Below are 288,358 nucleotides of genomic sequence, written 5' to 3'. Positions count from 1 at the left end.
TCATAGTTCCATGTACTGATCTATGCTCTCATTTCATCACCTTTATCCATAATTCTCCTAGCATTCAAATACACACACTTCAAACTGTCCATCCCATTGTGTCTATTACTTTGCTCCTGCCTGTTTTTACTGACCCTGACATCTACCCGTCTCTCAATCCCTCCACTTTCTGACCTGGTGCTCTGGTTCCCATGCCCCTTCCAAACTAGTGTAAACCCTCCCGAGTAGCTCTAACAAACCTCCCAGCCAGGACATTGGTCCCCCTCCAGTTGAGGTACAATCTGCCCTTCTTGTACAGGTCACCTCTGCCCCAGAAGAGGTTCCAATGATCCAAGAACCTGAAACCCTGCCCCCTGCACCAGTTCCTCAGCCACTCATTCATCTGTTCTATCATCCTATTCCTGTCCTGACTGGCACATGGCACCAGGAGTAATCCAGAGATTACTATCTTGGAGGTCTTGCTCTTCAAGCCTCTTTCCTAACTCCCTACACTCACTGTGCAGGACCTCTTCCCCCTTTCTACCTCTGACTGCTCATCCTCCCCCTTGAGAATATTCTGCAGCCACTCTGAGGCATCCTTGACCCGAGCATCTGGGAGGCAACACACCATCCTGGTGTCTCTTTCGCGGCCACAGAATCTCCTTTCTGTCCCCCTAACTATCAAGTCTCCTATCACTATTGCTCTGCCTGACTTTACCCTTCCCTGTTGAGCCGCAGAGCCGGCCACAATGCCGCTGACCTGGCTGCTGGTGCTGTTCCCTGATAGGTCTTCCTCCCCTAGCAGTATCCAAAGGGGTAGACTTGTTGCTGAGGGGCATGGTCACAGGGGAAATCCTGCACTGACTGCTTACTCCACTTACTTCTCCTGATGGTGACTTATCTACCTGAAGCCTGTACCCTGGGTGTGATCACCTCAGTACAACTCTCATCTACGAGGCTCTCAAATTCCTGAATGGTCCTGAGTACATCCAACTCCAGCTCCATTTCCTTGATGTGGTCAGTCAGGAGCTGCAGCTGGGTGCACTTCCTACAGATGTAGTCATCAGGGAGAACGTGAGGTTCCCTGACATCCCACATCTTACAGGAGGAGCATTCCACTGCCCTAACTCCCATCCTGAACGCTGAATCAAGGACTCAGGATTTACAGACAACAAAATAAAGACCCTACCTGTTCTGACCTGTGCCTTCTTATCGAAGGCTTTTTTTTTTATAAAAGAGCTGCTCGCACTCCCCTCACCTAGGTCACTTACTCAGCCTCTTCTCCTGAAGCCACTTGAGCCAAAGCTTCAGTCTCCCACTCTAACACTAAACCACTCCAAAGATGGCTGCTCTGCTTAACCCTAGCTTCTTTTTATTGGCTGCTGCTAATTAGCCAATTATTATGAACAATATGCAAATGTGACTCTTTAGGGGTCCTGCTCACTGAAAAAGAACACCAAGCACAGAGACTCACCTCTTTTGAAAACTCCTGCTTCTGAGACCTGGACTACTTTCAGTAGATACATCAGGGTATTGTAAAGATATCACCAATGCAGTCTCTGCAAAATCCTCCAAATTCACTTAAAGAATAATCAAGCCAGCGTCAATGTTCCCTCCCAAGATAACGTGCCCAGCAGCATAGCTCTTGTTACAACTAGCCAGCTCTGCTGGAGCGGCCACATTTTTCACATGCCCAACATCAGACTCTTGAAACAAACCATCTATTCAGAGTTTTGTACAGGAAGAGGTTATGAGGTGGACAGAGTAAAAGGCTCAAGGACGTGCTCAAAGCCTCATTGAAAATATGTAACATGGACTATTCAGAATGATGTTAAGAACTTCAAGTCCATGTATTGGAAGCACACAGAGTCTCAGCATAAACAGCAGAAGGAGGACATCATCTCACGAATACCTACCCACCTACCCTGTCAGGCATCTTTTGCCCCATCTGTGGAAGAGTCTGTAGTTCCCACATTGGCCTCATCAGTAACCATAAAATCCACAGGACTATAGTGGAAGTGTATCATCTTTGATCCTGAGGCACTGCCAAGAAGAAGGAAGAAGCCGGCTGTCTATAAAATGTAAAAAGGTTCACGAAAGGCACAAAGGAAAGGCTTTCAAATGCAAGGTCAAAAGCAGCATTTAGTGTTCCTTTGCTTCTGGCATGGTGACACCTGTGGGCTGCCCCCAGAACACTCTACGCAAAAGATGCATTTCACTGTGTGTTTCAATGTACATGTGACTAATAAAGATATCTTGTCTTATCATCATCAAAGGCAGCATTTATTGCCAATTCCTAACTTCCCCTGAACTAAGAGCCCACAGTTGCACAAAGGCTAGACCAGTAAGGTTGTCAGATGCCTTTTTCTGAAGGACATTAGTGAACTAGATGGGATTTTACAACAAATTGGTGCTTATCGTTACTGAGACCAGCTTTATTTCATGCATAGCAAATTCTTTTATTTAATCACTTGAATTTAAATTTCCCAGCTGCCATGATAGGATTTGAATTTATATCTCTGGATCAATGGTCCAGAACTCTGGCTACATAACCTCTATGTTGTACCTCCTGTCATATCAACCCCACTGTTTCTGATCCCAAGTCCCAGATATTTACTGGGGCTGGATTTTCAAATAGAATGGGGGATTGGATTTCACATCATGGCTGGCTCCTGCTCAGAAGTCCAGCTGATAGCCATATTTGTTTTGTGACTAGGCGAGTAACACTGAAAGCTCACCCACAGCTCAGGAACATGAGAAGAGACATGATATACAATTGCTTGCAGGGTAAGGTCAGGGTTGGTTGAGGGGGATCATAAACAGATTTGTAACAGAGCTGGAAGCTGATGGAGGAGTTTTAGTGATTGCAAGATGGTGTCCGGTGCTGGTGGGGGTTTGGAACCATTGTGATGTGGGTTGATTTTGGTTGTGAAGGACAGCCTAATAACCCTGGAGAGGTCTAATCATGGTGGAAGTAGATACTAAGTGGACTGCCTGATGACAAAAAGGAAGCATATTAGCTGGCAATAGGGTGGGGGTGTTGTGCTCAGTGGGCAGAGAAAGTAAACATTCCTGCCTCTGCTAGCTCACAACAATGTTGAAGAGATTTAAGTGTTGTGTTTCCCAAGGATCTGTGGAATCCCAGCTGGCCAAGATTTATTTTAACAAGCAACAAACAACCTGCTGGAGGAGGAACCCAGCAGGTCAAGCAGCATCTGTGGGAGGAAAGGAATTGTTGACATTTCCAGTCGAAACCCATTGTGTCTCCAAGGTTTACTTTAAAATGGAGATACAATATGAAGCCCATTAAAATATCAACAGCCTATCTCCTGGCAATGAGCTGGTTACCTGCCCTCAGAACCACCTCCACAAAACATGGAAATTGATGAGGTTAAAGCAGTTTGTGTTGGTTTTGAAATTTTGAAGAATTTATATCTCACCTGACCTAGCCCTACCATTTTGCAGGGTTAAGACCTCCTGCTAGATATCCCAGCAAGTGAAAAATATGAAGCATTTCATCTCACCTAGCCTTTCTACAATCTACAGACCATCAACACATAAACTTGCTGATAGCTAACCAGAATTTCCAGATTACCACATCCTCACTCCGTTCCTATCCACCTTGGTGTGTTGTGCACTTTCAGCCTCAGCTCTTTGCCGAGGTTTCTAGATAAATAAATGAATAAGTTGCACATGTCAAACTTGCTGGGAGCTAAAATTCAGATAAGGTGAGATTCATCCACAGGATTTCATGGTGATTTGTGAAGACTGGAGTTGTGTGTGCCTCCGGCAAACTGAGAATCAGACACACATGTTGTTTTGAAGCTAAAACTTTCAGGGAACATTATGCAAAAAAAATACTACTTTTCTTCTTTCCCAGCACTTATTGCTAGGCACATCTCCCTATAGGAGTGAGCTCTGTTACTTAGTTTAGTGCAGAAATGTCAGGAGACAATGAATGATGGATTTCAACATTACAGTCACTGCAGTATCCCCACAAAAGAGTCAGCCTGATGATGAGCTCAAGTGTATGGTTGATCCTAAACTCACAAAATTCTGCTGATCCTCAAACTCATACTTGATATTTATCGCAAAATTGCAGTCAGAGCAAAGACTGTAGAGCCCTGAGGAGGCATTAAAAGAGGGCACATTCAGAGCATCAAGTGAATAGTAAAGCACCATGTCTATCGAATTGCTCAAAATTCTCACTCCTGAGTGGAGTATATTGGGACTGCAATATCTTGTTTGCTTTTTAGGGCACAGTTTGTTAATTACACTTCCAACTAAGACCTGTGTCTCAACAATCTGTTTATTTTTCCATTTTCCATGACATATGTTTGCCAAATGTGCATTCAGTACATAGAATATAGTGCATTGGTGATGATGTGATGCAAGTACAAAATAGTATATCTATGCCGAACAATGTATTTCCTTTATCAATCTAACAATAATATACCATTTATAATTGTATATTAGAATAAGAAATTCCCAGGATGTGCCACTTTTGCTATTCAAAGGTCTCAATGAATCCCAGGAATACAATAAGTGACTCCAGAGAGAATCAGATTCATTCTACAGCTGAAATAGATGCAGTGAAAATAGATGTGTTTGAGGATGAAGTACTCTCCAACCTACTACATACAGCCAACCTTGTAAGCTCATGCCAAATGGTTGCCATTGATCTAACCTTGCAGGTGACAAAGGCTTGTCACAGTTGTGCAGATAACCCATTCCTTTAATGTCTCATCTCTCAGTATCCTTCGGTCTCAGATATGTCTATCCATGTTCATCCAATCTAGCCTTTTGAGCATACCTGCAGTTAATCATTAAATTACTGTTGGCAGTGCCTTTAGCTGCCAAGGCCCCAACCTCAGGAATTCCCTCTTTAAATGTCCCTTACCCTGACCTCTCTTTCCTCCTCTACAAGACTCCAACATTCAGTCGTCTGCCTAATATCTCCTTGTGTGGCTTGGTAACTTTGTTCCTTTTTAATGACACTTCCTTCAACTGCCTTTGGGCTTTGTTACTATAGTAAATACATAATTTTTTTTGTTGTTTCTGACTCTTAGCAAGGACCAGCAGAGTTCAGCATACATGCTGATGGAACAAGTGCTCCAGGAATTTCCAAATTATTTTGATAAGGAAATGTTCTGTACAAAGTATCTATCCTTAACCTGATTTTAACCAGAATGAATTTTGAATCTCTAGGGCTCAGGAAGTGCAAACAGGTTCCTGTCTTCCTTTGTTGTGATTGTGCAATTCCCTCTTTCAACTAAAATCAGAACTTTCATTTCAAACAACAAGGATGGATAGATTGGGAATGACTGCTTATTTGTGGGTTAGGTCAGATGAAAGAAGTTGGTATTGGTAAAACAAAATTGTCCTTTGCTGCTTGCCTGCAGGAAAGCAATTATCTAAGGACAATAAAAGAACTAAAGGACAAATATCAATTTTCCAAAGTGGCATCGTGATATTTTATTTTAACTTTAAGAGGGTGGCCATGGTAGATTCATTGTAGACAATGACTGATGCGTACACGAATTGTTCACACACCTGACTGAATAAAATGAATCCTATTAAGGTAATTTATGTCAGGCCTGTCTCGGTGTATTGTGTCAATGTTTTAAGATGTAATTGCTTACATTTTCAACTGGTATAGCAGCATCCCTTACTGTAAGATAATTCCTTGCCATAATTTCACCCAAATAGTTTGTTGTGAATGGAGCAGAGCTCACATGGAACACTGGGGCTGATTCTGATTCGAGTCACAAGCCCACTCCACAAATTAACACCCATCTCTATCCGTCCATCACACATTCCAGATTGTGTACAAGCAAACCTGCTGAGCTCCAGTACAGGTCCTGGTGCCAGATCTAACTAGTCCCAGCTGGTCTTGCTCCTCTATTGAGGAATCACATAAAAATGCAATTGGTGCCAACTGCCAGGAGATATTGGTGTAATTGTTGTGCATTCTGTGACTTCTTTGATTATATATTCTTGTTCATAAGAAATATCTTGCAGTTTATCAAAGATTACCATATCTTATTAACTGACTCGTACCTAAGAGAACTGAGAAAATATGTCAACATCCCAATGTTCCAAGGTCCATCAGTCTCCTGACGATGAGGTATTATCATCAGGGCATCAATCCACGCATTGATGGAACTGCATTATCGAGTGTCAGTCAGTCAGTCGCTCAGTGATGGAGCTGTGTAATCAGTGAGTGAATCAGTCAGCCCGTCACACACTGATGGGCCTGTATTGTCAGGGAATTGATCAGTTAATTGTGCAGTAGTGGGGTTGTATTATCAGGGAATCAGTCAGTCACACAGTGATGGAGCTGTATTTCAGGGAATTAGTAAGTCAATCAGTTAGTTACTTCGTAATGGGGCTTTGTTATCAGGGAGTCAGTTAGTCACACGGGGTGAGCCTGAATTATCAGGAATCAGCCAGTCATGCAGTGAATGATTCAGTCAGTCAGTCACAGAGTTGAGTTAACATCTAAGCTGTCTGCCACAACTCCCCCTTGCGACAGTGAGTTCCATATTTGAAACATCCTCTAAGTGAAGAAGGTAAAGAATTTTCTTCTGAATTCCATGTGAGATTAATAGTGCTTTTCTTATATTTATGGGTATTAGTTTTTGTCTCTACGCAAGGAGAAACATCAGCTCATCTCTACTAAACTGTTCCATAATCTGAAAGACCTCTATCAAGTTACCCTCAGTCTTCTCATTTATAAAGAAAAATGCCTCAACTTGGTCAAACTTTTAGTATTATTATGGATCATTCAGTCAGTCACAGATGCATTATTATAGATCAGTTAGTCACACAATGGCAGAACTGCACATCAGGGGATCAATCCATCAATCACACAGAGTTTCAGTGAGCCATACTGAGACTCACACAAGCTGTATCAGTAACAGATTGATACACATTTGTTTTTTGCCCAATGTGCATCGCACATATGCAAAAGATAACACCTAGACAAAACAGGCATGGATTATTATTGCTTTCTTTGCATTTTATAAAGTGGGTATGCAACCTTAAAACTTCTCTAACATGGATTACACTTTAGTCTAAAATAATAGCTTGGACATTTCACTGTCATAAACTGTATTGGAACTGTTCAGTACGCTCAATTGTGTTTGGAATCATGCTTGGATAGCAGGTAATTCAAAAGAAGGTTTTAGTTTTATTAATGTCCCATGAAGTAATTAACAAAGAGCAGCTTTTGGCAGCTAAATATAGATTATAATGGGAATTTTCTCTTATATTTCTTTGCTTCTTCCCAGAGGCATGGATGCTTTGACAGGGATAGATATTGTCCCACAATTGAAAGCTATAGAACATCAAGGTTGTCATCAATGAGGCAGCATTATCAAGGTATCAGACAGGGGTGTGTCTTGTTCCACAACTGTCAGACACCTCATCAAATTAAACCATTTTTACAAAGAAGCCATGAGAACTCATGTCTTGAAACCATTTGTCTGTCGAGGTCAAAAGTTGATTCCATATCCAGCAAATATCTGCCTTCAGCTTCCAGTAAGAGATGCAATCAGAGTCACACCCTGGCCAATTTTAACATCCAAAGTTTATGAACTGGCATCTTTCATGTTGCTTCAGATGGGGCGGAGCTCTGATGAAATACCATCATCTTAAAATATTAACATTACTTCTCCCATCAGAGATGTTGCATTACTTTCTGAATATTTCCAGCATTTTTCTATTCTTATATCAGATTTCCAGTATCAGTTATATCTTTGCTTTTCAATTTGGGTGCCATTTTTAATCCCACTTTCAGTAGATTCAGTGAGCTGCAGCATAAGAGTTTAAGAAATATGAGCGTAAGAAATAAGAGTGGGAATAAGCCAATTGATCCCTCAGGCTTACTCTGCCATTCAATAAAATAATAATTGATCTGATTGTTGGTCACAACTCCACTTCCCTTCTTGATTTCCATAAAGTCTAAAAGCCTCTCCTTCTAAGCCTTGAATAAACTTAATGTGTCAGCATGCATAGCCGTCCAGAACAGAGGACTCCAAAGATTCCCAAGCCTCAGAGAAGAAATTCCCAGTCTTAAGTGTAAGTAGATTCCTGAGTTGTGCTCCCTGTTTCTAGCTTCCTCCACTGAATCCTCACAAGATCTGCTCCGCCCAGCCTCTCAAAATCAGATATTTTTCAAAATACAGGTTCAATCTAGTTCAAACTTTTCTCAAAAGCCCATGCTCATCCCAGGAATCAATTGAGCAAACTTTTCCCAACTTGCATTCAATGCAAGTACATCACTTCTTCAATAAGGAGACCAAAACTGAATCCAATTAAGCTGCGAATTCATCCAAACCATGCACATTCACAGCAAACTTCCCTATTGTTCTATTCCATCCTTCTTGCAATGTCGAAGCTCTAATTGCCTTCCTAATTGCTTGCTTCATTTCAGTCATTCTATAAATTGTAAATAGCCGAGGCCCAGCATTGATTTACATGGCACCCACTAGTCACAATTTGTCAAATTGAAAATGACCCTTCACTGCTCACTGTTTTCTGTTAGTTAACCACTCCTCTTTCTGTGCTAATGTAAAACTCTCAATAGAATGAGCCCCTATCTTGTGGAGTAACATTTTATGTGGAACCTTATTGAATGCCTTCTAGAAATCCAAATTCACTACATCCTTTTATCCACCCAACTAGTTAAATCTTTAAGAACTGTGATGAATTTATCAAACACAATTACCCTTTTATAAAACCACAATGATGTTGCCTAATCATAATATAACATTCAAGTGTCCTCTTACTACTTCATTATTAATGGACTCAAGCATTTTCCACACAACAGACGTTAGGCTAAATGGTCTGCAGTTGCCTGCTTTATTTCCCCCTCCATTCTTGAGCAGTGTTTTACTTTTGCAGTTTCCAATCTGCTGGCACCTTTCCAGATTCTAAGCAATTTTGAAAGATCATAACCAACTATCACTTCAGCCATCTGGTCAAGGGTATTTGACAGTGTTTAGTCCCATTAGTTTCCTTACTATCTTCTCTCCAGTCATATTTATCACTGTAAGTTGCTTCCTCCCTTTCGTTCCCTCCCTTATTGTCCCTTATTTCATATTGGTTCTGGTATGCTTTTAACATACTGTGAATACAAATACAAAATATTTGTTTAACTTCTCACTATTTCCCCATTGTGACCAATGCCGACTTTTGTAAATCCCTTTCTTTTTACATACTTCTAGACGTTATTGCAATCTATTTTATGTTTGTTGCTAGTTTACTCTCATATTCTGTTTTCTCCCTCTTTATCAATATTTCAGTCATCCTTTGTTGGTTTCTCAAATTTTCTCTGTCCGGCCTAATTAGGTGACAATGTCACTCTTAGCCTCAAAAGGCACAATGCAGGGACTGACTTCTAACTCTGTCTCCACCTCCCAGGGAAAATGTAGTGCCTTGATCTGTGCCAGGAACTTCTGAATGAAAGACCCTTATGTGTATTCATGCAGCTATAGCTAGCAGCATCAATTTGCCCAATACGTGGGTCAAGTTAGCAATCTCACTCAGAGTGACAGCGAGTTTCTGGCATGGCAAAAATAAATATCTCACCTGTGTACAGGGCATATTTTCCTACTTAAGTCAGGCTGGTAACAGCTGAACAACATAGTTCAAGAAATTTTACTCTGCATCTCGTTTCTGCAGTACTCAGTAGCATGTACAGGGGTTTAAACTTGAAGACCTTTTAAGGGGCACATTAAACACACAAGGTACATGTATTAACATGTACTTGCACATGCTTAATATGTTTAATAAGTGTCATGGGGGAAGGGCTGACCCCACTCCTCAAGCACTCCTTTCACTGCCCATAATCTAGGAATACTCAACAGGCAGAGCAGAGGAAACTTTAATCTGCAACTAGTCATGTTGTATCTGACCTGGAAGAGATTGATGACATGGTTAAGAGAGATTTATCCCACACCTAATCTGCTCTTTACCTGTCTTGAGAGCGTTTGATATTGGCTGTGGGTTAAAATAAATTGGATATGCTGTAATATTGAAATTATGCTCCTTAATAAGCATTAAGCATCATAGAAAAATAAATAATGTTAAAGCTGAATTAAAATAGAAAAATGAATGAAATGTAGCCTGCTGAAAACTAGAATTAACTTATTCCTCCCCATGCCATCCTCAACATCCAGCTCCAATTTTCTAATATTGGAATCCGTTCACACATACAGAAAAGTTACAAATATTGAGAAAATGAACAAAAATAGAGCAGTGCTAATGGCTTGATAATTAAATGCTCTGCATGGGAATCAGATTTGATTTCTAGACAGAGTTCTCAAACTAATACATAGATAGAGACTGCTGGTCAGGCATCTTAATGAGTTACAGGGCACAGAGTTCATCAGCTTTAGACTGAATGGAGGCACTCAACCATATGGGAGGTTTGGTAAAGCTAATCACTATCCAGAAGGATTTTTTTTGAAAAAGGTTACATGCCATAATTGCATGGAATTGGCAAAATGTTACTGGAAGCCAGAAATGCTGCTACATTGGAAGCCTGGAGAAGCACAGTCCAAGTCAGTCATATCATAGCTCAGTGAAGAATCAAGAATGACGAAAAATCCAGGGTCCACTATATTGACTCCAACAAAGAACCCGAGGAGAAAAAGTGCCTCAGGCAAAATAGGAAAGAAAGTACTTTCCTGGATAACAAAACATAAAAGGGACAACACAAATCATGATCCTTGTCTGGATAGAAAGAATTACATTTAAATTGGACACTGCAACTGTCAAGCCATCCGAAAATGTAACCCTTTGCCAGTTATTAGCAAAATACAAATCACAACAAAAGAATGGGTTTGTAATTATAGTTAGGAGCAAACTTATCTCTGATATATGTTTGTAGCCTGAAGTGAAACTGGCCTACATTGTGAAGATCACCATACCTTACTTTTATATTGTGTACCTCTTTACAACCTTCTAAATGTGCACAAACCAAATCTTGAAGATGGAAGGACATCACAATTATTTCCGTTCCTGCTCCAACTTTACAATTGCACCATATAGTTTGCATGGTGTTTTCTCATTCTTCCTGCCAAAATAAATAATTTCAGGCTTTAATGTGTTAAATTTCATTTGTGCATTTACCAATTTGTTGATGCCTCAGGTTTGTAACCTTATCAGTATTTAATGCATTTTTCAGTTTCATTTGAAACTTTGAGATTATGTCATGTTTTTCTGTGTGTCAAGAAGAACAATGGTCCCAAAAGCAATCCCTGGAGAACATCTGTGTATACAGGAAGTCCGCGGGTTACAAACGCCCGTACTTACGAACCCACCTCCGTAAAGCCTATTATTTTAAAAAATCGAGTTACACACAATGGTTCGTATTAATGAACAGGCGGACTACTTTGCGCGACGCTCAAAACACTGCGCATTTTAAGCATTATTATATTTAGGATGTTTTAGGTAAAATATATACTATATACTAAGACAAATATTTGACTAATTGACGCTAGATGTGAACTGTACGTAATTGTTCTGACTTACGTACAAATTCAACATACGAACAGACTCAAAAACGGAACTTGTTCGTAATCCGGGGACTTCCTGTACTTTTCCCAATTCACTTCTCCTTACCATTTTCTGTTCATCAGCCAATTAAGTACCCATGTAACCATTGGCCTTTCAATACTTTGGGCTTCAAGGAACTGTGGAAGCTGTTCAATTCAAAGGGAAATAGGCAATATAATAGTAATTTTGCATTTATTTCCTGTTAATACAAGACTGAATACATAGACCAAATGGTTTACTAGCAATCAGCAATACACATATTAATGACAAACGATTAAAATCCTGTCAGATGTGCACCAAAAAAACAAATCTAAGATTGTCCCACAGAGAATTTCAAAATTAGTTATAAAATGAACAAGAATAAGTTCCTGATAATCTGGAAGGACAAAAAAATACAGCGTCTATTCCAGAAATTGATTCTAAGACATTCCATTTTCTGTCTGTACTATTTAGCCAACTTGAAGGTAACCAGAAAGATAAAAGAGCCTTGAAATTGGATTAACATCCATTTTTTAGGCATTATTCCTGTAACTTTACCCAGAGCAGAACACACTAGTGATCATTTCCAGGTTAATGCCCCTCCTCAGGAAATTATAGCAGACACTTCTTGGTGTGATCGACACTAGCATAACCTTTTCCCAGCACCATTCATACAACTTACTGACACCATGAATCACGAAATACCGACTTCAAGCCGTTCCTACATAAATTGTAGCTCAAAGATGCAACCATCATGGAAAAGTCTCAATACAACTAGGAGCATGTTGCATGAATTTCTTGCTTTTCTTGCTATGCAAAAGGATACCGCTGACATTGGGAGATTCAACTGGGCGACTTCAAAGTTGTCTGGAGGCTACTCAAACACCTTCCAAAGTTCACAGAGTGCACTTAGAGTTGACAGTGAGAGTTCTCCCTAGCACTTAATTGCCAAGATCTCACTTAATAGATGCCTCACTACTGAGAATGCTGGCAGCAATCCAATACTGGAAGCAAATGAGCAGAGACAATGTGATAGAGAGACACTTCTCATAATGAACCTCCATTGTACCCACAGCAAATCAAGTGACCCACTCCACATTCCATTGTTACCAACACTATAAGAAACCATTAATCAGATGGGGGAAGCATGATGACAGTTAATGATTCCCCACAGGCTGCTTTACAGGTCATCTACAGTGAATATAAACAAATCCATGATCCAATTGCCAAAATAACTTAGTACAACTGTTTTCAGTGGTCAGCAGCTCACCCTGGCATTCTTTATGATAGTATGAAGTTTATTTGTGCTTTGTTGACTGAGTGGGAATTCTCACATCTGGAAGAGACTACTCTAGCCACTCCCTGTCAAGCTCGCACCCATATCTCTGCCATTTCCTGCACCTCCGCTCTCACCCCCACCCTTCCCAGACCATACACCCTGTCTCTTGCAAGGACGCTATCCCTTTTTCTCAATTTCTTCACCTCCGCCACATCTGCTCCCACGATGAGGCTTCCTACTCCAGGACATCTGAGATGTCCAACTTCCTTACTGGCTGTGGCTTCCCCCCTACTGTGGTCGAGAGAGCTCGCACCCACATCTCTGCCATTTCCCGCACCTCCACTCTCACCCCCACCCCTCCCATCCCAACAGGGGTAGGGTCCCCTCTGTCCTCACATTTCATCCCGTCAGCCTACGTATCCAACACATCATTCTCCACCACTTCCACCATCTCCAATGGGACCCCACCACCAAGCATATCTTCCCCTCCCCACCCCTTTCTGCCTTTTGCAGGGACCGCACTCTCCGCGACTCCCTAGTTCACTCCTCCCCCCCACCGATCCCACTCCCACCCTGGGAACTTTCCACTGCCCCCGCCATAGGTGCAACACCTGCCCCTACACCACCTCCATCCAGGGAACTAAACAGTCCTTTCAGGTGAGACAGAGATTCAACTGAACCTCCTTTAATATCATCTGCTGCATTCGATGCTCCAAGTGTGGCCTCCTCTACACTGGTGAGACCAACGCGGATTAGGTGACCATTTTGCAGAACACCTGCACTCTGTTCGAAACTGCGATCTGCATCTCCCCGTTGCCAGTCACTTCAACTCCCCCTCCCACACTATCACTGATAGGTCAGTCCTCGGCCTCCTCCACTGCAAAGAGAATTCCAAGTACAAACTGGAGGAACAGCTCCTCATTTTCCGTCTTGGAACCTTGCAGCCTAGTGGCATGAATATCGAATTCTCCCACTTTAAGTAATCCCCACCCCCCTGCCCCACTATGCTCTTCTTCCCTTCCATAGCCTCTCTCTATTTTTTCTACACCTTTTTTACCCTTCTCTCCTTCTCATTAACTTCAACCTATCCCCTGGTGGATCTGCTCTCCCCTTCTCCCCTGCACCTGCCTACCACTATCTCTTACCTGCATCTACCTATCACTACATTGTGCCCACCCCGCCTTCCCTCTTTTGTCCACCTATCACTGCTCTGCTTTTCCCTCCTACATATTGGACTTCCCCTTTTCCCATCTTCAGTCCTGAAGAAGGGCCCTGACCCAAAACGTTGACCGCCTGCTTTTCTCCATGGATGCTGCCTGGCCTGCTGAGTTCCTCCAGCATCATCGTGTTGTTCATCTCTCTCGAAGGTATTCTGCCCCAGCCCACCACTACACACACTCACATGGATGTACACACAGAACCTCCTTCACAATACTTATTGCATTAGTGAGAATGTCCAGATCTAGGGGCCTTCTCCCTCTCCTCTGCAGTGTCTCTTCCTTCCATGATAGCCATAGCTTGTGTTGCTTCTGTCTGAGTGCCGTGTGAACTGTGAAGTATGCCTTTAGGGGCTAAAAACCTTTCATAGATTGGTGTATGGCAAAGACCAGTAGATGTGTTTAACTGAGAATGGTCCCAACTTTAACTGTACAAGTCATGTTTTATCACTTTTCTGGGTGTAAATCACCCTGATGCTGTTTCAAATGTCTTCTTGATCAATTTTACTTTTTTTTTTGCAGGACTTTAAATCAGCATTAGCTCCAAACAGAACAACAGTCAGACACATCAAACATGAAACCCACATTCTAGGCAGGGGAATTCTTCAAATCATCTGAAGGTATAAATAACTTGAGTGTTGTGATTTTTTTCATTATGCCTCTAATATTGGCACTATCCATCTTTGTTGGACTAGGGAGAATGCTGTCGTTGTGTGAACCTTATTTGTTTTTTCCAGCTGTTAACCATCCAATATAGTGAAAATTATGGCAATCATCAATGAACCAATGATGCTACCTGCTGATCTAAAAAAAAGTGTCCAGTAGGATTGCCATGATGTGTTTTCCTCCTTTTCCGATGCTAGTGCTGATAATTAGTCTGGGGCCTCTGAATTACTGGTCTAGTAACATTAAATACAATGCCACAATAACCCTAACATATTATAATCTACTTCTTTGTTATTCTTTTATTAAAATATTCTAGTGGATCTGTGAATAAAACCAGCCAATTTATTTGGACATATCACAGTAAAGTTTTTTTTTGAGTCGTTGGATAAAAATTGAACATCCTACAGCAACTTTAATTTTTCTTATGTCATTGTTTTATAAATCTGATCTTGCACATTGACTCACAAGAATGGGCATCATTTGATCATTACTAACCACTTCCAATGTGGTAACTGATTATAAGAACTTAAGAAATGGAAGCAGAAATGAGCTGTATGACCCTTGAAATTTTTTGTCCCATTCAATGAAATCATGGCTGATTCTGTCAATCAGGTCCACCTTCTCACCCAATCACCATATCCCTTGATTCCCATAAATGTTCAAAAATCTATTGACTTCAGCATCTATGACTTGGTTATTCATAGTCTTCTGGGATAAAAAAAAAGAATAGATTTACAGTCCTCTGAGGATAGAAATGTTTCCTCATCTCCATCCTAAATAGCTGACCCCTTAGCTTTTCACTATGCCCCGGTTCTTGATTTTCCAGCCATATGTGGAGCTATTAGCTGTGGACTAGAATGAAGTTTGCATTAATGACACTTGAGCGTTGCAATGTTACTCATGTACTTTTGATGGATTCACCTTTTTAAAACTCTAATTTATTTCTCTTTGTTGTTTCCATTTCACTTATTTGGCACCGATAACTTCCAGTGTAACCAAATTGATGGACTGTACTAACTAGGGACAAGTGGAGAAATCTTAATAAACAAATTTCAGCTGTGCATGAATTCTGATCACTCAGCCTGAAGCTGAAGGGATACAAGGAACTGAAAGTTGTCTGTTGTCTTCTACTGCCACCCAGTGGGTTCATATGTAATTAACTCCTTAAAAACCAACTTTGTTCAACTGCTCAATCCTGCACACTCTCCACATTTGCACCCCGAGCTCTTCCCACAGCCACATTAAGTCTCCATGGTTCTATAGGTTTGCACACCTGGACAGAATATAATATATTTCTAGAAAGTCAAAACAAAACACTGCTGGAAGTCTGAAATAAAGGCAGAAACTGCTGGGGATACATAGAAAGTAAGGCAGCATCACTGACCCAAGGCTTAACTCCACTTCTCTCTCCACGATGCTGCCTGACAACAAAAAGATTGCACTGCTTGTTTTCACATTAGAGGTTTCTTACCTCAGAGCTGAATGTTCCTCTTACCTCGTTATTCCTCTTTTGCATACTTTTATTTATTTATTTTTTGGTAACATAGTAACTTTTATGTCTCGCACTGTACTGCTGTCGCAAAATAACACGATGGACATTAGTAATAATAAACCTAATTCTGATTCTAATTGGAGGATTATTATTTGGATACTTGGAGTAGCCTATCCCAGACCTCCTCCCACACACACATGCGCACGCATACAATTAATACTATACATTTCTTCATGTAACAGAACAGACAGGCAGTATTGATGAAGATTTTGATGAGGGGTTTATGACCTGCAACGTTCTCTTCCTGAAGATGCTGTTTGACCTGCTGAGTGCTTCCAGCATTTTCTGTTTCTGCTTGATTCATGAACTCTAAGTTGAGAAATTTCAAACAGGGAAATAGGTCACTGAATCCAAGGTAAAATTGCCCACATATTCTTTGATTTTGGTACTGGCCATCAGTAGAATTCATATGATTTTCCTCAACATCCTTGGAATAGCCTTGGAACAAAATTAGCAAGGACACACACTCCTAATAACTAGCCATTGTTTCTTGCTGGAAACTGTCCAAAACTCAAAATGTCACTAACAAATTTAATAAAGAATTCAGGAGAAAATTCCTCACTCAGAGAGTGGTTGGGATTTGGAAGCACATGGAGTGGTAGAACGGTTTGGCATAGGTTCATTCATGGGGAGCTATATATACACATCATGGATCTGCCCTCTTCCTTTCAAGTTCTGATGAAGGGTCTCGATCCAAAACATTGACTGTTTATTTCCCTCCAATGGATGCTCCAGTTCCTCCAGCAATTTTGTGTGTGTTGCTCCAGGTTCCAGCATCTATAGAATCTCTTGTCTCAGAAGGATCTGCAGGTACGGTTTGATGAAGTAGAGTGAAAGGAAGCTTATGTTGAGCACAAATCACTAGGGCAGAACAGTTAGGCCAAATGACAACAGATTCAGTTTTAAGCAGTTTAACCTGCCAATACCAGGGCTCACAAATGGAAGCTGGCTACTAGGATAAGGTGCAGGAAGTACATGAAATTATGTCCCACAAAGTATAAGGAGAGGATCAAGAAAAAGATGTTTTAAGAAAAATGTCAATTTCTAGTTTAAATATATGCAGATCATGGGATTGCTTCTGTTTAGCAACTATTTCAACAAAACCATCTAGTACACTCTCAAGACCAGGTGCATTAAAAGGCAGAGCTCACAGAGAATAATATGGTATGTATAATATTGAGCAGTCCTCACCGTTTCCCATGGCAAGAGCAGTGTTGTCCTCTGCATCCTAAGACTCACACATTATACAAAGAGGTAGGGCCTCTTATAGATGCCTTTAGTAGCAATGTACAGGACAAATGAGCACCCAAGAGGAAGGCTTGCAGTTGAAGTCTATATGCCATATGCAAATGAAAATGCATGGCAGTACTGAAGTCAGGATGTGGCTATGCATGCAAATAATTATTGTACAGGGAGATGGGTAGCTAAAGTGCAAGGCAAAGAATTAAAGAGACCCTAACCAAAGCTTTTTATTAAGGACTATGTATAAAGATGGCACTTCTTTAAATTTAAAGTATTGCATGATGCGGTAATGTCTGCAATGGTGAAATCTAACACATTAATTGCAGAACACCTCCATTTGCTCTGCAAGAGTGACCTGAGCTTCCAGTCACCTCTCAATTTAATACTCATTCCATTCCCACTCTGACCAAACTACTTTTAGCCTCCTACACAGTTCCAACAAAGCTCAAAATAAGCTTGAGGAACAGCACTTGATCTTCCACCTAGTCACCTTGCAGCCGTCAGCACTCAAAATTGAATTCAATTTATTTTAGATAATCAGCCTTTCCTGCCTGCATCTGAACTGGCCATTTCCAATGTAACACCAGTCACCTGTAACATTAAATCCGTTTTTCTTTCTCCACAGTTGCTACCTAATCTGCTGAGTACTTCCATCATTCTCTTTTATTTTAGATTTCTAGCATTTGCATTTGATTTCTAGATGTATATAGTTTCCATAGCTGCCTGGTTGCTACTGCCTTATTTGATGCTTTGTTACATGCCTGAATACAACGACAAAGAGATCGAGAACCAAGTGAGAGTACCAAATACCATCCTTCCTTATCTGGTTACCCCCAATCTGCTCTGAAATGTTCAGTCAGAACCACATTTTAACAATCTACATCCTCACTTCCAAGCACTGCAGTAGCCTACAGTACTTTAGGCTTTACCAAAGGTTCTATAAAACAGCTGACACTGGATATGTGTGTAAATAACTTTACTGATTACCAACAAATACCTTTTTCTTTTAAGGGCACAACTCCTTCAATGAAAATTTTATCTCATACTCTTTAGAAATGCAGATAATTGGCACAAAACATAAAGGGAATGGGGGAGGAGGCACGATAAAAAAAATCTTACATTCTAAAGTATAAGTGATGGTTTAAAATATATAAACCAGATTAATATGTGATAATATATAATTACATTAAATCTTTCAATAAGCTAACAGAGGGAATGAATTCTATAAGATGTTCATACATTGTACGTTTGTGCAGCTAAGCAATGTGTAGAGGAAGCTCAGAAGTTACATGGTAAATTATTAGTGTTCCGGCATAGTGTCGGCACTGAATTGGAACATTTTACACACGGAACCTTTTGCCATGTTCTAGTATGTTACACTTTTCTGAGACACTCTGCATCTGAAGAACATTGTCAGCATGAAGGACCAGGAGAAGCAGCTGGTAAGCAACTAGATTTAAGCTGCTGACACCATCTGTTTATTCACTTAAGCAAAACTATGTGCTCTGTTTCTCTTGTGCATTAAATCACCCAGTATGGTACTGAACAAGAATGTCCTAAACACTGGGTTGAACATTGCAAAAGGTGCTGTAATGTTGCAATCGACCTATTGTGTATAATTCTGGTCACTGACTGATGAAAAAAATACTAGTCTTGAAAAGTTAAAAAGAAATGAACAAACTTCATAATAAATTTTGTAAATTTTTCAAGCAACCTCAGATGGAATTAATAATCCTGAATATTAGTGAGAGCTCCCAGTACCTGATTAAAATGCTCATTTAGTAGTGCTCCTCTGAAAGACTGCACCAGTGGCTGCAACATGGAAGGCTATAACCTCCTGTGGTTCAGTCTTCAGAATAGTCATGGTTGGTGAAACAGAAGCTCTATCCTGCAACGATCCAGCACCTTTGCAATGACTGCCACGGAATTCTGGCTCTGAAGCATCACAGTTGAGGAGATGACGAAGAAACTGGTGTGCCTTCATCAGGGGAGAAGGCAGCACTTGGTACTCCCATTACACCAGACCCACTCCCATGCATGTTACCTCAGTGTTCCCACTGATCTGTGAGTCAACAGAGGAGAACTGGGATCTGCTCAAAGCTCCTAATCATTTAATCTCATAGCCTGTCAATAGTAGAGGACGTAGTGATGTTGAAAAAATTGCATGGGTCCAGTGAAATGCTTTGACTAGTGCCAGAAATGCCTACTTTGATGGTCCATCTGCAACAACCATCTGCTTCATGGTTGACTAATATTTCGATACTGTGAACCAGAACCAACACAAATTGATGAAAGGATTCTTTTGGTCTTCTCAGAAAAGTTTATGGAACAGATTTCCAAAACTGATTTAGGAATGCTTAGTAAAATTATACATACAGTGCTGTTACTTCAATAAATAGACAACATCTGAAAATTCTTTGGTAACTTCAACTGAGAATGCAAGTATTTAATGACCGAGGAATAAATAATAAAAGTTGACTATGCTTACGACTTAGAAAGGCCATCAGGAGTAGTGTGTGGAATTTCAGGCAATTATAACACTCCCAAAAGTAAATTAGGTTGGACATGGATTACTACAAAGGAAATTTTGACAAATTGCATCCATCACCCAAATTCTGACACAACAGCCCAATTATTGCCAGAATTATTAATACTCAGGATTAGAGAGGAACAGAAAAAGGTGGCCTGGTATTTTGAAAACAACTTCTCTTCTGACAGTAATTGAACCAACTGTTCTCTTATTACTGCTCCCTGAACCTGGTTTCTGGCCATAACCTATGGCAAATGATTTAAATGCTTTGTGACATTGCTGACAAGCTTGAGTAAATAAAATCATCAAAGTCAAAAAACTGAATAGCACAAAAGAAGTTGGTAACTGACCTTCAGTCCAAGCACAAGGTGAAAATGATGTTCACAATCTTAGCCACAAGCACAGACTATCTTAACTGTTCATTCTCTGAATATGAAAGTCTCCCACCTAGCTTCCAACCATACATGCAACACTAAGACAACCCAGGGCTAAATCACTAATGACAACCTCTGCAGCTACAAATCTAGCTCTGTACTCTTTTCTTTATTTGTTTTATAAGATCATCCACTGCTTTTTCTGGCAATGCTTTGCAATATTTCCACAATCCATCTCCACTGGACTGCTCAGACATTCACAGTTTCAGTCCAATTTACTAGTATCAAATCACCGCAGGGCGATTTACTATAGCCATGCATTAGAGGCAAGCAGAGGCTGGGTACATGTGTCAGGGGAGAGTTGCAGCCATGAAATGATAGAAAATACTCAGCATGAATATAAGAGAGAAACAGAGTTAATGCTTCAGGTCCATGACCTTTCATCAGAACTCATAGAAGTTAGAGAGAAACAGAGAAAGGGGCAAGAGAATAAAAAAAAGAACTTGAACAGGGTGGAAGACAGGAGAGATTAAATGACAAAGGGCTGATAATACAACGTGAAAGATGGTGGTAGAGGGACCAGCAAAGCAACAAAATATCAGTTGAGAAGAGGTGCAAATGGGAGAAGCTGATCATTATCTGAAATTACCAAAATACTATAGAAAATGCTAAAGGTATTTGTTTTGTGGAATTGTTGAACTTAATATTGAATCTGAAGTTTACATTAAGTCTCACTGGAACAATCATTTTCCAAGTTTTCTGATAATACTCGACTAGGTGGGATTGCGAATACAGAGGAGAATGCAAATAGGCTTCAAGGGGATAGGGACAAGCTGAGTGAGTAACAATAACATGACAGACAGAATATTATGTGTAAATTGTGAAGTTAGCCACTGTGATGCACATGACAGAGCAATATTTGTTAAATGGTTAAACATTGGTTTGTGTTGGTGTTCAAAGGGACCTAGGTGTGCTTGTACGCAAGTCACTGAAGGCCATCGTGCAGATACAGCAAGTGATCAGATACTGTAGTGTAAAATGATACATTAGCCTTCATTACAACAGGAGTAAGGAATTCTTATTACACTGTCTGGGACCTTGGTGAGATTGTCCCTGGAGTCTTGTGTACAGTTTTGGCATGCTTACCTAAGAAAGGATATACATGTAATGGAGGGAGTGCAACAAAGATTCAGCAGACTGGTTCCAGGGAGAGTGAGTTTGCCATATGAGACGAGACTGAATAGTCAGGGACAGTATTCATTGGAGGAGAATGAGAGGAGATCTCATCGAAACTTGCAAAATTCTTGAAGGGCTTAATAAGCTAGATGTAGGGAAGATGTTTCCCCTGCCTGAAGAGACTAGAGCTGTGAACATGGTTTCAAAATAAGGGACATACCATTTTGGAATGAGACGAGGAAAAAATACATTGTGGGTGGTGAACCTTTGAAATTCTCTACCCCAAAGACTTGAGGAGGCCAAGTTGTTGTGTTCATTCAAAACAGAGACTAGTAGGTTTCTGGACAATAAAAGAATCAAAGGACATGGGGTTAGTGCTGGAAAATGGCATTAATGGCATCAATGGCATCATGATATTGCAGATTAGCAGACCAAAGTCAAAAGTTAGATGGCCTACTCCTGCTCCTATTTCTTATGTTCTACAGGGGCCAAGGACACAGGGGTCCATGTGTAAGTGGAACAGAAGATTAAATGGCCTAAGTTCCAAAGCTCACAGCATACTTGCAGATCAGAAGTGCTGCCAATCTCCATTTTTTCTCCCAAGTCCATAGGATGCCAAATTAGGAGCAGCAAATACAGTATATTAAATTGCAAGAACAAGAAGCACAAATAAGTTATTTATTTACCTAAGTAAATTGTTTGGGTCCCTGGATGATGGGAAGAGAGGAGTTAACATGTCAGGTGTTGCAGCTTCTTTGATTATTGTAGGAAGCAGAATATGTATCCTCCATCCCCACCAACATCCACTCTCCTGCACATGGTGCCTCTTATGCACTCCGGGAGATATAATACCTGCCCTTTTATCTTCTCTCTTCTCCCATCCAGGCAGTGAGCTTCAATAGGATTCTTCCAGTCTACTTTAGGGCCATGTCTGTGACTACTTATTGTTGACTACTTTCAATTTTTTATATTACACTGATGTTTGAAAAAAAATGGTTCATCCACTATTGATATAAAAATTGCTCTGGACAGGTGTTAAACAGGATTTTCTTCTATTGAATGAACTGGCATCCACCACCCACAGGGGCAGAGAATTTCATGGATTCACTACCTTCTGAGAGAAGAACTTTCTACACACCTCAGTTTTAATTGAACAGCCCCTTATTTTGTAGCTATGTCCCCTTGTTCTCAAGTGGGAGAATCACAAACATCTCAACATCTACCCTGTCAAGCCCACTTAGGTTCACTCCTCATTCTTCTAAATCCCAAAGAATTCAAACCCTAACTGTTTTGTCTCACTTGACAGGACATCCCTCTCATCCCAGGAATTAGCCTAGTAAATTACCTTTGGACTGTCTCCAATGCTACTATGTCCTTTTTAAGTAAAGGGGCCAAAACTGTGCACAGTATTCCAGGTATGGCCTTACCAGTACCCTGTACAACTGAAACAAAACCTTCCTAATCTTAAAGACCAACCACTTTGCAATAAAGGCCAACATGCCATTTGCCTTCTTAACTACTTGTTGGACCTGTCTGCTAACTTACTGTGATTCCCGCACAAGAACAGCTAGATCCCTCTGAACTTCACTTATTTGCCGTCTCTCACCATTTAGTTAATAATCCACGTTTTGATTCCTCTTACACTTCTCCACATTAAACCATTTGCCAGGTTTTCACCCAATCACTCAGTCTATCTATAACCTGATGCAGAATCATAATGTCTCCTTCGCAATATGCCCTTCCACCCATTTATGTATCATCAGCAAATTTGGAAACCTTGCAAATCGTTCCCTCCTTGAGGGCTAAGAACCGATCCCTGACTTCCTCCACTAGTTACATCTGCCTAGTTACATCCCTGCCAAAATTGGAAGTTCTATCTTTAGATGGGGTAAAACCAATTGGCTTTGAGTACTAATAGCCACTACACCCACAAAACTATTGGGCCCGAGCCTACAATCTTTACATGGAAACATGGAAACAAAGAATGAGAAAAGGCCCGTTCCTTTCATAACTCCTCATACAGCTTTGTTTGGCATATGTCCCTTGTCATGACTGAGTGCAAAGATGAGAAAAATTGAATCCCAAGCCCTTATAATGTCTTTGAAAACATGATAAATGAAATTACTTAGTATGCAGATATGTGCATGAATTCTTTTGCCCACTATTTTAATAAAGTAGGCTGTCTGTTTTAGTGGGTTATTTTCATATACAAAATAGCAGAAAAGGAAATTTCATAGGAAAATGTTAAGCTGTCAGACATACAGAGTAATTTCAAAGTTATAAGCCTTGAAATTGGAGTTAGCCCTTTTTTGAATACTAAACAGCGGTATTGGCTGTAGTGCCTGAGCCCAATCAGATGACCAACAAAAACAAAGGGAAATTTGATGAAAAACTTGGACAAAAATCATTTGTGTGGTTTTCACCTTGAATCACATACAAAAGCTTTACTTCTGCATTTAGTATTGGTATTGGTTTATTATTGTCACTTGTACCGAGGTACAGTGAAAAACTTGTCTTACAAACCGATCTTACAGGTCAATTCACTACACAGTGTAGTTACTTCAAGTTAGTACAGAGTGCATTGATGTAGTACAGGTAAAAAAAATAACAGTACAGAGTAAAGTGTCACAGCTACAGAGAAAGTGCAGTGCAATAAGGTGCAAGGTCACAACAAGGTAGATCGTGAGGTCATGAGGTCATAGGTCATAGTCCATCTCATTGTAGAAGGGAACTGTTCAATAGCCTTATCACAGTGGGGTAGAAGCTGTCCTTAAGTCTGGTGGTACATGCCCTCAGGCACCTGTATCTTCTACCCGATGGAAGAGTAGAGAAGAGAGAATGTCCTGGGTGGGTGGGGTCTTTGATTATGATAGCTGCTTCACCAAGACAACGAGAGGTAAAGACAGAGTCCAAGGAGGGGAGACTGGTGTCCATGATGCGTGATTTCCTGCTAGCATCTTACAATGTCTTATGAATGAGGCTTTAATCAGTGGGAAGTAAGGTGAAGAAAGTTCTCCATTGGCAGCCACAGTACAGCAACATAAAAGATTATGATGTAGATCAGGAAAATGGAGTGGGGATGGAGAATCCCCCACTAGCCTAATTGACCCTTGAGTCAGAGTGCTGCAAAACACTGTAAGGTATGGGCTCATGATCACAGCACTATATACTGATGTCTTTAATATAGAGATGATTGTGAACAAAAGTAGAGCACTGGAACATGAGTCTGGCATTGGCTGTGAACAAAGCACTGATGTCCCAGTAGGGACCCCTTACTTCACTTCTCTTTGCTGCTTGTTTTGCTGAGAGTAAATCATGGAAATGGGCACTGCACACATGATTACGCCATAAGATGGGTATCTGATTCCAGGGAAACATCAAGTGCATTAGCATGGATCACGACCAGAAGGGCAGGGTCCAATTTCTCAATGGGCAGAATTTCAACAGGAAATTGTCAAAAGTGCAACCTATCCCAGGGAAAATGGCTTTTACGTATAATTTGCCCATGGAAAACAGATACTATTGTTCCAATTTCTAACCAACAGTTTTCTCACCAAAAAGTACTGTGAAAGAAACCAATAGAGCAAATCAGAGCTCTCAACCAAAGGGAGAAAAGAGAGCAAGTTCTGCTGAATTACAAACTTGCCTGCCTCTCAGAAATAACAAATAGCTATTCAGTTTGCAGCTCAGTTATTTCAGTATAACAGTATACCCATGTAAGGTTTTAAAAATGAGTTTGAAATTCATGACTGTGGGGACCTTCACCAGGAGTCATTTGATAAAGTGCTTTAGGCGTAATTAAAGGAGCCCTGGCCTAGGGATTTCTTAAGCCTTTCTGAAATAGTCTACCAGGGCCTTGCTGCCAGCTGCTCTGACACTATACAAATGGACCGATTTAGTTTCAGTAGGTAATACAATATAGCATAATGGAAGAACACCCATCAGACTAATTTAAAAACCCATCAGGGACACAGGAACACAGACTTTGAAGGAATAATGTTTTAACTCATTCATGTACAAACCACATGGTCTGACAACACTGCACATCTGGACAGAGTATAGGAAAGATATATGACAAAAAGAGAGGCAAAATAAATAACTGAACCCTGATTTATAGTTTCGCCTTTTTCAATGTCTGCAGAAGTGCTTTCAGTAATTATATTGTAGCGGTTGCTACCGCGGAATAAAACAAGACTCACTCGGAGGATTGCCAAACAGAACTGGTTTATTTTCCCGCCTTGCGCGGGCCCCTTAAGGGAGAAAACTCCCGCCCAAAAAACCGGCAATGACGTAAGTCCTACGTCATCAGGACTTTCCCGCGCGCGGGTTCTCCCCGTCGCTCGGAAAGACGAGGCCCGCCGCCATCTTGGGCCTCGTCGCTCCGACACCGCGCGACCCGACTGCCGAGCCGGTTCGCCCGACTAGACGGTGAGTCGCCACACAACCCCCCCCAGAACCGGCGAGACAGTCCCCAAGGTTCGTGGGCTGTGCCAGCTACCGCTTAGGGGGGCGGCCTCTGCGTCGCGGCGTGGCAACCTCAACAGGCTGTTGCAGATCCGAACGGGCCGGTTTGAGGCGGTCCGCCGTGAAAACCTGTTCCCTGCCTCCAATGTCCAAAATAAAAGTGGATCCGTTATTCCGTATGACTCGGAACGGTCCCTCATATGGTCGTTGCAATGGCGCCCGAGGTGTGCCCCTGCGAACGAAAACAAACTTACAGTCCCGTAGTTCCTTGGGCTGGCAGGATGGGGCTTGACCGTGCCATGAGGTGGGAATCGGGGCCAAGGCGCCAAGCTTCTCGCGCAGTCTTTGTAGGACTGCTGGGGGTTGTTCCCCTTGGTCCCGAAGGGCAGGTATGAAATCCCCGGGGACAACTAGTGGCGCCCCGTATACAAGCTCAGCTGACGAAGTGCGGAGGTCTTCTTTGGGGGCAGTGCGTATACCGAGCAGGACCCAAGGCAGCTCGTCAACCCAGTTAGGACCCTTCAGGCGGGCCATCAAGGCGGATTTTAGATGGCGGTGAAAACGTTCCACCAACCCGTTTGATTGAGGATGGTAGGCCGTGGTGGTGTGCAGCTGCATCCCTAGCAGGTTTGCTATTGCAGCCCAGAGACTGGAAGTGAATTGGGTGCCTCTGTCTGAAGTGATGTGGGCCGGAACGCCAAAACGTGAGACCCAAGTTGTGAGCAGCGCTCGGGCGCAGGAATCAGTTGTGATGTCAGTCAGGGGGGTTGCCTCAGGCCACCTCGTGAACCGGTCCACGATAGTAAGGAGGTACCAGGCTCCTCTTGAAACCGGCAGAGGGCCCACGAGGTCGACGTGTATATGGTCGAACCTCCTACGGGTAGGCTCGAACTGCTGTGGTGGGACCTTGGTGTGTCGCTGGATTTTTGACGTCTGGCAGTGCGGACAAGTCCTGGCCCACTCACTGACCTGTTTGCGCAGGCCATGCCAGACAAACTTGCTGGCGACCAGTCGGACAGTAGATCTGATGGACGGGTGCGCCAACCCATGTACCGAGTCAAAAACGCGTCTCCGCCAGGCTGCAGGGACTATAGGGCGGGGCTGACCAGTCGCAACGTCGCAAAGTAGGGTCCGCTGACCTGGACCAACCAAGAAATCTCGGAGCTGTAGACCCGAGACTGCAGTTCTGTAGCTGGGCAGTTCGTCGTCGGCTTGCTGTGCGTCAGCCAGGGCCGTGTAGTCGACACCCAAGGATAGGTTGTGGATGGTTGGTCTGGAAAGTGCATCAGCAACGACATTATCCTTTCCGGAGACATGTTGGATGTCAGTTGTGAACTCGGAAATGTAGGATAATTGTCTCTGCTGACGAGCTGACCAGGGATCGGAGACTTTGGAGAAGGCAAAGGACAGAGGCTTATGATCGGTGAAAGCGGTGAAAGGCCTGCCTTCTAGAAAGTATCGGAAATGCCGGACCGCCAGATACAGCGCTAGAAGTTCCCGATCAAAAGCGCTGTACTTCAGTTCGGGCGGTCTAAGGTGTTTGCTGAAAAATGCCAAGGGTTGCCAGCGGCCTTCGAGTAGCTGTTCCAGTACCCCACCCACCGCGGTGTTGGACGCGTCTACCGTGAGGGCAGTCAGGACGTCAGTCCTGGGGTGTACCAGCATCGTGGCGTCTGCCAGGGCGTCTTTGGCCTTAACGAAAGCAGCCGCAGCCTCGTCAGTCCAGATGATGTCCTTGCCCTTACCAGCCAGCAGCGAGAACAGAGGGCGCATGATACGGGCTGCTGCAGGGATGAAACGATGGTAAAAGTTGACCATCCCAAGGAATTCCTGTAGGCCTTTGACTGTGTCGGGGCGGGCAAAATGGCGGATAGCATCCACCTTGGCGGGTAGGGGTGTTGCCCCGTCGCTGCTGATTTTGTGGCCGAGGAAATCAATAGAGTCAAGTCCGAATTGGCACTTGGACGGGTTAATCGTGAGGCCGAAATCGCGGAGGCGGGAATACAGCTGGCGGAGGTGGGAAAGGTGTTCCTGGCGGTTACGGCTGGCGATCAGTATCTCGTCCAAGTAAATGAACACGAAGTCCAGGTCTCGGCCTACCGCGTCCATCAGCCGCTGGAAGGTCTGCGCGGCGTTCTTAAGGCCGAACGGCATCCGAAGGAATTCGAACAGGCCGAATGGGGTGATAATCGCAGTTTTGGGGACGTCATCCGGATGGACCGGGATTTGGTGGTATCCCCTAACGAGGTCCACTTTGGAAAAGATGCGGGCCCCGTGTAAGTTCGCTGCGAAGTCCTGGATGTGAGGGATGGGATAGCGGTCCGGGGTGGTGGCGTCATTCAGCCTGCAGTAGTCGCCGCAGGGCCTCCACCCTCCGGTGGCTTTGGGGACCATGTGCAGGGGGGAGGCCCAGGGGCTGTCTGACCTGCGAACAATCCCCAGCTCCTCCATGTGACGGAACTCTTCCTTTGCCAGGCGGAGCTTGTCTGGAGGTAATCGCCGTGCTCGGGCATGAAGGGGTGGCCCTGTGGTAATGATGTGGTGTCGTACCCCATGTGTGGGCCTAGAATTTGTAAACGAAGGTGCCAAAATCGATGGGAATTCGGCTAGGAGATTGGCGAAATCGTCGCCAGAAAGGGAAATGGAGTCCAGGCGCGGGGCTGGTGGGCTGATTTCTCCCAGGGGATAGGTCCGGAGAGTGCTAGAGTGAACTAACCGCTTCCTTCGCAGGTCGACTAACAGGTTGTGGGCCCGAAGGAAATCGGCTCCTAGGAGTGGTCGGGCGACGGTGGCAAGGGTAAAGGTCCAGGTAAAACGGCTGCCGCCAAAGTGTAATTGAAGGGTACGGGTGCCGAGAGACCGTATCGTTGTACCATTGGCGGCATTGAGTAGAGGACCTGGTGGCCTGTCACGAGTGTCACGGCCTGTCGGGGGCAAAATACTGACCTCCGCTCCAGTATCAACGAGGAAACGCCGTCCAGATTTCTTGTCCTGAATGAAGAGGAGGCTCTGTCGGCGGCCAGCCGCCGTAGCCATCAGCGGCGGCTGGCCCTGGCGTTTCCCTGAAACTTGCAGGGTGGGCGGCATCGACGGGCCTCCGCACCCCACCTCTGATGGTAGAAGCACAGCTGGTCACCCGTGTCGTCGTCTGCGTTCCTGGGGCGTGGCTGCTCGGTTGCTGGGGCCGGGCGAGGCGGGCATTGGGCTCGCGGCCTGGTGATTTGACTGATGGACGAACCGCTCTCGCGCTTGGCCCTCCACAGGACACCTGCCCGGGCGGCCACCTCATGGGGGTTGCTGAAGTCGGTGTCAGCTAACAACAAGTGGATGTCATCGGGGAGCTGTTCGAGGAAGGCCTGTTCGAACATCAGGCATGGCTTGTGTCCCTCGGCCAATGCCAGCATCTCATTCATTAGGGCGGATGGGGATGTCCCCCAGGCCGTCCAGATGAAGCAGGCGGGCGGCGCGCTCACGACGGGAGAGGCCGAAGGTCCGGATCAAAAGGTCTTTGAAAGCCGGGTACTTATCTTCCTCCGGAGGCGACTGGATGAAGTCTCCAACCTGGGCAGCTGTCTCTTGGTCCAGAGAGCTAACCACATGGTAGTACTTCGTGGAGTCGGAGGTGATCTGCCGAAGGTGGAATTGCGCTTCGGCCTGGTCAAACCAGACGCTGGGCCGAAGTGTCCAAAAGTTGGGCAGCTTGAGGGCCACTGCGTTGGCTGCTGCGCTGTCATCCATTTCGCAGGTCCAAAAGCCGTTTGGACCGTTGGGGTCACCAATGTAGCGGTTGCTACCGCGGAATAAAACAAGACTCACTCGGAGGATTGCCAAACAGAATTGGTTTATTTTCCCGCCTTGCGCGGGCCCTTTAAGGGAGAAAACTCCCGCCCAAAAAACCGGCAATGACGTAAGTCCTACGTCATCAGGACTTTCCCGCGCGCGGGTTCTCCCCGTCGCTCGGAAAGACGAGGCCCGCCGCCATCTTGGGCCTCGTCGCTCCGACACCGCGCCACCCAACTGCCGAGCCGGTTCGCCCGACTAGACGGTGAGTCGCCACAATATCATTTTTTTTAAAAAACATAATGATGATAATTTTGGATCCTAGATGAAACAGTCATGAGTAGCCTACACCTTGTCACCATCTTTCTTTCTGAAGAATGTTAACCCCATCAGTTTATTGCTATGAGAGGACACCATCAAGGCCATACTTTACTTAGAAACTATTGAAAAGAAAGAGGTCACCTCCTTCTATTACGGTTGCAAACAAACGTTCTTTCACAATCCTAGTGGTCAAAGTACTCACAAGTCTTGTCATATATGCCACCTGGATTTATAAAATAATCACAAATCTTGTCATTACTTTACTGGATATGTGTGTAAATATCTTCATTTCCCTGCTTACGGATTTCCACAAGGCCTGATCTAATTCCCTACTTCTGCACTAGCATAAGCAGTGGATGGCTGATGGGCTTCCTTCATATGAATGAAAGTCAAGCTGTGCAAAAGCCACTTTAATGTTGTTCTGTTAATCACATACATGCCTAATTTTATTTTTGGAAACTAAAATGTTAAGAAGACTTTAAAATCCAAGAGGAATAACTCTAATTTAATCTGGAAAAAAGCACCTATTTTTAAAAGTTGTGCATATTCTGTCTCAAACCTCAAATTAGCAAACTCTTGCAGAGAGGGCACAAGAGAGCTGGGTTTCAAGTGTAAAAATATCACATTGGTGCAGTAGAGGTCAGTCTTCAGAGGCTGGGACTTAGATATATTGCAATTAATTGATAATCTATTTTGTAATGCTGCTGGAGAAAAGACAGCACCCATCATGGTCTGTAGGCTAACACTATGAACTAAACTAAAATGAATTGGTTAATGGATTCTATTTACTGGATGTTCTATTAAATGAACAATAAGCTTTTAGCTTCAGCAGCTGTAATTGGAAAATTTGAATGGCTTTAGCTGTCAGGCACTGTTGGTACTGGATTGGGGCCTCTCAATCAATAATTCAGACAACACATAGTGCAACCCTGCCACTTGATACACAAGCTGAGAAGCACATTACATTGGTAAAATCACTCACTGGCACTGTAGTGATCAGCTTTATCTGTTGGTCCATCTCAGTGTGAAGCTCACATTACTAAATCAAAAGCAAAGTCATGGCATTAGAATGATTTCCAGGTTCCCAAGGGCCTCCAATGAATAACTAAGCTCAGTACTGTCGCCAGTCTCACTAGCAAGCTTTTAGGTGATTAGTTAATGAAACTTGTTTTTACTGATTTTCTGTTCTTCTTCTCTCCTGACAAAATTAGTTGAGATTTTCTGATGGACACGAATTTCAATTTTTTAAATCTATTCATGGGAATGTGGATGTCATAGGCAATGCCAGCATTTATCGTCCAACCCAAATTACCCCTGAATTAAGCAAGTTGTTCACTACATTGATGGCTCTAGAATCACATCATACAGCACAGAATGGGTAAGGAAGGCAGCTTAGTCCAATTTCATGGTTACTAAATTTGCTTTGCTTTCAAATTCCAGATTTATTTAATTATTTGAATTTAAATTCCCCAGCTGCCATTATTAATGATCCAGAACACTGGCTGCTAGTCCAACAACTTAACTACTGTACCCGGAATGACCTCTTTAAAAAGAATGTTTTACTGCTACTGATTTGTGCTTTTCCTCAGTAAACCATTACAGACATAGATCAAACTTGGGATTGATGCTGTTGCTTCCTCTACCTACGGATGGGGATTTCTTGAAAAGTAATGACTCCTAATGAACTTGGAGCTTTGCTTTTCAGAGTACTTTAATGTTTGGTTTGATTATTGATACTGAAGTTTTACAGTGCTAGGTCAAACACTAAATAATTGTGTCAAGTGCCGTAAGTCTGGATGCATGTGATATATGCCACCTGGATTTATAAACAGGACATGTCTCTCTTCTAACCTCTGCCATGTGACATACTCTTTGCAATACTTTTTGGCAGTTGGTTTTGGTTTATTATTCTCACATGTACTGAGGTACAGTGAAAAGCTTGTCTTGCATACTGTTCATACTGATCAATTAATTACACAGTGCATTGAGGTACTACAAGGTTAAGTAATAACAGAATGCAGAATAAAATGCTAGTTACAAAGAAAGTGCAGTGCAGGCAGACAAGAAGGTCCAGGTTCATAACTAGGTAGAATGTAAGGTCAAGAGTCCATCTTATTGTATGAGGGAACCATTCAATAGTCTCTTAACAGCTGGGTAAAAACTGTCCTTGAGCCTGGGGGTGGTACATGCTTTCAGGCTTTTGCATGTTCTGCCCTATGACAGGATAAGAGAGAATATGGGTGGGATCTTTGATTATGCTGGCTGCTTTACTGAGGCAGCGAGAAGTATAGACAGAGTCCATGGAGGGGAGGGTGGTTTCTGTGATGTGCTGAGCTGTGTCCACAACTCTCTGCAGTTTCTTGTGGTCATGGGCAGAACAGTTGCCATACCAAGTCATGATGCATCCAGATAGGATGCTTTCTATGGTGCAGCGATAAAAATTGGTAAGGGTCGACAGGGACGTGGCCAAATTCCTTTAGCCAACTGAGGAAGTAGAGGTGCTGGTGAACTTTCTTGGCCGTGGTGTCTACATGGTTGGACCAGCACAGGCTATTGGTGATGTTCACTCCTAGAAACTTGAAGCTCTCTTCCCTCATGACCTCCATGACGGGAGAATGTGCACCACCACCCCCTTCCTGAAGTCGACGACCAACTCTTTTGTTTTGCTGACATTGAGGGAAAGGTTGTTGTCATGACACCATATTACTAAGCTTTTTATCTCCTTTCTGTACTTCGATTCATTGTTATTTGGGATACGGCCCACTACAGTGGTATCATCTGCAAACTTGTGGATGGAGTTTGAGCAGAATCTGGCCACGCAGTCATGAGTGTATAGGGAGTACAGTAGGGGGCTGAGGACACAGCCTTGTGGAGCACCAGTGTTGAGAATAATCATTACTTCAGTCCTGACACTATTCCAGTGTCCTTTTCTTCACCTTCCATCCCAGGATCTTCTCCCTCATTCTTACCCTTCCTGTTGAGCAGTTATTATGGATTTCACTTCTTCCTTTTCGGGTTCTTTAACACCATTCCAGATCAACCATTATTTCCAGTCTTCTATGCTTCTCATCATTCACAGAATTTTGTTTCAATCCAGGTTTGAACCTCCCTCGATTGTCCAGTCACCCAACGTGCCACTCTTGATATTGTCCATGAAGCATCCATCAAAAGGCTGCAACATCAACTACCTTTTTTCAAAAAATATTTTTTTTTCAGATCTTGGCATTGCCGACAAGTTCAGCATTTATTATCTTTACTTAATTGCCTTTGAGAAGGCAGTGATGAATTGCCTGCTTGAACTGCCACAGTCCATCATTGTATCAGCCAACTAATTACTGCTAATCAATCTACTCTCAATCACACGTGTTGGAAGGTGCTATCAAGCAGCCCTTACTCTCCTATAACCTGACTACTGTGAGTTTTGTCATAACTTTTTGGCACCAGACTCTTTGGATCAAAGAGCTGCAGTTTCATTCAATGTGTTATCTTCAGCCTCTACAGTGTCACTTCTGCCATATAAAGGTTCCTATTAAAATTGATGTACTATATGGTGTGAGTTTGATACATTGTTATATCAGCCAGCAATATTAGTTGAGAGTTTACTTTCTTCATCAAAGAATATGCTAATAACAGCTCTGCCTGTTATTTACCTTTGCAAGCAGCACCACTAAAGAGCCTACAGACTTTATATTAGTGTTCAGCTTGAGCTATTGCTGCTTGAAGATGGAATCCAATGCAAAATTAAAAGACAATGGAGACACGAGAAATTCTGCAGATGCTGGAATCTGGAGCAGTACACAAAAAGTGCTGGAGGAACTCAGCAGGTCAGGCAGCATCCATGGAGGGAAATAAACAGTCGACGTTTCGGGCGAGATCCTTCATCAGGACTTGAGAAAAGACAATCGAGTTTTCCAAGTAGATTAGTGATGACGGCAGGCAATGGATGTGGCAGTTATACTGGTGAGCCCAAGAGATGTATAAGATTTCAGCCATTTGCACTGAATGTGGAAGGCATGGAAACATTCACAAGAATGAACAATATAATCAAAATAAGGACAACAAACAGAGGAATGCAACAATACTCAAGAAAAGGAAGGTGGTATTGTTGTTACAACTAAGGCTGTTGATAAGATCAGGGAATGCATCAGCACATGGGATTATAATATTATAGCTATTACAGAAACATAGTTGAAGGATGTGCAGGACTGGCAGCTCAATGTTCCAGGATACAGATGCTAGAGATGGAGGTAAGAGAGGAAGGGGAGTTGTGGGACCTGTCGTCACCAGCCCCCACCCCCCGACTTCTCACATTATTCCCACTTCCCCACCCCCACCTACCTTCCCCCTCTCACCTGGCTTCACCTATCATCCACCAGCTCACGCTCCTCCCCCTCCCCCCACCTTTTTGTTCTGGCTTCTGTTCTCTTCCTTTCCAGTCCTGACGAAGGGTCTCTGCCCAAAACATCGACTGTTCATTTCCCTCCATAGATGCTGCCTGACCTGCTGAGTTCCTCCGGCATTTTATGTGTGTTGCTCCAGAATTATTTGCCAGTTTCTCTCCCCAGTTCCTCATCTAAACAGGGTGTGTCTGCAGTTACTCCAAAACCATGGACACTCCATGGAATTCTCACTAGTAGGGAACTGATGTGAGCCCTGAAATCAAAACAGAATGGTAATCAAGCCCAGTAGGAGTGATTTATTTCAGCGTTAAGGCTAATTACTCTATTAGGAGCTATGGGTAAATGGTACAAGTCTTTTGGCTTCAATCCTGGAATGGTCCCAAAACCATATAATGAGGGTTGTAAACCACTCCCAACTCCACCAATAGATCAAGACAGCTGATTATCCAAGGTCGGCAGAAAATTAAGTTGGAAAAGGACAAACACAAGCAGCCTTAAGTGGGCAAAGATCTGGCAAAGAGTATAATGTGGGAAAATATGATATTGTCTATTTTACTAGGAAAAAATGCAATAAACAGTATTATCTGAACGTTGAGAGATTACAGAATTTTAAGGTGCAGAAGGATCTGGATATGCCAGTGCATGATTCATAAAAGGCAGGTGTAGCAATCAAGTAATAAATGATATCATTTAGTGAAAGAGGAATTGAATACCAAGGTAGGGAGGTTATGCTTCAAATATATAAGGCATCAGGAAAGCCACATCTGCAATACTTTGGCCAGTATTGGTCTCCGTATTTAAAGAAGGATGTTAATGTATTAAATATTTAGTAATTAAGAGTACATTTACTTGACCAATTGTGGGCTGGTTTTCTTATGAGAAAGGATTGAATATGCTAGACTTGAATCTGCTGGAGTTTAGAAAAATGAGAGAGGACATGTTTGAAACATAAAAAATCCTGAGGAGTCTTGACAGGGTGCAGGTAAAGAGGATGTTCATCTTGTGGGAAAATCTGCATGGGCAATCAGAAACTCCCTGATAGAGGGAGGCTGTCCATAAAGAGCATGTTAAATCAGTACCTAATCCAACAAAATAACCATCTCTATACTCCAATATCCTTAACACCAACATAGTTCAGTAAGCAGCTAAGAGGGCAGAAACATTGTATAATAATTCCACACAACTTTCTTTTGTAGGTCCACCTTTGTGTATAAGTTAATACTTTGGCAAGTGATAGCAAAGAAAATGTAAGTGCATAAAGAGCAAATCGATAACTAAGGAAAGAGTAGGAGCTATTAGAACAAATTAACAAGTGTGGATAAGATTCTTAAAGAATCCTCTGTGACTATCTTCACAGCAGAGGAGGATGATGCTAATAATGTGGTTAAGGAGATAGAGTGTGAAGTATTTAATTAAATAAATATAGTAAGGAAGAAAATATTAATGGGTTTAACAACTTAGGTGTGGATGAGTTGCCAGGCCCAGATGAAATAGAGCCCAAGGCATTAGAAGCAGCAAGAGGGGAAGTAGCAGAGGCTCTGACTACAATGTTTTCAATCTTCCCCTGCTAGGATTGAAGGACAGCTAATCATGTACTATTGTTTAAAAAGCAGGCAAGGATAAATCAAATAACTACAAGGCTGTTAGTTTAAGTTCTGTGCGCAATTTACTGGAATCAATTCTAACGGACAATATAAATCCACATTCAGAAAGACACAGGTTAATCAGGGACAGGTAGCATGGATTTGTTCAGGAAGGTTCATGTCTGACTAACTTGATTGAATGTTTGAAGGAGATAACAAGAAGGTTCAATGAGAGTGGCGTGTTTGATGCAGTCCTGATGGATTTTAACAAGGCTTTAATAAGGTCCCACATGGGATGCTGGTCAAACAAACTAAAATCTCACGGGGTCCAAAGGAGACTGGAATATCAGATCGAAAATTGGCTCAGTAACAAGAAGTTGAAGGCAACAATTGACAACTGTTTTCATGACAAGGAATCTGTTATCACTTGGATTCCACATGGTTCAGTGTTTTGTCACTTACTTTTCAGAATTTGTATTAATGATTTAGATCTAAATATGGAGGGCATGATAAAGAAGTTTGTAGATGATACAACATTTTAACTGCAGGAAGATGTAGATGGTTTGGTCATAAACATTGTAAATAGAATTTTTAATCCAGAGAAGAATGAGGTGATGCATTTGGGAATATTTATCAATTCAAGAGAATAGGCAATAAATGGAGGAATATTGAATGGTGTGGAAGAACAAAACCTTAAAGAGTACGTTCACAGGTCATAGTATAGGTTATAGTATAGATCAATAAAATGGTTAAAAAGTATTGGATGATTGTTTCCTCTATTATCCAAGGTAAGGAAGAGCAGACATGTTTTGCTAGAGCTGTATTCAATGCTAATTATGCCACAGATTAAGTGGCATAATGTACAGTTCCAATCACTACTTTAGAGGGAGGATGTGATTGCATTGAAGAAACTGCAACACAGATTTAGGAGAATGTTATCAGGACTGAAGAACTGTTACCACAACGAAATATTGGATAGGCTGGGGTTGTTTTATTTGGAATAAAGGAGGCTGAAGGCAGACTTAATTGAGATCTATAAAATTATGAGGGGCCTAGATAGAGTTAATAAGAAGGGCACCTATCTCTTAGCAGAGGGGTCAAAAACTAGGGGACATGGATTTAAAATAAATTATACAAGGATTAGAAGGGAGGGGAGGAAATCATTTTCATTCAAGGGGTGATAAGGGTCTGGAAGAGCAAACAACAAACTGCTGGAGGAACTCAGTGGGTCGAGTAACGTACGTGTGTGTGTGTGTGTGTGTGTGTGTGTGGGGGGGGTGGGGGGGGGGGGAATGGGTGGGAGTAAGGAATTGTCAACATTTCAGGCCGAGTTTAGCTTGCAGACTGAACAAAGGTTTCCGCAAAGCAGTTACCAATCTGTTTGGTCTCCCCCGCATAAAGAAGAGCCCATCATGAGAAGTGTATACAGTCTACTAATCTGAAAGAAATATAAGATAGTTGTTTCAACTGGAAAGTGTATCTGGGCCCATGTCTTTTGTAAAGTAGGAGGTAAAAAGGAAGAGAATGGGCTGTTAGTGGTACTGAAGGAATGAATAAGGCTGTCATGGAGGGAAAGGTCTCTTCAAAGCACAAAGAAGGAGAAAAAGATGCTTTTGGTGGCCTTTAATCCATGAGTTTTTATTTGTTATTAATATTTCATTTGAATTCCACTGAGTTTTCATACTGGCTTTCTAGCGTTCGGGACAGCGGCGAGTGACTGTGCAGGCGCGTGACGTCACCCGGAAGCGCGCAGGCGATTTAAAAGTCGGAGGTTCGCCTCCAGCGACGAGAGAGCGGAGAGTGCCGGAAAATAACGAGCGAGGTTTTTTTTTCTCTTTCTAGCGTTCGGGACAGCGGCGAGTGACTGCGCAGGCGCGTGACGTCACCCGGAAGCGCGCGGGCGATTTAAAAGTCGGAGGTTCGCCTCCAGCGACGAGAGAGCAGAGAGTGCTGGAAAATAACGAGCGAGGTTTTTTTTTCTCTTTCTAGCGTTCGGGACAGCGGCGAGTGACTGCGCAGGCGCGTGACGTCACCTGGAAGCGCGCGGGCGATTTAAAAAGCAGACGAGCATATCTAGCGGGCAGCGTCGGAGCGGGCAGCGGAGTGAGAGGGAGCAGAGTGGGTTCGGCTTTGGCTCAACGGGCTTCGGCGAGAGCGGGAAAGAGGTGAGATTATAGAGAGGGGGTAAGTTATTAGTTTAGTTTAGTTGTTGAGCTCAGTGATATTCAGCAGTATGCATCTGGGATTAGTGTTGTGTTTGGAGTGTCAGATGTGGGGCCCCTGGGAGACGACCAGACTCCCTGATAACTACATCTGCGCAAAGTGCACCGAGATGCGGCTCCTCAAGGAACGGATTGAGAGTCTGGAGCAGCAGCTGGATGACCTTCGGTTGGTTAGGGAGAGCGAGCAGGAGATAGATAGGAGTTATAAAGAATATGTAGACAGCACCTCAGTGGCGGTCCCCCTCAAAAACCGATATCTCATTTTAGATTCGGTTGGAGAGGATGACTTCATAGAGGAAGACCTCAGCAGCCAGGACCTTGGCACCGTGTCTGGTACTGTGGTCCAGCAGAGGAAGAGACATGCAGTGGTTATTGGGGATTTGATAGTAAGGGGTACGGATAGCAGATTCTGCGATAGCGATAATGAGTCTCGGATGGTGTGTTGCCTCCCTGGTGCCAGGGTACGGGATATCACAGACCGTGTCGAGAATATTCTGAGATGGGAGGGTGAGCAGCCAGAAATCTTGGTACATGTAGGTACCAATGATGTAGGTAGAAAAAGAGAAGAGGTCTTGAAGGAGGAATACAAGGCATTAGGGAGAAGGTTGAAAAGTAGGACCTCAAGGGTAGTAATCTCAGGACTACTACCCATGCCGCGTGTCAATGACAGGAAGAATAGAAAGCTCTGGCAGTTAAATGCGTGGCTGAGTGACTGGTGCAAGGGGCAGGGCTTCAGATTCTTGGATACCTGGGACCTTTTTTGGGGGAGGCAAGACCTATTTGCTAAGGATGGGTTGCACCTAAACTCCAAAGGGTCCAATATCCTGGCGGGAATGTTTAATTTAGTTGTAGGGGAGGGTTTAAACTGATCTGGCAGGGGGATGGTAACCAGGATGCTAGGTTACAAGATGCTAAGGTGAGGGAGAAAGTGTATAGAAACGAATCCATTGAGGATGGCAAGAATGACAGGCAGGTGATAAGTCAGGATAATTTACTGAATAAAAGAAGTACAACAAATCAGGATGTTAGGATACAGAATGTTAGGATCGGGGATGAGGATGTTAGGATACTGAATGTTAGGATAGGGGATGAGGTCTACACGAACATGTCTAAGATAGTAGGTAGCGAAGATAGTAAGAAGGATGGACAGGTAGAAAGTCAGGATAATCTGCTGAACAATAGAAGTACAATAAAATCAATAGCAGATACCAGTCTAAACGTACTATATTTAAATGCACGTAGCATCAGGAATAAAGTAGATGACCTAGTGGCACAACTACAGGTTAATAAATATGACATCGTTGCAATCACTGAGTCATGGCTTCATGATGGATGTGATTGGGAACTGAATGTCAAGGGGTATACAGTGTATAGGAAGGATAGGCGGGTAGGCAGAGGGGGAGGTGTGGCCATGATGGTTAGTAGCGATATAAAATCAATAGAAAGGAAGGACATTGGGTCAGAGGAGGTGGAATCCTTATGGGTGGAGCTAAGAAATAGCAAGGGTAAAAGGACAATAGTAGCAGTCATATATAGGCCCCCGAACAGCAGTCAGGAAGTGGACCATAAGTTGCAGATTGAGATAGAAAAAGCGTGCCAGAGTGACAATGTGAAGATAATTATGGGGGATTTTAACATGAAGGTGGACTGGGAAATCCAGCAAGGCGGTAGTACTCAGGAGAGTGAGTTTGTGGAATGTCTAAGGGATGTTTTTCTGGAGCAACTTATTGAGGAGCCCACCAGGGGATCGGCTGTTTTGGATTGGGTGCTGTGTAGTGAACCCGAGGTGATTAGGGAACTAAAGGTAATGGAACCACTGGGAACAAGTGATCACAATATGATTAAGTTTAGTTTCAAGTTTGAGAAGGAGAAGCTGATAACTGGTGTATCGATATTTCAGTGGAATAAGGGAAATTACAAAGGTATGAGAGAAGAGTTGGCCCAAATTGATTGGAGGAGTAAGTTAGCTGGAGGGACGGCAGAGGAGAAATGGAAGAAATTTCTACAGGAAATAAGGACAATGCAGGACAGATATATTCCAAGAAAAAAGAAGGTTTTGAATGGAAAAAAGGCACAGATGTGGATAACGAGGGAGGTGAAGGATAAAATAAAAGCAAAAGGGGCGGCGTACAAAGTAGCAAAAATTAGTGGGAAAACAGAAGATTGGAAAGTTTTTAAAAATCTGCAGAGAGAAACTAAGAAGGTCATTAGGAAAGCAAAGATGAGTTACGAAAGGAAGTTGGCGGACAACATTCGGAAGGATTCTAAGAGTTTTTTTAAATACATAAGGAATAAAAGAGAGACACGGGTTGACATAGGACCAATTGATAACGGTGCAGGAGGTATTATAATGGACGATAGTGAGATGGCAAGGGAATTGAATGAATATTTTGCATCGGTCTTCACCGTGGAGGACATAAGCAACGTGCCCGTTAGTCAGGAGTCTAGTGAGGCCTCATTTGGAATACTGTGCGCAGTTTTGGGCCCCACATCTTAGGAAGGATGTGCTGACGTTGGAGAGGGTTCAGAGGAGATTTACGAGAATGATTCCGGGAATGAAAGGGCTTAAGTATGATGAGCGTTTGTCGGCTCTTGGACTGTACTCACTGGAGTACAGAAGGATGAGAGGGGACCTCGTAGCGACATTTAAAATGTTGACAGGTAAGGATAGAGTAGATGTGGCTAGGCTGTTTCCCTTGGTGGGCGAGTCCAGGACCAGAGGGCACAATCTTAGAATTAGAGGGTACAGTTTCAAGACAGAGATGAGGAGAAATTTCTTTACCCAGAGGGTGGTGAAATTGTGGAACTCCTTGCCACGCACAGCAGTGGAGGCCAGATCAGTGGGGGTGTTCAAGGAGGAGATAGACAGATATCTAAATAGTCAGGGTATCAAGGGATATGGGGATAAGGCTGGAAAATGGGATTAGAATAGTTTTTTTTTCCCACCCCATTTCTTTTTCCCTTTTCCTTGGAGCAGACTCGATGGGCCGAATGGCCTGCTTCTGCTCCCTTGTCTTGTGATCTTGTGATGATCATTCGGTTTCCATACCCTATAAGTGCACAATGGATAATTTATTCAAAGAAGCACCGACCTTCCTGTCAACATGACTAGGTTGCAGAGCTTGCTGAAGGCAACTGCACTTAGCCAAGAAACAATCTGCTCTTGTGTGTGATATCAAGGAGGAGAGATTTGGTCCACATCTGTCGATGATGGAAATTTATGGAATTTGATAGATCAGTGCACAGAGACATGTGTCAGGGTGAGTTACCAGAATATTCCATGGCTCGCCAATAGATCACAAGGCATGCATTACTGTGGAACTGTGACCTGCACTGTTTCTTTGAAATAAGTATCTCCACTTATAGCTTTATTACATCACCCAAATAGAAACCTCAAAGCACTGCACACAGCAAATTTCTACTTAAGTAAATGATTGTTGGCTTTGTAAGCCATGTTGTCTGCGCCAACAATATTCCACAAACCTGCATTTAGTGAATGACCAATTAATCTGGTTAGCTGGAAAAATACTGATTTAGTATACTGATAGAACTCACATAGACTTCCTTCAAACAATATCACTTAACAGTTTTTAACATCCATCTCAAATGACAGAGGGGGCCTCAGCTATATTTCTGCCTGTAGAACAGCACTTCTTACAGCAGAGCATTCCCCTCCAAGCCAGAAGTAATTGCATTGCCAAGTTAGTAAAACCAGATTGGTTTTCCACAGGAAGATCCCACTTTGATGCAACTGGACCTCCATGCAGTGATGAATTACTTCACTGTAATTGTGTCCGTCTTCCCCCCGAATCTTCTAACTCAACTGAGTACAGTTCCACAGTGACTCTTCATTTTATCTCTGCTAGGTACTTAATGTCTATCAGAGTTTGATTACCAGAATGCATCTTATTTGGACTGATTCATTCAACTCAACATTCACACATTTGGCTGCAGGAATCACTGTAACTCATTATTGCCCTCAACCTTGGGGTTCAGAACAAGATTTTTAACATTCCTTCTGGGACCACACCAGAGATTACTTAATTTTGGAGTAATTTGCCCTCTATTTTACACACAGGTACAATCAATTAAATAATGAAATTAATTATCAGTTAATCATCTTTGGCAGTGTGACCTAGAAAAAAATGTTAACAAAGGCATCAGAAGAATTACTACTCTTCATTGCAGTACTACTGACAAAGGCATGAAACTTCCTTGGAGAGAGCGAGTTAAGAGGACATCAAGGAAGAGGGAAAGACGAAGAAAGGGATTGATGGAAAAATGTGGAGGATAGAAAGAAAAAGGAATGTTATGAGCAAAGCCAATGGTACAGTCTAGTTACATTCCCACCAGGGAGAAAGTAGAGCAAACAAAATCGGTGTATATGCATAAATCCTTGAAGGTAACAGGCAGATTGAGATGAGAAAGTGACTTTGAATCTTTATAAAGCAGGTGAAGCACTATGTCCATTTCTTGTTACTGCACCTTACTGCTCCAATATTGGGAAACGTGCAATGGGGTAAGACGGAAGAAGCTGGGATTGTTCTCTTTGTAGAAGAGAAGATTGGGTGGAGATGTGATAGAGGTGTTCAGAATAATGGGAGGTCCAGAAAGAGAAGATGGAGCGTAATTGTTCCAATTGAAAACCACCCTTTTTTTTAAGCTCAGTGAATGGTTAGCATTTGTAACACATTGCCTGTTGGAGTGATGGAGATAGTTTCAGTATTGGCTTTCAAAAGGGAACTAAATCAGTGCTTGAAAGTAAAAATAATTCAAAGCTCTAGGAGAATGTTAGGGGATTGGGACTACCTGCAGTCCATTGAGCTTCCTTTCTGCTCTTATCTCACCATGGTTCTATTGGAAGTTTGGGAGAGTCTGATTAAAACACCAGGTTGTCAAAATACTTCTTAATGAGGGTTGGAGCATGCTTGTAGAAAGAAATGTCCTTCAGCTGATTATGGGGATGTTCTGGGTCATTATGGAGAGATATTGGAAAAATTAACACTAGGAAGGTAGTCTGATAACCAATCCAGAATCCTGTGTAGTTTGGGGGGCAGGGAGATTATTCAAATCAACTTAAAATGTTTGTAATTATTATACTATTATTAACTGCACACTGATGACTGCTATTGTACTTCTGACAGTCCAGCTGAAGGATTTGATTATGCAAAGACAAATAATTTTGCTGAGGTACTGTAACTAAGTTAATCAGTCTTTATGCTCTCATGCAGGTTTCAAAGGATTATCAGAGTTATAATGAATTGTCAAAAAGAGGCAAAGCTCAGCCAGAAGATAAATGCTCTCTACTGGATTTTGTCAACTGTATTAATTTACAGATAATTACATGGTGTATGCCTTTAACTTTATTGCATCAGAAAGAGTTAGCAAGTTTAGGAATACTGGTAGTTTACAAAAGTTTTTTATATGCTTCAGGGTAGAATGGTTCCAAATTAATTCTGTGGGACTATCACTTTGTTTGGCAAGGTATAATCCTTTTCACATTTTGCAAATACTCAGAATTTTTAATATATGATGCATTATTGTTATAATACAAGTCTAAGTTTATATTATATTGGAATAAGTTTATATTATATTGGAATTAGTTTATTATTGTCACTTGTACCAAGGTACAGTGAAAAACTTGTCTTGCATACTGTTCATACAGATCAATTCATTACATGGTGCATTGAGGTAGCACAAGGTAAAATACAGAATGGAGAGTAAAATGTCACTTCAACAGAGAAAGTGCAGTGCAGGTAGACAAAAAGGTGCAAGTCTAAACCCCCTTATTATTTCTTTATTATATTACATCCTACTGAATGTCTTGCATTCTGCTTGACCACCATTCATACCATTAGCCTCAACTTATACATTCCCTTATAAATTTCAACTTCATTGTATTTGCCTTAAGAACATATTTGGTTTGTATACCATGTGTTTCATATTTGATAGTCTTCCATTGCTGGCCCATCAATCTGCTGAATAACTTATTCCCATTAACTTAGACTCAATTTTTTTCCTCACAGAACTTTGCCCTTTCTGGTTCTTCTCTTTCACTTTTCATTATACTTTTCTATTCTCGCACTATGTCTAACAATGTTCCAATCGCTGTTTTGCAGTTGCTTTCTCACTCCACCCTATTTCATAACATTGGTCCAACACTAATCAAGGAAGCACTTTTGAAAGCATCCTAAAATGTGTTTCCCACTTTCATCATTTTCACTTATTATCAAATGTCTTGCTCCTGTAACAACATTACTTACAGTAAACCTTACAGTACTGTGAAAATAACCAGAAGTAACAAGAGACTGCAGAAACTACCAGAATATGAGGTGTTGCTCCTCCAACCTGTGTCTGGCCTCAATGTGGCAGTAGAGGAAGCCGTGGATAGACATGTCAGTATTGGAATGGGATGTGGAATTGAAGTGGGTGGCCACCGGGAAATCCTGGTTGTTGTGGCGGACAGAGCAAAGGTACTCGAAGAGGCGGTCACCCAATCTGCGTCGGGTCTCACCGATGTAGAGGAGGCCGCACCGGCAGCAATAAATGACACCCTCAGATTCACAGGTGAAGCACTGCCTCACCTGGAAGGACTGTCTAGGGCCCCAAATGGTGGTGAAGGAGGAGGTGTAGGGGCAGGTGTAACACTTTGCACGGTTGCAGGGATAAGTGCCAGGAGGGTGATCAATGGGGAGGGACGAGTGGACAAAGGAGTCGCGGAGAGAGCAATCCTTGCAGAAAGTCAGGATCTCCCAGTCTCCAACCTGATGGCATTAACATTGATTTCACTAACTTCCAGTAATACCTTCCTTCAGTTTTCCCCCTCTTCCCCCCATTTTTGTTTTCCCTCATTGCTGCAGCCCCCTCACCCCTTCTCTTTCCCCTCCCCCATCCTCATGACCTACTCACTACCTCCCTCCTATTCCCCACCTCCTTCCCTTTATTCCATGGTCCAAACCTACCAAATTCCTCCTTCTTCAGCACTTTGCCTCTTCCACCTATGACCTCACAGCTTCTTACATCACTCCCTTTCATCCCCCCTCCCCACCCATCTACCTTCCCCCCTCACCCAGACTCACCTATCACCTGCCAGCTTGCGCTCCTCCCCCTACCTTTTTATTCTAGCTTCTGCCCTCTTCCTTTCCAGTCCTGATGAAGGGTCTTGACCCAAAACATAGACTGTTTCTTTCCCTCCTTAGATGCTGCCTGACCTGCTGAGCTCCTCCAGGATTTTGTGTGTGTTGTACCAGCATTTCATTTCCAGATTGAGAAACAGATGTTGAGACACAGCACTTTAGGACCCACCTAGACCTTTTACAATAACACTGCATGTTGGGTGAAAGTGGCAGAGTTACAAAGGGGGCCTACACTCCAAATGTAATGCCACAATATGTGTTTAGAGGGCATGCTGAGTAAGTACTCACAACCTGTACAAGGCAACTACTTGTTAAAGTGATCTTCTAGACCATACTTCTTTACAGTTACAGAAATGTCTCCCTTCACCACTCTAACAGGTTTCAGCTATGTCTCAGTTGATAGTACTCCATCTCTAAGTCAGAAGGTTGTGGGCTCAAGTCCTCCTCCAGCTTCCTGAGCTCAAAAATCTAGGCTGTTATAGAGTACTGAGGGAGTGCTGCTCTGTCAGAGCTACAACCTGTCAGACAAAATGCTAAACTGACGTCCTGCCTGCTCTGTCAAGTGGATGTAAAAGATCCCATGGTGTTACACTGAAGTGTGTCCCTGGTGTCCTTCTTGATATTTATCTCTCAACAAACATCATTATAGTAGATTATCTGGTCATCGTGGGAACATGTTGCGTGTTAACTGTCTGCTCATTTCCCACATTACACCATTAGCCTCACATCAAAAGTATTTAATTGGCTGACAGGTGCTGGGAGATGTCCTGAAAGGGAACTGATATATAAATACAAGTCTTTTTCCTAATCTGAATATCATTCGAAATATTACTCTTCTGTGAAGAAGTGTTTCCTTATATCAATTCTGAACTTGCCTTCACTGAGTTTGCCTTGCAGTCATGATTTAACTTCAAACAGAGATTAGGATCAATCCATTTAATTTAACACTGTATTTACCTTTGTACTTTAACTACATCTTCCTGCTCAGCAGAGCATCAAATAAAAACACATGAAAAGAAGCAGCATTTTCCAGTTTCCTGATTACAATTCCTCCCTTCAGCAACATCACCAACTAAACAGAATAAATAGTCATTCAATGCTGTTTATATTTTCTTGGGTAGAAATGTTACTGCATTTGCCGCTATAAAAATCACATGCTTCCTCACAAGTGAGGTGTTTAATTTAATGCAAAGAGCTGTTATACAAATGCCCGTTTCTCCACATTTTTACAAATGTTCTATTTTACTTGATATCTCTAGCATTTAGTTTTGCTGTGGAAAAAAATACAATTTTAGTGACTAAAATGAAGGAAAATGTCCTACCTAACAGTTCACCTGTAACACCCAGCAATTGTGGCTGAGAGTTGCAATCCCAGCAGCAATGATTCTTTGCTACCACCTAATGTACACCAGCAGTACTTCAGGGACATTATCGACCTGTGTCAGCTGTAAAATGTGGCAGTATCAATATCACAGTGCCAGTAAAATTTAAGGTAAAATCATTAGCAGACATCTGAACACACTAAATCTTTCTTCTCCCCAAACATCTGTCTCTGGCATTATCTGATATCTGCTGATAGCTGACTGTTGTCCTCCAGATTCACCTCATTTCCTTCCTCAAGAGCCAGGCCAGAATGAATAATGTTTCCAATTAGAGATGTCACCTTTTGCTGAGTCCAAAACAGATCAGTAAATGGAATGAACAAGTGTGTTCACAGCTTGAGTTTGGATGTTTGCTCTGCTGCTGATCAAAACTAATTGAAAAACCACAGTAGCTAATGGCATCATGTCATGAGAAATAGAAATGAAGATCTATTTTAAAAGTCTATTGTGCCTGGGTTACTCTTTAGTGACTTCTGGACACCTACTCAATACCCATTTTGTCCAACTAAATAAGAGCCTTATGTCAATCTACACAGGCTGTATGGAAGAGCAGTAAATCATTCAAAATATTGCAGATTTTAAAACTTCAATTATATTCTAAATCATCCGCATAAATCTGTACCCGCCCCTGCTAATGAAGTCATTTCACTTGTTCTGCTCAATTAATATTTTAATGACCCAAATCCATAATCATAGCCTGATTACTCCATGTCCCACCACATATTACTTTAGTAACCAAAACTTGAACTTCTATGGTGGGGTTCTGCATTCACCAAACAAGTCTGAAGACCCTGTAATGAAGGAATCCCTGCATCTGGCACCAGTGTTCACTAGCCAGTCTCGTGAGCTAGAGTATCAACATTTGGAGACATTCTACACTAACCCATAATGCATTCAAGGGACACAGAATAAAGTGGTACAATCTGCTGGGGAAAAGCTAAAACTTACCTACAAACTAATTAATAAGGTGCCTTAGGTGCAAATGAATAAAAAGCAAGTATTAGAGAAAGATGTATTTCAAATAAATAAGCACTATTCCTGAATTAGCTTTTGTCTAAATGCCAGGCCATTGCTTTCTTTTCACACGGTATTCTGGAGGCAAAACGCTGCAAGCTTATTGTAAAATGAGCACAGACTATGCAATAGTCCAGTGATCTGCAGTGGAAATTGCATATGTAGAGACAGCCTCACCTGCAAAGTCCCCATGGATGAATAACCTGCCAAGGCTCACTGTCTGAGTTCACACATGAACAAAAGTGTCTGGAACGAGATGCTGGAGTAAACCCATTGAACTGAAAACCAGAAGGAGATATCTGACAAGAATAGGAAAAAGCCTATGCCACCCAAACTTAGAGACAACTATGAGCTTTGACCCACTTTCCAAGTCCTATTATGTACTTTTGGTGATCTCCAGTTGCTGGTAAGGCCTGTTGAAGCAGTCAGCTCCCTCTGAACCAAGCTCAATCAGCTGTAACATGGGAAGGTGCCCTCAGGTTGGTCCCAGGATGGATGTTCCAGGTCAGAATAAGGACAACCTTGAACATCCAGGAACCCAGGATTGTTAGGCAGGTGGGAACTGCATGTGGGAAGGGATACCACTCTATCGTTTAACACCCTTCCTTAATACAATTGGAAGTGAGAGCAATCGCACAATAAACCTGTCCAATAGTGAGCACAGCATTAAGACAAAACAAAAATAAAATATAACCACAGTGATGTGCAAAGGTCACCCATATGTGCTGCCTTCTAAAACTGGTAGGAATCTACATTTGATAAGAAATGTTTCAGCATTCTGCTGTGGGTGTTCTGTCATCCCCAGTGTCCCAGGAACATTAGTCTTTTTCTGTCACACTAATGCCTTGAATATCCTCAGAGGTTTTTATTATCAGCCGCTGCGGAAGTGATTACAATATCTTTGTGGGTATGGCAGTGTAGTGGCTAAATTGCTGGATTAACTACCAGAGATTTAGGCTATTGATTCAGAGACACAAGTTCAAATTCCAGTATACTAGCTAGAGAATTAAAATTCAACTAATTAAATAAAGCTTCTTTTTTTTAAAGCCAGCCTTGCTTAAACACCCACTAATATCCTTCAAGGGAGGAAATATGCCATCCTTATCTGAATTAGGCCTATACGTAGGTAAATCCAGACCCACAAATGTGATTGATTCCTAATAACTAGACCCTTAGTTCAGGAACAATTAGGGGTGAACAATAAATGCTAGAATAAATAGTTTTAAAACATTTACACAGGCTTGCAATGAGATTGACCAATAACAGGGCAAAGTTAAGATATCCCATGCCTTAGGAAATTCCTGGGAATAGCATTATCGCTCACCACAGAATTCCTTTGACACAATTCACTCAAAATCAGCAAAACAGAAGAACAGATTACATTCAGCAGCAAATGAGCTTCTGCAATCTTTGTTCCAATTTGATAAAGATCATACTAAGAGCCCCCCATAACATCTCTGCCCTACCCTACCCACAAGACTGGCCATTTTCCCAGACCATCTAATCACAAATGGTGGCTTCCACTAATTGTAATTGCAGGCCTTCCAAAAATTAATCTCCCTTTTATTGAACAAAGGACACGAGCTTAACAGTACAAGTACTTGGATGTTTTTGAAACTTCTGTATCACAAATTCTTGGGTAGTGATGTGTGAATTCTGTAAGGGTGAATTTTTGTTACCCAACAGGCCATAACGCAGGGTTGCCTGTACCTTCAAGATGCCACTTTATTTACCCACCTCCTACCACTCCGAAGTGCCTTTGCAGGACCTGAATTAAATTTGTTAAAACCCAATGCAGTGATTGATCACATTTTCTCTGTTCAATCCTGCCATCACCTGGGAAACAGAGTGATCTTAGCTATTCATGGAAGTAGTTACACTGCGACTTCTCCAGTTTGGAGGAGAAGGTCACAGTGAGGTCACCTCACACTCTACCATCACATTTCAGCAATTAACTTCCCCAACACACCCCTCCAGACCCCTCCACAAATTCCCTGGCTCTTTGTGCTCCCTTACATGGACTCACTACCAACAAATTCTCTGGTAACCCCAGTGTGCTGTTCTTACTCTACACTAAATAATAGATATGAGGGTTGGGAAAACAGCCCTAGGATCCATTCACTTTGAAACGCTACAAAAGATCACGCAACTGATTTACCTGCTCACACTCCTGAGAGGCTTCAAGTTCCCAGTTCCCAAATCTCTGTATGTAATGATCTGAAAGCTCCATCAGTGACAAAATTAGTAAAACCAAGGTTCAACTGACCCAAGGAGCCAGATCTTGAGCCAGGATTGTGTCAGCTCAGTTCAGCCCAACAAGAAGAGAAGAGGCTGAATTTCCTCTGCATTATGTGCATAACCAACTACCAGTTTACAAGAGTCAATGTAGAAATTTGACACCAATATGTTAAGCAGTGCAGAAGATGGCTCAGAATTTCCCTCCTACTCACTGTTGACTCAAGCACCCGGAGTCTAGGGTGACCAGATTGCCTGCTGTCAATGTGTGCATGCTGGTAAGTTTGAATCCCAAGACATGACCAAAACAAGCCATGCCCATCAAACAGCTGAAAAAATACTTTGTGGAGGGAAGTAGACAGTCACCGTTTTGGGTCAAGACCCTCCACAGATGCTGCCTGACCTGCTGAATTTCTCCAGCAGTTTGTTCTTTCCTCCAGATTCCAGCATCTGCAGTGTCTTGTGTCTCTGAAAAAAATGCCAACTTACACACCCTTAGCTCAGCTAGTTGCCAACACTAAACAAAAGCTATTAAAAAATGTTCACACTAGGAGAAAGAAAGGTTGAGACCCTTCAAGCGTCGACTGTCCATTTCCCTCCACAGATGCTGCCTGACCCGCTGATTTCCTCCAGCAATTCGTTCGTTGCTCCAGATTCCAGCATCTGCAGCCTCTTGTGTCTCCATCCACTCTGGGAGACTTGTACCCCCCCCCCCCCCCCAAGCCTGTAACCAAGTAGACCTGTGTTGGTCCCAACGTCTCGGACCACCCAGAGTCGGGCAGTGAGTTGCAGATAAACCTCAACGGAGATGCCATTAAAACCCCAGCAACAGAACATCCGCTTGCCTTTGACTGGCAGGCAAGGTTGGGGCGGAGCTTCACCTGCCGTAAAAAGTCTGTGAGGCTTTACATGATCTTTAAATGACCCCGATGTACACATACTTAAAACTGATGACATAATTTTAAAATATTATTTTAATTTGTTTTAAGTTAAATATATTAAAGTACATTAAAAGAAAATAAGTAAAAAAATATATAAATGAGTTTACCCTTGGTTTTCCTAACTGCAGATGAGCGGGGATTCGATCCTGCGCCAGGTCGGATAGCCTGGGGCTGGAGTCGGTTGCCCAGCGTAACACTCGATTGGCTGAGTGACGGAGCAGTGACGGACGCGCTGACGCGTCCCCCCAGCCACCGCCGGCCCAATCAGCTGAAACTCACCTTTGTGCCTTGTTCGCGTTCCTTTCCGTTCAAACGAATGGAGAAGCCGTTCCCGGACCGGCCGGGCTTGGGTTTCCCACCGTGGAATTGCTGTAGACTTCGTGCTCACGGACTGTTGACAGTGGCTTTGAGACTTCTGCGGAAATGCTGAGGTACTGCGGGGAACAGCCAACATTTGCTCGCGGAAACCGGGGCGAAGCGAAGGAGTTACACCTGCGTCTCCGGACCCTGGGGCTGCTGAATCACACACTGTCCCTATACCTGTGGGCTCTGTCTCCAGCCCTAGCATAAAACCGGGTACAAAACTCATGGTTCTCCCAGGCAGAAGTGATCCTTTGTCCTCCTGTTGGCTTCTGAGTCATGGACTACCTACAGCAGGTACCTCAAGGCATTGAGAGTGGGTGGTGGAGGAAGGTACTCTCACAACATTAAGTAAATATTCTAGACAAGCACTTGAATTGCCAAGGAATGGAAGGCAGTGGACCAAGTGTTGGTAAATCGGATCAGTACAGATAAGTGCTTGATGGTTAGGGTGGACAGCATTGGCCAAAGGGGCTGTTACTAGGCTGTGTGACTCTATGATGCTACAACTCTTAAAATATGCCATCAATAATTTCTCCTCAAAGTCTTCCAATCCATTGTTTTTCTTATCTTGCCAATGTTGGTATCCTTTTCCAAACCAAAATCCCCAGTGTTGAGGCTCTAATCACATTCACAGGTTCTAATTGGCTTCAGTGGGTAGACACTAGGCTCCCAAAACAGACACAGCAAGTGATTACCTCGTGGACACAAAACTATTCAAGGATGCTCTCAAAACTTCCTTGAAATGTGTGACATTCCCATTGACCTTTGGGAATCCCTGACAACGATTGCTCAAAATGAAGATGGAGCATTTGGGCAGAGGTTGAGAATGTTGAGTTTATGTGCTTGGAGCACTCAGAAGCTCAGCTTAAATGGCAGGAGTACAAACTATCCAGCTACCTACACCACCAACAACCTCCAGCCTCACCTGTGGAAAGTCTGCAGGTCCCACACTGACCTCATAAGTCATCTCAGAACCCACAAAACTGGTATGAAAGCAATTCATCCTCGATTCTCAAAGAACTGCCAGAGAAAGAGAGAGCAGCATGCAGTTGCTGTCATCATGTGGTAGCATTTGGTAACAGCACCTTTAAACACAGAACAGGAATGCAAATGGTGAAACACATTATCCTAGGTTTGCATGCTTCTTGGTTGGAGCCTCTTATTTGAATGCAAGAAAGAAGGAACAAAAAAAGGGCATATTTTAGTCTGTGGTACCTATTGTATAAGATAAGGCTCTGGAACAATATTTTCTAATCAAAAATTTTCCCATTTCAAGCGATATAAACTCTCTCTTTCAGAGCTGTGTTCACATTATTACTTCCTGCAGTCTGGAAGGACATGACAATTTGGCGTGGAGGAAGTTTGACATTACATCAAACCCATAGTTTACCTGGCAATGTATTTGATGGTGATACTTTCATAAGGCCAGAAGATATAAACAGATAATTTCAGCCCATCCAAAAGCTTATTGAACTTTATCTGGAATGAAACTAAAACTTTTTTAGCTGGTTCGTAGTGTAAGGATTTTTTTTACATTAATAAAAATTATCCTTTTGTAATTGTTATAACTATGTTTTAGAACTATGTTCATTTTGAATGGATTCACAATGTCAGATCAAGGAGAATGAGAACAATTCTTGCCCAGAATCTTCTCAAATGTCAACAGTTGAAATAAATGACCAGTTAAAGTGTTTAGTGGTGTAGGCTGGGGTTTCTGGAGGGAGCCCTTCTCCCCCCTACCAACCTTGCCTTCATTAGTTGGCCACATACTCATGCTGGCAGCCCAATTAGGCCACAATTGAGACACTCGTACTTCAGGGAAAAACGGGTAACTTTCACCTTAGTCTCCAGCACAAGCATGGACGATACTTGCAGCAACACACTTCAGTCCTGTCAAATTCAACGAGCTCACTCCCAACAAACATGCAAAAATTAGGAATGTGGGTGATTGGTGTAATGGGGATGGAGGCTTTGCTTCTCTTCAAATCCAGTTTCCCCATGAGGGATGTACACAAGGCATGAGCTGTACATGATTTGCCTGAGTTAGTATAAAATTGGCATTGAATGAGGATCGATATCACCAACAACTACTCTATAGTTCCAGTTTACATAGAACTGTGCAGCTCAATTTGACAAATAGTGCAAGGTACAGTTTAATATTGCAATCTTGATTTGTAATTCAGATTCCACCCAAGTCACTCTCTAAGAAATGATGCCAAGTTCTATCTAACTCTTTTTTGGAGTTAGGCTGGCTGCCATCTCCAAGTCAATTTGATATCTTTCCTCCTTGTCACCTGTGGAGTTAAGCAGCAAGTTTCCAAATCCTATTTATATGTGTCAATAGTAATCAGAAGCCATCAAAACATCAATCCCTGGAATACAGCACTGAGTCTCTTAGCCCTTTCCACGCACTGGGGATAAAAATTCATTTTGCTTGGCATTACAACATATAGAATACTTCCCTAACACTGTTTCAAACAAAAACTGTGAAAGATTGTGATATTGGACAATGCCATTTAATAACCAGTTCACTCATACGATGCCATTTTGCTTTAAAAACAGTGGTTTCACTGAAATGCTCCAGTTGAATTTCTCTCAGCCATCGGCACTTCTACACAACTATGCCTTCATCACCTACTCTTGCTGTGTATATGAGATCACTAGCACTTTTTCAGCTACTAGAGAGTGCTATTTATTCTCTCCAGAGTTAATGTTTCAAGTCAAAGACCCTTCATCAGAACATTATGCAATGGTATTCATGAATTTCTGATAAGGGGTCTTCAACCTTATATATTAAGTTGTTTCTGTTTCTACAAATGCTGCCTGACCTGCTGAGTGCTTCCAGCATTTTCTCGTTTTATTTCTGATTTACAGTATCTACAGTTTTCTGAAATTCAGCTCTTTAAAGAATATTGTTTTTGAGCTTCAGTGTTAGCAAACGCTAGTTATTCTGTGAGCGAACAATGACTGTCATTTTTCGGACTGATGTAATTGAAATTCTCATTGATGAATTTTACATGTTGTATGACAACTGAAGTCACTGCGTGAGTTTGACAATGGATAAATAACATTGGCAAACATGAATGTCTTGACCAAAAAATGAGCAGATACTAGTCACAGGCACCTGGAAACCTGTATAACTTCTTCATTCCACATTTATAGCCTGACTGTTAACTCTGATTGTAATTTCTCCTGGAGTTTGTATGATCTGACCAACCATCTTCCATTACCACCCTGTCAGTTTTTCTTCTGCATTTAATTTTTTGCAACAAATAAACATAGACATTCAAAGAAAATGTAACAAAGACAATTTTTAATACAATTATGATTTATTTCTGAGGTTGCTGACTAGTGCAGCAAGGAGATTAATCTTTAATTGTTGGTGATTCCAGAGCAAACCTGGAGGGTTGGTCAACCTATTGCCACTGGAAAGTATGTACTGCTTTCTTTACTTCTAATCTGGAGCAATAACATTTTCCACCATCATCTCATCATGTCTTTAAAAGAACTCTACAACTTTCACAAAAAGACAAAGAAAATGCATTTGTGATTTTGTTTTATTCATTCATATGTGGACATCACAGGCAATGCCAGTATTTACTGCCCATCCCTAATTAACCTTGAAATGAGGATGCAGTTAAGAGTCAATGGATTGGTCGGTCTAGAGTAACACCTAGGTTAGACCTGGTAGGACAGCAGATTTCTTTCTCTGATTGTCATTACAAATCAGATGAGATTTTAAACAAACCAGTAGATTAATGGTTACTGAGACCAACTATTTTATTCCAGGTTTATTTAATCACTTGGATTTAATTTCCCATACTGTTATGATGGGATTCAAGCTTGTATCTCTGGATTAATGGTCTGGAATTCTGGAACTCATCCAATAACTTAACCACTAGACCACCATACCAACAAAATAGTCAATATTATTTACATTACAACATTTCAAAAGGCTTCAAAATAGTTGTAGAATGCTTAGTGACATCCTGAAGTCATTACTGATTCCTGGAATAATACAGCACATGCGGAATCCATTTGTCTATTTGCCCACATGCTGGCTTTTTAGAACATAGAACAGTCCAGCACAGTATGGGCCCTTCAGCCCATGATGTTGTGCTGACCTATATAAACCTTATCCACATTCTATCTATGCCCCTCTCTACTTCACCTCCCATATCCCTCTATTTTTATTTCATCCATGTGCCTTTCTAAGGGTCTCTTAAATGACCCTATCATATGAGCTCCAACCAACCCGTCTGACATCCCCCCTGAACTTTCCTCCAAACACCTTAAACAGGTGACCTCTATTATTGGCCATTACCACCCTGGGAAAAAGGTGCTGGCTGTCCACTCTGTCTATGCCTCTCATAATTTTATATACCTCTATCAAGTCTCCTCTCATCCTCCATCTCTCTAAGGAGAAAAGCCCTAACTTGCTCAGCCTCTCCTCATAAGACATGTTCTCCAATCCAGGCAGCATTCTTGTAACTCTCCTCTATACCGTCTCCAAAACTTCCACGTCCTTCCTATAATGTGGCAACCAGAACTGAACACAATATTCCAGATGTGGTCTAACCAGGGTCTTATAGAGCTGCAACATTACCTCTCTGCTCTTGAACTCAATCCCCTGGCTAATGAAGGCCAGCACACCACACGCCTTTTTAACCACCCTATCAACTTGTATGGCAACTTTGAGGGATCTATGTACTAGAACCCCAAGAGCCCTCTGTTCCTCCATACTGCTATGAATCCTGTCATTAACCATGTACTCTGCCTTCAAGTTAGATCTTCCAAAGTGTATCACTTCATCTGCCACTTGAACTCCATCTGCCATTTCTCTGCCCAGCTCTGCATCCTGTCAATATCTCATTTCAACCTACAACAACCTTCTGCACTACCTCTACACCACGAACCTTCGAGTCATCTGCAAACTTACCAACCCACCCTTCCACCTCTTCACCCAACTTATTTATAAAAATCACAAAGAGCAGGGGTCCCAGAACAAATCCCTGTGGAACACCACTAGTCACTGACCTCCAGGTCGAATATTCCCCTTTTACAAACACCCCCTGCCTTCTGTTAGCAAGCCAATTTCAAATCCATACAGCCAAATTGATCCCATACCTCATGACCTCTTGGATGAGCCTACCATGGGGAACTTTGTCAAATGCCTTGCTAAAATCCATATATACCACATCCACCACTCTACCTTCATCAATCTGTCTTGTCACTTCCTTGAAAAACTCTATTAGGCTTGTGAGGAATGACCTGTCCTTCACAAAGCTATGTTAACTATCTTTTTTAAGACTATGTGTCTCCAAATGCTCATAAATCTTGCCCCTAAGAATCCTCTCCAATAGCTTGCCCACCATTGACGCAAGGCTAAATGGTCTATAATTCCCAGGATTATCCCTTCTACCTTTCTTGAACAATGGAACAACATTTCCCATCCTCCAATCCTCCAGTGCCACTCCTGTGGACAGGGAGGACTCAAAGATCATTGTCAACGCTCCAGCAATCTCTTCCCTCAGTTCCCATAGTACCCTGGGGTATATCCTATCTGACCCCAGGGACTTATCTATCCTAATGCTTATTAGTAGCTCCAACAATGCTTCTTTCTTAACCTCGACATGCTCCAACACATTTGCCTGTTCTACACTAACTTCCCCTTCATCTAAGTCTCTCTCCTCGGTGAACACTGAAGCAAAGTATTCATTCAGGACTTCCCCTAACTCCTTCGCCTTCAGATACATTTTTCCACTCTTATCCCTGAGCAGTCCTACCCTCACCTTAGTCATCCTCTTGTTCCTCACATATGTGTAGAACACCTTAGGGTTTTCCTTAACCCTACTTGCTAAGGCCTTCTCATGCCCCTTTCTAGTTCTTCTAAGTCCCTTCTTAAGCTCCTTCCTGGCTACCTTATAACTCTCAAGAGCCCTGACTGATCTTTGCTTCCTAAACCTTAAATAAGCTTCCTTCTTCCTCTTGATTAAACCTTCCACCTCTATTTTTAACCATGGTTCCTTCACCCTACCATCTTTTCCTTGTCTCAGTGGGACAAACCTATCTAGAACCCCATGCAAGTGGTCCCTAAACAATCTCCACATTTTTACAGTGCATTTACCTGAGTACAGCTGTTCTGAATTTATGCTCCCAAATTCCTGCCTAGTACCATCGTAACTTGCTCTCTCCCAATTAAATACTTTCCCATAATGTCTGCTCCTACCTTTGTCCATAGCTGTGCTAAAGATCAGGGAGTTGTGGTCACTATCCCTAAAATGCTTGCCCACCAAGAGGTCTGTCACCTGACCAGGTTCATTGCCTAGTACCAGATCCTGCATGGTCTCTCCTTTAGTCGGCCTGTCTACATATTGTGTCAGGAATATTAGGAAAGTTGAAGTCACCCATGACAACAACCCTGTCATTTTTGCACCTTTCCAAAATCTGCCTACTTATCTGCTCCTCAGTGTCCCGATGGCTATTTGGGGACCCATAGAATACTCCCAATAGAGTGATTGCTCCCTTCCTGTTACTGACTTCCACCCACACTGACTCAATAGATGATCCCTCTGTGATGTCCTCCCTTCCTACAGCTGTGATACTAGGTGAAGAAGATAAATACAAGTTTACTTCAACAGATTGTTGTTTTCCACAATGCTACCTTTGGTTCTACCAGCAGGGTCTGCTAGAGATTCATTGCAGCTAGTTAGTTTTTCACACTCAATTGGTTTCATGTGTTACATCCTGGGAACTCTTCACTGCAAATGTTTGCTGAACCCATTGGAATTCACTGTTTGGAACTGTTTTTAAAGGACAGTTGCATAAAACTTAATCCTCATGTCAGCCCCACCTCCCAGATTCGGCGTTGGTTTAGCTCAGGGACTAACAGCATTGCTGGTCATTGTATGTCAGTGAAAATCATTAGGAGATTATTATGGTTACTGTATCTTACAGCTCTTAAATTCATAGTAAAAAATCAAGGAACAAGACATCATATAAAATCTAAGTGTGTATTCTACCCCACCCATTGGAGGTAACACTCTTGGCTCAATGGCCTCCGTGTTGCTTGTTGCATGACACTGTTGCCTCCGTGTCCTAAGATAATGGTTTCAAGCCCCATCCCGAAACTAGAGGGCAGCACTAAACTGGTATGTCAGTGTAGTGTGCAACATTATCAGGAGTATTGTCTTCCTGCATCAGATGGATCGACAATATAATTTCTTTATTACATTGACTGCTGGATGTAATACACAATAGCACAAAGAGGAGGAAGGAGGGACAATGGAATTCCACATAATGGGAGTGAAGGAGAAAAGTATAATGATGTACATACTCTAAGAGTGTCTGGTGTAAATAGAATAATTGCCGAGTGGTAGAATTGCCTTCAGAAGAATAAAATTGCGGAGAAAAGCTTTGTTGTAGTTGGTGAAGAGGAGGTCTGGACTCCATCAGATTTTGATAAAACAGCCTTTCCATTAATATATCTTAAACTATTATTTAGCCTTACCTGTGAGACAAAGTGAACCCACACTAGTATCTGTGGCATTCTTCAATTGCCAGATTGTTAAAGCTTGGCAGGTTTCATATTTTGCTAGAATGCTTGCAAGCTTCCCTTATACAGCTGTATTTACAATTTCTCAGATTTCCCTGTAGAGTCCAATTAGTGTAGTGGGCTGTAACTTAACGGTGTGTGTTTCTGTGCATTTACATGTGTGGCATGTAACAAACCAAATCAGAATTGATCTCTAGTGTACAGATTGCTGTAGGGTCATGACCAATGTAGAGAAACTGTAGCTAAAGCTAACAAGATATTGGGTTATATTAATGGAGCCATTCATCATTGATCAAAGGACATTATTTTGGCACACTACAGGGTTGCTTGTCAGGCCAGATTCAGAGTGCCGCATTGCTCCCCTTGCATGGTGGGTGATATAGTGTCATTGGAAAACGTTCAGAGAAGGCCTAAAAACATCATTCCTTACAGCCCTCTGAACCAATTAGACTCAGAAGGGAAAACTGAGGAACTTTAAATACAGAATTTTACCTACTCTAACCGTCTCATGGGCCTTGATCTGTTTACTTTGCAACAAATAGATGTAAAGGCAATCTTACTGAGGCCTCTAAAACAACAAAAGGGCTGGAAAGCATCCCCATTGATAGGTTAGTCTAGTTTAACATTGGGAAGCACAATAAAATGTGTTTACTTTTTGCCTCTCCCATAAGATTACATGGTTGCAGAGTGGGAGCGGGAGAGAAGGTGAGTTGTGGATTTGAGAGATTAGTGGGGGAAGTAGTTGTTTGGGAAGGAGAAAAGGTGCATTCAAACCATTATGGCCCATCCATCATGGTTTGTAGTTTGATAAACTACAAAGTATTTTTCTGCTTGTCAATTTGGTACATGATCCATTGGTAGGTTTAATGTGAATCTTGTGATAAGACTTCATAGTTGATAGATGTCCCTTGGTTTAAATTGAGACCTGCGTTTATAAGGAAATGACCTTTTTCTTTATTCTCGGGCATCCAAATCCACTCTCCAGTTTGAATTCCTCTGCTTTTCTTTCACTCATCCAATAAAGCCAATGATTGATTTGGGCTGACTGAGGCACTGCTTTGATTCCATCTTGACAACATGTGGCACATGCAGGGAGGATGTGGGTATTACCCACATAAGCAGGACAGAAACTCTTAGGCCTTCATCATTTTCCAGGTGGTCTTATTGATCTCCCACTAATGTCACAACAGGGAAATAGCAGAATATAGAATTCCCGTCCCTTGGCACAGTTCTAGATTTATAAGAGGAAAGAGGCTTAGGAAATGAAACTGGGGAAGTTTTGGAAGTGTTAGTTAAGGAATTCTGTAAATTTCAAGGTAGTTATGGATTGGGATTAGGTTGGTCTTCAATTTAAGATCCTAATTTGGGGGAAAGCTGATTTAATTAGTGCAAGAGAGGACCAGGCAAAAGTAAATTGGGAGCAGATGCTTGCAGGTAAAACAACATTTGATCTGTGTGCATCTTTCAATAGAGGAGTAGCAAGGGTTCAGAACTAGCATTGTTCCAGTAAGGGTGAAAGGCAAAGATGGCAAGACAAGGGAACCTTGGATGAGAAAAGTTATTAAAGATTTGATTGGGAAAGAAATGGAAGCATGTGACGGGTAAAGGCAACCACAATCAAGTGAGTCCCTTGAGAAAAATAAAAGGTATAGGAGTACTTAAGAAAGAAATTAGGAAGGCACAAAAAGAGACCATGAAATATCCTTGGCAGGTAAGATTAAGGAGAATCATTCTCTAAATATATTAGGAGCAAGAGTGTAGCTGGGGAAAGAGTGGGTCCCCTTAGGGACTGAAGGGGTAATCTATGTGTGGAGCCAAGGGTGTGTGGACATGATTCTAAATGAATATTTCTCATCTATATTCACCAAGGAGAGGGGCATGGATGATAATTCAGGGAGGAATACATTGATAGTGTGCATTATAGTATTAAGAAGGTGGAGGTGTCAGATATCTTGAAATACATAAGGTGGATAGGGCTGAATGAGATCTATCCCAGAACAGTATGGGAAACTAGTGAGGAGATTGCTTGGGCCTGATACAGATTTTTGCACCTTCATCAAGCAAGGCCAGGTACCAGAAGGCAGGAGGACAGCAAATATTGTTCCTTTATTTAAGAAGGGCAGCAGGGATAAGGCAGGTAAACTGCAGGCTGGTGAGCCATACATCAGTGGTACAGAAATTATTGGAGAAAATCCTAAGGATTTATGTACATTTGGAAAAGCAGGAAATGATTAAGGACGGTCAACATGGCTTTGTGTGTTTCATAAATTTGACTGAGTTTTTTTGAAAAGATAACCAAGGAGATTGATAACCAGGGCAGTAGATGTTGTCTATATGGGCTTTAGTCAAGCATTTCACAAGGTCCTGCATAGTAGGCTGGTCCAGAAGGTTAAGGCACAAGGGATCCAAGGCAAGGTGGCTAATTAGATCAAAAATTGACTTGGTGACAGGAGACAGAGGGTAGTTGTGGAAGGATGTTTTTCTGATTGGAAATCTGTGACCAGTGGTGTTTCATAGGGATTGGTGCTGGGACCTTTGCTGTTTGAGACATGTATTTACAACCTAATGTGAATGTAGAATGTGGGATTGGTAAGTCTGCAGATGACTTGAAAATTAGTCATGTTGTGGATAGCAAGGAAAGTTGTCTCAGGTTACAGCAGGATATAGATGAGATGGAAAGTTGGGCAAGACATTGACAGATGGGATTTAATCTTGACAAGTGCAAGGTAATGCATTCTGGCAGGTCGAATACAGTAAATGGTAGGGCATGAAGGAATGTTCATGAACAGAGAGATCCAGGAATCCAATTCCATAGTTCCCTGAAAGTGGCAACACAGGTCAATAGATTGGTAAAAAAGGCATATGGCATGCTTGCCTTCAATGATCAGGGCACAGAATCTAAGAGCCGGGATATCACGTTGCAACTTGATAAAACCCTGGTCAGTCCACACTTGGAGTATTATGTGCAGTTCTGATTGCTACGATATAGGGAAGATGGGATTGCTTTGCAGAGCGTGCAGAGGAGGTTCACCAGGATGTTGTTTGGATTGGAGGACATTAGTTATGGGGCGAGATTGGATAGACTGGGGTTGTTTTCCCTGGGGCAAAGGAGGCTGAAGGGTGACCTGATAGAAGTATATAAGAATATGAGAGGCATAGATCAAGTAGTTAGTCTTCAAAAACAAGAAAGCACAGGTTTAGGATGAGAGGAAGGATACAGTCCTAGTGCGGGCAAACAGGATTAATGTAGATGAGCTATAAGGTCAGAATGGATGTGGTGGGCCAAAGGGTCTGTTTCTGTGCTGTACAACTTCATGGCTATGTTTTTCCCAGTCTGTGGCTATTATTTATCACTCAATTAATGTCACTAATGATAGATAGTCATTCATCTCTTTGCTGTTTGTGAGAGTCTGCCATGCTATAATTCTTACATTGCAACGGTGACTACACTTTGAAAGGTAGTTTTGTTAGGTGTATCATAGGATCATGAATAAGACAAAAATATATACTGTACATTCGCTCTTTGTTTCAAGAATTCAGAAGAGGTAGTTATTTTAGGGCAACCCCACCCAGCAATTTTTTGAAAGGTATTCGTGGGAAAGGGGATGGTGCACAGCTTACATGACACAAGTAGTAACTTGAAGTTGGCAGCAATATAAACATTTGGGACCGAGAGAAGGGCTTGGGTTGGGAAAGGGGTGGAATAAATTCAGACATGCAGCTGTTATGTACATTTAATTCTGGCATGGATTCAGAATAATCTGTGTTTCCTCTTCTTAGGCAATCACTCAAGATCAAGGATGATGTGAATTCCGAGATGGATCATGAGGGCAATGTGGAACCCACAGACTGTGACAGGTAAGGCAGGGGGTACTTGATGGGTCACATGGGTAGTAGTTTGGGAGGTGATGTACTCCTTCCACTGTTTATACTGGGTCTCTATCTGTTCCCAATGCATGGCCTCAAGGTCCTCAATGCCATCCTGAGAGCTCTACTTTAAGCAATAACAGGTCAGGGATTTCCATGAACTGGAGGGGATATTGCATATGTTTGAAGAGGCTTTATGAGAATATCCTTGAATTGTTTCCCCTGACCACCTGGTGCAGCAACATAGTGAGAAAGATTGAGGAAAGTGTTAGCACAATGATACATTCCTTCTTGACACCAGTATGTTGGGTTTGTTCTGGATATGTTGGTTGCAACCATGTGGCAGACACAAGATTAGATCATATTTCCATGCACAACTAAATTTGAGAAGGAATCTCCCTGCTTCGCCTCTATCGCTGGAGTCAAAGGCCATGTTTAGTAGTTGCTGATGTGCCCCGCAGCTTTCTTGATCTCAATGACCATCACTTCCATGGTGCCTCTAGATGGACAAAATTTGCACTATGATTCTTTGAGGAGGCACTTGAGGATGACTCTGGTGATGATTTTCCCCATGGCAGATACCAGGAAGATCTGTCTTAGTTACCACATTTGGAATTATCAACTTTCTTGATGATAATCATGATTATTTGAGGATAGCCATTGGCTTGTTCTTTGAGCTGGCCATCTCCTGTCTGTCATGTCTTACCTTAGTGTCATTGCCAAGGCTTTTGAGTTTCTAAGCCATGATAACTGAGCAATGCTTGACCAGCTGAGTACCTCTAGAACCTTCTGTATTTATTTCAGATTTCCACCTTCTGCAGTATTTTTCTTTTGTTTACATTATGTGTGAAGACTCTGTAAATTGGTTTGGTAAAGTATGAAAATACTGTAAAAACAAGGAAGTTCCAAGTTTCAGTTTGTCCAGAATCATTGCATTCATTAATAAATACCTTAAACCTTTTAAAAGAGTTCTTCCATTCAATATTGCTGAGTAATTACATTAGTTCAATTAAATCTTATGGTGACATATCAAATGACTGGACTTCACCCCACTGGCAGTGACTTTGATAGAGTCCTTTGAAATGAAAACAAGACTTTGATTGTCTACAGCCCTGTTGTGAATGGTAAATCGATGGGCACCAACTTAACCCCTCAAATTTAGCAACAGCTCTCTGAGAATGAACAAATACAGAAAGACAGTTGGAATACATTTGTACACTTAATACCCAGAAGCTACAAAACTTTTTTTAAAGGTGAACCAATCTAATCAGGAAACATTAAGCTAGTAGGTACTATTCTGTTTAGAGAGGAAGAGAATTGCATACTTACTATTTTTGTACACCAGTGTGCAAAAGTAAATGTGTGTGTATGTATGTATGTGTGTGTGTGTGTGTGTGTATATATATAGATATATATATATTCTCAATGTATTACATGTTCATTCAATTATTTCAAATGATTGAAATTTTATGTTGGTGTGAAGTCTGCGTTTTGAAGATTTATCCAGTTTTCTATTCATATAGAAACAAGAATGTTTTTTTCTGCACTGCCTAATTGAGGATATGGTCATGATAATAAGTGACGTTGAATTTGAGAAAACTTCAATTGTAAAACTTCAAAAACTGTTTGAAAGACCTTGGATCCTTGATGTTAAACAGAGGTTCTGCCTGCTTTTTCAAATTGCCCTGAAAGATCTTGAGTAATATTCCAAAAAAAATAGCAGGGCAGTTTGTGGCTATGTTTATCCTTCAATAAGCACACAGATCACTTCCTATGATATTACTGAAAAATGTACTTGTTTAATTTAGTTTTACAGTTAAATTCTCTTAACTTTTAATTTTAAATTGCAGAGATATAAAGTGGTAAACAAGTCTCCCAGTAATTGTGTAAACAGCTTAAGCAGATTGCCTGAAGTCAGGTGACTCAGCGTTATTACAGGTTACCTGGGAATTTAAATCCAATGGGTCAACTAATAATAAACTAATAGGTTTCTAGCTTCAAAATTAAATGTGTGTGTGAAATGTAATTCTTTGTAATAAATATTACTCAAGCCCAAGAAAGAATTCTACTCAAGCCAATTTCATACAGCACCAGTGGATTATCAGCTGTTATTCATTTACTTTATGCAGAATCCCTACTCCAGGCATCCTCACACTTCAAACATATAATCCCCATTTACACAAAGCATTTTTTTAAAATGACAGCACTTGTATGTTTCAGTTGGGCACATTCAGTCCATTATTACATAACATCATAATGCAGTGAAAGATCCCATCTGTCTAATCCAGCATGGGCAAAGATTTTTCTTTTAATTTATTGATTCACAGCAAGGCCAGTATTGATTTCCCACCTAATCTGTCTTTGAGAAGGTAATAATGAATCTTTTTCTTAACTACTGTAATCTGCATGGTGGGAAGTTCATAGATTGCCATCTGGATAGGAAATTCCAGTATTTAGACACAGCAACAATTAAGGAACTACAACATATTTCCAAATCAATATTTTTCAGTGACTTGGAGGGAAACCTGCAGATGTAGACAGACTCATGTACCTGCTGCCCTTGTCTTTCTCGCTGGTAGATGTAGCAGGTTTGAAAGTGCTGATGAAGACTTGGCAAGTTGCTGCAGTGAATAATGCTGATGGTATGGACTGCAGCCATGTTAAACCAGTTGTAGAGGGAGTGAATGTTTAAGGTGATGGATGGAACATCAATCATCTGTGCTGCTTTGCCTTGGAAAGCACCAAACTTTGTTGGAACTCATGTAGGACATGTCCCATCACACTCCTGAGCTATGCTTCGTGATGGAGGAAAGTTTTCAGAATACTCATCCTCTTTGTGAAGGATTTTTTTATGTATTGGTATTGGTTTATTATTGTCACTTGTACCGAGGTACAGTGAAAAGCTTGTCTTACAAACCGATTGTACAGGTTAATTCATTACACAGTGCAATTACATTGAGTTAGTATAAAGTGCATTGATGCAGTACAGGTAAAAACAGTAACAGTACAGAGTAAAGTGTCACAGCTACAGAGAAAGTGCAGTGCAATAAAGTGCAAGGTCACAACAAGGTAGATCGTGAGGTCATAGTCCATCTCATTGTATAAAGGAACCGTTCAATAGTCTTATCACAGCGGAATAGAAGCTGTCCTTAAGTCTGGTGGTATGTGCCCTCAGGCCCTCAGTAGGTAGCGAAGATAGTAAGAAGGATGGACAGGTAGAAAGTCAGGATAATCTGCTGATCAATAGAGGTACAATAAAATCAATAGCAGATACCAGTCTAAACATACTATATTTAAATGCACGGAGCATCAGGAATAAAGTAGATGACCTAGTGGCACAACTACAGGTTAATAAATATGACATCGTTGCAATCACTGAGTCGTGGCTTCATGATGGATGTGATTGGGAACTGAATGTCAAGGGGTATACAGTATATAGGAAGGATAGGAGGGTAGGCAGAGGGGGAGGTGTGGCCATGATGGTTAGTAGCGATATAAAATCAATAGAAAGGAAGGACATTGGGTCAGAGGAGGTGGAATCCTTATGGGTGGAGCTGAGAAATAGCAAGGGTAAAAGAACAATAATAGCAGTCATATATAGGCCCCCGAACAGCAGTCAGGAAGTGGACCATAAGTTGCAGATTGAGATAGAAAAAGCATGTCAGAGTGACAATGTGAAGATAATTATGGGGGATTTTAACATGAAGGTGGACTGGGAAATGCAGCAAGGCGGTAGTACTCAGGAGAGTGAGTTTGTGGAATGTCTAAGGGATGTTTTTCTGGAGCAACTTATTGAGGAGCCCACCAGGGGATCGGCTGTTTTGGATTGGGTGCTGTGTAGTGAACCCGAGGTGATTAGGGAACTAAAGGTAAAGGAACCACTGGGAACAAGTGATCACAATATGATTGAGTTTAGTTTCAAGTTTGAGAAGGAGAAGCTGATAACTGGTGTATCGATATTTCAGTGGAATAAGGGAAATTACAAAGGTATGAGAGATGAGTTGGCCCAAATTGATTGGAGGAGTAAGTTAGCTGGAGGGACGGCAGAGGAAAAATGGAAGAAATTTCTACAGGAAATAAGGACAATGCAGGACAGATATATTCCAAGAAAAAAGAAGGTTTTGAATGGAAAAAAGGCACAGATGTGGATAACGAGGGAGGTGAAGGATAAAATAAAAGCGAAAGGGGCGGCGTACAAAGTAGCAAAAATTAGTGGGAAAACAGAAGATTGGAACGATTTTAAAAATCTGCAGAGAGAAACTAAGAAGGTCATTAGGAAAGCAAAGATGAGTTACGAAAGGAAGCTGGCGGACAACATTCGGAAGGATTCTAAGAGTTTTTTTAAATACATAAGGAATAAAAGAGAGACACGGGTTGACATAGGACCAATTGATAACGGTGCAGGAGGTATTATAATGGATGATAGTGAGATGGCAAGGGAATTGAATGAATATTTTGCATCGGTCTTCACCGTGGAGGACATAAGCAATGTGCCCATTAGTCAGGAGTCTCACGAATTGGAGCTGAGTTCAATTGAGATTAATAGGGAGAAGGTGCTTGGAAAACTAAAGGGGCTTAAGGCTGATAAGTCTCCCGGACCGGATGAGGTGCATCCCCGGGTTCTGAAGGAGGTGGCTGTGGAGATAGCGGAGGCGTTGGCGATTATTTTTCAGGAATCGATAGATTCTGGCATGGTTCCGGAGGACTGGAGGGTAGCGAATGTAGTTCCGTTATATAAGAAAGGTGGGAGGCAGCACAAAGGCAATTACAGACCTATTAGTCTGACGTCAGTGGTGGGAAAATTATTGGAGTCTATCCTCAAGGAGGAGGTTACCGAATACCTAGAGGCGCAAGGCAAGATAGGACCTAGTCAACATGGTTTTGTGAAGGGGAGGTCCTGTCTGACCAACCTATTGGAGTTTTTTGAAGAAATCACAGGTAGGGTGGATAAGGGAGAGGCGGTAGATGTTGTGTATTTAGACTTTCAAAAGGCCTTTGATAAGGTGCCTCACAAGAGACTGATTAATAAGATGAGAGGTCATGGAATTATGGGCAGGGTAGCAAAATGGGTGGAGAATTGGCTGGTTGGCAGGAAGCAAAGGGTGGAAATAAAAGGATCTCGTTCTGGTTGGTTACCGGTTACTAGTGGTGTGCCGCAAGGGTCGGTGTTGGGGCCTCTCCTTTTTACCTTGTACATCAATGATTTGGATGATGGAATAAATGGTTGTGTGGCTAAGTTTGCGGATGACACCAAGATAAGTGGAGGAGTAGGGAGCATAGAGGAAATAGAAAGAATGCAGAGGGACCTAGACAGTTTAGGAGAATGGGCAAGAAAATGGCAGATGAGATTCAATGTTGAGAAATGTGCAGTTGTACACTTTGGAAGTAGAAATAAGCGGGTAGATTATTATCTAGAAGGAGAGAAGATTGATAGTGCGGTAGTACAAAGGGACTTGGGGGTACTTATACAAGATACCTTAAAAGTTAACCACCAGGTTGGATCGGTGGTTAAGAAAGCGAATGCTATGTTGGCATTCATCTCGAGAGGTATAGTGTATAAAAGTAAGGAAGTGTTGATGAGGCTCTACGGGGCGCTAGTGAGGCCTCATTTGGAATACTGTGCGCAGTTTTGGGCCCCGCATCTTAGGAAGGATGTGCTGACGTTGGAGAGGGTTCAGAGGAGATTTACGAGAATGATTCCAGGAATGAAAGGGCTTAAGTACGATGAGCGTTTGTCGGCTCTTGGACTGTACTCGCTGGAGTACAGAAGGATGAGAGGGGACCTCGTAGCGACATTTAAAATGTTGACAGGTAAGGATAGAGTAGATGTGGCTAGGCTGTTTCCCTTGGTGGGCGTGTCCAGGACCAGAGGGCACAATCTTAGAATTAGAGGGTACAGTTTCAAGACAGAGATGAGGAGAAGTTTCTTTACCCAGAGGGTGGTGAAATTGTGGAACTCCTTGCCACGCACAGCAGTGGAGGCCAGATCAGTGGGGGTGTTCAAGGAGGAGATAGACAGATATCTAAATAGTCAGGGTATCAAGGGATATGGGGATAAGGCTGGCAAATGGGATTAGAATAGTTTTTTTTTTCTCTCTTTTTTTCCCACCCCATTTCTTTTTCCCTTTTCCTTGGAGCAGACTCGATGGGCCGAATGGCCTGCTTCTGCTCCCTTATCTTGTGATCTTGTGATCTTGTGATCTTCTACCCGATGGAAGAGGAGAGAAGAGAGAATGTCCCGGGTGGGTGGGGTCTTTGATTATGCTGGCTGCTTCACTAAGTCAACGAGAGGTAAAGACAGAGTTCAAGGAGGGGAAGATAGTGTCAGAGATGCACTGGGCTGTGTCCACAACTCTCTGCAGTTTCTTGCGGTCCTGGGCAGAGCAGTTGCCATATCAAGCCATGATGCATCCAGATAGGATGCTTTCTATGGTGCATCGGTAAAAGTTGGTGAGAGTCAAAGGGGACAAACCAAATTTCTTTAGCCTCCTGAGGAAGTAGAGACGCTGGTGAGCTTTCTTGGCCGTGGCATCTACGTGATTTGACCAGGACAGGCTGTTGGTGATGTTCACTCCCAGGAACTTGAAGCTCTCAACCCTCTCGACCTCAACACCATTGATGTAGACAGGTGCATGTACACCGCCCCCTTTCCTGAAGTCAATGACCAGCTCTTTTGTTTTGTTGACATTGAGGGAAAGGTTGTTGTCATGACACCATTCCACTAAGCTCTCTATCGCCTTCCTGTACTCCGACTCATCACTGTTTGAGATACAGCCTACAACGGTGGTATCATCTGCAAACTTGTAGATGGAGTTAGAACAGAATCTGGCCACACAGTCATGAGTGTATAGGGAGTAGAGTAGAGGGCTGAGGATGCAGCCTTGTGGGGCACCAGTGTTGAGAATAATCGTGGCGGATGTATTGCTGCCTATCCTCACCGATTGCGGTCTGTTTGTTAGAAAGTCAAGGATCCAGTTACAGAGGGAGCTGTTGAGTCCTAGGTCTCATAGTTTGGTGACAAGCTTACTTGGGATAATTGTATTGAAGGCAGAGCTGTAGTCAATAAACAATAGTCTCACGTAGGTGTCTTTACTGTCCAGATGTTCCAGAGCTGAGTGTAGGGCTGGGGAGATGGCATCCGCTATAGACCTGTTTCGGGGATAGGCAAATTGCAATGGGTCCAGGTTGTCTGGTAGGCTGGAGTTGATGTGTGCCATGACCAACCTCTCAAAGCACTTCATGATGGTGGATGACAGAGCCACTGGTCGGTAGTCATTGAGGCATGTTACCTTGCTTTTCTTTGGTACCGGAATGATAGTGGTCTTCTTAAAACAGGAGAGAACCTGAGATTGAAGCAGGGAGAGGTTGAATAGGTCCGCAAATACTTCTGCTAGCTGATCAGCACAAGATCTGAGCACACGGCCCAGGACACCATCTGGGCCAGGTGCTTTCCTCGTGTTCACTCTCCGGAAGACTGATCTTACGTCCTCCACTGTGATCACAGGTTCAGCTGCATTGGAGGCTGTCAGGGTGGATGGTGACAATCCACTTCCCTTTTGTTCAAAACCCGCATAGAATGCATTAAATTCATCAGGAAGGGATGCGCTGTTGTTAGCTGTGCAGCCGGACTTCGTCTTGTAGCCTGTTATGACATGTAAGCCCTGCCATAACTGACGGATGGTCAGGGACTCTATTTTAAGTCGGTATTGCCTCTTGGCATCCCCGATAGAACCATAGAACCATACAGCACAAAACAGGCCCTTCGGCCCACCATGTTGTGCCGTCCATCAAACCACCCTCACACTACCTAACCCCTTCCTCCCGCATATCCCCCCATCCCACACTCCTCCATATGCCTATCCAACAAGCTCTTGAACCTGTTCAATGTATCTGCCTCCACCACCACCCCAGGCAGTGCATTCCATGCACCAACCACTCTCTGGGTGAAAAACCTCCCCCTGACATCTCCCCTGAACCTCCCACCCATAACCTTAAAGCCATGCCCTCTCATCTTGAGCATTGGTGCCCTGGGAAGGAGGTGCTGACTGTCTACTCTATCTATTCCTCTCAGTATTTTATATACCTCTATCATGTCTCCTCTCATCCTCCTCCTTTCCAGTGAATAAAGCCCTGGCACCTTAAGCCTCTCCTCATATTCAATACTCTGTAATCCAGGCAACATCCTGGTAAATCTCCTCTGCACCCTCTCCAACGCCTCCACATCCTTCCTATAATGAGGCGACCAGAACTGAATACAGTACTCTAAGTGTGGCCTAACTAGAGTTTTGTCAAGCTGCATCATCACCTCGCAGCTCTTAAACTCAATCCCGCGACTTATGAAAGCCAACATCCTATTGGCCTTCTTAACTGCTCTTTCCACCTGTGAGGCAACTTTCAATGAACTGTGAATATGAACCCCCAGATCCCTCTGCTCCTCCACACTGCCAAGTACCTTGCCATTCACCCAGTACTCTGCCCTGGAGTTTGTCCTTCCAAAGTGTACCACCTCACACTTCTCCGGATTGAACTCCATCTGCCACTTGTCAGCCCAGCTCTGCATCCTATCAATATCCCTCTGTAAGGTCCGACAGCCCTCCACACTATCCACAACACCGCCTATCTTAGTGTCGTCCGCAAACTTACTAACCCAGCCCTCCACCCCCTCATCTAAGTCATCTATAAATATCACAAAAAGTAGAGGTCCCAGAACCGATCCCTGTGGGACACCACTAGTCACTGCCTTCCAATCCGAGGGCACTCCTTCCACCACAACCCTCTGCTTTCTACATGCAAGCCAATTCCTAATCCACACAGCCAAGCTTCCTTGGATCCCTTGGCCTGTGACCTTCTGAAGAAGCCTACCATGAGGAACCTTATCAAACGCCTTACTAAAATCCATGTAAACCACATCCACTGCACTGCCCTCATCAATCTTCCTGGTCACCTGCTCAAAGAACTCTATCAGGCTTGTGAGGCAAGATCTTCCCTTCACAAAGCCATGCTGGTTGTCCCTAATCAGTCCATGATTCTCTAGGTGTTCATAAATCCTATCTCTTAGAATCCTTTCTAACAGCTTACCCACCACAGACGTGAGACTCACCGGTCTATAATTCCCTGGCCTATCCCTATTACCTTTTTTGAACAAGGGGACAACATTCGCAACCCTCCAATCCTCTGGCACCATCCCCGTGGACAACGAGGACTCAAAGATCCTTACCAGCGGTTCAACAATCTCCTCCCTAGCCTCTTGAAGCAGCCTGGGGAAAATCCCGTCAGGCCCCAGAGATTTATCTGTCTTAATATTATTTAACAACTTCAACACATCCTCTCTCTTGATATCTACAACCTCGAGAACATTACCCCTACCAGCACTCCCTTCCGTGTCATCAAGACCCCTCTCCCTGGTGAATACCAAAGAGAAGTACTCATTGAGAACTTCTCCCACTTCCGCCGCCTCCAGGCAAATTCTCCCACCTTTGTCCTTAATCAGACCTACTTTTACCCTAGCCATCCTCCTACCCTTCACGTACTTGAAAAAGGCCTTGGGATTTTCCTTAACCCTACTAGCCAAAGCCTTTTCATGTCCCCTTCTAGCTTTCCTCAGCCCTTTCTTAAGTTCATTCCTCGCTACCCTATATTCCTCACGGGCCCTGTCTGAACCTTGCTGCTTATACCTCACGTACGCTACCTTCTTCTCCCTAACAAGTCGTTCCACCTCTCTCGTCACCCACGGTTCCTTCACCCTGCCATTCCTTCTCTGCCTCACCGGGACATATTTATCCCTAACATCCTGCATAAGATCCCTGAACATCGACCACATCTCCATGGTACATTTTCCTTCAAAAAGGACATCCCAATTTACACTCCCAAGTTCTCTCCTTATAGCCTCATAGTTCGCCCTTCCCCAATTGAAAATCCTCTTGTCCTCTCTGCACCTGTCCCTGTCCATGACAATTTTAAAGGTTATGGAGCAATGGTCACTGTCCCCCAAATGCTCACCCACCAATAGATCCTTCACCAGTCCCGGTTCATTTCCTAAAACTAGATCTAACATGGCATTCCCTCTGATAGCTGATGTGGCTGATCCAATGGGCATTCAATAACAGTGGAAACGTAGAACGTCAGGCAGGAGTGCTTATCATTTTCCCTTCTTGGACTCTCTCATTGCTTTACAATTGTGCCACAGAAATTAAGTTAATCTACCCACACTGGTGAGCAGGATTGGCTGAATTTAAAATGAAGCAAAAAATCTTTGAAACTCAATTTGTAGTAGCTATAATTTACACTTAAAATTTCTTGACCATGTTGATCGACATTGCGGTGAAACCAGGAGAAAACTACCAATCCCTGTCTTCCACTTAAAAGCTAGTAGATCTGCTATCTTTTTACCCATTTAATTGGGTTGAAGCTCAAGCTTCCTGAATACTATCTGAAGCCTGAAGCAAAACAGAAATGTTCGAAGAACTAGTTAAGCAGCATCTGTAGAAAGAGAAACCAGTTAGCATTTCAGACCCTTTATCAGCTGCTTGGCTGTCTGAGCTCTTCTAGCAGTTCTGCTTCAGATTCCAGTCTCTAGAGTTTTATTTGTTTTCCATTCCTGTCTGAAGTCTGGCCTTCTGTTCCCTTTCAGTGCTGCTTTCAGGACACCTGTACTGTAGTGGGGGGAGGGGGGGGATCAGATAGACATTCATTTCATTTTTATTTCATTTAATTCAATTGATTGGAATGCATTTTAATCAATATTTAATTACCTGTGAGTGTTTATATGTATCCTTCCCACAGAAGCAGCTTGAGCTGTTGAGTATTTCCAGCATTTTGTTTTTATTATAGAATAGATAAGCATAGGATATAAACAACGGAATGGAGAACTGCTGTCAGTTCAAATCAATGTATAGTACAGTCTTGTCTCATTGTTGATGCTTAAAGTCACATTTCCATTTGGAGTTAGCTTCATTTACTCGAGAAGCCATTTTCAATATTTTGGAACTCAATAGAATGGTGGGGGGGGGGGGGGGTGGATCTCCAAGTCTCCACACTATTTCCATCCTTTGCCTGTCATTCTGCCTCTATACAGCTGCTCATTCATTCATTTGCTCACTCTTTCATTGGTCATTTACTCATGCAGAAGATGTTGCTGCACACTTTCAATGACTGGTAAATAAACCCAAGATTCAATTAAACATGGGCATCAAGCCCATTCTGATGATGTTGGTATTCCACAAACTATGCAGCACCACAATGTCAAAAAACCAAGAGCTCTTCTCCCTGTACTCAGGAAAAAAAAATGCTTATATTTTGGGACGCCACAGTGACATAACCAGTAGAGCTAGATTCAATCCCAACCATCAGTTCCATCTGTGTAGAGTTTGCACGTTCTCCCTGTGACTGTGTGGTTTTCCTCAGGGTGCTCTGGTTTCCTCCCAAATCCCAAAGACACATCAGTTTGTAGGTTAATTGGCCACTGTGAATAGCTCCTAGTTTGTAGATGAGTAGCAGAATCTGGGGTGAATTGATGACATTGTGGTAGGAAAAGGTTACAAGGAAAACTAATGAAGGAATGGGATTGCTCTATGAGGCAGCATAGACTCGATGGGCTGAAATGGCCTCTTTCTACATTGCAGGGAAATATATATGGAAAGAAGGGTTGTACTCCTAACAGCAACCTGAAGTGGAAATCCCAGGAAGATTAAGAGGGCATGCAAATTGACAAAGTTTTCTAGGTGAAGAATGTGAAATCCAGCAAAGAAAATAGCAAATAGCGCAGTGAGAGGGGTAAGCTGCTTTCTGTTAGTGGGGATGATCAGGTCCTGGCACCTCTCTCCTTTCCTGGACATTCAACTTAAATACACAGAAATAAGTGACAAAACATTTGGTGGAATTACACTGACCTGGGCTGGCAGTTTCAAAGGGAGCTGCCAGCACTCCACAGCTCGGTGATCAGTACTTCCTAGATTTTACATGCCCTTGCCACGACTTTATGACGAGATGAGTGACAAAAGTCAGGGCATCTTATCAGTCCATCCTATCCCTTCACATGATGTCCAGCATATTCAAGCAGAGTCTGGGCTTACTGGGATTCCCCAGCTTTACTCTGGGGAACCTTGCTGCTCCAACCCTATACAGGCCAGAGCATAGTATTGGAATTCCCATTCATTTGAATAGGGATCCTTGACCTGTAGATTAGGAAGAAAAATATATGTTTAAGTGTTTATTTTTTGCTTTGTTATAATATTTGTAATTATGTATTAACGCTTTAATTTGTTATAATACATTTTAATAGTTTTTTATTATTTAAAGCAAAATATCGGAGATATTTATAAAGTCTCTCCAATTTGATAAAAGACAAGACCACGCATTCCCTGGCTGCCCCTTTGCTTCCTGCAAAGGGTGTTGGAGTATTCTGGGGCTGGGTGGTTGGAGGAGGGGTGGGAGGCAAGTCACTTCTGGGGCCTCTCTATGCCTCACCACCAGACTCTGGTTATGGGAAGCCCAGCATGAACAAACGCACACAATTCCACAAGGTTAGTGTGGACATATGTAGAGTTCGGGGCGGTCAGGCAAATCTGGGGCAACTGACTACTATTTGCCCCATTAGGTGAGGGAGCAAACCATTTATATAGCAGAACACATTTACAGAAGGCCTGAGATTGAATGCTGACCCTACAGTGCTATGTGACATTGGGCTCTGCTGTACTCCCCAACAGGTGCTCAAGTTGTGCTGAAGCCGATCCATGTTCGCACTTCCTTTATTCAAATGATCTGACCTCAACAGAGTTCTATTTGCTTTGTGACTGATGGCTTGTTATTTGTGCTTTGCAATGATTAGGGTCAGTAGTGTGGATCTGTAAACCCTTAGACTGTCTTTATCTAGTGACACAGAGAAAAAGTTAGCCAAGATCTACAGCCCACATCTGCTTCGTAGAAAAATCTGGGTCACAGCTGTGTGGTTGTTTTGTCAGGAGAGATTAAATTTCACCAAAAATTGAATTCAAAAATAAAAAAAAACAAAAGCTATGTTTCAAAAGAGCTGCTGCAGACAGAAAGATTAATCTCCCTGGGATCCTTTGTATGGTCTGCTACCTGATAGTTGAGTTAATGTGTGTGCACCTGAATAATGGGCCGGGTAAAGTGGCTAACAGATGCTGCCTAACTCCCTTCCTTAATCAGAAACTGGAGTCGACAGTAGGATTAGATGATGTAAATATGACACACAGAGGGAGGAAGCTGGCTTGCTGCCAGGCACCAAAAGGGTGGCTGAGGGTCTTATTTCTGTGCAGCTCCTTATGTGCAAACTGACTGAGCTCATTCATGAGATAAGAAATACCACACATTCTGGAAAGACTGTTTGGAATACACAGAATGTAAATCAATCCTTCCCAACAGAAGAGTCTTTGGCCCTTTTCATCTGGTTTCAATCTTACCTATTCATTATAATCCTCAGACCCTTCTTTCTTTGGGATCATATCTAATCGATTCTTGAATCTGTTGATATTGTCAGTTCCACCCAGTTAGATGGCAGAGGAGAAGCATTGGCAGAAGAGGATGGTGTGGTAAACTGTGCTGATGGCCAAGGAGGTTGAGAAGGTCATGGAGGGATAATTTAGTCACAGTTGGGTAGGAAGCTATCTGTGCCTGTGGCAGCACAGTAAACAGGGAAGAAACCTGATTGGAGAGATTTCAATTATTTTTTTAATTTTTAAAATTTTTTTAAAACTTTTATTTACAGCATGGTAACAGGCCCTTCCGGCCCAACGAGTCCGCGCCGCCTATTTTAAACTGAATTAACCTACCCGTACATCTTTGCAATGTGGGAGGAAACCGGAGCACCCGGAGGAAACCCACGCAGACACGGGAGAACGTACAAGCTCCTTACAGAGTGCGACAGGAATAGAACTCTGATCGCTGGCGCTGTAATAGCGTCGCGCTAACCGCTACGCTACCATGCCGCCCATAACTATTGAGTCCAGTTTTCAATTTCCTGCACCTCCACTCTCATCCCCACCCCTCCCGGACCCAACAGGGATAGGGTTCCCCCTGTCCTCACATTTCATCCCACTGGCCTATGCATCCAACACATCATTCTCTGCCACTTCTGCCATCTCCAATAGAACCCCACCACCAAGCATATCTTCCCCTCCCCACCCCTTTCTGCCTTTTGCAGGGACTGTTCTCTCCGCGACGCCCTCGTTCACTCCACCCCCCACCCATGCCGCTCCCACCCTGGGAACTTTCCACTGCCCCGCCATCCAGGGACCCAAACAGTCCTTCCAGGTGAGACAGAGATTCACCTGCACCTTCCTTAAAATCATCTACTGTATTTGATGCTCCAAGTGTGGCCTCCTCTACATTGGTGAGACCAAATGCAGAAATAGGTGACCATTTCACAGAACACTTACGTTCTGTCCGTAACTGCGATCTGCATCTCCCCGTTGCCAGTCACTTCAACTCCCCCTCCCACATTATCACAGATAGGTCAGTCCTGGGCCTCCTCCACTGCCAGGAGAATTCCAAGTGTAAACTGGAGGAACAGCACCTCATTTTCCATCTTGGAACCTTGCAGCCTAATGACATGAACATTGAATTCTCCAACTTTAAGTAATCCCCACACCCCTTCCCCCCCCCCCCCCCCACCAACCATGCCTCTTTTCTTCCCTTTCCTAACCTCTCTCTTTTTTCTACTCCTCTTTTTTCCTCTCTCTTTCCTTACCTTTGACCCATCCCCCAGTGGATCTGCTCTCCCCTCCTCCCCCTGCATGTGCCTATCACCACCTCGTGCCCACCCCACCTCTCCTCTTTTGTCTCCTATCACTGCTCTGTTTTCCCCTTCTATATATTGGACTTCCCCTTTTCCTATTTTCAGTCCTGAAGAAGGGTCCTGACCCAAAACGTTGACCGCCTACATTTCTTCACGAATGCTGCCTGGCCTGGCCTGGCCTGCTGAGTTCCTCCAGCATTCATAGTGTTTTTCATTTAGATTCCAGCATCTGCAGTCCTTTGTTTCTCTCTTTTCCAATTGAGTTGTGGAAAGATGAGTGGGAGATAATTGCACATTCAAGGATTGTAAAGAGGAAAGAGAAGACATATGTGACAATTGTTTACTAGCCATCAAGATTTTGTTTGGATAAAGGATGATATAAAGGAGAGGACAACAATACCATTAACAATATCAACTAATTTAGGGCCAGGAGGGGATTTTTTTCAACTCTCCCTGCAGTCCCACGCCCAGGTGAACTAGGCAGTGAAAATAAAATCGCTCAATAATTCCTTTGCGAGTTCTACAAAAGTACTACCAACCAATACATTTGTGGGTAATCCTTGTCTGGGCTATATTCTGCTTGTCCTGTCATCTTAATGGATTTAGTGTCAAAGGGCCAGAAGGTGAGCCTTAAGAATTGGGTCTAAGGGAGGGGGAAAGAGGAAAACGTGCAAAGGTGCATTACTTGATTGTAAGAAACCAAAATAACAGAGATTGCATTTCTATACACACACACACAAGATCGCAAATGCAATCTAATATTTCTTGTTAAAGTCACTGGCTTCAAAGTAGGTCACAGTTCAAAACAAACCGAGCTCCTTCCACTCCTAATGACCAAGTAATCCTATACATTTGTATTCAGTAAATACCAAAATGTTCAGGCTACCATTTTATAATTTAATCTATCCTCATCAATAAGATTTTCTTTGTTAGAGACATCTAACAGGTATTAAAATTGAAAATAAATGGTATGCACATTAATAATCATTAAACAAAAACATATCAGTTCACTAAGTAGTTAGATATATCTGCAAGGTAGAATTTGGAAGCAAAAATTGAGCAACCTGATCCTATTTCATACAACATTCAAAATAAAGTTGCTTCTTCTTCACTCAATTCTGGATTACAATGAACTCTGAAAGAACATCAAAGAATCACTTTACTGAACTGTTTCTTAATCTAAATGCCTTGAGGCAATCATTCCCTAAAATCCATGAGCAGCACTAGCAACATGATTCTTACTTAGGCTGAGCCTAACCCAGTAATAATTGCCAGGATCAGCTCGATTACATCCTTGAATTAGGAAGTATAAGCACTGCTCCTAGAAGTGATGCTGAGGGGTGTCATTTCTTCCTGGTGCTTAAAGAATTAATGAATGTTCAGCTTTTGAGCACAGCAACACATTATTCTGCTCAGTACTAGGAAATTCAATTATAGTGGCAAGACTGGGTGTTGGTGAAAGAAACATAAATAAAGTGACAGATAAGAAAATCAGAGAGAAGCATATGGCAGATGCTTTACAATCAATGTACAAATTGTCAAAGATGTTCTTCACCTCCTGGGCAGTAACCTTCTGTTTTAAATAAACCATTATTCCTTTAAAATCAGTTAAATTAAAATCAGGTGGCTTCTGTAAAGGGCAAGTAATCTGTCTTGCTGACTTACTGCCCAGGCAGTGAAAGCAAACATATACCCACTGTAAGGAAGACATTCAGAAAGAACACATAAATAGTGGTATTAAAGGCACCATTGGTGACAGGCTGTGAATTTGTACTTTTGGGTAATCTCTCAAAATAAGGGAGCATTAAATGTTTGAGCTGTGAAAAGTGGTTGAAAGCAGAGAGAGGAAAAATAGCAACCGCAGTGGTTTTTATGATCTAATAACAAGTATCTCTGTAGCAGAAACATCCAGATGCTCCACTTCTTCCTGTCGTGAGGTTCTTAAATTTCTTCAAAACCCTCCAACAACTTTGCCTGAATCTTTTGCTGCAGGAAAAATGTTGGTAAGGACACAAGCAAACATTGTTTGTCAAGATCTTTTTGAATTATTTTCAAATCTTCCTGCTACCCCACACCCAGGTAACCAGGCAGTAAAATATCAAATGCTTTGTTTACTTAATGAATATATAAATAGATTTGTGGATAATTCTTGCCTGCTGGGCTATATTATGCTTGTTCTCTGGAGAAAGGTTAGAACGTCACTAGATAAAAAAAAATTCTAACAGATGAAGAAAGAATGAGCTTAATAGGCACTTACATTGCAAGATGCATTGATTTACATTGTACATTGCTGCATATTGTAGAGGTGAAATCCTTTCCTGTTCGTTACTCGTTTCCCAGAGGAGACCCAGATAGGATTTAACCTTCATGACCCTAAACTTCAGGCTTCAGTAGCAAAAAAAATTCCAAATGCACCTCATTCACCTGATTTGCTTTATTTTGCAATAACACACAACATTCTGGGTAATGATCCAGATTTCACTAATGGCAGCCTGAAAACAGCAAATGTGCAGATGGTCCAATGCAGTGGTCAATTTAATAATCTTTGATAGAATAATATGTGTCAAGGAGATTTGCACAATTCATCTAGGACATGAAGTTTCAAATGACTTCAGTGGCAGCATTTCATGTCCATATTTTGAGCAAATGAAAGGGCAGAACCAGTACTGAAGCCTCCTCTGATGAAGGCTGTATCTCTCTCCATCATTTCATCTTTCAGTGTCACTCTCCCTAGTACTCATGACAGGAACACCAATAATAGTGAACCTTAATATGAATCCTTCATGTCCTAGTCCTACTCTAAAAGAATAACTTAAAAATCCCTTGTACACTGAGAAAAGATAATTGCCAGGCCATACCAGTGCCAAGTAACAGGGTGCCATTTCTAACAGGTGAGACCCTAACTGCCTATTGTTCAGGTTTAGTGGCATTATTTGCACCAAGTTCCCCACCATCAACCTCCTGGTAGTCACCATTGACCAGAAACTTGAAGTTCACCGTCAAATCACAAATTCCTGACTTAGCAATATGACACTAACCTTCATCATCACAGAATCCAAATTCTGGAACTCCATGCCCAACAACTCTGTGGGAGTACCTCCACCAAAAGGACTCCAGCAGTTCAAGGAGGTGGCTCACCATCATCTTCAAAAGGGCATTTAGCTTTAGCTGCAAGGCCCATGTCCTGAAAAGTGAATTTAAAAAAAGTGTCTAGCCCTGCAGGAAACAAAATGGAATAGCCCAAAATCTGGTTCCAATTGAGTTGTCATTTTGCAATCACATAAATGAAGTATCAGATTCCGACTTGCAAGTTGCAAAAAGTAGAGTGATGAGCGGCTCCATGTTCTGTTTCTGTACCATTTTATTTTTACTATTTCTTCATTCTACACGGAGTAGTTGGTTTAGTAAAAGAATGTCTACAGCTCCTCTTTGTATGAAGCACAGGAAATGTATACAGTATTAAATGGAATAATCAACATATCCAAGTTAATAGAAAAAGGGGAACATCTTGCTAATGGGGTGCATTATGTCATGGCTTGCTGATGTAGCAGTAAGGGAAAAAACATCTCACTACAAACTCTGCAGGAGAAAAGGAGAATGGTTTAAATGAACAAATATGAGTAACTGATCAAAAGATAAAATGGAACCATTGAAAAGCAGATTATGTTAATGACAATATTTGAAGTGTAATCACTGATGTAATATATGCAATACTACAGGCATTTTGCACCAAGGAAACCTGAAAATGAGATAAGATGATCAACAAACAACCTTTTTTTAGTCATATTAATTAAATGATAAATATTGCTCAAGATTTCAGGAATTCCTCTTCAATAAAACACCATGTGATATTTTCCATACATTTGAGAGAGCAGACGGGACTTCATTTTAAGATTCATCCAACAGACAGCACTGCTGATGGTGCAGCACCTTACTGGATTCAATTCTTTCCAGAGAACCCTTACTCGAGTCCCTAGAGAGAATTGAATTATATTCTTCTCACCAGAGGCAAGTGAATTATCAACCTAGACATAACTGACATTGTGCATTAATATTAAGGTGGGGAAGTATTCAGTAGAATGCTTCATGTCTCAGTTGAGATCACTGTCTCTTCCAGTTTATATAAATTACTTAACACAAGAACACTAAAACACTAAAGTAGGAGTAGGCCACTAGGTCCCCCAAGCCCACCCCACCATTTAATATGATTATCTATGCTGGCCTCAACTTACCTTCTGTGCCAGTTCCCCATCACCATCAATTCCTCTATCTTTCAAAATTTATCTGTTTCCGCCTTAAAAAATATCTAATGATCTGGCCTTCACCACCCCAGGGACAGAGAATTCCAGAGATTCACTACCCTCAGAGAAGAAATTTCTACAGATCTCAGTTTCAAATGACTAGACCCTTATTGTGCAGCTCTGTTCCCTTCTTAAATTTAGAAACTTAATACAGTGTTAAAATTTGCAGTTGGAACTGGGATAAAGCTCAGAACTTACAATGAGTTGGATGGAATCCGTAAATGGTCAGAAGAATGGCTGATGAGTTTCAATAGACCTTTACGTTATATGTCCATTATCCCAGTTACTTAGGAAATATTGTATTCCCTATTGCATTCAATCATCTAATTTTTCCATAACATTCAGACTCTCCAACTAAGGAAGTGAGGCATAAGGTTTAGCAAATTTCCTTTGCACTGATAGTGTTTTGGCAGGTATTGCCTCAGGAAGCGGTTGAGGCAGAAGCTAAGAGGCCATTCTAAAGAATAATTGGATAGATACCTCAACAGATAAAAATGAAGGGGAATGGAAAGAGGTAAAGGATTATATTTGAATACCTCAAGCAAAGAACCTGAAAAGATATGGTGGAAGATTAGCTACATTTTACTGAAAGATTCTAATGGTGAGTGGTTTGAAATAGTTATGTTTGGTAGCCAGATATTTATATAGTTTACTTCAAAGGTCTCAGATGAAACAGCTCTATCTGCCTGATCCACGTTGTTTGTATACAATAACCACAACTATAATCGGACCTCCAAATAACATATGGACTCAATGGACAATGGCAAAATGGATGGTATACTGGCTACAAAACAGAAAGCAAACGGTAAAGGTAGTTACTCAGACAGGCAAAAGATGGGGAAGTGTTCAACAATGTTAGTTGTTTACAATTTACATAAATTATTTGGGCTCAGTAATCAGAGGAGTAATTACAAAATAAGCAGATACACAAAATTTATACTATATACAGAAGACTGCAGCAAATACAGGAAAATAATAAAGTTGCAGAATGGACATCTAATTGGCAAATGCCAATAGATACTAATTATGTGCTACATTATGGTAGAAATAATAGAGACCATAGACTCCTTTGAAGATGTGTCTAAATGAGGTATAGGAATAGAGAAATCTTACGCCACAAATACATAAATCCTGAAAGATAGTGACAAAGCTTAATAAGCCCATAAAAAGAAAATAAAGTTTTGCAATTCTTTTGTAGGGGCTGGGATTAACCAAGATCTTTGAGTCCTCTCTGGACTCAGGCAAGGTCCTGAAGGGCTGGTAAATAGCTAATGTTGTTCCGTTCTTCAGGGAGGAAAATAGAGATAATCCTGGAAACTATAGTCCAGTGATTCTCATGTCAGTGGTAGGGTAGCAATTGGAGAGGATTCTTAAGGATAGGATTTATGAGCATTTGGAAAGCCATGGCCTAAATAGGCTCAGTCAGCATGGCTTTGTGCAGGGCAATTCATGTCTTACTAAACTGATTGAGTTTTTCAAGGAGGTGATAAAGGTAATTGATGAAGGTAGAGCTGTGGATGTTGTCCACATGGATTTTAGTAAGGTGTTTGACAAGGTCCCTTATGGTAGGGCATGCAGAAGATTAAAGTGCATGGGACCCATGGTGACTTGGCCATTTGGATTCAGAATTGGCTTGTCCATAGAAAACAGAGGGTAGTGGTCGATGGGACTTATTCTGGCTGGAGGTCTGTGACTATCGGTGTTCCGTAGGGATCCGTAGTGGAACCTCTGTTGTTTGTGACATATATTGGAAGAAAACATAGATGGGTGGGTTAGCAAGTTTGCAGATGATATAAAGATTGGTGGCATTGTGGATAGTGTCGAAGATTGCCAAAAATTATAGCAGCATATAGATCAGTTGCAGGTATGGACAGAGAAATGGCAGATGGAGTTTAATCCAGCCAAGCGTGAGGTGTTGCATTTAAGTGACAGTACATAGTTGATGGCAGGACCCTGAACAGTGTTGAGGTACAGAGGGATCTTGGGCTCCAAATCCATAGCTCCCTGAAAGTGGCTGCACAGGTTGATAGGTTGGTAAGGTGTATGGCATGCTTGCCTTTATTAGTCGAAGCAATGAGTTCAAGAGTTAGGAGGTTATGTTGCAGCTTTATAAAACTCTGGTTAGGCCGCATCTGGAGTACTGCATTCATTTCTGGTTGCCCCATTATAGGAAGGATGTGGAGGCTTTGGAAAAGATACAGAAGAGGTTTACCAGGATGCCACCTGGATTAGAGGGCATGTGCTATAAGGAGAGGTCCAACAAACTTGGGTTGTTTTCTCTGGAGCAATGGAAGCTGAGGGGAGACCTGATAAGAGGTTTACAAGATTATTAGAGACATAGAGTAGACAGCAGGCATCTTTTTCCCAGGGTCAAAATGTCTATTACTAGAAGGCATGCATTTAAGTTGAGAGGGGATAAATTCAAATGGGATGTACGGGGCAAGTTTTTGTTTTACACAGAAAGTGGTAGGTGCCTGGAATGCACTGCCAGGGGTGGTAGTGGAGACAAATATGATAGGGCATTTAAAATGGTCTTAGATAGGCACACGAATATGCAGATAATGGAGGGTTATGGACATTGTGTAGGCAGAAGGAACTAGTTTAATTAGTTTGGCACAACATTGTGGGCCGAAGGGCCTGTTCCTGTGCTGTACTGTTCTATGAAAAGAAGAGAAGTTATGTTAAACCTGCATAGAACCTTGACTGTACATGGAGTTCTGGTTTCAATATTATAAAAAGAGGAAAAAGCAAGAAAGTTTCATGAGGATAGTACCAGAACAGGGACATTATTCTGATCAGAAAAATTGAACTGCATGGGCTTTTTTCCTCTACAAAATGGAAGGTAGAGACGTGACCAAATAAAAGTCTTCAACATCATATAAGAGTTTAATTAGGTTGAATATATGCTGCTTTACGGGAGCAAACACTATTAAACCCAGCAGAGAATTCAGGGTAAGCTTCTTTACTCAGAGCATGTTAGAATGTGGAACTTATTAATACAGTTGCAGTTTTGACCACAGAGGGGTTTAAGGAAAAGCTAGCAAAAACATGCAGAAGAAAGAAATCATAGGATATGTTGCTGGGATTAGATAAAGAAGGGTGATCAAAGGCTGAGGGTGTATAAACACTAGGTTGAACACATTGGACTGAAGGGCCCATTTCTGTACTGTATTACTTCTATTGAAAACAAGTTTTATAACTTTAGATGAAGAAAGTCGCATAACCCATTTGACTTCGTTGTTCCAGGGTACCAACCTTCTCAATCTTCACAATATAGCTTTAGCATCCATCAAACATATAAACAATTTTCTCAGTTGAAGGATGGCAATGACAGGCAATACAGTATTGCCATAATGTTGCATTGGAGTATCAGCATAAATTATGTAGTCAGGTGCTCGTATTAGATTCATTGCTAAAAAACCTCTCGTGCTTTGTCAGAATCGTTGCCATATGTGCCAAATTAACAAACAACTTGGAGAGGATTATTGCAGGAGGACCCCAAAGATGGAATAATCATTATTTGTAGCTTTACGTAGTCTATCATATGAACAATATTGACAAAGGTGTTAAGAGGTCATCTAACTTTTGACATTAAATAGACAGATGATATACAGAAAGGTGAAACTAACACAAACACACTGCACTGCGAAAAGTTTCCTGAAATCTCGACAACTGGAGCATTCTGTGATCTCATTTGAGCAATCAAAAAAATGAGCTTGTGTCAGGATTCAGAGGATACAATATTCATCCAGATATTAAGCTTCAATAATTCAGAGATGACAGTCACTCCCATTTACTGGTAAATCAAAGATGCAAATAATACCCTATCTTTGGCAAATGCATTTTAATTCTTTTTGCAAGTCTGATTGATTTTATTTTTAAATTAGCCTCTCAGCTTCCTGCTCCATAAACAAGGAACCTGTAGCGGTTGCTACCGCTGAATAAAACAAGACTCTACTCGGAGGATTGCCAAACAGAACTGGTTTATTTTCCCGCCTTGTGCGGGCCCTTTAAGAGAGAAAAACTCCCGCCCAAAAAAACCGGCAATGACGTAAGTCCTACATCATCAGGACTTTCCCGCGCGCGGGTTCTCCCCGTCGCTCGGAAAGACGAGGCCCGCCGCCATCTTGGGCCTCATCGCTCCGACGCCGCGCGACCCGACTGCCGAGCCGGTTCGCCCGACTAGACGGTGAGTCGCCACAAACCCATCAATTAGCAAAACTGAACCAGGAATGAATAGTTGCTGGAATTAGCAAAGACACAGAGCTAATTCAGCACTTTTACCAATAGTTTGCCAATTACAGACATGTGGCTAATACCTTGTATCCCACCCACACACCTGCCCTAAAATTCGTTTGATTATAGCCAAAAAAAAGACTGGATAATATTACATCAAGCATAAACCAGAGCTTCCTGACAAGGTAGATAAAATAGAAACACAGAGTACTTATTTTGAATGGTGAGAGATAAAAGACACTGGTGTTCAGAGAGAAGGGTGGCCCGGTGGTGCAGCGATAAGAGCCGCTGTCTCACAGCTCCAGAGACTTGGGTGCTGTCTGTGTGGAGTTTGTATGTTCTCCCTGTGACCGTGTGGGTTTCCTTCAGGTGCTCTGGTTTCTTCCCACATCCCAAAGCTGGTTTGGTAGGTCAATTGACCACTGCAAATTTCCCCATATGTGTAGGTTATTGGTAGAATCTGGGGGTAATTGATGAGAATGTGGGGAGAATATAAGATAGGATTAATGCAATATTAGTGTAAATGGGTGGTTGATGGTCAGTGGTTGATGTATCTCTCTGATTATGAAACCAGTGGTCCTTGTATATTAAGCACTGTAAATTAACAGCAAGCACAAGGAAGGCATACAGAATGCTTAATGTTATCCAGGTACAAAATGGAGATATCTTGCTCCAATTATATCGGGCCCTATTGAGACTGCATTTAGAATATTGTGAACAGGTCTGGTCTTCCTACCCAAGGAAGGGTATTATCACCCAATAGGGAGTGCAGCAAAAAATTCACTAAATTGATTCCTGGATGGCAGGTTTGTCACGTGTGGAGAGCTTAAGCAGACTGGCCCTTACTCATGAGTTTCAAAAATGAGTGGTGATAGGTTGAGCGAGCTAAGGCTTTATTCTTTGGAGTGAAGGAGACTGAGAGGTGACAATGGAGGTGTACAAGATGATAAGAGGCATAGATCGAGTGGACAGTCAGAGACATTTTCCCCAGGGTGAAAATGGCTAACTCGAGGGGGCATAATTTTAAGGTGATTGGAGGAAGGTATAAGGGGGATGTCAGGGGTAAGTTTTTTTGCACAGAGAGTGGTGGGTGTGTGAAACACACTGCCGGCAGAGGTGGTGGAGCCAGATACATTAGGGACATTTAACAGACTCTTAGATAGGCACATGAATGATAGAAAAATGGAGGGGTATGTGGGAGGGAAGGGTTAGATAGATCTTAGAGCAGGATAAAATGTCACCACAACATCATGGGCCAAAGGGCCTGTACTGCGCTGTAATGTTCTATCTTATTTGAAATGCATAAAATTCTTATTGGGCTTGAAAGGCGAGAAATGCAGATGGTGTTTGCCCTGGCTAGGGTATCTTGAGACAGGGGTCACAAACTAAAATAAGGGTCAGCCATTTAGGATAAAGCTAAGAAATATCTTTACCTAGAGGGCAGCGAACCTTTGGAATTATCTACGCAAGAGGTCTGTAGAGGCTCAATCACCAAGAACGTTCAAGACAGAGATCGATAGATATTATGGGAATCAGGGAATATGGTGGTTGCATAGGGAAGTGACTCTGAGATAAAAGATCAACTATGAATGTATAAAATGTAGGAGCTGACAAAAGAAGCCAAATGGCCCACTCCTGATTCTTTTTTTATGTTCTATGGGGCCACTATTTGGAATATACTGGAATGTCAGGAACTCTTGGATAAGAAATAAGAGTTTTTGATTGTTTAATTTTGTGGTGACATTCTTGCTTGATTTTCCTCATTCTACAGAAAATGAATAGTGGGAAAATTATTGAAGGGATTCTAAACTGTTTTCCTCATTTTCTCATTTAAGTTGAGAAAGCTTTAAAAAGATATCTTAAGCCAGACAATGTGATCCGGCACAAGATTGTATGCAATAGAAGAACTTTTAACAAGATTATAGGTGGTAGGTTTTTCCACTCAGAGATCTTCATGTTTTATTAGATTTGTAAGAAAGCTCTGGAGGGCTCTTGCAGCTCAAATTCAATGCTGATGAAGGTTAGAGGCGATAAGGGTTGAGTGTTAGGGTTGTACTTGAAGGTCTCAATTTTGGTGATATGTGCATAGTATGTTATACTGTGCTCACAGAAATTGCTTTTCACGTTGTTTACAGCAGAAATCTGCACTTACACACCACCATTAATGTTTTTATTTGATCATTTATAAATACAGCATTTCCATTGCTGCAAATGAATGTATATAAAAATATGCAAATCTTTAGGTTATTGAATTACAACATATTAAAAGCATTTTTTTTTTATTTACAGCATGGTAACAGGCCCTTCCGGCCCAACAAGTACACGCTGCCCATTTTAAACCCCAAATTAACCTACCCGTACATTTTTAGAATGTGGGAGGAAACCAGAGCACCCGGTGGAAACCCACGCAGACATGGGAGAACGTACAAACTCCTTACAGACAGTGATGGGAGTTGAACCCCGATCGCTGGCGCTGTAATAGCGTCGCGCTAACCGCTACGCTACCGTGTCGCCCTATGGAAGATTTTGTCGGTTTTCTTTTTTTTTGCAACAATTCTCCTGTCCCAATATCAGTTTCATTAACAATGCTACTATATAAATGATTTGCTAACAGTGGCTTCTGTAGAAATTGAGAATCACTGCAGGAATTTTCCCAAGTACTGTTCAACCATGGCAACATGAAAAACTGCCTCAGGCAGTACTAGACTTTTCTTTTACCCACAAGGAATACTTAACCTACACAGAAGGTCTGCTAGAATCGGATAATGGTCAATAGAAATAAAGGCATGAAAAGGGCATATTCTCATGGTAGTGAGAGCAGCAAGAATGATATCTAACTGAAGCTCCTCAATAAATGTGACAGTAAATGAACTTCAATACTTATCAAAAGCAGCAAACCAAATGCAATTACTTACATCAATTAATTGTACATTTGAGCTAGCATTAACCTCATAAGTAACATGTGTAACAGTGAATTTGCAAACAAGAAAGAATAGCTGAAAATTATGAAGGACCAATTGCTGGTATCAGTATAAATAATGCAAAATGTAACTAGTTCAACAAGGAGAAATTAAGATATTTAAAGACCTCAAGATATTAAATTTTGAAATGGGGCCAGGCTTTCCCTGATTAGACTCTTCCCCCATTTCCAACCCTTTGCAAAGGATCGTTTCTGTTGGTACTTGGCTGCTCACTGACGTTCACGGATTTCAGCACTTATCTACATTTATCCAGGGATGTCGTTTCCAGCATTGTTAAGCCAGAGTCAATATTGGAATATGCAAATGAAACCCAAGAGTTAAAATCCCAACATCCTGATGAATTACAATTTGCTGGATCCCTGTGCCCCAATTCCCATTACAAGTTAAAATCAGCGGGAATGAACATGGATTTTTCATCCAGTTTCTTGTAATTCAATAAGTTTAATTCATCAGGCCTAGTTGCAAGATATAGCATTCTTCCTGCCATTGCAGGAACTTTTCATAAGATCATAGGTGGTAAGTTTTTCCACTCAGAGATCTTCATGTTTTATTAGATTTGTAAGAAAGCTCTGGGGGGGCTCTTACAGCTCAAATTCAATGCTGATGAAGGTTAGAGGCGATAAGGGTTGGGTATTTTTGAAAGTTATGGAACATATTCATCTATCATCCTGGGCTGGAGATGTTTTTGGATGCCAAGGAAATCGAATGAAATGGGGATCAGGTGGGAAAGTACTGGATCAACTTGACATTGCCCAAGGGGTCTGCTCCTGCTCCCCCGTCTTGGGTCCCTGGCTTTTTAATATGGTTATGCAACTTGTATTGATTACTAATCTTTCTGAAGGGCCTGTTTCAATGCTATATTACTCTATGATAACTCAGTCACGTTCCTAGGAGGGTGATGTGTCAACAGTTCCAATTTTCAATCCAATCAATCCTATTTTCATTTCAAGATGTCTGTCATAAGAGAGGAGCCACAATCAAAGCAGATAACTTGCCAATGTCCTTTCTTAATTGACAGTGTTGGGAACTGCAAGTATTTACAAGGGAAGCTCCTGGAGGTTTAAATCCCAAATTCATTTCCTGCCAACTTCCATTCCAAGGCAAACAACAATGGACTGCAGCCACACACATTACAGATGATACCACTAGGAAGTCCAATAATGGTGCCAGCCAATTAATGGCCTTCTAGGAGTCCATTTGTGCTTACCAGATTTCAGAACAGATCTACTTACTATCATATTTTGGAGGATCGACAGCTCCAGCATAGTACCACCTATTTTCAAAATTAATTCATTGAATATCACACAGCATAGCAATTGTGAACATATTCCATAGCACCTTCAACATAACAGATTTACCTTGGGCTTGGTCAGTATTAACTAGCATGTCATATGGATCGACAATGTTGCTGTTGGAAGTTACAACTAGCCTCAAATAGCATATGTAGTTATGTAGCTCTGTAAATTGAGGTAAATTGGTACAGGTTTCAATACAATGAATATAAGTTTGCTTGGAGATACACAGGTGCTTAGTTAAGTGAATACAAGCCCAGTCAGTATCAGATTCTAGCCAAAATGATACATGTATTCAAATCAAAGAAGAAAATGGGCAGATACCCGTCACAGAAAAGGCACCATTATGCACAATGGAAGCTAAGGCAGGAGGGAAATACAATGGTAAGAAGAGATTTTGTTCATGGCTTTAGATGCACAGGGAAGCTTGAGAAGTTGAAATTATTTTGGAGCTGAATCTGGAAGCATACATTATATAAAAAATGGTTCTGAAACTGGTCCCCTTTTAAGAGGTAAAAATCCATCTTTCTAATAGTTCAATTTCATATGGCTTTACAGTACTAGATCTGTACTTGTTGGATACCTGCCTGATATTTCTGCTTGATATGTATATAATCACCATAGTAAGCAAAGCTAGCAGAGAATGTTTGTTGGATTTCAGAACACCACATGCATCAAAGACCACACTGAAATATTTGCAACCATGTTCTGCCAGAAATGCTGAAAGGATGATCTACCTCAGCTTCCTCCTGAGATCCCCCTGTCACAGAAGTCAAAAACCAGTCTCCGGTCAATTCTAATCATTCCATCTGACTTCAAGAAATGGCTGAGAGCATGAGATGCAGCAAATGCTGTGGGAATGTACACATTCCACGGTAGTACTAAAAGTGAGAACTAGCCATGTCTGACAATGTGGAAAGTCGTCCAGGTATGTTATGTTCACAAAACACAGGAGATGTCCTATTCAGCTAAATATTGTCAAGTCAGTACATTCTGAATCATCAGAAAAATGTTGGAAGAGATCATCAACAATGCTATCAAATGGTTACTTACTCAATAATATCCTACTCACTGATGCCCAATTTGGGTTTTGCTGGGAGCACTCAGCTCCAGATATCATCACATCCTTGTCTAAACATAAACCAAAGAGGTAAATTTGAGAGCCAAAATGAAAGTTACTGCTCTTGACATCCAGACAATATTTGGCCAAATGTGACATGCTCTGGTATAATAGATGTTAATATACATCGGGGAGAAATATGCCTATTGTTCAAGTCACGTTATTCAAGTCAGCAGGACTAGACAATTAGACACAAACTGATAAGTGGCAAAAAACATCGGTACTATGAAAGTTCCAGGCAATTATCATATCCAATAGGAGACAGCCTAACCACCATATTCCACAGTCTTGCCATCATTGAATCCCTGACCATTAACATACTGCAGGGTCACATTTGACCGGACATTCTGCTGGATAAGCCATACAAATACAATGGCTATGAGAGCAGTTCGGAGGTTGGGTATCCAGCGGTGAACACCCTAAAGCCTTTCCATTAACTACAAGGTTTCAGTCAGGAGAACGATGGAAATTCTCCATTTGTCTGGATTTGTCAGCTCCAATGAGAGTCAAGAAGCTCAACACTATCATGAGCAAAACAGCCCATTTGATTGGAAGCACATCCAACAGCCTAAAGATTCATCGCCTCCACCTGCAGTGAATACCACTTACAAAATGTATCACAGTTGCCCGCTATGCTACTCCAACAATGTTTCCCAAACCTTCAGCCTTCACCGTAAAGACCAAGGCAGCAGGTACATGGGAACACCACCACCTGCAGCTTCCCCTTCAAGTTGCACACCATCTTGACTTGGAAATATGGTGCCATCTCTTTAATGTCACTGGGCCTAAAACCTGTAATTCCCGACACCACAGCACTACTGAAGTATCGTCACCAGAAGGACTGCTGGGATTCAGGAAGATGGCTCACCCATCACCTTCCGAAGAGCAATAAATACTAACCTTACCAGAGACACCTGCATCCTGAAAAATCAATGAAAAAAGTTAGAAGGTACAACAAGATAGAAGATATTGACGTAAGGATCTTGGTAATTTTCATAGTTAGGCCAACTGTTCTCAGCTCTAACCATTGCCGCCCTTTATCCCAGAAAAAATATAACATGTTTCCAAATGTTATGAAGCCATTTGATATTTATATGCCTTCTCCCCCTCATGTTTTATACTTCTGAAACATAAGAATTTTTAGGAATAGGAGAATGTAGTTGACCTATGTAAGATGGGTACTTGATGGTCAGCATAGACAGGAGAGGCTGAGGGGCCTGTTTCTGTGCTGTATAAGTTTATACCACTTCTAGTTGTTCTTCACCCTTCTTCCATGTTCTACAAATTCCCACTACTCCTTCTCAAGTAACAAAGAAAGTTGTCTCTTGAACATTACTCCCTCTAATGACAATTCTCATCTCCCATTCCAGATATTCATTGGCCTTTTATGCAACTTAAGTCTGTCTGAATTCCAACTCACTGCCTTTTCTTACTGAGTATCCAATTAGAAGGGAATTATATGTGAAAATGACTAGCCCTGAATACATTCAGATGGTGTCTTAACTGTCATCCATTCTAATAATTCATATAAGCTACCACAAAGACTTCAACTAGTCTTCAATATACTTTGTTAAAGAAGTAATGCACCTGTACTTCTCATCATCATTGGATCCATAAACTTGTATGGCCATTCGTCCGTTACATTCATATGGCTTTTGCATTGCTCTACTTCCTTTCAAATATTCTGTAATCATTATGTGGGAAATATGACCACTGAAGTTGCACAGAAATAGAATAAAAGTATTTTCTCTTTATAAAGTTTGGGAAACTTCATTGGAAGTTGTGAATGCTATGTGTGCCCTGCCAATTGCATCCAACACCTGGATAAGTACTCAAGAATTCTGTAGAACTGGAAATCATTCTTTTGTTTCTCAGATTCCAATGAGAAGGTTATGAATTATACAGCTCTCCCGAAAATCTGTAACCTTCTCAGAACTGTGGTGAGCCACTGTTTGATTAATGCGCCATGTTTTCCTAAAGTTTCTTGAATGAATCCAGATTACAAAGAAATTCAAACCAGTTGTGATTTCAATGTTTTGATTGATACCCTCTTGCCCAAATATAGCTACCAACCTACGGTCAGCAACTGATCTCACTCATAATGGAAGTTTTGGGTGGTTTGTGGATGGGGAAAGGAGATAAGCGCTTGGATTAGGGATAGGATGTAACTAAGCTTTTTGAGGCCTTGCTGGTCATAAATGTTTTGGCATGAACTGTGTATGTGAGAATGTAGCAAAGAGGTGCCTTCTGTAATGTCTCATTTTAAATACCTCCAGTCAACCTTCATGTCCTAATCTGTAAAATATAAATAGATAGACTTCTGTGAAACTTAGTCCAAAACTGTGATTTGAGCAGAGCTTATAAACCATTAAAGAATAGGATGCACAATCTACCCACGTCCATGGAAATGGAAACTTCAGTTACTGCCTTGACATTCCTATGAGCTATTTATTATTTTTAAAATGTATGTGGGGTGATTTGTAGTGCAGAGAGAACTAAGGAAGAACAGATGAAGAGAAATTGTATTAACTGTGTTAATCTTCCTGCTTGGGCCAAAACAAAGCACTACGTGCAACTGGTCACTCCTATTTGTTCTCACAGAAGGAAAAAGCTGGACATAGCAGTCAAAAAAACCTGCCAATTCCCAGCTTCTTCCCTCACATAATAACGACGTTCTCAGGACCAAATCAGAGGGCAGTAACTGCATCAAAAACGTGGAGCAAGTTTCCTATTTGCCAATGGCATATTATTGCTACATTCTATGTTTGCTTTTGGGAGATAAAGCTCATAACACACTACAGCTATCCAATAAGAGATGCACAAGACTATATTCAATTCATTATAATATTGTTTCTTCAGTCAGAAGCAGATTCAGTAACAGAAGCCACAGGATGAAAAATAAAATCAGTTATCATAAAAACACCACAATATCATCTCACCCAATATTGGTTGTCCAGTCACCATTCTTATCACCTGTCACCCACTTAAATATTTCAACCAATTAGTGTCCATCACCCACTAAATAGCCCAACATTCACCCATTCAAGATCAACCTCATCCAAAATCCACCTGTGATTGTACTGTGATTGTTAGTCTTTGTAACTTAAATAAATATTAGACCTCGTTCCACTTCCAATTCTGATTCTTACATTCACTCCTTAGTTCTTCTGACCTCTGCTTCATTCCTGCTTCTCATGGAATATAATGCAAATAAGTCATATGCTACATTTAAGTCTTCTGGTGCTTCTGTGATGGAACATCTGATGCTCACTGCTTAGAAGGCTTTATATTTAATTTTCCCCTTTCCATTTGATCTGCTGTTGCATGTTGCTCAAGGTCTGCTCTCTTTTGTCAGTTCTGCCCATTGCACCTGGCAGAAGGTTGCCGTGAAACATCTGGTATCATTTACCACTACTTAGGACTACATAAATCCTCTTTTGAACCACCAAATGCTACTGCTCCTCACATGTTTTGGATGCTTCTAAGGCACAGACTTAACCCTTGGGTTATACTGGGGTGGTTGGAATATCACAATAATTCCAGTTCTCAGCAGGTGTCACGTCTCTTAGAGGAAGTAGAGGTCATTTGTAAAAGTTATGAGGAAATCTAAGTGAGTTCAAAGTGTGCAATCATGGTTTTTTAAATTTTGAAAGAGATTGACAAAGCTGTGTATCCAGAATGACCAGCTTCTTGAGAGTTTCAGGTTCCCATTGAGCTATCCTGTTACTGAAGGGGTAGAGAAATAGCAGCCCAAGGGCTTGTGTTAGAAGCATTCCACTCAATGAAGTAACTTCAATTGCTGATAGAAGTCCTGGGAAAAAAGATTACTACTGAAACTAATTCCACTCAATGAACTTTCATCAATCGCTTCCATAATTTGAATATGTTGGTTGTAACCAAAAAAGACCATTCGAGCATCCTTAACTTACCTTTGAGAAGCAATAATGAGAAACTTTGATTAAGTCTCTAACTCTACATACATTCCTCCCATAACATTAGTTTACTTGTTTAAAACCAGTTGAGTTACAAAAGGATCTTTTCTGCAGGCCAGATGTCGTAATTTCTTTACAATAGCTCAATTTAAATTTATTTTCCCACTCTTTATAGCCTCCGTTCCAAATACACCCAGGACTACTACTTCACCATCAACTGATGGTGACCCTAGTCCAATTTGCTTCAATTCGTGAAACTCAGCTGGTTTGACAATCTCCATTGTGAGCAAAGGGATTATTCTTGTTCTGTACCCCATTAGCACTGAAATAGCTGTTTTTTTTCTTGTTTCCTTTGAAGAAGTGGATGACTCTGCCAGTCTTGTAGAAAGTAAATGATCTATCTACATGCTTTCTGTTCCTAACCCACCACATCCTACTCATGCACATTGAATAGAATTTCAATTTATCAGATTGTTTGATACTATTTAAGAACAGTTCTTACCCAAAGATGAAATGTTCTCTATGAACCATTACTTTTAATACCAGGCATGCACACTGTCAAATCAATCTCTGCCAAATTTCACACAGAGATTACAGGAGATTTGGCAAGTTTGTGTGGTGTGTTTTTGTTTTTTTGTAAACTGAACTTCCGATTGAAGATTTAATTTGACTGGGAAAAAGTTTTGCCACCTTGGTTGCTGTTATATATATAGTTTAGAGAAATGTTATATGATTATAGCAAGTCTGAACAAACCACAGAAGTATTTTGCAGAATTCAGATGGGGGTGGGGAATTTCTGTCACTTAATACTTACTCTAACAAAGTCTCCCTTTAATCTTAACTCCTCCTTTAATAATAATTATTCTGGCCTGTATTTAGTGAGACTGCAATCCAGGGAATTATTTGGAGACAAAACTGAGGAGAATGTTGCATCTGTCTTCACAAAAGCAGGCAAATACAGACATTGCAATTAAAGAGGTAGAGTGTGAAATTTTGCATCTGCTGTACAAAGAAGAAATATTAAGGGATCCATTTTTTTAAAAATAGTGGACAAAATGCATCCTATGTTCATAAAAGAATTGAGGGAAGCAATGACAGAGGCTCTGACCTTTTCTTTTCCAATCCTCTTTGGAACATTAGGAAGGTGGCACCATTATTTGAAAAGGGGAGAAGATTGACTAGAAGAATCCATATTCTCATCATCCATATCTTGGAAGGGGAGGGTAATCCATTGGATCTCAGAGATACAGTAATCATGGCTATCTTAAAGAAAGAAAATAAGACAGTTATTGAGGCATCTCCCTGCTGTCTGCTACTGGGAAAATCACGACCAAGGTCCTCCTTAACTGCCTCATCCCAGTGTCCAAAGAGCTGCTCCCTGAAATACAGTGTGGACTTCATCCATCCAGAGGAACAACAGACATGATCTTCACCACATTACAACTCCAAGAAAATGCAGGGAGTAGTACAAAGCACAATAGTGGTTTTAGATCACACGAAAGTCTCAACTCCAATTGCGAAGGACTATAGAGCACCCTCCTCAAAGATGACTGCATACAGAAATTCATCTCCATTTTACATTCGCTCCATGACAACATACATGTCATGTTAACTAATGAGTCAACAGAACCATTCACAGTGAAGACCAGTGGCCAACAGGACTGCATCATTGACCCCAACACTCTTCTCAATCTTTCTTGCCACAGTGTTGCACCTCACCACCTACATCATCCTGCAGGCGTGGAACTAATCTTCACAACTATTGGGAAGCTGTTCAAACTACAGTAACTACACTCCAAAACTGAAGTCCTTCAAACTTCAGTAGTTAAACTGCAATATTCAGATGATGCTTGCATTTGCATGCACTCAAAGGCAAAGCTTCAAGCCAATATCAACACTTTCACTGAAGCATAGAAGAGGTCGGGCCTTGCACTCAACTTCCAGAAGGCAAAGGTTCTGTACCTGCTTGCCCTCACTATACAACACTGCTCTCTGGCAGTAAAGCTTCAGGGCTTGCCCACTTCCCATATATTGGGAGCCATCTCCTGGTGAAGGCACATATCAATGATATAATTCACCACCACCTTCAATGCACAAGCGCATACTTTGGTCAACTGAGGAAAAGGGTATTTAAAGATCAGAAGCTCAGACCTGGCATAAAACTCATGATCTACAGCGTAGCAGTGATCCCAGGTTTCCCAAATGTTTCCAAGACCCAGTCAACCTACAGGCGACATCTCAAGGCACTGGAAAGATGGCATCAATTTTGTCTCCGCAAAATTCTCTTACTTCACTGAATGGACGAGCGAACCAATGTTTGTGTTCTCTCCTGGGACAACCGCCAGTATGGAGGCCCCAGTCAGGTCACACTCAGTCAGCTACGTTGTGCAGACCACACTGTTCACAATCCCAACATCATACACCTGAAATATACACTCTACTCCACACTGACATGGGAAGAGATTACCAGACAGAGAAAGGAAAAGATTCAAGGATGTGCTCAAAGAATCCTTGAAGAAATGGAGTATCCCACTGACTCCTGAGAATCTCTGGCCCGTGGCCACTCCATGCATTTAGAATGGTTTTATGAATCTGAAGCCATGAATCGGGAGCACATGGAGGACCTGCAGAAGCCAAGGTCCACCTCACAAAGTCGCACCCGCCTGCCCCATGGCCACCACCTGCCTCATCTGTGGCAGAGTCTGCAGCTCCAAATTAGCCTCATTCGCTACCTTGGAATCAACAAAACCAGAGTGAAAGTCAGTCATCGTTAAATCTGAGTGACTGCCTACGAAGAAGGCGAATGACAAATTATAGGGTACAGCTTAATCCATCATTTAGAGAGGCACAGTTTAAAATGGATTATCTGTATACATTTGTTAAATTTGATTGAATGCTTTGAGGGGAAACAAGAAGGATGGGTGGAGGGGTCAATGCAGATAGAGAAAAGACTAAAATCCAAAAGGGGTGCGAAGGAAAGCGACAAGTTGAATCCAAAATTGACATAGAGCAATGGCATTCAGATGTTTTAGAGACCAGATGGTGTATGAAATAGGTTTCCACAAGATTTATTGCTAGTTCCCTTGCTATTCATTTTATATAAATAATCTGTACTTAAATTTGGGACCCATGAGTAAGAAGCTTACAGAGGATAGAAAATTGGTGCTGTGGTTCATCATGAAGAAAAAGATGTTAAGGGCATTGTATTAGAAATTTAAAGTTATACATTTGGGAGGGAAAATAAATCAAGAAATACACAATAAACAATAGGATACTAAAAAAAATAGAGCAAATAGAAATATCTTGGAGGGCATGTCTGCAGAAAAGAATATAATAATTAGAAGCACGAGAGGACCATTCAACCCTCCAGTCTGCTCCACCATTCTGACCTTCTACCTCAGACACCATTTTCTTGCCCTATCATCAATCTGTCGATCTCCCTTTCAAATTTAATCAATGACTAAGCCTCTACATCCCTCCAGGATATAGAATACCAGAGATTTACCATTTTATGAGCTTAGAAATTTCTCCTCATTTTAGTCCTAAATCCTAACCACTCAATTTGAAACTGTGACCCCAAGCTCTAGACTCCATAGCCAGGAAACACCTTCTCCCCACAACTACCCTGCTAAGCTCTTTAAGATTTTTGTATGTTTCAATGAGGTCACACTTCATTCTTCCAAACTGAGGAGAATAGAGTTCTAACCTGCTCTGTCTCCCCTCACATGACAGTTTTGCCATTCCAGGAACCAATCTGGTGCATCTTTGCTCCACTCCCTCTATAACATGCAGATCCTTTTGCTTTTAAGAGAAAAAGACCAAAATTGTACACAATGCTTCAGGTATGTTGTCACCAAGTCCCTAAATATTTTCAGTAAGAAATCTTTACACTTGCACTCAAATCCACAAGCAGTGAAGGCCAAAATACTGTTTGCTTTCAGAATTGCTCCTTGCATCAACTGATGGCTTTCAATGACTTGTGTACACGGACACCCAGGTGCCTTTAAACATTAACTTTTCTCAATCTCTCACCATTTTCGTAAGAAAAACATTTCTATTTTCTCTTCCAAAGTAGATGACTGAATATTTTCCACATTGTATTTCTTCTCTGATGTTATTACTCATTCACTTACCTTAGAACATAGAACATAACAGCACAGTACAGGCCCTTCGGCCCACGGTGTTGTGCCGACATTTTATCCCGCTCGGCAATCTATCTAACCCTTCCCTTCCACATAGCCACATGAATGATAGAAAATTGGAGAGCTATCTAAGGGTCTCTTAAATGTCCCTAATGTATCTGCCCCCACAACCTCTGTTGACAGTGCGTTCCACTAACCCATCACTCTGTGCCTCTGATATCACCCCTATACCTCCTCCAATCACCTTAAAATTATGCCCCCTCATATGAGCCATTTTCTCCCTGGGAAAAAGTCTCTGACTGTCCACTTAATCTGTGCCTCTTATCACCTTGTATACCTCTCATCCTCCTTCGCTCCAAATAGAAAAGCCCTACTTCGCTCAACCTATCCTCATAAGACATGCTCTCCAATCCAGGCAGCATCCTGGTAAATCTCCTCTGCACCCTCTCTAAAGCTTCCACATCCCTCCTATAGTGAGGCAACCAGAACAGAACACTGAATACTTTAGAACATTACCTGGCAGTCCTTGAACTTAATACCCCGACTAATGAAGGCCAACACACCATATGCCTTCTTAACAACCCTATCGACCTGCGTGGCAACCTTGAGGGATCTATGGACGTGGACCCCGAGATCCCTCTGTACTTCCACACTGCTAAGAGTCCTGCCATTAACCTTCTATTCTGCCTTCAAATCGATCTTCTAAAGTGTATCACTTCACACTTTCCCGGATTGAACTCCATCTGCCACTTCTCAGCCCAGCTCTGCATCCTATCAATGTCCTGTTGTAACCTACCTCAACCTTCTACACTATCCATAGCACCACCAACCTTCATGTCATCAGCAAACATACTAACCCACCCTTCCACATCCTCATCCAAATCATTTATAAAAAAATCACAAAGAGCAGGGGTCCCAAAACAGATCCCTGCAGAACACTACCGGTCACCGACCTCCAGGCAGAATATGCTCCATCTACCACCACTCTCTGTCTTTTATGGGTGAGCCAGTTCAGAATCCACACAGCCAAGTTTCCCTGGATCCCATGCCTCTTGACTTTCTGAATGAGCTTTCTATGAGGAACCTTATCAAACGCCTTACTGAAATCCATGTACACCACATTCACTGCTTGATCTTCGTCAATGTACTTTGTCACATCCTCAAAGAATTCAGGCTCGTGAGGCACGACCTGCCCCTCCCAAAGTCATGCTGACTGTCCCTAATCAGCCTATGCTTCTCCAAATGCCCATAAATCCTGTCTCTAAGAATCTTCTCCAGTAATTTGACCACCACTGAAGTAAGACTCACTGGTCTGTAATTCCCAGGGTTATCCCTACTCCCTTTCTTGAACAAAGGAACAACATTTGCCACCCTCCCATCACCTGGCACTACTCCTGTGGCCAGTGATGATGCAAAGATCCTCACCAAAGGTGCAGTAATCTCTTCCCTCGCTTCCTGTAATAACCTTGGATATATCCCGTCCGGCCCCGGTGACTTATGTATCTGAATGTTTTTCAAAAGTTCCAGCACATCCTCTTTCCTCATGTCGACATGCCCTAACATATCAGCCTGTTGTACGCCATCCTCACAAATGTCAAGGTCTCTCTCACTGGTGAATACTGAAGCAAAGTATTCATTAAGGACCTCCCCTACCTCTTCCGACTCCAGGCACACGTTTCCTCTTTTATTCCTGATCGGTCCTACCCTCACTCTAGTCATTCTCTTATTTTTCACATATGTGTAGAATGCCTTGCGGTTTTCCTTAATCCTAGTCGCCAAGGACTTCTCATGCCCCCTTCTAGCTCTCCTAAGTCCATTCTTAAGTTCCCTCCTGGCTACCTTGTAACTTGCCAGGGCCCTATCTGATCTTTGCTTTCTAAACCTGAGGTAAGCTGCTTTCTTCCTCTTGACAGGATATTCTATGTCTCCTGTCAACCATGGTTCCTTCACTCTACCATCCTTAACTTGCCTCAGTGGGACAAACCTATCCAGAACCTTGTTGACATCTTGAATTCTCTTTTCTTCCTCATCTCCACTCATATTCCCATCTAGTTTCATGCCATCAGCAAACTTGTAAATCTTACATTTGATCCTCTAAGCCCAACCTGCTACTTTCTTCTTTCTCACATGCCCATCAACCTCCCTTGGATTCTTTTAAGCACTCACCTATGAGGAGGAGTAATTTATAGAACCCATTAACCTACCAGCTCAAGAATGTGGGAGGAAACTGGAGAACCTAGCAGAAACGCACAGGGTTACAGGGAGAACTTGCTACCTCCACACAGAGAGCACCTAAAGCCAGGATCAAACAGGAGTCCCTGGAACTGTGAGGTGGCAGCACTAACTAGTGCACCATCATGCAATTTATACTGAAGGAAATAACAGGAATTGTTCTGAAATTTGACTGTTAAACCTCCAGGAAGAGCCTGCACTTCAACTAGAAAATGTTCCTGCCCATCCTAGATCTTTCCTTTGTTCTTTCCCACAAATCATTCCATCCCCTTCCCCAGTTTCTCCCTAATCATTACTTGCTTAAATGCTGTCCCTTTAAAGCATCTTTCAGTTCTGATAAAAGGTCGTTGACCGCCACTAATATAGAATATTGTACAGTACAGCACAGGAACAAGATTTTCAGCCCACAATGTCCATGCCGAACATGATGCCAATTTAAACTAATCCCATCTGTTGCATATGGGATATATCCTCCATTCTACTGCCTGTTCATGTGTCTGGCTTAATGCCTCTTAAATGTTGCATTATATCTGCTTCCATCACCTCCCCAGGCAGCGTGTTCCAGGCACCTGCCATTCTGTGTAAAGAAAAAACTTGCCCCGCACATCTTCTTTATACTTTACCCCTCTCACCTTAAACCTATGTCCTCTAGTATTTGATATTTCCACTCTAGGAAAAGGACTCTGACTATTTATCCCATCTATGCCTCTGATCATTTTATATTATTGTATCAGGTTGCCACTCAGCCTCCAACACTCCAGAGAAAATCCAATTTTGCCCAACCTCTCCTTAATACTCTCCAATCCAGGCAACATCCTGGTGAAGCTATTCTGCACCCTCTCCAAGGCCTCAACGTCCTTCCTGCAATGCAGTAACTAGAATTGTACACAATACTCCAAACATGACCTAACCGAAGTTTTATACAGCTGCAACATGACTTCCCAACTTTTATACTCAATGCCCTGACCTGTGAAGGCAAGTATGTTGTATGACTTCTTTACCACCCTATCTACTTGTGTTGCCACTTTCAGGGAGCTATGGGACTTGCACCCCAAAATCCCTCTGTCCTTCTGTGTGCCCAAGGGCCCTTTCATTTACTGAATCTGTGTTTCAAATTCACAGTTTCAGGGATTAACAGGAACTTTGCCTCAATCGATTTATCTTCTTGGTACTACATTTGCTGTTCTCAATAAAGAAATGAGAGGAAAACTTGGTGACATATGGTATATTCTAATAAGCAGAAGCTGAACAAAAAATTCAAACTCTTTACTCTGACCTGGACATTGAATGACTAAAGATGCGTGAGTGGCCATGAATAAAGACTGTCAGTAGGATACCTAATATATAAACAGACCACAAAGAACGGAGTATATTTTAAAGGGAGACTGTAATGTACTCACATGACCACTAGAGGGGAGTCTGAGAACTTGTACTGTGAAGCAATGATCACACCTGCATAAAGCAAAGGTTATTCCAGAAAATAAATACAGTAGTCTTATGAAGATAGAGCATGGAAGAGGAAGTAAACCATCTTAAGGAAACCAATATGGTAATTTTTAAAAGCAAAAGGTAAAAATGTATCGAAAGAAAGAGGAAGATTGGAAGTACAACACTGGATTAGAGTTTGCTATCAAAATAATGTTGACACTAATAGCTCTCACTGCTATTCATACAACACAGGTGAGAGCAGATGCAGAGTTGTTCTCAAAGTATTCCAAATCTTGCTGTCCAAAGTACACCGATAAGTTTCATGAGAAAGCTTCAGTTTGCTTCACTACAGAATGGGGTGAAATTGTATGTGCACAACACACCTGAACTTTATTTGCTGTGGAAAGTTGGGTCTTGTGCATTTCAATCAATGTTTCTTGCGACATGTGCATTAATTACTATTAATCAACATCTCTTGCAACGAAAATTAACCATTCTAAACATGGAGTTTCATACTTCAAGTTTTAAATGTTACCGGAGATATAAACAATGCAAAGTTTGTTTTACTTTACTTTTCCTTCTCGTATCTCTATTTCCTCTATTAATCTTTAACTTATATTTTCCATTCTCTACCTGCTTTGACATTGAAGTGAACTATTCTAATTTACACTTCCTTCTTTGTCTTTCTGCTGTTAATCTCACAACCCTTTCATTCAATTCAATGAGATAAATATTGTCTTGTCCTGTTCACTCTGGTACCAAACGCCCGGATTCGTTGTTGTAGTATCAAATCATACTTTTAGTCATTTGGTATACAAGATCTAGGCTAACTACAGCCACAGTTAGATGCCTACATTTTGGTCCAATATACAGACACATGTAATATGAAAGAACTAGGGTCATAGCAGGTGATAGGAAACATAATAACAAATCTTCCAATATCATAACAGCAGAAAAGTAATCAAATTCAAATAGTAAGGAAATTAATAAGGGTTCATCATGAGCATTGAATGGAAATTGTTTATGTGCCAATTTCATGGAGCTGTTTAAATCATAGAAGGTATCAACATATTCAATATTGAACCGACTTTAGCTTCCAGAGAGATAATTAAAAGCCAAGGGTAGTTACTGACTCAGGAACGACATTTGCGAAAAAATGATTATCTTCAGATTCAGTGAAAATTGGGCTTGGTTTTTCAGACCAGAAATAGACAACTGTGGTTCTCATATTCAAAAAGGTTGATTGAAAACTAATTATCAGGAACTAAATGAGATGGCACATGTACGAAAATAATCTGACAGGTTTTGGAAGATCTTGTCAAATAATCCTGACTTTTTGGTGGAATTGCCATTCATTATTGGTGAATGAAACCAATATAATCCATTGCTCTTTGAGTCTGCTACTATGGAATATTTAAAGAGCAAGTCTGAAGATGAAGTGTCCTTTTTTAAAGTTTATGTTCTTATGTATGTTATTTTCTATTATATATTTATTCCAAGTTACACATACATCTTCCACCTCAAATCAACAAATGTGAAGGTCCAAAAGAGTAATATTAATGAACATGCTCACATTGCTAAACTAAGGATTGCAGGAGGCTTAACTTGGCTCAGTGCTACACCACAGAAATTTGAGAAGCATTCTTAGCTGGGCCTTTGTATTGAAATAGCAATCAACATGCATTTCTGAAAGGTAGATTGTGCATACACTATATGGTAATTTTTTGAATAAAAGGTAAAAGCAGTATGAGGTTTATATGCATGTTCATAAATCATTTCATAAAATACTATATAAATAGAGATGGCAGAAATAATAGCACATGAATTGTAGGGAATGTCATTACATGGATAGGTAGATGATGAAGGATAGAGAATGATCAAGGCTTTTTTGGATTAGGAAAGTAATGTTGTGAATGTCTTACTGCTCAGTGAACTTTGGGACACCACTTAGTGGGGCTCCAATGATGAAGGATTTTCTTTGAGTTTTCATGCCAATGAATATACTGACTGATTTTTCTCATGGTTAATGAGATCAGTATTTAATATTTGGAAAAGATTTAGGGGTTAGAAAATAAATTGTTATGTCAGGAATGGCTAACATGCGAATTCCCTATCACAAATAGATATTGAAGTGAGGTGGAGTCCTTAACTTGTGGTAACAATGTGCTCCTTGACAAAGGGGAACATTTAAAAAAGGGTATAGAATGAAAAGGAGAATCACACAGAAAAGTAGAAACTACAGCCTTGAACACCTGTTTCAATTCTTTGATTCTACACATTCAGTAGGTTAACAGGCTTCAAATAAAATACTGTCATCATATCGCAAAGGTATCATTTGAGTTCCAGTGTAGCTTTTTCCCACTTTCATATCAAGCACCTCTCTGACTTAACTGAATGGAATTGCTACTTTTTTTGCCATAAGTAATTTTCTATTGTGGGGCTAGTAAGTGACCAGAACATACCCAAATTTATTGTAAAAAATTGCATTCATATCACAACCTTGTTAGCAATATGCAGTTTCCACTTCTGTTGTTTTATACTCTTAGGTATTCATGAAAATTTATTATGATGAGTTTTCAGAATGTCATTTTTCAGAATGACAGTTTTCTACATGTCATGGCAATCCAATCACATCTTCTCCTCATTGGAAGACAACAGAGCAAGATATTTTGGTAAACTCTTGAGACAGGAAGAAAAATATCTCACTATAGGTTCTGGTTTCTATTGACTAGTGCTTTTTAGTTTTTCCATTAAATGTCAAAGCATTCTGTGTTCCAGCTCGACCAGACACACAGTGCTGGATCTCACAAAGGAACCTTGATGATCCAATCAGTGACTGAGCAGGATGTGGGTGAGTATATGTGTGGCCAGAAATATAATGGGAGATTTTATTATTACTCTCCATTAATGTGCTCATGAAACTAGCCAAGAAAGAATACAAAAACAATCTCTGGTGAAAGGTTATGAATGAAGGTATTTCAAAGTGGACTGGATGGCTTCAGGATTGCCTAACCCAAAGATTATTTGGTGTTAACCTCATGGCATGATGAGCAACAACAAACTGCAGGGAGATACTAACAGCACCAGTACCTGACAGTACACCATACAGTATATAGAAATGGAACACCTCGTTTCAATCTGTAAAAAAAGATGTTTATTCTCCAAATAAACTGCAAAAAGTCATCATGAAGAGGTATTTTGAGGTGATCATTAAGCCTCCAAAAAATCAAAGGACAGGAGCAGGCTAACGTGAAAGGCAATCAGCAAACCTCAAGCATAAGGATAAGGGGGACACAACCTGTTCCTACATTGCCTCACTTAGGGATTACCTAATCGGACAATATTGAAACGTCCCCAGACATCTGAATAGACATTATTGATGGCTGTTGGCACCATGTCCATTTGCAGCATTAATGTCTTACATAGGGGGAACCAACACTTGTAGTACAATGTATGAGATGGAGGCTGTGATCCCATGCATCACCAGTGGCCTTCCACCTAGCATAATGGTGGAGCAATGCTCCAGTTTGGCTGCTTTGGTATTGGGATTGCTAAAGTGGAGTTTTCCTGGGAACTTCCTAATGTCAAACAACCATCAACAATCTACTGGCATCTTCCATCTTCCCAGATGACAGAAATACTTGCTTCTCAGGGAAAATTAGTTTTACAGGCTATTTCTGTCAGAATCTGGACTTTACACGTGTAATGCCAGCAATGTGTTGGGTTCAGATTCTAGGACAACCTACATCAAGGTTCTTTGATTTAAAAAAATATAATGTAGAATAAAGGGATCAAAGAAGCAATGAGAAATTATTGGTAAAAGTGACTTCTAGGAAGTAAGATTTGTAGCATGGAGTTTACCTTTACTGGGTCATATTTATACCACAAATAAATTTGTGGAAGGACCATCCTTCCTGCAAAGACTCACCGTTGCAGACAACAAAACTGACTGACAAAGACTTGTGAACTTCTTGTTTAAATGAATGTTTATTCATTTCAGAATTGTAATATGGTCATTGCACAGTGGTGAAGAGGAAGAATTATTTCATTTTGCAGCCAGAGTTGATGCCACTACTGGCAGTTACCTGCAGAACAGAAACATTAATGGTGCTATTTAATGACCTCAACTCAATCTGCACCTTTAACTCACCCAGAAATATTTGGCTCATCGAAACACTGATTCAGCTACAAACATAAGAATAATGTTGGTTGGGGGGAAGAGGATGGGCAAGCAGCATCGGACTGAGAATGGCACCAGAGAGCCCGATCAAACCAAGGTCAGAGTCTAATGTATTCATGGAGTCATCAGACCTGGCATGAGAAGATTATTGTGGCACAAAAAAAAAATCAAATCATTGCATTTTCAGAACATTAGGTAAAAATTATTCAGGAAGCATCATTGGTCTAGTCATCTTTAGCTCCTTCATTAATTACCCATTCCTAATCACAAGACTCCAAACTGGCTTACTCACTGTTTTTACGGCAGTCTCCTAGCACCTCTTGCCAACAAGACCGAGACAATGTCTAAACTTTATCTGACAAGTAACAGATAACATTTTGCACCACTGGACCCAAATCTTTTCAATTAAGTGAAAACACCCAACCTCAAAATTCTGGATGCTCGCAATAACTGGGGGAAAAAAAAACTTAAACAAACAAAAGCTCAATAGCCCTCTTCTGTGTCATACAATTCTATGATTCTTAATTAGACCAGAAAAATTGACAGAGTTCAAATGAGGTTTAGTACTCTGTGAAAAATAATCATCTCCTGTCTCCTCCAGAAGTGTTAAATGCTACCTACTAACTATAACATCATGAAAATACTGGCTATGGTATGCAATTTGGAAGATGCAACTATACATCATTATTAGTCTGACAGCATCTCATTTGCTTGCTACATCTACTGAAGAGAAAGGCAGGAGGAGCACTGTTGTTGAAAAACCACCTTGTCTAAATTACACACCATCCTTTTCCTTGCTGGATCAACATCCTGTTAAACCCTTGACAAAATCATTGCAGAAGCACCATCAAGATCCATTATAATTTTCCTAGGGCAACCAAGGTTGGACAATATGTGTGGTCTTGCCAGCTAAGTCAACAGAAAACAAATAAATTGTTCAGCTGAATATATTCATTGCACAAACGTGTAGCTCAATTCTATAAACAAATATTGAAAGAGAGCATCTGCAGCAATTCAATTTTAGATCCTGTTTGCAAATTCAAGTCCTGAGGGGTAGCCTGAATGTTTCCTTACTGTATTATAGAGTCAATGTCACTTTGCCACAGGGGAACATTTGACCCACCAAATCCAGGCCACCCTTCTGTAAAGCATTCCAATCAGTCCCCCACTCTGTTCCTGTAGCTCCACATATTTCCCCCCGATGCTTATCCATTTTCTCTAGAGAAACAAAGGACTGCAGATTCTAGAATCTGGAGATGAAAAAACAGATGCTGGAGGAACTCAGCAGGCCAGGCAGTAACCGTGGAGAAAAGCATATGGTCAACATTTTGGGTCAGGACCCTTCTTCAGGACTGAAGATAGAAAGAGGGAAAGCCCAATATATAGGAGGAAAAAGCAGAGCAGTGATAGGTGGACAAAAGAGGGGAGGCAGGATGGGCACAACCTGGTGATAGGTAAATGCAGGGGAGGAGGGAAGAGCAGATCCATCAGGGGATGGGTCAGAGGTATGGAGGCAGGCAGCATGGGGGGTGGGGGGGGGAGGGAAGAAAAAAAATAGGTGAGGAAAAAAAAAGACTAGGAAATGGGGAAATGGAAGAAAAGGCATGGTGGTGGGGGGTGGTTTGTTTTACTTAGTGGGAGAATTCGATGTTCATGCCATTTGGCTGTAAGGTCTCAAGATGGAAAATGAGGTGCTGTTCCTCCATTTTGCGTTTGGACATCTCCTGGCAGTGAAGGAGGCCAAGGACTGACATATCAGTGATGGAGGGGCAGTTGAAGTGACTGGCAATGGGGAGATGCAGATCGCAGTTACGGATGGAGCGCAGATGCTCTACGAAACGGTCACCTATTCCGTGTTTGGTCTCGCCAACATAGAGGAGGCCACACTTGGAGCACCGAATGCAGTAGATGATATTAAGGGAGGTGCAGGCGAATGTCTGTCTCACCTGAAAGGACTGATAGGGTGGAGGTGCTGGAAGTGGTGTAGGGGCAGGTGTTACACCTATGGCAGGGGCAGTAGAAAGTCCCCAGGGTGGGAGCAGGATGGGTGGGGAGGGTTGGAGTGAACTAGGGAGTCGCGGAGAGCGCCAATTCACTTGGACTATCTCTGATACCTCTCTCCTTTCTCGATCTTTCCATCTCCATCCCAGGGGATCCTTTATCAACTGACATCTTCTACAAACCCACTGACGCCCATGGATACCTTCATTACAATTCCTCTCACCCTGTCTCTTGCAAGAATGCTATCCTTATCTCTCAATTTCTCCACCTCCGCTGCATCTGCTCCCATGAGGCGGCCTTCCACTCCAGGACATCCAGGATGTCCACCTTCTTTACTAACTGTGGCTTCCCCCCTTCTGTAGTGGAGAGAGCTCATACTCGCATCTCTGCCATTTCCTGCACCTCCGCTCTCACCCCCACCCCTCCCAGACCCAACAGGGATCGGGTCCCCCTTGTCCTCATATTTCATCCCACCAGCCTACATATCCAACATATCATTCCCCGCCACTTCTACCATCTCCAATGGGACCCCACCACCAAGCATATCTTCCTCTCCCCACCCCTTTCTGCCTTCTGCAGGGATCGCTCTCCCTGCGACTCCCTAGTTCACTCCTCCTTCCCCACCCATCCCGCTCCCACCCCGGGGAATTTCCACTGCCCCCACTATAGGTACAACACCTGCCCCTACGCCACCTCCATCCAGGGACCCAAACAGTCCTTTCAGCTGAGACAGAGATATATCAGCACCTCCCATAATATCATCTACTGCAGTCAGTGCTCTAAGTGTGGCTTCCTCTACATTGGCGAGACCAAACACAGACTAGGTGACTGTTTCGTAGAGCATCTGTGCTCCATCCGTAACTGTGATCTGCATCTCCCCATTGCCAGTCACTTCAACTGCCCCTCCATCACTGATATGTCAGTCCTTGGCCTCCTTCACTGCCAGGAGTCCAAACGCACTCTGGAGGAACAGCACCTCATTTTCCATCTTGGGACCTTACAGCCTAACGGCATGAATATTGAATTCTCCCACCAAGTAAAACTCCCCAGTTCTTTCCTTTCCTAGCCTCTCTTTTCTCTCTTCGCCTACTTTTTTTCTTCCCTCTCCCCATACCACCTGCCTCCATACCTTTGACCCATCCCCTAGTGGATCTGCTCTCCTCTCCTGCATCTACAGTGGCATGCAGAAGTTTGGGCACCCCTGGTCAAAATTTGTTACTGTGAATAGCTAAGCGAGTAAAAGATGACCTGATTTCCGAAAGGCATAAAGTTAAAGATGACACATTTCTTTAATATTTTTAGCAAGATTACTTTTTTATTTCTATCTTTTACAGTTTCAAAATAACAATAAAGGAAAAGGGCCGAAGCAAAAGTTTGGGCACCCTTCATGGTCAGTACTTAGTAACACCCCCTTTGGCAAGTATCACAGCTCGTAAATACTTTCTGTAGCCAGTTAAGAGTCTTTCAATTCTTGTTTGGGGGATTTTTGCCCATTCTTCCTTGCAAAAATCTTCTAGTTCTGTGAGATTCTTCAGCCGTCTTGCATGCATTGGTCTTCTGAGGTCTATGCACAGATTTTTGATGACGTTTAGGTTGGGGGACTGTGATGGCCATGGCAAAACCTTCAGCTTGTGCCTCGAGGTAGTCCATTGTGGATTTTGAGGTGTGTTTAGGATAGTTATCCTGTTGTAGAAGCCATCCTCTTTTCATCTTCAGCTTTTTTTTTTACAGACGGTGTGATGTTTGCTTCCAGAATTTGCTGGTATTTAATTGAATTCATTCTTCCCTCTACCAGTGAAATGTTCCCCGTGCCACTGGCTGCAACACAAGCCCAAAGCATGATCAATCCAGCCCTGTACTTAACAGTTGGAGAGGTGTTCTTTTCATGAAATTCTTCACCCTTTTTTCTCCAAACTTCCCTGCATCCTCACCACAAAATTCAGCGTCAGAAGTTTGCAAAGGAGCATCTAAACAAGCCTGATGCATTTTGGAAACAAGTCCTGTAGATTGATGAAGTTAAAATAGAACTTTTTGGCCACAATGAGCAAAGGTATGTTTGGAGACAAAAGGATGAAGAATTTCATGAAAAGAACACCTCTCCAACTGTTAAGCCTTGGGGTCGATCGATCATGCTTTGGGCTTGTGTTGCAGCCAGTGGCACGGGGAACATTTCACCAGTAGAAGGAAGAATGAATTCAATTAAATACCAGAAAATTCTGGAAGCAAACATCACACCGTCTGTAAAAAAGCTGAAGATGAAAAGAGGATGGCTTCTACACCAGGATAACTATCCTAAATACGCCTCAAAATCCACAATGGACTACCTCAAGAGGCACAAGCTGAAGGTTCTGCCATGGCCCTCACAGTCCCCCGACCTTAACATCATCGAAAATCTGTGCATAAACCTCAAAAGAGCAGTCCATGCAAGACGGCCCAAGAATCTCACAGAACTAGAAGATTTTTGCAAGGAAGAATGGGCAAAAATCCCCCAAACAAGAAGTGAAAGACTCTTAACTGGCTACAGAAAGCGTTTACAAGCTGTGATACTTGCCAAAGGGGGTGTCACTAAGTACTGACCACGCAGGGTGCCCAAATTTTTGCTTCAGGCCCTTTTCCTTTATTGTTATTTTGAAACTGTAAAAGATAGAAATAAAAAAGTAATCTTGCTTAAAATATTAAAGAAATGTGTCATCTTTAACTTTATGCCTTTTGGAAATCAGGTCATCTTTTACTCGCTTAGCTATTCACAGTAACAGAAATTTTGACCAGGGGTGCCCAAACTTCTGCATGCCACTGTACCTATCACCACCTTGTGCCCACCCCACCTCCCCGCTTTTGTTCACCTACCACTGCTCTGCTTCCCCGCGGCCCCCCCCCCCCCCCACATATATTGGGCTTCCCTTTTTCCTATCTTCAGTGCTGAAGAAGGGTCCTGACCCAAAATGTTGACCGTCTGCTTTTCTCCACGGATGCTGCCTGGCCTGCTGAGTTCTTCCAGCATCATCTTGTTTTTTTCATTAATTTTCCCTATGAGTTTACTGATTCTAAGTTCCAAATCATAACAACTTGTTGCATAAAACTGTTCTCTCACACATCCACTGTATCACTATTATCCACCAACAGTTGTACCATCAGCTAGAGAATAGTGTTTCTGTCTACTTTATCTAAACCTATCACAATCTCAAATAGCTCTTATCTAATCTCTCCAACTTTCTTTGCTCCAAGGAAACAACAGTGGCTAACCTCATGGCAAAATCCCGCATCCCTGTAATCATTATAAGAAATCCCTTCTGTATCCTGTCAAGAACCTTTATATCCTTCTAAATTGTGGTGACCAGAACAGAACCCAAAACTATTTGTGACCTAACCAAATCTTTGTGAAGATTGAGAATAATTGCCCTGAACTCAATATATTTCTATTAATAAAGCCCAGATACCAGATGCTTTGATTACTGTTCGTCACATTTTGGTATCATCAACACATTTTATTCTGCATTTCAATATCTCAGTCATAAATATATAAATGAAAGCACTAACCTTTGAAGAACAATATTAACCAACCTATAATTGAAAAGCAACTGTTTACAAATCCCCCCTGCTTAACCAACTTTTTTTAAACCCAAGCTAACACTGACCCTTAATTTTGATAACTACATTCAACCTTCTGTTACTTCACTCAAAAATTCATTTAGGTTAGTCAAAATTGATATGCCTTTTACAAACGCATGCTCGCACATCTCTTCAAATGCCAATTGGTCCTTTCTCTGATTATTTTTCTTAAAACTTTATCTATCACATTGTTAAACTGACTAGCTGTTTAGTAGAGATGCTCTTCTTAAAGCCCTTTCTTGAATAAAGAATGTCACATTTGCCACTTTCCACAGAAGGATGATCAAGCATTGCTACGAAGAGGGCAGAATTGTGAGTAAAGAACGATCAGTACTTGAACCGTCGCTGACTTCCCAAAAGCTTGTTCGTCAAGTTCACACATCCCAGTTTGATACAAGAATGAAAAATGGGAAGGCAATTTAAAAATGAGTATTTGACAAGGGGTTTAAAAATAAAACTACAGGATATAAAATTCCTGACTATTGCATTATCACAAATGGGGATTTTCCATGTTCTGTGTTGGTTCTTGAGAGTATTATACATTTATAAAAGTTAATTCCATGCAAAGATAAATTGGATATTAATTACTATTAGATATGCAACACATTAAACACATATGCTATAAGCTCAAAGTTATAAGCTGAAATATCGCCAGATTTACCACCAATAATGCCACAAATTATATACTGGTATTATCTTAAGTAATCTAGTATTGGGTTTGTCCCAAATTCTTGACATACGGACATAAGATTTAAGGGATGCTAAGAAACATGGACTTGAGCAATTGGGACCAAGACTTTCAGCTCCACAATTTTCAAACAATAAAGAGGTGGGACAATTAAACAAAGCTTCTTCTGTATTATTTTCTCTGCCAAAGACATTATCATGGATACAGTAGCAGAATGGCTAAGTTACTGGACTAACATTCAGAGGTTTTTACTTTTGAACTACAAAGAAGGTTGGGGAACATAATTTCAAGGAATAAATCTGATAAAAACTTGCATTGGTAATAGTAACATGAAATTATCAGATGGTTGCAAAAAAAAATTATTTATTTCAGGGAAGGAAATCTGTCTTTCCTGGTCTGGGTGGTACCCAATTCCAGACCCAATAATATGGTTGTCTCTTAACTGTCTTCTGAAATTGCCTAGCAAGCCACCTCCTTAGGAATGGCTCACACTTAACATTTGTATGAACAAGTTTAAAGGCCTTTGAGAATTTAAACAAGATGTTAGATACATGGAAGTTTTGATTTAACATTGGATGCACTGTGCATGAAATCCTTCTTTAAGATTACTTTTTTACTCCCTGCACAAGGCTTAATTACAGATATTTGGATATTACCAAAAAAAAAAGATTCAGTGATTATTTGAAAGAAATGCACACATCATAGCAGGTGGGTAAGCTTGGTAACTGGGTTCAATATGGATGTATGCCAGGCCACCATTATCACTATTATTAAATTGAGAAAATCACTTTACACAAAAGCAGTGTGAGAACTTCATTTCTGTTATTGAGTCCATGCTGTGACCTTCTGCAATGACAGCAGGCTGGATTTCTCAATAAAAGTTGAAGCACTGCCAGTAACTGCATTAAGCTCTCCTGTCAAACAATAGGAATTCAATAAATAAAAAAAATAATTGCAGCTCATTAACCAACACTGCTGGACGCATGTTCTTTAGGTCCAAGAAAATATAAGGCGTCATCACATAAAGTTCCTGACAAAAGAAATGCCCAAAATCTCTGCTTGTGCTGCTTAGGAGGATAACGTACAGGGCAATTCTCTTCCCCATGTTAAATCACCAAACCTCTATGAAGTACCTTTCCCTTTCAGCAATGCACCATAGATCAGGAATTTACTTCTCTCAAAAAGCAAAATGCTAAAAATATTAAATAAAAACAGAAAGTGCTCAGGATACTTAGTATATCACTGATGTCCCTTTACCAAAATGTTTAACTCTCGATGAATAGGAACTGATTAAAAAGGAATGGTTCTCTTCCACAAATGTCATTCATAATTGCTCATACTAGATTTTTTTTTTTAACTCAGCTCCAAAGAACAAAAAAATATTTTAGTAGGTAAACTGCCTTATCCTGGAACATCATACCGTTCAATGTTTTGATGACCTGTGTAGTTTCTGCTTATTAAACACATGCAATGCCCTTTTTTTGAGTTGGAAACAGGTCATATTACTGACAACGTTATATGGTTCCCAGGATTTTGAAAGCAGCATCATAAAACAAACTTATTAGTGTGATTTTTAACTTGGTTTGCATCCACTAAACCTAATAATTAGCTTATGATGTTAATAGTAAGAGCTATCATTAATACATTCACCCTGCGTATTTAACTTTGACTGTGATGCAGTTAGAATTATGTCTGATGCCTCACTGTGGGAAACAATATGCTAACTATTATTTTTGTTTTCTGATGGATACACAATTTGACTATTCTGTGCCAAAATTAACTACTTTCACGAATGGTTTGTGGTTTGAAAAGAAAGCAAAAATGTTGATCAAGACAAGTGAGATGTTATCCACAGTGTAGAATATATATGCATCTTTTGCAATTTACAAAAACCATGACACAGTAAAAGTCTTAAAAAGAACTCAGACTCTATTCTGATTCATTTGGTTGTTTCCATCATGTTGACTAATGTTTGTGCTTTTTATATATAAAAACAGCACGTGTACAATTTGTTTTATACATATACCATCTTGAATTTTATCTTTACATCAGAATTTTCTGAAAAACACAAAATTACCAAAAATTTACATAATTTTTAATACGTGGATACAGTTTTACAAACCAAGATAGAAAGTACTTTTTTTTCTGTACAGTGTGTCTATTCTTTTCTACACCTGACTCTCTCTAATGCGCTTGTGTGGCAGGGGATGTTTTTGTACATCACTTATCATCCCGAAATTTCTTTACAAACAGGTATGTGGGAAAAGTTCCTGCCACCTTCTTTCCTGCCTGTCCTTATGGATTTACTAAATTTCAGTAGTTCATTTCCATGATACTTCAATTTCAGATTATTGTCAACACGCTAAGTGTTGCATTGGCATCAATGTGCTCAGCACTTTGTGCCTTTTCTACTTGCAGCTTTCTAAAACATAATCTCTTAACTAAAAATTACATTTGAGATGAGGTGAAGCTCATGCAAAGAGGAGGAATATTTGCATTGAGTAAGCAACAATTATAATCTTCAATTTTATTCTTAAATATAAATCATTGGGTTCAATCTGTTTCTGCTGAATGAAGTCAGAAACACTTTGGGATAATGAATAAGAATTTGCACAGTTGTTTCGGCAATATTGGAAATTTCTCAGTTTAACCGCAAGCAAATGTGGATAGCTTTCATTCCAAACACAGTTCTTTGATTGCAACTCTTGTTTCTAAACCAATCAAATTATGCTAGTGAATGGCAGGGGCCAACAGCTGTAGCTGTAATACCATTTCCCAAAATATAGGAATGATTGCAGTAATTCATAAACTAATAGGTGGCTTTATTAAAAAGGCTTTACTTTCTCTGGACACTCTGAATTCACACAGATTGCTAGGTGTGGCAGATATGATGAAACTTCCATGTTTAATGTTTCAATAGTTAATAGCTCTTGCAAAATCAACAGACCGAGAGATGCTGGATTTCCCCAAAATAAACAAAGAAAAACAGTGTAGAAAAAGACTAATCATTATAAAGTCCTTTATGAATCATCAATTTCTCCCCAGCACAGAAATGATATTAAATCCATTATAATTCCAATAGGTCACCTTTCAATTCAAAATGTCTATTAGGAATGATGAGTGAAGACCCCCTGAAAACCTTTTTGTAATCTTCAGTGGTAAAACAAATTAAAAATACTTCTTACCTTGGAAAATTGAACCCTTTATTAAAATGCCAAGGCCACACATTCTGGTTTCTGGCTCCATCATTACACAGTGACCCATCCTGGAAAGTGCACTTATTTGAATAGGATCAGATTTGGCTAAAAACCTTATGCAGTTCAATGTGCAAGTTCATGTATAAAGAACATTTACAAGGGGAGCTACCAAAGTGCTGCTGGCCCTGTGAAATCATACTTCAATGACTTCAAGCGAAGTCTTGAAGGAGAAAAAAAGGTACTGTATTCCTTAGATTCTTTAGCTTTAAAAGCATCAATATGAAAAATTAATGAAAATAATTAAGTGTTCATATAGTGCTATGTGTATATACAAATAATATATATATTAGTACAGAGCTGTTTAGCTGCTGGCAGAGTCACAATTCCATTAACAACATGGCCTCAAATAAATCTCCACCATTGGCACCTAGCATAGCTGCAAGTGTACTAACTGTGCTCAAATATCATTGAGGCGCAAAGTCTAAAATGTACATCATCTGAAGTACTGGTTGAGCACATATGACCATGGGCTCAAGTATTCTGGTGTCCTCAGTGACAAAGGTAGAGTGGAATGGAATAGGGGAGGAAGACTGGAAAAATTATACCAGCATCTCTCTTTGCCTTTTAATAGGTGGGTTATTATTTTCCTAACCATGAACATACAGGCACTGGGAGCAACCTGATAAGTATAGGGAAATGGTCAATTAAGAGACCAGTTTCATTGGACAATTAAAAACATATTAAATACTGCAGCTTCAGTAACAGGAACAATTTGCCTTTGGAGACAAAATTCATCTGAGGAAGGTCAACTAATAAGCGGACTGCAGAATCTTCTTTTAGATGACTCCAACGTTAAAAGTATGGGTTTGCATTCTTCTGTGGTTGTGAATCTGTTGAATAAAGATAACAAATGAGTGAGCAAATCCCAAACATCATCAAATCCATTCTTAGACTTGGATGTCAGACTGATCAATGGGAGAAGGAAAGAAACCTTGCCCAAAGATGCTTTTGTGCAACTTTTCAGCTCATCTGATCAGTCAATTTGATTTCATTTTCAGAGCTGAAGTTACCATCCACCCCAGACATCCCTCACAACGATGTAACATTCAATGTAACACCAAAATACTGAGGATAATGGAAATCTGAAATGTAAATAGAAGATGCTGGTAATATTTACTATGGGGCCTACAGTGCATACTAAATGAGTTATTGTATTGAGTCTAGGGTTGAGGGAATTTGTATTTTTAAATGCGGGGTCAATAATGATCTAGATTGCACAACATGAAAATATGGTTACAGATTCAATCATGGCTTTCAAAGGGAATAAATATGCAAAAGTGAAAAAAGTTAAGAACTGTGGGGAAAGAGTAGAAAAATAAGATCGACTGGATTGCTCTATAAAGAGCCAGTGAGACCCCACAAACTAATCATCAGCCCCCGAGCTTATTCTTGGCCATTTTGCACTACCCAACTGCGGAAAAAAAAGGATAGCAAGGGAAAAGGAAAAACGCACACAATCACAAATGCTAAGCTCATCTCAAACACTGTCAATTCTGGATAGAAGAATAAAAGACAAAAAAAGAGATAACTGCCAAGCTTTCTTCTGAACAGCTGAAGTTTTCACCAATGTGAAATCCGATGCTCATAACCGAAAACAGTGTGGACTATATAATAGTCACATAGATTCTTGGTTAGTTTTGTAGGAGTGTCCTGCAAACACGTTCTGTTGTGTGACCGATACATTTGATGATTTAAAGAGAAGGAACCAAATCCTTTAAGGAATTGTTTTGACTTAGATACCATCCAAGCATGTGAGATTTTATGTACCATCCTCATAAACATAGGATGATCCTCCATTTTAGATACTATCTAGTAAATACATATTTTTTAATCCTGTTATAATTTTTGCTTAAAAAATAAGACATGGCAAACAGCTTTACCTCTTCGTTTAAAATTTAAGCATACGTTGAAAAAAAACAATATAAATTCTGCACTTAAAATATAAATTGTAATGTAGAAACGTCAATTAGTATACACATAATGCAAATAATACACAATTTACAGACTTAGGTACAATCAAGACAAAGACCTCACAATTAAGACAGGAGAGACAAGAGACTGCAGATGCTGGAATCTGAAGCAACAAACAATCTGCTGGAGGAACTCAGCGGGGTCGAGCAGCATCTGTGGGGGGGGAAGAATTATCGACTTTTCAGGTCGAAACCCTGCAACAGGATTGAGAGAAAAAAACCACTGGAGATAAGGGTTATCTAAAATTGGAAACTTCAGTGTTCATGCCATTGCATTGTAGCCTACCCTGGCAGAATATGAGGTGTTGTTCCTCTAGTTTGTGTTGGGCCTCACCCTGGCAGTGGAGAAGGCCAAGGATCGACAGACCAGTGTGGTTTTATCCCCTGCCAACCCATCCCTTCTCTCCTGGTCCTATCATTTCTGTCCCCATTCCCATCCATTCCCCGCCCCCCCACACCTTCCAGGCCCCCATCACCTATCTTCGTCCCCTTCACCCACCTGGTTCCATCCACCCACCAGATACGAAGTGCACCCCCCACTGCCCCCCCCCCCCCCATCTGGTTTTGGTTCCACCTGCTATTCACCTCTCCCTTAAAATGGTTCCCATTATCACCTCCTTTACTTATCAGATTCCAGCACTGGTAGCCCTTTGTTCCTGTTTATCACCTTCAGCAGCTGTCTCCACCTTCACTCACCTCCCCTCTCCATCTGCCTCATTTTTTCTCCCCACTTTTTTTTTCCTTTGTCTGCTATCCACCTGCCACTCTCTCCCAATTCCAACCCCTCCTCTCCCCTACTTGGCGCAGCCTGCCTGTCATCTTTCACAACTCCTCAGTCCACCAATCACTTTGGGCTCCTATCTCACCGCTCCCCCTTTCCTCTTTACAATGGCCATCTCCCCTCTCAACCTGATGCAAGGTTTCAACGCGAAACGTTCCTTCCTTCCACAGATGCTGCTTGACCCGCTGAGCTCCTCCAGCAGCTTGTGTGTTGCTCTGACCTCACAATTAAGCTTGTAGGAGAATCTTACCAACTCTTCACTTCTCTATTTATAAGGATGCATGTATAAATTAGCAGAAGATAATCATCTGGTATTTCACCGTTAATTTCACCACATTTATTTCAGGTTGTGCAGACCAATCACTTCGTATTTCTTGCATGCTTTTTGGATATGATCCGAACAAAGCTTTGGGCACTCATGGTATAGGAAAAAGTCTCTGGCTCACAGCCTAATTAACAAAACATGATTACATTTTGTTCTTTATTATGAAAAGCATAGGTATCAGACCCAAGTATGTTAAGCTTACTTGATAGCTGCTGTTGTAACTGCCTGACCAGAGCTGCCGTCTGTTGTTGCTGCTGTGTTTGTTGCATTCCTTGTCGCTGGAACTGAAGATTAAAAATAATTAAAACCTGCTCTTTCACTGTGCCTTCGTAGAAAAAACAAATTTACCCTTTGATGATTACTTCAAACTTGAGACTTTGTCTCGTGATCAGTTCAGCTTCTTTCTTAGAAATACATGCAGCTCAATGAGCTATATGAAATAATTTTTATGTGAATCTCAAGGGCCAGCTGAGACCTCGATCAGAGGAATATATAAAATATGCCAGCACTTAGATATTTTGTAGCAGTGAATGTACGGACACAGGATTTTGGTGAAAATCAAAACACTGCAGATGTTGGAAATCTGAAATAAGGAACAGAAAATGCAGAAATATTCAGCAGGTGAGGCAACATCTAGAGGAAGAGAAGCAGGTCAAAGACCTCTCTGTTTTTTTTAAAAAGTATTTTGCTGTCTTGGCTGAAGTGTATTAAGAGCGACAGTAGTTTCTCAGATAAGCACTGCAGCTACAATGACCTAAATCAGCACAGACACAAGGGTTAAACCAATATCTATCCTGCTGTTACTTATACAAGTCATTAGTTCAAATATCCCTTCTGAACCCCCGTCATTGTCAAGGAGGTTAAAAACTAAAGATGGTTAGGGCTTAATATACTAGAATTTCCATCCCAACCCCTCCATCAGCAAACACAAATCCCATCAGCACCACAATCTGGAACAATTCCACCTCAGCTTACAGAGGAAAAAAATGCCACAGGGAGAAAAGACATTTGCTGTGTCAAGATTTGGGCCATCACTTTGACCGTCAATTCTTTAGAATCTCTATGGAAAACAGGTCTACCAGCGATGTTTAGCGTAGTCATAATTGTTCAAGACCTTGTTTTGTTTTAAGGTGTAGTTGCATGCTAAAATGTGTTTTCTTCATAAATCGACAGCCGCAATGGAAGAGCAACAACTTTATTTTTGCCAAAATGTAATCTCTGGAAGGAAAATGTTTTCCTTGAAACTGGCTTAGAAAAGTACAATCTTTGAAAACTGTTCTCTGACTGGCCAATACACAAGGTGGGACTGGATGCCCTTCAATCCTTCTGATCTCATCCTTCTTGAGTATCAAGCATATGCTCTTCCATTTCAAGATTCTGCTATTCAATTCAATGCCCTCAATCAATATTCTCAACAACCTCCCATGCCTGAAATCTTCTGACACTGTTTTCAAAAGTACATTGCATTATTTCTTGGCTGAGGCAGATGCTTAATGAGGTAAAGCAAACTGGTTTAACAGTTAATTTACAGATTACCATTGTGATCTCAAAGAGGTTTCAATCCTCTGGTGATGTGTGTCAGGAATTTTCTATATATTTTTGCATTAATCTTGGGATTTTTTTTCTGTTTTTTGCCCTCTCAGGAGGCTGCTTAGATGAAGATGGACATGACTGTGCAATGTCTGTTCATGATGCTCCAGGTATCACAAATAAGACTACAAGACATGGGAGCAGAATTAGGCTATTCAGTCCATTGAGTCTGCTCTGCCATTCAATCATGGCTGATTTATTTTTCCCTCTCAACCCCATTCCCCTGCCTTCTCATCATAATCTTTGACACTTTACTAATCAAAAACCTATCAACCTCCCCTTTAAATATACCCAATGACTTGGCCTCCACAGCCGTCTGTGGCAATGAATTCCACAGATTCACCACCTTCTGGGTTAAGAAATTCCTCCTCATCTTACTTCTAAAGGGACATCCCTTTATTCTGAGCCTGTGCCCTCTGGTCCTCGACTCTCCCACTACTGGAAACATCCTCTCCACGTCCACTCTATCCAGGCCTTTCAATATTTGGTAGGTTTCAATGGGATTCCCCCCTCATCCTTCTAAACTCCAGCGAATACAGGCCCAGAGCCATCAGATGGTCCTCTTACATTAACCCTTTCATCCCTGGGATCTTTCTCATAAACCTCCTCTGGACCCTCTCCAGCTCCAGCATATCCTTCCCTAGATATGGGGCCCAAAACTGCTCACAATACTCAAAATGTGGTCTGACCAACACCTTACATCAGCATCAAATCCTTGCTTTTATGTCCTAGTCCTCTCGAAATGAATGCTAACATTGCATTTGCCTTTCTTACTACTGACTCAACCTGCAAGTTAACCTTCAGGGAATCCTGCATTAGGACTTCCAAGTCTCCTTGCACCTCCGATTTCTGAATTCACTCCCCATTTCGAAAATAGTCTACACCTTTATTCCTTCTACTAAAGCGCATGACCGTACACTTCCCTACACTGTATTCCATCTGCCACTTCTTTGCCCATTCCCCCAACCTGTCCAAGTCCTTCCACAGATTCTCTGCTTCTTGAACACTACCTGCCCCTCCACCTATCTTTGTATCATCTGCAAACTTGACTACAAAGCCATCATTTCCATCATCCAGATCATTAGCATATAACGTGAAAAGTAGCAGACCCAACACCGACCCCTGAGGAACACCATTAGTGACTGGCAGCTAACCAGAAAAAGCCCCCTTTATTCCCACTCTTTGCCTTCTGCCTATCAGCCAATCTTCTTTCCATGTTAGTACCTTTCCTGTAATACTGTAGGCTCCTATCTTGTTTAGCAGCCTCATGTGCCGCACCTTGTCAAAAACCTTCTGAAAATCCTAGTAAACAACATCCAGTGACTCATCATTGTCTATCCTGCCTGTTACTTCCTCAAAAAATTCCAACAGATATCAGGCAAGATCTCCCATTAAGGAAACCATGCTGACTTTGGCCTATTTTCTCATGTGCTTCCAAGTACCTTAAAACCTCATCTTTGATAATGGACTCTAAAATCTTAGCAACCACTGAAGTCAGGCTAACTGGCCTATAATCTCATGTCTGTTGCCTCCCTCCCTTCTTAAACAGTGGAGTGACATTTGCAATTTTCCAGTCCTGTGGAACCATTCCTGATTCTAGTGATTCTTGACAGATCACTGCTAATACCTCCACAATCTCTTCAGCTACCTCTTTCAGAACCCTGGGGTGTAGTCCATCCAGTCCAGGTGACTTATCCACCTTCAGACCTTTCAGTTTCCCAAGCACCTTCTCCATAGTAATAGCGACTACACTCACTTCTGCCCCCCGACTCTCTTGAATTCCTGGCATGTTGCATGTAAGACAGGCTTGCTGGAATAGCTGGTCTTGCCTGTCAATTCCAAAGTGTTTTGCATCTAATAATATCTGCAGTTCACAGGTGATTCTGTGCTCTCATTGATATGCTGTTCTGAAGTTTCCCTTTTATTATCTGTTATATATCAATTTACCATTTAAATGTCTAAGATTAGAACACCAATTTACCCATTTACCCAAGAAGAATCTCATACAAGTAAATATATCCAATTCCAATCACTAATTACTGGTAACAGCTAATTGATAATCACAGACGAAATACTACTGAAGTGAAGAATTTTAGCCTGAAGAAACAAGGTTTAAAATGCACCTGACCTGCTATTTAAAAGCATAGACAGCAAACAATGTTTTCCAATGTTTAAACTGTTTTAATTATTAAATTATGAACCATATATTTTTAATAAGTGATACTAAATAGTTTTGAACATTCGGAACAGTCAGATAAGTTCAAAGTTCCTGACAAATTTGGGAGTCCTGGAGACATTTATTAGCCAATTGCTAAAAGTTTCCCTGGCCTCCAGAAATAACAACATTGCATCGCACAAGACCCTGTTCATGCACATGATCTGCCCAATTTGGATTGGGCAGAAAGTCAATACCAGTGGATGTGGTAAAGCTAAGTCTGAACTTACTGTGTAGATCAGCAGCCAGCTCATGTAGTTCAATGCTTCCGTTAAGTTCTGATCCAACATATTCAATCAGGAAAGACAAGAGGATAACTTACCATAGTCTGCTGAGGTGGGATGGCCTGCATTCCCAGAGACTGTGGTTGGGTTTGAGCCTGCTGTTGCTGTTGGACCTGTTGTTGCACCTGTTGCTGCTGTTGTTGTTGTTGTTGCTGCTGCTGCTGCTGTTGCTGCTGCTGCTGCTGTTGTTGTTGTTGCTGCTGCTGCTGCTGCTGCTGCTGCTGCTGCTGCTGTTGCTAAAAAAAAAGGACAAATTCAAGAATTAATTTTATGGCCCTGATTCCAGTGCTCCTTTTAAATTCAGTGTGTCTCATTTCCCACATTCCTTTTAAACACATCCGTTCACTGGAAAATTTATTATACCACTGTGTAACACCTAGTGTGAGCGATATCCAATAATCCAAAAAATCTGCTAGTTCAACATCAAAGTCCCGAGGGTGCCAGATTATCTGAGTTTTTCTGTACCTCGTACAATGTTAATGTACATTCAAGAACATATCAGGGGATTGACCCCAAGCAGAAACCTTTGAAGTTGGCAAGATTAGTTAATAAGGATCTGGTTTTTTTATAAATAGAGCAATGGAGTGTAAAAAAAAGGCACAAGGTTATGCTAAATCAAGAAAACACTAGTTTAGCCATTGGGAGTAACTTGTCTAATTCTGCACCAACATCAAGAATGGTTGGAAGGCTTTAGAGATTTACTGTAGTGATTCCATGGCTGAGGGGTTCAGTAACATGGACAGATAGGAGAAGTGGAGGGTCTTTTTTCACACCAGAGAATGCCAACAGATTTGAAAAGGGTGTTTAAAATCATCGAGTTACATAAATAGAAGGCCACAAATTTAGGGTGATTGGCAGCTGTGCATTCATACTCCTTAAACACATGGACACTTTGAAAGTCACTAGTTAGTTTCATAATTGACCCTCACGTCCAAACAATCACATTCACAATCAGCCCCATCCTTACAATCATCTAACTTTTGAATAACATCATCTCACCCTAAAAAGAAATTTCAATAACAAATTGGTTATTTACCATATTGAGTGATATGATTACCATCCGTCCCCAAGTTCGAAAAATAGTTGCCTCTTGGTAGTTCAGTAAATCTAATTTCTGCAATGTTTCTAATCCACAAGTTTTAAGAAAAAGTAGAAGCTGAGGTAAGCCGCACTGCCTACGAACTTGCTTGGCCAGGATCGTGGCAGATCCTGCACCTCTTCCACTTTCCCATCCAAACCCCATTACCTCCAATTATGTGACTATCAAACATTTTAGCCAACTTGAATATACTCAAAACCTGAGAATCCATAGTTCTCCAAGGTCAAGAATTCCAACAATTTACAACCATTTGTTGCAATAGATTACTCAAGTGGATGAAATAGCTTCTTACCATCTACTCTATTAATCCTTCTCAGAGTCTGATACATCACAAGACAAGGGAGCAGAAGTAGGCCATTTGGCCCATCAAGACTGCTCCATGAGCTAAAGAAAAAAGAAAAAAACTATTCCTTTCTAGCTCCAATTTCAGGCCTTATCCCCATATCCCTTGATACCTTGACTAATTAGATACCTATCTATCTCCTCCTTAAACGCCTCTAATGATTGGGCCTCCACTGCTGTACATGGCAAAGAATTCCATAAATTCATTACCCTCTGTCTAAAGAAATTTCTCATCTCCATTTTAAACTGGTACCCTCTAATTCTAAGATTGTGCCCTCTGGTCCTGGACTCACCCACCAAGGGAAACAGCTGAGCCACATCTACTCTGTCCAGTCCTTTCAACATTCTAAATGTTTCTATGAGGTCCCCTCTCATTCTTCTGTACTCCAGTGAGTACAGTCCAAGAGCCAACAAACGCTCATCATATGTAAGCCCTTTCATTCCGGGAATCATCCTTGTAAATCTCCTCTGAAACCTCTCCAACATCAGTACATCCTTCCTAAGATATGGGGCCCAAAACTGCACACAGTATTCCAAATGAGGCCTCACTAGTGCCCTGTAGAGCCTCATCAACACTTCCTTACTTTTATACACTATACCTCTCGAAATGAATGCCAACATAGCATTCGCTTTCCTTACTGCCGATCCGACCTGGTGGTTAATCTTTAGGGTATCCTGCATGAGTACCCTCAAGTCCCTTTGTACTTCTATACTTTGAACTTTCTACCCTTCTAGATAATAATCTGCCAGTTTATTTCTTTTTCCAAAGTGTACAACGGCACATTTCTCAACATTGAATCTCGTCTGCCATTTCCTTGCCCATTCTCCTAAACTATCTAGATCTCTCTGCAACCTTCCTGCTTCTTCAATACTCCCTACTCCTCCACCTATCTTGGTGTCCTCTGCAAACTTAGCCACAAAACCATTTACTCCATCATCCAAATAGTTAATGTACAAAGTAAAAAGAAGCGGCCCCAACACCGACCTCTGCGGAACATCACTTGTAACTGGTAGCCAACCAGAACAGGATCCTTTTATTCCCACCCTTTGCTTTCTGCCAACCAGCCAATGCTCCACCCATTCTGTTATCCTACCTGTAATTCCATGACCTCTCATCTTATTAATCAGCCTCTTGTGCGGCACCTTGTCGAAGGCCTTTTGAAAGTCTAAATACACAACATCCACAGCCTCTCCCTTATCCACCCTACCTGAGATTTCCTCAAAAAACTCCAATAGGTTGGTCAGGCAGGATCTTCCCTTCACGAAACCATGCTGGCTCAGACCTATCTTGCCTTGCACCTCTAGGTATTCCATAACCTCATCCTCGAGGATCGATTCCAATAACTTTCCCACCACCGATGTCAGACTAATAGGTCTGTAATTTCCTTTATGCTGCCTCCCACCTTTCTTATACAGCGGAACTACATTTGCGACCCTCCAGTCTTCCGGAACCATGCCGGAGTCTATCGATTCCTGGAAAATTATCACCAATGCCTCCACAATCTCTAAAGCCACCTCCTTCAGAACCCAGGGAGGCACCTCATCCGGTCTGGGAGACTTGTGTCTTTCGTCCATTTAGCTTTCCTAGCACCTTCTCTCTAGTAATCTTAACTGAACTCAGTTCCATCCCTTGATATGCAGTATATTGCTGATGTCCTCCACAGTGAAGACCGATGCAAAATACTCATTTAGTTCCTCTGCCATCTCTTTATCATCCATTATAATCTCTCCCGCACCGTTTTTGATTGGTCCTATATCAACCCGCGTCTCTCTTTTACTCCTTATATATTTAAAAAAACTCTTAGTATCCTTTTGGATGTTATCTGCCAACTTCCTTTCATAATTCATCTTTTCTTTCCTAATGACCTTCTTAGTTTCATTCTGCAGGTTTTTGAAAGTTTCCCAGTCTTCTGTTTTCCCACTAATTTTTGCTTCCTCGTATGCCCTCCCTTTTGCTCTTATTTTAGCCTTAACCTCTCTTGTTATCCACATTTGTGCCTTTTTTCCATTCAAAACCTTTTTTCTTGGAATACATCTATTCTGCATTTTCCTTATTTCTTGTAGAAATTCTATCCATTTTTGCTCTGCCATCCCTCCGGCTAGCTTACTCTTCCAATCAATTTGGGCCAGTTCCTCTCTCCTGCCACTGTAATTTCCTTTGTTCCACTGAAATATCGATACACCAGGTATCAACTTCTCCTTCTCAAATTTGAAACTGATCTCAATCATATTGTGATCGCTAGTTCCTAATGGTTCCTTTACCTTTAGTTCCCTAATCACCTCCAGTTCGTTACACAACACCCAATCCAAAACAGTCGATCCCCTGGTGCGCTCATCAACAAGTTGCTCCAAAAAGCCATCCCGCAGACATTCCACAGACTCACTCTCCTGAGATCCACTGCCTTGCTGGATTTCGCAATCCACCTTCATGTTAAAATCCCCCATAATTATCTTAACGTTGTCACTCTGACACGCTTTTTCTATTTCTAACTGTAACTTCTAGTCCACATCCTGACTGCTGTTAGGGGGCCTATATATAACTGCTACTATTGTCCTTTTACCCTTGCCATTTCTTAGCTCCACCCATAAGGATTCCACTTCTTCTGACTCAATGTCCTTCCTTTCTATTGATTTTATATCATTACTAACCATCAGGGCCACACCACCCACTCTGCCTACCCACCTATACTTCCTATATACTGTGTACCCCTGGACATTCAGTTCCCAATCACATCCGTCATAAAGCCATGACTTGGTGATTGCCACAATGTCGTATTTATTAATCTGTAGTTGTGCCACTAGGTCATCCACTTTATTCCTAATGCTACATGCATATAAATATAGTACATTTAGGCCAGTATATGCTACTGATTTTGTTGTACTTCTATTGTTCAGCAAATTATCCTGACTTTTCACTTGCCTGTCCTTCTTACCATCTTCACTGCACACTATCTTGGACTTGTTTCTATATACCTCCTCCTCTATCCTAACATCCTGGTTTCCATCCCCCTGCCAGATTAGTTTAAACCCTCCCCAACAGCTAAATTAAATATTCCCACCAGGATATTGGACCCCTTGGATTTTAGGTGTAACCCATCCTTAGTGAATAGGTCATGCCTCTCCCAAAAAAGGTCCCAATGATCCAGAAATTTGAAGCTCTGCCCCCTGCACCAGTCACTCAGCCACGCATTCATCTGCCAGATGTTTCTATTCTATCGTTGGCACATGGCACAGGTAGTAATCCTGAAATTACTACCTTAGGAGGTCCTGCTTCTCAACCTTCTTCCTAGCTCCTTGTAATCCTCCTTCAAGACCTCTTCTCTTTTTCTACCTATGTCATTAGTACCTACATGTACGAAGACTTCTGGCTGATCACGCTCTCCCGTCAGAATATTCTGGACCTGGTCCGTGACATCCCGTACCCCGGCACCAGGGAGTCAACGCACCATCTGGGATTCATTGTCTCTTATCTGTTCCCCTCACTATAGAATCCCCAATAACCACTGCATTACTCCTTCCCCGCTGGACCACAGCACCAGGCATGGAGCCAAAGTGGTCTTCCTCTGCTGGGTCGTCCTCTCCAACAGAATCTAAAATGAGATACCGATTTTCGAGGGGGACCGCCACAGAGGTACTCTCTACAAACTCTTTATAATTTCTGTCTATTTCCTGCTCACTCTCCCTAATCAGCCGAAGGTCATCGAGCTGCTGCTCCAGACTCTCAACACGTTCCTTGAGGAGCTGCACTTTGTGCAGATGTAGTCATTGGGGAGGCTGGTAGTGTCCCAGGGTTGAGGTCATATCACTTTCTTCTCAACTCAAGCGAGTGCAGACCAACCTTAAAATCTCTCTCTGGAACAAACTCCTCATTCCAGGAACCAATCCAGTAAATCTACCCTTCCCCATCTTCAAGGCAAATATATCTATCCTTCAATACAGAAAGTAAAACTACATAAGGTACTTCAATGTGATCTTGCATAACCTCATGCAACCTCAGCAGAACTTGCTTTAGTATTCCTTAAAATTAAAAGGAAAACTATGTGTTTTTCTTCCTAATTATTTGTTGTACCTGGATGTTCATTTTCTATATTTTGTGGCCCAGCACATCGTGATCCTGCTGTACATCAATATTTACTAGTCTCTCGTCATTTATGTAGTATTTTTTTTCTATTCTTCCCACCAGAAAGCAAAATGTCACATTTCCTTCTTGCCCACTCACATAGCCCGTCATTTAACCTTGCATAGTCTTCTTCAGAGTTTACTTTTCTTTCTGGTATTATGACTTGGATACACTTTTAAACTGCCTTTTTATCCAAGCTATTAATATAAACAGTGAATAACCATGAGCCAAGCATTAACATTGTGATGCTCCACAAGTAATAGCCTGCCAATTACCTATTCATTCCTACTCTCTGACTTTCCACCCTTAAACCAATAATGGAATGCCACAAACTTAGATATCATGCATTCAACTCTCTCTAACTCCCAGCTGGGTATTTTGTGGTCATGGCTTTCAAACTGTTGAAGCAACCTCTTTATCTTGGCTCACCCTCAGGATCTGCTGCTGTCGTAGATAGTCTTGATTTGTCCTCATCGTTGAATGAACGTTCTGTTGGGTCATGTGACTAATTCCCGTTATCATGGGTGCTTGTTGCATGGGTTGATGCGTTAGCCTGCAAGGAAAAAATTGAATTTATATAGCATCTTTAACCCAAAAGGTACCTCAAGTCACTTCACAGAAAGCTAATAGTCAAAATTGACAGAGCAGAAAAAGAGGGATATTGGGACCAGTGATTTGACCAGAGGTGAATTTTAAGGTTTAATTTTAAGCTTAAAAGGAATTGATATGGGTGGAGGGATGCGGCAGGAGAAGTAAAAAAAAGAGAGCTGAAGATTTTTAGAAGTGTATTTTATATCTGGATAAGTAAGGGCATGACTGCCAGTGGTTGACAAAGGAAATGGAAGTTGCACAAGTGTTTGGGAGGTATTTGGAATTGTCCAAATGATGTAGGAGATTACAGAGATGGGCATAGATAAGCCCATGAAGATATTGGAACATGAGGAGGAAACTTTAATTTTAAAAGGCACTGGTGACGAGGCTCAATGTGCATCGACAATCACAGAGATGATGGGTAAATGATACTCACTGAGAGTTGGGAAAAGCAGAGAAATGGTTGTAAGTTTCTGACGGTTTGATTAGTAGCAGCAAGAAAGAAAAGACTGTTTTAGGTAAAATGCAAGGTATTTTGGAGTGACACAGTACATTATGGCTGCAGTGAACAATACGTATCAATGGTAGGATTTTCTCGTGCCAGGGGTGGGAAAAGAATGGATGCTCATGCTTGCTTTCTCATACATTTTAGCCATTCCATTAAGAAGTTGAGAAGGATGAAGAAAAATATATCAAGGCCATTTGTGCAAACATCCAAACAACAATCTTTCAGCTGGCAAAATAAACATGTTATTCAATCTCTCTTGGAACTCCACCCTTTGTTCTCTCTATTCCTTCCCCTTTTCTGCACTTAAAAACAGACATGATTTCTAACTTTTCAAAGTTCTAATGATAGGTTATTGACCTAAAACATGATTCTGTATCCCAGTTTTTAGCTTTGAGTGTGAGAGGCTTATATGGTACCAGTTCTTTTATCTTTATCATAGTGCAGTATATGTGAGGTGATTTTAATGGAGCTTCATTATCCATTACAAATTTCAACAGATAAAGTTACAAGTTAGAACCATCAAGAGCATTAAAAGTTCTATTGTAGAAACATAGAAAACCTACAGCACAATACAGGGCCTTTGGCCCACAAAGTTGTGCCGAACATGTCACTACCTAAGAAATTACTCGGCTTACCCCTAGCTCCCTATTTTTCTAAGCTCCATGTATCTATCCAAAAGTCTCTTAAAAGACCCTATCGTATCCGCCTCCACCACCATTGCTGGCAGCCCATTCCACGCACTCACCACTCTGAGTAAAAAACTTACACCTGACATCTCCTCTGTACCTAATCCATGTCCTCTTGTGGCAACCATTTCAGCCCTGGGAAAAACCTCTGACTATCCACACGATCAATGCCTCTCATCATCTTATACACCTCTATCAGGTCACCTCTCATCCTCTGTCATTCCAAGGAGAAAAGGCCGAGTTCATTCAACCTGTCTTCATAAGGCATGCTCCCCAATCCTGGCAACATCCTTGTAAATCTCTTCTGCACCCTTTCTATGGCTTCCACATCCTTCCTGTAGTGAGGTGACCAGAACTGACCACAGTCCTCCAAGTGGGGTCTGACCAGGGTCCTATATAGCTGCAACATTACCTCTCGGCTCCTAAATTCAATTCCACGATTGATGAAGGACAATACACCATATGTTTTCTTAACCACAGAGTCAACCTGTGCAGCTGCTTTGAGCGTCCTAGGGACTCAGACCCCAAGATCCCTCTGATCTTCCACACTGCCAAGAGTCTTACCATTAATACTATATTCTGCCATCATATTTGACCTACCAAAATGAACCACTTCACACGTATCTGGGTTGAACTCCATCTGCCACTTCTCAGCCAGTTTTGCATCCTATCTATGTCCCGCTGTAACCTCTGACAGCCCTCCACACTATCCACAACACCTCCAACCTTTGTGTCATCAGCAAACTTACCCATCCCTCCACTTCCTCATCCAGGTCATTTATAAAAATCACGAAGAGTAAGGGTCCCAGAACAGATCCCTGAGGCACACCACTGGTCACCGACCTCCATATAGAATATGACCTGTCAACAACCACTCTTTGCTTTCTGTGGGCAAGCCAGTTCTGGATCCACAAAGCAATGTCCCCTTGGATCTCATGCCTCCTTACTTTCTCAATAAGCCTTGCATGGGGTACCTGATCAAATGCCTTGCTGAAATCCATATACACTACATTTACTGCTCTTCCTTCATCAATGTGTTTAGTCACATCCTCAAAAAATTCAATCAGGCTCGTAAGGCAGGACTTGCCCTTGACAAAGCCATGCTGACTATTCCTAACCATATTATACCTCTCCAAATGTTCATAAGTCCTGCCTGTCAGGATCTTCTCCATCAACTTACCAACCACAGAAGTAAGACTCACTGGTCTATAATTTCCTGGGCTCTCTCTACTCCCTTTCTTGAATAAAGGAAAGTGTAAATTTCTCTTGGGACTCATACCTACTTCTTTTAAATAAGTAAACCGAAACGTGAACTGATGATTCAAGAATGAGCATGCCAACCAAAATACATAATCATTATACCATTCACTGAAAAGAAGCACATACCTTGATGGGCCAACTTCTGCAGAATTTAAAACAAAGACTACCTGTTGGTCACATGTGACAACAAATTTAAATTGGCATGTCTTTTTCCAGTATCAGACTAACCTACTTCTTAAACTTGGATAATGAAACGTTACTACTTCATTAAACATGTTCACCAGATCACCTTTGGAATATAAAAAAAGGTTGTTGTGTGGAAGAGAAGCGAGTTTTGTAACGGTAACGTTACCACGTGCTAACGGTAGTAAGAACAGAAAGATCTGGCAGATGAATGCATGGCTGAGTGACTGGTGCAGGGGGCAGGGCTTCAGATTTCTGGATCATTGGGACCTTTTTTGGGGGATGCTTGACCTATTCACTAAGGATGGGTTACACCTAAACTCCAAAGGGTCCAATATCCTGGTGGGAATGTTTAATTTAGCTGTTGGGGAGGGCTTAAACTAATCTGGCAGGGGGATGGAAACCAGGATGTTAGGATACAAGATGTTAGGGTAAGGGAGGAGGTTTATAGAAACAAGTCATGATAGTGTGCAGTGAGGATGGTAAGAAGGACAGGCAGGTGAAAAGTCAAGATAATTTGCTGAACAATAGAAGTACAACAAACCAGGATGTTAGGATAGAGTATGAGGTATATAGAAACAAGTCCACGATAGTGTGCAGTGAGGATGGGAAGGAGGACAGGCAGGTGAAAAGTCAGGATAATTTGCTGAACAATAGAAGTACAACAAAATCAGTAGCAGATACTGGACTAAATGTACTATATTTAAACGCACGTAGCATTAGGAATAAAGTGGATGACCTAGTGGCACAACTACAGATTAATAAATACGACATTGTGGCAATCACCAAGTCATGGCTTTATGACGGATGTAATTGGGAACTGTATGTCCAGGGGTACACAGTGTATAGGAAGGATAGGCGGGTAGGCAGAGGGGGTGGTGTGGCCCTGATGGTTAGTAATGATATAAAATCAATAGAAAGGAAGGACATTGGGTCAGAAGAGGTGGAATCCTTATGGGTGGAGCTAAGAAATAGCAAGGGTAAAAGGACAATAATAGCAGTTATATATAGGCCCCCTAACGGCAGTCAGGATGTGGACTAGAAGTTGCAGTTAGAAATAGAAAAAGCGTGTCAGAGAAACAACGTTAAGATAATTATGGGGAATTTTAACATGAAGGTGGACTGGGAAATCCAGCAAAGCAGTAGATCTCAGGAGGGTGAGTTTGTGGAATGTCTGCGGGACGGCTTTTTGGAGCAACTTGTTGATGAGCCCACCAGGGGATCGGCTGTTTTGGATTGGGTGCTGTGTAACGAACCGGAGGTGACTAGGGAACTAAAGGTAAAGGAACCATTAGGAACTAGCGATCACAATATGATTGAGATCAGTTTCAAATTCGAGAAGGAGAAACTGATAACTGGTGTATCGATATTTCAGTGGAACAAAGAAAATTACAGTGGCAGGAGAGAGGAACTGGCCCAAATTGATTGGAAGAGTAAGCTAGCCGGAGGGACGGCAGAGAAGAAATGGATGGAACTTCTACAAGAAATAAGGAAAATGCAGGATAGATATATTCCAAGAAAAAAAAGGTTTTGAATGGAAAAAAGGCACAAATGTGGATAACGAGAGAGGTTAAGACTAAAATAAGAGCAAAAGGGAGGGCATACGAGGAAGCAAAAATTAGTGGGAAAGCAGAAGATTGGGAAACTTTTAAAAACCTGCAGAAAGAAACTAAGAAGGTCATTAGGAAAGAAAAGTTGAATTATGACAGAAAGTTGGCAGATAACATTCAAAAGGATACTAAGAGCTTTTTTAAATATATAAGGAGTAAAAGAGAGACATGTATTGATATAGGACCAACCGAAAACGGTGCGGGAGAGATTATAATGGATGATAAAGAGAATGCAGAGTATTTTGCATCGGTCTTCACTGTGGAGGACATCAGCAATATACCGGATAGTCGGGGGTCTCAGGGAATGGAACTGAGTTCAGTTAAGATTACTAGAGAGAAGGTACTAGGAAAGCTAAATGGACGAAAGACAGATAAGTCTCCCGGACCAGATGAGGTGCCTCCCCGGGTTCTGAAGGAGGTGGCTTTAGAGATTGCAGAGGCACTGGTGATAATTTTCCAGGAATCAATAGACTCCAGCATGGTTCCAGAGGACTGGAGGGTTGCAAATGTAGTTCCGCTGTATAAGAAAGGTGGGAGGCAGCATAAAGGAAATTACAAACCTATTAGTCTGAGATCAGTGGTGGGAAAGTTATTAGAATCGATCCTCAAGGATGAGGTTATGGAATACCTAGAGGTGCAAGGCAAGATAGGTCCAAGCCAACATGGTTTAGTGAAGGGAAGATCCTGCCTGACCAACATATTGGAGTTTTTTTTGAGGAAATCTCAGGTGGGGTGGATAAGGGAGACGCTGTGGATGTTGTGGATTTAGACTTTCAAAAGGCCTTTGACAAGGTGCTGCACTGATTAATAAGATGAGAGGTCATGGAATTACAGGTAGGATAACAGAATGGGTGGAGCATTGGCTGGTTGGCAGAAAGCAAAGGGTGGGAATAAAAGGATCCTGTTCTGGTTGGCTACCAGTTACAAGTGATGTTCCGCAGAGGTCGGTGTTGGGGCCGCTTCTTTTTACTTTGTACATTAACTATTTGGATGATGGAGTAAATGGTTTTGTGGCTAGGTTTGCAGACGACACCAATATAGGTGGAGGAGTAGGGAGTATTGAGGAGACAGGAAGGTTGCAAAGAGACCTAGATAGTTTAGGAGAATAGGTAAGGGAATGACAGACGAGATTCAATGTTGAGAAATGTGCCGTTGTACACTTTGGAAACAGAAATAAACGAGCAGATTATTATCTAGAAGGGGAAAAAAATTCAAAGTACAGAAGTACAAAAGGACTTGGGGGTACTCGTGCAGGATACCCTAAAGGTTAACCACCAGGTCAGATCGGCAGTAAGGAAAGCGAATGCTATGTTGGCATTCATTTCGAGAGGTTTAATGTATAAAAGTAAGGAAGTGTTGATGAGGCTCTACGGGGCACTAGTGAGGCCTCATTTGGAATACTGTGTACAATTTTGGGCCCCATATCTTAGGAAGGATGTGCTGATGTTGGAGATGGTTCAGAGGAGTTTTACAAGGATGATTCCCAGAATGAAAGGGCTTATATATGATGAGCGTTTGTCGGCTCTTAGATTGTACTCACTGGAGTACAGAAGAATGAGAGGGGACCTCATAGAAACATTCAAAATGTTGAAAGGACTGGACAGGGTAGATGTGGCCTATGTTTCCCTTGGTGGGTGAATCCAGGACCAAAGGGCACCATCTTAGAATTAGAGGGTACAGGTTTAAAACAGAGATGAGGAGAAATTTCTTTTGCCAAAGGGAGTGAATTTATGGAATTCCTTGCCACATATAGCAGTGGAGGCCAGATCATTGAGGCGTTCAAGGAGGAGATAGATAGGTATCTAATTAGTCAAGGTATCAAGGGATATGGGGATAAGGCCGGAAATTAGGGTTAGAATAGTTTTTTTTGTGCTCATGGAGCAGACTCCCCACCACCCATTTCTTTTTTCTTTTTCCCCTTTTCTTTGGAGCAGACTCGATGGGCCGAATGGCCTACTTCTGCTCCCTTGTCTTGTGATCTTGTAACAAATAAAGAATTCCAACATATTGAAATTGCAACTTATGTTTAGTATTTATGATTAGCATTAACAATTTTGCAATCTTGAAACATATTTGCTGTTGATGTTTGTATACTTAGCCCAGCAGGCAGGTGTAGTAAAACAGTTAAAGTAACTAACCACCATAAATATTAAACAAATTTCACTTTCAATGTATTGGAATGCCCTATTTGTCACATAACTCACTCCTTTTTTGCTTCAAAAGGTCTCTTTCATGGAATGCCAGAGTCCATTTAACACAACCAAATTTGCAGTTACTGTCTGTGGCCAAACAATTCATTGTGTCCAAAAAAATCTCACAAGCAAGAATCAGATAAATAACTGGTTAACCCTTTTATCTGGTATTGGTTGAGGGAAGAGCATTGGTCAGAATAGCTGGTGAACAATGTGCACAATATCTTGAAAAATGTGCACAATATCTTGAACTGGCATAGCTTTCACTCTATTACTACATTCTAACAAGGGGATTAATGCTGGTTCAGTGAGGAGACCACAAGGGCATCTCCTGGAGCAGCATTAGGCATATCCAAAAATGAGGTGCCACTCTGGTGACACTACAATACTACATCCTTGTTAAACAGCAAAACAAACATGTCATGTCACAGATAGAGTCAGGCAATCCCACAGCATTAGATCAGGTCAAAATTCTGCCATCCTGTCACAACTAGTCATGAATGCTGGAAAACAATCAACCAACGAATAGAACACTCCAAGAGCATCCAAAAAGCTCAACAACAATAGCATCTGATGCACGAGTGCAAAAGATAAATCTGAAGCACTTGTAATCATGTTCAGTCAGAAATGCAGAGTGAATAATCCATCTTGGCATCTGACTGAAGACCCCAGAAAAAGTCTTTTGCCAATTTGATTAAGTTTATGTAATATCATGAAACAGTTAGGAGTACTGGATACAGGAAAAGCAATGGGACCAAAAAATTCCCAGAGTGACACTCTGTGCCCAGCATCTTTCAAATTTAAGAAGTCGACCAAGAAATGGGAAATGGAGTTTAATTCATGTAAGTATGAGCTGTCGCATTTTTTAAAAAATTTTTTTATATTTTATTTACAGTGTGGTAACAGGCCCTTCCGGCCCAACGAGTCCACACCGCCCATTTTTTAAACCCAAATTAATCTACCGTACATCTTTGGGATGTGGGAGGAAACCGGAGCACCCGGAGGAAACCCACGCAGACACGGGAGAACGTACAAACTCCTTACTGACAGCGACGGGAATCGAACCCCGATTGCTAGCACTGTAATAGCATCGCGCTAACCGCTACGCTACCATGCCACTTCCGAGGTTCCAGCCAAATGAGACAAATGAGGGTAGGACATTCACAGTGAACGGCAGGGCTCCAGGGAGTGTTGTAGAACAGAGGGACCCAGGGGTACAAGACACAGTTCCCTGAGAGTGGGGTCACAGGGAGACAGGGGCGGTGAAGAAGGTGTTGGGCTTGCTGGCCTTCAGTCAGGGCACTGAGTACAGGAGTTGGGAGGTGATGTTGCAGTTGTACAGGACGTTGGTGAGGCCACACTTGGAGTATTGTGTTCAGTTTTGGTTGCCCTGCTGTAAGAAAGCTGCCATTAAGCTGGAAAGAGCACAGAGGGAGATTTACGAGGACGTTTCTGGGACTCAATGGAGAGAGGTCGGGCAGGTTGGGACTTTATTCCTTGGAGCATAGGAGACTGAGGGGTGACCTTATAGAGGTTGATAAAACCACAAGGGGTGTGGATAAGGTGGACGGTCACAGTCTTTTCCCTAGGGTTGGGAATCGAGAACTAGAGGGCACAGGTTTAAGGGGAGAGGGGAGAGATTTATTAGGGACCCGAGGGGCAAGTTCTTCACCCAGAGGGTGGTCTGTATGTGGAACGAGCTGCCAGAGGAAGTGGGTGAGGCAGGTACATTAACAACACTTGGCCAGGTCCATGGATGGGAAAGGTTTAGAGGGATATGGGCCGAATGCAGGGAAATGGGGATCTGGGTTGGCATGGACCGGTTGGGCCGAAGGACCTGTCTCTGTGCTGTGTGACTCTGTGACTCCATAAAACCCTTACGGGACTCAACAGGCCAGATGCAGAAATCACGCCCCCTCCTAGCTGGGAGCCAGCAGCAACTTGATGGCCAAATGGCCTCCTTCCGTGTTGTACAGAGAGGGAACACAGAACAGGACAGCACGAACAGGCCCTTCAGCCCACCATGTCTGTGCCGACCATGATGCCGATCTGACTCATCCCATCTCCCTGCACATGTTCCATTTCCCTCCATTCCCTGCACATCTATGTGTCTGTCCAACAGCCTCCGAAACCCCTCTATCGTATTTGCCTCCACCCCCCACCCCTGGCAACACATCCCAGGCACCCACTACTCTCTGTGTAATAAAACCTTCCCCACACACCTCCTTTGTACTTCCCCCCTCTCACCTCAAATGCACACCCTGGACATTTAGAGTTAGAGAGTAATACAGCACGGAAACAGGTCCTTTGGCCCAACTGGTCCATGCCGACCACACCATCCTCCCTGCTCGTCCCAGTAACCCGTGTTCTGCCCATAACCTTCCAAGCACCTCTCCAAGTGCCTCTTAAGTGTTGCGATTGTACCCAACTCGACCACTTCCTCCGGCAGCTCATTCCAGGTACTCACCACCCTCTGTGTAAAGAAGTTACCTCTCAGGTCTCTTTTAAATCTCTCCCGTTATCTTGTATCAGTGCACTCTGGTTATGGACTCCCCAACCCTGGGGAAAAGACTATGACCATCCACCTTATCCATACCCCTCATGATTTTATAAACTTGTGTGAGGTCACCCCTCATTCTCCTACGCTGCAAGGAATAAAGATCCAGTGTGGCCAACCTCCCCCTATAACTCAGGCCCTCTAGTCCAGGCAGCAACCTCATAAACCTCTTCTGCACCCTCTCCAGCTTGACGATGTCTTTCCTATAACAGGGTGATCAAAACTGTACACAGCACTCCAAGTACTCAACTATACACAGCATTCCAAGTGCTCAATTGTGCACAATACTCAATTTCAATCCTGGGTACTAAGATACCAACTGTCTACTCTATCTGTGCCTCTCATAATTTTATAAACCTCTATCAGGTCTCTCCTCAGCCTCCGCCACTCCAGAGAACACAACCCAAGTCTGTCCGACCTCCCCTTATAGCTCACGCCCTCTAATCCAGGCAGCATCCAGGTGACCCTGTCCTGCACAGTTTCCCCCCCCCCCCCCCCACCCCCTTCCTGTGATGGGGCAGGGGCCCCTCTGACTGACCTCCGGCTGGTTTTCCGGTGACCAGGGAGAAGGGACGGTCCGTCTCCTGCTCCAGTCCTGAGACTAGAGTGCTGTCGCAGATACGGGTGGCCGGCGAGGCTGGAACCTCGGAATCCCTTGCCGTTGGCTGGTAGCCAGGGGTCAGTCCTGTGAGGAGGGCGAGACCCCATCCTGCGTAGGCGGTGGAGCAGGAGGTGTCCGCCAGCGACGTGTCCCAGTGAGGGCAGAGACGTTCTGCCTGCCCTGGGACAGGAGGGAGTGGAACAGCCGCACAAACCAGTCCGACCAGAAGTCCTGTCTGAACCAACCTCTTCCCTTAAGGAGGCATCCACCTCGGCACCTGGGGAGGAAGGGGCCATTCAGCCTGTTGCACAGTGTGGAAACAGGCCCTTCGGGTCCATGCCGGCTGTCAAATAGCCACCCCGGCCCACCCCTTGGTGAGACAAGCTCCACCTTTGAGGTCGACTGCTTGGCCGGGCACCCGCCCTCCGTGGACATCTGGAGCCTCTGGTGGCCACTCGTTCTACTTCCCCTCCCCATTACCACATCGAGCTGTCCGTCCCCGGCCTCCCGTACCAGGGAAACCACAGTCAGTGTCGGTGATAACATCTCCTCCTCACTGACAGGCGCACCTCCAGGATGTGCTGAGCCAACTGCACTTTCTCTGTAGCTGTGATACTTTACTCTGTGCTGTTATTGTTTTTACCTGTACTACATCAATGTAACTGCACTGTGTAATGAATTGACCTGTACGATCAGTATGCAAGACAAGTTTTTCATGGTACCTCGGTACAAGTGACAATAATAAACCAATACCAATATGCTCCCGGGCTCCTGGTCTTGAAGCACAATTCATTTGCTATCTCCCTTTTATTTAAGTCTTTATCTTTTATACTATTTTTATTTGTACACAAGTTCCCTGTCTTATGATTGAATATATCTGCTATGCAATCTCATGGTACTGGAATTTGAATCCTATAACTTGCACGGAAGAGAATAATGTTGAAATTGGAGCCAAACCAAACCTAGCTAATCTGGTTTTCCCACATGTACCTCTGTGTATTCTGCAAGGAGTGTGCATAAGCTGGAGCTTGCTGGTGAACGTAGCCACTTGGTCGCTGATGCATCTGCCGAACCTGATCCACGAGTGTAGGATTATTGGCTGTGTGACTGCTCTGGTATGGTTGACTTGAATAGGCAGGAGGGATCATACTGCTGGCTTGCGAAGGATGTGGCTGCATCCCCAAGTGAGATCCATAGTTTGTGTAGCCTTGAGAAATATTCTGGAAGAGAACAGGATTACATGAATAGAGGTCTATAAAATACAAAGCCATCTTACTAATTCCATCATCCTACTATTCTTTTCAGATCTAGTTTGACCATCTTTCTCCTATCTCAACATGTTCTAAATTCCTTATTATCGCTGAAAGTCACTGCTTCAACACCCAATCATCTTCTTACAATATAAACATATTTAAAACTTGCAATGTAAAATATCAAATTGTCTCACATCTAATAATTATTTCTGAAGCATAATCACCATTATCACAAGATAAACATGGACATAGAAAGCCATTTTGCCTAGTTTGGTTTACTTCATTCAGAAAGGCAGTGAAAATCCATCTGAATTTATTACTTAAATTATTCTGGGGATTTTATTTTTTTTAAACCACTGTACTGGGAAGTTCATTCCATGTATTGATTATCTTTTCCTGAAAGAACAGCTGGAAAGAGTCTTGAATTTACCTTTATACCAGGTAGAACCATATCTGACTTATAATTTAGTTTGAAGTTAGTAAGTTCGTTTCCTATCCATGTATCTGCCCAAATGCTTTTTAAATGCTGTGATTGTACCTTCTTCTACCACCTGCTCTGGCAGCTTGTTCCATTTACCGACCACCTGTCGAAAAATCTGCCCCTCAGATCTCCTTTAAATATTTCCCCTCTCACCTTAAACCTATGCCCTCTAGTTTTAGAGTCCCTATCCTTGGAAAAAGACTGACTATCTACCCTATCTACACCCCTCATTGTTTTATAAACCTCTAGGTGAGGTCACCCGGCAGCCTCCTGCGCTCCAGTGAGAACTATTCAATCTCTCCTTGCAACTAAAGCCCTCCATTCCAGGCAACATCCTGGCGAATCTCTTCTGCACTCCTTCCAACATTACCACATCCTTTGGTGACCAGAATTGCACACAATATTCCAAGTGTGGCCTCAATAATATCTGTTGCAACTGCAACATAATGTCCCAACTTGTACTCAATACCCCTCCCTACAAAGGCAAGCAAGCTAAACAACATCTTCACTACCCTATCCACCTGTGTTGCTATTTTCAGGGAGTTAAGAACCCCAAATTCCCTCTGTACATCAACTCTTCTGAGGGCTCTGCTGTTTACTACACATGTCCGGCTATTATTAGATGACCCTAGTGTATGACCTCACACTTGTCTAGATTAAATTCCATCTGCCACCACTCTGCCCATCTTTTTGATCTTTACAACTATGTCTGTCTCTATCCTTAGGTAACCATCCTCACTATCTACAATTCCATCAATCTTTGCGTCATCAGCAAACTTGCTTATCAGACCACAGGCATTCTCATCGAAGTCATTTATATACATGACCAACAACAAGGCCCCATCCCGTGTTGTAGAACAGAGACAGAGGGGTACAGGTACATTGTTCCCTGAAAGTGGTGACACAGGCAGATAAGATGACGAAGAAGGTTTTTGGCACACTTGACTTTATCGGTCAGGGCATTGATTACAGGAGTTGGGATGTCATGTTGCAACTATACAAGTCGTTGGTGAGCCACACTTAAGAGTATTGTGAAAAGTTCTGGTCACCCAGCTATAGAAAGGATGTCATTAAGCTGGAAAAGGTACAGAAAAGATTCACGAGGATGTTAAAGGGACTAGAGGGCTTGAATTCTGAGGAGAGGCTGGAAAGACTGGGACTTTTTTTCCCCTGAAGCAGACATGGCTAAGGGGCGACCTCATAGAGTTTATAAAATGATGAGAGGTGTAGATAGGGCAGATGGCTATAGTCTTTTCCCCAGGTAGGGGAACCTAGAACTAGGGGACATAGATTTGAGGTGAGAGGGGAAAGATTTAAAACGGACCAGAGGAGCAATTTTTTCCACACAGAGGGAAGTGGGTATATAGAATGAGCTGCCAGAGGAAGCTGTAGAGGCTGGTACAATTACAATGTTTAAAATACATCTGGACAGGTACATGGATACAAAAGGTTTAGAAGGATATGGGCCAAATGCAGATAAAGGGGTCTAGCTCAGACAGACATCTTGGTTGGCATTGACGAGTTGGGCCGAAGGGGCTATTTCCATGCTGTATGCTCTATGACTGTATGACCAATCCCTGTGGTACACCATTGGTTACAGACCTCCAGTCAAAAAGCAACTCTCCACTACTACCCTCTGCCTCCTATCACCAAGCCAATTTTGGATCCAGTTTGCCAAAGGACCTTAGATCACACGTTCCCTAACTTTCTGGACCAGCCTACCATGCAAGACCTTGTCAAAAGCCTTGTTAAAGTTGGTATATACCACGTCCACCACCTTATCTTCATCAATTTTCTTAGTAACATATTTTGTTCAACTCGTTTTGTACTTGAATTGACACTTTGAGTTTGAAATAATTTATTCATTTAATTTCATCAGTTTGTGTCCAGTTTTTAATTGATTCAAATTGGAATCAATGTTGATTTCAAACCTCATCCATACCTTGACCTAACCACATTAAACCCAACGGTTGGAAACAATTCAACCAGTTTCTTACATATTTCTATTTGAAATCTGTACTCCTTTTGACATATTGGCCAGTTTCTGGCTTACAGATAACTCCTGAGTAATCAATGGTCATAAAAATGTCTGACTGGCATACAAATTTCCTCCATAGTCTCCCTTACTATTCTTGAATAAAACATCAGGAATTTGATAAGGTTAGATTAGCAGAATTTCCAGACTTCAGGATATTACATCAATTAATATCCCAGCACTCTTTTAAGATGGTAAAAGTAAAGTAGCGTAATAAATTTTCCATTAGCCCCAGTGAGTTTAAAGGGTGCATGGGAAACAGCACCAGGTGAGGCATTGAGATTTCTGAATGATTGGATAGTATTTCATTTGTGTTTTTTATAAATGAGATCATTCAATAGTTAGGCTGCTGCAATTTTTTTTTAAAATGGTCCTTGACGTTCCTTTGACTACATTGGGTTAACATTTTTTTCTAGCTTTTCTTTGCTTCACCAACATTCTTTTCGAATGCTTCTCTGTGATGCATGACTCAGAGATATTCACAAATGGTGGCACTCCTATACTTGCAGCCCTTGTCTTTCTTGTGGTGTATATTGAGAGTTAAGAGGTGCTACTCAGTAGTCTTGACAAGTACCGGAGGCACATTGTTTACATTACACACTCCAGCTATGGTATGCAATTGGTAGATGGAGTAACTATTTAAAGTTTGCTTTCAAATTTGCTTTTAGCATATAACCAGTGATCATAATTGGTGGGCAAAAGCACTGGCACGTTACTGACTACAGACATGATGATCGCATCTGCTGCAAGTTCAGACAGCTTTTCTATTAAATTTAATAAAATACAAGTTAGAACTTGCATTTAGAAATACACCCAAGATTACGTAGAGGAGTCTTTGGAAAGTAATGGGTCGACATGAGGCATAAGATAAAAATGTCATATACCTGAGCTTGTGACATGGATCCATATGGCTGCGCTGGATTTGCTTGACGAATCTGCTGCCCATACATTCCACTGGAATTCTTGGGGAGAAAGCGGTTTTAGGGGAGGAAACAAAAGGAAATTTAGAACCTCTTAGTTTTTAACCTTCAGTCACAGGTTGGCACATTTAAACCTGCTATGGTATGAGATGTTACAAGACAAAAGCTGAAGACCTTTACCAGAGCCTGATCTCACAGTGGCATGAAGTAGATCTGACTGTCACAAGCTACAACTCACTCAATATTTGATCAGTTTGTCTCTTCCCTTTCTATCTTGGCTCCTCTTAACTGCACCCTGAACAGAATGTTTTTCCTCTTAATGGTTAAGACACGTGCAAACAAAATGATATTTTTGAAGAATATTTTTCAGCAAAAATACAGAAAAATGTGCTACAACTAGATTGTGGAAGCGAAGCAGGAAAGAAAACCCTTTGAAAGATATTTTTGCAATCCTATGGGAGAGGACACAGCATTACCTTGTGAACTGAGATTTCTAAGGTCACAATTTCAAAAGAATTGTCATAATTTCAATATTTAATTGATCCCAAAATTAGTGAAATAATATTCTGTCAGGCAGTCATTTTGTAGGCATTGGTAGAAGTCACCTGTTATTTGCCAATTGCCATTACTTTCAGATTAAAAATCTTGATTAACATAAATGAGGCCCTTCCATTCTATAGAACTTCATCAAGCACCTCCAAAAAAGATAACGGAGTCTTTTCATAGTAAGACAGCATTCAAATTCCAGTATCCTGACAGCAAAGAGCTCTCTGTTTTGATGAATGCTCCACTTTTAAAGATGTTGCATAATCAGAGAAGGGGCCATTCAGGCTACCGTGCCTATATTGGCTGTCTGACAGTAATATAACCTGACAATAAAATGACAGTAATAGCTCCTCCTGTCCATACGCACCAATCTGGCATTTAAATGATGTCGGATAGTCTGTCCTTGTGGGATGGGAGGCTGCTGCTGCTTGTATTGTGGCGTTTTATACAGCGACGGATCCATCATTGCACCAATAGGGGCCATCACAGTGCTGTACGGTGGACGAGTCTGCATTATTTTAGCAAAAGGAGGTCGTACATTTCTGTAGGGCATTGTATCTAACCTTGGTCCACCTACATGCAAAACAAACAGTGATTACAGAAGGCAACATTACCCTATGTAGTTTTAATTAGTAGCTATGTAGATATGGCAGGGTTTACATGCCATAACAGGCTACAGGACGAAGTCGGACTGCATAGCTAACAACAGCGCATCCCATCCTAATGAACTTAGTGCATTCTATGCGCGTTTTGAACAAAAGGGAAGTGGATCGTCACCATCCACCCTGACAGCCACCAACGCAGCTGAACCTGTGATCACAGTGGAGGACGTAACATCAGTCTTCCGGAGAGTGAACACGAGGAAAGCACCTGGCCCAGATGGTGTCCCGGGACGCGTGCTCAGATCTTGTACTGATCAGCTGGCAGAAGTATTTGCGGACATATTCAACCTCTCCCTGCTTCAATCTCAGGTTCCCTCCTGTTTTAAGACCACCACTATCATCCCGGTACCAAAGAAAAGCAAGGTAACATGCCTCAATGACTACCGACCAGTGGCTCTGACATCCACCATCATGAAGTGCTTTGAGAGGTTGGTCATGGCACGCATCAACTCCAGCCTACCAGACAACCTGGACCCATTGCAATTCGCCTATCGGCAAAACAGGTCTACAGCGGATGCCATCTCCCTGGCCCTACACTCAGCTCTGGAGCATCTGGACAGTAAAGACACATATGTTAGATTATTGTTTATTCACTACAGCTCTGCCTTCAATACAATAATCCCAAGCAAGCTTGTCACCAAATTCCGAGACCTAGGACTCAACACCTCCCTCTGTAACTGGATCCTTGACTTTCTAACAAACAGACCGCAATCAGTGAGGATAGGCAGCAATACCTCCGACACGATTATTCTCAACACTGGTGCCCCACAAGGCTGTGTCCTCAGCCCTCTACTCTACTCCCTATACACTCATGACTGTGTGGCCAGATTCTGCCATAACTCCATCTACAAGTTTGCAGATGATAGGCCATGTCTCAAACAGTGATGAGTCGGAGTACAGGAAGGAGATAGAGAGCTTAGTGGAATGGTGTCATGACAACAACTTTTCCCTCAATGTCAACAAAACAAAGGAGCTGGTCATTGACTTCAGGAAAGGGGGTGGTGTACATGCACCTGTCTACATCAATGGTGCTGAGGTCGAGAGGGTTGAGAGCTTCAAGTTCCTGGGAGTGAACATCACCAACAGCCTGTCCTGGTCAAATCACGTAGATGCCACAGCCAAGAAAGCTCACCAGCGCCTCTACTTCCTCAGGAGGCTAAAGAAATTTGGTTTGTCCCCTTTGACTCTCACCAGCTTTTACTGATGCACCATAGAAAGCATCCTATCTGGATGCATCATGGCTTGGTACAGCAACTGCTCCACCCAGGACCGCAAGAAGCTGCAGAGAGTTGTGGACACAGCCCAGCGCATCACGGACACCAGCCTCCCCTCCTTGGACTCTGTCTTTACCTCGCGTTGTCTTGGTGTAGCAGCCAGCATAATCAAAGACCCCACCCACCCGGAACATTCTCTCTTCTCTCCTCTTCCATTGGGTAGAAGATACAGGAGCCTGAGGGCACGTACCACCAGACTTAAGGACAGCTTCTACCCCACTGTGATAAGACTATTGAACGGTTCCCTTATACAATGAGATGGACTATGACCTCACGATCTACCTTGTTGTGACCTTGCACCTTATTGCACTGCACTTTCTCTGTAGCCATGACACTTTACTCTGTACTGTCATTGTTTTTGTTAATGCACTCTGTACTAACTCAATGTAACTGCACTGTGTAATGAATTAACTGTACGATCGGTTTGTAAGACAAGCTTTTCACTGTACCTCAGTACACGTGACAATAATAAACCGATACCAATAATTTGCATATGAACTTAAATATTTGAAACAAATAGTTTAATTTTTTTAACGTCTTAGATCCACTTTTCAAATAAAAATCAGTCATGATTCACTCCATATACACACAACGTTCATGGTCAACTCAGAAGTATTAAAAAGTTCTATATTAAATGTATGAATTCTAGTCCTAGAGATCTAACACTCAGTGAGTAACCAGTAATTCATAAGACTATAAGACATAGGAGCAGAATTAGGCCATTCGGCCCTTCGAGTCCACTGTGCCGTTCGATCATGGCTGATTTACTTTTCCTTCTCAACCCCATTCTCCTGCCTTCTCCCTGTAACCTTTTGACACCCTTACTAATCAAGAACCTATCAACCTCCCCTTTAAATATACCCAAATGACTTGGCCTCCACAGCAGTTTGTGGCAATAAATTCCACAGATTCACAACCCGCTGGCAAAAGAAATTCCTCCTTATCTCTGTTCTGAAGGGACGTCCTTCTATTCTGAGACTGTGCCCTCTGGTCCTCGACTCCTACTACTGGAAACATCCTCTCCACGTCCACTCTATCCAGGCCTTTCAATATTTGGTAGGTTTCAATGAGATCCCCCCTCATCCTTCCAAACTCCAATGAGTACAGGCCCAGAACAAAACGCTCCTCATACGTTACCCCTTTCATTCCCAGGATCATTCTCGTAAACCTCCTCTAGACCCTCTCCAATGCCAGCACATCCTTCCTTAGATATGGGGCCCACAATTGCTCACAATACTCCAAATGTGGTCTGACAAATGCCTTATAAAGCCTCAGCATTACATCCTGGCTTTTATATTCTTGTCCTCTTGAAATGAATGCTAACATTGCATTTGCCTTCCTTACTACCGACTCAACCTGCCAGTTAACATTTAGGGAATCCTACACTAAGATTTCCAAGTCCCTTTGCACCTCAGATTTCTCAATTCACTCCCCATTTAGAAAATAATGCACACCTTTATTCTGTCTACCAAAGTGCATGACTGTACACTTCCCTATGTTATATTCCGTCTGTCACTTCTTTGCCCATTCCCCAACCTGTTCAAGTCCTTCTGCAGGCTCCCTGCTTCCTAAACACTACCTGTTCTCCACTGATCTTTGTATCATCTGCAAACTTGGACACAAAGCAATCAATTCTGTCATCCGGATCATTAACATAGTATGTGAAAAATAGCAGACCCAACACTGACCCCTTTATTCCCACTCTTTGCCATCTGTCAGTCAGCCAATCTTCTATCCATGCCAGTACCTTTCCTGTAATACCATGGGCTCCTATCTCGTTTAGCAGCCTCATGTGTGGCACCTTGTCAAAGGCCTTCTGAAAATCCAAGTAAACAACATCCACTGACTCTCCTTTGTCTATCTTACCTGTTACTTCCTCAAAGAATTCCAACAGATTTGTCAGACAAGATCTCCCCTTAAGGAAGATATCATGGATAATTCAACCAGGCATACTTATTTCTTAACACAAGGTCATACAAAATGCAAATGGAGCTTCATATGGGTCAACAGATTTTCCTGTAATCAATTTTTCTACTGCTTTAAATTACTTTTCTGCATAGTATCAGGGTCACTGGGCAACCTGATCCCTGGATGTGCAAGAATAAAAGCTTTTCCATTCCTTCACCCATTCTCCAAAGTAGTAAAAGACCGTTAAACGATTTTTTTTTGCATGAAAACCAGATCTGAACAGTTCCTGTTTTAACTATGGTGAAGGTAATTTCTTCTTTATTATTGCTATAAATAGTGCTCGAGAAGATTTTCTTAAACTTTTTACCCTGCAGCCCTTTTATTGTCCTCTGAAATATTTCAGATGGTTACATAAAATGGTAATGGTTGTTCTTTTTTTTCTATTATAATAGTTTCAGGTTTACTAGCAGTGGAGGACACAATTCCTGAAGCTTCCAGAGGCTCTCAACCAAGAGACTAAATTAGTTGAACATTCTCCTAATCTTCACCAACACACTTTTTAAAACAAACTTTGGCAGGGGAGAAAGAAAACTCTAAATTAAAATATGTAAATGAGTGGATAAAAATAGAGAACTTTTACATTATGGAAAGTCGTTTGTCTAAATCTGCTCTTTCACTTACCTGCTGGCAAAGGCTGGTTTTGTGCATATATACCAGGTGGCCCATAAGGAAGTCTGTTATAGGGATTACTAGGCTGGTGTGACATTATGTCACTGGGAACTCCACCACCATAAGGAGGCATTCTGTGTGCACTGGATGACAAATCCAACTGCTCAAAGGCAAACAAAAAAGACAAATCAGACTTTTTACATCATTACCAATGGTTATTGATTTTGAATGTTCACAACATTTAGATGCAATCCTAAAAGCTCTGACAGGAATCTGAAGTAATAAATCAAAAATTGATGGTTCACATTAAATCAGTGCATCAGCTCATCAAATATTACCATTAATAATTCTATTCTGTATCACTGAATTACAACTCCCATTTTAAATAGTAAATCCCTTGAATATGTATTCAAACTCTCCAATTTAAAGATTACATCACAATGAAAACAGCTCATGAAATGTCCATGATAAATAGAAAATGATATATAATAAGATAAATTAGTCCCATGTCACGTGATACTGTTAAACTGCAGTAGCTTACAAGTTAGTTTCTCTGTCCAAGGACAATAAGTCTTATTTCTATTCGCATACTATGTCTAGCTCACTTAGGAATGTTAAAGTAAAATATGATTCTGGACTATGACATCTGTAGAGAGAGAGTCTGTTTAAGTAAATTCCAACAAGTTCTCTAATAAGAATTTATTAGATGTAACTTTTAATTTGGAACCTTTTCAGGATGGCTCAATATCTAGTATTTATGACAGATTATTAGGAATGAGTAAGGTGCCACTAGATAAAATTAAAAACGCTTGGGAATAAGATTTGCAGGTGTCAATTTCTGAGGAAACTTGGAATGAAATTTTCAAGTTGGTTAATACTTCGTCATTATGTGCTCGTCATTCTCTCCTTCAATTTAAAGTGGTCCATAGAGTTCACTTGTCTAAAGATAAATTATCCCGTTTTTATTCTGATATATCTCCTTACTGTGACAAATGTAATGACGGAGTTGCTTCCTTAATTCATGTCTTGGACGTGTCAGAGTCTTAAAAAAATATTGGACAGAGGTCTTTCATACTTTTTCTGTACTTTTCAAAATAAATTTTAAACTTAATCCTTTGACTGCATTATTTGGGATTGTTGGAGAAAAAGATACAACTTTGAAAGCTTCTGATTTACATATTCTGACTTTTATTTCTCTTATAGCCAGGACAGCTGTATTGCTTAAATGAAAGAAGTTACTCTGCCTACTCATGCTCAATGGTTACAGGATGTTATGTCATACTTGAATCTAGAAAAGATTCGCTGTTCAGTTTTTGAATCTAGCCTAGACTTTCAAACCCTGTGGGGACCTTTGAATTATTTTCAAAAATCTCTGATTTGGGGACTAAAACGCAGATATTGGCTGACACGGTTACATTTTTAAAGGTTTTTCCTTGTTGCTTTTTTCCACTTAACAGCTTCAGGTTTTGGTAGTGGGAGTAGATTTTTTTTTATAATAAAATATTTCAATTTTTTTCCTTTATTAACTAACTTCTATATGTGATTATTAATTTAGAGTATTGTAATCAAGTATAATTTAATACAACGTATTCAGTAGTATTTTTATTCTCTTTCTTGATGCATTTTTTTTCATGGATTCAATAAAAATATTGTAAAAGGTTCTCTGGCTTTGACTCATCCTTTACTTTCTATGATGTCCTTGCATGTACTTAACAAAACTCCCTTAATTAAGCAAGACATACAAAAATAACATGCTACAGAGAACAAGTTTTCCCCCTTTGCCCTTTTAAAGAAGTGAAAACATAGGCCACCCAGAACAAATGATTTCCTACCTGCTGCACAGAAATTAAAAAGCACAGACTAACCCCAAGACTGTTTTTGTGAATTTTGTAAACTAAACATTAACAAGAGTATTTTTGTATTTGCTACACTTACTAAACTGTAATCATATTCTAGTTTTGGTAAGTTATTAGAATGATGTGCAGGTCATGTTTCAAACAATCTACATGGCACAGAGACAATAGAATTCCAAATTTCTACAGTTGAGGGCATTTTATGCAACTTTAATCTGTATTATAAACCGTCCAATACAGAATATTAGTAAGGGTGGAAAGAACAGAATGTTGGACTGTTATGGTGAAGGATGTGGATATATTGAAACATTACAATAAAGGATGTGGCCTTGGTACATGTAAGACAGCACGTATTACGCATCTTGAACACCAATAAATGAATCAGGGATTAGTTGCTAGCTCACCTCGGCTTTATTAGGAGGTGGCCGTTTCTTTCGAGCTGGTTTCTTTTTCTTTTCTTCAGTAGTATTAGGTTTATCCAACTTTGGTGGTTCTGCTGTAGTTTTTTCTGGTTCTGGAACAACTGGCACTGGTGGCTCCTCTTCCTCTGGAGGGAGTGGCAGTGGTTCTAGATAGTAACTGCGTGGCTTTGGTTTAAGGTGCGTGTGGTACAAAAGCAGCCTGTGCTGCTCTTCAAACTTAGTCACCTTGCGGTCAACACGAACCGTCCCAAACCAGCCCCAAGAAAGGGGAGCAGAATGTTTCATCCCTTCAAAGACGTCCCAAGGGGAAATCTTCTGCTTGGTGGAAACCTGTAGCCCCTACAGCATGAAAAAGAAAAGGCATGAGCAGAGGCAGTGCATTACAATTTTAAACGACTAAAAAGGGGATCAAAAATACATAAATAAGCCCAGAAATTGAGATCGGCACAAAGTTAAAGCAACATTAAAATTAAGTTCAGACCCAGACTTCTTTATTGTATTTTGCAAACTGAAATAGGTGACTTTCCTCCTTGTCCAAACTATTATATTCATCTTCATATTTTTATTATCAGACTAATTGATGGCAGGCCTCTACCAAAATAGCCCCTTGTACTGCAGTTCAGATAGTATATGGAGAGTGGGGATAGAGATGGGTGTTGAGTATAAATGCAGGAATTCAACATGAACAGCAACTCAAGGGGATAAATAGTTCAGAGTGAAAACATTTTTGTCCTTCTGGTGAATTGCAAAATATGCCAGGTTAGTTCAATTGTCCCAATTATAGATTCCATTGACTGATTACCATTGGCAACGCTGGATTACATTGGCAAAAGTAGCACACAGCATTGCTTAGACAATGACAAAAAAAGGCCCCATTCCATATATTGAGCTAAAAATGATGCAGTACATCTTTTTCTTGCTTCAATTTCTATTGTTATGCTCCAAGAGGAGACAGTCTATATAAATATCTCACTTCTAATATAGTACTACAAAGGGATTTCAGTTAACAGTAACTGAAAATTAAAAACATAATGAGGAAGAATGTGTTTGAAGATCATTTCCATAACTTTCAAGCTTTTGTAAACCAAGCTAGATGTCATATTATTTCCTGGTTTATGCCATCTGTTTTTCAACCTTACAGATGTTCTGCGGTATGGATGCTTGTCCTTAACCTAAGTTCCTCAATAGATTAAAATCCCTTTGGTTAGACCAGTCAATTGTGTCACTGAAAATCCATTGCATGAAAGAATGTTTTGAATCAATCTAAAGATATGAACATTGAAAATTTTTGGTTAACCTTTAGAAAAAAAAATCACACTTACTGAATTATATACGCAAGACAAATCTGAGTGTTCTCAGGAAACGGGTGTGGCAAGTAATTGGGAAGTCAAATGGAATGTTAGCCTTTTTGCGAAGAAGATGGAGTATAAAAATAGGTAGGTCTTGCTGTAATCGTACAGGGTGTTGGTGTACAATATTGCCTCCTTACTTATAGAGGGACATTTATGTTGAAAGTAATTCAGGAACAGTTTACCAATGATTATTCCTGAAGTGAAGGGGTTGTCATAGAAGGAAAGGCAAAGCTGGTTATGTCTATATTCAATGGAGTTAAAAGAATGAGAAATGATCTAATTGAAACAGAGGACCCTGAAGGGGCCTGACAGGGTAGATGCTGAGAGGATGTTTCCCCTTGAAGGGAAATCTAGAATTAAAGAGTCCAGTTTCAGAGGCCGATAAGGAGGAATCTTTTCTCTCAGTGAGTTCTGAATTCCCTATCCAAAAGAGCCATGGAGGCAAAGTCATTTAATATATTCATGGATGGGATGACAGATATTTGAATTATAGGAATGTTAACCATTATAGGAAACAGGCAGAAAAGGGAATTTGAAGTCAAGATCACATCAGTCACAATTTTATTGAAAAGTGACGCAGACTTAAGTGGTGGTATAATCCACTTCTATTCCTATTTCCTACCTTCCTAAGTACTAGGCATATTGTCTGTTCATTTCCCAAGATCTCCAGGCTACAATTTAAACTTCAGATCAGGGTACTTTTACCATCTCAGACTAATCCTGATTGTGGCCAATCTTTCTCTCCTTACATCAGTATCACACTACTTGCAAGAGAATAGGATAAAGTATGGTAGCCAGAGTTTGGTAGTATTCTTTTATTTTAGGTTCAACTGAATTCTGTCACAATCTTCACACCTTATGAAGGAATATCAGCAGCATCATTTACTTGCCTCCTTTTTGAATATCGAGTCAAAGCCAGCAATCTTGTTCCCTTTGGTATCGATGAGAGAGCCTTGGGGTTCACATGTGATGACATCCCTTGTCTGTTTTGGAAGTGGTAATAACTGTCGCACCTTCTCCAAGCTCTCTGATTGTCGGTCCCCAAGCTCTTTCTATCCCAATTTATAAGAATGATAACAGCAAGTTATAAGGCAAGAGGTATGATCATTTATTATGTACTTTTCTCTATAAATTTTTAACAACTGCAAGAACATTTGTTATTTCCAGTAATCTGAATCAAAATATTAAAATGAAATGGTAAATTGGGATCCAATTCACTAAATAGCCTCCTGACCCAGGAGGAAATGCTCATAAAGATATTTGAATTATAGGAATGTTAACAATTATAGGAAACAGGCAGAAAAGGGGATTTGAAGCCAAGATCACAACAGTCACAATCTTATTAAAGGAGCATTTTCCAAAATCTTAAATCTTGCCACCATTTAGTTAATGGACAGAAAATCAAAATCTCCAAGCCTGTGATTTCCTGCCAAATTCATCACTGGAAATGCCTGACCAAAAGAAAAAACAATTAATCCCCGAAACTCATCAAAATATCTGAAACATTAAGCTCTTGGTTTTCAAATTCTGAGTCATCATTTTTGTATTATCAAACTTTTTCTTTCTCTATCATTTATATGGCTTTATGCACATGTCACAGGAGCAAATGGGGCTTTTTTTTCCTGAAGCACTTTTTGGGGGAAAAAAAACACAGGGTGCAAGGTTTTATCCATTTTATCTGAAGGAACTAAGGTATTAAGAAAAAAGGGCCAGGCAAGGAACAATCAAAAACTGTCATCCACAACATTTGCACCTGTACTACTGAATGTTAAACTAATCAAAACAGCAAGCTACAGACACCTGTTAAATGCCTTATAGTTAGTGAATGGCACATGAGTGGAAGGAGAGGATTGGAATATACACTTTCATTATTTAAACTAAAAGCAAAATTAAAATTTCGTCCACCAAAAATAGTAGGACAAATTTTGGTGAATAGATCTTAGGATAAATGTTTAAAATTTTCAAATCATATGATTATAAATGCTCCCATTAATTTGATAACTCCCCTGGAGGAAATTTAGCTAAAACCCAAGAGATCAATCCTTAAGTAAGAAAATAACTACAATGAAAGAGTGCAGAAAACTGGCCTTTGCAGCATTGAAAGTAGCTGGTGAAATATTGCAATATACAGTGATAGGAAACAGTATAAAAGAAAGTTATAAATTGAAGTAATACTAGAATCTGGGGTACAGATTTAACATAGCAAGGCTGAATTTCAGGATGCAGTACACTGCACAAAATGACAACTGGAATAAACGGATAAGATATGGAGTAAAACAGTTTTGGAATTACTTATCCTGCTGGATTCGGTGACTTAAAATGAGCCAGAAAAAATTGATTGGCTTCCTTCATCAATAACTATCAGACGATCTTGAGTCAATAATCTCAATAAAATGTTTAAAAACAACAAAGAATGAGTTATTACCCTGAGTTTCTTTACGAGATTCATGTAAGCTCTCTTGTTCTCCTCCATACTGCCCTGTGAGATGCTTGACATGTCTGCTGCCAGAGTCCCGTTAACCAGCACACTAAGCATATCCAGGACGGTTGTGAACAGCTCACTAGGAGAGAAGAATTTTACTCTCATTAGTACTTCACAGCACAATACAGAGACATTTTAGTGGGTTTCATACAGACACATTTTAGTGGGTTTCATAAAATGCATTTAGTGTCAGTTGTACAGACAACAGGGGATAAGAATTTTTCCCCTCTTAAGTCCAAAATGCCTACTATAATTGTAGCCTCTCCATCCACCGAATTGTAACTGTTCGGGTGTACTGATACAGGGTGCACTCTGGCTCATATGAGTGACTCACAAATTAAATTCACAGACCTGTCAATGAAGCTCAAAACCAAATTTGGAATTGTATTGATAGTATTTCCCTATCGCTGGCACTACCCACTGCTGTCCCCCTCCCATACTTTGAATTTAAATTTACCAACACCGAGGTATCAATTCAGAGTGTAGCAAATTACAGATGCAAGTACTTCAGCTACTCAAATGTCATCATATAGGTTATAGAATTACTGGTTTTATGAGAGCAGAGATCAATCTTGTAGTCATAAGAGACTGCATATGCTGGAATCTGGAGCAAAAAACGAGCTGCTTGAGGAACACAGAGATTTTCAGTCCGGATTAAGGGTCTCGAACCGAAATATCAACTGTCATTTCCCTCCACAGATGCTACTTGATCCACCGAGTTCCTCCAGTAGCTCATTTTTTGTTGGACCTTGTATTAGCTTCTACTCAAATTAGCTTCACATTGAGGTGGGGAAGCCTCTATCACAGACTCATAGTCTGCCATGAGAACAATGCTTATACTAACCTAGAAACATTACAAATGCCTTGCCACTGCTGCCTGATTTTGTTTTTCTTTTTCCATTTTGTAGTTCAAGAATACATAGCTTACAAATGAAAAAAAAATCCCACCAATATTCTGCTGCAGTAAAAGTATTTGACACTGCAAACATAGGTTCAAGGTAAAACTGTTTCAATGCTGGAAATAAATAGAAACATGGTACACCTGTACCTCCAGAGGAGTCAGCACTATTTGTCTTAGCCACAAAAAACAAATCATGAGTTCATAGTTTTAATAGACCACAATCCAATGAGGTACATAAGCAGGAATCCACTGTAGCTACTGGTTACAATTAAAATTATAATTATTTTAATAAATAACTAAATACTTGATTAAGCTTAAATTGGCCAAATACAGAACTATAATAGATTAAATATTAAAATGATAGAATCCATTAGCTTGTTGAATGTTTAATTCATACCATTAGTTAAGATAGTTAAAGATATCTGCACTGGAAAAATAGATTAACAATTTAACTTTGAGATCATTTCTTTCTTATGCCAGTTATATATTCACTCACTGCATGATGAATTTGTACATGGTCCATATTCTATTACATTGGGTTGTGTGTGCACAAAAGATATCAATACTTCATGCAAAATAATTAATTAAAATGCATACTTGTTAGACTGCATGTCAACCGTTCCACTGCTGATTATATCCAAGAGAAGGACAGCCCACTCGGTGGTCCCCTGTGTGCTACGCTGGACAGTATCGAACATCCCACCCACCTGAAGAGAAAATAAAAAAACAAAACATTTGCATACAATCATCAACTTTGATAAAACTGCCTACACTCAAACCAAACTATAATTAAGTCAGAAATAAAAATACTCAGCACATGAGGCAGCATCTGTGAAGAGTGGACAACACAGTTACCTCAGTTTCCATATCTTATGAAGTGGCAGATCAATGACCCCTCATAAGATTTAGAAAAGTGTGAAAAAAAAAGTGGGTTTAAAGTTGGAGGGGGAATTATATTGTATGACAACTCCACTCTCCCCTTCTACAACTTGTGCCATTGATGATGGTCCAGACTTCCGGTTGTTGGTTCAGTTACTTAAATATTATACTACCACACCCCTGAATTGTAATGATGTTTGTATTTATCAATGGGCTCATAATGATTTAGATTGAACTGATCCATTAGGAACTTGATTTGCCTACTATAACCATAAATAATAGATCATGCAATACGACTAATTTCTAATTTACCCCGGAGGTGAAAACCTTTCTATCAATGCAGATGACATATTAGGGTTTTTGAACGGAATCTTTAGCATGTCAGTGATGTGTGGGCTCAAAGACTCTTTTTTTTAATTGGTACAACATGTTGGGTGAAACCAGAATATGATCCACTTGGTGGCAATTATTCTTTGTTTATAATCTATCACACAGATTTTTTAAAAAATGCCTTTTTTTCTGTTTTGGGAATTTTTAGCCTTTATTTTTCTAGAAAAAGGATAAAACTGCTATGCCAAAAGACTAGGATTTTAATGTTCAAAACAAAATACTAAATCTTGGCTCCCAAGTGACAACCTAAAAATTATAAACATTAAACAATATATTAGCCATCCCAATAATCAATAAATGCATACATATTGTTAATAGACACACTGTGCAGGTGTTGCATGGCTCATAGGTCTTCTCTTTAGCTGTAAACAAGAGAAATTTAAAAACTGGTATGATACAATTTAATGTCTTCCTTTCCAATAAATTACACAAATACTTGTACGAAAAAGGGAAATTCATTCAAAAGGAAGAAACCATGGCCAAATTTGCATTCAGGAGAAGAATGAATAAGACAGGCCTTCACCCAACATGAAAAAGCACTTAATTCTTTCCTGCATGAACAGTCAGTCCTTACAAGATTTAAACGAAGTTTTAGGGCTTCATGCATCATTTGTTTCGCTTTGCAGTCATCCTGGTACTGATCTTCACGCCAGTTTGTTACAATCTGAAAAGAGTTAATGAGGTAAGTTATTGAATTTATTTGGTGGTTGTCAGTAAACCTGAGCCACCCTTTCCACCAAGAAAAATCCTAACAATAATAATAGTGAACAGTGGTGTTTTGTTCATGAATTACAACAAATTTGGACACGAGTGAAAACAAAAGTTGACTTCATTGGTTTGCCCTCTGCAGGCATTTGTTTCAAGTGCAAAAAATGGCAACTTGTTTGAGATAGCTGATGCTTTTGCAACTTGTGCAACAATTCCAACAAAGGGAATGATTGAAGATAATCACCAAAGCTGGAGGGAAATTACAATAGTTCTAGGACAGGATTCTAAAGTTGTTACAACCTCCATAGAAAGTGGCCAAGAATTTTCAAATTCAGTTCTCTTACTATGTATGTGGAACACAAAATAGACAGAGAAATATTGTTCTCCAGCAAGAAACAAACTGCCGGAGGAACTCAGCGGGTTGTGCAGCATCTGAACTGTCGACATTTCGGGTGGAGATACTGCATCAAGACCAAGAATGGAGAGGCAGGGTGAAGGTGGAGACAGCTGCTAGAGGGTGATAAGTGGGAACACACAGGCTACCAGGGCTGGAACCTGATAAGTAAGGAAAGTGATAATGGGAACCATTTAGGGGAGAGATGAAGGGCAGACGGAAACCAGATGGGAGAGGTGATCCAGTAGGTGAAATGTGTGGGTAGGAGGTGGATGGAACCAGAGGATGGGAAAGAGAACAAAAATGGGAGGAGCAGAGGTCGATAGGGAGCATGTTGGGAGGGGGTGGAAACAAAAACCACAGGAGGTAAGAGGTGCCTGAAATTGGAAAATTCATTGTTCGTACCACTGGGTTGTTAAATACCCAAACAAAATATGAGGTGCTGTTCTTCTAGTTTACATTGGGTCTCACCCTGGCAGTAGATAAGGGAGATTATGGACCCAAGTTTGTCCAACCTCTCATTGTAGCTAATACCCTCTAATCCAGGCAGCATCCTCTGTACCCTTTCCAAAGCCTCCACATCTTTCTTGTAAAGGAGTGACCAAAATTGCACATAATACTCCAAGTGTGGTCTAATCAAACGTTCATATAGCTGCAACATGACTTCCATGTTCTTATACTCAGTGTCCTGACCAATGAAGGCAATCATGCCATACACCTTATTTATGACCCCATCTATTTGTGTGGCCACTTTCAGGGAGCTATGGAATTTGACCCCAAGATCTCTCTATACATCAATACTGTTAAGGGTTCTGCCATTAACTATATACCTTCTCCTTACATTTGACCTTCCAAAGTGCAACACCTCACACTTGCCCAAATTAAACTCTATCTGAAATTTCTCCACCCATATCTGTAACTGTTCTATCTCCTGCTGCATTCTTTGACGACCTTCTTCACTATCCACAGCTCCACCGATCTTTGTGTCATCTGCAAACTAACAAGCCACACATCTACATTTTCATCCATTTATATAAATCACAAACAGGAGACCCCAGCACTGATCCCTGCGGAACACCACTGGTCACGGACCTCTGGCCAGAATAACACCTTTCCACGGCTACCCTCTATCTTCCATGGGCAAGCCAATTCTAAATCCAAACTACCAAGTCACCACGGATCCCGTGCATCTTGATCTTTTGGATCAGCCTACCGTGAGGGACTTAGTCAAATGCCTTATTAAAATTCATGTAGACAATGTCCACTGCCATACCCTCATCAATCACCTTGGTCACCTCCTCAAATAATTCAATCAAGTTCTTAAGACTTGACCTGAACTGCACAAAACCATGCTGACTGTCCCTACATTCTAGAGTTTCATTCTAAACTTTACACTTCTGATCACCCAAAACTTACACTAAAAGATATACAAGTCAATGGCAAAGTAGGAAGATTATGGAGCTGAATCAGCTCTTTCCCATTTGATTCATTAAGGGAAGTATCACAATGCTGCAGCAAATCAACTGATCAGTCAGACGTAGAGCCACACAAACCTACCTATAATCCAACTACATCTAGTTTTATAGTCCTGTTCAATCTGAATGTACAAGCCCACTAAAAACAGAAATCCATTAAGAGCAACTTTCCTATTATCTATTTCTATATAGAAGCTGAATGAGATCACTGACAATTGATTATAAAAAGTAATAAAAGTCCTTATCCAAATTCCTATTTGGGACTCAACAGATAGCAAGTTGGTAGCTGGTAGCACTCTTTCTTCTAGATCAAAAGCCTAAGAGCACGTCCCAGTTCAGGGCTTGAGAACATGATTTAAAGGATGTTGTAATGTTTGTAATTCTGGGGCATGACAAATGAGGTCTTAAATCAAAGTTCTGCCTACCTGCTCAAATGGATACTGAAGGTTCAATGGGGGAGGAAGAATTAGAATATTGTAACAGATTATGTGGATGGACTCTATGTTACAGAAAAATTGAAGTTCAAAAGATAAATTATCTCATTAAACACTGATAAAAACCACAGCAACTAATAATGTCAATGGTTAATTACCTGTTGGACCTGGCTGTAAAGGGAAGTGAGAAGTCCCTCTCTCTGTTCATCCTGTCCCTTAAGGCACGTCAAAACCAAAGAAAGGAATGGCTGTTGACTCAGCAGAGACATACTGGAGACAAAAGCAAAAATTAGACAAAATATATCATTGCCCACAGCTGTCTCCAACTGCGGTTATCAGGTTAATTTAATCTAACTAAACAGAATAATTAAGCCCTGATGATATTTCTAATTACAGGCTATCTGAAGAAACCCAGACACACTGGAATTTTTCAGTGGAATATTTTCTAAATAACTCCACAGGTGAAGAATTGGGGGATGCACTGTTAAAAAGAAAGCCTCTGAGACTGAAAAAACAGAAAGGAAGTTAGAATCATAGAAAGTACAGCACAATACAGGCCCTTCGGCCCACAATGTCATGCCGACCTTTAAAACTTGCCTAAAAACTATCTAACCCCTTCCCCCCACATATCCCTCTATTTTAAATTCCTCCACATGCTTATCTAGCAATCTCTTGAATTTGACCAACGTACCTGCCTCCACCACCGCCCCAGGCAATGCATTCCATGTCCCAACCACCCTCTGGGTAAAAAACCTTCCTCTGATATCTCCCTTGAACTTCCCACCCATTACTTTAAAGCCATGCCCTCTTGTATTGAGCATTGGTGCCCTGGGAAAGAGGCGCTGGCTTTCTACACTATCTATTCCTCTTAATATTTTGTATACCTCTATTGTGTCTCCCCTCATCCTCCTTCTCTCCAAAGAGTAAAGCCCTAGTCCCTTAGTCTCCCCTCATAATGCATACTCCCTAAACCAGGCAACATCCTGGTAAATCTCCTCTGCACCCTTTCCAACGCTTCCACATCCTTCCCATAATGAGGCGACCAGAACTGGACACAGTACTCCAAGTGTGATCTAACCAGAGTTTTGTAGAGCTACATCAGTACCTCGCGGCTCTACAAAACTCGATCCCACGACTTCTGAATGCTAACATCCCATAAGCTTTCTTAACTACCCTATCCACCTGTGAGGCAACTTTTAGGGATCTGTGGATATGAACCCCCAGATCCCTCTGCTCCTCTACACTACCCAGAATCCTGCCATTAACTCTGTACTCCGCCTTGGAGTTTGTCCTTCCAAAGTGTACCACCTCACACTTCTCTGGATTGAACTCCATCTGCCATCTCTCAGCCCAGTTCTGCATCCTATCAATGTCCCTCTGCAATCTTCGACAGTCCTCCACACTATCCACACACCCCCAACCTTTGTGTCATCTGCAAACTTGCCAACCCACCCTTCTAACCCCTCAAATTAGGCAAGAGTGATTAGGTGTTCTTGCGATTAGGTCTCAAAAGTTCACAGATTGCAAGATAAAAGGGAACACTGAGGGCAGTTGCACGGATATGAACTCTTAAAGTTGGTAGATATCAGAGAATCAAAGTGAGCTCAACACAGGTGAAGAGTGAGTGTCTTAGAGGCACATCTGAAATTTAGAAGAAACAAAGAATTTTGAACCATTGTTAACCCTACCAACGGATGAGGCAAAGAAACAAATGACAAGGTGGAAACATTAGGAAATAATAGGTATTAAATAAATCTCTTTCAAGCTGTTTAGGTATGCAAGAAAGAAGCAGATATTGGAGTAGCATTTAAGTATACATTCTGATGTCCATTGGATGTACTCAAAATATCAAATGCCTCATTTCCAATGTAACAGTGGAAAGGAACTCTTGAATGCACATTGCACTGTTAACCATGAAATGCCAAACAAAAACGTAGATGGGTGAAGGGACAGTTCACCTTTGTGAAAATAGATTTATGGTGATTTACTATCCCTGGTTAAGTGCAGATCAACCTTTTCTTTTCATTAAAAGGGTAAAAGGGAGAAGAAAAAAAAGTGTGGATGAAGTAGAAGTATTGGACATGAGCCTTTTCTACCAAGATGTGTTACATAGTGCAATGATTGTGAATATCAGTTCTTCATATATACCTCCAAAACCCCACCACATGGACCAGATCAGGAGGTCTATTGAAACACCATTCCTATAGGCTCCTCCCAATGTAACACTGTATCTCATCTTGACACCCAATCTTTATGCCTTAAAGTTTGCTGGGTCCGAATCTGAAAACTCCTTACCTAATAGCAGTAGAAGAGTATCTTTCCCAAAGAGACACTTGCAGATTAAGGTGCAATATCAAATATCAAGAGCAAATGAAGACAGTCAATAAATGCTGGAATACTAGCAATACCCATAGCTCCAGATTGGAGGAACAGGGACTTGATCCTTTTTTTGGCTGCAATCCAGTAGTCTGAATGACAGTGTTATATTGCTTGATGGAGCCTCCTGTAATGCCAGCTACAATGGGATAGACTAGTGGCTGACCAAAGCTCAGAACCACTGACTCAAGACCAGAACAAATTTCATCTGGTGAGTCAATGATGGAAAATTATAAGCAAGAGCAGCACCAAACCAAAACAATGCATTGTTATTCCAGCACACTAAAAAAGCTTAAATCCACACTTGCCTCTTTTGTTTCTGGCGATCCCGTTCTTTTCGTGAGGATGACCCAAGATGTTGTCCTTTTTCCAATTCCTCACCAGCAGCTTTCAACACATGGCCCTGGACTGACGTTGGCAATTTTGCGATTAATGGTGCTACCAGCCAGACACCTGTCCGCTCTGATGAGCTGTTTGTGAAAATAAATGTGTATTGGAACAGAAGGAATATATAATGCACACATATGGTCTTAATATCCAGAGTCTTTATCAATGTCAACAATTAAACATCTTTGAGCTAGACTGAGTCCCACGAGCCATAAGGTTGCAGGAATTGGCTGATCACAGTAACTGGCATGGTAAAACTAGAACTACATCTCTCTCTTCTCCTTTAATATAATTCTTTAAGTTGAAAAATCTCCTTAATTGAATGGGTGTCAAATTTTCTCTGTTAAAAATATCCTGTGAAGCATTTTGGGATGCTGGATCATGTTAAAAGTACAATGCAACTGCAAATTGTTGCTGTTTATGCCACTAAGTTGGGAGATAACAAAAGGTAAGAACATGACCAGAGTATCGGATTCAGTAATTATCCACTGTGAAGTGCCTGATTCAAGGTCAGGGAATTAGGCAATGTTTGCCATGATTCTCTACACTGCATAGAACCCAGGAAGAACAGTCACCTGGGTAGTCAGCTTTTAGCACATTCATTTCGATCAGGCAGCATCTATGAAGAGAGAAGCAAAGTTGGCATTTGTGGTTGAAGACCATTCATCAGAATTATTAATAGTTAGATAACAAGTACACTTTAAGTTACAGAGAAGGGGAAATGGATTAGAGAAAAAAAAGGAATGCCTATTAAAAGGTGGAGACCAAGAAAGACTGAATAATGCAAGCGATGTTGCTGCTGGCTGGAAGAGCAGGGTGAAGGATTGTTAAGAACAGCCTGGAGGAGATGCAGATAGAAGGAGATGAATGTAAATAGAGGGGAGAGGTTAAAAAAAAAGCAATGCTGGAATTGAGATACAGAACACTGTAGCTGCTGCAAATCCAGATTTAAAGGAGGATATTGGAAATACCTGGCAGGTCAGGCAGCATCTGTGGAGTGGGAAAAACTAAGGATGTTATAAGTTAATCATCTTAAATGAGAACTGGCCTGTTCCGGTACAGACTGGAAAATCTTGTTGCCTGAAACTGTAGAATTCAATGTTATGTCATGAGGTCTGTAACTTCCCTAGTCAGAAGTTTGATGAAAAGTCCATTTTTCCTATTGATATCCTGCTTTATTACTTTCAGAATTGACAGTCTGCTGTACACTTTATTTTAAATTTCTAGTGCTCACATGTTTAAGTCCTTAAAACTTACCTCAACAGTGGTTTCATTTTGCTGGCATTTCCATTTGTGTTGCTGGTGCCAGAGACAGGTATCGCTGAATTGACAATTCCATTACTGCTCAGATTAGACGAGTTCATTTCAGCCGATTTCTGGAATACTTCAATAGTGGCCTTGGCAATGTTTTCTAGCAAGGAATTCATTTCCTGAAATATAGGTTCAGACAACAGTAGAGCATATTTTTCATTTACTATTCGGCTTATTTTAAGGTATAAAAATGTAAGGATACAGTAGAAACCTATGTTTTTTTTCCGGTTTTGAATCAAGCAACAATCTGAGATTTTGTCACATGGTGCATCAAAGTAGAACCAGTTGATTCTCATCCAATGCAGTGATCAACTGACCTATTACTGACTTATTGTTTTTAATATTTTAGAACATAGAACACTAGAGCACAGTACAGGCTCTTCGGCCCACAATGTTGTGCCAACATTTTATCCTGCTCTAAGATGTATTGTACCCTTCCCTCCCACATAGCCCTCTATTTTTCTATCATTCATGTGTATCTAAGAGTCTCTTAAATGTCCCTAATGTATCTGCCCCCACAACCTCTGCTAGCAGTGCGTTCCATGCACCCACCACTCTGTGTAAAAAAAACTTACCCCTGACGTTCCCCTCATACCTTCCTCCAATCACCTTAAAATTATGTCCCCTCATGTTAGCCATTGTCGCCCTGGGAAAAAGTCTCTGACTGTTCACTCAATCCATGCCCCTTATCGTCTTGTACACTTCTATCAAGTCACATCTCATTCTCCTTCTCTCCAAAGAGAAAAGCCCTAGCTCGCTCAACCTATCTTCATAGGACTTATTTTCTGACTTATTATTAAGAATTCCTTTACCTGTACTCAATTTCTCTTCAAATATGCCTCACACAACCCAAGGAATGTTTGGATGTGTTCTTCCCTCATATTACATACAAATAAATAAGTACACCATTTCTAATTTTTAAGCATTTTGATGTTTGTTTTCCAATGATCACTTGGCAACATGGATCACAAAGTTGGATGGCAGCTAGGTGTTGTGTCTTTCCATTCACTCTTACCAGGGCCTGATGGGCCAAAACACAAATAGATACAGGAACTTTAAAGAGATCTATCGAAAAGGATGCAAGTTATTTGAAAAATACATGTTTCCAAGATTAATGGTACCCATTTGTTTACTGACATACATACACAAAACTCTTCTCTCTCTCGTTATCCTGATTTCAGATGGCATATACAAATCCAAAATTGTTCAAATTATAATATCTTTACTTACACTAGTGACACTCTGTTTAATCATAAGCTGCAACTCCAGTGAAGACTGTCTCATTGTCCACTGGTCAAGATTCTAAAATAAATTTTAAAAAAATTCAAGTTTAAGAAACAAATTATCTTGAAATACAAGGCTGGAGAATGTTCTACGGATAGGTTTGGGTAAAACTCTATTTTATCAAGAAACACATACTTAGACCTGTTATCTTCTTCCACCCAGTTCAGCTACATTTAAATTTTATTCATTTTTCTACTATCCTTTTATCAGCAGTGGAATTGCAGTTGCTACAATTGTTTAAAAATGTAAACTCCATTCTGGAATTCTCCAATCTGGAATACCTCTTACTTTAAAATTAGAAGACACCAAAGCCACTCTTATTCCATTTTTGTTATTTGCCAAGTACAATTTCATGTAAAGCATGTATAATTTTTCACCTGCAAGATCCGTTTGATTCTCTGGCGTTGTGGGTTATCTCCTTCCTCACTGTCCAGTTGCCGGTGTGGATAGCATATCAGCTGTAAGAGTCGCTGAGCTTGTTTATTTGTTAGAACTGGATCCTGCAGAGCACTGCTATCCTCACACAAACTCTTTAGGCAGCGCTCTCCAACCCACTCCTGTGGAGAAATATAATGCTTTATACAAATATGGATTGCACAAAAAAATTATAGCACTAGCAGAATCAGGTTGTGTCTCTTCAAGTTAACAAGTCATTTATATAATATAATGTACATTATATAGTGCCTTTAATGTAGTGAAACATAATAAGATGCTTCACATGACAGCTATCAATTAAAATATGACATTGAACCACAAAAGAAGATACAAGTTCAGATGACCAAAACTTTGTTCAAAAAATAGGGTCTTTGAGTATTTAAAGAACAGAGTGCTCGAGAGACAGCTTAATTGAATTCCAGACCCAAGGCATTTGCAGTTGTTGATCAACTGAGCTATTCAAAATATAATTATTGTACAGTCAGGAAAACTTTGGTCTGCTTACAATTTGATAAGTTCATTCTGATCTTAAAGCTGCCTTTTAGTACAGTTAAGTGACATTTGCACCTGATAATGCACAAAGAAAACATGTATTTAAACACAGCACTTTTAACAAGGCAAAGTAGACCAAAACTTCACAGGAGCTTTATCCAACAAAATAGAAGTCATTTGAGGGGGTATTAGGGCAGATGTCCAAATACTCCATTAAAAGGTAGATTTAAATGAGAATCTTAAAGGAAGTTTAAAGCAACAGAAATGCTTAGGAAGAAAATTAATAAACTCAATGCTTTGGCGAGTAAAGATACATTTGCAAATGATGGAGCAAATTAATTATGAAGATTGTCAATATGCCAGAACTGGAGCAGCAGAGATATGTTATTGGGTTTTGGGGGTTGAAAAAGGATACAGAAGTAGAGATGAAGCCACAGAGGGATTTGAAAATAAGGATAAGAATTTTAAAATCTGCCCTGGAGTCAGCATTGGTCAACAGCATAGGGATGATGAGTGAATAAGACTTTAGTGCAAATCAGGGCCTAGGTAGCAAAGTTTCTAATAGCTCAAACAATGGAGTAGGAAGCAGCTTAGCTGTTTGCTGGAATAGGCAGGTCTAAGAGTAACAAAGGCAAGGCTGACTATTTCAGCAGCATGAGATGGTGATGGCACAATCAAGCAATGTTACAGAGATGGAAATGTGGCCTGAAGCTAATCTCAAAGTCAAATGTGACACCAAGCTATCAATAGTCCAACTAATTTTCAGGCAGAGGAATGGAATCTGCAGCTAGGGAACGATGCTTGTGGCAGAGATCAATGACAGTAATATACAAAGAATAATGGAGAACCTGCAGGCTGGGAGAGATATAAGCAAAGGCAATGGGGCACAAAGAAATTAATCAGAACTTTAAAAAGAGAGTTTGGGAAAGAAGATCCTAGGGACATCAAGGATACATCAAACTAACACCATGGAAACAGACTATTCTATTCAATGGGTGTGTGCCTGATTATAGTCCATGGAAACTTCCTCTCAACCTATTTCCTTTAAATCTTGCAGCCAGTCCATCTTTTCTTGCCTCTCTCATGTACTGATTTGGCTTCCCCTTAAAATCGCCTATCTACTTCATTCCACTTGCTCAAATGGTTGAAATTTTCATGATGTATCCATTGGTTGGATGAAGAGGGTTTTTACCCATTTTTATTATTAATGACTTCCTTCTATCTGTTGCTCTTAATTATGGACATTCCCATAATGAAAAAAAATCACTCCATGTCCAGTTTATCATATAGAGCTTTACCTTGCACAATTTGTACTGTATTATATTCAGGAATGTTAATCATATGACATAATATGGAATGTACTCAAATTATATACTGGGTGCCGAAGTCAAAATGACCCAGCTAATCAATCTTTCCTCTTTTCTCCCCCTCCCTAGTGCACTATCCCTCCTCATTCTCGACCCATTAGTAGGCTCTCTTGCAGTGTTCTCTGCCATCATTTCAGCTGTACAGTAAGTGGGATTCTCCTCACTTATTCCACTCTCACCCATTCAGACTTAGCCAGATAATCTTCAGTTAATCTTTTTTAACCCAAAACATCATAGACAACACAACAAACTAATCTTTGGCCATTCCTATATCACATCTACACACTATCCCTTGGCAAAACTCTCTTAAAAAAAACACCGTACCAAGAGGCAAGTACACATTCATCACACTCAGCTCTAATTCACCACCTGTGGCGTCAGACTAATTGTCACACATCCAGTTCTGAATAAGTTGACATTTCCTTCAACTAAACATTGAAAATCTAAAAACCATCTCTTTTGCTCCTACCATAAACTTTTCCACTGGCCACTGATTCCAGTTTCCTGGCTGACCAGTGCCTCAGGCTGAACAAGATTGTTTACAGCATTCCAACTCCAAAACTGCTTCTGACTTGTATCTTCCCCATCATCAAGACTGCCTAACTCCACAACTGCCTTAGCTCGCTTGCTGCTGAAACTTTCATACTGTTGCTACCTCCACACTTGACTCTCCCAACGTTCTCCTGTCAAGCTCCCCCACTTCCATCCTCCATAAACTTGAGGTCTTCAATAACTCTATCGTTTGTATCCTAACATACTAGTCTCATCAAGCAGCAATCCTTTGCCTCGATGAACAATATGGGGCTCTTGATTCCAGAATCTCTCAATTTTAAGGTCATTATCACGTATTCAAATCAATCCATTACTTCGCTACCCTATCCATGTCATGATTAAGATTTGTGTTCCTCAAATCGTGACCTTCCATCATCCTCTACTTTCTTCATCCCACCACTGGCAATTACCCTTTTAATTAGGGGGTTAGGCCTGACATCTTAAAATTTCATCTCTAAACATGACTATTTCTTTACATTGTCCTCCTTTAATACACTCCTTGAAAGCTCCGTCCTTGACAAAGTTTCCGGTCACCCACCCGCTTCTATTCAGTATCTAATTTTGTCTGAAGAAATCCAGTGAAATGTCTTATGGAAATGTGCCAAATCTACTGTACAGGAAAATAATTAAATGTATATAGTATCAGTCTCAGCAGCTGTATGTTGATGCTTCAACTAAGAATTAAAAACTTTTTCAAACATCAGTACAATTAGGCACAAAATGTAGAAAATCCTTTCCAAATCTTTGTATCAACACAAAGCAGCTTAATTTCCATGAACACACTGAGCTACCAGTCCCAGATTTAACATTCTCTTACCTGCTGACAAATATTCTTTAACACATATTTAGCATAAGCATCTAAACTGGCTGTTTCAATAGAAACAGCCCGACTGCCAGATTTTTTCACTCCTATGTCATCCTCAGGGAGCTCCTCCATCCCACCAGAATGTGAGAATCCAGACCCTTTCAATTCAGCATCACCTGAAATGATAAAAGCAAGATCTTTTCATTGGGAAGTCTCCTAAATTATCATCCAAAAACCATTCAGTACCTTTGTTAGTAGGATAGAGTTATCCAAAGTATTCTCCTCTCTCAGTAGAGGGTTACAATCCCAAGCCACCAAACACTTCCCTCACTTTTACTACCAGCACCAGCCTTTCATTTCCTTCTTTAAAGAATACTAGTGACATTTTCCAAGATTCTGCTCTACCAGGAGGTTCTTTGTATATAAAAGGCAACTTCTATAGTAAAATCAATGCTTCCAATGAAATAAATAGGCAGAATAATTTTCTTAATCGTCATTGTCTGAAAAGCTGTTTGCTTCATTCCAAGGTCCAAGTAAAATCTGAGAACATTCCACTTGAATGTTTTCCCTCATCTTCCCTGTGATGCAAAATGAAGCAGTGATATTAATATAACTTATGTTAAAAATAATCATCATACCAATACAGCTTTTAATTTTTACATATATAGAGAGAAAGGGCACCAAGAGATGTTTACATTAAGTACAAGTCTGGTCATCATATTTCAGTCTGGAACAAAATGAATTCACCAGTACACCAAAAGAGAATGGCTTATAAAATGAGAGTACAAGAAAACCCACTCAAACCAAAAGAGAAGCCCTCCTGCTATAAAAAGTAATCTTGAGAAAAAATAATGATATACTTACCCAACATAAAGATGGCTTTGAGGACAGCAAAAACTGCTCCAACCACAATGCTGTTCTGTGAGGCTGCCAGGAGATGTCTGTCACATGATGAACGGATCCCTACTGTAGGTTTATCTGGGGGGTGAAAAAAATAGGTATCAGAGTTAATTGTAACAGAATCAAGAGTCAAAAGGATTTTAACTATTGTTGGCATTAGCAATCTTATTTGCTCTACTCCATCCTCATCACACAAATCCTTCAAAAGGATAGCAATATAACCCAGTAATGAACTCTGCAACGACACCACCAAAGATGCGGAATACAACAATGCAAAGTGTGTCTGTGCTAGGGTACCTATCCACATCGCTTCCAATTGGCTCAAAGCTCAGTATCCCAGTGGAATCTCCCAGTCCTAGCATCTGTGAATGGCCCTGCTACCAGCAGCCGAGAAAGAGCTTGTCTGAGCTGGTGCATCTGAACTGCACATTCATTTCTTCTGATAGTCACCCCAAGCTGTTCCCGGCTCAAACATGGGCTTAATTCTGAGTGTCCTGTGCTGACACCTGGACTTCGTCCTGAGTGTCTGATAAATCAGCTGTAAGACTGGAACTTGCCTGGATCCACAGTCTCAGAACATAAAGGACTATAACAATATTGGGGTCTTCCGTCAAATATTTGATATACACAATGGGAATCTGATGATCACAGCTGTAACGACTAGCTAACACCAGAATGATTATTGGTAGATCAGAGTTAGAAGCACATTTTCTGAGGCATGCTCTTTGATGTAACGTCAGCTACAGATCCAGACAGATGAAGTTTTAGTTTTGTTTTAATTTATGACATTGCTTATTACCTTTCATGATTTTCACAAAACAACAAACTTTGGTCTCATTCCTGCATATGCCATTAAATGTGGCCAGCACTTCTAATGGCAAAGTCACCTCAGACATAGACCACAATTAATTAAATAGAGATTACCCTTTTGCCCACATTTCTCTTTGGTGACACTTCAGATCTACTTTCACATGTATATTGATGACATTCACTAGTGAGTTTTGGATGACCAAAAGTTCTTTCAATTCAATTTTAAGAACAAAAGCAACCACTGGACTGGAGTAAAAATACATATGCAAACTCAACCAGATGTTCTGATATAGTAACACAGACCCAGAGTGTAAACCGTTGCATTGTCACAAAAACGGCCTGACTTCCCAAGTATCTCTAGGATTTTGTTTTTATTTCACATTTGCAATATCTGCAGGTTTTGCTTTTCAACCAGATATTCCACCATCCTTCCTACTGACTTACATTGGGAGTTCAGTTTTGAAGAGTGGTTTGATTTGTCTTGAACTCTCACATCCTCAGAGCCAAAAGGACTGTTTACTTCAATAGATGCTCTGTCTTCAAGCATAGTTTCTTAGTCACTGAGCCCAGGGATGGTACCTCAGGACTATTCAGAGAGGAGTCAACCACTTACAGATGGAAAGGCCCTGCATTGCGCAGGAACCAAAAGCCAATGCCCTGAAGAATGCTGGAAGGAAAACAACACCTACCAGTGGTTTTGCACAGTGAATTTGTACAGCTCACTGGCTATCAAAAGATTTGGCAAAAAGACCTAATGTCAGCTGAACTTTTCATTTCAACAGCCTAATCTAGTGCAAAATCTTTATCAACAATGAGTGGGCCTCCTCAAGTGATAGGACAAATCTGTTCGTTAACCCACTATAGGAATCAGGAATTCACTGGCACTGTTCAATATTGACCATGTTTAGAAACAACTACCAAATGTGCTAGAAAACCATGCTTGCCCCAATTTACAAAGTTAAAAGATAAAAATGATTAGAAAAATTTATGTATTTTATATCAAAATATTTAGTTTGCCCCTCCAAAATGTTTGTTCCCTCTTCTGATGCTCACAAGTAGTTTACTTAGCCTAGAGCAGCCCTTTCTAAACAAAAAAAGCGTTTTGACAACCGACATGGAAATAAATATGCAAATGACTTGTTTTGAATAAAAATCTTTGTGGATAAAAAAAATATATTCATCTCTCCTCACTAGACGTGACTGAAACCAAGTCTAAAGCATTTCCACTGATTAAAAAGCATCACTTACTGCTGTCCTGGTGACAAGGGTTCAGTTGTGGTGTCCTAAACAAATGGAGGAGGATTCGGCATGTTAGACGAGCACCTGGTTCTGAATCTTGCTCACTGCATGCTGAAATACAAATGACAAATTGAAACATGATTTCTATTTTTGGAAAGCATGACAACAACAAAATATATTAAGTATGGAATCAAATGATAATTGTTCTGTTCTCTCAGAATAATTTGAAAGAAACACACAATGCTGGAAACATATTGGAAGTTCAGCTGAAAGATGAAAGTCAGATAATACAATGTCTAAGTCAACTGCCATTGGTTCAAATGACTTTGTTCCATTCAAAATAACACACAAATGTTTCTGATGTAAACTAGAGAGGAAAAGTATGTATTCATACAGTAAACTGCCACATCATCAAGATGTTGCATACTGATTCAAAGACAATGGTGTTTTCTGCAAACCCCATATTAGAGGGCAATTATGACACTAAATCTGCCTGGAAACCAGAAAAATACAAAATGTGCCAATGGGTTTTAATGACCACTTGAAACACCAGCAGGATCTTGGTTTAACATTCTCATCTGCAGAACAGAACTCGGAACAACACAACACTCCCTTCAGTTCGGCTTTTCAGCACTCAAAGTTTTTGTTTTTATTTTAAGTCTCCACATTTGCTACTGTTCACTTCAGCGTCACATAGAATCATTTCCAAAGGTAGTCCTTTATTCAATACCATCTGCCAAAGGCCACAATAAGATGCAAATTTACAAGGAATTAAAAATGCTTTGACTGTGTAACTTTCATTAACCACAGTCATGATTCATCAGAAGTTTTGCAAGCCAAAATATTTTGCAGGATATTGCTTAATTAAATTTTTTTCCTTCTAATTTCTTCTTTGAATCGAAGTGCATAACAGTTTTTGGTTGTTTGAATTATTTTTAACTTCATCCCAATGCATTGGATAGAAAAAAGGCATGGATGTAAAATCAACAGTTGAAGACACTATTATACAAACAGTATCCTACAATTATGGTGAAATAACCAAGTCTTCATTATGTTTCTATTTAAGTCTACCATTGGAAATGTATTTGTTCCAAGATTGCCAGGCAACATTCCACTAATAAAGTGCATCACCTAAAAATAAGGCAACATTATTCGGTACACATAAACTGCATTGTTCAGAAAATGAAACTCACTGCAATTTTCATCACATTAACAAATAAAACGTTGGTAATGTGCAGAAAGATGTTGGAAGGATGAACAGAATGTCTGAAAACAATCCATCAATTTTCACATTTTGATAATAAGTACAGAGACTACCTTGTTTCACATCAGGCCAGCACTGTTCTGCCGACAACATTATGAAACTATTAATTGGTCCCTGCCTTTAAAACTGAACAGTGGCCCAAGCTTCTGCTTTCTACAAAAGATTGATAAAAGTAGGCAGAGGTAATGCACACATATTTTAAGTAACAGTAACAAGGTACATGAAACATAACAAAAATGCATAAAGATCCTCTGTAGGTATTTAAATAATGAATGGGTAGCACAGGAAGCATTGAGAGTTAGGATCTATCCATGGAAGCAGAGACAGGAAATGAATATTTTTCGCCAGTCTTTGCCAATGAAGATCCTATTGAGGGCATGGAAAGAGTTGAGTCAGTTGAAATATTGGAGAAATTAAAAACTGATGGAATGCTTCTAAAAAGGCTGCTGTACTTAGATAAATCCCACCTGCACTTGGCAATTAATGCTAGGTTGCTGAGTGAAGGAATGAGGTTATGGTAACATTGGATATAATCATCCAAATGTGCCAGAGGGCTGGAAGACTGCGCATCACTGTTCAAAACATATAGAGATAAATGCAGCAGCCATCTTGGTGATGGTGATTATGAACAACAATCAGGGATAAAATTAGTCATTTCGACAAATATGATTAATAGGGAGACTTGCTTCAATAGAGGTGTTCAAGTTCCAGAAAAGTCAAAATAAACTAATAACAGAGAAGAGTTTAAAAGCAAGTCCTGCTTAACTAACTTCATTGAACTTTTGATAATTGAGGAAGGTTGAAGGGAAGAATGCAGTTGAAAGTATTTACATGGAATTTCAAAGGGTGTTGATAAAGCTCCACTTAATAAGCATGTTAGAAAAATTGTAGCCCATGGAATAAAATGGCTGATTCATAGGACTGACCATACTACACTTTTAATTTGTTAGTAAAGGGTCAGTGGTCAAATATCCTCATTCTGTTCTGTAATGATTCTATGTACATGAATAAAAGAAAGCACAGTGCAGAGGCACATTCTTAATTCTATACTTCAAATGGAAAGATAAATATATCATCTTTGCACTTTAAAAAGTGGTGACTCTAAGTTAAGATAGTTACCTGCATTAAGGAGTGATGGGATTGCCACACAGCGAATCAAATCCTCCAGCAGCAAGCATTGTCTAGCTATTAAAATAGCTATAAAAGTTGCCAAAGAATCATGGAATGATAAATCGCTCACCTGAGAAAAAGAGAAAGTTTTAGTACTAGAGACTATTAAAAGTGAAGCAATTTGTCACCAAGTGCTTTTTGTCAGCCTGGCTGAACGATAGCATTCATCTCCTGAATCAGAAGGCCCTGGTCTTTCTTAAATCCCTTTTCAGGATTTTAGCAATGATAGCAGACAGATACTCCTATGCAAAAGTGTATTCCAATCTGGACAAAATATGAAATTGGTGCTCACATTTCCATTTCTATTTTCATTATCCTTCATCACATTATTATAATGCAGTCATATCTTTTCTGCATTTTGCTGCTATTGTTCAGGAAAATAATAAAGACTCCATGACACTAATAACAGAAAGACCAAAATTCTCCCAGTACCTGGCAAACATTTTGTCAAGGACCAAGTAGCACAAAAAAAGATTGAACATTCTTCTCACTGTTATTTCTGGTTGATGTTGTTGTACAAAATCGGTGCCATGTTTGTCAAGTTGTAACATTCTTTGGAACTCAATGAACTATATTCTGTGGTCAACAGCCTTGAAACAGGATACCCTGAGGTCCTCTTCATCATTGCCAGTAACTTCAACCAGGCCAACTTCAAGAGTGTGTTAGCAAAATACTACCAGCATGTCTTCTGTCCCACCAGGGGCCCAAACACCCTTGACCATTGCTATACAACCATCAAAGATGCGTAGCAAGCCACCACCTGCCCACACTTTGGTAAATTGGACCACCAGCTGTGCTCCTTCTCCCTGCATACAAACAGAAGCTGAAACAGGACGATCCAGTACAGAAAGTCATACAGTGCTGGTCTGAGGAAATAGATGAGCTTCTAATCGACTGCTTTGAGTCAGTAAACTGATCCATGTTCAAAGACTCAGCAGCCAGCCTAGATGAGTATGTCACCACCGTCATGGACTTTATCAGCAAGTGTGTTGAGGACTGTGTACCAAAGAGAACAATTTGGGTGTTCCCAAACCAGAAACCATGAATGAACCAGGAGATCCACTCCCGACTATACTCTAGGACTGTGGCATTCAAATCAGATGACCCTGACTCTTTATAAGAAATCGAGATACGACCTCTGTAAAGCTATCAGGGATGCCAAGAGACAATACCAGTCCAAGACCAGCCATCAGTTGTGACAAGTCTTACATGCTATAAAGGCTACAAAACTAAGTCAGGCAGCATCGCCAACAACAGCACATCCCTGCCCGATGAGCTTAACACATTCTATGCATTTTGAACAGAAGGGGAATGTCACCATCCACCCTGGCAGCCTCCAATGCACCTGAACCCAAAGTCACTGTTGCAGATGCAAGATCAGTCTTCCGAAGACTGAACCCGCGGAAAGCACCTGGCCTGGATGGTGACCCTGGCTATGTCCTTAGATCCTGCACAGATCAGCTGGCAGGGGTATTTGCAGACATTTTTAACCTCTCCCTGCTTCAATGTGAGGTTCCCACCTGCTTTAAGAAGACCACTATCATCCCAGTACCTAAAAACAAGGTAAAGTGCCTTAATGACTACCATCTGGTGGCTCTGACGTCCACCATCATGAAATGCTTCAAGAGGCTGGTCATGGCACGCATTAACTCCAGCCTCCCAGACAACCTCGACCCACTGCAATTCGCCTATTGCTGAAACAGGTGGATGTCATCTCCCTGGCCCTACACTCATCTCTGGACAGTAAAGACACCCACGTTAGACTTTTGTTTATTGACAACAGCTCTGCCTTCAATACTACAATTCCAACCAAACTCATCTCCGAACTCCTTGAGCTGGGACTTAACACCTCTCTTTGCAACTGGATCCTTGACTTCCTGACCAACAGACCACAATCAGTAAGGATAGGCAGCAACACCACCGCCATGATTATTCTCAACACTGGTACCCAACAAGGCTGCGTCCTCAGTCCCCTACTGTACTCCCTATACACTTGTGACTGCATGGCCAGACTCTGCTCTAACTCCATCTACAAGTTTGCAGATGACACCACCGAAGTGGAGCGAATCTCAAATAACAATGATTCGGAGTACAGGAAGGAGATAGAGAGTCTAGTGACACGGTGTCATGACAACCTTTCCCTCGATGTCAGCAAAACAAAAGAGCCTGACTTCAGGAAGAGCGGGGGTGCACATATTCCTCTTTACATCAATGGTACTGAGGTCGAGAGGGTTGACAGCTTCAAGTTCCTAGGAGTAAACATAACCAATAGCCTGTGCTGGTCCAACCATGTAGACGCCACAGCCAAGAAAGCTCACCAGCGCCTCTGCTTCCTCAGGAGGCTAAAGAAATTTGGCATGTCCCCGTTTACCCTCACCAATCTTTATCAATGCACCATAGAAAGCATCCTATCTGGATGCAACACAGCTTGGTATGGGATCTACTCTGCCCGTGACCGCAAGAAGCTGCGGAGAGTTGTAGACACAGTTTAGTAAATCACAGAAACTAGCCTCCCTCCATGGACTCTGTCTATACTCCTCACTGCCTCGGTAAAGCAGTCAGCATAATCAAAGACCCTAGCCACCCCAGATAATAAACCTGATTCTAATATTCTCTTTTCTACCCCCTCCCTTCGGGCAGAAGATACAGAAGCCTGAAAGCATGTACTGCCAGGCTCAAGGTCAGCTTCTATCCCGCTGTTATAAGACTATTGAACTGTTCCCTAGTGTGATAAGATGGACCTCACAATTTATCTCATTATGACCTTGCACCATATTGTCTACCTGCACTGCACTTTCTCTGTAGCTGTACCACTTTATTCTGTATTCTGTTATTGTTTTGCCTTGTACTACCTCAGTGCACTGTGTAATGATTTGATCTGTATGAATGGTATGCAAGACAAGCTTTTCCCTGTACCTCGGTATATATGACAATAATAAACCAATTTACCATCTAAGTGAACCAAATAATTTTAATATGAATGTTTGTCCTCAGAAGTGAAGCAAAATAGGGATCGCAATCAATTTGGCAAGATAGATAGGCAAAATAAGAATACTGGATTTTAAGAAAGCTTTTTAAAGTGGGAAGTGCCAAGTGATATTTTAAACATGTGTAATTTGTGGAAGTGACCACGAAGCTGGCACATTGTTATAAAAACTTAATTGGTTCATTTATGCACTTTGCAGAATGAAAACTATCTGTCCAGATCAAGTCTGGACAATATGTGATCCACACCTATGTGGTTGACTATGAAATACCCATCTTCAGTGGCCTTGCATCTTGCTCATTTCCATCCTATGGTGCCTTTGACATACTTAGGGATGGACAACAACTAGCAGCAAGGATATATCTACTTAATTGTTAGCTGTGAAAATTTCCTGATGAATTAGATAAGAGGAATATATACATACTGCAAAAAGTCCTGTACCAAGGTAACAGCAGTAACAAATGCAGGTTATGAGAAATGGCAAGGTTGAGACTGGATCATCATCTCAACTGTGAGACTGCACAGAACTTGCAGAAACATAGCCCCATTTTACGATTAGTGTAAAAAAGGTGGTTGATGGTCGGCACAGACTCAGTGGGCTGAAGGGCCTGTTTCTATGTTGTGTTTCTTTATGACTACATCCCCAAACAGCAAAAACAAGATGCAACAGGCAGAGGCAAGTGATTTCAACTAACAGATCATATCAATACTCTGTAGTCTAGCAGCATTAGGTTATAAATGATGATGGCCAATTAAACAGCTCAAGGAAAGAGGTGGATCCAAGAAAATCTCCATCATAAATGATGGTTGGGTCCGGTTTAGACATAGAACATTACGGTACAGTACAGGCCCTTCGGCCCACAATGTTGTGCCGACATTTTATCCTGCTCTAACATCTATTTAACCCTTCCCTCCCATATAGCCCTCCATTTCTCTATCATTCACTTGGCTATCAAAGAGTCTCTTAAATGTCCCTAATATATCTGCCCCCACAACCTCTGCTGGCAGTGCATTCCACGCACCCACCACTCTCTGTGTAAAAACTTACCTCTGACATCCTCCTTATACCCTCTTCCAATCACCATAAAATTATGCCCACTCATGTTAGCCATTTTCACCCAGGGGAAAAAATCTCTGACTGTCCACTTGATCTATGCCTCTTATCATCTTGGCCACCTCTATCAAGTCACCTCTCATCCTCCTTCACTCCAAAGAGAAAAGCCCTAACTCGCTCAACCTATCCTCACAAGACATGCTCTCCAATCCAGGCAGCATCCTGGTAAATCTCCTCTGCACCCTCCCTAAAGCTTCCCCGTCCTTCCTATAATGAGGTGACCAGAACTGAACACAATACTCCAAGTGTGGTCCAACCAGAGTTCTATAGAGCTGCAACATTACCTCACAGCTCTTGAATTCAATACCCCGACTAATGAAGGCCAACACTCCATACGCCTTCTTAACAACCCTATTGACCTGCGCGGCAACCTTGAGGAATCTATGGAAGTGGACCCCAAGATCCCTCTGCTCCTCCACACTGCTAAGAGTCCTGCCATTAACCTTGTATTCTGCCTTCAAATTCGATCTTCTAAAGTGTATCACTTCACACTTTTCCAGGTTGAACTCCATCTGCCACTTCTCAGCCCAGCTCTGCATCCCATCAATGTCCTATTGTAATCTACAGCAACCTTCTACACTATCCACAACACCACCAACCTTCATGTCATCAGCAAACTTACTAACCCACCCTTCCACATCCTCATCCAAGTCATTTATAAAATCACAAAGAGCAGGGGTCCCAGAACAGATCCCTGTGGAACACCACTGGTCACCGACCTCCAGGGAGAATACGCTCCATCTACCACCACCTTCTGTCTTCTATGGGCGAGCCAATTCTGAATCCACACAGTCAAGTTTCCCTGGATCCCATGCCTCCTGCCTTCCATGAGGAACCTTATCAAACACCTTATGAAAAACCATGTGTACCACATCCACTACTCTACCTTCATCAATGTGCTTTGTCACATCCTCAAAGAATTCAATCAGGCTCATGAAGCACGACCTTCCCCCTCACAAAGCCATGCTGACTGTCCCTAATTAGCCTATGCTTCTCCGAATACCCATAAATCCTAGCTCTGAGAATCTTCTCCAGCAATTTGCCCACCACTGAAGTAAGACTCACTGGTCTATAACTCCAGGGTTATCCCTACAGTACTCCCTATGTTTAAGAAAGGAACAACATTTGCCACCCTCCAATCATCTGGCACTATTCCTGTGGCCAGTGAGGATGCAAAGATCATCACCAAAGGTGCAGTAATCTCTTCCCTCACTTCCCGTAATAACTTTGGATATATCCCATCTGGCCCCGGTGACGTATCTATCTTAATGTTTTTCAGAAGTTCCAGTGCATCCTCTTTTCTCACGTCCCTTGTGAGGGGCTGAAGCATTCACAAGAAACATTCAGCCAGAAGCGCTAAATAGATGATGCATCTCTGATTCTTTCAGAAATCCCCATCATCCAATAAGACAGGTCTTCAGCAAGTTCGATTCACCACTTATAACATCAAGAAATGGCAGAGAGCATTGGATAAACATTAGCTATAAGATCAAAAAATTCCCACCTGTAGGACTAGGTGTGACTAGCTCCAGAACTAGTCACACCTCCAGCCAAGCAATTCCAGTTCAAAACTGGCATCTTCCCAACAATGTGCAAAACAAGCATGACAAATCCAATCCAGCTAGTTACCACACAGTCTACTTTCAATCATCAGCAAAATTGATGGTAAGTGTCATTGACCGTTCTATTAAATGGCATTTATTCACCAATAAGCTGCTCACCATTCAGTCCAGTTTGTTTGGTTCAAACATGAACAAAACAAATGAATTTGAGAGATAGGGTGAAAATGATATTTCACTTACACTTGATTGAGTGTGATATGAAGGAGCACAAATAAAACTGAAGTCAATGGAGTCAAGGGAAAATCTCACCAATACATCACACAGAGGAAGATGGATGTAGGTGAAAAGCAAAAAACTGCTGATGCTGGAAAGCTGTAATCTATACAGAAAAAACTGAAAATACTCAGCAAGTAAGGCAGCATTGGTGGAGAAATGGAGCTAATATTTCCCGGTTGATGCCCTCTCATTTGTTGAAAGATAATTGACCTGCAAAGTTAACTCTGTTTTCCTTTCTCAAAAGATGGTTGCAGTTGTTGGAGTCAATTATGTAGACCCAGGACATCACTGCAAGCATGCCTCACAGCAGTGTCCTTAGCCTCACAGCAGTCTCCTTAGCCCAACCATGTTCAGTTGCTTCATAAAGGCATGCAGCACTGAAACAGGCCCTTTGGCCCAACTTGTCCAAGCTGACGAGATTTCCATCTATGCTAATCCCATTTTCCTGCATTTGGCCAATTCCTTTCCTATCCATGTACTTGTCTTAATGCTTTTTGAATGGTGTGATTGTACCCGCCTCTACCACCTCTGCTGGCACCTTGTTGCATCCACCTATCACCCTGTGTGAAAAACTTGCCCCTCAAATCTTCTTTAAATATTTCCCCTCTCATCTTAAACCTATGCCCTCTAGTTTTAGACTCTCCTAACCTTGGAAAAAGACTGTAAATATCTACCCTATGCCCCTTAACTTTATAAACCTTATAGTCACGCCTCAGCCTCCTGCACTCCAGTGAGAACAATCTCAGCCTATCAAATCTCTCCATTCCAGGCAACATCCTGGTGAATCTCTTCTGCACTCCTTCAGGTCATATCACATTCTTTCTATAGTGTGGTGACCAGAACTGCACAAAATATTCCAAGTATTCCCTAATGAGCTGCAACATGATGTCCCAACTCTTAGAATCATACCCGTCTATGAAGACAAGCAAGCCAATTGCTGTCTTCACTACCCTATCCACCTGTGTAGCTTCTAAAGTCCCCGCTGTTTACCATACATGTCCAGCCATTATTAGACACCTCTAGTGCATTACTTCACACTTGTCTTGACTAAATTCCCTCTGCCAATATTCTGCCCAACTTTACAGCTGATCTATGTCTCTATCCTTCAGCAACCTTCCTCACTACATACAACTCCACCAATTTTTGTGTCATCAGCAAACTTGCCTATCAGACCACAGACATTCTCATCCAAGTCATTTATACATATGACAAACAATAAAGGTCCCAGTACTGAACCATGAGATACACCACTGGTTACAGAATTCCAGTCAGAAAAATAATCCTCAACCTCAACCTTCTACCTCCTATCACCAAGCCAATTTTGGACCCAGTTTGCCAAAGCACCTTGGATCCCATGTGTTCTAACTTTCTGGGCCAGCCTGTGTGGGAATTTGTCAAAAGCCTTGCTGAAGTCCACGTATACCACTGTCATCAGTTTTCTTAGCAACCTAAAAAAACTCAGATATGCAAGGTAAGGCTTCCCCTACAGAAATCCATAGCGACTCCCTGCCTTTCCAAATGATCATAAATCTCACCCCCAAGATTTTTTCCCCCAATAGCTGTCCTACTACTGACGCAAGGCTCACCAGCCTGTCTCTATCACAGCTCCAGCAATCTCCTCTCTTGCGTCCCATGTTACCATGAAATAGATCTCATCAGGCCCTGCTGATCTGTCCACCTTCATGTGCATCACTTTTCTTTTCATGGTATACACATTTTCCAAACTATCAGCATACACCTCTCCTAACTCTTCCTCCTCCCCATCTTTCTCCCTGGTGAATACTGATGCAAAATATTTATTCAGGACACCACACAAAAATCCACTGGCTCCACACAAAGACTTTCCTTTTGGTCTCTGAGGGGACCTATTCTTTCTCTATCTAACATCTTGATTCTAATACATTTATAAAAGGTTTAGGTATTCTCTTTAATTCTGTTGGCCAGGGCCATTTCATGTCCCTTTTTTGCCCTGCTAAGTGCTTTCTTAAGTTCTCTCCAATATCCTCCATAAATCTTATAGGACTCATTTGATAACAATTTCCTATACCTGACAAATGCTTCATTCTTTTTCCTGATTAAACCCTCAATTTCCTTTGTTAACCAAGGATCCCTAATCTTATCATATTTGCTTCTTACCCTTACATGCTAATTCTGAAATCTTATTATTTCAGTTTTAAATGCTTCTTACTTATCAGACATATCTTTTTCCTCTAGCTGCTGCTCCCAATCTACTTTCACCAGGTCCTGTCATATACTATTAAAGTCATCCCTCCCCCAACTTAAGATCTTAGATCTAGGTCCATTCTTATCCTTTTCCGTGGCTACCTTAAAACTTATCAAACTGTGGACACTGTTCGTTAAGGTTTCCTCCACTTGCCTATCCTCATTCCCTAAAATAACATTAAGTATATCTCCCTCCCTCACAGAATTCTTTACATACTGTTTTAAAAACCTTTCCTGGATGTATTGAACAAATTCCACCTCATCTCAGCCCCTTACACCAAGGCAATCCCAGTCAATATCAGGGAAGTTAAAATCACCCTATTGCTTTTACATCCTACTAATATTTGTCTGCGTATTTGTTCTTCCAAATCCTGCTGATATTTGGATGCCTATAGCATAATCTCATCAAAGTGATCGCCCTTTTCTTCATCAATAACTTTACTTCATTATAATGTCAAAAGTAGAGATGTTTGCTGAAGATTGTGCAAAGTTCAATTTGATTCACAACTCTCAACAGATGAAGGATTCCATGCCTGCATGCAGCAAGAGCCAAAACAACATTCTGGCATGGGCTGAGAACTGGCAAGTAACATGTGTGCCACAGAAGTATCAGGGAATGACCATTTCCACCAAGAGAGTCTAAACATCTGCCACTGGCATTAAACTGCATCAACACTGCCAGGTCCTCCACCAATTAACATCCTGGATATCATCAATGATTAGAAACTCAACTCCTTAGTATTAGTATTAAATACTAATAGCTGCATGAGCAGGTCAGAGGCTGGGTGTCATGTGTGAGTGACTCACCTTTTGACATCCCAAGGCTTTCCACTACCTAGAAGGCACAAGTCAGCAGCACCATGGAATACTTTCTACTAGCCTGAATAAGTGCAGCTACAACACCACTCAAGAAGCATGACACCATCTAAGACAAAACAATCCACTTTTATCAGTATTCCATCTACCACCGAAAACATTCATACTTCTATCACTGCATCATGATAGCTGCAGTAGCATGTACCATCTACAAAATGCATGGCAGTTATCTGCTTTGGCTACTCCAATATCATCTCTCAAACCTGTAATGTCTACAACTGAGAAGGACTAGAATTTCAAGTAAATTGGAATATCGGCCCCTGCATCTTCCCCTCTTGGTCACACATCATTTTGACTTGGAAATACATTGCTACTCCTTCATAGCCACCAGATCTAAATCCTCTTGTATCTGCATGGAATAACTTCACCAGAAAGACTGCATGGTTCAAGAAGATAGTTCACTATTGTGTTCTCAAGGCCAGTTAGGAATGCTCTGATTGGGAAAAATCAATGATGTAGAAAAGGATTTTGGTTTTTACACAAGAGTGTAATCAATGATACAAACGTAATTCTTCGTCCTTTGGTTATACCATTGAATGAGCTTCACGACCTTCATATTCCATGAACCAAAGGCACATTAGGTCAACTGCTAAGCTTGCCTGCTCCAGGAAAGAAAACACAGTGAGCCATTTCCTACCATCTGCCACTAGGTCTCTATTATAAAAGGCAGCACGACACAGCTACACCATTTGGTATGACTCACCAAATTGACAAAAGGGAACATAGCCACAGAAACTTATACTAAAGCACAAGGAGAAAGGCATGAGTTAACATTTCCATTTCCACAAATGGAGGTCCACGAATTCAGCTGATTTTTTTCCATTGGTTGTTGAGTATATATTTTCAAGACTGAAGTAATATTTATATTCATAATGGGTGTGAACTATCTATGCTATTCCTTTCTGTCACCATATATTAGGTGTAGTAAAGGTTCAACAGAGTGAAACTCATTTCTCTAACTGCCCAATCAACAATTTGCATGTCAGTACAGAACTAACTGAATTAGAGCCAAGTTCATGCTCTCAACACAGATCTTGTTTAATACTTTAAACTTAACTTCAAAGGAATGCATTTTCCTTAAACAGTTTGACACTGACTTTTTCACACCTGTCACCCTAGTCACTAGAACATCCTGACAATGTAGTGCATTATATATGGTTCTGACACTGATTTTTGTCACTACAAAACTACATTGAAACGACTCAACCATATTTCATATAGATCTTGCTCAAAGATAGCAGATGGGAGTCTGTTTTTTCTTTTTGAATGGGAATTAGTTCCAGCTTCTCAAAATGAAGAGTCAACATTTGACCCTTGATCTTAAGTCAATTTAAACAGTCAATGGACTCAACGTTAAGAAGCAACGTACTAAATGTTAGTAAAAGCAGACATGCGCAAGTCGAATCACCACCAAACTTTTAAGAGTGAATGTAATACACTGAACATGAGGAGAGAGGAAAATATTAGTTAGCAGCCACTGAACTTCAAGAGAGCGCAAACATATCCTTAATCTCTTCTCTTCTACAGGACTGCAACCAATTGTTTCAAAAACCTACCCTGCTAACCATTTTCTTTAAATTTATCACCCTTGGAGTGACATAATTACAGAGTCATCCATAAATTAACTGTCATCATTTCAAATGTGCTGCCAATTTCAGCCAGACCTGTTCTCCAAACCAACCACATCCCTCCTAATGCAATCTCACCCATCCAGCAACATTCACTTGCTTTTTTGCCTTAAATCGCCAACCAGATGACCACCGAGTTTTCTCTGTGGTAGCAATCACAAATAAATATGTTAACCAGTGAGCAAGCAGACAAGCTAAGACGAATTTAACCTCAAAATGATCAAAGCTTCAAGATCTATATGACGAAAGAAAATACTTACATCAACATTGCACAGAAGATCATTGAAGCCACAAGTTCCATTGTTGGATGAACAACATAGTGCCTTGAGTACACCAAGCCACTCTGCACTGAGAGCCTTGCAATAGGCAGTTAGTTCCGCACACAGGATGGCAATATCATTCACACTAAAAAAAAGACAAGAGTACAACAATCTGCAAAGAGAATGATCAATCTAGCTTAAAAGAAGCAAACATGCAGGCTTACATGCACATGGGCACCAGGAAAGCAACAATTAGCTAATTTGCTTTTGCTTAGTGCTGTATTCATAAGACTCATGTCTGTGTAGAACAGTAAACCATCCATCCTGCATCCAAAGTCCATATTTAATGATAAATCCCAAATATTAGTAAATCTTAATGCTGGTACAGCAGAATGAGGTAGGGTGGTGACTTAAAGTTGACAATTCTCCTGTCTCTGCTTCAGACTTGAAATTAGCCCAAACCATTGACAAAAATTCTTTCAATTGCATGAATGTTTATGTTAAATGACAATGGCCTCACAATTAGACAGCATAATGAGACCATAATGGTGGCTAATGCAGGGAGTAGCAAGAATCATATTAGCGAGATTGGAGCACAGCTTCTCAAACTGGATTTATGGCATGTTGTTGAGGCATTCATTGTTCCATTCCTAAGCAATCAAAATATTTATTTTGATAAACACAAAACAACTATAAAATTAGAAATTCAAGCAAAGCTCATAAACCAACAAAACCTTCATTAGCAACAAATATCCAGCTTAATAACAATGCAAAAAAGTAAATCGTACCTCCCCAATTTACATAATGCATGAACAAATTATCTGTTCTATCACTTGGAGTCTATTGTTGCAAAGAATTGGATAGAATAGACAGCAATAAATAGGTCAAAGTCAAAACATTATCTTGCTATATGTACACTTATCTCAATCAAATGTTGTAAAGCTAATAAACTTAAGTTTTTCTGTGTTAAGTCAATTGATTTTGAATACTGATTTAAAAAAATGCTGAAGCTGCTTGCCGAATTATTCCTCCTTCAGTAATAAAATCAGTCAGGCTCTTACCGATCAGGGTCATGATGTCCCACACAGACATGCATGAGTGCGTTGCAAACAAAGCTGTAGCGATTGGCTGGATTGTCGTTCAGGATTTTACCAAGCATGGAATAGCTAAAGTTATGTGCAGAAGGGTTTTCTATGGCATCAATCATGAACTCAGGTTCCCAGAGCATGTTGGAATCAGAAGGATCAATGTTACTGTAGATGGTATTCTTGACTTTGGAGCAGGCATCACTAAAAAGTTAATTGGTAAAATTTTAAATTCAGTAAAAATCTGTTTCAAGATCTGTCATAAACTTGCAAATGACAGACCATAATCTACGATTCATGCAAAAAGATGTAGCCCAAGGTCTGTGTTTCACTTAACATAATACTTCCTCTGCTACTGGGGCAGATCATATTTGCAGCACAACATTTTTAATTCTTGTGTGCACAATATTCAATGAATGTTCTGAAATCCTGAAGGAATTTGATGCATTACGTCAGAATCGTTTCCTCAGTGCATTAAATGAGTGTGATAGAATCCATCTTACCATGGATAATATGAGATCTATGGACGCAATAGGCTTGATAGTCCAAATGGCCTTTTCTGGTTCAATGCAGCCCACTGAACCAGAGAAGGCAAACAGGCATTAGCACGGAATAACAATTCGAGAAATATCTAGGAACTAATCAACCTGAATGTTCAAACAAATCTAGAAGTTCAGGAAGGATATCTCCCCATCCACACCATCAGAACCCTTGCCCAGCCCTTCCACCAAATTAATAATCAATCAATCAATCTTTGGCAGTAATGTTTTCACATACTTGATCTGTATTACATTCATAATTCTTACCCAAAGAGCTCGCCAAACTTGCTCTTTAAGTGACTGCAGGAGGTGTAGAGATCATAGAGGTAGGCAAGGATACAGCGCTCAGCAGAGGAGCAGTCTGCTGGGTTAACGCCATGTTTCACCACACCACACAAACTGAAAAGATAAACAAAGCCACTTATAATATTTTCCTAAAAATGTTTTATTTGGAGATGAAACACTTAACAATAAAAGTCTATTTTCCTTTCACACAACAGAAGAATTAAAGAAATGGTGATAACTTCTGTCCAGTAATGATTTGGAACTTGATTTATGAACCCCTCTATTCGAATATCATGATTTTTAATATTTCATTCTCTGAAAATAACAAACTTTTTTCAAACATTGCTTCAGACAGATCTCTGCTCTAACCTAACAGCCCTATTCTTCACCTGAATACATTAGTCTAGTTTCTTAGGCTTTTCACTCAAGGTTGCTAAGAGTTTTTAACTACAGTGTAAACTGATGAATAACTGATACAAAACTACTTAAACCAACAGCAGACTGTATGTCTTACAACTTATTTCCTGTCCTTTGATGTCTTGTACCCCTGTTAATAAAATACTGGCAGTAACAAATACATACGGACTCTTAATATCATCTGAAGGCATGATGTCTACCATATTCATTTTCCTTAAAACTCTCTTCTCAGAGGCAACACTTACTCAAATGTCAGAGTAATGTAATACTATGCCAGCCCACTACACGTGGTCTCAAATTGTATGTTTTGTGGAGCATTTTAAGACTCAAGAGAAGTTGCATATAATTTGTTCTTAACCCAATACTTATAATCCAACATACTTCTCCCTCTACTTTTGTCGCCTTCCAAAGGGAAATAGCTAACCCTCTCAGAGGGAACAATTTGAAACGGTGTATCTGATCATTTCCAGTCAAATCATGCCTTCTTAACACACATTTAAAAATTCTCTCAAATCAACCACAGAAACACAGTCAATAAATCTCACCCCTCAAACACTTGTGCAGTCTGATCAGGATTGAGGATAAGGCAGGAATGGTAGCGCCGCAAGACTGCCACAATGCACAGGCACAAACCCGTTGTGTAGCTGCCAACTAGACTGGATGATTTCAGAAGTAACTCTGCTTCTACTACACTCAATTCATTCAGCAACTGAAAAAAAAGCAGAGTCAGAAGCAAACACCATTACCTTATTAAGATAACATTAGAGGTATGTCATAACTAATTAACATAGCAATACCAACAAAATATTCACATCCGAGGCGCAATTTACATGACTTCATGTGCACTCTATCACTTATTCTATTACAGATATAGGAAGACTGAAAATATTTGCAGTAGCTCCATTTTATAGAAATGTTATTTAAAAGGTGCCACAGCAATTTAATTTGCAAGTACACTTTTTACTGTTGAACTAAAATGCACAGACCAAGGATTCCTAGCATCAATGCACAGGCTGCATAACAGATACTTTTCTATTTACCTCACTAGCCTTGAGTTGCTAAGGGGGAGCTGGAGGGGCTGGGAAATATAAGACACATTGCCTAATCCTGATAGTTATTTTGAGAATGACACGACCAGGACATAACCAGGCTCCACCATAATGCTCTTCAGTGAAGAACAGCCTGTTAGCACTAACAAACTGCACTCATTAACAAGCAAGTGCATCAGGTAGCAGTGAAACGTTGATGCTCAGTCGTAAACCAGCCGCATTTGGCACTTTCAAGAGAAGGAATGAGGCAAAAAAAAAAGTTAATCTAGTTTCAAACACAAATAAATCATTCCAAGACTGCAAACAGAGTAGTACCTGAATAGCAAAATCTATTAATCCACTGATATTAAGGGAATACTCCATCAGATCAAAAATAAACTGAATGTGCTGAACAAGAGGCAGATGATAGGACATTCCCAAGGCAAAACTAGTGATTTGTTCTAGCACATTCCGTGATACCTGTCACAACAAAACAAACAAGAGAAGTTAATAAACAAAATTATTAACATGATCTCATTGAATGATGGAACAGCAGCAGCATGTCAAATAGCTTACTCCTGTTTCCATGTCTTTTGATCTTATTTTCAATTTTGTTTCAAAGAGTTATTTTCTCTTGCACCTGCACATTTTTCAGAAATTCAGAGCATTGACTCTAACGCTTTCTAATTATGTTTGCATCAAAAGAATTAAGATCAAGTAATGCAAATTAAATTAAGAACATAGGCTTCTAATAAAGAGCATAGCAAGGTTCAATGAAGCGGGAAAAGATAAAGATTGCCTGATGACACCAGCCCAGGTTATACACCACACATCTGTAAAAACTGTCTTACATAATTTGTAATTTCACTTGCAGTAGATGGAGCAATCTTCCAATTCTTGCAACGTGGTTCAATACTCGAAAAAAAATCCCCCAACACTCACCTGAGAGGTAACTTGATGCTGATCAAAATGTGAAAGATGCTGAAATTTGGCAAATATGTCCTCAGCTGTAGGAAATGCTTCTGGTTTATTTTTCTTTCGCTTCTGTCCTTCCTCTCCACCTATACAAGTAAGAAAGAAAGTCAACTGTTGTCTTTCAGAGCTATTGTCTAAAGCATGCATGATGATGAAAGAAAGACGACAAGGAATAGGCCATACATTCCCTCAAGCCAGCTGCACAAATCAGTGAAATCATAGGCTTTACCTCTACACCACTTTTTCACCCTATCCCTCAAATCCCTTAGTACCCAAGAACTTTTCAATCTCAGCAATGAATATGCAAAACAAAAGCACATTCATAGCTATCTGGAGAGAGAATTCAATCACTCTCAATAAAGAAATACTTAATTCTGTCTTAAATGGCTGACCTTTTATCCTGAGACTGTGCCAGAGTCCCATATTCTGCAGCCAATCCCACTTGATTTCGGAACTCTCAATGAAATCATCTCTAATCCTTTGCCACTACAGTGAGCGTAGGCCAATTTTATTTCGCTGTCTCATGGGAGAGCTTCACCCCCACCACCATCCCAATAATCAATCTAGTGAACCTACACTGCCCTGACCCCAAGCCAAAAATAATCTTCCACCACCAAGACCAAAATTACATTTAATATTCCCTAACCATCTATATAATTGTGGAAAGATTGTGAATTTCCTTGCAATTAGACCAACACATCTACTTGCCTACCTTAATACTTGCTGTACCTGCAATTCTCGAACTTGCATACCAAGATCCCCACATACACCAACATTTACTAGTTTTTCGCCATTTGATAAACATTTGATAAACCTCACATTTTCCAAAATGATACTATACTTCCTACTATATTGCCCACTTTCTCTGGTTTATATTCCGTGGCAGATTTTATTCAGCTATCTATTCTGCAAATATGTTAATGTCATTTCTAACCCCAAAGAGTTGTATTTTATTTAACTATCTCTTCTGTGGCAAGCAAAGAAAGAAAGAATCAAACTGAATGAAATCAATGGGAAAAGACTAGACAGATCAGGCAGGTTCCACAATCAGAAAAATCACCAAGGACCATAAAAGGTACCTTTTAAGTTATACTGTTAGATTATGATTCACTGTATGTCTAATTAAGAAATTAAATAGTAAGCTTTCAATAAATACCTAATTTTATTAAAATATTGTTTCTGGATAAAGCATTTTATTCAGTGTTTAGAAAAAGTTAATTCAAATTTGAAAATTAAAATTAGTTCCAATGTGAACTTCTATTGATTCTGAAGACTGGAGAATATGATTTGGCAGAGATAAACATAGATCTGGGTAGGTTTTGACCTATCTGATTGTTTAAGCAGGCACCTCAAAGGTTGATTAATTGATACAACAGCCAAAAATAGTTGGATTAACAATGGTTTAAGAATCCAAAAAAATGACAAGAGGGTCAAAATAAGAGCAACACAATACTCTAAATGTGGCCGAATAAAGTTTCATGCAGTTGCAACATTATCCACTTTCTATATCTCTGCAGCACACAATGGCCTTGCCTCAGCAATGAGATTGGCCATCTGTGAATAGACACTATTTGTATTAATAGTGCCTCATTTCATGTCTCAAATTTGGAACGCAATCAGTTCAAATCTCACATATGACGTTGATGCGCAAAATCTATACCAACACTTCAATGTAGTACTGTAGGTAGTTGAGTGTTGAAGAGTGTTGAGATGTGATATGAAACCGAATCTAATGCCAAAAAATCTTACATGACAGATTGTTTGGCTTGAATCATACATGTCCCTGAAGTTAGTAAAAATGTCAATCAGCACCATGTGAGTATTATCAAGCATAAATCACCACCCTATCATTCTTCACCTCACAATGTATTAACATTCAAACGTATGAAATTATCAACTGGAGTGCATGTGGGCTTTCGAGTCAAACTTGAATAAATTTTTAAGTTAACTATCCCTAGTCATTAAAAAGTAAGGCATGCATTTGGTTACTGGGCTCCTGGCTAAAGAACCAGGAGAGAAATTAGCTGTGGTTCTCCAATGATTCCACTGGTGACGTGCACACAATGCTACACATAGCTGATTCCTTATCCACAACAAATTCATTCTCTCTCACACAAAAAAGGCCACCTTGGGAAAGTCACATTTAGCATCCATGAAATCAAGTTATGATAAGAAATAGATTTTTTTTTACAGTTGATAAATAGTGTGCTTTCCAGACTACACGCCCAGATGCAAGAAAAAAATTGCTAATCCACACTATCCTGCAAATACTGCCAAAAGGTGCTTATGATAAATGTGAACATGGATCTAAGGAAATCACACAAAAAACCTACAATATTCGACACCTCACACACACTGCCTACCAGTCTCAGCAGTGCTCTTCTTGTTCAAAACCTTCAAGATGTCTTTGGTTATTTTTTTAATTACATGTCGAGCTTCATCTCGTTGCTTGCCAACACCATACAGAACCACCAGGCGCTGATTACATTCATGACTTGCCGATTCCTCCTGTTTCCATAGGTATGGGCCAGGTGGAAGATCAAGGAGAAAAAAAAGAACCACAGAAGGGAAATAAAACATGTTGGCACAATCTTAAGCTTGCTGAATCAACAACAGCCTAACTTTTAAACCCCATTAAGAGATAATTGAATGAATATATTATAAGCAAACAGAAAACAGAAAATCTCTAGTGAATCTTTTGGCAGTAGATCGTACACACCATAAACCCCATTGAAGGTGACCAAATTTATTTTGCAAAAGACCCTCATAGGCAGCTGGGCAATGAGATTCCTGTACCCTTAGATACATATTAATTTACCAGAGATCAAGGACCATTTTTAAAAAATGCTATACTATTCCAAGTCCATTCTTTAAATTATGATAAGTAAGAGCATCCACACGTAGTGGGAACTTTTGATAAATCTTCAGTTTAATATATCTGGAGATCATTTATTAGGCATTGAAAGGCAACTGACCAACAAGTTAGATTACATACAATGTAATTTTATCACCATTTGGTAGTACGACTATGGTAGGTAAACAAGCTTGTTTTGGAAAGACTAAAAAGTCACATGTGTAATGTGATAAGTATTATGCTGAAGGCTAAATAGATAAACAACCACATATAGCACCTTTAGCATTGTAAAATATCTGAAGGCGATTCATAGGAACATCACACAAAAACTGACTGGGTCAAATCATAAGACATTAGGGCATTTAAATTGTTTGTTCAAAAAGAGATGGGCTTTAAATAATTCTTTAAATAAAGCTACAAGCAGGAGTCATTTTGGGAGGAAATGCCACAGCTCAGGTACTCAGCAGCTGAAGTATCAACTACCAATGGTGGAGTAATCAAAATGGGGGATGTTCAAGAGGCCACAATTAGAAGAATGCAAATATTTAACAGTGCTTTTGCACTACTCAAAACTAGAACTAAACAATAATAAAGTAATGATGGTATATAGTGTGAAAATAAAGGTAGGAATTTATCGGCAAAGCTGGCTCAGTCCATCATATGGTATGGTACAAAGGCCATACAGACCAGCAAGTAGAAAATTCAATCAAACCCAGTTAAATAAATGGTATTAATAATGACATTACAATAATTTGCACCCCAAGCTAGAGACAAATAATAAGGATTCCCATTTGTTATCTCTTTCTAGCAATCTGTTGGAAGATATATAGGAAAAGGACACCACAGTCAAAAAGGATCAAGCTTGGTTATAACAATTGAATTGACAAAAAGCCTTAGCTGGTATCATATGAAAAATGTCTAGTTGGATCAACAACAGAAAGTAATTGCTACTTGCATTAAAATGATCTCATCAGGACAAAAGATATGCAAATGTTTCCTCTCACTATTCAGCCATTCTCCAGCCAGTTGTTTTGGCAAAAGCTACCAACCAAATACAACAAATTCTGACTCTTTTTGAAAATCAAAAAACTGCAGATGTTGGAAATCAGAATTAAAAACAAAAATTACTTCAGCTCAGGTAGTAACTGAAGAAAGAAGCAGATATCTGATGAACCTGAAAGATATTCCTCTCCACAAATGCTATCTGAACTGATGACCTTTTTTTGAGATTTCCTGCTTGCCATGGACAGGGACAGTGACCATTGCTCCATAACCTTTAAAATTGTCATGGACAGGGACAGGTGCAGAGAGGACAAGAGGATTTTCAACTGGGGAAGGGCGAACTATGAGGCTATAAGGAGAGAACTTGGGAGTGTAAATTGGGATGTCCTTTTTGAAGGAAAATGTACCATGGAGATGTGGTCGATGTTCAGGGATCTTATGCAGGATGTTAGGGATAAATATGTCCCAGTGAGGCAGAGAAGGAATGGCAGGGTGAAAGAACTGTGGGTGACGAGAGAGGTGGAACGACTTGTTAGGGAGAAGAAGGTAGCGTACGTGAGGTATAAGCAGCAAGGTTCAGACAGGGCCCGTGAGGAATATAGGGTAGCGAGGAAGGAACTTAAGAAAGGGCTGAGGAGAGCTAGAAGGGGACATGAAAAGGCTTTGGCTAGTAGGGTTAAGGAAAATCCCAAGGCCTTTTTCAAGTACGTGAAGGGTAGGAGGATGGCTAGGGTAAAGGTAGGTCCGATTAAGGACAAAGGTGGGAGAATTTGCCTGGAGGCGGCAGAAGTGGGAGAAGTTCTCAATGAGTACTTCTCTTCGGTATTCACCAGGGAGAGGGGTCTTGATGACGCGGAAGGGAGTGCTGGTAGGGGTAATGTTCTCGAGGTTGTAGATATCAAGAGGGAGGATGTGTTGAAGTTGTTAAATAATATTAAGACAGATAAATCTCCGGGGCCTGACGGGATTTTCCCCAGGCTGCTTCGAGAGGCTAGGGAGGAGATTGTTGAACCGCTGGTAAGGATCTTTGAGTCCTCATTGTCCACAGGGATGGTGCCAGAGGATTGGAGGGTTGCGAATGTTGTCCCCTTGTTCAAAAAAGCTAATAGGGATAGGCCAGGGAATTATAGACCGGTGAGTCTCACGTCTGTGGTGGGTAAGCTGTTAGAAAGGATTCTAAGGGATAGGATTTATGAACACCTAGAGAATCATGGACTGATTAGGGACAGCCAGCATGGCTTTGTGAAGGGAAGATCTTGCCTCACAAGCCTGATAGAGTTCTTTGAGCAGGTGACCAGGAAGATTGATGAGGGCAGTGCGGTGGATGTGGTTTACATGGATTTTAGTAAGGCATTTGATAAGGTTCCTCATGGTAGGCTTCTTCAGAAGGTCACAGGCCAAGGGATCCAAGGAAGCTTGGCTGTGTGGATTAGGAATTGGCTTGCATGTAGAAAGCAGAGGGTTGTGGTGGAAGGAGTGCCCTCGGATTGGAAGGCAGTGACTAGTGGTGTCCCGCAGGGATCGGTTCTGGGACCTCTACTTTTTGTGATATTTACAGATGACTTAGATGAGGGGGTGGAGGGCTGGGTTAGTAAGTTTGCGGACGACACTAAGATAGGCGGTGTTGTGGATAGTGTGGAGGGCTGTCGGACCTTACAGAGGGATATTGATAGGATGCAGAGCTGGGCTGACAAGTGGCAGATGGAGTTCAATCTGGAGAAGTGTGAGGTGGTACACTTTGGAAGGACAAACTCCAGGGCAGAGTACTGGGTGAATGGCAAGGTACTTGGCAGTGTGGAGGAGCAGAGGGATCTGGGGGTTCATATTCACAGTTCATTGAAAGTTCCCTCACAGGTGGAAAGAGCAGTTAAGAAGGCCAATGGGATGTTGGCTTTCATAAATCGCGGGATTGAGTTTAAGAACCGTGAGGTTATGATGCAGCTTTACAAAACTCTAGTTAGGCCACACTTAGAGTACTGTGTTCAGTTCTGGTCGCCTCATTATAGGAAGGATGTGGAGGCATTGGAGAGGGTGCAGAGGAGATTTATCAGGATGCTGCCTGGATTAGAGAGTATTGAATATGAGGAGAGGCTTAAGGTGCCAGGGCTTTATTCACTGGAAAGGAGGAGGATGAGAGGAGACATGATAGAGGTATATAAAATACTGAGAGGAATAAATAGAGTAGACAGTCAGCACCTCCTTCCCAGGGCACCAATGCTCAAGACGAGAGGGCATGGCTTTAAGGTTATGGGTGGGAGGTTCAGGGGAGATGTCGGGGGAGGTTTTTCACCCAGAGAGTGGTTGGTGCATGGAATGCACTGCCTGGGGTGGTGGTGGAGGCAGATACATTGAACAGGTTCAAGAGCTTGTTGGATAGGCATACGGAGGAGTGTAGGATGGGGGGATATGCAGGAGGAAGGGGTTAGGTTGTGTGAGGGTGGTTTGATGGATGGCACAACATGGTGGGCCGAAGGGCCTGTTTTGTGCTGTATGGTTCTATGGTTCTATCCAACAGCGGGCATTCCTGCAACCCTGATCCATTAGAAATCCAGCCTAAACTAAAGGCGAGCATGCCAGGTAAGAGGAGACACATTACCTTTCAAAAAAGTACACATAGTATTTTCGAAGTATGGTCCAAACCTACTCCCACAAAAATAGGCACATTTTAAAATTTTAGACCTTATGAAAATGGATGAAAAGGACAGAAAACCTGAACAGGTACATGACTCTATGAAATAGAATTGCAGAAAAATGTCCAGCTTTCAACTTTCTCCCAGGCACTACAAGTTTCCGGCAGGATGCAAACACTCAAAATATCTCTCAGGTGATGCATACACTACCAGTTCTACACAAATAAATGCCCTCCCAATGACTCAATAAACTCCAATGAACTGACACTGGTATCAGAGATTCTGGCACATCTGTCCAGATCCTGGACAATACATTTTTGAACCCTGTATTTTTTTTAAACAAAATTGATAACAAAATACATTAAAAATTTTCAACACAATTAGCCTTAGCACCTCACCTGAGGGATAGGGAAGTGTGTTGCATATTGTATGTGCCTGGGTTGTTCATACGGTGAAGGAAATGCATCATTCGATTTTTCTTTCTGTAATAGCTTCATGTCTTTTTCTGAGGCAGGTTTTTCTGGAGATGGGCTGGCTTTGGATTCACAGTGCATTGGAGGAGAAAACACCTACAAATTGATGAGATGAAAAAAGTTAATTCATTGAAAGCCTGATCAGATGTAGCACATAATATTTTAAGCCAACTGAATTCCAACTTCAAGAAGTACTCTTCCTAATCTCACTCCCCTACTCCCACATCATGCTGCTCTCACCCAAACTCTTCCTGAAAGTTATCCACAATTCTTGCTTCCCATTGATTTCCAGTGATTCTTACTTATCTGTGATATTTTCTTTGTCAGATAGAGAGATGATATTAATTGTTTAAGCTCCCACATGAAGAATACCTGTTTGAATTAAGTGATTGACAGTAATGGCAGTACAGAATGGGGGGAAATAATTGCATACAAAAATGACAAAGAAGGAAGAATCCAAAATATATAGATAGAAAGAAATAAAGCGCAAGAAAAAATTGGCACTTCTAATCAGATGGCTTTGAGCTGGCTTTCATCTTCAATATTTGCCAATCTCCATCAACAAAATCAATACAAGTAACTACTGTGCTGCCATAGGTGAGATCAGAAATCAAATCTGAAATTTACTATACGTACAGGTAGTTCTGCTATAACACAATAGTTAGGTTCTGAAGAAACATCACGTTACAGAAAGTCGCATTATAGCAGAACAGGCTGTAGTTGGCTTTAAAACACATTTAAATAGGTTTTCCTAATAGCAATATAACCAATGCAGCCTGTGTAAGGCGAATAGTTTCCCCTAATTCATCAATCACATTATAACCAATCTGCGTTATGGAAACACGCCTTATAGCAGAACTACCTGTACTCACAAGGTTTTACTGAACTGCCAGAGAATCTAATTTTATGACTGCTGATTATTGATCCATGTGTGCAAGATTTCTGGAAAGAATTCATCCTTTTACCCCTTAATACAGAACAACAGCTATATGTCACAATCACCCTGCAATCTCGTTACTACATCTGACCAGCAGTAAATGACATTCCAGCCGTTGGGAGAAGTTCACACAATAGCGTTAACCTTCTTATGTCCAAGATTGATCAGTTGTACCTGCCTTTGTAAAGGACTCAGTAATGACTTTGTTAAGTACACAGGTGGTACAGCACCTAGTTCTTAATATTTTTTTATATCAATACATATAATTTACTTCTGTTGCCGTGCATTTTCATAAAATCTTGATAGAGATAGTGAATTCTACGTGATCTTACAAAGAAAGACAACAACGAAATGATTATGTGTACTATTAAACAATTACACTGTCATGAATGGCATTTAAAAGCAGTACCATGTGAAACTGAAGAACAAATGCACCAAGAAACTACAAATCTTATTTTTTTAAACAATGAACACTGTAGTATACTAGCAAAATCCAGAAACATTCAATTCCCCAAACAAGGACCAGAGGCAACAAGAATACACACAAGGAAAACAATGAATAATATAAAATTACATGGGCAAAAGTAAACAATAAAATTAACTTACAGCAAAATCAGCACTAAAATCATTTTTAAAGTCATTCTTTTCCACATCTTCAAAAATAGCGCTGGAGTTGTGATCTATGTCCATACTTTCTGGTAAGCCTGTATCCTGAAACACGTGGATATTCAATATGAGAATTACCCAGGATTTCTAAATCTGCTTGTCTTTGTTACTCATTGATCATTATGTTGCAAAAGGCAATTTAAGGCAGGAGATGGAGTGCATCCAATATCCTGCCTAAAACTGAAGAAAAAGCAGGAAAACAGCCAGGTTGAGTCTACATTTGCAATATGGGACCATGACCAGTTTCCTATAAGTATGGGATGGGTAAAATGGAATTGAAAGAGAGGATAAAGAGAGAACCTAAATTGCTAACACATACCTCCTAGTATCTGCTTTAGAGTGATGATATTGTGGGTTTAACACCAATTTGCTCAAGTTCAGGAGAAGAGTAGGCTAAGCTGTTGGTCTTCTTATAAATGAGCCAGCCTGATTTCAGAGATGGGCATATTAAATGGCTGTACTGAAAACAAAAATGGTGCCCTACACAAACAAACAGGCTTGCTTAGGAAACATTCAAGAGGAGTTATTGTGCCCTGAGGAGTTTTAAAAAGGCATGGCTCCACCCTCATCCAATTTTGATGAGGCGAATGTAAGCCATCCTGGAGACTCATTAAAAGTGTTACGAAGATGTTAAGTTTCCATTCAAAATTAACACAGTACTAGCCCATCCTGCTTAATTTATTGAAAATGAAAAGAAAAATAATGTGGAACTTCATAGTCAAATTTAGCATGTATTGGTAGAGGTAATATATATTTCTAAATGAGAGCTACTGGATACATGGAGAAATATGTCTTGCCCATCACGCTGATGCTCAGATTTTTTTTTAAATAAACACACCATATGCTGAAATGGACAATGCCACAAGGAAAATATTCAAACTTTGGCAGCAGTCCATAGAAGCTGATCCCCACCACCTTTTGTAGAAGCTCTTGAAGGCAGAAAAGACACTGAAAGTACTATTTGGGACATGTCAACATTCATCAAATGTGGCTCAGTAATAACCATATAACTGTGATGGCAGTGCCTTGAAGAATATGATGGGAAAACAAAGAGAAGGAATACATTTGACCTTAATGTCACCAAATTGCCTGTTGCAAGTGACCAATGACAACATTGGTAGGTATGACCACTACATAGTTTCTGTGGAGACTAAGTTCCATTTTCACACTTGTGAAACCTTGGTGTTGTGTTAAGTGAAATATAGAATCTGAAGCTCAAAACCAAGCATCTATCAGATTCTGTCAGCCTTCAGTGGAAACCAAAATCCATCCCAACAAAATCTGTTATCTCATAGCCCAGTATATCACTCAATCCTCCATCACTATTAAGGATGATGACCAGTTCTGATTCAACCAAGCATATAGGATAGAGCAACAAGTGGCAGTTTAATGAAGCTATAACAAAATACATATTGATTAGCATGCAATAGAGGTGAACAATCTCACAATGGACCAGGTAAAATGCCACAGCCATACCAGTCAGTACAAACCTTATTACAATGTTGCATAAAGAGAAGGCAAGGTCTGAATTCTATGTGAGGCAAAAGTGACATTAAGATCAGGGTTGATTAAGTGTGCCATCAAGTCATCCAGGGGATCAGGGGAAAACTCTGGAAAAAGGGAAGATGGCTATGGTTGTTTGAGCTAATCATCTCAGCACCGTGGAAATGCCATCAAACCAACTGCTTTGGGACAATTAACTTTATCAATAATGACCATAGCATAAAGGGGATCTGCTTATTATTGACTTCATGCTGTTTGAGTCACTATGCAATTTCTTTAAAAAATAAACAATCAATTCTCAGTCAAAAAAAATTACTAACAACTTTCTTATGAAATTAAATGACTTTACCACTTTTACCAGGTGGACCATTATCAAGTGGGCCAGATCAAGATGATAGCAATTCACAGCAAACCATCTGCATTGTGTACCTGCATACTGCAGTGCAGGAGTTCTTAACATGCTGCAAGTCCTCTTACCGGACCTCTTACTGTGTCCCTGGATTTACCAATGAATCAAAGGGTGCTCTGTAATGTACTGAGCTGAAAGGCCAAATACATTTCTTATCTGGCCACAGTTTTACATCAGCGAAAGCTGGTTGATCTAGTGCAGCCCTATTCAACTGAATTAGACTGACCTCTATTAAAAACAAACTATGTGGTTTACTTAGTTTTAAACTTCAGTTTAATTAACATTAATGTTTTAATGCATGTCAATTGTGTGGTGAAATTTCAATCTTTTTTTATTCGTTTTTCAACTGTTTCTAAATGTCTGATCATCTATGGAGTCAGTGCCATGTCTGAGACTATACTCTGATATACCGGTCAAAGGCTGCACTGGAGTACTGAGAGATGGCTCCCGAAACAATGGAAGTGATCTACATATCCAATTCTCATATTGGACATCGATTGTTGGAAGCAGTGTTGTACGGCACAGGCAGGTCAGCATAGGAACACTATTTTCTCATTGTTTAGTACAAGACTCATCTTTTTTCAAGCTTCAGAGAAGGATTCCGATTGTTTGGAATACACACACACAAAGATCATCTGTGCACTGTAACTTGATGACTGAAGTTGGACAGCACAGTGGCACAGTTAGAAGAACCGCTGCCTCAGAACACCTTAGACCCAGGTTATAACCTGACCTCAAGTGCTATCTGTGCGGAGTTTTTATATTCCTGTGACTGCACAAACTTCCTCTGGGTGCTCCATTTTCTTCACACATCCCAAAGACATGCCGTTTTGTAGGATAATTAAGCACTATAAGTTATTCATGGTCTTAAAGTGAGTGATAGAATCTGGGGGATGGCTGATGAGAAAGCTGGGAAAATTTTAAAAAATGGGATTAATGAAGGATTAGTGTAAATGGATAGCTGATGATTGGCGTGAACTCAGAGGGCCGAAGGGCCTGTTTCCGTGAGGTGACTTTAGTTGAAGTGAATTTGGTTCCAACTCCAGTGGGAATCTCGGAAACATAATTATAACCTTCAAAAAAGAAAAGAAGTCCAACTGTGACACTAACAGGGGTATCACCCCGCTGCTGCCATCACAGGGAAAAATCAACTCCAACAGACCTCCATGTTCAGAGTTTAAAAGGGGTTTCAAAAAAAAATGGTAAACCAGCAAACAGTGATCAGGTAACAACATACCTGGATTTTTAAAGGCTGAAGAATGTAGCAGAAAATGAAGACTGAGAGAAATGACAAGTTCCTTAATTTCTTGAAAAGAACAGTTGAAGTAAGAGATAGAGTGAGAACACCAAGTGCAATTCAGATTAAGATGTTAATCTTTAATCTGCCAGGAATGTTTAAACAGATAAACTTGAGGTATGAGAGGTAGGTACTTAGTGAGTCTACATACTGTGGGGTTGGGTGGTTTACAGGATCAAACTTAAAATATATACATTCAACACATCTGAATTCATTTGAGCTAATTGTTCTACTATTTTGTTTTGAACTTTAATTTCAAGTTCAAAAGCATCTATTAGCTATTAAAAACATTCAGAGGTGTTTAATAAATGGCTTTCACATAAACAAACCACACAAGGATCCCCACCACACAAGAACACTGTTTACATCAAACCACAAAAGAAAAAAATAAGGCTTTGCATTATCATCCCTTCCACAGGGATATGTCCTGTTTGATGCTCACTGAACAAACAAGTGTATTAGTGACCGAGAGTGCTATACATGATTCTAAACTTTTAGTACAACAAACCCAGAACACTCCAGAATAAACAGATAATTTAGCCTCTGTATGCAGAACCAAAACTCAAGCCTTCACATCACTTTCATCCGCCCCACTTAAGGGTTTTAAACCCCAGTTAGCAAACTGAAGAGGAGACTGGTTAGATACCACCCAGGAACTTGGCATTCTCTGTCTCCACCATGAAGGATACAAATATATCCTTTCAACATCAAGCTGCTAGATGTTCGACAGTCTAACTGGCCATTCCCCAGTAAGTGACACTATGGTCAACACCCAGATTGTGGCCCAAAGGAAAGCTCAAAGTAGAAGGCAGAGGAAATTATAAACAATAAAATCCCAAACAATTCCCTTTCTTCCTTTTACCTCAAGTTTCACACTGTTATTTCCTTCCTGTTCTTTCCGATCCTGCTCTTCCACAGCATCATCAGCAGGTGAGCGCGGTCTGGGTACATGTTGCTCTGATGACAGATCTCCTCGGGATATCAGTGTGCACATATAGACATTGTGCGAGAAAACATCATGACGAATCAGCTCACAGAATAGTAGTACCAAGTTAGAAAATTCAGCCTTCTCACTTTCACTACTGGGATCAGCTGAAAGTTAATTAAGGAAAAGTCAAAGGCAGCAAATGAACTACTAATCTAAGTCCTAACCAGACATACCCAAATTACACCCTTTTGCATGCATGCATCTCTCTGGCTTATGTCCCCCTCACCCACCCCAGAACTAGCAATTCAGTCACGAGGAGAGGGGTGGATGGGGTGGGGGGGGGGGGGGGGGGGGGGAAATGGCGGGTGGCTAGAAATGAATGAGGCAAATTAGTAGATAATTGAGGGTGAAGCAGAGATTCAAAGCAAGCACTTTTCTTCAGTCTCAGGAAAAAAAAAGGATCATATTTTCCCCAGAATTCCAAGGTGTACTAAAACTAGGCTGAGACTCCATTGCTGAACTGAGGAAGTGCTACTCTGTGAGAGGCATTGATTTTTTTTTAGTATGTTAAATAATGGCTGTATTTGTCCTCTCAGGTAAACACAGAAAATCCCTCGACAGTATTTCAAAGAAGAAAAAGCGAACTGTTCCTGGTGTTTAGCCAATACTAGCTCAAATCATTAAACATCTTATCATTGTACTTCAGTGCTTATGCAAATTAGCTCATTTTTTTAATGTCAGAGATATCATTAAAGATGTTACATAAATGCAGTTCCATGTTTTTTTGGAAGTGCAGAACTACCCAAGATGTCTGCAAGTTAGTGCAAGTTATTGTCTATTATTTCAGCTTAAGGTTAAATTGTAGAATTGGTAAAAAAGTAAACAAAGGGCAGGGCTTTTAGTTACAATTTTCCAGAGTTCTGTGGAGAGGAAAATTATGCCTGAAGACAGAAGGGGGAGCAAGGAGGGGATGAAATTGGCGCACAAGGCAGAAGAGAAGATTAACAGTAGACCACAGGTCAAGAATAGAAAACAAATGGTGATTTAAACAATGGAATGCAGGATGTACTAGGCAGGGAGGGAGGATTTGGTCAGGGAGAAAAGAAAATTGAAAACAGAGACTTGGGAATCTAGTATGTATTGCAGAGTAAGGAGCAGTTCAGAAAGAGGTCTAGAATGGAATAGCCAATAAAGGGGTAAGTGAAAGGTGGACATCATTGCATTAAATAGTGAGTGTTCCATATTTTGTGTGTGTGTGTGTGTGTGTGTGTGTGTGTGTGTGTGTGTGTGTGTGTGTGTGTGTGTGTGTGTGTGTGTGGTGGGGGGGGTTGTGGGGATAAGAATGCAGACTAAAGATTGTTGCTGGAAAATAAAAGGGGGGGTGGGCAAATTAGAAAAGGAAACTGTTCAAAATGAGGGATATTAGTCCATTGCATAAGTTTGCTGTCACAGAGACTAGGTTACTGCTTAAGAGGACAACGAAAAAGATTTGGAAGGAAGCTGCTCATGGTGGAGTTCACGTGCAGCTTTACAGGGATTGGAAGCCAAATGTTTCCTCCCCTATTATAATTTCTATCCATCTGAAAACTATCCTCCAATAGTGGTGAAGGAGTGATTTAAACACGTTGGTCACAACATGTTTACAATAATATACCTTGTTTTGGGGCACTTCTTACAATGAAGTTGTTGCCCATTCTGCCGTCTCTCTGTTTAATTTAGGCTAGCCAATTTTGATGAGTGAAATCCAGGTACAGACCAATTCTTACTGAGGTTCCTAGTTCAGAGTTGTCACCTTCATACTGAACTTGAATACAAGACATATTCCAAAGACACAAGGAGGAAGATGAGAGCTTTAGAAGTGCCAGTTAGCCAGGGAGCCAGACCAGTGGATGTCTGCAGACATCAGGATTATGTTATGAAAGTTATATCAGAGTGAACACTTGAAGGCCAGTAAAATAGTACCCCCCACTTCTGCTTACCCTTGTTTCAATCATGCCACTGGCTTATAGTCAACCTTCAATATGAATGCACAGACAGGTATAAGCATATCTGAATTTTTCATTCACCTTCAGTTTTCACATTTCCCTGATCTTAATTACCCTTATTATTCTCAAAAAGTTCTTTAAAAAATAGCTGCTGGAGTAAAACCATTAACAAACAGACTGGACTATAACTACTCAATCTTTAAAAGATAAATGCAGTAAATCATGCAGGTAATTAGTCACTATGCAGTCAGACACCACATCTTGATTAGGCAGTTACATCTGAGGGAAGATCATGCATGGCAATGTTTTCAGACAGCTTCTAAAAAAGAAAAGCTAGCCACTATTGATCAGTTAATGAATTAAGAAAAAAAAACCTTGCTTCACTCATGGCCAATACTAAAGCAGACAAAATAGGTTGAACAGTCAACGGATGACTCAGTAAACCACTCACTGATCAACATTTGTACAGGACTTCACATCAAGCCAGCAGTAAAGTGTTTCTCAATCGTATCAACATGTCAACTTCACGGAATCTCACAGCATTTATAACTCCAGTTCGAAAGTTGATTGGTTTGAGATTTACAGTTAACATTTGTGCTTACAATTTAAGCCAATGTTCCACTGAAGGACTGTTGCATCAACCAAGGACACTTAATTGATGCAAGTGTACAGACAAATGTTACAGAGAGGCTGCTTCCTGCTTTTCAATAAGAGGATTGAATTAAAATGCTAATTTCCTACAGAAACCCCAGTTTGACTGTTCAGGCGAATAGAAATTTTACAACTTAAATTGATCACAGATGAGGCCAGCAGCATAGTCTTGTAGATATTTCTAGAATCATAGAAATATCAATGGGGCAGGAAAAGATTTTAGGGATTCAGGAGTTATGGAATTATGTAGATATAACAGGCATTAATTCAAACAAGGACCAATGTTCAATGTTCTAATGTAAATTGCAAGCAAAAATCAGTTTGAAATTAAAGTGACACCTTTGTAAACAAACAGTGCTGTCTACAGAACACAGGCTACTCAAGAGATGTAGTTTGCAAATTCACATGATCGAGAGATATTCTCATAAGTATCAGCCAAACACAAGATAACGGTGTTATTTTAATTGGCCTACATCAAACACCAGCCAAGTTATTTTGCACCTTTGTGACGGAGATAAAAGAAGCTTCCAGATCAGACTTATTTTGTCAGCACATCAAACATAGTCATAGGCATATTTGCTCTGTCTAGCAATAATTGGGATATTTGTGTACTGGGCGAGTCAGCCCTCACAACACTAATTTGGGTGTCCGGGCTTTTCTGTCCTCAGAAGCTTTTAAGCAATCCATGTGAATTACCTTGTCACAGCAAAGATGTTTGAACATTCAGAGGCATCTCGTCAGTTATACTGCTTCCCTCAGATATAACTGCCTAATCAAGACGTGGTGCCTGACTGCATAGTGACTAATTACTTGCATAATTTACTGCATTTATCTTTTAAAGGTTGAGTAGTTGTAGTCCAGTCTCTTTGATAATGGTTTTAGTCCAGCAGCTATTTTTTTAAAAGAAGTTTTGAGAATCATAAGGGTAATTCAATGGGATCACTGGTCAGACACAAAATATTGAAGAAAACAATGTCATTGTAGCTATTGAAATTTTTTGAATTGTCTGCTGTTAGCTTTGTCCTTAAGAGTATAAAAACTTGATGTACTTTGAATTCAGAGGGTCTCAAAGAGAATGCCTGCCTGTCATGATGAATAAAAGGCCTTTTGTATCTACCAGCTTCAATGACTTAGTCACAGTCACAAAAAAACATCAGCCCATTGAGTCCATGGTGAAATTTGTCTGTGAGCTAAAGCATCTGGGTGAAAGCAGAGCTGAAAAGCATTCATTGCTTCAATCTTGCCACTGGCTTAATGTCAAATTTCAATATGAATGTACAGATGGGCATAAGCATATCTGAAAATTAAGTTTTACTGTTGAACAATGTACTTCTGCTTATTCATTCTCTTTCCTCTCAGCAACTTTCTCAGTTCTGCTCTGCCCACCCTACACAGATGTACAATAAGTGAATATCAACAATGTTCATAATCAAAATACATCACGAGGTCTTACTGCAATGAAAATAACAGACACCCAACGAGCAATTTCGCGGTTCTTTTGTAACAAAACTGCAGCTTTGAAACTTGCCCTGAAAACACTTACTCAGCATAGGAGCTTGAGTATCCAAGAATTGAAGCAACACATCCTGGAAAACAGGAATGCTGGCACTGGTGAGAGAGCCGGAAGAGACCGATCCCTTCTCATCTACCACTTCTGATTCACCACATCTCTAGGTAATATGAAAATCACATTTTAGATAGTACTGGATTTACAATAAACATATAGTTTAGAACAGTAAACAAAAATAAATGTGCTAATTCACAGTATATTTTCAGAACACAAACTGGCAACAAAGGCAGTTTTGCTGCTTCAAAAGATGAGAAAATATTTCTCTTCCCTAGTCTATCGTCATCATGTAAAATTTCATATTCTCAGCAAGTGAACAGACTTGCCCCAAAGTGATGCTGCTGAATTCTCCAAATGAATTTGGGAATTAAACACCCAGATCAGGAAAGAAAAAAGGAACATTTCCATTTAAAAAAGAACCTTATTGTACTTTCCCAAAGTCCCAAAACATAAAAAAAACAAATGGATTGCATATCAAGTTCACTAACAATTTAATCCATTTGTACAGAGAAAAATGCCAGAAGTAATGAGCGACTGGTTAATAAAAAGCAGAAAATGCTTAAAATACTCAGCAGATCATTAAGTGTCTATAGAGGTAGAAATGGAATTTTTTTTAAGGTAAGCCCTTGTCATCAAAACTTTTCATCTTCTGTTTTATTTCAAGTTTCCGCCATGTGCAATAGTTTGTCTTTGTATTATTGATCTATTAAATATCCTGGTTTTAGCAATGTCAATTGATGAGGATCTTGCCAGAACAACTAATCAAGCAAATAGAACTTAAATTTAACTTATCATCAATAAGATAATCCCACCAATATCCTAGGAGCCGTCACTAAAGTACTCTATGTACTGAAATTGTAACTAGGTTTTGTGAACACTGAAGAACTATACGATTCAAAAGGAAAGAATGATATCAACTTAGCTAAATTGACCTACTATAGCACCGATAAACCTATGCTCTCCCAGGGTTACATAAAATTAGTTTAATAGGACCAGCCTAACACAGAGTGGGCATTTTTGCACATCAGAAGATTGCGTAAAATTCACCATATAGTGAAATAGCCTCATTAAAAGCCAGGAATAACTGGTGTACGAAATGAAAATGTCACATCACTACACTAAAAAATGCACAGCTCAAATTGCATGAGGTTTTCCCAAAATGGAATTTCAAGACATTCTTAAATGGCCAGTGATGGATGAAGGAAAATCAACTAGAGTGAAGCTCCATTTAATCAATGCTGTATCTAATGTGGGATATTGTAGTTTACCTAGGAGTGCTAATCTTACCAAGACTCTTAAATCACAAACATGAAGGCAGCAGAGAGCATTTAAATGATGGAAATACTTGTTGAGGCACAATTCAAATGGAAAAGCACATAACTATTCTTCACTAAAATGTTGCACTACATATTTTCAAATTTCCAAATGAGCTCTAACTTTCCCGTCTTGACATCCTTTCTGTCCTCATTTAAAATGGTGATCGTGAAGTTTCCTTCTGAACCAGATACTTTGATCAACTCTTTATCCTCACTGATTTCAAACTACACTTAAACTTCCTAACCCACACTGCCAACATCACTTACTTTGTAAACTTAAAAGCACTACTCAAATCACTAACTCTAAAACCACCACTCTCCAGATCTCTCCTCTGATCATCCACTCATGACTCCTCTGACATTGCTAATCTGCTCAACTATTCCCCTCACTATGCAGCTGACATTTTTATCATCTAATCACATGCTATTTCCCATTCATGCATTGCTTTGTCATTAAGTAGCTGCACATACAGTATCTTCTCTATCACTCAACACCTTGTCTGTTGTTTCTTGGTTCCCTTGCCATACTACATTTATTAGTCCTCCAGCCTTCCTCAAACTTTTAACATTTGCTCTTGATACTTCCAACTACTTCTTTCCATTAATGGTGTGCTCAATTTTCATGGAACTATACTCCTATGAGTCAAACGGGGACTTTGCCACCTAGCCATCATCTCGTGGACTTCCAAAAATTTATCCATATGCTGGGTTTCCATTAATTTCAATTAAACAACGTGCCTGCTGTATGAAAATACCATCAGACATTACCTGGCACAATGATTAATTTCAGAGCACCTTAGCAGGAACACACAAGATAAATGTTGAACTGCACCCACCCCCATACCCATTTCTCAGCTGTGACTTCACATATCATATTTTCTAAGAATTGAACACGGCAGAAAAACATTCCAGATTTACAATTATTGAAAGTTATGGTATAAGCCAAGTCTAAGTCCTGTACCAAAAATTCTATTTCCCACATGACTCAATTGAAGAATCATAAAAAGTCCTGAATTTCAAATAAGAGAAATCGGAAACAGACAATTTACAGGTATTTCACCTCAGCTTCAATTTCAGCTTGCCTCTTCTCCAACAGTTTCGCCACAACCATGGCACGATGTCTACCTGAACGCTTGCAGCTCACTGCCCATTCACAAAGCAAAGTCATCACTGCATCATCATCTGGCAACATCTGGACAAAAGAAACAAAACTGCAATGAACATATTGTAGATTTCTTCAAAACAAAAAAAAACAGAAGGTATTATGGTTCACCACCAATGCAGAAAGGCACCCTCTGAGTAGTAACATTAGGCACAAGAACTAACATTAACTGGAGACACTGCCATAAATGTTATATTACATTTAAATTTTAAAATGCATTTAGAAAGCTGTAGGATGGGAGAGAGATTCTCTTGACAGTTAAGTGGTTAATGCAGGGCACAACATGCCATTAGAGACTGACATTCAAGTTCAACATCTAGTTTACATTGAGTTACCAAATCTCTTTTCTGCAAACATTTGAAGGGTTGTGGGTTGTAGGGAGGCATGAGTGTATGAAAGCCAACCAGTCTTCCTGAGCTAGAGCAGGTCTAGGTACAAAGGGAAATAGATAGGTTAAGCATGTTGGCAAAGATATGGCAAATGGAGTATAATATGGGAAGGGAGATCATAGAGCTCCAAGGTGCAATGGAATCTGGGTGTAATTTGCAAAAGGCTGTAAGGAGTAAGGAGGTACAACAAGTAATTAGGAAACTAACAGAGTGTTATCATCTGTTGATGGGGAAAATGAATGCAGAAGCAGTGAGGTTATATTTCAGATAAATGGGTCATTGGTGAGACCACATCTGCAGTACTATGTACAGTTTAGTCTCCTTGTTTAAGGAAGGATAATAATATATTGGAAATAGTTCAGAGGATCACAAGGCCAAATAATGGACAAGTTAGGCTTGTATCCAACTGGACTTTAGGAGAGTGAGAAGGGATTGAAACAATCAAGGTCCTGGGGGATCTTGAGAAGGGAGACTTGGAGAAGATGTTTCTCTAGTGACATATACTAGAACTGGGGATTTTGGTAATCAGGGGATGGATAGTCATTACAGAAGAATGGACAGTGTTTATAACCTTAACAGACATTTGGACATTGCCACATACAAGAATGGTTAATGGTCTGGAGCAATGCATACAAAATGCTGGAGGAACTCAGCAGGTCAGGCAGCATCCATGGAGAGAAATGAACAGTCAGCATTTCGGGCCAAAACCCTTCAGGTCTCGGAGGGTCTTGGCCCTAAATGTCAACTGTTCATTTCTCTCCATAGATGCTGCCTGACCTGCTGAGTTCCTCCAGCATTTTGTGTGCATTGCTCCAGATTTTCAGCATCTGCAGTCTCTCTTGCATCTTGGTTAATAGTCTGTCAAGTTTCTCTGTTAAGAAAGTACATGGAGGAGGAGTGAATCTCTCAGATTGATTGACCACTGGTTTCTGAATCAGAAATTGTTTTGAGAATTCATCAGTGGCAATTAAGACTCTGAAATAATTATAACTACAAGCTGAAATCAGACCAACTTCTCAATACAATACCACAATGTCACATTCTCTCAGCTTCACCAAGTGACAGTAATGAATTGGGAAGTTAGCTCATGTTACTGAGAAACAGTAACTCGTGGACTCGTTGGGCCAGATGGGCCTGTTACCGTGCTGTAAATAAAAGTTGAAAGCTCTACGAGACCTAATAAATTGGAAGAAACGACAGTGGCCAACTGGTTGTTGTGATATAAGAAACATGGCTCCATTCCAAGACAATTCTAATGACATCTACAACCTCAACAGCAGGTAGAAAATTTGGCTGTTACTGTGATAATTAAAGACATTTAGTAGCCTTGGGTCAGAAAGAGAAATAGAAGGTGGCCTAGGTGGATTGTGAGGTTGCTATGTGAACTGGCAGGAGTAATTCTAAGTTCCTCTGTACCTGATTGGCTCAGTACCAATAACAAGGATACTAAACAACTGAGAAAGTGGAAAACGGAGGTGATACTGTGGGAATCAATAGCCCATTTGCAATGGGACAAAGATAGTTGAAATGGGTTGGATGTAGACTGGACTATCGATACATTATCATCTCAAATGGAGGAGAGAGAAGGAATAGTAGAGCAACGGGTCTTGGAAACAGAATTTACCTCCTTACTGAACTCTGAGCCACAAAGAGACTCAAGAGCCAACACTAACAAAGAGAGACCCCCCTGAATCTGGGACTCAGGAAAAAAAAAGAGAAGCCACAAATGTGAATGAGATGGATCACCTCATGTATTGACTGCTGATGTACCCCGCAAAGTGCAAATGTCTGTGTATTGCCTTTGCAAATAAGAGTTTGAATAAATACAAGTCAGCAGAGCATTTCTAATACATGTGCATAAATTTGACACAACAGAGTCAATGTTTAAAAATAAGAGATTGCCTGTTTAACACACGGAAGAGGTGAAATTTTTTCTCTCAGAGGTCTGGGTCTGTGAAACAGCAGTGGTAGTAGAAATTCTTAATATTTTTAAAAACAGGATTTAGTGTAATTCTTGATAAGCAAAACAATGGCAGTTACCTTAGGTAGACAAAAATACATAGTTAAAGTTACAATTAGATCAGCCATGATCTTGTTAAATGGGGGGGTGGGTGGGGGGGGTGCCAATCATGAAGGGCCAAGTAGCCTACTCCTGCACCCAAATTGCGTGCTAAATGCAATGGGATAAATAACACTCATGTCAATAAGTGAGGAACACAATAAAAGATAACAGAAATCTCCTTTATACATAAAGGGTTAGCTAGTCATGCTAATGCTCACAGAAGTACATCTCAGTAAGAATTGGTATTTCCAGAAGATAAAAATCAATATAAAAACTCAATTGTGTGACAAAACTTTAATTCAGCAACACTGAAACAAGAGACGTGAACCTTAATAGCAAATAATATGGTCAACAGGTAATAATGTTCAAGCAAACTTCCAGAGCATTACACAAACCATGTTTGATGAGCTCAGCAGTGAATTACGAAAAATATTGAACTCATGACTTATATGAGCAACAACGCACAAATACAACTGTAAATCTCACCAAGATTTACCACATAAAATTGTTTGACTTCAAATACATTAATAAATAGCAGTTTTGTTATGAACTTGGTTGACACAGAATTATCACAAGGCATTGGTCTGCTTAAAATTCAGTCTAACATACTCACAATTACTTAAAGAGAGCAACTGTTTGAATTAATTTTCTTCTAATATCTTAGTATCTTAATATCAAGTCTAATATTCTTCTCTGCAAACTAAGTAGAAATTTGGCCCAGAGTATGATTATATTAGAAGGCTGCAATTGGCGAAAGGCTTTAAGCATACTTTATGAATGTTTCATAGCAAGAAATACTGAAAATATATATCTGGACTGAACCACAACTTTTATTGGTTGAGAGTTTATGGACTTATTTAATATTCTACTCTATCCTATTGGTGAAAGTGAGGATTTAATCTGAGAAAAATGGAAAACAAACTTCTGCAATTGCCTTCTTTAAGTAGATGTGAATACCCTAGACTGAACTTTAAACAAATTTTAATTGATCAGCATCTGTGCTAATACCATTGCTTCTATTTTAATGCATTTGGCCAGACTACATAGTAATATTTCACTTTGTGTTTTTTTTAGTTCCAGTTTACAATGTGTCTCTGGGTGAAAATGAGAAAGAGAAATCAGCCAAGTTTTTCCCCCACAGACACTAGCAAATATCATAAAATCTTATATTTGGGCAAGAGCACTGTAGGACTTGTGTCTTTATTTCCAAATGTAGTAACAAGCATAGCTTCATGCAAGAAAAAATGGACAAGGATGATGACTGGCAAGTGTGAAATCAGACCGCAGAAAGGAAATGAAGCCTTCAAAAGGAAATTAGATAACACTCACGCAGTTTCCTAAAGTCAATGCTGTGAGAAATACAGTGTGCAATTACAAACCCACCTCCTGTCCATCTTTATTCTGTCCTGATCCAAATATCCTGTTATACAGCGAATCCAATGAGTTATTGAAATCAGATTTTTCAAAGCTGTGGCTGTCAAGTACTTCCAATGTATGCAATACACGACCAATCGTAAAACCTGCAAAAATGGAGACCAGTGCCATGAGAGATGCAAACTTAATTGTTTTCTAAAGAAACCACACAGCGCTATTAATTTTAAATTCTGCAGACGCAGTGCGGTTGAAACAGACATTTTTGTTTAATAACCATCAAAGGTAATACACAACACATCAGTTGGATATAGAGGGAAACAAAATACAGGAACAGATCCATTTTTGGTTAGCTGGACATTGATGCTCAAAAGACTTCATGATGCATGTACACATTCCACCACATCTCCCACTCTGACAAGACTCAAACTAGACCCACAACCAATCTTCACAAAGGAATGAGTGTGCAGGAGAGAGAAAAAGGAGAAATGGCAACGATGAAATCATGTGCATAATGTCAGTTATGTCTAGCATCAAGGATGATAATAGCAAATAAAGTACTTTATACATTGTGGATGTGAAGGTTTCGCTAAGTGGAGAGGAAATCTTACATTCTCCTTAAACTCTCACCCAAGACAATCCCAAAGGGAAAAAGATTTAGCTTTGCACAAGGGGACATTGTTTTGTGGCATTTGAATAGTTACCTCAGGAAAAAAAAATAAGATTTGATTCAGTAATAAGGAATCTAAATTCACTTTGGGGAAAAGATCAAATATCAAGGAACATTAGCTATCAAATCATATGATTAAGAATAAAAAAATTAAGGCATATTTTCAGCCAAAAGGAATGGTTCTGATGAAAGGTCGTCGACTTGAAATGTTATCTGTTTCTATCTCCATAGATGCTGGCTGACCTGCTAAGTTTTTCCAGCATTTTCTCTTTATATTTCAGAACTGTAGGATAGATTCCTAAAGAAACACACTGAACCGGACAGTATAAATAGGTTACTGGAGCAGAGAGGATTGAGAGATGTGGCAGGAAGGTGGATAGTTGGATTGAGATCTATTAAAAAGCAAGTTCAATAGTATTTTACTGTAAATTCTTGTGTTATAATTCCATTTAACCAATATTTAACAGCAAACTGCAATCACTGTTTGACTGCCAGTTCACTTAAGACTTGCAGACAAGAAACGTCCATTTTATAAAGTTATTATTACCTGCAGTAGTTTCTTGACACTTATCAAAAGACCACCTGACCTCCACAGCTTGACCTCTCTCTTTAATCTGCTCCTCAATTTCCCGCACTTTAGCTCGAACCTGGTTACAGATTTGGCAAACAGTAAAAGCAAAGTTCAATATCAACTCATCTCTATGTAGCACTTCTAATGAAAAACATGTCCCAAAGTGCTTCACAGTTGCTGGACCAATTCTTATACTATTGCTTTTATAACAAAGAACAGAATCTCACATACTTGTTGGGTAAATACAGAGTTTCCTCCTGGCATGGGTAGACTGGATGGTGCTATGGGTAAAAGATCGAGTGGGGATCCAGTCTTATTCCTGCAATCAGTCAATGAGTAATGCCATACCAATGCACTGGGACAACACAGAACTATACTCTGCAAAACAAGTAGCGAATTGTTACATAGATAGCAAATCACAAGCTTATTGCAGGAAACAGCATTTTTAATCATGGAACAAGGTTTACATTTAGGATTTTTATGGAACTAAATTCTCCATTTTGTTTTCCCTTCCTCTCTGGACTTACTAGGTTATGATTCCATGGGAACTGAGAACCTATTATTACCTCATCCATGTGGTCATTCTTTACGTGCAAGTCTGATCCCTACCAGACATGGCTAATGAACACCTTTCATTAGGAGTCATTGGGTAATGATCAGAAACAACTGTCCAAGCTAAAACTCCCATTGTAGATCTAATGCCACAATGATCTGGTTTACTGTCATGTTGCTTACCTACATGTGTGATTTCCCCTCTGGTTGGTGAAGTGACTACATAATCTGTTTGCTCATTATTCCTTGTCTTACAGTAGCATGAAAAAATAATATTCTTGTAAAAAGGAAACTAAAATAAATGAGCTTTAATGTTGCTGCAAGGCCAATCAGGAACCTGCAATTGCAAGTACGCAAGAGTATTACCAGAATTCTGAAAGCCATTCAGTTGTCTGTTCACTCAGCTGGAAATAGTGCAGAGAATAAAAAAAGTGAGATGTTTTATTTTAAAAAAACTATACAAAATCAACAGCAGGTTCAACTCATCTTTTTCACCCTCTCAAGATGCTGATAACAGTTACACAAGCATTAGGTGCCCGCCATCAAGGAAAGAACTTTATGTTACCCAAGGTTGTGCTTCATCAGGCAACTTGATGGAAGTGAAGTCTTATCCTTTCCTTACCAATCTGTCCATACGTTTTTTAGCAAGCAGAGGTTAGAAAGGCCAATCTAGTTAATTCACTCTCCTCAACCCTGGGCAAAATGCAATTTCTGCAGTTTCACCAATACTAATTGCTACAACAGTTAAGACTGGAATCAAATCTGTTCTTGTTTAGTTTGTATGATTTAGTGCTCCATGGATGTCGCACTTCAGGACAGAGGCTCAATGGGTTTTATGAAGTTTAATGATAAATTGTCTTTTACAATTCAAAGATTAAGCATCTTAACCCTTTGGCTTCATTGGTAAAAAGATTCTTAACAGTGAAAATTAAACAGATAATTGGCATAATTAAAGGCTGGATCAATTACTGATTTACCTGAAGCATGCAACTTAATCCAAACACCACTGGACGATGCTGAGGACAAATATAAAAATCCATAAACGGAGACTGAGGCTGGGTCGCCCCATTGGGTGGCGGTGTTGGAGTTGGAGGTAAGGTATTTGCAGTGGGTGCTGGAATCACATGGGACTGATGTCCTCCTGTTACAACACCACTACCACTATCACCTAGCAGCATGGAGAGACGTCGGGTACAGAAGTAGGCCAGGCGTCTCGACAGGTACGCAGATTGCACAAACTCTCCAGAGTACTACACAGAAAAGAAAAATAAGGAAATTACAAATTTACAGGTCCTAAGGGGCAGCATTCTATATAGTGACTAAATCGATGTTGATGCTCAAACACTAGAGAAGCTAACCATACACAGCATTTCCACACAGATAATCCAACAGCGTTAACAATATCTGTAAAGAAGAAACTCAACTTCGGATATAATAAAAGAAAATGTTGGGGATATTCAGCAGGTCAGGCAGCATCTGTAACAACAGAAACTGAGTTAATATTTCAGGTCACTGACCTTTCACAACTGGAAGTGAGAAAACAAGTGTTTTGTTTGGGGGGGGGGGGTTAAAATAAAACAAAGTGAATGCTTGGAATATGGTGGAAACCATGGTTGTCCAAGTAATACAATTCCTTTTGCCACTATATATAAGAGGGGACTAAATGCCAGTCAATCTGCCTATAGGAACATGAACAAGGAAGTTAAGAGAACAAAATAAAAATGCAGGTAGTGTGAAACATAGAAAACAGTTACTGAAATAAAGGTAATGCTGAAAGTACTCAGCAGGTCAGGCAACAAGTACAGTGAGAGTTAATGTTACAGATGGATGGCCTTGCATCAGAACTGATCAGTTCCGATAAAAACAGGACAGGCTGGTTATATGAAAGTGTTGAATTTGACAGAGTCGCAAAAGCTGCAACATTCTTAGGAGAATCTGAGGTACTACTCCTTAAGCTTACACTGGGGAAAGGAAGGTTGGTCATTATAGTCAGTTGATCAATGCAGGAGTCCAAAGCCAGAGAAGTCAAAGTGGGAGTAGGATAGAGAATTAAGGTGAGTGGCAATTGAAAGATTAGGGTCACTCTTGCGGGCTGAATGGAGGTGTTCAGCAGTCATCCAATCTGAGTTTGGTTTCTCTAAGACAGAGCAGTGTTAACAGTATTATCACTAAGATTTCATTAATCGTACTGTAATTATTAAACAGTGAAACAAACATAAAGTTGCAAACATTTTCTTCCCCGATGATTGAGCAATTGGAGATGACAAATTAGAAGAATCACAAACATTACACAATAAGTGTACTGAATATTAAATTATTTTGGGTTAAATATCAATTTCCTGCAGTATAACATTGCCTATAATTTTAAAAGAGCAGCCTTTTAATCTATAAAATACTTAAAATGTAATATTAAATGAACTGAGGATTTCTCAATAAAAATTGCCTAGTGCAACAGACATATCTTCCCTACCTGTAACATCAGTGGGAGAAGTAATTTAAGAAGTTCATCCTCCCCTGGTCGGATCTTCTCAAAGCATTCAAGAACCCAGGTCAGAAACTCATGCCTGTCCAGCATTCCATCCTACAGCCAGAGCAAAGAAACAAAGAGAACACAGATATATCTAAAACCAAGTATTGCAGGACGCTGAAATCTGAAATAAAACAAAATAAAATCACGGAAATACGCAGGTCAGATAGCATCAGTGGAGAGAAAAACAAAGTTAACAATTCTGATTGATCTATTAGAATTGGAAAAATTTAGAGGCAAAACGAAAGTAGAGGATGGGAGAAGGACAGGAGGGGATGAAAAAATAAAGGCAAGTCTGTGATAGACTGGAAGGCAGATGTATTTAAATGATCAAGGGAGTGATGGAACCTGATGAAAGGTGGTATTGTGACTGGTGAATAATAAAGGCAAGTTTGAATGAAGTGCAAATAGGAGATGAATAAATGAGAGATTACCAGCAAAAAAGATTAAAAAGCAATAACCAGTGTTGGAAGAGTGAGATTTGCTGATTGCCTGTAATTGTTAAACTCAGGTATTACGTCTCATTATGCCCAATTAGAGGATGAGGTGTCTCATAAACTGGCATTTGGTTTTGTTGTAAAAGTATAGGAGCCTGACAAAAGAGAAATCAAGGTGGAATTGGAAAGGAACTTTCCCAACTTTGATGAAAGATCATTGACCTGAAATGATTTCTCTCAACACTCACAATATTTCCAGCAGTTTTATTTATTTCACTCAGATAACACCTTCCAGTTTCTTTTAAACCAATTTACAGTTTGCCTCCATTAATTAAAACAGTGCTTTAAATGAATGGAATGAAAGACTAAACCCTTCTCCAAGACACAGGCACATAACCCAGATTAAATTACTTTTAGATCATTGAGGAAAAATGCATTCTTAGTTCATCTCTGGTTGCCCTAAATGAATTACTCATGAGGCCCTTCAAAGGCATAAAGTTAGTGTGAACTTAAGTTACAATCAGACAAGGTAGAGATGATATGTATTTTCCTTAAAGAATACTACAAGTTTTTTATGGTAACTTTCATTACCATTTGCTCTAGTGCCAATCCTAAAATTACAAAAATTTATTGAATTCAATTATACAACTTTTCATGGTAGAATTGGAGTCAGAAGAAAAGAAGCCTTTCGTTAACTGCATTATATACAGAAACAAATTTTCTTTTTCCCATACTCTTTTCTGTAGTAGATTACTACCATTTACAATGATTAATATTATATTAAAGGAAATGTACATAGTACTCTCGCCAACTTCCCTTCATGCAATTATAATGTTCCCCATTACCTGAAACATGTAAAGAGCCAGCTTTTCATTATATTCCCACTGTTTCATGGCCTGCTCCACTTCAGGCACTGTGGGAGGCACTGGTGTCCCACTGTTCTGTGTTGAAATCAATCGATAGGACTCAGCAATCTTTTGCAGCTGTTCCCAAAGGTACTTTGTGATGATCTGAGTCCATTCTGCAAAAGGAAATTGATCCTCCTGAAGATCACTCCTACAAATTTCTCACCTTACCATTTAGGCTAAAACAGATTTAAAAATCAATAATAAAATGGGCCCCACAGGATTCAGAGCATCCATAGTTCCTCTGGAGTTAGTGGAAGACAGCCAAATTGAGAGCCATGGACAAAAAAAGGAGTTACTCAATCTACTTTCATGTCTCCCAATTGGTTATTTCAGAACATTGGCAAGTGATAATTTTGAAAAGCATACCAAAACATAATGCTGTAATTATCAGCACATTCTAGAACTCCAGCTTTGATCTGGAGATGGAGGTAGATTCTCACAATATAGTTCGTGGTATTCTATCACACAACTGATTACAATGTTAAAACCAGCATTAGAGTCACTAAGAAGGAGAAAGAAAGAAATCAGTGAAAGTGCATGATTTTTTCCTGCACATTAAACTTTAATAAAATGTCAGATTATATCTCCAACATGGTATGCTACTAACGTGAAATAAAATTAATTATTGATTTAATACTCTTATCAACACAACTCTATATCATACAAAACAGACATCAAATATACTCATTCATTTCACATATGAAACCCACACAAAGTTTTATTGTTAACCTTACCTATACAGGGATCTATTACATGACGTTTCTTCATCTTTGTTTCTGTTATAGCCGCATAATAGGCACACGTCATTTTTATCAGCCAAGCTGCTCTCATTACTGGAACTGAGTATTTGGCCAGATAGCCAAACACTTCTTCCTTTTTACTAAATATAGGCACCTGAAATAGCATATAGGTCAAATTAGATCTTTTTTTAAATAATTTTTTCAGCAAAAACTCTGTTACAAATTGAAATAAATCCTACAAAACATTGAACTCATGAACTGAAGATTGGATATGGAGCTTTGGTTTGCTAGGACAAAAGCTCAATGACTTTTTTGTGAAAGAATGTTGAAAGAAGAGAAGGCAATGCTTAGAGAAAGCAAACAGTGCTAGATTGGGAGAAAAGTGAGCTTCACTTACCTCCCTACCGAAGGTCAGTGACCCCACTCAAATTCATGGGGCTGCACTCAAAACACTAGTCATCAATGGTGTGACATTAAGATGCCAGACACAAGGTACATTCAGTTCCTCATCTCAGTATGATCAAAAACCACTATTGGACTCAGTGCTGAAGCCAGAAATGGAGTGAAGAATCTTACAGAACCACTAGCCAAAAAAAATCATAAACTAGACAATATGTTACTGGTTGTATACAATAGGTTGCCAAATAGAGCAAAGGAGATAGAGCAGCAAATTTGAAGGCAAATTAAAGAATGATGCAAGATGCCTATCATCCACACGATGGACACACCAAGCTATGGAAGTCCAGCAAGATCAACCATATCCAATAGAGATAACTGCAGAAATGGCTGGACCTTTTATGATAATTCCAAGTGGGGAGAAGTGCTGGCAGTGTAGCTATACGAGAAGAAATACAGTGGTATGGTCTGAATACAGATAGAATGGATACAATTAAAAGTTTGGCAGACCTTAGTATAAGACAACTTACTCTTTCCAGGTGCATTTTTTTAAACTGGAGTTCTGCAAATGTTGAGTTTAAAAAGACAACACAAAAACATGGGGATTGTTAGAACATGGGGATTGTTAGGTTAATTGGCCACTGTATAGCGTGTAGATAAGTGGTGGGATCTGGGCATAGTTGATGGGAATATGTGAAGAAAATTAAAAATGGGTTGTGTACAGGGAACTATCGTGGACCTAGGGGCAAAAGGCCTGTTCCCATACCATATAACTCTATGACAGCTACTACTGATCAGTCACCTAACTTTGATGGGGGGGGGGGGGAAGGTACTGTTAAAAAGTTTAATAAAGGGTAAAATCATTGGTTCTTGGAAAAGTCTGGTTAATAAGTCAGAGTCATTACAGGTTTGTTAAAAGCAAGGTGTATTCTCCTGGCTTGATAGAGCAATAAAGAAAAGAGAGGGGATCAATGAAGCCAGTGTTTTTGTTGAAATGTATATGTATTTTCCAAAGGTATTTAACAAAGCATAATATAACAGACTTGTCAGCAAAATTAAAACCCACAGGATTAAAGGAACGGTCACAGCAGTTACAAAATTGGCTGAAGGATAGTTGATAAAGAATTGCTTGTCAGACCAGTGAAGAGCAGCATTCTCTTGGAATTAGTACAGGGCCACTGCTCTTTTTGATATATATTACTACCTTGGACTTGAGTAAAGGGGGCATAACTTCTCCAGGTAATACAAAATTTCAAAATATCAGTGAAGATTTTAGCAACAGACATCAGGAGGCTACAGCTGAGTTATTTACAAAATTTAATGAAAAAAGTGAGGAGTGATATATTTTAAGACATAAGAGCAGAATCAGGCCATTTGGCCCTTCGAGTCTGCTCTGCCATTCAATCATGGCTGATTTATTTTCCCCTCTCAAACCCTTCTCCTGCCTTCTCTCTGTAACCTTTGACGCTCTTACTAATCAAGAACCTATCAACCTCCCCTTTAAATATACCTAATGAATTGGCTTCCACAGCCATCTGTGGCAATGAATTCCACAGATTCACAACCCGCTGGCTAAAGAAATTCTTCCTAATCTCTGATCTAAAGGGATGTCCTTCTATTCTGAGCCTGTGCCCTCTGGTCCTAGACTCTCCCACTACTGGAAACATCCTCTCCAAGTCCACTCTATCCAGGCCTTTCAGTATTCGGTAGGTTTCAAAAAGATCCCGCCTCATCTTTCTAAACTCCAGCAAGTACAGGCCCAGAGCCATCAAATGCTCACGTGTTAGCCCTCTCACTCCCATGATCATTCTTGTAAACTTCCTCTGGACCCTCTCCAATGTCAGTACATCCTTCCTTAGATATGGGGCCTAAAACAGCCCACAATACTCCAATTGTGGTCTGACCAAAACCTTATAAAGCCTCACCATTACATCCTTGCTTTTATATTCTGGTCCTCTCGAAATGAATGCTAGCATTGTATTTGCCTTCCTTACTACTGACTCAACCTGCAAGTTAACCTTTAGGGAACCCTGCACTAGGAATTCCAAGTCCCTTTGCACCTCCGATTTCTGAATTCACTCCGTTTCGAAAATAGTCTACGCCTTTATTCCTTCTACCAAAGTGCATGACCATACACTTCCCTACACTGTATTCCATCTGCCACTTCTTTGCTCATTCTCCCAACCTGTACAAGTCCTTCTGCAGACTCCCTGCTTCCTCAACACTACCTGCCCTTCCACCTATCTTTGTGTCACCCACAAACTTGGCCATAATGCCAGCAATTCCTTCATCCAGATCACTAACATATAATGTGAGAAGTAGCGGACCCAACACTGATCCCTGCGGACCACCACCAGACATGGGCAGCCAACCAGAAAAGGGCTCCTTTATTCCCATTCTTTGCCGTCTGCCAGTCAGCCTATCTTCTATGCCAGTACCTTTCCCATAATACCATGGACTCCTATCTTGTTTAGCAACCTCATGTGCGGCACCTTGTCTAAGACCTTCTGAAAATGCAAGTAAACAACAACCACTGACTCTCCTTTGTCTATCCTGCCTGTTATTTCCTCAAGGAATTCCAACAGATTTGTCAGGCAAGATCTCCCCCTAAGGAAACCATGCTGACTCCAGCCTATTTTACATGAGCTTCCAAGTTCCCCAAAACCTCATCCTTAATAATGGACTCTAACATCTTAGCAACCACTGAAGTCAGGCTATCTGGCCTATAATATCCTGTCTTTTGCCTCCCTCCCTTCTTAAACAGTGGAGTGACATTTGCGATTTTCCAGTCCTCCAGAACCATTCCTGATGCTAGTGATTCTTGAAAGATCACTACTAATGCCTCCACAATATCTTCAGCTACCTCTTTCAGACCCTGGGGTGTAGCCCATCAGGTCCAGGTGACTTATCTACGTTCAGACCTTTCAGTTTCCCAATCAACTTCTCCTTAGTAATAGCAACTACACTCACTTCTGCCCCAACCCTCTCAAATTTCTGGCATGTTACTGGCATCTTCCACAGTGAAGACTGACGCAAAATATTTAATTCAGTTTACCCGCCATTTCTTTGTTCCCCATTACTACCTTTCCGGGTCATTTTTTAAGCAGTCCAATGTCCACTCTTGCCTCTCTTTTACTCTTCATGTATCTGAAAAAACTTTTGGTATCCTCTTTTATATTATTAGCTTCAATGTTTCATCTTTACTCCCCTTATTGCTTTTTTTTTTAAGTTGCCTTCTGTTGGTTCTTAAAAGCTTCCCAATCCTCCAGCTTCCAACTAATTTTTGCAATACTGTATGTCCTTATTTTACCTTTATGCTGTCTGTGAATTCCCTTGTCAACCATGGTTGCCTCATCCTCCCTTTAGAATGCTTCTTCTTCTTTGGGATGAACTGATCCTGTATCTTCTAAATTACTCCCAGAAACTCCTGCCATTGCTGTTCTAACGTCATCCCTGCTCGGGTCCTCTTCCAATCAACTTTGGCAGCATCTCTCTCATACCTCTGTAGTTAGCTTTACTCAACTGTAATACCGATACATCCAATTTTAGCTTCTCCCTCTTAAACTGCAGGGTGAATTCTATCGTATTATGATGACTGCCTCCTAAGGGTTCCTTTATCTTAAGCTCCCTAATCAGATCTGGTTCATTGCACAACACCAAATCCAGAATTGCCTTTTCCCTAGTGGACTCAACCATAAGCTGCTCTAAAAAGCCATCTCAAAGGCATTCTACAAATTCCTTCTCTTGGGATCCAGTACCAACCTGATTTTTCCCAATCTACCTGCATATCGAAATCCCCCATGACCACCATAACATTGCCCTTTTTACATGCCTCGTCTATCTCCTGTCGTAATTTGAACCCCACATCCTGGCTACCATTTGGAGGCATATATATAGCTTTTTACCCTTGCAGTTTCTTAACTCTACCCACAAGGATTCTACATCTGCTGATCCTGCGTCACTTCTTGCTAAGGATTTGATTTCATTTTTATTTTGCAACAGAGCCATCCCACCCCCTCTGCCCACCTGCCTGCCTTTTTGATAGGATATGTATCCTTAGATGTTTAGCTCCCAGCTGTGATCTTTAAACCACTACTCTGATGCCCACAGTGTCATACTTACCAATTTCTAACTGCACTATGAGCTCATCTACCTTATTTCGTATACTGCATGCATTCAAATATAACACCTCCAGTCCTGTATTCACCACCCTTCTTCTCAAATTTGTCTCCATGTTGCCTAAAGTTAAATTTTTATCCCTTTCTAATCTTTCTGTCTCATTCTTTATTCTGGAAACTTCAGTAACCTCTCCTGCACTCTCCTTCCCTTTTACTTTATCTATATTTTTCCAATCTGTTGAACCCACCCCTTTACTATTTAGTTGCTGATTTTGATCGGAAGAAAGAGGATAAGTAACATGAACTAATGGGATTTCTTAAGGGCATGTGGGAACAAGGAAGTCTGGAGTAAATTTACACAGATCTTTGAAGGTGGCAGGAGAGATCAAAAAGGTTGCCCAAAAATGGAATTCTTGGTTTTATTAATGAAGGTAGAGAGAGTACAAAAGCTACAAGTTGTTCTACCTGGTGTTGGTAACAGTCACTTCAACTCTTCTTTCAATACTCAAAAGTGTGTTTTCTCATTCAAAACTCAGTATTATTGTGCTTAAACTATAACTATTGAAGCACCTGTGCTTTAAACAAATCAAATATTAATGCATCTTATGCAAGTTGGTATCAAAGAAAGCTTACCTTTTTTGCAAGTTGGGTTAGTGGTTTGGTTCCAGCCAGATCAGTAAACCAATTATGTATAGAAGGCTGGGAACGAGCCGTGACAAGCCAGAAATTGTCTTTTTGATTAACCTGAGGCTTCCTTCTGCCAGTATCTGGGAATGTGTTACATCTCAATTTCTCAGCAATTATGCTACTGAAGTACGAGCTGATCTGCAACACAGTTGAACAGAGATTTGAATGGGCCTTGCATCACAGGTACACATTACAGCTAACAGGAAAATTTGCAAAGTGGTAGTAATGTATGAAACCTTGAATGACAATATAAAAAAAATTCTTAAGATTCTTCTATGAATCAGGATTAGTTTACATTACTGCCTCTCTAACCCATAATACAAACTGAAAGCTCTCTTATAATTTAGCATGCTCAGCACAACTCTCACTCATGGTCAGAAAATTATGCTCCAACACGAGACCATTAACAAACAATCTATGTTGAAACTTAAGCACAACATAAAAGGTGCACAATATTATTAAGTCTACCAAACTTTAGATGAGATTAAAATCCAAGATCCTTTCTGCCTGTTCCTATTGTTGAATGTCAAAAAATCCATGACTATTCAAAAAGAGCAAAGGAGCATCCTGGCCAACATTTCGCCTACAATGATAATGTACAAAACAGATTGACTAGTTAACTATTATTCCCATTAAATAGATTAACAAATATTGTGAAAGACCAACAATAGAACTATTACTGCTCTGTTTGCCTATATTACAAGGCACTGAATTTCAAACAAAAGCCAACAAGTGAATATGAAACACTTCACAATGATTTTATAAGTAAACAAAGATTTTATTTAAATAATTTGTTTGTCAAAGAATAAGCCTCTCAGTTCTTTAACATAATAACACATTGTGCACCACAGAAGCCTTATCAGATTATCTTCTTCCTAAGCGTCGAGGATAATTTGCCTACATTACAGTTCTGTGGGCTCCAAGGTGAGTGATAATGCCATTGCGGGACTCTGCCTCTGCTGCAGACTTAAATTAAATTTTTTTTTATTTTTTTAATATTTTATTTACAGCATGGTAACAGGCCCTTCCGACCCAACAAGTCCACGCCGCCCATTTTAAACCCATATTAACCTACCCGTATGTCTTTAGAATGTGGGAGGAAACTGGAGCACCCTGAGGAAACCCAAGCAGACACGGGAGAACGTACAAACTCCTTACAGACAGCAAAGGGAATCAAACCCCGATCGCTGGCGCTGTAATAGCGTCGCGCTAACCGCTACACTACCATGTCACCGTGCAGCAGGAGGCACCTGATAGGGCAGTAGACAGTTAGGTTGGGAGGTGACATCTTTTACACAGGGCTTCCGTGTGCTCCCAAAGTATAGACTAGAGGTTCTCAACGTCAACCCAAAATCTCTTTCACCTTGAGTAGCAGTAGGCCAGGGATCCCCAGGAGCAGTTGAGCACATTGCAATTTCTTAAGGTAGCTTTGTGCACATCTTTAAATCATTTCTTCTGTTCACTGGATGATCTCTTGCCATGACAAAGCTTGGAAGAGGTTTCAAAAGTCTGGAGTGAGGTGATCCATACAAAGCAGCCCAAGTCAACTCAATGTAATTTGAGCTTCAGTGCTGGGGATGTTGGCCTGGAAAAGGACAGTGAAATTGTTTTGCTTATCCTGCCAATGAATTTGGAGTATTTTGCAGACAGTGTTGGTGGCATCCCTCCAGTGTTTTGAAGTGCTTGTTGTGAGCAGTCTAAATCTCAGAAACATATAGGAGTGCAGGGATCACTGCTGCCCAGGTAGCTATTGACATTTCGTCAGGATTGAAGCCTTAAACTTCAAACACTCTTTTCCTCAGACAGCTAAAGACTGCACTGATGCACTGAAGGAGATGGTAAATTTCCTCATCGCCTACCCTCACTGAAATTTGGCTCCTGAGATATGGGATGTGTCTACGTGGATGTTTATTGTCAGAAGGCAGTGTCATACAACAGGAGTCAGGTGGTAGAGGATATTTGTTTTGTGGATGTTATGTACAAGGTCCATCCTCCGGTATGTATCAGCAAATGAGTTGACAGTGGCTTGGAACTTGGTCTTAAATTGCATGCATATGTAAGCATCGTCCATGTACTGCAGCTGAAATACAAAGGGATGAACTTGGTTCTGGAGAGGAAGCAATATAGGTTGAACAGTTTGCCATTCATCTTGTAGGTCAGCTATAATCTAGTAGCAAATTTGTTGAAGGCAAGGTGCAGCACTGCAGCAAGAAAGATTGAAGAAAGTATCTAGATGATGATGCAGCTTTGTCTCAGACCAGCCTGAACCAAGGCTGCGTCTGTTGTGGACCCACTGTTTGGGATAAAAGCTTGGATACCATCATGCAAATATAAGATAGAGACAAATTCCTGAGGCAGACAAATTTGAGGAGGATGGCCCACAGTCCCCCTCAATTAACTGAGCAAACACATTTCAATGAGGTCAAAAAAGGCCACGTCAGTGTTGCTCCCTGCATTTCTCTTGCATTTGGCATTTCTTTCTTATCTTCAGTCCTGAAGAAGGATCCTAACCCAAAATGTTGACTGCCTGCTTTCTCCACAGATGCCGCCTGGTCTGCTGAGTTCCTCCAGCATCATAATGTTTTTCATCATTGAATTCTACAACTTAAATAAATTCCTTTTTTGCTCTTTCTGTATCAGAACTGATCATTTCACTGCCTCACTTTCAATGTTTGTATCAGAACCGCTCATTTCTGTTGCAAGTCATCCATCATTAATATTGGTTCAATTTTTCTCTCTCTGCTAGCAGATTGACCCATTTGAAATGTCCCACAACCCTGGACTTTGCAATGTTTATGTTCCTTTGTTTGTATTTTCACTCTCGAACTGCCCTCTTTTCATAGCTTCTGTTCATTTTCTTTCTCTATAACTGCCCCTATTAATCCATTAACTGATTGATACTACAACTTATCCCCAGAGTAACTCTGGCCTCATGTTATCAGAGATATTCAATTTGTCTTATCCATATCTCCCCACCCTTAAAACTAACTTGTTTTCTCTCTTACCTAGCTCTGACAAGGTGTCTTCAACCTGAAATAGTGACTTTTCCTCTGTACACTGTCTAACCTGCTGAGTGTTTCCAACATTTTTTAAATGTCAGATTTCCAGCACCTGTGGGGTTTTTTCCCTGATTTTCACACGGGTACTATAGAAGCTTCAAAAAATTAGAATTTTAGTGTTAGCATTTCCTCTGACAACCACACACACATTCTTATTCACTTAATGTTTGGTCTCTTGAAGATTTTCTGTTTTATTTTCATTTGCAGTATTAGATTCCCTTAATCTAATACCTCCAGCATTACAATAAAAGTTCAGTTCTTACAACTACAAGGAATTTACCTTTGCTATGAAACTTAATTCATGCCACATAAATAGTCTGCTGGGGGATAGAAAGGTGCCTCCATCTCTATCCCAAGCCACCACTCATGCCTGCCAAAGTTGATCTTGGTATACTCATCATGTATCACCATTTATACTCTAAGGTACTTACTGCACTATCCTCTTGATCACAATAGGATGGAAACAAAAAATTATTGAAACAACATTCTCCCAAAAAGTGAACTTGCTACTATAAAGCTTTTACACTGGAATGTTTGTTCTTTGTTTACATTTTAAGTGACAACCTTTGAGAGTAATAATGAACACTACACCGATGACCAGCTTCTCTTTTACAACATTTTCATTCTATTTCTGATCCCAACCTCACCAAAAAAGATTCTCAATTATAACATTCTCTCTTTACCCCTTATATCATTGGGCCAGGACATTCGTCGCACCATTGGCTGACTGCTTACTTGACAGTAACAGTTGTAATTCATGCTGCTCAACAAATTTTCAGTGAACCTGATAAAACTCCTGGTGGACTCTTGCAGCCCCTCCCACATGCAAATCCAACCCATGCTGATCTCATCAGCATGGACAGTCTTAAATGCTCTTCATACATGCACCCAACTGCAACCCCGAAGAAAAAAAAAGTTTTTCAACTTCTTCACAGAAAATACCTGACAGTTTTTTTTCTTTATATGTAAAAAATGCAAACATTGACACTGAACAAGTATAGCTGAACTATAGCAAGTTGGCAAATGACTTGTTAATAGGGCGACTTGACAGCTCCAAGTCAAATTTGATCTCCATGGGAAAAGGAAACAGATTATTTCAACCATGCCCAAGAGAAAAGTCATTTTACCAAGAGATTTATGAAGCATAGGGAGTGAAACTAAATTAGATGCAGGACACTGCAAAGTTATTTTGGAGAACAAACTACAGTGTGTGAGTGGGAACTTGCTCTTAACATTGGCTAAGGTTCTTGGGTGTTTGCTTGATACATCACTTTGATCCTGAATACATGCTCCACAAGGTGCAGAATCCATCTTTTTTTTCAGAAAGAGTTCACACCAAGTGAGATATATAGCTGCTGGTCAGACACAATACACAATAGTTCATGTAAGCCAAGTATTGGCACTCACATTAGGATGCTTAAAGATTTACACAATCACTTGGAGCCAAAAAACAAGTGCAACTTGATGAATAGCTACAGTGGACAATGGATCCTGTGGAGAAGAGCAAGTATGATTACAGACATATGTATTCTGGTGTGCATGCTATTATTGTGATCAATGCTGAGTATTTTAGACATTCATGAGAAATATGACAATAGTTTAGAAAGGGCTGTTGGACCAGGACCTGAAATTCTGATTTGGGCTTCATACGTAGAGCTATAAATGTGAAATGCAAATGGCGCATGATACCTTACACAAGACAAATATTAAAGTCATAATGCGACTATTCCAGATTAAGCATACGAGGTTTCCAGATGGTTTATCAACAGAATATTGAGAGGTGTTTTACCACAGTGATTCAAAATGCTGACAAAGTTTCCAATTTACAAGTTCTTTTGATAAAAATCTATTGACTTTATTTCAAAGGCAGATGAGGGAAAAGTAGTCAACAACTATGTGTAACCAAAAATATTGAGTGCTGGTTAGTTCACATCACAACTTTGCACTGCTGGAACATTAACTTATGCTGTCAAAGGTTTTCTTTACTTCACCACCCCAACATTTCCTCCCTTCATCCTACTCTGGACAACTGAGACCCAGTTTGAGTTACAGATGCCATTCCTTCCTGAAGTCTCACTCAGCTAGAGGCCATTCAGTGGTCTAAGTGTACCAAAAAGTCTGAGCAGAGTTTATATTATTTGCAGCAGAGGTCATGCATCAACACAAAAGCCAGAGGATTCCAGTTTCGAGCTAGATTTCATGCAACATGCTTCACCAGCAAATGGGCAGTCTGAAGTTTGAGGGACGGTGATCAATATATGCCTCCACCAAGCTGCCCAACCTGAAACGTAGTAAGTACCAGCAGCAGGTCAGATATCCTGGCCCACTATCAAGTCGTCAGTCATAATGCATCGCCTTTTGTTATTCAGCCTTGACATTGAAGATGGGGTATGTTCAGAGGAGACTTTGATCAACTACAAGAGAAGCTTACCTTGCCAGGATTGAAATTGACATTCTTTGCACTACCATGTTCATCCCCAGACACTGCAGGCTGATTGTTAAAGCCTTGTTTGACATTCAGTGCTGTCAGCTCATCCTGAAACAAAAGGAGGACCATTACGTCAAGAGTTTCGCTGCTGACACACAAAACTATAAAACTGACCTGAAGCAATATGTTTTACTGCATAAAATGATAATCAAGTTATCTTTAATTTTATGATTCCATATTGTGCTCTTTGTAAAATGATGCAACTTTGAACGTGTTAATTTACGAATACAAAAATCCCTACGAATGCATTTGCAATTATTCAGAGACACAAGGTTCCTTTTTCAAAGTGAACAAGTCTTTCAAGGATCTTTGCATCCTTCAAACCTCTCAAGGATATCAAATTTGACCGTTTTTACAGTCCATTTGATTATGTACAAAAAGTAAAAAATTTATTATACATGACTTTTAAACATCTGCTTAACTTTTGTATCCTTCATCTAATCTACCAATAGTGTTTTATTTTGTAACTCCAGAAAAGTTACCATTAAACAAAATTTCAACATCTAATGTTACTATACTATATCAAGAAGACACCACCCACCCGAGTCTCCCTCTTCTCTCATCGGGTAGAAGATACAGGAGCCTGAAGGCACGTACCACCAGACTTAAGGACAGCTTCTACCCCGTGATAAAGACTATTGAACGGTTCCCTTATACAATGAGATGGACTATGACCTCACGATCTACGTTGTTGTGACCTTGCACCTTATTGCACTGCACTTTCTCTGTAGCTGTGACACTTTACTCTGTACTGTTATTGTTTTTACCTGTACTACATCAATGCACCCTGTACCAACTCAATGTAACTGCACTGTGTAATGAATTGACCTGTACGATCGGTAATCAAGACAAGTTTTTCACTGTACCTAGGTACAAGTGACAATAATATACCAATACCAATCTTTGTAATCTCAGAAAATATATCCACCTCCATGTTCAAAATCAAGATTGAGAAATAATTAAGAAAAATATTATACACTACAAAATTACTCTTATAGTCTGTGTTTTATTTATATTAAATTCTATAGTTAACCTAAAACTGCCATGTGTCTGTGCCAAAGGTCACTGCAGTAATCTCCACAACCAGGCTTTAGATTTCTTTTATCAATTTAAACTGAAGACTCAACATTACTTGTTTTGGTAGCATGGCCTCTTATGTCAAGCTGACCCCAAAACACCAGTATTTTTGTGCAATTTGAGACAGTAAGATGTCAGAAGCAAAACAGAGTGGAGGAAAGGCTGTGGAAGAGATTAGTGCCCTTTCAGCTCATTTTAAAAGCAAGATTCAGTACATTTATTTGGAAGATAAATGGGTAACTGTGTACCTTCTGCAGTAAAGCACTCTTTTTAATTGTGCAATAGAATGAATATATTCAGCTTCACTTAACCTTAATAAATGGCATGCATCTGCCTTCCGTTCAATAATTCACACTTGGCATACAGGTGCAGGATTGGGGCCTTGGCCTATAACATTTAAAACAAAATCACATTCCCAACACCAAGCAAATCCATCCCAGAACAAAACAAACTCTCTCACTTCAACTCTCCCATTCAAATCTTAACCCTAACCTAAAGTCCAATTAGTGGTAAAGTTCCAAAATAGAATAACCTCGGGAAACCACCTTTAAAAGAGCTACCAAATCCCCATCATTTCACACTGGGAAAAATAAACAGAACTTGGAATTAAACTGAACATGTGGTTTGCAATAATAAAGTAACAGCTTTATTCGAACAAATTTTTTTGAAACATTTACAGTTTTTTGCTAAATTGTTAAATTGTTTGGTGGTATGTCAGTGGAACCAAGCTCTTATCCTTAAGATTATTTGGAACAGGAGATTAGACAGGATCGGAGATTATACCAGTGAAATCCTATTTTAATAAATTACATTTTAACCCTTGTGTGCAAGACATTAAACAAGGTTTTCAAATACAAATCACTTGACTACTGTGTAATGATGAATCTGCCTCATCTTAAATCTACAGAAAGAAATCAACACATTAAAGTAAGTTGGTTTGAGTATTTAACAACTTTGAATAGTTACCCAATAAACAAAACCCATGCTAACTCAGTCTTTCATTGATAGAATAAAAACACATGGGGTATTTGGCTTATAGTGCCTGTTTGCTTGATGATGTAGCATCATCCTTAATATTACACATCCTGCTTTTAGTCCCTAACCCTATAGATTCCTCAAACTTTACTTATTCAACTCCCTTCTAAAATAATTTGTGAAATCAATTTCCATCACACTTATATTTAAATCAATTGGAGATCTGAACATCACACAGTGTTCCGATCTCTTCCCCAATTGATTTAAATATATCACAAACACTTGTCAGAGGGACCAGCTTTCTCATCATGAAAGCTTCTATTAGGTTACTCCCAAAAACCTGTGTCAAGGAGAACATTCCTAATGTTTCCAATCTCACTTCACAGTTGAATTCTCTCATGCCTGGTAATAGCCTCTGCACCTAAATGGCTTTAAATCTTTCTTGAAATATGGCAGCCATAATATTCCAGCTCTGGCTTAAGCAGTGATTTATAAAAAGAATCTAGCATAATTTCTTTGCTTTCTGCATTCTACACTCTTATTTCTGACAACCTTATCGACACCCTGCTACTCCCATTAGGGATGCGTGTCTCTACATTTTTCAAACTCATCCCATTTATAGTATTCTGCTTTTCCATTTTAATCTTCCCAACGTATATCAATAGATTTCTTTACCTTGAATACTATCTGCCGTGCCACCCTTTTGTTATTCTGATGTCTGCACTCATCCTCATCACCATCTACTACATTGTCAAGTTATGTATCTGCAGACAATTCTATAATGATGCTCCATGTATTACAACTGAAGAGTAATGAATCCAAAACTAACGCTTGGGGAAACACCACTGTCCACCATCTATCTCCATCCAGTTTGAAAAGTATCCATGCATCAACACTGTTCCCTGTCATTGGGTGAATTCTGTATCCATACTGCTGTTTTCTGCTTAATTTCAGTTTTTCATTATAACAAGTCTCCTGCATGGCAATCTGTTGAATGTCTTTCAAGAATCCATTTCTACATCTACTGCTTTATCTTCCTATTCCATAAATAACTCAATCACATCAGTCCGAACAATTTTCTTTTAAAAATATTGGCTTTTCTTAATTAACCCATGGCTTCCCAAATGAAAAATCATTTTGGCATTGATGGTCATTTACAATAACATCTTCACCACTATTAAGTCAACTGATCTATAGCTTCCCAGTTTACCTCCATCCTCTTTCTTCAATAGTGGTAGCATTTAGCAACTCTTTGGCACAGATTCTGTATCCATGAGGATCCAATTAAATGTTTCACTTCAAATATATCAAAATTACACACGTCGAGGATTCAATTCCAAAATGTGAAGTGCTGACATTATTTCAAACATTGGGTTGAGTCAACAGAGTAAGCAGCTGATAAATTTTCAATTTAATTTTACTCTTTCCATTAATTTTCAGGCTTACATTTACGAAAGCTCAAGCAACTTATATAAATAATTTGACATTCTCGTGAACATCTTCACAAACTCTTCCTGTTATCTGGCAGTCTAGAATCCCCAGCAAGTTGCTATAAATATGACTTCCCACCAGAGATATGCTCAGAGTTACTTAACCCTTAATGAGAGTTCAGAATGGACAAAATATAAATCTATCCTTTAAAGCAATGACAGATTAGTTCTACATTTTGAAAATGTTGTTTACTTTGAATAGAACTCTGGAAGAACTCAGTGGGACAAGCAGCATCCGTGAAAGCCAAAGGTGTACATTGCCAATGTGGCCTCCTTTACATTGGAGAAACCAAGCACAGACCAGGCAACCATTTTGCAGAGCACCTGAGCTCTCTCTGTAAAGGCTGTCAGGAGCTTCTGGTTGCAGGTCTTTTTAATTCTTTCCCACTTCCACATGGACCTGTCAGCCCTCAGCCTTCTCCATTGCTACGGAGAGGCCAAACCCAAATTGGAAGAACATCATCTCATATTCCACTCAGGTAGCTTACAACCCAATGGTATGGACATTGAATTTTCCATTTCAGGTAACCCATGCCCCTACATGCATACTCAATTGTCAACCTAGATTTCTTCTTTCTTTGTCCATCCCCTCTCCCACCTGATTCCATCTGCCCATCCCTCCCACCCCTACCAATCACCTTATCTGGTTCCACCTATCACAGATCAGCCTGTCCCACCCCTCCCTCACACCGCTACATAATGTCAATCTTTCCACTTCCCCATCAGTCCTTTTACAGGGTATTGCTCGACCCAAAATGTTGGCATACACTTTTTGCCTCCACAGATGCTGCTTGACCTGCTGAGGTAATCCAGCATTGTTTTTTTGTTTCAGATTCCTGCATCTGCAGTCTCTTTTGTCCTCAACTTACTTTGAGTCTTGACGTTTTCAGCTCCTTTTTAAATTGATGCATTTGAATTTTTTTCTCCTCCATTGCATTACCTTTTTCTGCTTTTATCATTTCACTGCAATACCAAGAGACAGCTACTTCGCTCAAAATTCAATCTTTCAATTAGGATATCAAACCCCTGTCTGATCAGATATATATGAGATCCCATGACACTGTTGAAAGGGCAAGGAATTCTCCCACTGTATTGGCCGCCTCAACCACCATCAAAACTGATTAACTGCTCTGTTATGTACTCTGTTGGAAAAACTAGCTGCTGCGTTTATTAAAAATAAGTGACTACAGGCAGTCCCCAGGTTACGACAGGATTCTGTTCCTGAGAACTGTTCCTGAGGTCGGAAATGAACAAATACAGCAGTGTATGGGAGGTTCACAGAAATAGCTGTGATGGGAGAATGAGCTGGGGGAGTGGAAGAAAAGGCACTTGGATTTGCCCTGTTCCCACACAGCAGAAGATGCCTGCAGCAGCCAGCAAATCCATTCCCATCCACCCTGTCAAAGTCTCCAGAATACTCATTCATATGGACGGGCTATCCTTAAGTCGGGCGTTCTTAAGAGGACCTCTACACTAACTAATTGGCTGTGAATCACTGCAATGTTTAAGAACAGAATCAGGTTTATTATCACTGACATATGTCGTGAAATTTGCTGTTTTGTGGCAGCAGTACAGTGTAAGACATGAAGACATAAAAACTACTATAAGTTACAAAAACAAATAAATAGTGCAAAAGAGGAATAACGAGGGAGAGTAAAAAAAGAGGAAAAACAAGTAAATAACGAGTTAAAAAAAAGGAATAACATGGTTTCATGAAGTGTTCAGAAATCTAATGGCAGAGGAGAAGCAGCTGTTCCTGAAACGTTAAGTGTGGGAAATAACATTACAAACAAAAGTACAAATAGATCATGTGGTCCCCTCAAATCTGCTCATCCTTCAATAAGACTGTGGCTGATCTTCTACTTTTCCTACCCTATCCCCATATCCTTCATTTCCCTTTGTTCCCATAGACCTACCAACCTCAGCCTTGAAAATAGTCAATAACTGAACACCCACTTCCCCTGGGGTAGAAAACACTAGAGATTGACAACTCTGAGTAAATAAATGTGCCCTCATCTCAGCCTTAAAATGGTCCCTATGAGGTTCCACTACATTTCAGCATCTACCTTCAAAATCTTGGGACATTTTGAGGTGATTTTGTCCCCCCGCCAAAGCTAGAATGAATATAAATTAATCACATTCAGTCATTCCTTACAGGAAAACCTCTCACTATAGAATTTAATCTGATGAATCTGCACTACCCAGCTTTCATGGCAAATAAATCATTCCTCAGGTATGGAAACCAAAATTGCGTAAAATAGTTCATAAATATAGGCTTATTTTTCCTCACACACCAACTCTTCCAATGAGAAATTTTCTGAGTCCTCAGTTCACCATCAGCAAAGGCTTTGGATTTTAAATGTACACTACTGTACTCTGAAGTTCCTTTCACTCACCTATCCACTTTATTTGGACAGCTTTTCCAAACTCAACTCTTCAACCAAGCTTAAGGCCACCTCTTAACTCTCCCTGGACTCGTGGGAATAAAAGAGTATGTCATTTAACCAGTTTAAAAAGTGAATTCATTCATTTCTCTGATGGCGGTTGAGGGGAGATTGTTGGTCAGTGCAATGAAAGAGTTTATTGCCATACCATTACTGACACTGGATGCGCTAACATATGTCTGATCAGGTAACATATTAAACCAAAGCCCCAGCCTAGCTGAAAGATTGCATCTTTAGAACGTAGCACTGAAATATTCAAATAAATAATGTGTTCAAGTCCAAGACTGATCTTCAGCATTCAACTAGTACATTGGAAACATTCTATTGAATACTTAAAGGTTCTGATATAAATTCAGTAATGCTACAATCTGTCAGTTACTGGAATACTAGTTATAATTGTCCAGTACAGGAATAGTCATGTGACAGGTGTAGAAGTAACAATAACATAAATGAGTGTTTCAGCAGCAGTAGAGGAACTTGGTATAAAACACCTACCTGCAAGACATGCATGTTACTTGGTAACATAAATCCACTTATACAATGTTGCAAACACTTCCCTCTATACATCCTGATTATCTATGTAGACATATTTGAGAAGCTCATATTGAAATCAAATGTGCTGTATAATTTCAACTACAACTTTATATATTTAATTAACTAAAGTTTTTTTTTTAAAAAGATTTTCAAATCTTATTGAATAGGAAATAAGATGTCTTCAGTGGTTTCTTGCTCCCGTGTTGTTTTGCAGCTTTCACCATAATCTTCCAAATCAGTGACCAGATAACAATATCAGTCACTTATGAACTATTCTCCACGTAAAAGATGTCTGAAAATGTTACCTGTTACTTCGGTAAGTACTAAACCATATTTGCAAATTAACGATCACTCAGGGTCTAAAGCTTTTAATATTATGTATCAAAATTGAAACATTTATCTGAATGTCAAAGTTCAAAAGATTCTATTTATTTTAATAAAAATATTTAATGATATTTCAGCTTCTACCTTATTGGGGTTAATCTTATTTGGAAACCAGTTTTCCAGCAATACAATGCAGTTCACGGCAACTGCAAGTAAATTCATATAGATCTTTTGGAGAAAAGCACAAAGCATCCAAATTAAAAGCGTATCTTTATGAGCCATGTAGCAAAAAGATAAACCATGGAATTTTTCTGTAAATGCTGACACTGGGTAATGTAATATTTAACTACCTTATTAATTGCCATAAGAATATATGCTATTTTGTGCAGAACAACATATTTCCAATTCAGGATTCACTCTAGGTTTAAGTCCTGGAGGTGATCTGAAAATTTCCTGCAAATATAAAAGGTACTGCTTATCATATGTCTTTCATAATCATCACTGTAAGGAAAAAAAATGCCAGGTAGTACAAAAAAATCTACTTCAGACATCTCCCCTAAACTTTCCTCCTCTGACCTTAAACTGATGTCCTCTGGTATTGGTCATTGCAGCCCTGGTGAAAAGGTGCTGGTTGTCCACTCTATCAATGCCCCTCAGTCTTATACACCTCTATCAAGTTTCTTCTCATCCTGTGTCGCTCCAAAGAGAAAAGCCCTAGCTCACTTAACCTTTCCTCATAAGACATGCTCTCTAATCCAGGCAGCATCCTGGTAAATCTCCTCTGCACCCTCTCTAAAGCATCCACATCTTTCCTTCAATGAGGTGACCAGAACTGAACACAATATTCTAAGTGTTGTCTAACCAGAGTTTTATAGAGCTGCAACATTACTTCATGGCTCTTGAACTCAATCCCCCAACTAATGAAGGCCAGCAAACCATACACCGTGATAACCACCCCATCAACTTGCGTGGCAACTTTAAGGGGTCTATGGACATAGACCCCAAGATCCCTCTGTTCCTCCACACTGCTAAGAATCCTACCATTAACCTTGTACTCAGCCTTCAAGTTCTTTCCTCCAAAGTATATTACTTCACACTTTTCCAAATTGAACTCCATCGGCCACTTCTCCACCCAACTCTGCATCCTGTCTATATCCTGTTGTAAGCTACAACAACCTTCTACACTATCCACAACAACTCCAACCTTTGTGTCATCTGCAAACTTACTAACCCATCCCTCCACTTCCTCATCCAAGTCATTTATAAAAATCACAAAGAGCAGAGCTCCCAGAACAGATCCCTGCGGAACACCACTAGTCACTGACCTCCAGGCAGAACACTCTCCATCTACTACCAGCCTCAGCCTTCTGTGGGCAAGCCAATTCCAAATCCATACATCTAAGTCTCCATAGATTCCATGCCTCCTGACTTTCTGGATGAGCCTATCATGGGGAACATGGTCAAACACCTTACGTCTATTTCCACCACATCCACCACTCTACAGAGGTGTAGAGATAGTGATATTTAAATTTCCAGGTCATATTCTAAGTGCTTTATCAAGGCTGTGCTCTCATTTCAGGGGTGGGAGTCTGTAGATGACTTTTTAAACTAAAATCATCGAAAAAAAGCTGTAGGTACTGGAAATCTGCAATAAAACAGAAAATGCTGGAAATACTCAGCAGGTCAGGCAGCATCTGTGGAAAGAGAAACAGAGTTAACATTTCAGCTCCAAGCTCCTTTGCCAGAAATGAGAAAGACAGAAAACACATTGGATAATATGAATAATGGAGGAGGGATGCTTGGAACAAAGAGAATATCTCTGATAGAGTGCAACCAAATAGGTTAATATAGCAGTTAGAAGCAGAACGTGCTTCTTTGCCTGTGTAATGTGTTTCTGATAGCAGGGCTGTCAAACATGCTTAGCAGCCCAGACTATACTAATGGAGAGAGGAAATCTGAGCCAAAGTCACAGGCAGATGACTAGCAGAAATGGTCAGTTCTGATGCAGACAAAAATAAGAGCAAGTCACCTGAACTTGAAGCATTTGATATAGAGTCCAGAAGGCTGCAATGTGCCCAGAAACATGAAGTGTTGTTCCTCAAGCTTGCTCTGTGCTTTGTTGTAATTGTACAGAAGACCAGAGATGTATGGGTCTGGAGTCTGTATAAACTAAGGCTCTATCTGCCAATTCCCTGCTTCAGAAAAGCATTAAAGCTCCCACTGCAGCATTAACCATCTTTTTTCCTATTCATCATCACCTTCCAAAACCTCCAGACCAGATGTCATTGCCCCATTCTGCTTTGTAAGCCACATTATGTTTTACATCAAAGTTGACAATATCCAGGCCTAGGGCTTTCTTGGACAATTTAGAGGATTTAGAAAACAGTTTTACTTGATCTTTTTAAAACAAAGCATGCATAAGTCACAAGCAAATGAATAAAACCTACAAATAGACCTTACCATTATCCATATTATACTTACTCTGTTATTAGAAACTGTCATTATGATTCTAATTAAGCAAACTTTCCAATTCCGATAGAAGACATTACTGGAAGATGAATGCGCAGCTATAAATTATATTTAAAGATACCTCTCCTGACTGTTACTTGGTCACCTGAAAATATCAGAGCACTTGGAAACATTTGTGTGTTCAGAAAGGACTTCTCGCAACATGATCAGATGCATGGAACTGCTCATCAAGCAGCTTAGTTCCTGAGTGAAATGCATTTGTTGCAAATTTATTCTCAGTCAAAGTTCAGCATTGAGACAAATAACCTCCAGAAATTACTGTGAACCGAGGCCCTTTGGAATTTCCTCTCCCATTTTCACCCATTTCAACTGTTGATATTGACTGTTACTGGGGTGCAGTTCAGACATACAATCCACTAATAAATAATCAATATATCAGTAGGCTATTCAATCTATTGCCTCATTTATATCAATTCACAAACCATCATTCCTACAGGTTCTGAAGAATGGCAATCAAAGATTGAACTTGAAACCAATCAAGTTTGTGCATGCTAGTCTTACATAAGCAAAGCAGACACCTGAATCACTTGGAAAGCAACACAATTCTACATAAAATGTTTGAACATTTTGATCTTGGCCATAGCACCAAAATATAGCTGCAAGTTTGGGCCTCAAGCAGTCGGCTGATAACCTATTTAAGCCAGTGCATTCCAGAGAAGTAGAAAAACAAGCATCTTATATCATCAAGGCATTAGAAAACAAAAGGACAAAAATACCAGTCCTAGATCGCCATGCAAGAATTAAAGAAATACTACTCTGACTGCGTAGGCATTCACTGATTGATTCAGGATGATACCCATTGCATTCCCCTCAGCTTAACTGGTCAAACCTCCTCAGGAGCCAATACACACAGCATAAACTATGTGTAAAATTTGACTGAACAGGAGAAAGAAATAATGAATTTTATCATGAACATATTTCTGCTTAAAGGAATCAATTTCTTGAACTTGTGTACAAGGTGTTTCACAAAAGAAAGACACTAACATTTCATATATCAATCATTGCGTTTTCAGGTTAATGATTACTCCCACAAAACTGTTAAGTTTATATTTTGTTGTTTTTTTATGTCCAAGTGAATGCATTCTATTTGTGAGAATTCAAATTTGCATCATTGAAACATCACCGTAATGTGGATAGTAATGAATGACAGAATTCATTAACAGCAGATACTTAACACTTATCTAGATTATAAAATTTGTTTTGTTTTGTTTAATTGTAATGTGACATTTCTAGAGTATGTACACGTGGAGTTAAACACAGAATGCAAAAGTTGTCGGCAGTGGTTCCTTGCTCCTCTAAAAGGTATGCTGTTTTGCAACCTTCACCATAATCTTCCAAATCAGTGATCAGGTAACAACATCAGATACTTATGAGCTATTCTCCATGTAGAAAGTGTCTGAAAATCTCACCTGTTACTTTAGTAAACAAATATCAAGTCATATTTACAAATTAACAATTATTCAGGGCTTAAATGGAATACAGCACATGGAAGTGTGGGGTTACGCACACTGGTAGGGAGGATAAAGGTGTAGTCTATTTTCTAAGTGGGGAGAGAATTCAGAAATCAGAGGTGCAAAAGAACTTGGGAGTCCTAGTTCAGGATTCCCTTAAGATTAACTTGCAGATTGAGTCAGTAGAAAAGGTGGCAAATGTAATGTTAGCATTCATTTTGAGAGGACTAGAACATAAAAGCAGGATATACTGCTGAGGCTTTATATGGCATTGGTTAGACTGCATTTGGAATATTATGAGCAATTTTGGGCCCCATATCTAAGGAAGGATGTACTGGCCCTGGACAGGGTCCAGAAGAGGTTCACAAGAAAGAGCCCAGGAATGAAAGGCTTAATGTACAAGGAGCATTTGATGTCCCTGGGCCTGAACTCAATGGAGTTCAGATGGATGAGGGGGGGAATCTCATTGAAACCTACCATATACTGAAAGGCCTGCATAAAGCGAACATGGAGAGGACGTTTCCATTAGTAGGAAAGTCTAAGATCCGAGGACACAGCCTCAGAATAAAGGGACGTCCCCTTAAAACTGAGATGGAGGAATTTCTTCAGCTAGAAGGTGGTGAATCTATGGAATTTGTTGCCACAGAGGGCTGTGGAGGCCTAGCGGTTAGCGTAATGCTATTACAGTGCCAGCGACCCAGGCTCAATTCCAGCTGCTGTCTGTAAGGAGTTTGTATGTTCTCCCTACGTGTCTGCGAGGGTTTCCTCTGGGTGCTCCAGTTTCCCCCCACGTTCCAAAGATGTATGGGTTAAGAAGTTGTGGCCATGCTATGTTGGTGCCGGAAGCGTGGCGACATTTGCGGGCTGCCCCCAGAACACTCTGTGCAAAAGATGCATTTCACTGTATGTTTCAATGTACATGTGACTAATAAAGATATCTTATCTTATAGGTTCGTAATTGGTAAGGGGGTTAAGGGTTATGGAAAGAAGGTGTGAGAAAGGGGTTGAAAAAAATATCAGACACGATTGAATAGTGGAGCATACTTGACGGGCCAAATGGCCTAATTCTGCTCCTGTACCTTATGGTCTAAAGCTATTAATATAAAGTATCAAAATTTAAATGTTTAATTCAATGTTAAAGTCCAAAGATTTCAATTTTTTTTATAAAAATATTTCATGATATTTCCACTTCTACCTTAGTCTCACCTATGTGTTCAAATTAAACTTAATTTCCATCTGAGATCATTAAAAATTGGACCTTTTACCTCCTAGTTTGCTGTGTAAAAATTTTTCAATATGATTAGCTATTCAGCTTGCTTGATGACATCAGTAATCCCCCAGAACTGACACCCTATGTTGAGATAGAGGAAATTCACAACATAGAAATCAGTCATTTTCTTCGAGATCAGAGGTAAGCATTGTTACCTTATTGCTGATCACAAAGTCCAAGCCAGTACATTAGTTCTGATTAAAGATCATCAACATGAAACATTAATGTTATTTCTCACAATATGATGCAAGTGTTGTCTTCTTGATTTGATCTCAATACCTCAGTTTAATTTTGCCTAACCAGTACATTCTGCGGGAATGATTAATTAACATTTAGGCCCTATCATAGTACCAAAATTAGATTTTGGATCCAATGTCTCTATAAACATTAATAATTGTTAATAGTTGGGAAGTTATACAAGATTTGCTGCTGTTGAAAATAAAGAATAATGACTAGATACATTTACGTGGCATTGCTAATGGCATCTTAAAATACTTTACACAAAGAAACAACAGAGCTTTGGTTTGCACATTTCATAAAATTGGAAAACAAAAACTGTAATGAAACAAGGGTACAGAGTAACACGGGCTTCTTGGAGAATTTGAAAAGCAAAAGGTTAGACCAGGATACAAGGAGGAAATGTTAGTTGTCAGATTCTGAAGAAACATCCATCAATAATGAAACATTGAGGTGACAAAATTGCACATGGAGGTGTCTGGTCAAAAAACCTCACATAACCAAACTGGCGCAAGGTAACGGAGCAACTTGAAAGCAAGAGCTTCAAAGTCGATTCGTCTCGAGTGGGAAGGGCAATTATGCCAATGAAACTTGGAAAGAATCTGAGTGATGAGAGTGCTGGGTTTTGTAAAGTTGTGGCACAAATCAAATGTTTATAAATTGTCGTAATTTGTGGAGGATAAAGAGGTTATAGTAGAGAGCGAACATAATGCAAGCATAAAAGTTTAAAAGTTTTAAAAAGTATCAACTTTATAATGAATAGCAAACACAGTAGCTACCACGTCTTCCGTAGCTGGAAAATTTCTGCGATCTTATCAATGATGATTATCCATATTTAACACATTATTGATGGGTCGACCCAACAGTTAAATGGGCTGTACACCGGCACCCCCTCCCCCCGGCCCGGGCTCTCCACTCTCTCCCACAGAGGCAGTAAGACCAGCCAGGGGGTCGGAGCCCTACAGTGTGAGAGCAGCTATCTACACGTTGTTGTTGATGTCTGCGGGGCTGTTCTAGGCCCAAGTGTGGCCAGAGACAGAGACTGTTTATTGTTTACATGGACGCTGCTCTAGGCCCGGCTCCCTCACGCCGGCTTACTTACCCCGCCGGCCCGGCTGCTTGAATGAGTGAATGGCCGTCCTCCCCTGGAATCTCTACGATTTTTCCTACCTCTTTCTGTTTGGGGTCCTGCGGGTAAACGTCTGGCGGCCCGAGCCGAGGCCTTTTCAACGGCCTATGCTCATAACTCAATATCCCGAACGCCGCCATCTTTGGGAAACCCGGCTTCACCCAGCGAGCGGCGCCGAGTATTGGCGGAAATTACCGAGTCCGAGCGATGACGGAGATTGACGAAGCCGAGCACCGAAGGCTAATTCTGGCTACCCATCCGTGTGACATATAACACTCCAATTTGCTTGAACCATCTGTGTAATCTCTCCCTAGCTCCACTTTAGGCACCAAAGAGATTACCAAGCAGGATGAGGAAAATATTCAAGAGTCTTCTCAAATCCTCCTTGAAAAAGATATAACATCTTCACTGACTCCTGGGAAAGCCTGGCTCATGACAACCCAAAGTGGAGAAGCAGTATTCAAGTGCACGCGTCGGGAGCATACAGAAGTCCACCGTAAATGGCAGCAGGAGCATACATCTCACAAATTACCCACCCGACCCTCTCATGGGGCACCCTCTGTTCCAGCAGTTCTGTGCTGTGGTCAAACCCTATGTACTGTATCCAAGTCTTCAATTTGAGACATTTTCAAGTGATAGCGACAGTACATATTCAAGTGTTAGAGACAGTGAAAGAAAGAGCCAATATGTTGACCTCTGATGACAGGGCTTTTGATGGTAGAAAAGTTGGATTCTAACAGAGATGGAGTGAAAGTCATAAATATATCAAATTTTGTACAAAGACAAGGGGGCTCCTCAAAACTATTAACATTAAACCTGATGCGGTTAGGGTCTTCTCCGCATGGAATTTTGTCACCGCCGATAATTTTCTTTTGGCCAAATTTCCAGGAGAAACAGACACTGCAATGGGAATTCGGATCGTTTCTACCAAAAGATCTAAACTTGTGATACTGCTTTTGATTTTTCTCTCCAACTACCATTGTTTGCTGCTGTGAATTCTTAAGGTGCCCTATCACTAGCTCAGGTGTCGCCTTTGATTGACGGCCGAGCGGACCAATGAAGGGGCAGCGAACGTCACCTGCAGCTGCGGGACGGAGGCGGAATTTTTCGTGTCAGGTGCTTGGGGCTGGAGAGAGCGGTGGGAGTAGGCAAGTGTCGTGGCGCAAACCGCTGTTACCAAAAGATACCAAGCGCCCCAGGTGCAGAACCATTACTCAGACGTCGAAAACCGTTTTCGAAGCCGCTTGGCCGGAACTGAGTGATAGCTCCTAAGCCCAAACTGCTCCGGTCCAATGTCTGCCGAGCGCGACGTTGTGCAGGTTCCCGATGACCTGGCGTTTGCCTCGTTCCGGGAGCAGTGTGAATCGGCGCGAGGATGGCAACAGAAGTACAACAAACCCAGTATGGGGGTGTGGGTGCAGGCCGCATCCGAGGGAAAGTCTGTACACCGAATCAAGGTAATAAAAGAATTCTGAGAGTGGGGATTGCTAAAAAGGCCTTTTATTTGTATAGCATCTATTTGTATAGCATTACCATTTGACGCTCCCCCCCCGCAAAAAAAAACTTAATAGCCAGTGAATTACTTTTGAAGCGTGTTCCCAGTAATGAACAGAAACGTGGCAGCCAATTTCCGTGCACAAGGTTGCACAGGGAGACCAGTGACAACCCGTTTCATTGCTGTCTGTTGGGATATATACTGACCATTTATATAGTGCCTTTTAACACCACAAAGGCAATACACGGTATTTCACAAGAGTGTTAGCAAATAAATTGATGTTAAGCCACCAATGAAGTACCAGACTGGATGACAAAAGGTTTAGTTAGAGGGATAGGTTTTATGGGATATCATAATATAGAGCGGGATAGTGAGGTGTGAAGATTTTGAGAGGGGATCCCAGAGTTAGGGTGTTGGAAACTGAAAACATGATGGCTGGTGGTGGGATGATTAAATTTGGGGAATTGGAGGGCAGATATCCTGGAGGTTTATGGTCATAGAGTTACACAGCACAGAAATAGGCCCTTCAGCCCACAAATACTATCTAACCATCAACCACCCATTCACACTACATGTGCATCAACTGTCTTCAGATTCTACCACTCATCTACATGTTGAGAGCAATTTATAGTGGCCTACCAACATGCACGTCATTGGGATTAGGAGCACGGGGAAACCCATGCAGTCAAAGGGAGATTGTGAAAACTCCATACAGACTGTATCGAAGGTCAGAATTGAACCAGGTTGCTGGAGCTGTGAGATTGCAGCTCTTCTAGCTGTGTGACTGCACTGTCCTACATTGCTGAATATAATTTCAGAGAGAGAGAAGTGTAAGACAATGGAAGAAAACAAGGATGAAATTTTTGAAATTGAGATGTTGCTTAACACAATGTTGTTTAACACAATGTTGTTGTACCTAATGGTGAGGGAAAGCATGTTGATCAGTGGAAGATGATGACCAACAAAGGTGTGGGTATGGGAACAGAGCTGATGGTTCCTTGTCTATGACTGGATAGAAAAGCATGGTGAGAGCAGTGCCTTTCAGAAGAGACAAGTCACAAGTGTGATGGGATTCTCCACTTGCCTGACTGAGTGCAGCTCCAGCAAGAGTCAAGTTCAACACCATCTAGGATAAAGCATCTGATGGACATCCAATCCAGCACCCGAGATATCCATTCCTTCCAACATGATTGCCCTATGGCCGCAGTTTATGTGCTATTTACAAAATACAGTATAGTTATTTGCTGCTTCGACAGCACTTTCCTAAACTCTGACCTTGCCTCCAACATCAAGGGTAAGCACGTCAAGTGCATGGAAATGCATCTACCTAGAGTTTCTCCTCAAAGTTACAGATCATCCTGACTATGAAATGCATTGCAGAGCCTATTCCCTGTCTAGCAGCACTGTGGGACTATTTCCACAGGAAGGAGCAGGTGAACCATTGTTTTCTCAAGGCCAATTCAGCATGAGCAGTAAATGGTGACCTGGCTCAAATATCTAATTCCATTAATGTGAAAAAATATGAAATGAAATGATAAGTTATTCATAAGGGTGTGATGTAAGCTTCACGAAAACATCCCTATCTGCTAAACACGGGGTTGGGGGGTGGGGGGATAAGATGGAAAAGGTGGTCAGATTGACTTCTTGAGCTGTGCACATTCCTATATTTTCAACATTCTAATTTTTATGCAAAAGTGATAAATTGGAATAGAAGAGGTGGTTCTTGTGTCCATCTGGTGCCCATGTATGCACAATAAGTCAGTTTTTGCCTCGGTCAAATTGTGAACTGAAATTTCTGTTTGATTCATAGTGTAATGTCAAAAATTCAATGCACTGACTGGTTAATCTGACAAACATGAGATGCAACCAGGTAAAAAGGCAAGAACTACAAAAGCAGTTAAATGTGCATGAAAGGTGATGTATTTCAAAAAGTTTGAAGAAACCAACCTATAAATAGCAACTGTGACCAATTTTAAATTGATCTAAGGCCACGCTGCACATACTTGTCAACAGTTCACACAATGAAATTTTGTATTTCAGTCAAGATACATAGATGATTTTGTTTTCAAAAGGTAGGATGAGGTCATGTGAGGAATTCCATGATATGCCAAAGTGTTGTGCCAACTAAGAATTTGAACGTTTTTGGTACACTGCAGAGTGACGATTTATGTTGGACTGGCTCTGACATCAATAAAACCGGATTTTGCTGCCATATTAAAGTATACAAACATATGTCAATACAAATAAAATGCTTATTGACTTAAATATTATTTTCTTATGATATGCTTGTTCCAATTATTCTTAATGACAAAATCCTGAAACTGAAAAGTACACAATAGACTCTTATTTTAATGATTTCACTAAAGTGTCTTGGGATTATAGAATGTTAAAAAATATTCTGTATTTCAGAACAAAATAAAGTATTTTTTGATTTGGCAACTGACTTAATCAAGAATTTTCAGATCAAGGTGTGAACACATCTGTCATAATGCTCAGGGATTGTTTGACATAGAATCACTGAAGTTTCACAACATACTACAGTTCAATTCTTGCTGCAGTTTATTCTTTATCCTTCTTGCAGCTTTTTTGCCAAGCTACATTGGTGATGTTTTTGTTGGGCCTCTTTTTTTTTCCCTGAAGTGAAAGAGGTGTGTGCTTCTATTTGTAAGTGACATGTGAATAATTTTAACTACATGTCAGGAATTTGCAAGGGCAATTTTCATTTACAGTACATATTTTAAATCCTTTTTATCAGTATTATATCTCTTGTTTAGGGCAAAGAAATATAACAATTTTTTTTATGTTCTGCATCAGCTGCTTGTATCAACAACAAATTGTGGTAAAGAATTCTGTGCCTTTCATAAAGTGATGTGGTCTCTTGTTCAGTTCAAAAAAAAGATTAAAATGATATTAAAATCCTCCATTTGATTTCATTCAATTTAAACACTGCCTATATAACATGCTTTTTTAAGGAACTGTGGAGAGCAGGATAAAAGTATACAAATATATGGTGGTACTAATAAACAGCGACTTAAATTTTCTCCAGCAAAAATGTGGCTTGAATTGAATGAGCTAAACATAAATGTATATCCTAAAACATCAAGGCAATCTATGCAAATTTGTAGACAAAAAAGAGAAGTTCTATACTGATTTACCCTCAGAATAACACATTAAAAGAAAAAATTCCAATGACTGCAAGGTTTGAATAGAATTTATCATTTATCTTGGACATGGACAATATCCTAGCATAGATCAGTTCGTACCCTGGTGATCATCTCAAGTAATAGATGTATAGGATCCAGCTCTCTCCAGTCTTGTTGGTTTCCTCCAGGTGCTCCAGTTTTCTCTTGCATTCCAAAGATGAGCTGATTGTCACGTTAATTGGCTATTGTAAATTACCCGATGTGTTGGTGGGTGGAAGGAGAATTGGTGGGCAGGGGAGTTGGTGGACATCCAGAAAGCATTGGTCACAGAAAAATAAGTGGGGCAATGATATTGATGAAATTCCTTTGGCAGTCAGCATGGACTTGATGATCCAAATAGCCTTCTGAATTGTAAGGAAATATGTTCAGTTTATCTTTGAGAAGAGAAGGACTTTGGAAGTTCCACAGTTTTGATGACAGTTTAAGAATGACAAAAGCTGTGATTGTATAGATTTCACCATGGAAGTTTACTCAATAGAAGTAAGGATCAATTTACAATGCTTACTGGAAGTAATAAAAGAATGTTTGGAAGACCACTAGCTGTGACATGACTGATCAGATGTGTCAAAGTACATTGAGGCAGTAGCTGTAGGAAGCAGTTAATACCTTATTGTTTCCCCACACAGAACTTCCCCAGATTCAATCTCATTATTTATAGAAGCAGTGAAGACTGATACATAACTCTGGTATCCCTGTTGTGTAATTTATTGAGCAGAATACTTCTGTTTCTTAAAAAAACGTTTGTTTAATATGAATTGTATGAAATAAACTCACATTTTTGCTGAATAAAGGTCATGTTTAAAGGTCATTTGAAGTGAGAGTAGACATAGACAATGCAATGTGTATGTACATTGACCTTTTAGTGACTGTTGTCGAATACAGGTGACTTCCTTGAAGGTATCTGATATCTCTGCAAGATGAAATAGAGCAGAAACCTGACACAGCAGAGACTGGAAAGGATTAAGAAAGTCATGAGGGCAGCTGAGTTGTGTGAAAAGTGAAAGTCTCAAACTGGTGTCTCTGTCACTTGAATACTACCTTTTCAGATAAGGAGAACCAGATGAGATTTGCAGAACATTATTGCCACCTTTTGTCAGAGTTTGTAACTTGATATCTGTGGGAAGAAAATCACTAAGGCGGCACACTCTAAATATTTTCCTATTTAATGGTGAATAATCCAAAGCACATGCTGCTCAGAGATTGCTATGTTTGAATGAAACAAGCTTTTCATTTGTCTATCAGGATAGTATTGGAGTGAATCTTACCAAATATGCAGTACCATGAAGATGCCAATGAGTAAAGGACTATGCGGTTGGAAAGGAACACTACTATGATAACATGTAAAATGTTTCAAACTGCTTCATAAAGTGTGACTTAATTAGGAGTGCAGGGAGTGTTATGTAAACTATTAATTCAGCCACTCTGCACCAATTCCCTTTGAAAGTTACAGTTGATCTGCTTGTACTACCCTTTTGGGCAATGCATTCCAGATCATATTTTTGCTGCATAGAAGTAACATTCTCACCTTGCATCATAGCTATTTCTTAAATCTCTGCTTAACAATCTCCTGCCACTGGGAACAGCATCTCAGGCCTACTCAGTGATTTCAAAGGTGATTTCAAATAACCTTGTATTGTTATGGTGCCTCGGTTTTCAACAGCAGTATCAATGTCTATTGCCACAGTCAAAGACTTATTTATGTGAAATACTTGTTGTCTTTGTTACTGCACCCCTATCATGATTCACTGTCTTACTTCTATTGCCCATCCTTGTTTTTCTTTCAAAGGACGTCAACTTGCATATCTACAGTAAATTTCAGCTGCACTTTTGCTGGTCTGTCTCTAATTCTCTTCACCGTTTATTTTTCCAAATTTTGTGCCATCTGCTGACTTAATTATGCTTCTGGTATCCCTTTTGCTATTAAAGGGATACCGGAAGGGATATTTGCTATTATAGGGCGGCACGGTAGTGTAGTGGTTAGCGCGACGCTATTACAGCGCCAGTGATCGGGGTTCGATTTCCGTCGCTGTCTGTAAGGAGTTTGTACATTCTCCCGTGTCTGCGTGGGTTTCCTCCCACATTCTAAAGACGTACAGGTAGGTTAATTTGGGGTTTAAAATGGGCAGTGCGAACTTGTTGGGCTGGAAGGGCCTGTTACCACACTGTAAATAACAAAAAATGAATTAGCTGAAAACAGGAGCTTTAATTGTACTTGGAGAGAAGAGATTATGATCTGAGAGAAACAGTTAAAGGTATTTTACTCGGCTCCAGATGACCACACTGATTTTAAACCCCTTTCTCCATGGGCCTGATGTCCATCCTAAATGTGGTGTGCAAAATTGCATACAACATTCCAGCTGAGATCCAGCCAGAGATTTATAGGGATTTAGCATTGTTTTTGTGTATATACCCATCTTTACAAAGTCCTGGGTTTCAGATCCTTAATTGCATTGTGAGAACAGAGGTGGATTTGGCAAGGGAGAGCTGGAAGCAAAGCTCATTATTTTTCACAGCTGAAGGAGTGTACTGTTGATGATAAATTGCATTTGGGGAGGAAGTTTTAGTTGGGGGTCTGTTCAACAATGTTTTATGCTTGACTTGTCAGCCAGGAATGGGGAAATGAATCTGGAGACAGATTCTCTGTGCGTAAGTACTACATCAACATAAGATTGTTGTACAAAGTTTAGCCTTGATCAGCTCTTGCCCTTTTTATGGCTTCTGTTAAAAGGTAATGCATTGATGAAACTTGTTTGGTGATTGAATTGTATTTCATGTTAATGTTTCCAGTGTTTAAAATCTGCATTGAGAAAGCAAAGCCTTTGGAAAAATATCATACTGATCAATCAAAAAAAAAACTGAAATGGAACATAAAAGAAGAAATTCACTTAAACTCAGGATGGAAGTAGAATTACGTGACAAGACTGCAAAACCACACATGACTCAAATTGCCAGTAGCAAATGTTTAATGTTCCAAAAGAACAGGTCCTTCATTGGCATTCAATTTCAAAGTATTTTAGTTGCTTTATTTGTGTTTTGTCTCATTTTCAAGGCCATAAATGAAAATGACTATGAAAACATTTTCCAGTGGCAGTACTTAAACTGGCTGCCCAAAACTCCATTTCCTTACAGCCCGTGCAGTTTGCTCTGGCATTATTGTATAGTTGCTGAGTCATTACTTTAAGCCATTGGCCCTTTTTGTATTCAAATTCTGACATTACGTTGCTGGTTGCGGTGCCTCAGAGCAGCAGAAAATGGGTTACTTACAATGTCATCTACCTTTTGTAAACTATGTAAATGGAAGCACTAAATTGCAAAAATATTTATTGAATAGATTTGCAAAACTATAGCAAATAAATTTTGATTTATTCAATGTTCTTTATGTGAACTGTGCCACATGTGAGCTAAACCACCCCCTCCACCACCACCAACCCCAACCCCACCCCCACTACTGTCAAGAAAAATGAGAGAGAGATGGAAGCAAAGTAACTGCTAGTCACATTCTTGCTCTTCAAACTGGAGGGTGATAATGTAGCTTCACAAGCAAGACAGTAAAATGCAGCTGTCATGTTTAAGACGTATGGTAAGATGTAGATGGCATCCAGTGAGCCTTTCAACATGAGTTAAGCTACAATCTGAAGCTTTGAGTCAATGGGGGAGGAGTAACTTCTCTGCAGCTGCTGTTGTTTTTATCTGTTTGCATTTTTGTCCACAGCAGCAGCAGTTCACCATGTGTCAGTTTCAAGGCGGGTAGTAATTTTTGAGTTTAGTCATCAACTTTATACACAATCCTCACTTGTCATTGAAACATCTGGAATCATTAATTGTCTATTTTGAGTGATTTAGAGTTAAGACATCAAATGGGACTGGATTTACAGGAGCCTTGGTGATTAGTAAATATTACCATATCTTGGAAATTCACAAGTAAATTGAAATATCTGGAAAATTTTACCCAACAATTTTCCCCTGCAATTTTCTCTTCCTAGCTACCCCACACAGGCTCTTTCACTACCGAGATAAATTGTTACCTTTTTACTTTTTGGTTTCTTCACCTTTCTTGACGTGCTGATTCCTTGCTGAGTTGCGGTTCCCTGTCTGTCTCCTGCATTTGGGCAATCTTCATGCATGAGCCTGGACATTGCATATCATGTAATTAACCTACTGGATGTAAGTGCATCTGCTGTGGACATCCATGTCCACTTTCCAGTAAAGGGCAGAGATCAGCATGAACTCTGACCGTTTTGCTTCCCTCTCTCACACAATGTATTGAGATCATTTGTAATGAATAGGAATGTGAATTCTGATTAATTCATTGCTCGAATATAGTTATGCTGAACACGTTTGAGAACTTGATTTTAAAATTCATTTGACCCACCTTCCCTGTACCACTCACTGCTGAACAACAAAGGCTGACATTGTCAATGATGCTTGCAATTAAATCCCTCCCACTTCCTGTCATTCTACTGCAGCCTGTGAAAGAATGTTTAACAACCAGAAACTTGTCTTTATATTTAAAGAAGTATAATTTAATTCAGCAAGCTATTAAAATGTACACTTTTAGAGTACTCAAGTAACACCAATTCATTCAAGAATGAAAATTTACCCACAGTAATGATTTAGCTAATAACCTGAATTGAGCCTAGTGCTTTGATGTCTATATGGTTCATACAAGGCATTATATTAATCCACTGAATCACTTGAATGACAATGTTTCTTTGCAAGATCAAGTTCTTCCAGGAAGGGCAGTTAAATAATCTGCAGGCGTAATCTCTTGAATAAGGACAAATACAGGTGACAGCCCACATTATGGCCGTTCGGTTATGGAAATTCGCCCTTATGGAATTCGCAAATCACTGCCCAAAAATTTGAGATGCGTAATAAAATTTGCTCTTATGGAAAGTATGTGGGTCGAAAATAAATAAACACAAAATGCAAAAGTAACAAGAAATGTTGTCACTTTTTATTTTTAATCACTTAGTACTGTGGGGCAATGAGACTTGGGTATGACATCACTGCATCGAATGGGTTAGCAGTCACAGCCAAATCCCTTCTTTGTCAAGCCCTCTGCAGTCCGAGGACATGAGTGGACGTCTCAGAGAACAGCACTGCCACGCTTTTCATCTGCAAGGCATCTTCTCTGATGCGCTGCATTGTGGGGAGCTGCAGTAGCCATGTCCATCACTTACAGCAGCTCCTTAAAGTAGTCCCTCAGCCTTTACTCCACTTCTACTGTGCTTTAACCCATTAACCCCCCCCCACTCCTTCAATGCCACCTTTTCTCCCTTGAATCCCATCCCTTTCCCTGACGTCCCTACTTCCTAAACTCTCTTCTAATCTACGAGCCTTGCACGTCAGAGAAAATGCCTTGCAGATGAAGAGCACAGCATATGTCCTCAAACTGGAGAGGGCTTGGCAAAGGAGGGACTCCACTGTGACTGCCAACCCAATCGACTCTGATGTTGTATCCAAATCTTATTGTCCCACAGTATTGAGTGACTTAAAAAGTTAAAATTGGCAATTTGTTGCTTCTTTCACACCAGCCTCTTCCATTGCCCCAGTCTAATGTTGGCCTCTGCTATTAAATAACGGCAGTGGATCACTTTGTCATTGCCAATAAAATGGCTTAATATCAGAGGAAAAACATCCCTCTTACAACATGGGATTCAATGGGAAAAGGGGGTGACGTTACAGAAAATCGTGATAAAGAAGGTTCTCCAGGAAGGGAACCCCTCTGTAATGCAGGGGTCACATAAAACTAGAATTACTGAGTGCTGACACCTGGAGAAGTCACAAGCAAGAATTCTGTGCTCCAAGAGTCGCAGCTGATGGTCTGTGTTCTCTGCTTGTATTACAACATGTTAAATGCTGTTGTGTTATCTTGCATCAATCACAGTCCTAATTGTGCACTTAATTCAGTTCCTTCTTGACTACCTTGAGAATTTAACAACACATTCTTTTTCCATTTCAGTGTAGAATCGAACTTAAAGATGTATCTGCAGGGACGGTGTATGATGTGCTACATGATAATGAGTACCGTTGCAAGTGGGATAAGCAGGTCATTAAGACTTTTGACATTGCACGGCTCACAGTGAATGCAGATATTGGGTATTATTCATGTGAGTGAATTTAAGATTTCCGCATTTAAGATTCCAATGAGTGAATTGTCTTGCACCAGCTAACTGTGGTTAATTACTTGTGATCTGTCATGAACTGCAAATCCACACACTGAAAATTCATGCTGATGATTTTACAGGGTGCTGTCAGAACCAGGCACACAACAGTGTCTTGACATCTTGGTTTGCTGTTTGTTTCTTTAATATATTTTGTCTTTGCCTTAAGTCTAGTAGGGCAAACTTCATTGACACAATCAACAGAAGAGACCAGAGAGTTAATTACATTCCCCAGTTGGGGTGCTAGTTTATTTTGGTGCTCCTGCATTGAAGGGAAATACTGGCAGGTTTGTCGATGTCAGATGAGCACAGGATTAATGTACCTGGTTGGGGAAGCATGCTTGCCAGTGAGGAATACAACCTGAGCAAGGTACTGAGCCGCTCCTGTGAAACTGTAATCCATGAGTTTTGAATGTTAAGATGGAAGTTTATATGGCTCTAGTAACAACCTTCGTTCTGCAGGGAGGGTTGTGACAGTGATCTGTGTTCCAGGAATGAATTGAAAGTCAGCAGGCTCCCAAGGTTTCAGTGGACAAACCATGTTGTTTATTTGCTCTTCCTTTATAGATCTATATATTTCATATATAGCATGAACTACAATAATTTATCCTTCAGCCTTCTTCAGACCTACTCCCCAGCAATGAATTACTAATTTTAGTTCCACTAATGTGAGAAGAACTTGAGGGTCACATCTGTGGTTGTTTTCAAGTACATGAAATTTTTTTTTAAATCGCTTGCATTTACATAGCAACTTGTGTTTTGAAAACTTCAACTTCTTCACACAATAAGTTGTTTTTAAATAAAGTTATTATGTAGGGAAACAAGTCATTCTGTGGCAGTAAGATCCCTCAAACAGTAATGGAGTGACTAAATGATTTAATCTGTTTACTTCTGGTGTTTGGTTTAAAAAAAATGTTGACCAGAATAAACTTTGCATAGTGCCACGAATCAGTAACATTTGAGCAAGGGGACAGAAGTCAATTTGATATTAAAATCATGGCTCAGTAGTATGCAGTTTGTTGGCCTTAATTATAAAGGCACATTGTGTTGTGAGAACTGCTGTCAACTAGCAGTGGGATGTAGTGTCTGCTATTCTTTTACATAGGTATAATGTGTAATGTGAAATGAATACTTTGTTTAAAAATGCACCAGTTTTTTTTTGTTTTGCACCTTTTTTTCTCTTCATAGGGAAATGTCCAAGCCCCCTGAAAGATAGAGATGTGATTACTTTGAGGTCATGGCTCGTCACAGACAATGATTACATGATCATCAACTACTCTGTGAAACATCCTGTAAGTATGAACTTTTGCACCATATCTCCAATATATGTAACAAAGAGAGAAAGAAACTGTTTAGAATTAGAGAGATGTTAATATAATGTATTTAAACAAGTATATTTCCAGTGCTCGTGTTGACTGGATTAACTCGGGTTCTTCTAAAGTACTTTGTTTGCTCTGTTTTAGATTTGTCTTAGCAAAAGCAATGCCTGTAGTATGAATTCTGTATTTTCAGATGTGATGCTTGGTGCTGATTTTCTGTGGCTGTGCTACATAGAGTGTGTATGTGTTTGTGATGCACCCAGAGTACATGTCCTCTGACTAGCTAACTGTGCTTCATTTTGTGGGTTGTGAGGTCGAACTCGAGTGTAAATTCAAGGGCTTTGGATATTGCACAAAACTGGAAATCAATAGGCAACATATCTGTAGTCCAGGTTATTTATGTAATAGAAATGCATATATGATAGTTTTGCTTTGTATTGTTTTTATAGTTTTGATGATACCTAAATACTCTTTCAGTATCCAGTGTCATCAGAGTCTGTTATTCAGAAAGCAAATGTGGATAGTGTATGCCAATTCACTGTTGATTTGAAAGTTTATGTTGTTCTCATGATGCTTTGAGTCTAGCACTGGGACTTGGAGTTTGGATTTCTTATCTACTAATGTACTTTTAAGCCCTGTAACTACACAGTGTCTCTGATACGGGCTGAACCAAATTAAACTATTTTTAATGTTGCTGTGCCATTCAGTTAACAGTAGAAACCAAAATGAAGCTGACATTTAATCGATGGAATTTGATACAAGAACAAGTGCATTTCTTTATTCAATTAAACATTATCACCTTCTACCAGCAATCCATTGCAGAGATGTTTTATGGACCGATAATTAAATATCATTCATGAAATTGGGACGTTTAATGGAGTGATTGAAGGCACTGCCAAAGAAGTTTTTAGAAGGATTTTGTTTTGCTAGAATTAAGGACTTCAGCAGCCTAACTGCTGTGAAAAAGAGACAGTGATTTCATATCTGAAAGATCAATGCTGATTAAGGTACAAGATACTGAAGAATCATGATCTGGAACGTCCCCTTGTTTCCTTGCTTTTTTCTTTTAATGAATTTGCCTGCTTTCAGTGAAACCAGCAGAACAAATTGCAATATTTTAAGCATAAATTGCAATATAATGCAACTCATCAGTTGTACTGGTTTTAAGAACATGTGCAGAAGCCACTCCCAGTCACAAAAGACCCATGGTGAAATTAATCAGTATCTAGGGGTTTCCACTGATGGAATTTGTTTTTAAGCCTTTAGAGAGGTTCCAAACATTTAAGTTATTTCGGCTGCAAGAACACCAATGAGTGAGTTTAGTTTTAAGATTCACTAAAAAAATTAACTAGTTTTTCCCCAATCTAACTTGAAAATAGCTTTATTTTTTTAAGCCCTGTTTTTAGACAATTCAAGTCAAGTTACTTGCAGGTGATGGCTTTTTATTTGTGTAATTATTTTTGGCTATATTGGCACACTTTACCATGGAACCACCCATTAAAATGATTAAGCAATGTTTTAAAGGCAACATTTTAAAAACACAATTTAAATCTAAAATGGTATTAGATTGCATTGCTTCAATACAGGTTTTTGGATCTGCTCTGCAAATTAGATCGAAAAGAAATCTACAAGGAGTTGAAAGAGAAACTCTACTAAAAGGGCATAATTTACATCAGAATCACTGCATCATCAGTGGAAACTCTTCTCTTACCCTTATTGAATTTTTAAGTAGCTCATCACTGGGGCGTACAAAGACTGATGTAATCAGGGACAGTGACCTGACTCCCAGTAATCATTAAATATGTTAAGTATGAATGTATTACTTTATTTGTGCTCTGTGTGCCCCTATAATCAGTGAAGTTTAAATGGACAATATTCAGGCAGTGATATATGGCAAGCAATATTCATGCTGAACAAGTGCCAGTGAGTAACCATCCCCAGTGAGAGACTATTCATAGCCTGGGTCAATGGAATTGCTTTTGCTGAGTTTCCCAGCAACAATATGCTGCAGGTTAACTGGACCAGTAATATAAATACTAAGGTTACAAGAGCATGACAAGGACTAGATTTTTCTTTGGCAAAACACCTATCTCCCAATTCCCCTAAAGCCTTTCCATCATATACAAGGTACATGAAGAGCATAATGTACTCTCCAGCTCCAACAATACCCAAAGCTTGACACAATCCATGAAGTACCAGCCCCATTGATTGGCATTCCATTCATCACCCTAAACGTTCACTCCCTCAATCAGTGCGTATTAGCAGCAAGGTCTATAAAATGCACTGCAGTTATTGCCAACACTACCTCAGCAACACCTCCCAAACCTAAGATGTCTACCACCAAGAAAAACAAAGACAGCAGGGTTGTAGGAACACCATTACCTGGAAATTCCTCTCCTAGCTTGCAAATTATATCCACAATCTTTCTTTGTTGCTGGTCGTAAATACTGTAATGTCTAGCTCAAACTTTGGGAGTGTCCTTTCTAGAAGGACTGCAACTGTTCAAGAGGCAGCTCGCCACCATACTCAAACAGTGATGAACAGTAAATGCTGACCACATTCCATAAATGAGAAAAAAAACTGCATATATCCTGATGTTCACAGACTATATATCCCAAAACATGGAAAAGGCCAGCATGTAAAGATTTTTCACATGTTCCCAACCGAAGTAAATGTTAAGATTTAGCAAAATTCTCACTTCCTAAAGTATTATCAATTACCTGCTGGTCAGACTGACTTGAGATCAACTACTCGTCATCATTGTTCCATCTTTTCTTTTACAGGATTACCCTCCTCAGAAAGATCTAGTCAGAGCTGTGTCCATTCTAACAGGTTATCTAGTCCAGTCTACGGGTTCTGGAAGTTGTAATCTTGTCTATATGGCTGAAGCAGATCCCAGAGGTAATGGAGCATTGTAAAATGTCAGTGGAAAACAGTTTGTTTCTTTCTCTGCCTGGAGTTGTCTTTAGTTTTCTAAAGCTGTTGATTGTGTTTCTTTGCATACAATCCCACAGCACTTTGTTGTTAATTGTGTTAACTCACATGAATTTTAGCAGGCTATTCAACTAAAGGTAGGGGCACATCAGAGTGAGCTGAATATCATCTACATTTGAGTTGGATAATAAATGCTAATCTTAACTGTTTTGTTATTTGGTTGGTATAAATCTGCTTCATGAGCACAAGAATTTTGGTTAACCATACTTATTGTTTAAAACAGAATGATCCAGATTTTGTGTAGAGAACAATCAAGAAGCTAACAGCATTTGTTGTTATTATGGTATAGTTTGGATGACGATATAAGATCTGATGCAAAAACCTGAAACATTAACTCTCACTCTCTCCATGGATTTTGGCTGACCTTATGGACATTTCATTTTAGAAACCTTACAGGAATGTTCTCAAACCATATATAACTGTGAGCCACACAGATGTTGGGGCAGATGGCTGAACATGGTGCATCCTTAAAGCCTTCTCACTGCACTCATGGAAGTTGCTTGCTCTGATGGAACTCGATGTAAACTGTTTGTTTCAGGTGCTTTGGTGTGATGCCTGCAGACCCATTGCAGCTGCTGAGCATGATCAGAGCTTTGATGCTGGGGATATTGGCGAACTAGAGGGTTAATCCAACCTGCCAATGGGTTTGGAGGACTTTGCAGAGGCAGTGTTGGTACTTCTGTACTTTAAAGTGCTTGCAGTATGTTGTCTATATGTCCAATTCATAACGGAATGCAATCCATATTGCTGCACTGTAGAACATGACCTTGCTGCCAATTGGTCTTCAAATGCTCTTGCTTGGTGGCTGAAGGCTCTGTGGACGCAGAGGGGGGTGGCGGTGGATTTCATCATTAATGTCTGCTCTTGCTGAGAGGTATCTTCTGACATTAAGGAAATTTTCTATGTTATCAGTGTTTTATCATGGTGTGGTGTTGTGCATTGGGGACAGGATGATCAAGGATCTTTGCTTTCTAAAACGAAGGTAGAAAATACTTGGGGGAAATCTCAGTAGGTTACTAAATGTCTTTTGGATGTTTAGTAGAAAGCCCATCTTTTTGTATGTTGTGGTGAAAGATCCAGCAATGGTTTGGAACTCTGTCTGTCTCCAGCACATATACAAGCATTTTCATTCTGGAGTGGATGCAACAAAGGTTGAACAGTTTCTTGGCTGTCTTGTAGATTATCTCTACTTCAAAAGTGAGCGTTGGAGGCAAGAGGAAGTATTGCAGTAAGAAAGGTTGGAAAGAGGATTAGTGCTTTGACACAGCTTTGTTTAACCCCTTTTTCCAGTGGGAATGTGTCTTTGGTGGATCCATTTGTGACGATAAAGCTTTCATGTCATTATGGAGTAGACTTGAGAACAGATAAATTTGAGAAGGATCTCCTAGATGAGTATTTTGGAAGGGAAAGATCATCTTGGAATGCAACAATAACAGCTGGCTTGTTTTTTTTAATCATAAGCCATCTTAAACTGTCTCCACTCTCATCTTCAACAATGCTTTTTAACACTTGCGGGCTTTATTGTTGCTAAGACTAAGACCACCTGTTCAGAGCAATACACAAAAAGTGCTGGAGGAACTCAGCAGGTCAGGCAGCATCCATGGAGGGAAATAGTCGATATTTCGGGCCAAGACCCTTCATCAGGACTGGAAAGGAAGAGGGCAGAAGCCAGAATAACAAGGTAGGGGGAGGGAGAGGAGCACACACAGCCAGGGGATAGGTCAGTCCAGGTAATAGGCGAGTCCAGGTGAGAGGGGGAAGGTAGGTGGGTGGGGGAAAGGGGAGAAGATGTAATAAGCTGAGAGGTGATGGGTAGAAGAGGCAAAGGGCTGAAGAAGGAGGAATCCAGTAGGAGAGGGCAGTGGACCATGGAATAAACAATGGAGGAGGGGAGGAGAGGAGATGGGCAGGTTATCAAGGCGGGGGAAGGGGTGGGGGGGGGGGAGAAAAGGAAGGGGTGGGGTTACCATAAATTAGAGAAATCAACACTGAGACCGTTAGGTTGGAGACTCCCAAGGCAGAATATGAGATGTTGTTCCTCCAACCTGCGTCTGGCCTCGGTGCAGTAACTACATGTCTATCCATGGCCTCCTCTACTGCCACGTTGAGGCCAGACGCAGGTTGGAAGAACAACACCTCATATTTTGCCTTGGGAGTCTCCAAGCTGATGGCCTCAACATCGATTTCTCTAACTTCTGGTAACCCCACCCGAATTTCTGCTAACCCACCACCCCCCCCCCCCCCCAACTCCTTTGTCTTCCCTTATTCCTGTGGCTCCCTTCCCCCGCCTTGATGACCTGCCCATCTCCTCTCTTCCCCCATCCTTTATTCCATGGTCCACTACCCTCTCCTACCGGATTCCTCCTCCTCCAGCCCTTTGCCTCTTCTATCACCTCTCAGCTTATTACATCTTCTCCCCCTCCCCACCCACCTACCTTCCCCCTCTCAACTGGACTCGCCTATCACCTGAATTCGCCTATCGCCTGCCTGCGTGTGCTCCTCCCCCTCTCCCCACCACCTTATGCTGGCTTCTGCCCTCTTTCCAGTCCTGACAAAGGGTCTCGGCCCGAAACGTCGACTGTTTATTTCCCTCCATAGGTGCTGCCTGATCTGCTGAGTTCCAGCACTTTTTGTGTGTTGCTCCAGATTCCAGCATCTGCAGAATTTTTTGTGTCCCCACCTGTTCAGATGTGTCTGTCCTTTCCCACAATTTTTGGAGTACAGACATTCCAATTAAACACAAATCCACAGTGCATATCATTCTCAATCAATACAGTAGAAAAACTTGAAGTTTGTGAATTAGGTATGAAAAATTTTAAAGGCTTGGTAGGCCATGACCACCAATTTCTGGCAGTGAAAATTTAGTGTTTATTAACTATCATGTCACTATCATCAAATTATTGGCTAATACCATTAGCCAGAAAAAAAACTTCCTTTTATTTTTAGATTCTGGGAGTATTTACTGGTGATCCAGATCTGTACTTAGTCTTTCCATTTATCATGAAAAATGTCAGCCTTGCTTGTAATCTTTAACTTTGTTTAAACCTGCTTATAGTTGTATTTTAAAATGATTAAGAAATTGTGGTGTGACTCTAAAAGAAATCAATGACTTTAAGCTTGGTTCTCAGTTCATGCAGTTGGTCCAACTAAGTTTTGATTATTTTTATCAGGGGCTCTGCCAAAGTGGGTCATCAACAAAGCTTCACAGTATCTTGCTCCCAAAGTAAGTATTAGTTACTTGGCATTGCATTCTGTAATAAATGTAGACTATTTTTAAATTGTCAGATTTATACAATCAAAGATGATTTTTAAAAATGCAAGAGATGTTCTTTAATTGATGTACTGAGTATCCTGAGGATAGCCACTGTTCAGCCTTGATAGCAAATATTTAAAATGTATTGGAAAAAGGTATTCAAAACTTCTATGCACCAACGCTATTCAGCAATCTCTCTTGCATTCTGTATTGTGGTCATGTACTATTTGTATTTTTAAAGTGTTAACCTTTGTTTGAAAATGTCCCCATGAAATGCCTTGGGTAGTTTTTTAATGTTAAAAATGCTAAATAAACTTTAAAGGAACATCTCCATTTGCATGTATTTTAGGTTCTTAAGCGACTGCACAAAGTGTGTCTCAAGTACCCAGAGTGGAAGGAGAAGAACAGACCAGACTTCAAACCATGGCTTTACCCAGAACAGAATAACCTTCCAACCATGAGCCTTGATGTACTCTCAATTCAGCATGCAGATTCACTGGAAAATATAGATGAAAGTGCCTTATCTGAAGGGAATGGTAGCGATGAAGAAGGCTTAAAAGGCTGAAACCACATTGCATTGTTCCTTCATAGTACTGTAAGCTCTTGGAGTTTGCAGGAGGAGGAAAAGTTAATAATTGGCCCTTAGAATTTGGGTGGCAAATTCTTAATAATGGGTTAATTTAGTGATTTGGGAGGTAGACGTTATTGAATCAAGTTTATTTATACAAAGGATCTGACATTCAGACAATAAATTAGATATTTGCACTTGCTGTAGTTAAATTTTGTTGTGATCTTGAGTAATTGAAAATCAGTCACAACAATAGGTTTTGTGGTCTACTTGAATAGGCCTTACAGTTGAAAATTCCTGGATTAGTGATGAGATGACATGAGAATTTCTCCTTTAATGAAAATGAAGAATCTTTGAACTGAAGGCTTGGTGGGTCTCTGGGTGGGGGGTTGGTAACAATGCTTATAAAGAGTATGTGATTTTTTTTTTTGTTTTTCTGCTTTGATTAGAAATGTTAAGATTTTGTTTTGAAAAGACCAATTTTAATCTACACCATCCTCCTTGCAATCAATGGTTCTGGTCACGATGTGATAAATCTGAGACTCAGAAAAGAATACATGGCTTTGAGCTTTGGTTCTTATCACAGAGTAAGTCAAACCTGATGCTGCAGAATTACGTGCGACAAAGTCTCTTTTCTGCTGAATCGCTGGTGGTAATAGTGCATATTTTGTATTTTGAACTGCTTTCCAATGCAAGGGATGAGAATAGTAACCTTAAACCTAGAACTTTATAGGTGTATTCCAAGTTATCTTGGTTTCATAAATGTAACAATATCTTTGTACAGGATTTAGAAATTTGTGTTCTGAAGCTAAAGGTGGTGTTTGGGGCCGTACAGACCTGTATCTCCCTGGTGGAGTGAGTCTTTCAAAGGAATTGGGCTCAGCAGCTTCTTCCTTCCTCCACTGCTCTGGGATTTAAACTTTACCATTTGATTCCTACCTTAAATACTGGCTGCCAGTGTTTCTTAGTTGCCTGCCCTCGGGATTTTTATGTAAATGACAGGGAGATTTGAAATTGACAGTGGGAATCAGGACTGAAGTTGAAAGTTCCCATTTAAATGACAAGGTCAGGAAATAGAACTACAACTGAGCTGGAGTGAAATAGTTGAAATTGGATTAGAAAAATGTGTAATGGATGTCAGCTGACAAGGTGATGTTTCCAGTAGATAGTAACTTTTATATTTTTGTTCCTCATTTCATGTTATTGTCTCTGACAATGGGTTGCTCTTGTTTAAGTGGGATTTGGTGAATTTTGTACATTATGGTAAGTTATTTTTGGTGTGGGGGAGCAAATGTAAAATAGCAGGGGAAAGTTTTGATTTTGGAAGAGGTAGATGGACCAAAGATCTTAATATAGTTTAATTAGTGAAGATTACTCAGATTTGGGGTGTATGGAGGGGGGAAATGAAAAATTATGTTGAAAACAATGTTGATTTTAATTTTGTTCACAAACAGAAATATCGCCATGAGTTAACATACTCCATGCACTATCTAAGAGCAGGGCTCTATTGTCAACACTGCTTCTGTGACATATAACATGAAATTGCTTATGGGACTGATACTTTGATATGGCCTGCAGTCATTCTTGTTTGACCTTGAGCATTAGAATTTAAAAGCATGTTCAAATTCAGGAGACAGTATTACAGTCAATACACCTGCATTTGATTAATTACTAATTTGTGAGAATAGAAGTCAATTGTCCAGGAAGTATAATAGATTAATGTACCCGTTCTTCAGCTGCTGTTAAGTTTTAACAGCCTTGAACTTAAAAATGCTACTTCTAAAACATCAATCAAGAAATTATTAAGGCAGAATCCTCATTTTCTTTCTATACCTCAAAGAAATCTTCAGTCTTGTTGGACTTTTAAGTGCTGTAATCATGAAGAATGTAGATATCCAGGTGCCCCTTCAGCACTGGTGCTAAGTACATTGTTGATGAAGGTGAGAATGAAAGTAATATATTTTCAGAACAAAGCTATGGAATTGGAATATTTTTAGTATTTTGTTATGTGAGTTGGTATTTTTGTAACAATCTGGGTTCTCAATCCTAGTAAATGTATGCAAAGTCTGGGGAGAACATTTCAACTTGCATATGCTTGTGTAAACTTTCCACCAAACAACAGATGCCAATCTAAATATCCTTATTAATGTTTTCTACCACTTATTGGGAATCTGTCTGTCTTCTGTATTTCATTGCAATGATTGTAGAGAGGCCCCCTTTACAGAATTGAGTTCCTTACTCAATTCCGTAACACTAAGAGATGACTTTTTGTTAGTGAGTATTTTGAATGCAGAAATTCAGCCATCACACTTGGGGCATTGCTTATCAGGTATCAATTTTCTAGTGCTTTTTTAATGCATTTACTTAATCTGAGGTCTCCACATCTTAGAAGAAGGCTTAAAATATTCTATTTTTGTGAAAAGATGTTTGCTAATGGTTGAGTTATTTGTGACATTTTGGCATGCAGAAAATTTAGTTCTGCCATATACCAATGATTGTTGCAAATGTTTTTGTAATGAAATTCAGAAAATGTAACACCTTGCTAAAGCTGGCATTTTAATATACTGTTGTCAGTTATGTGGCCATTTTGTACATGAAGGATAAACCAATATAATTTGAAGTTTTACCAAAGCCCTTGTGATATTCACCTCAAATTGCCAACACCAAGTAAACAGTGCTGCTTCACCCAATCCATTACTAACTTAGCTAGAATAAAAATTGTAATTGTCCTACCAGGTTTTCAACCACCATATAAAACATGAAAATGAGACATTTGTCCCTCAGGCATTATTAAGTTACCATTAAATTATTTCACGGTCTTTTAACATTGCTTATTAATTTTCCTTCAGGTTTTCAAGTCAATGTTAGAAGAGTGTGTTGGTGGGGGGGGGTGCTGGAAATGGAAGGCTGGGCGAGTGTTTTGTACTGAGTCTTGCCTGAACTGTTAGAAAACTTCAAAATCTCTTCTGGACTTTGATTCACTAATGCACTTTTCCTCCTACCTGCATCACAAAAAGAAAATGCTGCATGATTTCAGTAGTATCCCATTGCAACAGATTTGGTGGAGCTTTCTCCTGAAACATTAACAGGTGGCTTACCATTCTCATACAGGAAATGTTCAGTGCAAGTGAAACCATCTTGCTGTTTTCTAGTGGACTATTTAGTAAAGCTGGTTTCTTTTTTTTTGGGGAGGGGGGTGGGGGGAATCTGCAACCTTCCAAATGGCAGGATTAAATGTTGATTCTGTATTTCTTTTGAAGCATATTTTGAAATCTGCAATGTTCTGTTCTGACAACTAAATTAAGAGAATTTGTCAATCACATATGTTCTATTTCTGCTTTAATACCTTGCTTAAAATATACTGTGCCAAAAAGGAATATTGAGAATATGTAATATATACTCTTCCATTTGTCTGTGGTTCTTGTTTCTGCCATCTAATTAAACTGGTTACCATTTTTTTGTATTTATGATGGACAATTGTAAATGTTAACACCATCTATGTGCAATAGAGAAGTTTGACTCTCTGCCTCCTCCTCTTCCTTGAGGAGAAGGGACTGTTGGGAGAGAATATCTCAATATTGTTTAAGTGGAAATTATTTAAGTAATTTTAAGGAACAGTTCTTGTGTGCTCATGATCCTTATCTGTCGGCTATGGGATGGTGTGGAACTTGTTCAGATTATATGTTGATACAATTCCCTTGCACTGCTATTTGCCTTCCAATGTATTAATGACTTCTAAAGGTATACCGTTTCTTTGTTTCTAACCAACCCACCCTCCATGAGAAATTTCATCAATGAAGGACCTAAGCAGAATTGTGTATTTTGCTGCTAGCTTCGAGGCATCGAGGAGTAATATTTCTGGTAAATGTATCTTGTACAACTGCTATAGATGCTCCTGTCTGTTCAGACATTGAACTGTAAGGGTAAAGTATATTTTAGTTCACCCACATGTTGATTTATTTTGCTGCACAGAATTTTGTGTGAAGGTTACCTTTAGCATCTAAAACCTGAATAGAAGCAAAAGGACGCTCTTCATTTTGATTAATTTTTTGAAGTTATTACTTTCAAATAGTGTAGGCTTGCCAAAGTGATTTATGCAAATTTTACTTTTTTTGTGTGATTGTGACACAAGCTGACTTACCTGGGTTGCATGAATAAATGCCTGAAATACTTTAAACAAACCTAGAATGAAGGGATGCAAATTTTGGCTTTGGTTCTCTTCATTGATTAGGATAATTCTGGAGAAACTTTTTGAATATACAGCCTATTTTGAGGAATTGAGCAAAAGTCCTTAAGACAACTAGTAACTTTATTACATGCATCAAAACAATCATTTAATGACTATGCTCTTGAGGATGTTTAAATTCTGATATCCAGTTTTAAAAATTGGGGTGAAGTATGAATAATGTGAAATTTCAGCTGATATCAAGCAGGAAAGAGTAGACTAGTTCACCTAGCTTTGTTGTCCCAGCTTAGCAAGAAAAAGTCAATCAGGGTTCCTACTCTTGATGATTCTCCAGTGCCTCGTGGATGAGAACTAAACATGCTGCCCCAATTACACACGTGCCCTGCTCTTTCACTGTAGTGTAAGCTGCAGCCTATGTTAAATTACAGAGGACAAGCAGAAAAATCTATATGGAAATATCCTTGTGCCTAAAGTCAGACTTGATCAAGAAGTTGGAGGATGTCTGCCATCTGCATAATTATTTTGTTCAAATTCTTCTCAGAATATGAAATGTGGAATCAAAGAAAAAGTTGGGAAGGTGGGAAACAACTTAAGATATTTTTATTTTCAATTATCACCAAGCAACTATTAGGATAGTGAAGGAGAAAAACACTGACCCTATAATTTAAAGTTTCAAAAGTAAGCTTGCCATCAAGGAATTTCTTAAGGATAAATATTGTCCAGTCATCTCTGTGAGCACTACTACAATGAAGCTCTATTCCATTCTGGCTTTAACAAAATTGCCCTAAGTGAATGGTCTTGGTCAAAATAAACTGCAGTTCTGATGTGGAGCACCTTCCTGAGATATTAACTGAAGGAATATTACATCAATTCACAGGAAAAGTTTAGTTACTCTAAATTGTAAAACCTAACCTGGGAGTAAATGTAGTAGTGCAGGAAGTTCTATTCTCTACCTAGCACTTGGGTCCTCGAAATACAACATTATCCAATATGCGACATAGCACTCATTAATAACTAAAGGAGACTGATTGTGTAATATTGTTCAGAATTACCTGTGGAACTACAATATTGTTTTCAGTGTATGCAATGGCTTTGGGCTCAGTGTTGGTTCTTCAAGTTCAGGGAGTGAAATGACCAATAAAGAGGAAGTTGAATGTTGGGTCTTTTCCAGTTCAGCAGGATAACACTGCAAATTGTTATTACAAGGGTCATTAATGAGATGACTTATGGATAGTTAATCATTCCTGTGCAGAGATATTTTTCTTCCCCTTGCTACTTTAATCGTATAGTTTACCTGAAATTAAAAGCAATTGTGAAAATATTTAAGTGCCTTTAGGAAATAAGACTGTGAGGAGGGAATTGAATGAATTGACCATGGATTAATCTTGAACTTGGTATTAGTTTTTTGATACCAAAATCTCTTAGAGCATTGTCAAATTTATACTTAAATCAAGTGATTGATTGTAAATCATAATCAGAAATTGTTTACATAGATTATCTCATCAAACAATTAGTTTCCTCAATTAATTTTAGATTCTGCTTCAATACTACATTCCCCTCTCTATACTCTGTAACTTTTACAAGTAAAATATAGTTATTGAACAATTGTGTGTGTGTGTCTTAACTCAAGTTTGTGTTAAAATTCTGGAATTTGAAAAATGTTTTTCCAGAACTATATTTGAGTAATAGGGAAAAGTTAACAGGATCTTTGCATCACACTTTCACTTCATTTGGGCTGATTGGAGTACTGTACTCCCGACTTGCACCATCACTGGTTTGGGTAGACCCTCAGACATTTGAACATCAGTTTGTAACCTCGGTATTTACATTTATACAGTACCTTGGTTTGGTAAAATAAGTCCCAGGAATTTTTGCAGGGTAGGGTCTCCTGTTTCAGGGGTGATATTTCTGAAGGCACGATGGGAGAAGCCACTAAATTCTCTGGGTATTCTTAAACTAAGTTCTGTAATCATCTGTATATACACCATTTTATTTTTGACACAGGCAGTCTTTTCTGATTTGTTGATGCAATGATAAAATGCAGGTTTTCTTTCATTCTGCTACATGCCACAGCTGGAACCATCAAATCAAGTTCATTGCAGAAATGGGGATGTTTCCTTCAATACCTGATTATCATTTGACATCAGGTAGTTTTGATGCAAACACAATCTCTCTGATACAAGAAAGTTGTTTTATTTCAAAAGCAACTGTTGGAGCTAAATGGAATGGGCAGCAGGAGGTGACTATGTTGATAGGAATCGTCAACATTCCAGATACCACCTAATTCTACCATTTGTTGATATTATTCGTTATAGAAAACAGGCTAAATACAGTAACCATTATTTAAAAATTGATCCAGTGTAAGTTGTATAAACATTTTACTCTTATGGCTACTTATTGGTAGGGTTAGAGATTCCTTTTTACAGAACCAGGCATATTTTCACTTCACAAAACTACTGGAGTCTCTAAGTGTTAAGTCTATTTTACAACAGACAAAATAGAAAATGTATATAAAACTCAATTTGCATTTCAATAAATACCTCATTTTATAATCCCATACCGACTCAACTGTAATCAGTTAAGATGTGAAATAGGTTTCCAGCTCATTTTTAAGGTGTAGTGATCTTATTACATGGTCATCAGTGGAACCACCTCCTAATGCACAGTCCTTTCCTTCTGCCTTCGAAAGTCTGAAAGAGGGTCGAAAATAATGGTTCAGCATGGATTAAGAAAGTAAGTAGTAGTCAATCCCTAAACAGTATGCTACGAAGTAATTGTGACTTCCTCATTCGAGTCACTGTCAGTAATCAGAATCAAATCACCAATGACCTTCCAACAGAATTAGAAAGGGTTACACTTATTCTCCCTAGAATGCTGCCTTATTCAAGTATATGCAACATCTGTTCTTTTTTACAATAGTTTTAGAGTTGGGAGTAAACTGAAATTCAATGTGGGGATGTGAGACAAACTGCCTTGAATGTAAATTTTGTACACGGTCAATCTTCACAACCCCAGTTTCTACATTATTGCGATATAATTATAAAGTCTAAAGGAATGTTACCCTTTATCACATGGATACTACAGAAGAATAAATGATGCTTCATTTGTACAGAATATTCGAGACTGGCATTTTACCTCAATATATTCACTGCAGCAGTCAGCACGCTAGGGATTAAAAGGGTAGCAATAACAATTACTATTTCCTCCTTCCCTCTTGCCGATCAAAGATTAAAAGGTTTCCAAAGAGTAAATTCAAATAATAAGACCCAGAACCAGAAAATGTTTTAGTGAAATTAAAGCTAAACCATTTGACACTAGGCTTAATCCTTCTACATAGTAGAAATATGCAACCTTCTCACAGAAGATTGTAACATTGAATCAGTTGAAACTAAGACTTTACCTTGCAATTAATTTATATGATGGAATGTGATTCAAAGGCATTTAGGATTGAGATCACTGGAATAATGGCACATCAGGTTCAATCCTGATCTTGTCCTGTGATTGCATGTGTCTCCCCCAGGGCTCCAGTTTCCTTCCACATCCCAATGATGATTGGTAGATTAATTGATTACTGTAAATTATTTTTAGTTTACATGGATGGTAGGAGGTTGAGTTGATGGGTGTGAGAGAAAATGTGTTGCAGGGAAATAAATGGAGGAATGGGTTTGCTCTTAGAACTAGCATAGACTCAGTGGGCTGAATAATCACCACCTGTGTTATGAGGAAATATAATCCAATTAATTGTTTTAAGTTGAATACACCACCCATTAATAAAACAATTAGGCTTCTACTTACTGTATGGAAAGTAGCGAACCCTCATTATGATCTCTTTGGCAGATTTCAGGATCTCAACAGCCTGTGCAACAGAAAAATAGTACTTAGCAACAAAAAAAATGCTTTACGAGGAAAAGGACATGATTATTTACACAAATGAAGTTTTGCAATGGTAAAATTCTGAACCAGACCCAATCCAACATTTCAACACTGCTCTCGAAAGACTGTAAATCATTGACCCAAAATGTTTACTTTCTCTATCCACAGATGCTGCTTAACCTGCTGACTTTCAGCATTTTCTCTTTTTACTTCTATTGCTCTAATTATAAATCAATTTACTTCCTTTGCTGATTAATAGCTGCCAATTATATTCTTGCAATTTTAACAGGCATTAAATGATTCACAACCTATAAAGATCAACAAGGTTAATCATTTTCCAGAGCATCTTGCACATATTCCACTCCAGGTCTTGCCTCAAAATGGGCAATTAAGTTGTCAATCATGTTGACAGGCTATTGGCATCAACTACCATGTCATATTCTGGTACCTAATACACACCCTGAATTAGATTTGCAAGCTTTAAAACTAATGTGCCATGTATCTTTAGTGTGCCAGGCTGACAATTGTTGATTGATATTCTGATTCTACTTAATGGTCGTGGTATATTCTCTGAACTATGGTACTTACCTTACTATGTTCTATGTCCTGAAAATCAATGTCGTTCACAGCAAGCACCTGATCTCCCTCTTGCAACCCTGCATGATCTGCATCAGAATCAGGAATCACCTGCAGCAAAAAGTAAATATCCAAATTATATGACTAGTACTCAAAAGCATTGAGAGACAGACAGTGCATAATTAATAAATGTTCTTGGTCTGTGTGGCAAAAATCTGGAATCATGTCAACAAATGACCTTTGTTTCAGTCAGGAGGGGTGTACACTGAAAGGGGAAGAAGATTCTCTTTATAAAAAAGTGTGCAGTGAATTTCTGTACTTGTCAAATGAGAATCAAGTTCCAGGAAATAATATTTTCCACATTGGATGCTCTCTATCAGCAAGTATTTTCATGCCAAATGAGGACAGGTTGGATTCAAAATAAAAAGCCAACCAAGACATTAAAAAAACTCAGTTGACTATGCCAGACTGTTGCATGACTGGTCTGTGGGCTAGCTCTCCAAGTTTAGACAATAATCCCCACATGGTTGCGAGGAGGACTTTGCAAAGTCAGCTGGGCTGGGAGTGACTTTGCCATTTCTGAATTCAGTGCCTAGGTCGAGGTCAAATGATCTATTTGATTTTATTCCATTTCAATTGAATATAGCTACCCTGGTTCAATTGAGCAAGTTGAGTGAGAGGCATTTAAGCATCAACCACATGGGAGGAGTCTAGAGTCATGTACTGGCCAGTCCAGCTAAGGATGACAGATTTGCTTCCCTAAAGGACATTAGTGCACCAAATGGGTTTTTTTTTTACAACAATCTGGAAGTTTTCATGGCACCCTTACTAAAACCAGTTAGTGCTCTTTTGCACCTTGACAAGCATGATCTTTTTTCTATTTCCTATCAGGGTATCACTGTAGAGTGACATGTACAAGTGAATGATGAGTTGTGTGCTATGGCATCACATTCACTAGGAATGAGATTTAGATTGTACAAGTTTATTTCACAATGGATCTTGGAAGGCAGCTCACAAAGCAAACTTTTGTTCAACAGCCTAAATTTAATTTAAAACTGGAAGCAGCTCACTAGAAACACAGGGCTTAATCCAAAACACCAACCTTCGATATGAAGATGCCAAGCTGTGAGGCCTTGCCTCCTCGGATGTTGAATCCAAGCTGCAGGAAACAGGAACACAAGCAAGTTAGAGAAACATCAGAATTGCACAATTGAACATAGAACAGCAAAGCACACTAAAGCCTCTTTGGCCTAAGATGTTGTGCCGACCTACATAAACCTACTCCACGATCCATCAAACTGTACCTTCCTACACAGCCCATAACCCTCCATTTTTCTTCCATCCAAGTGCCTATCTTTTAAATGTCCCTATTGTATCAGCCTCTACCACCTCCCCCGGCAGTGCATTCCAGGCACCCAACACACTGTGTAAAAAAAAACCTACCTCTGACATCTCCCCTAAACTTTCCTCCATTCACCTTAAACAGACGTCCACTGGTATTGGCCATTGTTAGAAAGGATTCTAAGGGATAGGATTTATGAATACCTAGAGAATCATGGACTGATTAGGGACAGCCAGCATGGCTTTGTGAAGGGAAGATCTTGCCTCACAAGCCTGATAGAGTTCTTTGAGCAGGTGACCAGGAAGATTGATGAGGGCAGTGCGGTGGATGTGGTTTACATGGATTTTAGTAAGGCGTTTGATAAGGTTCCTCATGGTAGGCTTCTTCAGAAGGTCACAGGCCAAGGGATCCAAGGAAGCTTGGCTGTGTGGATTAGGAATTGGCTTGCATGTAGAAAGCAGAGGCTTGTGGTGGAAGGAGTGCCCTCAGATTGGAAGGCAGTGACTAGTGGTGTCCCGCAGGGATCGGTTCTGGGACCTCTACTTTTTGTGATATTTACAGATGACTTAGATGAGGGGGTGGAGGGCTGGGTTAGTAAGTTTGCGGACGACACTAAGATAGGCGGTGTTGTGGATAGTGTGGAGGGCTGTCGGACCTTACAGAGAGATATTGATAGGATGCAGAGCTGGGCTGACAAGTGGCAGATGGAGTTCAATCTGGAGAAGTGTGAGGTGGTACACTTTGGAAGTACAAACTCCAGGGCAGAGTACTGGGTGAATGGCAAGGTACTTGGCAGTGTGGAGGAGCAGAGGGATCTGGGGGTTCATATTCACAGTTCATTGAAAGTTCCCTCACAGGTGGAAAGAGCAGTTAAGAAGGCCAACGGGATGTTGGCTTCCATAAGTCGCGGGATTGAGTTTAAGAGCCGCGAGGTGATGATGCAGCTTTACAAAACTCTAGTTAGGCCACACTTAGAGTACTGTGTTCAGTTCTGGTCGCCTCATTATAGGAAGGATGTGGAGGCGTTGGAGAGGGTGCAGAGGAGATTTACCAGGATGCTGCCTGGATTAGAGAGTATTGAATATGAGGAGAGGCTTAAGGTGCTAGGGCTTTATTCACTGGAAAGGAGGAGGATGAGAGGAGACATGATAGAGGTATATAAAATACTGAGAGGAATAGATAGAGTAGACAGTCAGCGCCTCCTTCCCAGGGCACCAATGCTCAAGACGAGAGGGCATGGCTTTAAGGTTACGGGTGGGAGGTTCAGGGGAGATGTCAGGGGGAGGTTTTTCACCCAGAGAGTGGTTGGTGCATGGAATGCACTGCCTGGGGTGTTAGTGGAGGCAGTTACATTGGACAGGTTCAAGAACTTGTTGGATAGGCATATGGAGGAGTGTGGGATGGGGGGATATGCAGGAGGAAGGGGTTAGGTAGTGTGAGGGTGGTTTGATGGATGGCACAACATGGTGGGCCAAAGGGCCTGTATTGTGCTGTATGGTTCTATGGTTCTGTCCACTCTATCTATGCCTCTCATAATTTTATACACCTCTATCAAATTGCCTCAAAGAGAAAAGCCCTAGCTCACTCAACTTTTCCTCACAAGGCATGTTCTCTAATCCAGGCAGTGTCCTGGTAAATCTCCTCAGCACCCTCTCTAAAGCTTCCATATCCTTCCTATAATGAGATAACCAGAATTGAACACAAATACTCTTCAAGTGTGGTCTAACCAGAGTTTTATAGAGCTGCAGCATTACCTCACGGCTCTTGAACTCAGTACCCTGACTAATGAAGGTCTGCACGCCATACCCTTTCTTAACCAACCCCATCAACTTGCATGGCAACTTCAGGAAAACATTCAATAACTCTTCACATGAAAACCATCTTGAATTGGACAATTTCAAATAACATATGAATTTCTACAATTTCAGAACTCAAGCTCAGGTGTTTACAAAGAAAGAAGTGTCACTGTTTTTTTTGTAGATTCCTCAACCTTAGACTCTCAGAAGATACAAGCAGCATTGTAATTTTTCAACCATTTATTTCCTCAAAGCCAATTCAACTAACTAGCCACATCAAAATAAAACAAGAAAACTGCTGAAATCAATTTAGTGATAACTTAAGGGGAGTTTAATGCTATGAATCAAATGATCACTACCCCCAAAACTCCCTTCACATAGGACCATTTAAAGTCTGGGGGAAAAGAAAAGCTATAATTTCATCAGGGTACCCAGAGTTCTTTTGCTATGCCCTTGCTAAAGCCACAATAGCATTGGAGATAGGATACTTTTATGGACAATTGTTGCAACTTAAATTTTAGAACTGGTTGAGAACAACTTTAATGAATTTTTACTGGAACACTATACCAGATGGATAAATTCAGCATTAAAAATAAGACATTGTCAATAGGACACACCTGAGACTTGACCTCGAACAGGAAGGTTTATTACCTGAGCCCCAGAGGGTTTCTTCAGCTGGATGGTTCGAGGCAAAAACTGGGTCAGCTCATTGTTGTAGTCGGAGTGATGTAACCTCTAATGAAAGCAAAATTATTTTCAAAATGTTACTTTTTCCATAATACAGCACACCATATTTTTCATCTGCTGAAAAATTAAAATCTCCTGATGTTGCAGTCTCATTGAAGAGAGAATGCTATTTCTGAAATATCAGTCACACAGCTATCAAATATCTCACTGTGGATTGCTCATTTTGTAGCTAATCTATTATGTAACTTTGCAGATTCAAGAAAATTTAAAGCTTTCTTTTGAAAGTTATAATGCTTGCTTAAATTATACACATTTACTAACAAGGGCTGCTCAAGTCTCGGGATTTTTGTTCATTGATTCCTATCCCAGAGAATTATCCTTCTACAAAAGCGAATATGTCAGAATGCAATGTAACACTTTTCACAAATGGCAAACAGAGGGAGAAGAGAGAGAAGAGGGTATACAGATAAATATTCACTCAATTGAGAAAATTAAGACAGCATTTTTTCCAATGAGACTTGAGAACATCCTAGAACCCTTACCTCCATCTGCTTGGTAATTTCTTTCAATGACAAAACTCAGAATAGAGTGTATTATGTCAGGCATGTGACCAACGAGTATCATCAGGGCCTTATTGCTGGGGATGGTTGCCTGGGAGAGAATGTTGCTGTTGGTTCGCTTATTCTTCTAGTGGTTTTGAAGGATGTTGGAGAGACAGCATTTATATTACCAATCTAGTGCCTTGGTGTCTGCTGTAGGTAGTCAGTATCTCAGAAGCATATGAGGAAGACAAAGATCACTACTGCCTGGTAGATCATGAGTTCTATGTCATATTAAGGTCTTGTTTATCAAACAACATTTTCTTCAGTCAGTTGTATGTAGGCTGTCCCACCACATTAAAGGTTATGGTGAATTTCATCATTGGTGTCTGCCTTTGCTGGGAATTGGCTCTTGAGATAGGGGCAGTGATCCACATCTTCCAGAGTCTCATCATGAACCTTTATTGTTGAAAGGCAGTATCATACAACAGGATCAGGATGTTGAGTACAAGGCCCATCTCCTCATACGCTTAAGCAAATGAGCTGACAGTGACTTGGAATTTAGCCTCATACATGTGCAAATGCCATTCAGTGACTGAGATTAGGTGACCTTGCTTTTGGAGTGAAGGCTACGTAGGTTGAACAGTATCTGTTAGTCCCGTAGACCAGCTTCATTCCACTGGGGAGCCTGTTGGAGGTGAAATGGAATGTGGCTGCAAGGAAATCTGCAAGAAGTGTCAGGGCAATGATGTAGACTTGTTTGACACTGCACAGTCTACACTGAGATTGGCTGTTATGGATCCTTTTGGTTAGGATCATGTCTTGCATGCCATCATGAAGCAAGCATAAGGCAGAGGCAAATTTCTCCAGCCAGAAAAATTTGGAAGAAGATGTTCCACAGTCCCTCCCAGATGACAGATTCAAAAACTTTAGTGAGGTTGGAAAAGAAAACTATGTACAGTGGTTGGTGCCACTGCCTGTATTTCCCTTTAAATTGCTATGCGGGTTGGAGCCAAGTGTGTGGCCAGAGCATGGCCTGCACAACTTCAAAAGAAAGGCAGGGAGCAGTGCCTACCACGATGCATGGTAGTTTTCAATCTCACTAAAGCGTTTGAATTAGTAACTCAAAAACAGGGCCAGGTGTTTAGCCAGGCACCAGAGTATGGTCATGATCAGAAGCTGGGTATTAGAGCATGCTCCAAACGTGTGCAGATGTGCCCAGAGAGGAGGGGATCCACGGGAGTTTGTAGGACTTGAGCACAGGGTAGGTTGTGAAAGGTCGGGGAGCGGGGTGGGGGTAGGGCATAAGAGGAAGGAACAAACAAGGAGGCAGTAATGGGCAAGAGTACCTTTGCGAGGCCATTCATTCACACATGCATGCTGATTGGTACTTGCATGCATGCCTAAAATGTTAGCATTAATATCCATAGAACAGAGTCTGGCCTCCAGCACTTTAGTCCCACTTGCCACTAGATCATGTCCTTACTCTGTCTAGTTTGAGTTGTCCCAGGTATCCAACTGTTACCACGCGCTTAAAGAAACCACACACATGCAAGTTCAAGACCTGGAAATGTCAGGGCCTTATGGAGAGTCCCAACAGAGACAGACCTGAACATTGCTCTGCTTTCTTAGCTTGGGGACTCAAGACATTTCAACATTGACATCTCCACCCTGAATGAGACAATACTCAGTACCATAGTGAAAGATACTTTTACCACAAGGTCATCAGCAGTATCACAGAGAAAACAATCTGTGTAAATATTACCTCATGCAGTGGAATCCAGGGAGGAGGATTCTCATATGGTGGCAAAAACACAACTGGATACTGATATTCATCATAAGCACCTTTTGGGTCCATGTACACACGATTCGACATCGGTCAACAATTTCTGGAACAATCTAGTAAAATCTGTAATTACAAGGTCATAAACTGAAGTAAGAAGCCATGAAAATACCTACATAATTAATTGAAACAAATAAGAAAAGCTAGTCAGCTAGCCATCTCAATTTATTTATCCAGAAAGAACCGAGAGACCACTTACAGCAACATTAAACTGTCTCTGTAATTCCAAGGTTTCTGGCTCCACCGCCCTATAAGATGGTCACAAGTGTGCATGAACAACAGCAGATCAGTTGTACATCTTGCTTGTTACTTTATAGCAGACTCGGGTTTTAGTTTAATTTGGAATTAGTTTCCTGGATATATTCTTTTTATGTTACTTTCTGTATCATACATAACTGTAAGAGCAAATTCCTTCCAAAAATAACATCAAGTTGCACATCAGTAGAGACATATTGTAATTTCTGCAGTTGTAAAGTACAAGCATCAAATGAACCACTGCAAATTGGTAACTTATAAAATTGTACTATTCACCAACTGCCTTTATGAAAGTAAGCATTTTCAATACAGTTCTCAGCTCATTAATCTAGCTAATACCAAAACACACAACAGTACAGCAGAGTAACAGGCCCTTCATCCCACGATATCTGCGCTGAACACAATGCAGAATTAAACTAAATCTCTTCTGCCTGTACGTGATCCATATCCCTCCATTCCATGCATATTCATGTGTCTAACAGCCTCTTAAACACCACTATTCATATCTGCTTCCACCACTACCCCGGCAGCCCATTCCAGGCACCTACCACTCTATGTGAAAAAAAACTTGCCCCACTCATCTTTAAACGTTCACTGTGTCCTCTAGTATTTTTCATTTCTACTCCACGAAAAAGATTCTGACTGCCTACCCTGCCTCTCATCATTTTATAAAACTCTATCAGGTCTCCCCTCAGTCTCCAAAACTCCAGAGAGAACGACCCAAGTTTGTCCAACCTCTCCTTATAGCTCATACCCTCTAATCCAGGCAGCATCCTGGTAAACTTCTTCTACATCTTTTCCAAAGCCTCTACATCCTTCTGATAATGGGGAGACCAGAACTGCATGCAATACTCCCCAAGTGCAGCCTCACCATAGTTTTATATAGCTACAATACAACTTCCTTACTCTTATACACAAAATTAAAAATAATGACCCCCCCCCCCCCCCACCTGATAATCTTGCACCATCGTTGGTCCATATAGGGCTCCTATTTTACAAAACGCTCAGTCATCCAAGCTGGCACTTTAATAAGCAGATAGTTATTGATTTGCCACTTCCTTCACCTGTTGCGTCTCCCATGGTGAATAACAAGAATTCAATACATTATCTAATCTGAGTGTGTACAATGAATGCATTCTAGATTTTGTAGTTTTAATGACTTTGAAACTGATAGCGCCAGGATTTATGAATATGTAGTTCATGTGGAAATACCAAAAACGCTGTCAATGATTCACTGGCCATCCACCTATTGCACTCTTTAGCAATTTGTCCATCACAATCAAAAATTTCAGGTATAAATGGATCAGTAAAAAAAAAGCTCAAGTAACAAAGCACAGAAAGAGAGTTTAAATTTAGATCCAAATAGTCATTTGCCTCCACCTAAAAGGGAAGCTGTACAGCCTAATCTTAGCCATCATCAATGCCTATCCAAGTACCAGTTAATTTTCGTTTGCCTTGTCTTGAGTCAGCAGGTTCTCTGTGGTCCCCCAGGATAAACTCACACAGCACTATTTATTCTTGAGAATCATCAACTATTTCTGTGAAGAACAAAAATAGTTTAATGAAGACCCAAAGTGAAAAACGGACAACTGGAGCAATGCTGATAATCAGAGTGAATTACTGAGTAGATGAAACTCATAGCATGATGTTATCCATACCTTTAAAAGGAGAATTGAAATGACAAAGGTATTTATTCTCAGTTAAATGCCAGGATGAGAAAGGATCTTTACCAGAACAAGACTATTCAGCCCTTGGTGCCTTCTCCACCATTCAATGACATCATGGCCAATCAGCATCACTTTCTTTCACTAACCCCATAACTCGATATTCTTTTAACGTCACAGAATCTATCAACTCTATCTTGAATGTACTCAACTAGTGATTTCCCATGGTCCTCTTGGGTAGAGAACTCTAAAGGTTCATGACCTGAAAAAAGGATTCTCATCCCAGTCCTAAATGCTCAAGCTCTACTTTTGAGAATATGACCCCTGGTTCTAAGCACCCCAGTGCAGAAGAACACCATCCCAGTCAAGCCCAATAAGTCACTTTTTTTAAATGATTCAATGGAATCACCACTCATTCTTCTAACCTTCAGCCTGGATAGCCTCAGTCTGTTTAAACTCAGCCTTCCCACCCTCTATCCACCCCAAGAATCAATGTAGTAAATTTCTGGTAAACTCTATTGCAAGTACATCCTTTCTTAAGTAGGGAGAACAGCCTTATATACATTACGTCTGGAATATTGTGTACATGTCATAGAGTATACAGCACAAAAGCAGGCCCTCCAGCGCTCCACATCCATGAAAACCTTTTTGCCCATCTACGTTAATCTAATTTGCCCACATTAGGACTGTATCCTTCTATACCTTGTCTATTTAAGTGCTTGTCTAAATGCCCCTTAAACATATATGGCTGCAAATAGAAAGCTTTACTCTAGGACTCAAATGCTGTTGGTACAAAAGCCAAAAAAAAATTTGCCTTCTTAACTGCTTAAGGTACCTGTGCAGTGTTTCTGCGAACCAGGTCCTCTGTACACCAATATCTTTCAATCCCTGACCATAAAAAAATCCACTTTTAGCATTTAAATTCATGTAAGCATATAAGTATGTAAATGTAATCATAGAAAAGTGAGCTATCTTGATTGGAAGGGGAACCAGCAGGGAAGATGGCGCAGCAGCAATGGCAGGAGTTTCTACGAGTGATTCGAGAGATACAGCAGAATTTCATCGCAAGGAAGAAGCAGCATGCTAAGGGGAGGATGAGCCAACCATGGCTGACAAGGGAAGTCAGGGATAGCATAAAAGCAAAAGAGAAGGCATACAACATGGCAAAGATCAGTGGGAAGCCACAGGAATGGGAAGCCTTTAAAAGCCAACCAAAGACAACTAAAAAAGCTATAAGGGAGGAGAAGATGAAACATGAGGGTAAACTAGCCAATAATATAAAAGGAGCTTCCAAAAGTTTTTTTTTAGATACATAAAGTGTAAGTGAGAAGCTAGAGTGATCATTGAACCACTTGAAAATGATGCTGGAGAAGTAGTAATGGGGAACAGGGAAATGACTGAGGAGCTAAATAATTACTTTACATCAGCCTTCACAGTGGAAGTCATCAGTAACATGCCAGAAATTCAAGAAAGTCAGGGGACAGAGATGAGTATAATGGGCATAAGGAAAAGGTGCTGGGGAAGCTGAAAGATCTGAAAGTGGATAAATTAACTGGATCAGATGGACTACAGCCCATAGTTCTGAAAGAGCTAACTGAAGAGATTGTGGAGGTATTAGTCATGATCTTTCAAGAATCACTGAAGTCAGGGAGGGTCCTAGAAGACTGGAAAATTGCAAATCTGACACTGCTGTTTAAGGGAGGGAGGTAAAAGACAGGACATTATAGGCTGGTTAGCCTGAACTTGGTGGTTGGTAAGATCTTACAGTCCATTATTCAGGATGAAATTTCAGAGTACTTGGAAGTATATGACAAAATAGGACAAAGTCAGAACAATATCGTTAAAGGGAGATCTCGCCTGACAAATCTGTTAGAATTCTTTGAGGTGGTAACAAGCAGGTTAGACAAAGGAGAGTTGATGGATGTTATTTACTTGGATTTTCAGAAGGCCTTTGACAAGGTGCCACACACAAAGCTGCTAAACAAGAATAACAGCCCATGGTGTTAGAAGCAAGGTACTAACATGATAGAAGATTGGCTGACTGGCAGAAGTCAGACAGTAGGGATAAAGGGGTCCTTTTCACGATGGCTGCCATTGACTAGTGGAGTTCCACAGGAGTCTGTGTTGACAGGGAGTCTGCAGAAGGATTTGGATAGGTTGGGAGAGTGGATAAACAAGTGGCAGAGGATTACAACATACGGAAGTGTGGGGTTATGCACTTTGGTAGGAAGAATAAAGGCACAGACTATTTTCTAAATGTGGAGAGAATTCAGAAATCAGAGGTGCAAAGGGACTTGGGAGTCCTAGTTCAGGATTCCCTCAAGGTAGTCGGTAGTAAGGAAGCCAAATGCAATGTTAGCATTCATTTCAAGAGGACTAGAATATAAAACCAAGGATGTACATCTGAGTGTTTACAAGGCATTGGTTAGACCACATTTGGAGTATTACGAACAATTTTGGGCCTCATATCTAAGGAAAGATATGCTGGCCCTGGAGGGTCCACAGGAGGTTCACAAAAATGATCTCAGAAATGGAAGGCATAATGTACAAGGAGCATTTGATGTCTTGGGCCTGTACTCGATGGAGTTATGAAGGATGAGGGGCATCTCATTGAAACCTACCGGATACTGAAAGGCATGGATAGAGTGGACTTGGAGAGGATGTTTCCACTAGTAGAAGAGTCTAGGATCTGTGGGCATCAGACTCAGAATAAAGGGACATCCCTTTTAAACTGAGAGGAGGAGGAATTTCTTCAGCCAGAGGGTGGTGAATCTGTGGAATTTGTTGCCACAGAGGGCTGTGGAGACCAAGTCATTGGATGTATTTAAGGCCGAGATTGGTAAGTTTTTGATTGGTACAGGGGTTAAGGGTTACAGGCAGAAGGTGGGAGAATGGGGTTTAAAATAAATCAGCCATGGTTGAATGGCAGAGCAGACTTGATTGGCTGTATGGCCTAACTCTGCTATATCTTATGGTCTTAATAATTTGTGGATTAGAAAAGGAAATATGTATTTCTTTTCCTATCAGTGTTAATTCTAACTTAAGAACTTTCATTAACAGAAAACATTAGGGGGCCGTTTTTGACCCGTCGCACCTCTCGTCCTGATAATTCTATATTATCCCTCTCCATTCTGAGTCCTGATGCAGAGTCTCCACCCTAATCCTCGACCACCCCCCTGTCACCAGAGATGCTACGCGACCCGCCGAGTTCCTCCAGCAGTTTGTTTTTCGCTCGTAATTCTACTCTGCACATGGAACTTCCAGCAATAAAAAAAGCTCCATGCACTCAGGAGGGCAACAACAAGACAAAGCCCGCAGTAAATGCAAACTGTGCCGAGGCGAGCCGGAGCTGTGGAAGAAGCAACGACCTGCTGCTGAGCCTCCCGAATGGCTCTAATCAAGCCGGACTCCAGGTAGTTGAATGCAGCAGCACCACCAAACACATCCACGCCCCTTAAAGCGGTTAAATCTCCGGCCAGTCCGCCACCTTTACCTTGAAACCGGACTCCGAGGAAACAACCGCAGCCAAAGCCGACCGACGCCACCGCCCTCTGCCCTGCGCCTGACGTCAGCAGCAGCAGCAGCAACGACCAATGGGAGCAGCCCTTCCTCGCGCGATGACGTCAGGAGGGATGTTGTGACGTGAGGTCCTGGCAGGGAGCCGGAGCGACAGTGGAGGGGAGAGGTGCCTTCTTTTGCAGTCAGATTTCCAGCAGCTGCGGTATTTTATATCTCTGGGTTCCAACTGTATTTTCAAGGTAGTAAGCTATGCACCATCTCTGGAAAGAGAAGGTTTAAACTTTCAGGTGAAAGACACCTTGATCAGGAGTGGGGGAAAAAGTAAATCAGTTAGTTTTCAATTGTGGTGGCGGGATGGATGAATACCTCTGATGGATGAGGCCAGGGTTGCCCTGGGATGAGTCGAAGGGATCATCTGATGCATGGGTTAATAGTGGCAGTTGGAAAATGAACAAGAGCTGTGAAATAAGGGTGGTTAGAAAGTGAGAACACAAAACAAAGGAATGTAAAACCTGCAAAGTATAGGGCTGTGAGACATTCCCAGCAGGTCAGGTTGTTTTAATTGAGAAATAAAAGTGATCCAATATCACAACCTATATTTGGCCTTGTTGGTGAACTGATCTCTGTCTTGAAAAGACCAAACATCACCTCATACATATTTTTGGACCATGGCCCCAGCAATGAAAGACAGGCCATTTCCTCCCATATTGTTACAAACCTCATTTCCTCGAGCTATTCCCTCCACAACTTCCAGCCTTGTAGTCTCCCAGCACCTCCAGACCCACTTTGACTTCCTGCCCAAGATCCACTAGCAAGGTTGTCTGAATAGACCCACTGTTTCAACCTGCTCTTGCCCAATCGAACTTACTTCTTCCTACATTGACTCCATTCATTCTCCCCCGATCCGTTCCCTACCCACTTACATCTGTGACATCTCTGATGCCCTCCACCACTTTGACAGTTTCATGATCCCCTCTAGCTCATCTTTACCATGGAGATACAATCTGTCTACACCCACTTTATGGGGAGGGGGGTTGCGTTTCGAGAAAATAGTCCCTATCACGATTTTCCACAATGCGAACCCACGTCGTTTGCACATGCATGAAGAAATACAAGTTAGAAAAAAAAATTTTGTGTTTATTTATTTGCTTTTTTCACATAAAATCTGAAAGAATCTCAAATTTTTGGGCAGTGATTTGTAAATTCTGCAAGGGCGAGTTTCCATTACCCGGAAGGCCATTATACAGGGGTCGCATGTACAGTTTTGTGGTTCTGAGGTGGATAAAGAGTCCAATGAGGAGTTTACAGATTTGACCACAGAAGGGGTAGGAAGTGCTTGATTGGGTGTGTGGTTTGTTTCAGAGGTTCTGCGCTCTTCTGCCAAAAAGGAAAAGTTATGTATGAAGACAAGAAATAGAAGTGGGAGTGGGCCTCAAACCCCTAAGGCCATAAGGTCATGGCTGATCCTGTGCTTCAAGTCCACTTGGCGAGTTGCAGAGATTCTGAGAAGGGCTGGGTTTGCTCCAAACTTTAGTAATCCCTCCCCACCATCGGTAGTATTCACAGGAAGCACTGCCTCAAGAAAGCAACATCCATCATCAAAGATCCCCACCATTCGGACCATGCCATCTTCTCACAGCTACCATTGGGCAGGAGGTACAGAAGCCTGAAGTCCTACACCACCGGGTTCAAGAACAGATACTTCCTTTCAACCATTTGGTTCTTGAACCAGTCAGCACAACCCTAATCACTAGGATTTAGAAACACTATGACCACCTTGATCACTTTGCATAAAATTGAGTCTTTTTTGTTCTAATTGTGTTCTTTCTATTAAAAATTGCATTTTATTTATGTTTAATTTATATCTTTCTTGTGAATACTGCTTATATGATGCTATGTGCCCGTGATGCTGCTGCAAGTAAGTTTTTCATTGCACCTGTGCATACGTGTACTTGTGCACATGACAATAAACTCAACTTTAACTTTTGACTTTGAGAGATGTTCGATAAGAATGACATTGGTGTGACAGAAAATGTATAGAGCAAGGGAACCTAAATGAGACAGAGCATGAGGGTCTGCAAAAACAAATTCTATCCAGCAGATACAATCTACTTATAACAACAATGACAGGCAAAATGCTGAGAATGGCACCTTGGGGCAGGACGGTGTGGGGATAGCAGTGGAGGACGGTAAACAATCATAGAATAGTTATAGCACAGAAGGAGACCATTTTGCCTGTTCCATCCTTGCTGGCTCTCTAACAGAGCAACTCTCTAGTTCCACCCACTAATCTTTTCAGTTTTTTCGCACCATATGATTGTCCAATTCCTTCTCCAAAGGCCTAATAGACCTTACCATATCTGAGGGCAGTGCAATCCGGATTCTAGCCATGTGCTGTTATGTAAGTTTTTCCTCATGTCACTATTAATTCTTTATTTTACACCTATGACCTCTAGTCCTCGTCCCTTCCATCAAAGGGAACAGCCTCTCAATACTATGTCCAGACCTCACATCACTTTATATACTCCCTCAAATCTCCAAAGGAAACACTCCTAGTTCTGATGGAGGGTCTCAGCCTGCAACGTTGATTATCCTTTTACCTCCACAGATGCTGTCTGACCGCTGAGTTGCTCCAGTAGTTTGTTTTGGACTCTTGACCCCACAATCCATTGTGACCTTGCACCTTATTGTCTGTCTGCACTGCACTTTCTCTGTACTATTACACTTTACTCTGCATTCTGTTATTGTTTTACCTTGTACTACCTCAATGCACTGTTGTAATGAATTGATCTGTATGAATGCTATGCAAGGCAAGTTTTTCACTGTATCTCGGTATATGTGATGATAATAAACCAATTTACCAATTGTTTTCTTCCAAAGAAAACAGTCGCAGCCTCTCTAATCTGTTTTTGTCTTTAATCTCTCATCCCAGGGACCATTCTTGTAAAATGAAGACATAAAAGACTGCAGATGCTGGAATCTGGAGCAACAAGCAATCTGCTGGAGGAACTCAGTAGGTCAATTGTGTCTGTGGGAGGAAAGGACTTAAGGAATTAGGGGCCTGATGCAGGGTTTTGACCCAAAATGTCGACAATTCCTTTCCTCCCACAGATGCTGCATGACCCGCTTAGTTCCACCATTCTTGTAAATCTTTCAAGGACCCTCTCTGATGCCTCGCCATCTTACCTATAATATGGCAACCAGAATTGAAGACAGTACTCCAGTTGAAGCTGGATCAGTATTTTAGAAAGATTCAGCATAACTTCCTTGTTTTTATCCTCTATGCTTCCATTGATAAAGCCTAGAATTGTGCTTACTTTATTAATCTCTCAGCCTGCCCTATCACTTTCAATGATTTGTGTATACACACCCCAGGTTCCTTGCTCCTCAATCCTTCTGAGAATAGTATCCTTCATTCCGTATAGCTTTTCCTCATTCTCCCTTCCAAAATGCATCACCCCATTGCTCCACATGGGTCTGCCTTGGTTATTCTGGCCATTCCACAGTCTGTTTATATCCTGAAAATCAAAACACTGAAGATGGTGGAAATCAGAATTAAAAACAGGAAGTTCTGGAAACAATCAGCAGGTCAGTTAGTATCTGTGGAAATAGAAACAGTTAACATTTGAGGTTGAAGAAGGCCTGGCCTGTGGAATGTTTACAGCATTTATTCTTTACGTCCTGCTGAATTCTATCACAACACTGCAGTTCACAATACTGGCAAGTTTCGTGTCATCTGCAAATTTAGAAAATATGGCTTGTACCCCCAAGTCTAGGTCATTAATGTAGGTCAAAAGAAAACAATGCTCCCAATACCAATTCCCTGATAATGTCATTATTTACTTTCCTCCAGTCCAAAAAAAACAATCATTCATCACGACCTTCTGTGGTCTGTTACTATGGATTCATGCTATCAATGTTCCTTTTATGCTATGTGCTTCAACTTGGCTGATAAACCTGTCATTTGGCCCCTTATCAAATACCTTCTGGAAACCCTGTGCACCACATCAACCACATTACCCTTATAAACTCTGCTTGTTACTTCATTCTAAAATTTCTACCAAGTAGGTTAAACACCATTTGTGCATAACAAATCTGTGATAGCTTGCCTTAATTAATCTCTTTTCCTCCAGATGAATATTATTTCTGTCCCAGATCAATATGTCCAAAAGTTTTCCCACCACTGAGGTTAAACTGACTGGCCTGTAGTGGCCTTATCCTTACTCCCTTTTATGAAAAAAAGAATAACATTTGCTATTTTCCAGACCTCCAGTACCATCCCCATATTCAAATAGCATCGGACGATTATGGTCACCATCCCCCTCTTCTTACCTCCTCCACTCCAAGAACTCTGTCTGACCAGCCTGGACAATCTGTAGGAGCATCACCCTACGGTTCGATGACCCGACCACCCAAGGAACCGCACGTACCTGACCAGAACCCTACATTGGGGACCTGGGAAAATGCCGGTCCTTCCTACTACAATGCTCGTTAGTATTTGAGCAGTGGCTCCCCACGTACACCACTGAGAGATCCAAGATCTCATTTATCGTGGGGTTGTTGCGAGGAAGTGCACTGGAATGGGCCACCACCGTCTGAGACAATCAGCCAGAGACCTGCTCCTCATTTCACACCTTCATCGAGGAGATGAGAGAGGTCTTTGACCATCCCATCAGGGGTAAGGAGGCAG

At 40.6% G+C, this 288,358-nt stretch overlaps 3 protein-coding genes and 1 long non-coding RNA gene across 8 annotated transcripts; 2 read left to right on the top strand and 2 right to left on the bottom strand.

Annotated features, from left to right (window-relative positions):
• The first annotated feature begins 51,184 nt into the window (after nucleotides 1–51,184).
• LOC127573463 (uncharacterized) lies at nucleotides 51,185–115,474 on the top strand. The gene is made up of 4 exons (XR_007956776.1): nucleotides 51,185–51,468; nucleotides 62,736–62,813; nucleotides 106,020–106,092; nucleotides 113,307–115,474. It is a non-coding gene; the product is annotated as an uncharacterized LOC127573463 (long non-coding RNA).
• A 151-nt stretch (nucleotides 115,475–115,625) lies between these two features.
• Nucleotides 115,626–244,539, bottom strand: med12 (mediator complex subunit 12). 2 transcript variants are annotated; one of them, XM_052020734.1, is made up of 44 exons: nucleotides 244,431–244,539; nucleotides 230,873–230,977; nucleotides 225,329–225,520; nucleotides 220,176–220,335; nucleotides 219,379–219,554; nucleotides 218,040–218,150; nucleotides 216,547–216,819; nucleotides 215,249–215,395; nucleotides 214,994–215,093; nucleotides 213,789–213,925; nucleotides 209,853–209,984; nucleotides 207,453–207,579; nucleotides 203,208–203,437; nucleotides 199,077–199,181; nucleotides 197,459–197,629; nucleotides 192,938–193,082; nucleotides 190,542–190,660; nucleotides 189,936–190,079; nucleotides 189,117–189,280; nucleotides 188,137–188,268; nucleotides 187,307–187,534; nucleotides 186,246–186,390; nucleotides 175,270–175,390; nucleotides 172,896–172,997; nucleotides 170,802–170,915; nucleotides 169,950–170,113; nucleotides 166,664–166,843; nucleotides 166,233–166,304; nucleotides 164,949–165,121; nucleotides 163,613–163,774; nucleotides 161,087–161,198; nucleotides 158,492–158,581; nucleotides 157,246–157,355; nucleotides 155,691–155,826; nucleotides 154,156–154,317; nucleotides 151,896–152,252; nucleotides 149,651–149,798; nucleotides 145,493–145,698; nucleotides 144,544–144,621; nucleotides 140,881–141,110; nucleotides 130,132–130,255; nucleotides 124,180–124,377; nucleotides 120,255–120,336; nucleotides 115,626–117,806 (listed from the first exon to the last, which is right to left on the bottom strand). In XM_052020734.1, exons 1-44 carry the CDS (start codon nucleotides 244,527–244,529, stop codon nucleotides 117,769–117,771), a joined length of 6,501 nt encoding a protein of 2,166 aa, XP_051876694.1. In that variant the 5' UTR covers nucleotides 244,530–244,539; the 3' UTR covers nucleotides 115,626–117,768. The 2 variants fall into 2 exon arrangements, with proteins under 2 accessions (XP_051876694.1, XP_051876696.1); XM_052020736.1 differs by lacking the exon at nucleotides 199,077–199,181.
• Nucleotides 244,540–245,415: 876 nt separating this feature from the next.
• Nucleotides 245,416–267,152, top strand: stard14 (START domain containing 14). The gene is made up of 6 exons (XM_052020737.1): nucleotides 245,416–245,846; nucleotides 255,053–255,200; nucleotides 256,443–256,546; nucleotides 259,357–259,474; nucleotides 262,738–262,790; nucleotides 263,170–267,152. Exons 1-6 carry the CDS (start codon nucleotides 245,682–245,684, stop codon nucleotides 263,383–263,385), a joined length of 804 nt encoding a protein of 267 aa, XP_051876697.1. The 5' UTR covers nucleotides 245,416–245,681; the 3' UTR covers nucleotides 263,386–267,152.
• Nucleotides 267,153–267,290: 138 nt separating this feature from the next.
• Nucleotides 267,291–283,764, bottom strand: pdzd11 (PDZ domain containing 11). 4 transcript variants are annotated; one of them, XM_052020741.1, is made up of 9 exons: nucleotides 283,643–283,694; nucleotides 279,922–280,023; nucleotides 278,430–278,478; nucleotides 278,153–278,296; nucleotides 275,813–275,896; nucleotides 273,126–273,182; nucleotides 272,036–272,134; nucleotides 271,370–271,430; nucleotides 267,291–270,264 (listed from the first exon to the last, which is right to left on the bottom strand). In XM_052020741.1, the coding sequence occupies exons 4-9, from the start codon at nucleotides 278,261–278,263 to the stop codon at nucleotides 270,230–270,232; spliced, it is 447 nt and encodes a 148-aa protein (XP_051876701.1). In that variant the 5' UTR covers nucleotides 278,264–278,296; nucleotides 278,430–278,478; nucleotides 279,922–280,023; nucleotides 283,643–283,694; the 3' UTR covers nucleotides 267,291–270,229. The 4 variants fall into 4 exon arrangements, with proteins under 4 accessions (XP_051876701.1, XP_051876699.1, XP_051876700.1 ...); XM_052020739.1 differs by lacking the exon at nucleotides 279,922–280,023 and having other exon boundaries at nucleotides 283,643–283,698; XM_052020740.1 differs by lacking the exon at nucleotides 278,430–278,478 and having other exon boundaries at nucleotides 283,643–283,691.
• Between the last annotated feature and the right edge of the window lie 4,594 nt (nucleotides 283,765–288,358).

This window comes from Pristis pectinata, chromosome 8, assembly GCF_009764475.1.
Source record: "Pristis pectinata isolate sPriPec2 chromosome 8, sPriPec2.1.pri, whole genome shotgun sequence".
Taxonomy (NCBI): Eukaryota; Metazoa; Chordata; class Chondrichthyes; order Rhinopristiformes; family Pristidae; genus Pristis; species Pristis pectinata.
Note: the sequence above shows the minus strand (reverse complement) of the source record. Positions and strands in the feature narration are given on the sequence as shown.

Excerpts from the sequence above, each read along its gene's own strand:
- med12 (XM_052020734.1), bottom strand. The coding sequence starts at position 244,529 with ATGGCGGCGTTCGGGATATTGAGTTATGAGCATAGGCCGTTGAAAAGG. Across the intron at positions 213,926-214,993 it reads GTGTCAAGAAACTACTGCAG|GTTTTACGATTGGTCGTGTA; the intron begins GTAATAATAACT and ends CCATTTTTGCAG. Across the intron at positions 161,199-163,612 it reads GATCGCCAGAAACAAAAGAG|TATGTCTCTGCTGAGTCAAC; the intron begins GCAAGTGTGGAT and ends TTTTGTCTCCAG.
- stard14 (XM_052020737.1), top strand. The coding sequence starts at position 245,682 with ATGTCTGCCGAGCGCGACGTTGTGCAGGTTCCCGATGACCTGGCGTTT. Across the intron at positions 256,547-259,356 it reads ACTACTCTGTGAAACATCCT|GATTACCCTCCTCAGAAAGA; the intron begins GTAAGTATGAAC and ends TTTCTTTTACAG. Across the intron at positions 262,791-263,169 it reads CACAGTATCTTGCTCCCAAA|GTTCTTAAGCGACTGCACAA; the intron begins GTAAGTATTAGT and ends CATGTATTTTAG.
- pdzd11 (XM_052020738.1), bottom strand. The coding sequence starts at position 278,263 with ATGTCGAATCGTGTGTACATGGACCCAAAAGGTGCTTATGATGAATAT. Across the intron at positions 271,431-272,035 it reads AGGACATAGAACATAGTAAG|GCTGTTGAGATCCTGAAATC; the intron begins GTAAGTACCATA and ends TCTGTTGCACAG. Across the intron at positions 270,265-271,369 it reads GGTTCGCTACTTTCCATACA|ACTTTCGAAGGCAGAAGGAA; the intron begins GTAAGTAGAAGC and ends ACCCTCTTTCAG.